The 253,440-nt window shown below is 43.3% G+C and overlaps 2 protein-coding genes and 1 pseudogene across 5 annotated transcripts in view; all 3 read left to right on the plus strand.

Moving 5' to 3' along the window:
* Positions 1 to 38,459: 38,459 nt before the first annotated feature.
* Positions 38,460 to 163,688, plus strand: RABGEF1 (RAB guanine nucleotide exchange factor 1). 4 transcript variants are annotated; one of them, XM_073616755.1, is made up of 10 exons: positions 38,460 to 38,698; positions 71,038 to 71,220; positions 81,765 to 81,934; positions 96,267 to 96,386; positions 120,177 to 120,343; positions 123,669 to 123,750; positions 137,913 to 138,045; positions 138,961 to 139,052; positions 139,616 to 139,872; positions 152,510 to 163,688. In XM_073616755.1, exons 2-10 carry the CDS (start codon positions 71,042 to 71,044, stop codon positions 152,906 to 152,908), a joined length of 1,599 nt encoding a protein of 532 aa, XP_073472856.1. In that variant the 5' UTR covers positions 38,460 to 38,698; positions 71,038 to 71,041; the 3' UTR covers positions 152,909 to 163,688. The 4 variants fall into 4 exon arrangements, with proteins under 4 accessions (XP_073472856.1, XP_073472855.1, XP_073472854.1 ...); XM_073616754.1 differs by having other exon boundaries at positions 38,464 to 38,698; positions 71,035 to 71,220; XM_073616753.1 differs by lacking the exon at positions 38,460 to 38,698 and adding an exon at positions 68,984 to 69,207 and having other exon boundaries at positions 71,035 to 71,220.
* Positions 163,689 to 181,296: 17,608 nt separating this feature from the next.
* TMEM248 (transmembrane protein 248) overlaps positions 181,297 to 253,440 on the plus strand; it is a 100,571-nt gene continuing 28,427 nt past the window's right edge. The window contains exons 1-2 of the mRNA XM_073616757.1: positions 181,297 to 181,499; positions 245,920 to 246,096. Coding sequence (XP_073472858.1) covers positions 245,935 to 246,096 — 162 coding nt within the window. The 5' untranslated portion in view covers positions 181,297 to 181,499; positions 245,920 to 245,934. The remainder of the gene's footprint in view (positions 181,500 to 245,919; positions 246,097 to 253,440) is intronic.
* Positions 218,320 to 218,484, plus strand: LOC141130795 (U2 spliceosomal RNA; annotated as a pseudogene).

The raw sequence follows: 253,440 nt of genomic DNA on the forward strand, positions 1-253,440 counted from the left end.
GGGGATCCTTGAGCGGGAGCACCAAGTCACCAAGTCACCAGGACGTTGAATGCACTCAAGTCACGTTTTTGAGTTATATTTTACTTTTTATTTTTTATTTTTTCACTATGTTGGAGACTTCTTCACAATTATGGACTGCCTATAATCATGTATTGTTACAAACAATTTATAGATTGATTAAGAGTTAAAACTAATTCAAGGTTTAAATGATTTCTGCTCACTGATTACGTATATATGGTCACCTATAGGCTTACCGCTAATTTTGGTCATTTTGAGGCTATCACTACCTATAAGGTTATACTATACAAGGCACTATGTATGGTCTCACTCACATGTAATGTATGAATAATCAGGGTAGGTTCACCTACCAATATTATTACTTATGGTGAAGAGGCTGTAATAATTTTTATTATTATATTTTTTATTATTATATGATTTCTCATCATTTTATATCCTTATTCAACTGGCAAACTCACCTTTGCTGTATATCCCCTATAGGGAGTCTTGTAACCTCACTGCTGTCAGGTATCTCCCTTACTCCGGTGGGGCGACCCGGCCTAGAGCCAGGTTACTGGTCCCTACTACTACAGTTATTTCTACTACTCACCCGCCTAATTAAGCCTTAGGGAGCGCCACTACCCCAATTATATACATATTCATTTTTGAAGCACCTCTGGGGTGTTTTCCTTAGGGGGGCTGCACACCTACACATTGTCCTAAGCGCAGTCATCATACTTTATCCTGACTGTAGGTCTGTCCCCATTGCTCCCTTCCCAGGACTGCCCAGCACTCATCGGATTTGCCCGGGAAAACAGTGAAACTCTCCTCCTCTAAAAAGAATTTGTAGGAACTGAAGTCCAGTAGCCATTAGTCTCCGTAGACAAAGAGAGGAGAGGGGAAGGGACGAGTGGGGGGACTGAACACACAGGCAACCGTCCAAGCACCTGGTTACATTTTGTTCAACCAGTCTTATGATCATAATGGTGCACATGGGATGATCTGAGTGTGCCTGGGCACACCCTAATCCAGAGGTTAGCAACCCATCAATCGTGGTACTGGTACCGATCACTCACTGTATTCGTTCATAACTGAAGCATAGTTAACTGTGTTTGTTATGCTTCAGTTTGTGAATGAACAGGAAGCTGGTCAGCACAGAGCACCTCCTATTCATTCACTGTCCAGTGCAGCTGAGGCTACAGAGAAAGGGACTGGGGAATCTCTGTCCTCAGTCTCTTTGCCTCAAAAGTGAGACATCAGGGGTCTGTTTGGACCTTTGAGTGGGTAGTGTCAGGGGCGTACCTAGAACATTTGGCACCCGGGGCAGATCCTATATCTGCCCCCCCCCCAATTAAAATGTAAAAACACACCACTGTGCCCCCTGCATACCTCTGCATCCCTCAATAGCTCTTTGTTACTACTGTGTACCCCCTCTCCACAACTGCAGCTCTGGACCCCTTTACATTACACAGACACCCCCCCAACAGTTCTGGACCCCCTGCTGGCTACACAGACCCCTCCAACAGTTCTGGACCCCCTGCTGGTTACACAGACCCCCCAAAAGTTCTGGACCCCGGCATGTTACACAAATCCCCCCCAACAGTTTTGGACCCCCTGCATGTTACACAGATCCCAACAGTTCTGGACCCCCTGCTGGTTACACAGATCCCCCCTAACAGTTCTGGACCCCCTGCTGGTTACACAGAACCCCCTCCCTCAGTACAGACCCCCCTTCAGTACAGACCCCCCATTCAGTACATCCCCCCCTACAGTGCAGACCCCCCATTCAGCACAGACCCCCCCCCATTTTGTACAGACCCCCCCTACAGTGCAGACCCCCCATTTAGTACAGACCCCCCTACAGTTCAGACCCCCCCATTCAGTACAGATTCCCAATACAGTACAGACCCCCCCATTCAGTACAGACCCCCCCATACAGTACAGACCCCCCCTACAGTACAGACCCACCATACAGTACAGACCCCCCCATTCAGACCCATAATGTACCTCAGATGATGATCAGCGCGGGACATGCACAGCAGGTCGGGTCCCCTCCTCCTGTGTAGACATAAAGGAGGAGGGGGAAGAGGCTTCACTCTGCTCAGCTGTGTAAGACAACCGGGACTGCACAGAGCTGCTCAGACAGCCCATGGCTGCGAGAGAAGGGGATAATTGCGGGCCCTGCCGATGGGTATCACCCGGGTGCCTAAACCCGCCCCACTTTCACTACTTCAGTCACGGAGGGGGGGCGCCGGCCTGACACCCCTCCCGTGTGTGGCACCCGGGGCGATCCCTTGGTACGCCACTGGGTAGTGTAGGGACAGGTTCCCTATCTGTCAGAGACAGCGGCAGGGAAAGGTTCCAAAGGAGGAGGGAAAGGATAGGGTTGGAGACTTCTCTAGACTTCTTCCTGCTTGGGCATGAAATGAACAGGCCACATTCTGTTCCTCCTAACAGGCACTGTCAGTTCAGCTGAAACCTGCTTCACTATATGCTGTTGGAATTTGTCAGTGTTTCCAGTGGGACTCTTCCCACTGAGTTTGTTGTGAACTGTCTTTGCTTTACTTCAATACAAGTTCTTTATATTGCCCCTGGATTGTGTTGTTGCCGTCGCACCCACCTACAAGTTGATTGGACAGTAAAGGAGCAGTAAAACATTGAAGTTATCACATCTGTTTTCCTCATGTCAGCAAGCTAACCATGTTAGATTGATACCACTAAACAAAACTGTTAAAATCTGATGGCTCACAATGCTGTCCCTCCCTGACAGATTCAGGTACTCATGCTAGCTGTATTTAAAAAAGTGTATACAAATCTGTATAAAAAAGTGTATATAAAACACCCTAGAGGTGGTGGCTGCATTTGTTTTATTTTTTCAGGATTGTTTGCCTCTATTTTCACCTGGTACTCCTGCCAGTAACAGACTTCATATCCTAGGGTGATAACATAGTGTTATCTATCAAGAGGTGTTATCACCCCAGACTACTTGTACCTGATTTGAACTACAGAACACTTCCAACACTCCTCATCTCCATCTTGAAGGTGTTCTGTAGTTTACAGAAGTAAACTGGACAGGGGCGATAACACTGCTTGAGTTTTTCAGTACAGCAGAGGCAGAATGCAGAGGAATTTACAAGCACACTACATTTTTGGTAGGAACAACCATAACAAAATGGTTTCAATTGTATATTTAACAGACCAAAAGGAAGCAAAGAAGTGAAATTTATTGTTAGGGTTTACATACACTTTTCAACTGGATTAAATTGTTTGTAATCATCTGCCTGTATATCAGCTTGAAAAATGGGTGTAAATATGACTCATGAATTATCTTTTATTCTTATATTAGAACTATGGGAAAAGTAAAAAATGACACATTGAATACTGTATACTGCATGATGGACTCTGTCAATAGTATTAACACAGCAGTCTTTATTTTTCTGAGTTCCCTATGTTTTATTACCTGTTGATCAATACATCTGTTATATTTTAACTTTCTTTAACAAATGTAGCTGTACAACAAAGGTTAGAGGTTTGAGGAAAAACATCACGGACAGGGGTGTTTACAATAATCAACTTTAATTCATTTATGTAAAACTTTTATCTCAAAATTAAAAAATAAAAATTCTGTACCTGAATGAAAAGTGTCAGCTGGATTTAGTTTTTAATTTGTTAGTCACTTGCATAGTGACTAGTCAAGTTCATCGAAATCTACTAGTCTTTCTAACTCTACCTTCTACAGATAGTCTAAGGGTTGCTACACTGCAACTCCACAGATGTAGTGGAAGAGTAATTGTAGCCACCCTTTTGACAGGGCCTAAACAGTGTACCCGAGAATTCAGAGAAGTCAACACACATGTGTAGCGCCACCCCCGAAGGAGCCGCTTAAGATTGTTAGGTTCTATGTTCTGCCTCTCAACCCCAAGAACAATCTCAGCCCCTCTGGCACACCTGCTACACAAATATCACTACAGACACAATGGTAAGCTACACCACACAGTAGCAGGTCAAAAACACATTACTGAAAGGCTTTTCAATAAACAAGACAGTAATAACTTGAAATAGGTAGTTACCTATAGTAAACTCTGATATTAGGCAACAGGCTACAAAGGAATATGCAAAGTAATCATAACCAATTCACAGGCCCTACTATGACCTATGTGCTCAGTTATGAAGGGGGACAAGAGTGACTTCTCATAGGTCAATCTATTTCCCTAAAATACTGAGTTTACGGGACAGGAACATAAAGATACAGGGCAACACACAATAACATTAAACTTTACACTGAAAGTGAGAGTTCCTCTATAATGTGTACCAGTAATTTACACTGGGTCCTTAGCGTTGTAGCAGAAGCAATTTAGCAGTCCTTATAGTGGAAATATCTGGTATCTCAAACTAGCTCAAAGAGATCTCTATCCAATAAAACTCAGTAACAGGGGATAATTGGTATAAAATGTCTCCTGTGATGGCTCTGATGCAAAGATATGGTAAAGGTGTCTGCATGCAGTGTCTCTTTTTTAGCGTATGTGCTCAACGCGAGCTTCCGTCAGCTCACCAATTCTGGCAACACCAAGGCCCAAAGGAAGGGGAGTCCTAGAATGGGCTCTTGAAGGATGCCTGACTGGCAACCTGGTGACCAAAGAACCCAGCGATGTCTGTACAGGTACCCAGACAGCAGTGAGGGGTCTGTGACACGTGATCTGCATCCTACCATGTAGCTTGCTTCCAAAAAAGGGTTACCACCTTGCTCAGCTGCAATGTCTCACCCAGCAGGAAAAAGGGAAGCACTCCTTCCGCCGCGTATGGCCTTCTCCAACTCGTCCTGACAGCCTTTTGGTTCCCTCTCATTTGCCCCGGGCTCCATGTGGTCTTCTCTCCTCTCCATAGGTCCCCTCCTCCTCTTTCCCCAGGAGTGGGGCCGCTCATCATCTGAACTACATGTCCCATGACCCTCTGCTCCGCCTCCTGGTTGGTCCCCTTCCCCCTGCCAATAAGGAAACAGGGGAAAAGAGCAGAGCGGGCGACTGTCCTTGCCAGTGCCACCCTGCTAGCATGGCGGCTCAGAAAGAAGAGGGAGGGGGAGGAAACACCCCACAGCTGCTGCAGTCTCTCAATTTCAGTGCCCGCTGCCTGTGTGTGTCCTCCCAGGGCAGCGGGGGCTGGCTTGCTCACAGAGTGGGGGGAGGGGATTAGCACCTGCTATACACTCCCCCCACCAAAGAACCTTTTGTCCTCCAAAGGAGGTAAATAATAATCTATTACATGATTTTTACGATACATCAGGAGGCAAACACAGGTTAATATATATAAGAAAAAGACAGTTTGCATGTACATAAGAATCTGGCAGAGAAACCTCCCACCGCTTATCATATTAGGGAAGGTTGTCCTGCCTACAAGCCAACATTATTGGGATGGCTCACCTATGTGCCAAGGGGTGAGTTGGGGTCGCCCTCCACCAAATCTGTAGTGGGAAAGTTGGGCATGTCAAGAGTCCTTTGAGAGGCGAGAATGACTTCCTCAGAACTTTCACCCCGAGCATAAGTCAGTCTCTTTGGAGACCGAATGATCCTTTTCTTTCTCTGCTCTCTGGGCTCAGGCATTGTAGGTGCACTAGCCTATTCTTCGTGAACAGCAACCGCTTTCTCCTGTACTGTAGATCTGGCTCCACTTCTTGCAAAACTGATCCTTCTTCTTCCACCTCGAAAGAGTGAAAGGCTTCTGAATCTCCTGCCATCAGAGATGTTTGGGGGTCTTCCAGATTTTCCAGAAGTTGGCTTTGAGGTACAAATTCTGGGGCCTCTGGCCTGTCTGTCTCCTTAGGAGAAGGAGAAGAAGGGGTGACAGTCTCTGACATTTGAGACAGCCACAGCCAGTCTATGCCCATTTCTTCATCCTCACTGTCTTCCTTGTCTGTGTTCAGGGGCACAGATTGGGACCTGGTCACTGGATAGGATCTCCGAGAGGTCGTTGGAGTGGACTGTGAGTCCGGCTGTTGCGGCACACGAACCACTTCTGACAAGGGCAGCAGGTGATTGTGGTGCCAAATATTTAGTGGGCCTGTGCTTCCCTCCGGGTGGATCTGATACACTTGCAGCTGCTTACAGATGTTATAAGGCTGTGACTTCCAGCGATCAGCCAACTTGTGCTTTCCAGGGACACCCAAGTTCCTTAGAAGCACTCTATCACCCAGCTCATGAATTCTCACCCTCAAGTCAAAGTTCTTTTTGTTCCACTGTCCTCGGACATCTGAGGCAGTGTGAGCCTTCTCACATGCTGTTCCATTCCATTCCTCATGCGGTCCACATATCCACTGTGGGACATCATTGAGCTATGATCTGGGGATGTACCAAAGTCCAAGTCAACTGGCAGTCAAGCTTCCCTTCCAAACATCAGCCTGTAAGGGAAGTAGCCTGTGGCATCATTCGCAGTACTATTGTAGGCATGCACAATGCCTGAGATATGCCTTCTTCAATGTGGTTTCTGTTCAGAAGTGAGAGTTCCAAGCATATCTAGGAGGGTACCATAAAACCTCTCTGACTGAGGGTTCCTTTGAGGGTAATAGGGAGTAGTTTTTGACTTCTGAATGCCCAAAAGGCCTAAGAGACTTTTGATGAGGTTGCTCTCAAAGTCTCTCCTCTGGTCAGTGTGATTGTTAAGGTAGGCCTTAATGAACAAATAACTTCTCCACTAGGATTTTGGCCACAGTGGATGCTTGCTGGTCTTTAGTTGGAAATGACTGGGCATAGTGGTCAATCACACCCAGGAAATTTCCCTGTCCACTCAAGTCAGGCTTCAGACACAGAAAGTCAATGCACACCAGTTCCATGGGTCCTTGACTCTGAAGATGGCCCATTGGGGCAGCTCTGCGGGGCAAAGTCTTCCTCCGTATGCAATGTATACAGAAGTGACAGAATCCCTCAAATTTAGCCCACATGCAGGGCCAGTAGAAACAGTCTCTCACCAAATTGAATGTCCTTTTTGGGTCCTAGGTGGGCATGGTTCTCATGTAGAGCAGTCAGCACAGTCTCTCTATGCTTCTTGGGTAGGTATAGCTGCCATCTCTCTTCAGGATTGTCAGAGGGGCCCCTTTGGTAGACTACTCTGTTGCGTAACAGCAACAGATCCCACTCTCTGTGCATCAGATGAGCTTACTTGGGAGTCGGTAAGTAGTAAAATAGGGCACTGGCCCTCCAAAGCCTTCAACACCAAACTGCAAAGGGTTCCTCCATTGGGTCCTTTCTCAAATCCTTCTTGGAGAGCTTGGGCAGGCCTTCATCCCCAACTTGGGTAAGGTCACAGTAACATCTGGGGACACCAGCTGCTGGGACCCCAATGTATTTGGCTCTTGACCCACCGCATGATATTCCGCCCCTTGGCATAGGGCTCATATCCCTTCAGGTGTCAGCTGAGCCCACCCTGTAGTGGAGTCTCCTGAACCATAGGGTCTCCTTGACAGAGCATCTGCATCCTTGTTCCCGATCCCCAAACGGTACTTTAGGTTGAAGGTGTATCCCGATAGGGTAGCCAGCCACCTGTAACCAGTGGCATCCAACTTGGCAGTGGTGAGAATATATGTGAGGGGATTGTTGTCAGTCTTGACCACGAAGTCTGCACTGTACAAGTATTCCCTCAACTTGTCCATCACTGCCCACTTTAGAGCCAGAAATTCTAACTTGTGAGTGGGATAGTTCTTCTTGGTTAATACAAGGCTTCTGCTCACATAGGCAACAGGCCTCAGGTGCCCATCATGTTCTTGGTACAGCACCCCGTCTAACCCGTCTCGACTGGCATCCATACGTTCACACAGTTCATACGGCTTAGTTGGATCAGCATGGGCCAGAATAGGAACGGATGTTAGGCTCCACTTCAGCTGCCGAAAAGCTTGCGCACACTGGTCAATCCACTGGTCCTGGATCGCCTCCCAGGCCCTCCTGATGGTCTAACGGGTTTTGTTAGACTCCTGATCCTTGCATTCCGAGTGTAATGCACTCCTTAACCCTGCATTCTGAGTGTAACGCACTCCTGATCCCTGCATTCTGAGCTTAAAGTGGTTGTAAACCCTCCAAGACAACTTTATCTCTTAGTAATATAGATAGCACAGGCAGCTGATCGCTGCCTGTGAAAGTGTACTCACTGTTTTCGTTTCCATGGAAATCGTCCTGCAATCAAAAGTGACCTCATGCGCTATTGCGCAGTAGGTATTTTAATTAACGTCACATAAAGTGTCAGACAAGGGTACTCACTAACCTCTTGCGATTAAGCGCACTCCACTCCTGGAGATGGTACAGAGGGTGAAGGGCACAAAGAGGCACGAGTCACCAGCAGGCAGGGCAGGTCTTGCCTGAAGGTCACGGAGACAGCTGTGCAGGACTGGAAGATGCTGACGCTCAAGAAGGAAGACAAACAGCTAATCCAACAGCAGGCCGGGGGTGCAACACCGGCGACTGGCAAGAGTCTCTTAAATATGCAAAACAGTCTAGTGCAAAGGATTGTTAGCAGGTCTGTCAGCAGGCTGATGATTTAGTACTGGAGACTGATAGCAAAGTCCGTAAAACAGGCCGAGGGTCAAAACACAGATAACTGGAGGCAAAGTCTGTGAGCAAGCCAGGGGTCGAGCACTGAAGACAATAGCAAAGTCTAGGAGCAGGCTGAGGGTCAATCACTGGAGACAGCAAACAATATCCGTAGAGAGGCCGAGGGTCAAACACGGGAAGCAGGTAGAGAGGTCCGAGAGGCAAGCCGAGGGTCAGATGCAGGAAGAGATCAGAACAGGTCAAGGTCAATCACAACTGGTAATCAAGAATCAGGATACAAGCAGGAAACACACGGGGAGCTGAAAGACAAACCAGCGAACCAGCAATCTGGTCATGGCACAGAGTGACTTTATAGGCCAGTGGGAGGCTCATGTTGTGTGCGCGCTATTGCGTACACGCATTCGCCGTCCTGCTGAATTGCGCACACACATTAGCTGTTTCACTGTATTGTGCCCAGGGATGCGCCGGAGTGCTGCTCTACCACGAACGTGCGAAGGAAGGCAGCAATATTGGCGAGACTGGTACTTGCTTCTTTCCTGACATATAGTGTGCTGTTTCTATCTCCCCTGCATGCCGAGACATTTGTATGGATGAGCTTCCCTTCAGAATGGCACACAGGGTCTTGCGTTGCTGCTCTGATCATCTCCTTCCTGCTACTCCCCGAGATAGAGATAGATCGAGATAGAGGCTTGGTTACGACGCATGCGCAAGGTTTCCAAAGGGAAACAGAGTTATGCCCCGTACACACGGTCGGACATTGATCGGACATTCCGACAACAAAATCCTAGGATTTTTTCCGACAGATGTTGGCTCAAACTTGTTTTGCGTACACACGGTCGCACAAAGTTGTCGGAATTTCCAATCGCTAAGAACGCGGTGACGTACATCACGTACGACGAGACTAGAAAAGGCCAGTTCTGAACCAAGCGCGGCATCCTTTGGGCTCCTTTTGCTAATCTTGTGTTAGTAAAAGTTTGGTGAGAGACGATTCGCGCTTTTTCAGACTCGTGATTTTCAGATCGTTTTCTGCTGTTCAGTTTGTGCTTGTGGGTTTGTATCTGCTCTTCAGTGCGTGCAAACAAGCTACGCGTGACTTTGTCATTGTGTTCTTGTTCGTTCGTTACTGTTTTTCAGGTCGCTCTTCACAGGCCTTGCTGTTCTTCAGTGCGTTCTGTTACTTCGTTCTGAGCAGCTGACCGTTTTCTAGGAGTTCATGGACCAAGAATTGGTTGCTTCAGCGTGACAAGTTCTGTCACATGCCTTTTTCTCTGTGAGATCTGTGAGAATAATCCTGATGATTTCAGGAACTTTCTCCGGATGACGGACCCCGTATTTCACCGTTTGTTGGCTTTGCTGACCCCCTATATTAGCAGGCAGGATACCTGCATGAGGCAAACCATCACTCCGGAGCAGAGGCTCGTCGCCACCCTGCGGTACTTGGTGACAGGGAGAAGCCTGCAGGACCTCAAGTTCTCAACAGGCATCTCCCCCCAGGCTCTGGGGATCAGTATCCCAGAGCCCTGTTCTGCCATCATACAGGTCCTGCAGAGGGAGTATATTAAGGTAAGATTTTTATCCTTTAATATCACATTTTATTGTATATAATGTTTGATAATGTATTGTTTTTCTTTCCTCATTCCCTAATTACCATGATTGTAATTTGCTGTGTCCCCTTTGTCCTCATGCATGCTGGATTTTTATGTAATTATTTTTGTTGTCCTTCATACATATTTGCCTTCACTTACCTCCCCAGCATGGTCTCCTGGGCCTATATTCACCTCATGTAGTCACTTAACAATGTATCAGCTCCATAGTAGTGCTTTACCCCAAACACCCCTAAAATGTTTTGAAATGTGATTGGTGCTTCAAATTCAGGCAGAGTGCCAGAGGCTTTTTTTGGGGGGTCCGCAAATCATTTTTAACCCTCCCCCCAACTGCTAAGTCAGCTGATACCAATTCTCTATCTATCCTCAATCATCTATCTGCTGACTTTGCCAAACCCATACACACTATAGCCATCTCTTCTGTGCTCAGATTTATGGATGAATTCCCCAAAGCATGTAGTGCAAGGGCCTGCCTGTATACTTTCAAATGCTACTGTTTAAAGTTTTGGTATCCTATTATTATCTTGATAGGTAATAGCAGAATGTCCAAATGTGCTAAAATGTGTACAGCGTGTATTTATATCTTTGTATTATGACACTTCTTACCTGTCCAGTGGGCTATCAATAGTGTAACTAAGGAGGGGCTGTTCAAAGTAATACACATTATTTAGGCATTCATCTCTCAATGGAGTGGAGAGGGTTACCTGTCCAAGAGCTCCCCCCCCTATAATGTTAGAAATGGCCCATGGGGGGGGGGAGGGGGAATATGATAGGTGTACCTTATATTTTGGTCTTTAAAAATTCCCATAAATAAATGTTATCTTGATGTTGGCCAAGAATGTTTGTGTCTAATCTGCTTTCCATGTTTATGTGCAAAAACACAAATTTTTTTTTTGTTTTACTCCACAGTTTCCTTCCATGCCATAGGAATGGCAGACTGTGGCCTCCCACTTTGCCCAGCGGTGGGAATTTCCTAACTGCAGAGGGGCAATTGATGGGAAACACGTTCCACATCATCCCACCACCCAACTTGGGGTCGTACTATTATAATTATAAGGGGTTCAATAGTATTGTGATGTTGGCGGTGGTGTCGGCTACTTATGAATTTCTGTATGTGGACGTGGGGAAGAATGGCCGGATGTCCGATGGTGGAGTCATCGCCCAGACAGAGTTCTACAGATGTCTCCAGAATGGCAGCTTGGACTTGCCACCTCCAGAAGACAATGTGGAAGGACTCCCATTCGTCTTCGTAGCGGATGAAGCATTTGCGCTGGGGGACCATCTTATGCGGCCATTCCCGATGAGGACCCTCACCCCGGACCAGAGGGTTTTTAATTACCGGCTGGCCAGAGCCAGAAGAGCTCATACATATGGCGGAGTACAAACTGAATCACATTATCCTGGCGTGCTGTGTTCTACAAAACTTTTTACAGCAACATTCTGCCAACTATGCTGGCTCAGTTGGGCCTGAGGCCGGAATTCAAAATGAACCAACCCTGACGGCGATTGAAAGTGGCCGTCCTGGCTTGCCCCCCCGAGTGCCCGTGATGTCCAGCTAAGATACCTTGAATTCTTTGCGGGTAGGAGGGCTATCAATATGCCAGACAATGTGTAAAACCTTTTTCAAATAAAAAAAAAAATAAGCAAATCTTTGGTGACATTTACTGCTTGTGTCTGTTTTAGCTGACCCTGACAGAAATGTGGTGAGTCCTGAAAATGGCGTGATTGTGTAACATTACAAAGAACTGTTGGGTGTTATTTACTAAAGTAAAAGTGGTAAAAAAGTGGATTTGCCCTTAAGAAATAGCACCCATTGTCACAGAAAGCAGAAATTAGAGCACCACAAAAGTGTTGTAGCGTTGAGACAATAATCCACACATTCTTGATTAACAATCTTTTTAATACCTGCACAATCACATGTGCATTTAGAAAAGGTTTTCAAAACAAACCAACATGTTTGTTGTATAACAATTTTTGGGGTCACATTAGAAAAAGTAGAAATGTCCATTCAAGACAAAACAGGCATGTTTAAAAGCAACAAGAAAGACACAAATCTTGAACTTACAAAGTTCACATTTGGTAGAACTTGAAGGCAATATCAGACATGAGTATTTACAAACTGTGTTTGATATTGCATTCAGATGGGGTGAAGTCACCCCAGGAAAAGCCAAATTTTGAAGATGCACACAAATAGCCAAATGTCAACATGTGCTAGCTGCCATCATGGGGGATCAAGGGACGTGTTTTGGGGGTGCAACCCCTTCCTCTCAGCTACTTTATTATTGAGGAAGGGGTGCACCCCCAAAAGGCGTCCATTGATCTCCCGTGTTGGCAGATAGCACATGTTGACACACTGTGTGCATCTTCAAAATTTGGCTTTTCTCCAATTTGACAAAAAAAAAAATTAAAATTGTATCACACCATAAAACAAAGGAATTTGGAGGGGTTTTAAACTCTCCCCAAAACATCAATGATGTTCTTATTTTTTTGAAGAACATCATTGATGTTTTTCTTGATATTTTCCAAGTCCCTATTACACCCCATGATCTCCCCAATCAGGATCTGTGCACTTTCCGAGGTGAAAGGATCTGGATCCACAACATCACGATCACCTAAAAAGATAGAAACCAAAAAAAAAACATGTATTATAAATATGCTGGTATCCATCTCTTACCTGAGCCTGTGGTCGCAGACACTCACCTGTTGTGGTGCCAATTTCCACCACTTCTTCCTCCTCCTGCTTTGTTTGTCTTGGGTGGATTTCACCTTCTTCCAGACGTGGGGGGTCTCTGGTCTCCTCGAATGAGGGGTGTCCTCCGAGTCTTTTCTCCCTTATGTAAAAAAAAAAATGGTATACTTAGCACACAGATATTTGATGGCAGAACTATAAATATGAAACATTGCTTGGAAGTGGGGTACAATTGTCTGTTTTGGCAGAGTTCCAAGATGTAGAATTTTTAGTGTCCTTTGTCAAGCTTCAATACTTTACCTGTTTTGTACAAGCTTCACAGATGGAGACACCCCTATAGTATACACTGGAGCACCTGTGTGGGCCCCCTAATAAAAAGTGTGTTCTTGTGTCCCACACTAGTGCTCCAGCGTCCAGATGTGTAAACAGCTGCTGAGTGTCCTCTCCTTACACAGAATCTAGTTTGCATTTCATTCTAGTAACAAACCCATCTACACAACCAAATTCTTTTTAGACAAGTAGGCCCTAAAAAATGTGGGCAAATGCATATGGCCAAAACAATGGTGTTTTCTAGGCTGCACGAAAAATGTTTGATACGAACGAATAATGTGCCCATGAACATGAAAGTTCACATTTAGAAATGGATAACAGTTAAGAAAAGCATGTGGAGCAGAACGAACGTAATAAACATAAAAAGAATCGGAACACAGCACAACTACTTACTTTTTTGCAGCACTCTCCGGATCTTTCCGTACTGCTCATGCTCTCTTAATTTGAGGTCCGACCACCACTTCCTGAGCTGATCTTTTGATCGTCGTACCCCGAAATTCCGGTGCAGACTCTTGACCACATTCACCATGATCTTGGCCTTTTTGACATTGGGGTTGGGGTAAGGCCCATACTTCCCGTCATAGTCAGCCTTCTTCAGGATATCCACCATCTCCAACATCTCCCCAAAGGACATATTTGATGCCTTAAATCGTCTCCTTCTGGATCCAGACGTTTCAGGCTCCGGGCTTTCCTCCTCCTCCTCGTTGCTATAATTAGCATGCACCTGCCGTGTCTCCGCCATGTGCTCTTCCCCCACTGCGCCGAACGAAAAGGCGGGGAATAGACTAGAAAGAACGTCAGGGGCATGCGCATGCGCAGTGTGTATAAAGCGTAATACGCTTGCGTAGTACTACGATCTGTGAGCGGAGGAAGGAGTATCGGAGGCGCCGATCGTGAGAACGAAGGTAAGATCTAAACTTGGGCCTATACTGCTTCTAGATTGAGGCCTATATTGTAACAAGATTAGGAGAGTTTTTCCTGACATTAGGGTTTGTCTTGTGTTGTGTCTTGCAGATAAAATGGATGGCTTCAATGACCACAACTTCCTCCCCCCGGTTCATAGACAAGTACAGGGAGCTGCCCTGTCTGTGGCAGGTGAAACATCCACATTACAATAATAAACAAAAGAGGCAGGCAGCGCTGGAGAAACTGCTGGAGTTGGTGAAGCCAGTGGTCCCCACGGCAACCATCCCCTATTTAAAATCCAAAATTGGTGGCCTGAGGAGCACTTATCTAAGGGAGCGCAAAAAGGTCACGGATTCCCAGAGACTTGGAGTCCCCAGATTGTGGTACTATGAGAGACTGCGATTTCTGTCAGACCAGACTGGAGTCAGGGAATCCCTCTCAACCCTTCCTTCCACTCTTCCTTCCACCCCAGCTGAGGCTTCCGATGTCCAACCTGGGACTTCCAGCCAGGAAGAAGTGGAGGAGCCCAGATGGAGTCAGGTATAGCATTCTTCTACAGATTTCTGGTCAATAAATAAATGATCTTTACTAGATGTTATTACTGATCACTAATTGCTGATTTAAGAAAGTGTTTTACATATCAATAGAAAGTAGTGGCCAAAAATAATTGGGACAAGAATGAAAAATGCTGGGCTCAGAAGGATAGTCTGTTATATTTGTTAACATTCAATTTGCAACAATCATGAGCTGAAAATTGTGTGTGATTGATGAAGAAAAAACTAAAACTATGTCCCTTTTTCATACACAGGAAGACCTCAGCCAGGACGAGGCTCTGGAATGTGGCACACAGGAGGAGGCTGTGGAATGTGGCAGCCAGGAGGAGGCTGTGGAATGTGACAGCCAGGAGGAGGCGGGGCTAAGTGGCAGCCAGGAGAAGCCTGGGACCAGTCGTAGCCTGACCGAATCGCAGATTACTCCCCTCCGCCTTCCATACAAAAGACCCAGGAAGGGGAGTCACGTTCAGGATTCTGCGCTCAGACTTATTTAGGAGGCTTCTGCGTCCCTCAGAGCCACCCCCACTCCTGAAGAGGCCTTTGCCTGCATGGCTGCCATCAAACTGCAGGCCATGCAGGAGGGTCAACGCAAGCTGTGTGAGGACCTTCTGTATAAAGTCCTAACTAAGGGGGTGAGTGGCGAAATCACACCCAATAACCACCTGAGTGAGTTGGCCCATCCCCCTCCTCCTCCTGCCACAACTCCACCACCACAGCCACAGCGTGGAAGGAAGCGTGGAAGGAAGACCAGAGAGTGATGGCCCTGGGTTCAGTCTGGTCTGACAAAAGATCTTGTATGACCACAGACTAGGGACACAGATGTCATCTGCTGCTTTCAGGATCTCTGGGACTTCTGAACCAGACTGCACTTCCTTACATATGGACTCCTCAGGCCACCAATTTTGCTGTGAAATAATTGATGTGTGCCCTGGGGGCCAAAGGCTTCGCCAATTTCTGCTGTTTCTCCAGCGTTGCCTCCCTCTTTGGTTGTGAGCCCTTAATAAAGGAATTTTTGTTTCAATTATACTCGCCTATGTGTGTTTTCCTTCAAAAAAAAAAGTATGTTGGTGAGGAGGCAGGTACATTTAAAAATACAATGTGAAATTAACAAGGGACACCAACACCAAACAATCTCATTGAGATTAAATAATACAAGATATCAATGGTGTTGTGGTAACTTGACACACAAAACACACACAAAAATATTCTGGAGTAAAAACCAAAAAAAAAAAAAACAGCCTTTAAAAAAATACAACCCCCCCCCCCCCAAAAAAAAAAATAAAACAGCCTTGAAAAATGTTTTTAAAAAATTAAAAACAACCAAAAAAAAAATTGGTCAGATGTGACAAATCAAAATATATTGAGGGAATCACGATAAATAATAAAGAAAGAAGTCTGTGAGAAGTCTGTGTGAATATGAGCATCCAAACTACTTCATTCTTCTCACATTATAAAGAAGAAGAGAGTGCGCTGTATTAAACTATTTAAAACACTGCAGCGTGACGAAAGTGCCGTATCAATTCCGAATGCTTATTTTACCAGACCGAGCTGTTCCGTCTCGGAATTTCTTCTGAGCATGCCATGGAACTGGCCACACACGGTCGGAATTGACGCAATCTAATTTTGTTGTCGGAAAATTTTATAGCCTGCTCTCAAACTTTGTGTGTCGGAAAATCCGATGGAAAATGTCCGATGGAGCCCACACACAGTCGGAATGTCCGACAACATGCTCCGATCGCACATTTTCCATCGGAAAATCCGACCGCGTGTATGGGGCATAAGGGCAGAAGTGACGTCCAGAAAAGATTCAGATAACAGTAGAAGCAATGGCGCGGCCAATACCTGGAAATTGAGATATTATAAAGATGCAAAATAAGGTATTTACAGACCTCGTTTTAGGACGATTTTAATGTAATATCCTTTGTAATGAAAAAATAAGAAAAATCGGCTGGGGTTTACTTCCTTTTTAACGTACTCCCTAACCCTGCATTCTGAACGCAGCACACTCCTGAACCCTGCATTCTGAGCACAGCACACTCCTGCACCCTGCATTCTGAGCGCAACACACTCCTGAACTCTGCATTTTGAGTGCGACGCACTCCTGAACCCTGCATTCTGAGCACAACACACACCTGAACCCTGCATTCTTAACATGATTCATGCCGTGTACACACTTTGTACACACGGAATGTCTGACAGAAAAAGTCAGACGGGAGCTTTTCATCGTATATTCCGATCATGTGTATGCCTCATCTGACTTTTTATGTCGAAAATTCTGATGGGTCTAGAAAGAGAACACGTTCTAAATTTTTCAGACAGAAACAATTCCTATCGGGAAAACCGATCGTCTGTATGCTGTTCCAACGTACCAAAAACGACGCATGATCTGAAGCAAGTACGAGACGGAAGCTATTGGCTACTGGCTATTGAACTTCAGTTTTCTAGCCCTGTCTTACGTGTTGTACGTCACCCTGTTCTGGACAGTTGGAATTTGGTGTGACCGCGTGTATGCAAGACAGCTTGAGCGGAATTCTATCGGAACTCCGTCGGAAAAACCTTCAGAGTTTATTCCGACGGGAAAACCGGTCATGTGTACAGGGCATTACTCCTGAATTCTTCTTTCAGAGCGCAACACACTCCTGAACCCTGTGTTCTAAGCACAACACACTTCTGGACCCTGCATTTTGAGTGCAACACACTCCTGAATCCTGCATTCAGAGCGCAACACATTCTTGAACTCTGCATTCTGAGCACAACATACACCTGAACCCTGCATTCTGAGCACAGCGCACTCCTGAACCCTGCATTCTGAGAGCAACACACTCCTGAACCCTGCATTTTGAGTGCAACGCACTCCTGAACCCTAAATTCTGAGCACAACACACACCATGTGTATACCCCATCGGACTTTTCACATCGAAAATTCTGACGGACCAAAAAGAGAACATGTTCTAAATTTTTCAGACGGAACCAATTCCTATTGGGAAAACCGATCGTCTGTATGCTGTTCCGACGTACCAAAAACGACGCATGCTCTGACGCAAGTACGAGATGGAAGCTATTGGCTACTGGCTATTGAACTTCCGTTTCCTAGTCCCGGCGTACATGTTGTACGTCACCGCGTTCTGGACGGTTGGAATTTGGTGTGACCGTGTGTATGCAAGACAGCTTGAGCGGAATTCCGTCGGCAAAACCTTCAGAGTTTATTCCGACGAGAAAACCGGTTGTGTGTACAGAGCATTACTCCTGAACCCTGCATTCTAAGCACAACACACTTCTGGACCCTACATTTTGAATTCAACGCACTCCTGAACCCTGAATTCTGAGCATAATACACTCCTGAACCCTGCATTCTGAGCGTAGCACACTTCTGATCCCTGCATTCTGAGCACACTTCTGATCCCTGCATTCTGAGTGTAATGCACTGGTGAACCCTGCATTCTCTGCATAACGCACTCCTAGAGACTCCTGAGATGTAAATCGGGCCCTGCCTGCAAATTTCATCAGACTGCACAAAAAGTAGTGCATGCACTACTTTCAAAAATGCACTGTGCCAAATTACAGTGGGGGCGGAAAGTATTCAGACCCCCTTACATTTTTTACTCTTTGTTATATTGCAGCCATTTGCTAAAATCATTTAAAGTTCATTTTTTTTTCCTCATTAATGTACACACAGCACCCCATATTGACAGAAAAACACAGAATTGTTGACAGATTTATTAAAAAAGAAAAACTGAAATATCACATGGGCCTAAGTATTCAGACCCTTTGCTCAGTATTTAGTAGAAGCACCCTTCTGGTTTAATACAGCCATGAGTCTTTTTGGGAAAGATGCAACAAGTTTTTTACACCTGGATTTGGGGATCTTCTGCCATTCCTCCTTGCAGATCCTCTTCAGTTCTGTCAGGTTGGATGGTAAACGTTGGTGGACAGCCATTTTCAGGTCTCTTCAGAGATGCACAATTGGGTTTAAGTCAGGGCTCTGGCTGGGCCATTCAAGAACAGTCACGGAGTTGTTGTGAAGCCACTACTTCGTTATTTTAGCTGTGTGTTTAGGGTCATTGTCTTGTTGGAAGGTAAACCTTCGGCCCAATCTGAACTCCTGAGCACTCTGGAGAAGGTTTTCGTCCAGGATATCCCTGTACTTGGCCGCATTCATCTTTCTCTCGATTGCAACCAGTCGTCCTGTCCCTGCAGCTGAAAAACACCCCCACAGCATAATGCTGCCACCACCATGCTTCACTGTTGGGACTGTATTGGACAGGTGATGAGCAGTGCCTGGTTTTCTCCACACATGCCGCTTAGAATTAAGGCCAAAAAGTTCTATCTTGGTCTTATCAGACCAGAGAATCTTATTTTTCACCTTCTTGGAGTCCTTCAGGTGTTTTTTTAGCAAACTCCATGCAGGCTCTCATGTGTCTTGCACTGAGGAGAGGCTTCCGTTGGGCCACTCTGCCATAAAGCCACGACTGGTGGAGGGCTGCAGTGATGGTTGACATTCTACAACTTTCTCCCATCTCCCAGATGCATCTCTGGAGCTCAGCCACAGTGATCTTTGGGTTCTTCTTTACCTCTCTCACCAAGCCTCTTCTCCCCCGATAGCTCAGTTCCTTTGACCTCATGATTCTCATTTGCTCTGACATGCACTGTGAGCTGTAAGGTCTTATATAGACAGGTGTGTGCTTTGCTAATCAAGTCCAATCAGTATAATCAAACACAGCTGGACTCAAATGAAGGTGTAGAAACATCTCAAGGATGATCAGAAGAAATGGACAACACCTGAGTTAAATATATGAGTGTCACAGCAAAGGGTCTGAATACTTAGGACCATGTGATATTTCAGTTTTTCATTTTTAATAAATCTGCAAAAATGTCAACAATTCTGTGTTTTTCTGTCAATATGGGGCGCTGTGTGTACATTAATGAGGAAAAAATGAACTTTTAGCAAATGGCTGCAATATAACAAAGACTGAAAAATGTACTTTTCGTCCCCACTGTATATGATACTGTAGTTCCATGCGATCTTATGTCCACAAACACACTGCGTTTACAATCTACCTTTGGGGTTAATGTATTATCACCCGCAGCGGATCACAAAGTTCATTTTGAACATTGTACAGGAAACACACATGAACCATGCCTTCCTGGCACCACATTCTGGTGTGAACCGGCCCTAACAACAGGACATTGTGCCCGGTGATCTTTGACTTCATCGGTGTTGTTCAAGTAGATCTCCAGCTCTCAAAGGTTGCCTACCCCTGCTGTAGTCTATAACAGGGGACAAAGTAGTCATCAATGGTCTCTTAAAAAATAGTAAATGTGCCCGCGCTAGCACATTTACTAGCGCGGGCACATTTACTATTTTTTATCTATCTACACGCAATGAAACGTGGTTCAGTGCTTGCTGCTTAAATAGTTTACTCCTTAGAGGCATTAGTCCATCTGTGGCTCGCAAGACACCTATATTTTGTTTGTATCAATGGTCTCTTGCCAGCCTAAAAAAATGGTACAGTGCCACCTTCAGTGTGTTACTGTCCAGATGAAAGTAGAGAAGAAAAAAAAAGCCTAACAAAAAAAAAAAAAAACAACCGCCACATCTAAGGTTTGTTAACAATGCAATATATTTATGTATAGAATGCATACATTAATTGTATGTGCATTAAAAAATATACTTTAAAAAAAATTTGTGTTTTCAGGCTGACATATTTATAAAATTCAAATGACATTCTCAATCCTGCCCTTATACAAATGTTCCCCTCCTTCAATACATCACCTATGGAAGAGCCCTGGGGCCATCATAATTATTAATTTTTTTTTTTCACAGAGAGTTTAAAAATATTTTTTTTTACAGAATTCTGAGTTTCAAAGTCAGAATGCTAAGATTAAAAGTCAGAATTATGAGTTACAATATCAGAATTCTGAGTTACAATGTCAGAATTCTGAGATTTAGCCCAGGTTCACACTGAGCTGTGAGTTTAGCTGAACTCGCACGATTTTACTCCCACATGTCAGTCCCATTTCCACCACGATTTCAGAGACATCTGTTTCTGCACAGATGTCAATATAAATCGCACCCCGAAATCGCAAAAAGTAGTACAGAAATTACCTTTTGAAATCGGTGCAGATGTGGTGTCGCACCGATTAGGACAGTGCCATTGATGGCAATTGCTGCCGATTTGACATGCGATTTGACATGTCAAATCGCATGTCAAAATGCTCCAGTGTGAACCAGGGCTGAAAGTCAGAATTCTGAGATTATATAGAAGAGCCCTGGGTCCATCATATTTTTTTTTTTTTTTTTTTTACTAAATTCTGAGTTTGAGGCTGGGTTCACACTAGTGCGAAATGGATGTGGGTTTCCCCTCATCCAATTCACACAGCAGGAGATTGTGACCATCTCTCTATGAAGCCGGTTCACATTTCTCCGCAGCAGCTCCAGTGCTATTTCCGCAGGAGCCCTGTGCGTCTTTTGGTCCGTTTCAGGTCCGAATTCAGACAAAAATTCAGGCTGAAATCGGACCTAAAACATGCAGCAATACTGTGAACCCAGCCTTAAAGTCAGAATTCTATGGAAGAGCCCTGGAGCCATCATATATAATATATATCCTAGTTTTCAAAGAAAGGTCAGCGTTAGAGATGTGAAGAAGGCAGCTTGCAAAATAGGTAAATATACCAACCTAACAAAACCAATCAATTTACAATGTGCAGCGACAAAGAAAATGAAGTGCATATCATAAAGTGCAAAAAAAAAAAACAACAAACAAAATACATAGATATACTTATGCAAATATTGTCTATAAATTAAAAAAAAAAAAAGTTAAATAAATGGAAAAGTCAAGTGTCCTCATTGGAAGTGAAAAATCCAACTCCCATGTTCCAGATATTGATACAGTGGTTGAAAATCGCCCTCTGCTGGTGAGGAGTGTGACAACAAGAGCTTATTCTCTGGGCAGTGGAGAATTTTTGCCTATTCATCATCAGTCATGCGTACTTTGCTGCTTCCTTATGCAGCTTAGGAGCTGGTGAGTGGGCAATGGTGGTGGTATTTTGACACACTCGGTGCAGGGTTGCCAACCTCCCGCAACTTTTTTTAATGACAGAACATGAAAATTTACTGACAGAGCTCATATTTTACCTACAACCTGAAACAAATGACAGAACTCCTATTAGAAACTAGAACAATCAATATTTAAAGCTGAGTTTTGCTTAAAAACATAAAAAATAAAAGTCAGCAGCTACAAATACTGCAGCTGCTGACTTTTAATAGTCAGACACTTACCTGTCCCAGGGTCCATCGATGCGGGGGAACGAAGCCCCGCTCATCTCCCCCTCCTCTCTGTGGCGCCAGCATGGTCACTGTGGGAGCCTGGCTGTGGCTTCACAGCCGGGCATGCACTGTGCATGCGTGAGCCGCGTGGCGCGCCGTGACTGGCCAGGCAATCAAAAGAGGGTATCCACCCCCCCCCCCCCTAAAACTTTTTCTTGGGTGGAACTCTGCCTTAAACAGTAAAAAAAAAAAAAAAACTGTCTGTAAATGCTGACAATACCCATAACAGGTAATTGACCTGGTTTACATTTAAAAAGTCAACACAGCATGACAAATTATCGGCCACCCTGCTGGGACACCGTTGAAAAAGTCTGTTATGCATGCCAAAGAGAGTGGGAATGGCTTAAAAGAGGATGATTAGACAGAACCGCTCACTGACCACCTACCTCTAAATGAACAATAGCTTCATAGTGTGGCGTTTTTAACTTAACATGTCAAGTTTCAAAGGCAGCATCACATGTCACATTTACGTGTTTAGCTCAATAGGCAACAAACCAAATGCTTGGCTTGTGGTTCTGACACAGTATTTCAATGCAAAATTCCCATTTTGCTGGAAAAAAACACATTTAGGAGGCAGCAGTATCACCTCCTGCACTAACCGTGGGAGAGTCTGTTAGCATCCAGTCTTAAAGAGTTTTAAAGGAGACTTAAAGGAGTCTTAAGGGAGAGTCTTAAAAGGGGCATACCAGAAGTGTCCCCTACGACTCTCACACTGCATCAATCACTCAGAATCTCTACAAAAAGTATTCCACAAGTGGTACTACACACCAGACAGACCAACTGCTATATACCCAACGGCTTCAGCAAAATGCTGGAGAGGATGCGAAGTCAAATCATTGCGCCACATATGGTGGGATTGCCTGGTCATTGCAAACTACTGGCAAGAGATATCCAGCTTCCTCCTTGTGCGATGTATCTTTCACTATGACCTCACTATACCTACTGCTGGGCCTATCGCTTCCTGAAAGACAAAACCAGAGGAAATTCCCATCTCAACTCACCAACAAGTCTGTTACCAGCCGAATTAACTTGTCCAGTGTGCGTTAAAGACAGGGGTTTTGTTAGCACACATTTGCAAATGCATGAGCAAGCTTCAAGGTCTCTTCACGGAACCCTGTGTATTGCTTGCAGTCCTAAACGCTACTGAATTTATGAGCGTCTCCACAGTGGGAGCACATGCATTCTAATGGATAGATAAGGGGCAGGTGGGCCTGGAGATAGCCCAGTCCTCCTTAAAGGCACTGGGGCACATTGGACACCCGGTACATAGCACTATGGCAGCAAAGGTGTCCAGTGTGTCCCCGAACCAAATTTACACCAATAACAAAGAGATGTCCCCTGCCCCACCTATAACTGGCCTTTACAGTAAGGAGCACATGAAAGGGCAAACACATGAAAAACAAAACCAGAGGAAATTCCCACCCAGATAGCAAGGATAACTTGCCACATATTTGTGGCAGTATTGAATTGTAAGTCTTGTGAACTTGCTGCACATCTTCCCTGGCAAGTTGTACACTTGCCGAGCACTTGAAGCACAAGTTCTAGTTGACACTTTTCCAATTTGTAGCAAATTTGCATGGCAAGTCTCTAACAAGAGCAAAGTTGCAGTGGTAAGTCTACAGTAAGAGCTCTGCAAGTCTCAGCAAGAGCCCCGCAAGTCACAGCAAGAGCCCCGCAAGTCACAGCAAGAGCCCCGCAAGTCACAGCAAGAGCCCCGCAAGTCACAGCAAGAGCCCTGCAAGTCACAGCAAGAGCCCCGCAAGTCACAGCAAGAGCCCGCAAGTCTATAGCAAGAACCCTGCAAGTCTATAGCCAGAGTTATGCAAGTCTCTATTTTTGGCAAGAAAAAAGAAGCAAGCAGCACAAATCTATAATCCCACAATCTGGTAATAGTGAACCCACTGCTATTAACCTAATCTCTTACTGTACACGTGTGAAATACATTCAATCCAACAATCATATAATGATAAACCCTGTGTCATTGCATAAAATAATTCATCTATCATACAAAAATTATTTGTTTCTATGAAACAAACAATTAAAGTGCAAATGCTGTTTAAAAAAAAGTGCAAAAGAAAAAATGGTGTGTACACAGTGAACAAAAACTGCTAGTGCAAGAAAATATTATTCATTAGTAAAGTGCATGCATCAAAAATCCATCTGTGTTCAAAATATTCCAGTCCATTTTGCAATCCCAGGAAAAATTCAAGACTATTATTATCACTTTCCTGGATTTTTCCTGGCATTGCAAAATGGACTTCAAATATTTTGAACACATATGAATTGATGCATGCACTTTACTAATTAATAATATTTTCTTGCACTAAACACTTATTGTTTACTGTGTCAGCACACAGTTTTTTCTTTTGCATTTTCTTTTTAACGGCATTTGCACTTGGTCTGTTTCATAGAAACATATCATTTTTGTATGATAGATGAATTATTTTATGCAATGACACAGAGTTTATCATTATACATGATTGATAAAGAGGCGTTCAAAAGTCCTAAGAGAGGCGATGTCCCTTATAGAATGGCCAGTAATCTCAAAAAAGTGGTGGAGCTGCCTATACCTCCAGAGCTCCATAGGGAAACTTCCATATCTAGTTCTTAGAGTAGCTAGAGGCAATAGTTTACCATTCCCCATGAGCTTGCCACAACTCGCACCACCATCTTCCACTAATTTCTTGAGGAGGCTTAGATTTGATTGACAATCAAATCTAAGCCTCCTCAAGAAATTAGTGAGGATCAATACTGCTTAGAGGCTGTAGCTTGGTGGAGCCCAGTTACCGTGTAATCCTAATACTTGGGAGTAAAAGAAAGTATCTAACCTCATGATGTGCTGGGAGGTGCTGACTGTTATCTGATTGAACTTCCAGGATATACTGACGGATACTTCACAGCTGGAGCGGGAGCACTTGGGGACCCATAACACCATATCGTTGCCTGGTACTACATGCCTACTACCCCTGCAGGGGTGTAGGGAGCTGGTGAGTGGGGACCTTTGAGGGGGAGCACCGCAAGTCACTGGATTTGAATTAGCTGTCTTCACGAAAGTCACCATCACAGACCTTTTTTGTTTTTTGTTTATGTTGGATTCTGACACATCCACTTTTTCTTATTCTTATTTTTTCACCATTTTTTCACCATTTTTTTCACCAATTTTTAGGTCTGCATTTTGTATTTTATGCCTAAGTTGAGATTACTTAGGTTATATATTTTTAGCTGCTTTAGACTCTTCACCCTATGCAATTTTGGACACACGTGGATCAACATAGGATTTGGGCATGGGATATTATTAGCTGCACATGTGTGATCCACTTTCCAAATGGCATTAATCAGCATTGTTTCTTGAGGGGGGGATTCCTATTGGACTGATTCCCTTCTATGTCACAGACTGTGGTGTTTTATTGAATGGTTAAATTAATTTACTGTCATTTACTATTATGTTGTCACATATTATTTATCTTTGATGGTCAACTACACGTTATACACTTTTAGGCATGATATGAGACTGGCATGGTAGCACGGTTCACTATCTAAGAGTTGCACACTCACATTCACTAATCAATGAATTTGAGTGATTGATGTTTTACACTTATGAGAATTTTTTATTTCTGGGTATTCATATATAATATTTTTTAAGGTACCCCGGTAAAGGTAGCGCCACCCACCCCTAATTACTATTTCTTTCATAACCCAATTTAACTTGTTTGGTCCCAGCCCCATAGTCTCTAGTACCTCTTTCAGGTAGGACCAGTTGACGCGGTCAAATGCCTTTTCGGCATCCGTAAAGAGGATTAGGTAAGGCACGGGATCGGGGCAGGTACGGGCCCAGGGAATGAGATGGATTGCTTGAAGCGAGTTGTCTCTAGCTTCACGACCAGCAATAAATTCTGTTTGGTCCAGGTGGATGAAATGTGGTATAAGGTGTTTCAATCTGTTCGCCAGGATTTTTGCCAGAATTTTAGTAGGGATATGGGGCGATAACTTTGGGGGACATTAGGGTCTTTACCCACCTTCGGAAGCACCGTGATATGAGCCAGCAGTGCCTCTGGAGGAATCGTTCCACCCCCCGCTATGGAATTGAAATATCTACATATGGAGTCCGACAGGGGGGGGGTCTTATAATAAGTCTTGGCGAACCCGTCTGGACCCAGACTTTTCCCACTAGGCATAGATTTCACATTCGCGGGTGGGGAGGCGAGAGGCAGCTCCTAAAAGAAAAATGGCAAAGATAGACAAATGTAAAGGCAGAGTAAACATATAAACTTGAGAGTGCCCTGGTCATCCAGGTCACATGGATGGGTACTAAACCGCCTCACCCGCATCCAATTCGCAATAGTGTGAACTCAGCCTAAGAGTCATGTCTCCACCAGAGTCCAAGTATTTTTCTTCAGCATCCAGGAAACTATTCCTGCTCGAGTCAACTATAAAATCATTTTCCTGTCCTTACGTGCCCTGAAACTTTCTGCACAGAGATCTGTGCTTTATTAAGCAGGATCTATCCCTGGGATTTCACTGAATATTCTCTGGAAACAGTGACTGAGGATTGTTGAATAGGAGATCGTTTTGGATATCCTGGTTTGGTGGATCGGCTGGAGGAGCCATTAAGGGACATTACGCCAAGTACCAGTGAATCAGCTGGAGGAGCCACCCAGGGACATCATCCATGGTTATCCACATATGCCAATCACTCTTGCAGGGGTAACAGGAGCTGGTGAGTGGGGACCCTTAAGGGGGAGCACAAGAGTCACCTGATCTGCTGAGCACTTGGTCACTTTGGAGTTTCTGGCAATTTTTACAGCAACTTTGAATACCACTTGTTTGGGACTATTATTATATATATACTAACTTGTGACAATACACATATTGATGAACTGCTGTTTTTTTATATACAGTGGGGACAGAAAGTATTCAGACCCCCTTAAATTTTTCACGTGTACATTTTTAATGTACACACAGCACCCCATATTGACAGAAAAACACAGAATTGTTGACATTTTTGCATATTTATAAAAAAAGAAAAGCTGAAATATCACATGGTCCTAATGGCCCCGTACACACGATCCGAATATCGCACGAAAACGTTCGTCCGAGGAAGGATCGTACAATATTCGGATTGTGTATACACTACTTTCGACAGCCGATCATGACCGTTCATCTGATATTATTCGATCGGACATACCTGAAAACTTTCCTCGTACGATTCCAGATCTTCGTTTAGTCAGTATAGTTGTTGTCCGAAAATACAATAGAAATACATGACATCACTTCCGATTTTTTGTCTGTCGTACGAGAATTTTCGTGACTTTATTTAGCTATTCAATTTCTACTTGCGACTATTAAGCGAGAACGGTCGTACGATCGGTCGTACGATATTCGGATCGTGTATACGGGCCATAAGTATTCAGAACCTTTGCTGTAACACTCATATATTTAACTCAGGTGCTGTCCATTTCTTCTGATCATCCCGCTAAGTCGGCTCTCCATACCGTTATAGTAGTTACCATCAAGGGGGTCAAATCATATACAGATTTTAACCCTCGGAACAACAGTGCCTGAAGTGCTTCAGTGGAGTGTACCACTGCTGCTTCTAATATTGTCGCGGGGTTATATTTATTTCGGTATAGCCATTCACCTGCCATTACCAGTTGTGCTGCTAAATAGTATTTATTAAAGTCTGGGAAGGCCAGTCCCCCCTGTGCCAAAGGACGCATAAGTTTTGTTAATTTAATTCTGGGTAGTTTATTTCTCCATAAAAATTAGGAAGAAAATACTGTTTAAATTGTATAAAAAACGATTTTGGTAAACATTGTGGTGAATTTCTAAACAAATATATAAATTTAGGAAGAATTTTCATCTTTATTAAATTTATGTGTCCTAGTAGTGAAAGGGGCAAGGTCTCCCACACCTTCAGTTTCCTCTTAAATTCCTGTACTGCTGGATTTAGATTCAACATAAAGAAATCCCAAACCTGTCAAATTATTAAACCAAGGTATTTCAATTCTGTTACCCATTGTAATGGCAAATCTGAAAAATCTGTATCCTGCGCTCCTTGATTGATCGCAAACAGTAGGGATTTACCCCAATTTTCTTTAAGCCCTGTAAATTGTGAATATTCATTTAGCAGATCTAAAGCTCCTTGTAGCGATGTGCCCGCATCCCCAAGGAATAGCAGCATATCGTCTGCATATAGAGCTAACCTCTCCTCCAGCCCCCCCAATTTGTAATCCCCGAATATCAGGGGAAGTGCGGAGAGCCTCTGCCACCGGCTCTATTGCTATAGCAAAGAGGTCCGGAGAGAGAGGGCAGCCTTGCCTCATTCCTCTATATAACTGAAAAAAAGTTGACAACCTTCCTCCCAGCTTAACCGCTGACATAGGTTTATTATCTACTGTTTGTATCCAATTAATAAACACTAATAGAAATCCCATCCTTCTAAGTATTTCCTATAGAAAGGGCCATTCAATAGTATCAAAGGCCTTCGCTATATACAAAATGGCCAATGTTCTAGATCCCTCGTTAGCATGATGAGCATGTATATTAGTATGTAACCTACGTAGAGTAATATCTGTTGTCTTCTGAGGCATACAGTCAGGTCCATAAATATTGGGACATCGACACAATTCTAATCTTTTTGGCTCTATACACCACCACAATGGATTTGAAATGAAACAAACAAGATGTGCTTTAACTGCAGACTTTCAGCTTTAATTTGAGGGTATTTACATCCAAATCAGGTGAACGGTGTAGGAATTACAACAGTTTGTATATGTGCCTCCCACTTTTTAAGGAACCAAAAGTAATGGGACAATTGGCTGCTCAGCTGTTCCATGGCCAGGTGTGTGTTATTTCCTCATTATCCCATTTACAAGGAGCAGATAAAAGGTCCAGAGTTCATTTCAAGTGTGCTATTTGCATTTGGAATCTGTTGCTTTCAACTCTCAATATGAGATCCAAAGAGCTGTCACTAACAGTGAAGCAAGCCATCATTAGGCTGAAAAATAAAACAAACCCATCATAGAGATAGCAAAAACATTAGGTGTGGCCAAATAAACTGTTTGGAACATCCTTAAAAAGAAAGAACGCACCGGTGAGCTCAGTAACACCAAAAGACCCGGAAGACCACGGAAAACAACTGTGGTGGCTGACCGAAGAATTCTTTCCCTGGTGAAGAAAACACCCTTCACAACAGTTGGCCAGATCAAGAACACTCTCCAGGAGGTAGGTGTATGTGTGTCAAAGTCAACAATCAAGAGAAGACTTCACCAGAGTGAATACAGAGGGTTCACCACAAGATGTAAACCATTGGTGAGCCTCAAAAACAGGAAGGTCAGATTAGAGTTTGCCAAACAACATCTAAAAAAGCCTTCACAGTTCTGGAACAACATCCTATGGACAGGTGAGACCAAGATCAACTTGTACCAGAGTGATGGAAAGAGAAGAGTATGGAGAAAGAAAGGAACTGCTCATGATCCAAAGCATACCACCTCATCAGTGAAGCATAGTGGTGGTAGTGTCACGTTTTTTTTTTTAAGAGTCATTCGTTTCCCTCCCACTAGATCTGACTCCTGAAGTAAAATCAACTGTGGATTGTACTTTTTTACATATTGAAACATTATTGCTCGTTTGAACTTAGCATTTAACCCACGAACATTCCATGATATTATAGAGTGGCAACTATCTGACATCATATATAAATAGCAGGACAGACAGACAGCTCCACACTGACCTGAGCCATGTGGCTCTTAAAAAGAGCATCACCGGGGCAACAACACCACGCCATCTCTGGACCCTCAAACACGAAACCTCTACACCTCCCATTAACTTCACAACGATTATACTGGTTAATGTTTACGCCCCTAATAAGCACCAACTTTGCTTCTTTCATGGGTTAATACGCACGATTCGTAAGATTTAAAAAGGCTCCTTATTTTTATGTGGGGATTTCAACCTACTACCAGACCCAGCCATAAGCTCCACCACCTCTAAACCTTCATCTCTGTCTTTTCAACACTCGTTCCATAATCAAGACCTATTTGATCCATGACGGTGTTTTCACTCCAGCGAAACTGACTTTACGTTCTTTTCACCCCCCTATCGCTTATTAATTTATACCTTTTGGATAAGTGGCTTTTATCAAGGGTCAGCTTCATGAACATTAACATTATCACATGGTCAACCTTCATCTTCTCCAAACTTCTATCAAGTCAGAATTGGAAAAACACCTACTGAATTTCTGAAAATAATGAAGCTTCAGTTAGTGACCCATTTGTTTTGTGGAATGCCCCCAAGGCATTCATAAGGGGAATGTTCATTAAATTTGGTGCAAGGGCAAAGAGGCAGTGGTAGAAACAAATTATCTATCTCACAAACAACATTTTTGCTCTAGATATTACCCCAAACAAGCTAAAACCATCACTAAAAATCTCTCAAGAATTAACCCATTTACACCATGATCTTCACACCCTTCTCTTAAAAAACTTTGAGAGGACGTTCAGAAGATTAAAAATGACATATTATTCATGTGGTAATAGGGTGCGATGCCATAGACACAAAACCAAGATTCCTTTTTATCATACACCCAGCATCCAAAGCCAAACTATACTATTCACAGGATATAGCAGACCCTTTTAGTCATTACTATAGTTCGCTATATAACCTTAACAAAGACCCTAATGCCGCGTACACACGATCGGATTTTCCAACGGGAAATGTTGGATGTGAGCTTGTTGGCTGAAAGTCCGACCGTGCGTATGCTCCATCGAACATTTGTTGTTGGACTTTTTGCTCACAAATGTTGGCTAGAAGGTTCTCAAATTTTCCCCCAACAAAACTTTGTGGTCTTGTAAAACTAGAGTTCGTAATGGAGATATCACATGACTATTGAACTTCCTTTTTATCGGCTCGCCATACGTCTTGTACGTCACTACGTTCGTAATTGTTGGCCAACAATTGTGTGACCGTGTGTATGCAAGACAAGTTGGAGCCAACAACCTTCAAACAAAATTCCACAGTTTTGTTGACGGAATGTCCGATCGTGTGTACGGGGCATAATACTTTTCAATCAAGTTCAAAGGTGATCAATGAATTGCTACAAAAAGTAACCCTACCATACCTAACCCAAACTCAATTGCAATCGCTAAACTCTCCATTTGCCCCAACTGAAATACACTGAAAAATTACTAAATAACAAATCTCCAGGCTCAGACGGTTTTACAGGGCAGTATTATAAAACATTTAAAAATATCCTAATGCCAAATTTGTTTTGCATATATAATGCAGCTGCTGCCACTTCTTCCTTCCCAGCTGAGATGCTAAAAGCCTTAATTATAACACTGCCCAAGCCAGGCAAAGATCCAACCACACCTCAGGCCGGGTTCACACTGGTACGACACAACAGTCGTACGACTGTGGATCCGACTTTGCCCTACGACTGGAAGTCTGACATCCGTCTGACTTCAATGAACGAGGATCCGACAATGCCAGGCACTGTGTCTGGTATGAATCTTTAGGGAGAACTTCACGCCAAATGTAAAAAAAACGGCATGGGTTGCCCCTCCAAGACCATACCAGACCCTTCGGTCTGGCATGGGTTTTAAGGGGAACCCCTCACGCCGAAAAACAGCATAGGGCCTCCCGCAAAATCCATACCAGACCCTTATCCGAGCACACAGCCCGGCAGGTCAGGAAAGGGGGTGGGGAAGAGCGAGCTCCCCCCCCCCGAACCATGCCAGGCCGCATGCCCACCCCAAAGCACCTTGTCCCCATGTTGATGAGGACAAGGGTCTCTTCCCGACAACCCTGGCCATTGGTTGTCGGGGTCTGCAGGTGTGGGGCTTATTGAATCTGGAAGCCCCCTTTAACAAGATGGCCCCCAGATCCCGGCCCCCCACCCTATGTGAATGAGTATGGGGTACATTGTACCCCTACCCATTCACCTAAAAAAAGTGTCCAAAATAAAACGCAGTACACAGGTTTTTAAAGTAATTTATTAAGGCAGCTTCCGATTTCTTCTCCCCTCTCCAGCTCTTCTGCCTCCTCCATTGATGTCTTCTGCCTCTGCCAGTTCTTCTCCCCTCTCCAGGTCTTCTCCGCCCTCTGCTAATGTCTTCTAGCCCTCTCCGGTTCTTCTCCCTCTCTCTGCTGTCCTCTGCCCCTGCTGGGTCTTCTCCGATGTCTTCTCACTCTTTTGCCGGGTCTTCTCCACTGTCCTCTCCCTCTGTTATTCTTCTGATGTTGACTCAACGCTCTCTCCTGCTCTAATGCTGGGTTCGTGGTGTGGCACTACTTATATTGGCATGGGGCGGGGTCATGGGTGACGTCAACCAGAGGCCTGCCCCTTATGATGTCACCCCCACCATGCCCCGGGCGTCATAAGGGGTGGGGCCTCTGGGTTGACGTCACCCGGTGACCCCGCCGCATGCCAATTTAAGTAGTGGCACACTGCGCACCTAGCATTAGAGCGGAAGAGAGTGTTGCATCAACATCGGAAGAAGAACAGAGAAAAAGGAGCAAAAGAGCAAGAAAACAGTGGAGAAAACCCGGCAGAGGCAGAAGACAGCGGACAGAGGGAGAAGAACTGGCAGAGGCAGAAGCCAGAAGAGCCGGAGTGGGGAGAAGAAGTCGGAAGAGACGCCGGAGCTGCCTTAATAAAATACTTAAAAAACCTGTGTACTGTGTTTTATCATTGACACTTTTTTTTTTTAGGTAAATGGGTAGGGGTACAATGTACCCCATACTCATTCATTCGCACCCACCCGTCCATGTTGAGCACTGATATGTTTTACTGATGGACACTGATTGGCACTGATAGGGCTGCACTGATAATCAAGGAACTGATGACCAGTTCCCTGATTATCAGTGTAAATGTGTGCTGTCACAGTGAAAGTGTTGAGGAAAAGAAATGCCGATAACTTACATTTGTTTACATAGGATCAGCTATGATTGGACATAGCTGATCACATGGTAAAGGGCTGCTGTGATTGGCTGTTTGCCTTGATCTGTGATCAGCTCTGTCCGAAGAGCATAGCTATCACAGAGTGCATCTGATGCTCACTCCGGGGGGCACCACGGGTTCTAGGAGGACATCATCTATTGTCCTCCCAAAAACTGGACAATTGCGCTGTAGCCGTCTTTCAATCTGTAAAGTATAGTAATTCCATGGCATTGCTGTCATATGCTGTCTTTTGTACCTGAAGGCAGAGGCAGTACTGCTCAAAGGCATGAAATTCACCTGCTGCTTTCATTGCAAACACATCTCAAATAGGACCTCAGTGTCTAGAAAAATGCAATGCTAAGCAGGTTACCTGCAACCTCAAAACTGTCATCTGCACTGTACCACTGAGGTAAATAGGAATCTGCTGGCCTGCATTTGACGTGTTTCAAGCGCACATCAAACATAGTAAACATTGCCTGTGTACAGAAGCCCTAATAAATACTGTGCAGGGTAGCTTACTCTATGTAGGAATATTACACCAGTTTTCTATTTATGAACCTTATTGCCTTCTCTGGTAATACCAGCAAGAAAAACAAATTATAGTGTGTTTTTTTATTTAGCATTGTTGGCAAGGCCTGAAAGAATAGAATAGATTTAGCAATATTTAGATTAATTGTTCATACAAAACTTCACAATATGGTAAAGTGCAACTAACTAATGCCATCTAGTGGTAAATCTAATATAGGAACATTGGAGAATTCAGAAATAAAGCCAAAGCATGATTACTGTTAGATACTATATAAAAAGAGAATAAATTTGCACAATCTATGACCATAGATGGACTTAGTACACATTTCACTTTGCTAGTACTGCTTTATATCACTAAAGAAGAACTAAATCTAAAGCTGCTTTCACACTGGGGTGGTGAGAGCGTCGGCAGGAAAGTGACGCTAATTTTAGCAGCGCTTTCTTTTACCCCCCGCTAATGGCCAAAGAAGGGGTTAATAGCGCCCGTGTAACTCCGCTGCCAAATCGCTTTTCAGGCACTTTGGCAGCACTGCCCATGCATTCCAATGGGCAGGGGCTGTGGAGGAGTAGTGTATACACCGCTCCTCCACCACTCCAAAGACGCTGCTAGCAGGACTTTTTTTAATGCTCTGCAAGCGCACTGCTCCAGTGTGAAAGCACTCGGGTTTTCACACTGGAGTGACAAGAGAGGCGCTTTGCAGGCGCTATTTTTAGTGCTAAAACGCCTGTAAAGCGCCTCACTGTGAAAGTGGCCTAAACCTACTCCCACCCACATTCTAAGCCTAATCTATCTAACTCTGTAAAGAAAAGATCGCTATACTTACCTATGTTGCAGCCGCGACTGGTCCGGTCCCAGGCTGAGCTGTCAGCGACGGCTTCACTGTGAAAGAGAAGCAGCCGACAGCGGAAGCTCCAAAGTAAGACCCCTCTCATGCTGGGGCCGCCCGTTTGTTAGCAGTAAATCGATGCTTGTTTTAGCAGTGCTTTACCACTGTTTTAGCGGCGCTTTTAGTCTGCTAGCGGGGTGCTCTCAACCCCAAAGAAGGGGTTAAAAACGCCTGTGTTGTTTAGTTACACTTTAAAGGACAACCGTGTTTTAAGTGAAGTTTTCCATTAGTTCTCTGCCCCCCCCCCCCCCCCCCCCCAAGTGGAAGCCACCTTGTAAAATACTTAGCTTCAGACCTGCTTCCAAGTTCATTATTGTGTGGCCCTATCTAGCTTGCCACAGACACAGCACAGAACAGGGAGCAGATCAGTCCTAATTAACAAAGGTTGTAAAATATTGATCTTCACCAGAACACCTTGGTGTAGTGATAATCAGGGCCGAACTTGGAATAAAAACCAGCCCTGGAAATAATTTCATACCAGCCCCATAGCATTATTATACCAACCCGACAGCATAACATCATTATTTTCTTGTTCATAAAAAAGAAAACCATGCACTTTAAAGCACATTTGAAGAGTGTATTATACTCACCAGTGCCTATCAATGCAGCCTCACCAGTGTCCATCAATGCAGCCTGATCATTTCCATCAACGCAGCCTCACCAGTGCCCATCAATGCAGCCTCATCAGCGCCCATTAGCAAAAGCCTAATCAGTGCCCATCAATGCAGCCTGATCAGTGCCCATCAATGCAGCGTCACCAGTGCCCATCAGTGCAGCCTCACCAATGTCCATCAATGCAGTCTGATCAGTGCATATCAATGCAGCATCACCAGTGTCCACCAATGCAGCCTTACCAGTGCCCATCAATGCATTCTCCCCAGTACCCATCAGTTCAGCTTCATCAGTGCCCATCAGCTCAGCCTCACCAGTGCCCGTTAGTGCAGCCTGATCAGTGACCATCAGTGCAGCCTCACCAGTGCTCATCAGTGCAGCCTGATCATGGCCCATCAATGCAGCCTCACCAGTGCCCATTAGTGCAGCCTGATCAGTGCCCCTCAGTTCAGCCTCATCAGTGTCCATCAGCACAGCATTACTAGTGCATGGGGAGAGAGGAGAGCCTCCCGGATTACACATCCACAGTACACATTACAGAGCCGCCGGGGATCTCCCGCTTACCCGGAAGTCACTGTCATACCAAGTCCCACCCCCTGCACTAGCTCTTATGATGGACGTCACATGTCCTGGCATTGGACCATTGTGACGTCCATCATAGGAGCCAGACCAGGAGGCGAGACTTGGTATGACAATGGCAGCCAGGTAAGTGGGAGATCCCTGCTCTGAGTAATCCGGCGGCCCTTGCCCCCCCCCTTCCCCTCAGAGGTAGCCCAATGGATCCAACGGTGGGACCCATGGTAGGGCTGGCCCTAGACATCCCCCTCTGCCCTAGCTCGCAGCGCTTGGGCGTGTGCACCCTGTGCACCTGCCCAGTATAGGCCCTGCACAGAACCCTATTTTACGATGATCGTATGGTGGCGCCATTGGCTAATTCACTACAGCACCCTAGACAAAATGTGGGCAAGCCTGTAAGGAGTGTGGTGGATAAAATTGAACTTCTCTTGCACCCAGGATCTGCTCCATTTTCTCAGCTTAGCAGAGGTACAGGAATAGACCCCGCAGCACTCTTTGTTAATTCCCCCCCCCCCCCCCCAATTAATTTACATTGAGCATGTCCTATCTTCTCTTCTGCTCTCATTAAACTCTCAGTTTTGTAATCACTTTTAACAGCTGATTTTATTTCTGAGTATGCAGCTTCTATTTTAATCCTTGACCGTGTTCCTGTTTATATACAGTGTTTGGAGATTAAATCTCTTTTTCCTCTAGACATAAAGAGTGTCCCCTTGTCCTCTGTGATGACCTTAAAGTGAATAACTTGGCACCAAGTTCACTATATGGACCCCTTATGTATTTATACATGTTGATCATATCCCCCCTTAACCACTTCAGACCAGGAAAGGTTTCACCACCTTCATGACCAGGCCATTTTTTTAATTACGCCACTACGTTTCTTTAACTGACAATTGCGCTTTCATGCGACGCTGTACCCAAACAAAACGTATGTCCTTTTTTTCCCCACAAATAGAGCTTTCTTTTGGTGGTATTTGTTCACCTCTGCGTTTTTAATTTTTTGCGCTATAAACAAAAAATTACCGACAATTTTGAAAAAAAAATATATATATATTTTTTACTTTCTGCTATAAAACACATTCAATAAAAAAAATTAAAAAATCTAATTTCTTCATCAGCTTAGGCCAATATGTATTCTGCTACATATTTTTGGTAAAAAAAATCCCAATAAGTGTATATTGATTGGTTTGCGCAAAAGTTATAGTGTCTACAAACTATGGGATATTTTATGGCATTTTTATTTTTACTAGTAAATGTGGTGAACAGCGATTTTTAGCAGGACTGTGACATTGCGGCGGACAAATTGGACACTAAGTGACAATTTTTGGAGACCAGTGACGCTAATACAGTGATCAGTGCTAAAAAAAAAATGTACTGTCACTGTATAAATTACACTGGCAAGGAAGGGCTTAACATCAGGGGCGATCAAAAGGGTTAAGTGTGCTCCTAGGGAGTGATTTCTAACTGTGTGGGGGATGGTTTAACTGGAGGAAGCGAGAGATACGTGTTCCTGATTAGCAGGAACACAAGATCTCTCTCTTCCTCTCTGACAGAACGGTGGTCTGCCTTGTTTACAGACTGCCATTCTGCCTCTCCTCAGAATTATCAGCGGGTCCCGACGACCATCGCGAGTCGCTGTGCACGCGCACCCCAGACCTTGAGGATGAAACAACGTACAGGTACGTTGTTTCGCACAGACGGGCCGCCCTGCCGCAGTAAATGTGCAGTGGGCGGTCCGGAAGCGGGTTATCTCCCCTTTTCAAGGGAGAATAAATTCTGTTCCTCTAATCTTTCCTCATAGCTGAGCTCCTCCATGCCTCTTATCAGTTTGGTTGCCCTTCTCTGCACTTTCTCCAGTTCCTCAATATCCTTTTTGAGAACTGGTGCCCAAAACTGAACAGCATATTCCAGATGGGGTCTTACTAATGATTTGTACAGGGGCAAAATGATATCTTTCTTAGAAATTAAGGTAAATCTAAAAGTAATTGAACATGAAAATTAAATAATGTTTGGCCAGCCTAATGGCTCATACACATGATTCAAAAATCGGATGACAGATCATCCGGTTTTTTTTTTGCATGCTAGTCACATATAAAAATGGAGAGGTTACTAGAATGACAAAAATTCTCGTACAACAGAATAAAAATTTGGAAGTGATGTCATGTGTTGTAGTGTATTTCTATTGTATTTTTGGACGACAACTGTACTGATTAAATGAAAATCGTACGATCTGGTATCATACAAGAAAAATGTTCATGTCTGTCCGATCGGATAATATCGGGTGAACTGTTGTAATTGGCTCTCGAAAGCTCTGTACTAAAGATCTGATTATCGTACGATTCGATTCGAAAGCTGTATTTTTCGTCCAATTTTCGGATCGTGTGTACAGACCATTACACTTAAAGTGGAACTTACGCTCATTTGTCTCCTCCCCCCCTCCAGTGCCACATTTGGCACCTTTCGGGGGGGGGGGGGGATACCTGTCTTATCCTGTTCCCACTTTCGGGAGTCTGCGCCGTGGCCCATGACGTCACCGCGGGCCAGTAGGAGAGAGAAGCAGGGCCTTGGTGTGAAGCCATAAGGATACACTGCCGGGTTCCCTTAGATGCAATGGTGGCAGCAGCCCGGGACAGCTGATGCAAACATCAGCTGCGATGTCGACATCGCTGGACTCCAGGACAGGTAAGTGTCCTATTATTACCCACAGCCAATTCTTCAAGGGCTGAAGTGGTTAAAAGCCAGCAGCTACAGTATGTGTAGCTGCTGGCTTTTATTTTTTTATTTTTTTGGGCGGACCTCCGATTTACTAAATCGAAACTTGCTGCCTAAATGAACACTGCCTCTGATGTAGATCATGAGAGTGGACTGTATATCTCTCATAGTTCGTTAGGGGGCGCTACTGGCTTCCTATACAATGGTACCAATGCCAGTTTCACCACATGGCTGCTTCTGCTCAGCAGCAACATACCGGAAGAAACGTATTCTCATGCGCATTAGCAACATTTAAATTGATTCCTAAAATGAGTCGGTAATGAAAAAATAAAGTCAGACTGTGACACTGAAACGCTCTTTTCTCAGGCTGCCCACTCATACCCGGAAGTGTCCGCTCGGCTTGGAACGCAGCGTCATGTAACGTCATCACGCCGGACCTGGCCTGCGTGTCGCTCTGGGGTGAGAGCCAGGAGGGTCACAGGAACTCAAATTACCTGGGACGAACAAAGGTAAGAGCCTGGAATATAGGGGGCGGGGGTGTTGTTATTCTGAGGCGGGGGACATGTGTGACAACCAACAATTACCATGAACGGTGTTTCCAGAGTCCTGCCAGTTAAAGGGGCATGTCTGCTGATAAGCCAGGAGGAGTGCAGCACCAGGCTGAGGGCTCAATGTATGATGTGTGAAGCCCCCCACCTCCCAGTAGAGTCAGGTTTATAGTGAAGGATATTTGTGTCCTGTGGAGAATGTATATAAGTGCCATTTATAAAGAGTGTGGTAGTCGCTGATAGGAACTCTGTCAGGGCCTGGGCACCCCAATTCTTGCTGGATTTCTGTACATGTCAGGAACACAGATTGTTTGGAGGAGATTCCCAGCATTGAGGGAAGGGTCACAACATAAAGGAAAGTGTCCCTTTAGGGCAGCCTATTCATTCCAATGGGCTGCCAAATACACAGGAACACACAAAACGTTCTGCAGACATGATTATTTAAATTGCGGCCCACCAAACCGCACAATACTCTGGTACCTATGCGTTTTGGTGGCTGCGAATGCACCTGTATTTGCTAGATGTGTCAGGGTGTAAATGAATTCACATCTGCAGAGGAAGAAAGAGTGTTACATAGGTATCACATTAATATTACAATTGTACGTTTATGGTAACAAGGGGCGTTACATAGGCAGGCTAATTCTAATCAGGACTCGAAAGAATGTAAACATTTACTGAAAACATTATTAGTGCTGTGTGCACAGTGAGGGCAGTGTGCAATACATACAAAATACAATACAATTATATACAGAACATACAAATTTCCATTAGTCTCCCCTCTTTTGATCAATATTTTTATCACTAACCATACCTGCTATCACCTTTCACCTGGAACCTCCACACGCTTAGGTGCTCCAGTGCTGGGATCCCTTGTGCTGCCAGTGCACCTCTCACACAGACCGGATAAGGGGTTTTGTTGTGGGTGGGCAGAGCCCGATGGAGGTCTCTGAGAGACTAGTTCCCCATCAGATCCACCTGCGCTGTGATTGGAAGTGGGCAGATTCCATAGCTGTTAGCCCAATAGTGACTATGGAATCCATGTGCTGCTGTCAGCAGGAAAACTATGGGGAAGCAGTCTCTCAGCATCCACCCACCATCCAAGTTCAGCCCACATCATTGCTTGCTAGGATACTGGCAACCTGCATCCTAGGAAATACAAAACACATTCACTGAAATGTATTAGGAGTGCTACATTTGGCTGTCAATCTCAAGGAGGGCAGAGCCTGATGGGGCAACTCCACCCATTGTCCCCTTACTTAATTGGCTGCTAGAAACCAGTAAAGAAAATACAAAACAATGCCAAAAGTTAAAGAGGAGCTTTGTTCTCCCTCCAAAAAATTAAAAGTTAGCAGTTACACATGCTGTAGATGCTGACTTTTAATATAAGTACATTTATCTGTCCAGGGATCTAGCGTGGTCATCACCCGAGCCAATTCTTCAATCAGCTACAGGTCCAGGGGCCAGCTTCTTGAATAAGGGAAAACCGCAGTGAAGCCTTGTGGCTTCACAGCTGGTTTTCCACTGTGAATGAGCAAGCCACGCTGCACTTTGTAAATTGTTCTGCAGTCTTCCCAAACCTGTGATATGTCCTAGAAGACTGTGGGGCAAGGAGGGGAGGGCTGAACTTCTGCTCGGATTGCCTCAGCGATCTGACCGGAAGTGGGAGCAGGTACCTGTTAAAACCAGGTACCCATTCCCCCAATAAAGTGGCAGAAAAGGAGGGAATAGATGTAAATGAGCAAAACTTCCCCTTTTGGGTGAAGTTCTGCTTTAAAGCAGAACTAAACACAAGACAGCTGCCACGTCTTGTATGAACTTTAGGCTGGGTTCACACCTCCGAGGAATGCGGCTGCAGGGGTCCGGTGCATCCCTGTTCTCCATTTCAGGACGAATCAGGGCTGAATTTTTGTCTAAATTCGGCCTTGAAACAGAGCCAAAGATGCACACTGTGCAAGCCACTCCGCAGCCGCAACAGAAATATGTGAGCCAGCTCCATAGAGAGCCGGTCACAATCTCCTGTCATGCGAACTGGCTGCGGAGAAACCTGCATCCAATTCACTTAGGTAGGAACCTCATGTAAAAAAAAAAAAAAACTTCAGGTCTCCACCAAATTTCACAATAGACTCTCTTATTTGAGCATGCAACCTGACAGCCAGGAAAGAAGGGAGGGGAGGACAAACGTATGCCCCCTCCCTGCTATGTGCAATGGTTTTGCACAGAGCGGCCCTGATCTGCCTCTCGAGTCCCCCGCCAGTACTCCTGGCCCCTCCTCCCTGCTGAGTGACCCCATAGCAAGCTGCTTGATCTGGGGGCACTCGTGTCTGCTCACTCCTGAGCCACCTGTGTGTGTTTGTAAGACACAGATTGCGGCTCGGCCAGCTCCCTCTTCACTGGCTGTGATTGACAGCAGTGGGAGCCAATGGCTCCCGCTGCTGTGTCTCAGCCATTGAGGAGGGGTAGACTCGGGAGAGCTTCTGGTCTTGTGCACACCTATGGATTGGGATCTGGTAAGTATAAGGGAGGGCTGAGGGAGAAGCTGCCCCTGAAGGTTTTTACATTTTTGCATTGAATGCATGAAAGTAGAAAACTTGCAGATTCTACAACCACTTTAACATTGGGGTGTCTTGCCAGGCAAACCACCTTGTCCCTATATTGATGAGGACAAGGGCCTCTTCCCCACAACATTAGCCTGGTGGTTGTGGGGGCCTGTGGGCAGAGGGCTTATTGCAGGCTGGAAGCCCCCTTTAACAATAAGGGGAGGGGCCCAGATTCCCCCATGTGAATGAGTAAGCTAGGCCATAAATTATGCAATTTTCTTTCCTTCAACCACTGGTTGAAGGAAAGAATATTCCTTGGTACTGACTGACTGTATTGATGAGGGATTCCCTCCTGCAGCGCTATTGTGTACTGCCAGCGGGTGCTAATACTTACCTGAGCCCCCATCTCTCTCACTGTCCAGCTTGCATTCATTATTACGTTTAGTTTGCTCTGATTGTCCTCTGCTTTATTTTTGTGTGCAAAACCACTGCGTAGAGCAGGTAAGTATAACACGTTTGTTATTTTTATAGAAAATAAAGAGACTTTACATGCACTTTAACTGATACTAAATAAGTCTGTCTGACTTTAGAAAGGGTTCCTGCACTACTTTGGTCTGACTTTGATAGGACTTTAGGCTCCATTCACACCTGAGCGTATTGATTTACTGGCATTTTTTAAAACTTTTTTGCAACTTTTACAAGCTTTTTTTTAACGCTTTTTAGAAGCGTATTACAAGCATTTTACAGCAGCTAATAGAAAGCACTAGGGGGAAGAGAGGGGGAGGAAGTTAGGGGTGGAGAGCTGCTATTTGAGGCTCCATTCACAACTTTTTTGGCGACAGAAGACCCGTGATTCTGTTTACGTGATTTTACCGTGATTTGTAGGCTGATAATCGTGGCAATATCTTGCCACAAACGCAGTGCCATTGGTAGTGACGGGAATCGCAAGAGCGTCCTGCAATTTGCCATGATTTGATGTGTTTCTATGGAAGTCTATAGGGCCAAAAATGCCTGTTATCTGCCAAAAAGAAGCTTGTGTACTTTTTTGAGCTTCAGACGTTTTGCTTCAGGTGACAGAACGCTCATACAGTATGTGAACAGGGGCCATTGAAATGAATAGGATTTGGCTTGTCGAGCGTTTTAGAGCTTCAAGCAGAAAATCGTTCAGGTATGAAGGGGGCCTTAATGCCCCAGAGTGTAAAGTCATATTAAAGTTGGACTCCAAAGTTGCACTACTTTGGAGTCGGACTAGTGTGAACCGAGCCTTTATGCATGATGAATGAAACACATTTGGAGAAACAAATGACACACTGTGCAGAAATTGATTCCCCCAGCCCCATTCCCCCCCCCCCCCCCCCCCCTGGACTACATATGGTGTGAATTGGCCTTTACAGAGTACTTTGGGCAATGGGCTCTGCTGACTATTTATTGATCACAAATAAGCCATAGAACACAATAATATGCTAAAAGATTTGCTGTAAGTAGTTGGAATATATTTAGGTGGGGGCAGCTGTGATGTCTTGTGACTCCAATTCTGTAACCATCAGCGATGAATTATCATTAGTATAGTGGTGGCTCATCAGCTTGCCGGTTTCTTCCTGTCTTTCTTGTCTGTCTCTTTCTGCCTGGCTTGTTTTTGTGCTTTAGCCCTCATAGATGCTAAAATTAGCTTGTAGCACTGTGTAAACACCATTTGCATAGGATGTCTGATGTGAGCTATGCAAGTAAAATTTCATAATACTACACCTACAGTGGATATAAAAAGTTGACACACCCCTGTTAAAATGTCAGGTTTCTGTGATGTAAAAAAAAATGAGACAAAGATAAATAATTTCAGAACTTTTTCCATATTTTAGGCTGGCCATACACCATACAATTTTCTTGTTCAACTTTCCTTTACATTTCCCAAAACCATATAATATGAGGCCAAATCTAAACCCTTTCAAACCCTTTGTATTTTATCAGGCAGGCCCTTGCACTACATAGTTTAAGGTAAATCTAAAGGAAATTGAATAAGAAAATTGTATAGTGTATGGCCAGCCTTAATGTGAAAAACAAACGGAAAGCGGTTGCAAACCTCTGTGCTTTTTTTTTTTTTTTCTTACCTGCAAGACAAAGGCATAATGTGCTAGTATGCATCGCATGCTAGCACATTGTGAAACTTACCTCAAAACGAAGCCTTCCAGCGATGCAATGTCATCGCTGGAGACTGAGTCCATATTCACCAGTCTTCCTTCTGGGTTCGCGGACTCCAGCTCTGTGACTGGCCGGAGCCACGTTGACGTCACTACTGCACATGCCGGTCATGGCACAGGGCTCTGAAGAAATGGCACGGGCGGCCGCTCCTTCAGAGCGCATGTGCCAGTGATTTCACTGGCTGCATGTACAGTAAATATCTCCTAAATCAGGGGTCCTCAAACTACGGCCCGTGGGCCGCATCCGGCCCTCCAGCGTTTTTTTATCCGGCCCGCGGACTGCCCCTTTAACATCGCAGCACTCCCCCTGCCCTCTGCTACTTTTATAACACAGGACGGGAAACATGACAGGTCTGGACAAAGGACCTTTTGTGTTAAGAAGCAGGTGATTGGTTACTAGGCATCAGGGCGGTCCCAGGAATCAATCGCCTGCCTTTCACTTGCAAAGTCCCGCTCTTTGTCCGGACCTACCATGCTTCATGTCTTGTGTGATACAGGTAACAGAGGGGAGTGGGAGTGCTGTGATATTATACAAGGGGCGGTAGTGTAATATCGATGGGGGGGGTCTGTTATGGGGGAGTCTGTGTTATGGGGGAGTCTGTGTTATGGGGGAGTCTGTGTTATGGGGGAGTCTGTGTTATGGGGGGAGTCTGTGATGGGGGGAGTCTGTGATGGGGGAGTCTGTGATATGGGGGATCTGTTATGGGGGAGTCTGTGATATGGGGGATCTGTGATGGGAGAGTCTGTTATGGGGGGATCTGTGATGGCGGAGTCTGTTATGGGGGGACCTGTGATGGCGGAGTCTGTTATGGGGGGGATCTGTGATATGGGGGGATCTGTGATGGGGGAGTCTGTTATGGGGGGATCTGTGATGGCGGAGTCTGTTATGGGGGGATCTGTGATGGCGGAGTCTGTTATGGGGGGATCTGTGATGGGGTAGTCTGTTATGGGGGGGTCTGTGCTATGGGGGGGACTGATATGGGGGGATCTGTGATGGGGGAGTCTGTTATGGGGGGATCTGTGATGGGGTAGTCTGTTATGGGGGGGAGTCTGTTATGGGGGGGAGTCTGTTATGGGGGGGAGTCTGTTATGGGGGGGAGTCTGTTATGGGGGGGAGTCTGTTATGGGGGGGGATCTGTGATGGGGGAGTCTGTTATGGGGGGGTCTGTGCTATGGGGGGACTGATATGGGGGGAATCTGTGATATGGGGGGACTGTGATGGGGGAGTCTGTGATGGGGCGTCTATTATGGGGGTATCTGTGATGGGGGAAGTATGTGATATGGGGGAGTCTGTTATGGGGGGAATCTGTTATGTGGGGCTTTGTGATGGAGAGGAGTTTGTGTTGGGGGGCTTTGTGATGGGGGGATCTGTCATGGGGGGCTTTGTTATGGGGTGAGTCTGTGATGGGGAGGGGGGGGTCTGTGATTGGGAGTGGTTCTGTAATGAGGGGAGTCTGTGAAATACTGATAAGTTTATATTGATTACAATTGTTCTTTATTTTAAATATTGTACTGTTTTTTCCTGTTTTTCTTTTTTGCACTACAAAAAAGATGTGTGCATAGGAATTAGTTCATATTTTTTCAAACTATAGTGCGGCCCCCCAATAGTCTGAGGGACCGTGAACTGGCCCCCTCTCTAAAAAGTTTGAGGACCCCTGTCCTAAATGGTGCATGTTTAGGAGATATTTACACTACCTATAGGTAAGTCTTATTATAGGCTTACCTATAGGTAAATTTAAAGATGGAAGTTTACTTCCTCCTTAAATCTTGTAGGTGGAGGGAAGTAAAAATAAAACTAAAATAATATGGCTGCATAAGTGTGCACACCCTCAAACTATCAGCATAGCACATCTTGACTCTAAAACACTCTAAATCTGTCAGATTGCGAGGACATCTCCTGTGCACAGCCCTCTTCAGATCTCCCCACAGAATTTTAATCAGATTCAGGTCTGGGCTCTGGCTGGGCCATTCCAAAACATTCATTTTCTTCTGGTGAAGCCATTCCTTTGTTGATTTGGATGTATGCTTTAGGTCGTTGTCATGCTGAAAGATAAAGTTCCTCTTCATGTTCAGCTTTCTAGCAGAAGCCTGAAGGTTTTGTTTCAATATTGATTTGTATTTGGAACTGTTCATAATTCCCTCTACCTTGACTAAGGCCCCTGTTCCAGCTGAAGAAAAACAGCCCCAGAGTATGATGCTGCCACCACCATGCTTCACTGTGGGTATGGTGTTCTTTTGGTGATGTGTGGTGGTGTTTTTGCGCCAAACATATCTTTTAGAACTATGGCTGAAAAGTTCAACTTTGGTTTCATCAGACCATAACACATTTTCCCACATGCTTTTGGGAGACTTCAGACGTGTTTTTGCAAAATTTATCCGGGCTTGGATATTTTTCTTGGTAGGAAAAGGCTTCCGTCTTGCCACTCTACCCAATAGCCCAGACATATGAAGAATACGGGAGATTGTTGTGACATGTTCCACACAGCCAGTACATGCCAGATAATCTTGCAGCTCCTTTAATGTTGCTGTAGACCTCTTGGAAGCCTCCCTGACCAGTTTTCTTCTCATCAGTTTTGGAGGGACGTCCAGTTCTTGGTAATTTCACTGTTGTGCCATATTTTAGCCACTCAATGATGACTGTCTTCACTGTGTACCATGGTATATATAATGCCTTGGAAATTATTTTGTGCCGACTGATAGCTTGTGACAATGAGATCCCTCTGATGCTTTGGAAGCTCTCTACTAGAACAGCTGAACTTTATTTGGGTTTAATCAGAGGCCCTTTAAAGTGTTACTAAACCCAGTAATATGAAAATAGTTCATCTACATATACAGACTGATTTTACTGTTGTAGATTTAATAACACTTTAACCACTTGCGAACCAGCCGCTGTCATTATGGAAGCAGAAAACTGCCGTAACCCCGCTATTTTCTTCAATGGCGGGTGGTCCTCTTTCAGATAAAAGTCGTCTCCGCGGCGCATTCACCACAAGATTACTTTTATCGGTGGTAGGAGATGTGAGACGCCCCCCCTCCCTCCGTGCTTCAGTTGTCTCCACCATTTACTGGATTTGCTGGTAGCGGCGGAGACGATCTGATCCTATCCCCTTCGTATCATGGAGCGAGTGAGGAAAAGATGGCCCCCACTTGGCTCCATAACATTGGATGACGGAAGCAAGGTCAAACGTCACTTCCGCCCAATGGTCTTAAAGGGGACATTTCTTTCTTTATTTTTTTAATTGCATTTAAGTGTAAATGTGAGGTCTGAGGTCTTTTTGACCCCAGATCTCACATTAAAGAGGTCCGGTCATGCTTTTTTTTTTTTCTATTACAAGAAATACAGGAATAAAAGTGACCTACTTTTTTCTTGTTTTTTTGTTTTTTTGTTTTTTTTTTAAAGGACAGTGTAAAAAATAAAGTAAAATAAAGAAGAAAAAAAATTTCAAGCGTCCCGTCAAGCTTGCGCGCAGAAGTGAACGCAAACGTAAGTCGTGCCCACATATGAAAACGGTGTTCAAACCACACATGTGAGGTATCGCTGCAATCGTTAGAGTGAGAGCAATAATTCTAGACCTCCTCTATAACTTAAAACAGGTAACCTGTAGAAATTTTTAAACGTCGCCTATGGAGATTTTTAAGGGTCAAAGTTTGTCACCATTCCACGAGCGGGCGCAATTTTGAAACATGACATGTTGGGTATCAGTTTACTCGGCGTAACCATTATCTTTCACAATATAAATAAAAATTGGGCTAACTTTACTGCTGTCTTATTTTTTTAATTCAAAAAAGTGTATTTTTTTCATAAAAAGTGCGCTTGTAAGACCGCTGCGCAAATACAGTGTGACAAAGTATTGCAACAACCGCCGTTTTATTCTCTAGGATAATTAGAAAAAAATAATATATAATATTTGCCTGTTTTTAACTTGTAAACACCAAATCTTAGAAAGAAGCTTGGTCCTTAAGCTTGGTCCATTTTTTTTTCTAACACCATAGAGAATAAAATGGAGGTCGTATTTGTGCAACGGTCTTACAAGTGCACTTTTTTTGGAAAAAATACACTTTTTTGAATTAAATTAAGACCGCAGTACAATTAGCCCAATTTTTTTTATATTGTGAAAGATAATGTTACGCCGAGTAAATTGATACCCATACCCAATTGATAAACATGTCACGTTTTAAAATTGCACCTGCTCGTGGAATGGCGACAAACTTTTCCCCTTAAAAATCTCAATAGGCAACGTTTAAAAAAATCTACAGGTTGCATGTTTTGAGTTACAGAGGAGGTCTAGGGCTTGAATTGTTGCTCTTGCTCTACCGATCACGGCGATACCTCACGTGTGGTTTGAACACCGTTTTCATATGTGGGCGCTGCTCATGTATTCATGCATTTGTTTCTGCACGCGAGCTAGGCGGGACGGGGCGCAATTAAAAATTTTTTTCTTTCTTATCTTACCTATTTATTTTAGTTTTTTACACTGTTCTGCCTTTTTTTTTTTTTTTTTTTTGTTTTTTAATGGTCACTTTTATTCCTATTACAAGGAATGTAAACATCCCTTGTAATAGAAAAAAAGCATGACAGGACCTCTTTAAATATAGATCTTGGGTCAAAAAGACCTCAGATCTCATATTTATACTAAAATGCAATTAAAAAAAAATGTAAAAATGTTGCTTTAAGAGCTATGGGCGAAAGTGAAGTTTTGACATCGCTTCTGCTCTGCAATGGTATGGAGACGGGTGGGGCCATCTTCCCTCACTCATCTCCTTACTAAGCCAGGAAGAGGACCCGATCGTCTCCGCCGCTACCGACGGCTCCGGTAAGCTGCGGAGTGATCTTGCCGTGAATCCGCCGCAGCGACCACTTTTATCTGAAACCGGACCGCTCACTGAAGAAGATGATACCGGGGTTATGGTAGCTAGCTGCTGCCATAACAACGTTATCCCCCTTCAAAGTGCCAACGTATATCGGCATGAGCCGGTCCGGAAGTGGTTAACAGGGGTGTGTAGACTTTATATCCATTGTAGATATTTGTTTTTGCACTGGCTAGGAGAGTATAAAGCCCCATACACACTATTAGATTTTCTGCAGATTTTTGTCTTCAGATTTACCAAAACCATGTAGTGCAAGGACCTGCCTGATTGCAGATTACAAATTGAAACGCTTAAGGTTTGACCTCCATATTATATGGTTTTGGTAGATCTGAAGACAAAAATCTGCAGAAAATCTAATACAGTAAAACCTTGGATTGCAAACATAATTCGTTCTGGAAACATGCTTGTAATCCAAAGCACTTGTATATCAAAGCAAATTTCCCCATAAGAAATAATGGAAACTCAGATGATTTGTTCAACAACCATTTATTCATAGGTCTTTCAGTTTAAAATCCATCTAAAAAGACTATAGCAATGTGATAGGTTGTGTAACAGTAAAATGTCCATTCACAAATAGCAGCCTTCACAAGGGGATTAGCAAAATCCAGCAGGAGCTACAGAGTATAGAATAGAAGAGGCGCCTCTAAGTGTAGCAATATGGTACAACATTTAGCAACTCGCATGGTTGATTAAAACAGGCACATCTAAGAATGCAGGCATCCGAGGTAAAGCTGTCCACATAGACCATCCTCCGCACCGCTGGCTCTCACTGCTGTCAATCTGCAATTGTGACCGGGAAGACTACCCTGCAGTAGAGCGATCTGAAAGGGTGGATTGATGTGGACAGCTTTACCCCCAGATGCCTGCATACTTAGATGTGCCTCTTTTAATCATCAACCATGTGAGTTGCTAAATGTTGTACCCTTATTAAAGGTAACAATATTGCTACATTTAGAGGCGCCCTCTTCTCTTTTATACCCAGTTGTGACATGACGCTAATTGTATATCAAGATATCGCTTGTTTATCAAATCAAAATTTATTTTAAAAAATTTGCATGTCAAACGCTCACAAACCAAGATACTCTCAAACCAAGGTTTTACTGTAGTGTGTATGGGGTCTAAGAGCTCATTGAAAATGAAGTCCAATGCAAGCTTACTCTTTCAGTTAACTGTTGAAAGTATAGTATGCCTAAAGCTGAACTCGGTCACAAAAACATTTATACAAATATATACCTCAGTAGCAATAAGGGATATAAATTATTATTATACAGGATTTATATAGCACCAACAGTTTATGCAGTGCTTTACAATATAAAAGGGAGACAATACAGTTATAATACAATAACATACAAGAGGATTAACCGGTTCAATACAGGGCATTTTCACCCCCTTCCTTCCCAGACCAATTTTTAGTTTTCAGCGCTGTCACACTTTAAACGACAATTGCGCGGTCGTGCGACGTTGTACCCAAACAAAATTGACGTCCTTTTTCCCCCACAAATAGAGCTTTCTTTTGGTGGTATTTGATCACCTCTGCGGTTTTTATTTTTTGCGCTATAAACAAAAAAAAGAGCGACAATTTTGAATAAAACACAATATTTTTTACTTTTTGCTATAATAAATATCCCAATTTTTTTTGAAAAAAAACACATTTTTTCCTCAGTTTCGGCCGATACGTATTCTTCTACATATTTTTGGTAAAAAAAATCGCAATAAGCGTATACTGATTGGTTTGCGCAAAAGTTATAGCGTCTACAAAATAAGGGATAGATTTATGGCATTTTTTAAAAAAAATTATTTATTTATTTTTTTTACTAGTAATAGCGGCGATCGCGATTTTTTTTTTTCGTGACTGCGACATTATGGCGGACACATCGGACACTTTTGACACATTTTTGGGACCATTCACATTTATGCAGCGATCAATGCTATAAAATTGCATTGATTACTGTATAAATGTGACAGGCAGGGAAGGGGTTAACCACTAGGGGGAGATGAGGGGTTAAATGTTTCCTAGGGGAGTGATTATAACTGTAGGGGGCGGAGACGTACAAGGGTAGGAGACCGATCAGTGTTCCTCTGTACTCGGAACACAGATCGGTCTCCTCTCAACTGACAGGACGTGGATCTGTGTGTTTACACACACAGATCCACGGTCCGGCCTGGTTAACGGGCAATCGTGGGTGCCCGGCGGACATCGCGGCCGCCGGGCACACGCACTGGGTCCTGAGCAACGCGGCGGGCGCGCGCCCCCTAGATGGCTGGGAGGCCCGGGCCGTCATATGACGTCCACCCAAGATGGGAGATCCCATCTGTGGACGTCATTTGACTATGGCCGGGTAGTGAAGGGGTTAAGAGGACCCTGGTCAGAAGAGCTTACAATAGGGTGGGGCAGGTGGTACAAAAGGTTGAAAAGGAATGAGCTGATGGAAGTGGTAAAAGATTAGTTGGAGGTGTGATCATCTTCCCTGAAGAGATAAGTTTTCAGGGATCAACTGAAGGTAGCAGGAGTAGGGGATAGCCGGATAGGTTGAGGTAGCGAGTTCCAAAGGATGGGAGAAGCTCTGGAGAAATCCTGGAGACGAGCATGGGAGGAGGAGGAGACGACGAGGGAGCTTGAGAGTAGGAGGTCTTCGGAGGAGCGGAGAGGACGGTTCGGGTGATATTGGGAGACAAGATTTGTATGTTGTGGTTAGTATTTTGAATTTAATTCGCTGGGCAATTGGGAGCCAGTGTAGGGATTGGAGGAGAGGGTTGGCAGCCGCTGAACGGTGGGTAGGGTGGATAAGCCTGGCAGCAGCATTCATGATAGACTGAAGAGGAGGGGATAGCCTTTGTAGAGGAATAGGGCTGCAACTAACGATTATTTTCATAATCGATTAGTTGGCCGATTATTGTTTCGATTAATCGATTAATAACTTTAAAAAAAATTGTGGTGTATAATTTAGTTAATATGTAAAGTTTAAAAAAGGCAATTTATTCCTAAATATCTTAATACGCAGTGGTAAATATAAATAACCAACTATATGGTTAGGGAGTAAAATCTTTAATCCTCTCTGATAATAACAGACAGAAGAGATATACTCCTATATACTATTAGAGGTTGAATCTGGACTCAGATCAAATTTTTTTATTTAAAGAAAAAAAAATTCTAGACTGTTTTGCAGATTTTCAAACAGAACTGTAATATTACATGCTTTTCTGCAGCTTCTCCATTGAAGTATATTAAACCAAAAAAGCACTGTTTTGCATTGAAAAAGGTCCTTGACCCTTTCCAAATACACAGCAGCTGAAAAAAGCATCGATGTGAACGTTAAATGAACTGTAGTGTATTTCTGCAAAAAGCACCAAAAAACACATGGGTGGGAACCAGGCCAAAGGCTGGATTCACACCTATGCCGTTTTAGTGCTTTTTGCATTTTGCAGATTTGCACTACAGTCCATTTAACATGGTTTCCTATGGAACACGTTCTGTAGTGCAAATCTGCAAAATGCACTAAAAATGCATAGGTGTGAATCCAGCCTATAACATTTAGTAACATAATGGAGTTAAAAAGAAAATAAAAAATTTGTTTATTTATTGTGCAACAGTGAAAGTAATATTTACAGTAGAGATTATTTGTTCTTTTTGTACTATATAGGGCTAATTTTAGCTTTTTTAAATCCATTATGTTACTGGCCGATTAATCGATTATGAAAATAGTAATCGATTAATTTCATAATCGATTAGTTGTCGATTAATTAATGCTCTACCCCAATCCGTCCGATTTTCTCCTACTTTATCCACTTTCAGACGATCCCTGAAAACTCATCTCTTCAGGGAAGCCTATCTGGCCCCCACCTAACAACTGTACATTTATCTTCTCAATCAGCACATCACCCATAGTTATTACCTCTTGTATCTCTTGACCTTCCCTCTTAGATTGTAAGCTCTAAGGAGCAGGGCCCTCTGATTCCTACTGTATCAAATTGTATTGTATTTGTACTGTTTACCCTCAAGTTGTAAAGCGCTACGTAAACTGTTGGCGCTATATAAATACTGTATAATAATAATAATAATAATAATAATTAATCGATTAGTTGTTTCAACCCTATAGAGGAAGGCCAGTGAGAAGGGAGTTGCAATAGTCAAGGCGAGAGATGACAAGGGAGTGAATGAGGAGCTTGGTGGTTTCATTTGTTAAAAAGTGTCAAATTTTAGAGACGTTACGGAGGTGAATTCTTCAAACTTTTGACAACGACAGAGGCATTCTGACTATTAAAGTAGTTTGAAAAGGTAAAACTTTTTTTTACCTAAATGCATTCCCTGCTTTAAAGTAAATAAAACATTCTGCTACTTTCTATGCAACCCCAAATACTTATCTGAGTCCTGTATCGACCGAGAGCTGTGCCTGGCTCCATCTGTTCTCGCCCTTCTCCCCCACGACCTGAGTGCTGAGTCACGCTGTGTGCATCTATAGACACACACAGCGCGACTCGGAAGCAAACCCGAGGGGCACCTCATAGCACTGTTAATTTTGACGTAAAATTTTGATTTTGTTTCAGTCATAGTCTTTTGACTAAAATGACATTTCTGTTTTAGTCATCTGACTTGTTATAGTCTTGGTCATATTTGATTCGACTAAAATACCCAGCTGAGCTTCTGCTTTCCTTGGAGCTCCACCTGTCTGTTAAATACCCAGCCCTCTGAATCTATCCGCAAGCTGTATTGGCTGAGAGACGCAGGCTCCCTCTGTCTGCTGCCTGGGAGTTCTGGAACAATGTCCTACAAACCACAAAAGAGGAACTTCTCCATCGGATTCACGTTTGTCTAGATGTGCTGTGTTTCTCCTCCCAGCATGGTTGCTTAGCATTGTGTAAAATAACAGCCTACCCAGATCGTCCAGTTCTCTGCCCTGTGCACTCTCTCACTTCCATGTACTTCCCTATCCCCACTTGCAGCCTGGCATTACGGCTAATAGAGTTTACAGTTTTTCGTTTTTACATATATATATTTATTATAATATTTTAAAGTTAAATAAATCTGTGTCTGTAGTGCATGTTCAAACCTTAAAGTGGTTGTAAACCCTCTCCTATACCCAGTGAAGTGAATATCCTCCTACACTTGTTCATCTGCAGGCTTCTCTTGTCCACAATCCTTCAAAAGAGCACAATTGTTATAAAATCCTTCTGCATCTGTGAGAAGTACATAGGAGGGTGTGGAGAGCTGCAGTTACAGCTCTTATACATTGTGAGAGAGCTGATTGGAGGAAAGGAACACACGCCCCCTCCACATAGGCAGAAGGAACATGCAGCGCTGTATACTGAATAGACAAGCAGTGTGCTTATCTCCCTCCCTGTCACAAATTTTATCTCGTGTGTAGGGAAAATTTCTCAGAAGTAAGACATGCTGATAACAGAGGAATGAAGCACCAGAGAGAAACGACACTAAAGCCTGGTACACACTAGTAGGTTTTTTTCCCATTCAACCCCGCAGGGCTGAACGAAAAAAAAACTGACTACTCAGGAGGAGCCGCTGTACTAACTATCCAATGTTAGTACACTGATCTCCCCTGCTGTTCTGTTGTGTCCTGACAGGAGAACGCCCCCTCCCCCCCCAGAATATTGGCCGGGAGAGCTGATTGGGAGCCGGTCAGAAGACCTTTTTCGGTCATGCCCCTTCAACAGAAACCGGCCAAACTGACTTCAGTACACACGAGCCGAATGTCGGACAGTTTTTATTGAACTGGCCGATGCCGCTCGACATTCGGCCGTGTGTACTAGGCTTTAGACCCTTGGAGAGAGACAAGTAAGCACTATAGATATACTGCATGGGCTTAGTTCAAATTTTATGACTGGGGTTTACAACCACTTTAATACCATAAATAGGTTATTCGATTTTTTTATTTTTTACTCCAGGAGTATATAATGAGTAGAGATGGGCCAAACACCCCGAACCGAACCCCCCCCCCCCCCCCCCCCCCGGTTCCGTTCGTGCCAGGGCTTTCAAACAACGCAAAACTTCGGGGCCGAACAACAAATCCTATTGAAGTCCATGGGACCTGAATTGGAGAAATCAAATGTCCATTTTAAAGGCTTATATACAAGTTATTGGGCATACAAAGGGTATGGGGTCCGGGTACTGCCCTGGGGGACATGTATCGATGAAAAAAAGTTTGTAGAAAAGATAATTTTTAAATGAGCAGTGATTTACTGAAGCTTAAAATGAAAAAAATAAAAATTCCTTAAATCCCATATTTATCGGCATATAACACTTACCCTAACTTTAAGAGGGAAATTTCAGGAAAAAACTTTCCACAGCCCCCTGCACATTACACAGCCCCCTTTCCCTGCACAGTACACAGACCCCTTTAATTATAAACCCCTCCTGCACTCGCAGGAAACCCCAGTCTCCTGGGACAGCATTGCCAGCATAATCTGAAGTTGAGAAAACTTCACTGTCTGACCCTTCTCATACACCGCTCCTCCTGTGTCACTGTCATTGTAAATCAAAGTTTCTAAATACCTCAATTTTAACGCTGCTCTATCGTGGACCCAGTCATGTGACTGCTCTTCTCAGCTGCTTCATTGACAGTCACATGACCACTCTCCTCCAATCAAAAGCTACATTTGAGGAGAAGGCGGAGCAGGAGGAGAGCGGCCAGAATGAGCGGCGTTAATTGAGGTATTAGTGGCTTTGATTTACATGGAGAGTGACACAGGAGGAGCGGTATATGAGAAGGGGCTGTCAGTAATTTTTTCTTAATTTCAAAGTATGGCAGCGCTGTCCCAGGGCAGGAAGAGGCGGGGCAGCCGGCATGACACCCCCCCAATGGGTGGCCCGTCCGATCCCCGACCCCTGTTGGTGAAAAAGTTTTTTTGGCATATAACACGCAGGCACGGTTTACCCTCTATTTTCAGGGGAAAATAGTGTGTATTATACACTGATAAATATGGTATAGTGCCTGGGGGTCCCCTTTGTCAGAAGTGGATGGAAGGCGCGTGATCAGACGCGCACATCAAAACAGGTTATGTTTAATCATGATAAAAAATATATATACAGACATGAATTACATCATACAAATACTACGTTGCATAAAAACAGGTGACAGAATAAGCACTAAAAAGTTAAAACTGGGGTATGCCCATGTTGAGGCAAGTAATTAAAAAGGCTGACGGATTTCGAGGGTAACCTCTTCATCAGAGCCAGGAGAACAGGAGCACAGTCTGTACGGGCCAGTAGGCCGACATGTGTACATGGAAGGGAGTGGCTAGTAGGAGAGTAAGTCCTGTAGTGGATAACTAGTTATTTTAAGTTCCATACCAGTCCCCGTCCAGGCGTTCTACAAATATATAGGAAATGCAAATATAATTGTATTTCCCTTGCGGTGGTGCTTGACTGTCAGATGTACTTGTCTCCAGTGGGTATGGAGGAGCAGATGCAACCTGTATGCATCCTTGGGGGTAATAGTGCCGTACGATCCTGGAAGTTGGAGGGGGGAGGAGGTGTTCTTGAGGTGGCTGGAGCCTTGGATACCTGAGCGTGAAGTGACTTTATGCCCGGGATAGGCCAGTATATTTTATACATGATTAAACCTAACCTGTTTTGATGTGAGCATCTGATCACGCGCCTTCCATCCACCTTTTACTAAACAGTCTCTTCCAGACCACCCCTGGTCAGCTAAGGCAGCGGGACACGCTTCACCATCTTCTCCGGTTCTCCCACCTTCTACAATTCTACCCTTTTCATATAACAAACGGCCTCACTAGCGCAGGAGTATTTCTCACCATACCTTGCCCTCGGTCCCCTTAGTCAGCCTATAAAGTGGCGAATCTGTACTGTGTATTCAACCTGCTGCAGCAAAAATGACATTTGTAAAGCCAAAAAAATTGCATTTTCCCTACAAACTTTCTTTATTTTATAAACAATGGCTTGTGGAGCCAGTCTGTATGATGAGGCCACAATTTAGTACACTCGGAACAAGATTAGAGATTTTTTGGATAAATTCTGGTGTCTGTTTCGCAGACTTTGGAGAGGAGTATCAGATGCAGAAAAATTGGGCTTTGGGTGTTGGTGGTGCCTTCACACCAGGGATCCTCAAACTATGGCCCTCCAGCTGTTGCAGAACTACACGTCCCATGAGGCATTGTAAAACTCTGACATTCACAGACATAACTAGGCATGATGGGAATTGTAGTTCCTGAACAACTGGAGGGCCGTAGTTTGAAGACCCCTGCTTCACACCATAACCATGTAGAGGTACTGATGAATTGGCCTTGCTTTCAAAAATTGGAATTATATGCACCTGTCAAACAGGTGCAGAAAAATTGGTCCTTGGGTGTTAATTGTGCCCATGAAACCTATACCAAAAAATTTCTTCATGATAAAATCAACACCCACAAAACTAGGCAGCCTAGACAGTCTTGCACAGATTCCACGTCCCACGAACACTTAATCAGCATCAGGGGCTTGATAGCTGCTACTAATCCAGGGATCATTCATTTTGATAAAGGTCAGCTGGTCAACGAAGTCTGTGGACAGATGCACTGTTTTATTTGTCACAAAACCTCTGGCAGCACTGTATGCCTGTTTGGAAAGCACGCTGGATGCAGGGCAGCCCAGCAGCTCAATTGCATACTGGCCAAGTTCTGGCCAGTGGTCTGTCCTCATGACCCAGTAACCCAGTGGATCATCAACTGGAATGCTCTCCATGTCTGTTTTCGCCCTTAGATAATCTCCCACGATATGATGCAGGCGCTGCCAATTGTATGTGGGAGCTGAGAACTAAAATTTTTTTTGAAATGCATTACTGAGGCGGCCCTCTTCTCCTCTGCTCCTTTCTTGACCAACAGAAGCCTCAAAATGAGCTTTCTTTATCGTACATCACGGGACAAAGAGCAGCCATAATAAATACTTTGTGAGTTATACGCCACCTATAGGTGAAAGGAGACTGGCAGATTAATCAAACAGGAAGTCCTCCCCTATATAACCCCTCCTACACAGGAAGTACCTCAGATTTTTGCCAGTGTCTGTAAGGTGGTGGTCACTGATGTGATACACGTGCTTGTTGGAGCATACTTGGAGGTCTGGACGGTTCTATTTAGAATCATGGACTTCAATCGAATCCTTTCAAAAAAGCTGTCAGCCAAAATGGATGGTACACAATCCTCATTGGATAGGAGAGAAGATCCCTAGAGGTTTGCCTGTAATGCAGCCTTACGGCGCTGGACCCTGCGTAATAGAACCCTGCGCAGTGTTTGTTCTGACCAAGGTGCTTTCTTGCAGGGTGCTATACAGTTCCAGGGGAGTGGACCCCAAAATAAGGGGGGCCCAGTCCCTGAAGGCCTTTTATGACAAAGCCCGCCGTGATGGGTAAAGGTTGGACTCCTGTTTATGGTCAGAGTCCTGCAGCAGGAAAGGTAAATCTGAATTTTTGCAGTTTCTCTTTAAAAAAAAAAAAGATTTCTGACTGTCTGGTCTTCTCTCAGTGGCCACTGGGGGGGGCAGTGTGCTGTTTAATCATGCTCTGTGTACTTCTTAGGAGTTGGGCTGCTGTTTCTCCCCCAGCCACTAGAGGGCGCAGACTTGCTCGGTATGGCCTATTTTTATATGGGCAGGAAGTGGAGGGGCGGGCATGTTTTACCATGTGGACAGGCAGGTTCAGCAGGGCCTCTTGAGACATGACATAGCAGACCATGGATACTAATGAAGTGTGAGTTTTTACTATGGGAGAGTTGTGTGGCCAGACAAGTCATGATTATATACTGCATACTTACTATTTAATCCCGGGGGGAGGGGGGGTGGGCTGTACAACTGTAAGTCGATACACCCCTATACCGTGTATCGGTGCACTGTAAGGTGTTGTGTCTCCAGAATAATGAGCATTTGGTCTGCAGGAGCTTACTTTTAGGCTGCTCTGAAGCAGAAAAAAAGGTGCATATGTGCCTGGTTAATTCTGCTAAACTAGTATGGAGCCAAGTGCAGTTGGGCAGGTGCAGCATAGTATACATGCTTGGAAACTTGTTGCTTAAACGCATGTTTGAATAAACACACATTTTGCATAGATACATGTGGCATAAGCACATGTTTGAAAGAGCATGGGCATCGGTGCAGTTTAAGGAGTTGTGTCTCCAGAATAGCATGCATTGGGTCTACAGGAGCTTATTTTTAGGCTGTTCTGAAGCAGCATAGAGGCTGCATTGGATGCCTATGTACTTGGCTAATCCTGCAAAACTAGTATGGGCCCAGGTGCAGTTGAGCAGGTGCAGCATAGTATACATGTTTTAAATACACATGCTTGCTTGAATAAACACAAGCTTGCATAGGCATGTGTCTGCAGAGGCGTGTGGACGTGTGTTGTGTAGATGCAGTATTTTATAGGCATGTGTTGCATGGACGTGTGTTTACATAAACGTGTATAAATGTTACATAGGTATGCGTGTTTGTAAGAGTGCACGTTTGCGGGCTTGCGTAAGCGCATGTGTGCATTGACGCCTGTTTGAGTAGATACATGTTGCGAACAGGCCTGATCGCTGTTGATTAGAGCCTAAGCAGGATCAAGCCTGGTTAGTATTTTGATGGGAGACTGCCCAGGAATACCAGATGCTGTAAGCTGTTCCACACCTGTGTGAGGGAGACATCTGAGGCTGCCTGTATTTTGAGAGTATGTCAGGCCAGAAAATCTTAGGGCAGTCACTGAGGTGGTTTGCTCCATCTTTAGCCAGGAGAAGCTTGGTAGGTTAAATACGCTTCTTTGGGCCTTCTGGGTCTGCCACAGAGTTGTCAGTCTTTTGCCTTGAATTTGACTCTTGGAGCAGAAGGTATGGGCTTATTATTGGGGAAAAGAAAACCTTCTGTTTCAGATTGGCTCTGTCCATTTAGTGTTGACCTCTCTGCAAGAGATTTTGGGGTCCATAGTCATCAATGACGCATATCTTTATGTGCTGCTTTTTTCCAGGCTCATCAAGGGTTTCTGCAATTGCAGTGCAAAGTTGTCTCTCTTTTATTTTTGTGACTCTGCTCTTCGGGCTGGCCACAGCTCTGAATCTCGGTATACCTCAATAATCTTTGTTGAGGTTTTGGTTTTCCATTCGATACATTTCTACGTATAGTCCTACTCCAGGTCTTTTGTAGATGAACATTCTCTGTCTGGAACATGAGGATCCAAGCATTGAGTTGCCAGAGGACTCTGTTCCCAGGGTATTGCAGAGCTCAAATTGGTTGTTGATGGTTCGGAATCTGGAGAAAGTGAAATTCTTCCTTTCAGGAGTTTGGAAGATAATAACCACTAATGTTAGTCTCTCCTGTTGATTTGAAGGTGACTACAGTTCAGTGGACTTGATCTCCACATGAAAGAACACTGCCCTGCAATATCTTGAAACTTTTGGCCAGTACACCCGACTCTGGATTATTGAATGAATCCGTTGTAAATTTAATCCAACAATGCCTCTACAGTAGCATATATTAACCACCAGGGCAGCACCAGGAGTTGTACGGCTCAGGAAGGTGAACCACATTCTGTCTGGGGCAAAACAGGTGCGGTCTCTGTCACCAGTACATATTCCAGGTATAGAGAAATGACAGGGGAGTTTCCAGTCATAAGCAACTAATGCCGAGACCACACAGTCCCTGCTCCCTGAGACAATTTTTGGCAATCTGCCAATGGTGGGGAATTCTGCAGGTGGATCTAATGGATTCCAAGTTCTACAACAAGTTGGATAATTGTCTGGCATGAGAGTCCTACTGGCAATAGGGGTAGATGCACTGGTAACACCTTATGGACCAGTTTTCCCTAATTGACAACTTCCCTCTGTTTCAACTACTGCAGCATCTTTTGATTCTGGGAAGTGGTACCACCAATAATAGTGTTAGCCAAATTAGCCCAGGAGGGCTTGGTACACTTCCAGTACAGCTGGACTTAATGGTCTTGTGTCCTGTTATCTCCACACTGTTGAACGCCTAGAAGCCAGCTTCAAGGAGCTTCAATTACAGGACTTGGAAATATTTTATGCCTCGGGTGAAGCCAGGTAGAGGCACCCAGATATATATGTGAGTGGGAGGTTTGTTTCCTTTCTCCAATCGGTAGGGGAAAGGAGATTGGCCTTAAAGCGGAATTCCACTTAAAAAAAAAAAATATTAAAAGTCAGCAGCTACAAATACAGCAGCTGCTGACTTTTAGTAATCGGACACTTACCTGTCCCAGGGTCCAGCGATGCTGGGGATCGAAGCCCCGCTCATCCCCTCCTCTGCTCGGCGGCGCCGGCATTCTAACTGTGGGCGCCCGGCTGTAGCTTCACAGCCGGGCACCCACTGTGCATGCGCGTGCTGCGTCGTGATTGGCTGTGCAATCATCTGAGACCTGTGACATGTCCCAAATGATTGACAAGAGGGAGGGGGCAGAGCTGATCTCCCTTTTTGTGCCTAGGGAAATGTCGTCAAGAGCCCAGGTGCTGAAGGAGGCAGACTACGAGGGACCCCCTAGCAACAGGCATTTAGAGGTGAGTAATAAAAAAATTTTTTTTTATGCACATAAATGACTTTTTTTTGGGTGGAACTCCACTTTAAGTAACATTAGGGCTCAGATTCACCCGTTTTTTTTTTTTTTTCCAGATGCCGTTGTTTCTCGCTCCTTGATTCATACTTTATACAGGGTGTAACGCAGACAGTTCCACCTGTCAAGCCACTCTTGTGTCATTGGGACTTGACTTTGCTTTCGACTGTCCTTGCAGAGGCCACCTTTTGGTGCCTTTTTGTCACCTTTTGAACCAATTGTTAGTCCTTTACTCGGAAGGTGGCTTCTTTGGTTGCTATCACCTCAGCAAGTGGAGTGTCAGAGCTGACGTCTCTCTCATGCAAGGAGCCATTCTTGGTCTTATATCATAAGATGATGTTGCGTCCTCATCCATATTTATTGCCTAGAGTGGTTTATAGTTTTTACTTAAATCAGGACAGTGTCTTGCCTGATTTTCTAATCCTCCATTGGCAGGAGTAGGATCGCTGCATACTCTGGAGGTAGTTCAGGCTTACTTGGATTGTCGGCACAGGTCAGGAATCATGGATGCCTCCTGCCCTTCCTGGGCTTTACTGGCAGCAAAACCCAAGTTAACTATTATCATTGGATCCGCCAATTAATTATTCAAGCTCAGGCTTGAAAGGGCAAGGTCCCCACCCCTTTTTTTGGAATCACTAGCTACCAGGTGTGTGGGGGCATCTTGGGCCATCATGTGTCAGTGGTTATGGTTTTTAAGGCCACTACATGGTCTTTGGTTCATAGATTCAGAGGATTTTAACAGATGGATATCAAAGCCACGGAGGATACTGCTTTGGCCACAGTATGTTACGGGCGGCAGAATAAGTTCTTCTCGGGTGGCAGTTTCTACGATTGTGTGTCCCTCCCCTCAGGGGCATTGCTTTAGGACATCCCACATAGTAATAATTATGGCTGCTTTGTGTCCCGTGATGTACGATAAAATTGAATTTTTCCTACAGCTTACTTGTAAAATCCCTTTCTTGGAGTACATCACAGGACACAGAGGTCCCTCTCTTTTTTGGGATATTCATTGTTTTGCTACAAAACTGAGGTACTTCCTGTGTAGGAGGGGTTATATAGGGGAGGACTTCCTGTTCGATCTGCCAGTGTCCATTCACCTATAAGTGGCATATAACCCACATAGTAATTATTATGGCAACTCTGTGTCCCGTGATGTACTCCATGAAAAGGATTTTACAGGTAAGCTGTAGGAAAAATCCAATTTTTCCGCAAGACTGTAACCCTGCAGAGTCTGGAAAGGCATTATATAAACCCCTGTTTAAGGTGTCCTCGAGATATTTCATCTTCTTTTCCCTCTGTTGGGGCGAGATGATTTCCGAGACTTTCCCCTTGTAACGGTGGTCAAGGAGGGTTGCCGACCAATAATGATCCTTCGCCTTGACTCCACAAATTCTCGGGTCCTTTCGCAGGCTTTGAAGGATAAGGGAGGCCATGCACTGCAAGTTTGCGGGAGCATAAGAATCCTCGTGGTCACTGAGAATTGCAGTATCTGGAACTGCCTCCTCCCAGCCACATACTAATCCCAAGGGTTTTGGGGATGGAAAACCATCTCTTAAGGTTTGACGTAAGTCTTCCTCTGCTTGAATGCATCCAAAACTGCCAGAATCCTCCTCCTCGCACAGGTACTAGTTAATGGCTCTCTGCTGCATGTGCAGCCACTGCAGCATTGCCAAAGTCGAGTTCCACCTGGTAGGCATGTGTTGACTAGTTTTATGTGTATATTAGTGTTACCCGTGTACTATATTTGAGATTTAATATCTCTCAGATAGGATTTGGGTTAAATGAGAGTTCTTTGACCATGACAACATTTATTGGTAAGTAGTTGAAAGTCTATCTAATACACAACCATCTATCTATAGTCTACACCAAGGAAGAAAATATTAGGTTAAAATAAGAGAATTACTTGAAGGAATACAGAAGTATATTCCTTAAAACATCTACAAACATATTTAGTAATTTAGGCAGACCTTTTCCATTACTACCCTTTGCACCAAGTTTCCATTCTGGTGGCTGCTCTCCCATAAAGTGTGTGTTTCCCTCCCATCTAGTCTGTGTATGTCAGGGATATGCAATTAGTGGACCTCCAGCTGTTGCAAAACTACAAGTCCCATCATGCCTCTGCCTCTAGGTGTCATGCTTATGGCTGTCAGAGTCTTGCTATGCCTCGTGGGACTTGTAGTTCTGCAACAGCTGGAGGACCGCTAATTGCATATCCCTGGTGTATGTCATTACAGGCTGATGCCTCACTCATTGGCATAACGGGGCTCTGATTGGTGAGCTTCCCTATTCCTGGTTAAGGACTGGCTACATCTCTAATCCCTATACTTCGCATAAGTCAACCCCCTTTAGTGCAAATCCTTGTGACTATTTTGAACAGGAGATTAACTTGAATGTTCCTGGGAAGTTAAGTATTGATTACGGGTTGGCCTCCCTTCATTGCATATCCCAGCATGGGATCCTTTGAAGTGAGTATGTGTAAAATGATGAAGTTTGGATCCCATTGTATACATAAGTCTAGGCACCGAATTGTCTGGTCTACCAGAGATTTCTGTGAAGATAATGTTACGCCCTACATAGATCCAAACTAAATGAAATATATTCATAATTACAATATTTTATAGCTATTAATGGAGATTTCACATAAACTCATAAGGCAACAATTAGCATACACCCAATCATTGTAGGACTATTTCCATATACACATACTAGACAGTATTTACAACACAATGTACAGTATAAGTCCCCTAACTTTCATATTTACAAATGACCCACAACAACCATATTTATAATATAATGTTCGATTGCAAGTATAGAATTAGTATACCTGTTAATTTAAGGTCTTCTCATGATGACTGCCGTGTGTCCCCACACAAAAGAGGTCCATAGCTTGATGACAGAGTATTATATTCCCACTCCTTTCTATACTGTGGCTAATGTAATGCTCCCTAATTTGTCACGTTACCTAGCAAATGTATATTGGGCACAGCTCTTCCCCTTCATCGGGTGTCCCCATGGAAAATCGCTTTCCATGGGGGCATCCGTGCGGGGGTGCTCCCGAGCCCTGCTTATGCGTCCATTGACACAGATGGCGGGACTCAGCCCTGCCCACCTCTCCCTTGTCACTGGATTTAATCTATCCATCTATCCAATGGGGACAGAGACAGCTGCTGGAGCTGCTTGGCTCGTGGACATCGTTGGAACTGATGGGCTCAGATAAGAAAAAGAGGGGGCTCTGGGGGCAGCTGCAGCAAAGAAGGTTTTTCACCTTAATGCATAGAATGCATTAAGGTGAAAAACCATGAGGCTTTACAATCACTTTAATATCAGTTGATGGAGATTCCACATAAACTAATTGTCTAACAATGAAACTAGGCCACACATAAGTAATCTGCAATTGTCCCTTTGTGGTCGCCAATTATGTTGACCAAATATATATATATTTTAATATTTTCCTGATATGCTTTGGTAAATGAGAGTTCTTACCCCGAAGTGAAAGCTTCAACACAACAACAACAAATTTATTGGCAATGCATACTAGCTCATTCTGCCTTTTGTCTTACAGGTTTTGTTTTTATTTTTTATAGGGTTTACAACCTCTTTTAAGGGCCCTTTCACACTGGGGCGGTTTGCAGGCGCTATTGTGCTAATAATAGCTACTGCAAACCGACCCGAAAATGCCGCTGCTTTGTCTTCAGTGTAAAAGCCCCAAGGGCTTTCACACTGGATCGGTGCGCTAGCAGGACAGGAAAAAAAGTCCTGCTAGCAGCATCTTCGGAGCGGTGAAGGAGCGAAGTATATACCGCTCCTTCACCACTCCTGCCCATTGAAATCAATGGGACAGCGTGGCTATACCGCTGGCAAAGCGCCTCTGCAGAGGCACTTTGCGGTGGTTTTTAACCCTTTCTCGGTGAAGGAGCAGTATATACTTCGCTCCTGCCCATTGAAATCAATGGGACAGTGTGGCTATACCGCCGGCAAAGCGCCTCTGCAGAGTCGTTTTGCGGTGGTTTTGAACCCTTTCTCGGCCGCTAGCGGGGCGGTTTTACCGACGGTAAAGCGCCACTTACAAGGGCCCTAAGGGATGGTTCACACTGCTGTGGTGCGAATTTTGCGCAAATTTGACTTGATTGCATTGCAAATTTTCATTGCAAATTCTTTGTGTTCTGGTGAATTTACTGCGATTCTACGGCAAATATTGCATTGAATTCGCATTGTACACGGATCAAACTTGCACAGGACTCTTTTTGTACGCAGCTTAGATTCGCAACGCAAAAACTATGTTATTTAAATGACTTGCGAATTTGAGTGATTTATTGCTCAAATTAGCAATAGAATTCGCAGCAGTGTGAACCGGACCTCAGAGAGCTCTAACACATTACCGTACACAAACAATGAGAGAAAAGACTTAAGACAATTCTCATTCCTTCTTTTTCAATGCTTTTGGCATGTCATTTTTGTTGGGGGGGGGGGGGGGGGCGATGCCCTGTTTTTAGAGGCATCCAGTTCCCACTTCCTCCCGGGGCTCAGTGGCACCAGAAACAAGTTCACCTCTCCCCCCCCTGCAATCTTCTGGGACATGTCACATGTCCCAGAAGATTGCCCGGCCATTCTTAGCGCGGCTTGCGCATTGCTTGCCCGGCTGTGGCTTCACAGTAGTGATGCTGGCGCCACAAAGAGGAGGGGGAGAGGAGCGGGGCTCTGCTCGCCTGCATCGCTGGACCCTGGGGCAGGTGAGTGTCTGATTATTAAAAGTCAGCGGCTACACTTTTTGTAGCTGCTGACTTTTAAATGGGTGGAACTCCGCTTTAAGTATCTATGACAGGCTGGCCACCTTTACTGCATATATAAATCCTTTGAGGGATCCTTTAAAGTGAATATTCATAGAATAAAGAGGTTTGGGTTCCATTGTTTACATAAATGCGGCAGCGAATTGTCACTGAAAAACCTTCTCACATACGGTAGTAATAATTTGAATATTCCCCCTATCAACTTAACCCATCCCCACCTGTAGAACAGGGTCTTATGAGGCGATATATTTTACAACCACAGTGATACAACTAACTTTCTGATGATATTCAAATTTTTTGAGAAGCACCTGCATTTCAGTTAATGTATTTTAGTAATTCAATTCAAAAAGTAAAACTCATGTATTTTATAGATTCATTACACACAGAGTGATATATTTCAAGCATTTCTTTCTTTTAGTTTTTATGAATATGGCTTACAGCTAGTAAAAACTCAAAATTCAGTATTTTAGAACCTATCTTGTTTGTAGCCCGGGGACTGCTTGTAATTCTAATTTTTCTTTTCGTTTATTTTTGGTCACTGAAAATATGTAGCTGACTAAAACTATGACGAAAATATTTTCATCTACGAAATTAACACTGCCCCATAGGAAGTGGCTTCCCATTGTGGCACATCAGTAAGAGAAGGGGCCAGAGCTCCAGCGGGGGATTCCAGACGTTCAGGACGGCTCTATGCAATACCACTGCATAAACCTTCCTACAGCACCTTGTGTTTTTTTTGCCTGCAAAGGTGTACATTGATCATGTAGTTTCATGGTGTCTTCTGTTGACCTGTACACGCAGCCTATAGTAGATTATATCTTCACATTTCATTGTCAGAAGTTTCTTTTTTTTTCAAAACATGAGGCATGCAGCAAGCTGATCCAAGCTGGCAAGCTAGTGTATTTCCTTCACTAACAGTCGCCTCTGCTGTGAGCGCTGTATAAACTGTACGTAGCCTCATCAATATACAGTGCTGTGTTCCGGCAGTGGGACAGGAGCTTCTCATCTCACTCTCAGAACAAAATTGAACCGAGCTGTGCGCTACTCTGAGTACTGGGCTTCCACTGATGCCTGAGGCAGAGTTTGTGAGATCTGCCTTCCCACCTCATACAATTATGCCGCGTACACACGGTCGGACTTTTCATCTACAAAAGTCCAACGGACACTGACGGACTAAAGCTGGCTGGTAATCCGATCGTGTGTGGGCTTCTCCGGACTTTCAACAGACTTTTTCAGCCTCAAATCCGACGGACTTTAGATTTGAAACATGCTTCAAATCTTTACGTCGTAACTACGACGGACCCCGAAATCCGCTCGTCTGTGTGCTAGTCCGACGGACAAAAACCCATGCTAGGGCAGCTATTGGCTACTGGCTATGAACTTCCTTATTTTAGTCCGGTGTACGTCATCACGTACGAATCCGTCGGACTTTTGTGTGGTCGTGTGTAGGCAAGTCCGTTCGTTAGAAAGTCTGCTGCAAGTCCGCCGAAAGTCCGCCGGAAGTCCGCCGGAAGTCTGTCGGACAGGCTGTCGGACTTTTGTAGACGAAAAGTCCGACCGTGTGTACGCGGCATTAGAGGTAGCTTTGTATTCATTCATAGAATACAAAGCTTCCTCTGAATGACTGAGCAGTGCACAGCCCTATTCGATTTTATTTCGGGAGTGGGATGAGAAGCCCATCCTGGTGCCAGTTAACTCAACTCCATTTTGTTCTGGGATCGGGACCGTTCTTGTCCTGATCCTGAATACACCGATGTATACTGTATGTACAGTAGCTGAGGCATACATCCAGTGCAACTGTTAGTGCAGTAAAAAGTTAATTTTGGATCAGGTTGGTCCAAATGAACTATTTAAAGTTAAAGGAGAAGTCCAGCCAAAGCTCGTCACCGATTTTCAGTCCAGGCACTGCGTCATCGCGACAAAGTCTGGATCCGCCAGGCACCTAGACTGACACCCATCTCAGCAAGCCACTGAGAGCTTGAGATGGCTGCTCCGCCCCCTCCACAACTCAGCACTCCAGTGAGTGAGGAGGGGGCAGAGCAGAGAGCTGTGACTGACAGTCTACAGCTCTCTGTTTTATGGAGCCCTGAAAAACGAGCGATCTGTGGTGTTCGATCCCTCGGTTATCAGTGCAGAGGCGCCAGGGGACGGATGCAGCATCAGACTGATGCTGCTCCACCCAGGTAAGTATGACTCCCAAAAAATTAAATAAAATCCTTTACTTAACCTGGAGAACAGCTTAAAGGATAAGTTCACCTTTTGTAACATGTTACACCAATATTAGGGGTGTAACATGTTACAGATGCACCGACCCCTGGTCTCACAGCTAGCAGGGGATCTATTCCCTCCTAGATGTCACTATCTGTAAAAAAGGCGGCCATGCAGGGCTCCGCCTGCCCGGCCGTATCATCCATTTACAGTGTCCTGTGAAATTGAAATCGTCAAGGTCCAACAAGTGCCTTAGCCGCTGTCGGCATGTAGTTCTCAATGAACTACCATGGCGCTGTTGATTACTGTAGTACTTCATTCTTCCTGTCACAGTGTAACTGCCTGGCCATATCAGAGGTATGGCCAGAAAGATGCACAGTCTGCAGGACCGAGACATTACACCCACGATCTGCTGATTGTGGATGCAACGCTTTACAGGTCCATTACAAAAAAAAATAATAAATGCATTTTTTTTTTTTTACCTGCAAAAAATTGTACATTTATTTATTTATTTTTAAGGTAAACTTCTCCTTTTAATTGCTTCTGTTAATTTGCCTCGTGTATAAAAAGGGTGACTGAAAGAAATGAACCTGAGTGCTGCTACCATTTGTATGTAGGGCAGGTTAACCGTATTACAAGTATGAAAAAGAAGTGTCAGCTTTAGGTAATTCTAACACTTCTGATCCAGTTGTAAAAATGGAAAGAATGTGTCTCCTAGGGAAGGACACACTTGACAGGGCTATATTCTCTGTAGAAACTTTAATTTGAGTATATGCTGGTTGTCACCAAGATTGAAAGTAGAATTTTATAGTTTGTTCCGTCAAAGCCTTTTTTTTTTTTTTTTGTATCTTGAATAGAGTGGGGGAAAGGTTAGACCCTCTTCCTGGTTTATACTGATATACAGGACTCTCCTAGAGAGACTTCTTTCTTCTCTGCCTGCGTGACAACATGTTTGACAATATGGTCCTAGCCTTCGCCCTACGTCACTGAAAAAAAAAAAACTATTTATTTCTGTCTGTATTATCCTTTGCAGTTTTACTTTTCATTTCTGGTCTAGTGAAAATGTTATAAGAACAGAAAGTGAGGGTAACCTTTCTGTTGAAGCCCAGTATAGCAGTATTAAACCAACAGGGGACCTAACTCTTCCTTATTCTATCCAAAACGGATAAAAACATTTTGACATTTGCCAATGTCGAAGCTGGTTAAACTCCTGCGCATGCATGGGAATGAAGTCATCCCCATCGAGCCAATGAAAGCTGCGAACATTTGATACCTGGAAGCCTGCCACTCGAAGATGTCAGCAGCCGCCAGGGACCTTCAGGACATTGGATCACTGGAGCCAAGGTGAGTATAGTTCCGCTTTAAAGACAGAGGAAAGGCATTTGGTTAGCCAGTCAACTAGCATTTTCACAAGGAACTCAGCTACATGGGCTCACATATCCCTCATGACAGGTTTAAAGTCTAGCTGTGAAAATTATCCTTGCAGTGAACTTCCCACCCCCAAAACACACACACACACAGTCAAAGGACTAGATGCTTGTCTTTCAGTAAACAAGGGCCAAATGTTGTGCGGCATCGGCCGGTTCAATAGAAACTGGCTGACATTTGGCCTGTGTGTACTGCAGCCAGTCTGACAGAAGCTGGCTGAGAGCGCTGACCGGAGTGTTCTGGCAGGGGGGGGGGGTCTGTCCCCCTGTCAGAACACAATAGCAGAGCAGGGGAGATCGCTGTACTAACAGTACAGCAGTCAGTTTTGTTCATCCTTGCTGGGTTCAATGAAAAAAAACTTCTAGTGTGTACTAGACTTGAGCTTATTCCTTATTACACAGCAGCTGGTGCTCTTAGACATTCCAGGATGCGTTCTTGTAAGAGGAGTGCTGGTCTTGCATTGTACCTGATGGCGTCAGCAAACTTGCAGAAGCTGCTTTGAGAAACCAGTCGCACAACTTTGAGAAATGAGGTAAATATTGCTGCTTATTACAAACCCCCCTCCCCCAGACTAAAAAAGTAAAAAGTTTTCTGCTATAATCGGTGTTGGTTGTCCCAAATAAAAGGTGTGAGCTTTGGAAACCCTTTGGGGCTGATATGCTGAAATGCAGCTTTATGTACTATTCCTGGGAAAAAGGCATCCTATTTTAAAGTTGTACTCAGGGTTAAATAAATATTGTATACGTATGAGAAGCTTGTGTGTTCTTACTTGAATCTTGGGGACCTGGAGAGCGTCAATCATCCGTTCTGACACATCGTATTGCCACTTTACCTGTCAGGGGATCAGGAAGGGGCCATCCCCAAACTGTTCCCACAAAGTTGGGAGCATCTTTGTTGATTTCTTCCAGATCTGTGCAGTAATCTAGCATATAACTTTGCATCTGTGCAGGAGCTTCCTGTAATATAGACCGGTTACTGCTGTTCAGGGTGACTGGTCTGGTATCCACTCACTCCTGTCATTTTCTGCAGGGAGCCTGTATTGGGAGATGATGCTGGGTCCCTCCCACAGGTCTGTTCTTCTGCACAGGCTATGTACAGCGCAACTACTTTTACAAGGTGATAACTGGGTTTGGAAAGGCATTTGGTACACACAAAGTAGATGTGTGCTCTTTAGAGCCATTGAGGAATATAGTTTTTGTGCCATGGAGTTCAACTTTAAAGTAGAACTATAGGCAAAACTTTTATTTTATTTTTTTTTCATTTTGGATAGAGTAAGGGAGGGTTATAACCCCTGTCAGTGTTTTTTTTTTTTTTTTTTTTTGCCATCTGTGTCCAATTGCAGATATTTCTCTCCACTTCCTGTCCCAAAGCTAAACAGGAAGTGAGAGGAAATCCCTGCAAATTAAGATAATTCATTGGGGACCCCCAGGTCACCGGAACTAGTGTCCCCATTGTAAGATTTCCGCTTTATTATTTTTCTGGGGACAACCCAAAATGTGGGATTTTCTTTTACTTTCACTTTCGATTTTAATGGTAAACAGGATAAATAGAGAGGGTGAATCTCCCTAACGGGGACACGGACAGCAATGAAAAATGACAAGTGTTCAAATCCTTCTCCACTCTATCCAAAAAAAAAAGTTATAATTTAAATCTTTCGGTCAGTAAACAAGTTTATCTTAACTTTTTTGTGCAGGAGTAAAATATTGTGTCCATCAAATCTAAAATCCATTTGTTTTCCTCCAGCAGAAAGATGAGCCTCAAAACGGAGCGAAGGGCCATCCATGTGGACCAGTCAGAACTCCTCTGCAAGAAAGGATGCGGCTACTATGGCAATCCAGCATGGCAAGGGTTTTGCTCAAAATGCTGGAGGGAGGAATATCAGAAAGCACGACAGAAACAAATCCAAGATGACTGGGAGCTTGCAGAACGGTATCATTCTCTCTATCAGTTTGTTTTTTTCAGTTTAATTTGCTTCACTAAGGCAGGCCATAGATGTTGCAAACTTCTTTCCTGCAACCACGGGTTGCTTCCTAAAGTCCTAAATATGTATAGTATTTGAAGCAACGCCATCATTTTAAGGGGGGTAGTCTGCCCATCCATGTTAGCTCGCAATGTAAGTACTGGTGGATTTCTTTGGTCAATTTTGCTGTGAGTAGTTTATAATTTTCTACTGCTAGCTGAGAGGGAGAGAGGGTGTAAGTTGGATATCTAGATAAGGAATACTATTGTCCTTCCAGGTGTAAGGTAAGTGTGCATTAAGGTGGGCTCTAGTGGTTTTATAAACACCTAGGTCTAAAATAAGAGATTTAGTGTAATTCACTTTATAATATGATACAGAGATAAACCAGGTTAACACTTGATTGGCATGTGGGGGGGGACTCCTTGGGATTAGTGAGATGGAGGCTCACGTCATCCGGAAAGAGATTGATGATGTGAGAACGGTTCTTGAAATGGAAACCTGTGATGGAAGCATGTGAGCGAATGGTCTCTAGTAGTGGCTCAATTATGAGTTTAACAATAGATGGGGACAAGGGGCAACCCTGCCTTGTTCTATTAGTAATAGGAAAAAGCTTACATAAAAGGCTGGAGGAGTAAACGTGCAGAAGGAGTTGAATACAGAGCTATAATAGCTGACAGAATGTATCCAGAGAATCCGAATTCAAGTAATACCCCTTTCATATACAGTCAGTGCTCACAGTTGAATGCCTTCTCTGCGTCTATGGGTAAGAAGACTGATTATGTATGTTTAAAGCGGAGTTCAGCAGCAGATACCTGTCTAATCCAGTATTTTGCTCCCACTCTCGGCGAAAGATCGCCGCAGTATCCAGCCATGTCCGGCCCCTGCTCCACCCCGCCCCCCCCACTCTGTCTTCTGGGAGACACACAGGTCCCAGAAGACAGCAGGGACCACTCAGAATGCGCAGCTCGACTCGCGCATGCACAGTAGGGAATCAGGCTGTGAAGCCGCAAGGCTTCACTTCCTGATTCCCTTGCTTAAGATGCCGGCGCCTCCACCCGGACCCGAGGGACAGGTCAGCTTCGGGTGAGGACATCATGAGGGCATCTTCGGGTGAGGACATCATGCCTGGACAGGTAAGTGTCCTTATTTTAAAAGTCAGCAGCTACAGTATTTGTAGCTGCTGACTTTAAATTTATTTTAATTTTTTCAGGCGGAACTCCTCTTTAAGATACCTCTAGTTGCATCAGATGCCTGTCTCCCCTTGGTAAAGCCAGTCTCATCGGGCTTGATCAAGGTGGGGAGGACATCTATAAGACTTTTAACTACAATTAAAGTAAACTTTCACATCGAGATTCAGTAATGAAATAGTAGTGTTCGGTTCCTTGCTAGGTTTAGGCAGGGTAACGATATTGGTTGACAACATCTCCACAGGGAAGGACTCTATATCGACTGCTACTGAGAAGAGCTGTGTCATATATGGGGATAAAATTTCTGCAAAGCACTGTTAATTGTTTGTGAGACCATCTGGTCCTGGAGATTTGCTGGTGGGTAAGGTTTTAATTGATAATTGCATCGACTACAGATGGAGTATTCAAAGCCTCTATTTGGATAGGGGACAGGTCAGGAGCTTAATCTTGGATAAAAAATTGTTTATATCATCAATATTGGATTAAAGAGTCTTCTTTCAAGTTGTATGGCTTTGTAATAGTCAGAAAAAGCATCAGTTATTTGCTAAGGGCTACTAAGTTTTTCTTTTGTGAATGGGGGATAAATAGACATGTGCACTGCCGAAAAATTAGTTAACTTTTAGTTCACTTTAGTTCACGATTCATCGCTTTTTGTTTTTTTTTCGAAATAACGAAAATCCCTAAAAATTTAAATAATAAAGAACTATTAAATTATAGGCATTGGAATTTCCTTTCAAATTTGGCTGTTGGTGAACATAGCAAATACAAATGTATCTGACGTTACGAATTATCTGTAATAATGAATGCCACATCTAAACGAATCTATTGATAATAAATAATAATACGTTTTTATTATTATTTCATTTGTTTAGATGCAGCATTCTTTATTTTGGATAATTCGTAACTTCAGATAAATTTGTATTCGTTACTTTCACTAACAGCCAAATTTGAAATAGTTAAGTTATTATTCATTATCTTAGATTTTTGGGTTTTTGAATTTTCAGTTTTTCATTCTTCTTGAATTTTCGATTTTCGAATTTCCGAATACTCGGAAATGTGAAAATTCGGATATTTCTGAATTAACAAATTTTGGCTAAATTTGTTTAAAAATGAATTCGTAACTAAAGGAATTGCACATGTCTAGTGATAAGTAAATGGTAGTAGATTTAGTAGATTTAGATTTAGTAGCTCGTGACTGTAGTCTATTAGCCAAAAGTTTTCCAGCCTTGTTGTTATTGGCATAATAATGCAATTTAAGGTGCCTTAAGTCAGGGCTCGACAAACACCGGGCGCTAGGTCGCCATGGCGACCAGAAACCGCACCCTGGCGCCTAGGCTGCCACCAGCCCACTCACTGCAACTCCCGATGCCCCAGACATGCAGTGCTATGATATTTAGCATTGACCGCCGTTCCTCCTCCCTTCTCCACACTCGGCGCAGCACTTGATGCTTGCCAGAGCCGCTGAGTGTGTGAAACTGACACGTAACTGAGAGAGGATCCGTCAGAATTGAGCTTGATGTCGGGGGTGGGCGGGACCCAGCCGGGGTGGGCGGGACCCAGCAGCTATCAAACACCAGCTCTTAAGCAGCACAATCATTGGCTGGTGTTTGATAGCTTCTGGGTCCCGCCCACCCCCGACATTAAGCTCAATTCTCCTTCACGCAGTTACACTTGGCTCAGTGTGAAACTTGCCAGTGCCACCGCCAACCAGTGCCACCTGCCATTGCCACCGCCAATCAGTGCCAACCAGTGCCACTGCCAATCAGTGCCACCTGCCAGTGCCAATCAGTGCCACATGCCAGCGCCACCTGCCAGTGCCAACCAATGCCACATGCCAGTGCCATCTGTCAGTTCCAAACCAGTGCCACCCAGTGCCATCTGCCAGTGCCAACCAGTGCCTCCTGCCAGTACCAATCAGTGCCATCTGTCAGTTCCAAAGCAGTGCCACCAGCCAGTGCCACCTGCCAGTGCCACCTGCCAGTGCCAGCCAGTGCCACCTGCCAGTGCCAGCCAGTGCCACCTGCCAAAGCCAACCAGTGCCATCTGTTGCCAGCTTTACTCTTTCTGGCCAGCCCATAACCCTGATGTAACAACGTTACATTGGAGTTATTGACTGGGTGCTCCATTGTGAGTTAGGGTTAGGGGGCGAAAATTACTGGCCTTACCCCAGGAGCTGACAATCCATACCACTCTAAAAAAACTGGCTCCTAACTTTTTTAACTGGCTCCTAGATTCAAAGCAAATTTGTCAAGCCCTGCCTTAAGTAAAGATCGTGCTGGGAGCACAAAAGTTAATTGTAGCTCATACCGTTATGAAAGTAAAGTAGATTAAATGTATTCGAATGGCATTTTTTTGGTTTGTAGATCAGGACTTGATTTTAGAAGGGCTGTCTGTTAGTCTACTATTGCACTGTCATTTTGTTCTGGCGCTCATTTGCAGGATAATTCCACGTACATAGGCCTTGTGGGCTTTCCATTAAAAAAAAAAAAAATACCTACAGTGCCTTGAAAAAGTATTCATACCCCTTGAAATTTTCCACATTTTGTCATGTTACAACCAAAAGTGTAAGTGTATTTTATTGGGAGTTGTGATAGCCCAACACTAAGTGGTACATAATTGTGAAGTGGAAGGAAAATTATAAATGGTTTTCAATTTTTTTTTACAAATATGTGAAAAGTGTAGCTTACATTTGTATTCAGCCCCCAAGTCAGTACTTTTGTAGAACCACCTTTCGCTGCAATTACAGCTGCAAGTCTTTTTGGGGATGTCTCTACCAGCTTTGCACATAGAGAGAGTGGCTTTATGCCCATTCTTCTTTGCAAAATAGCTCAAGCTCTGCCAGATTGGGTAAAGAGCGCCTGTGAACAGCAATTTTCAAGTCTTGCCCAGATTCTCAATTGGATTTAGGTTTGGCCTTTACTGGGCCATTCCAACACATGAACATGCTTTGATCTAAACCATTCTATTGTAGCCCTGGCTTTATGTTTAGGATCGACCAGCTTCCCTGTCCCTGCTGAAGTAAAGCATCCCCACAACATGATGCTGCCACCTCCAAGTTTCAGGGTGGGGATGGTGTGTTCAGGGTGATGTGCAGTGTTAATTTTCCTCCACACATAGCATTTTGCTTTTAGGCCAAACAGTTCAAATGACCAGAGCACCTTCTTCCACATGTTTGCTGTGTCCCCCACATGGCTTCTTGCAAACTGGACTTCATATGGCTTTCTTTCAAGAATGGCTTCTTGCCACTCCCCCAATAAGGCCAGATTTGTGGAGTGCAGGACTAATAGTTGTCCTGTGGACAGATTCTCCCACCTGAGCTGTGGATCTCTGCAGCACCTCCAGATCTACCATTGGGTCTCTTGGCTGCTTCTCTGCTGAATGCTTTCCTTGCCCGGCCTGTCAGTTTAGGTGGATGGCCATGTCTTGGTAGGTTTGTTGTTGTGCCATACTTTTTCCATTTTTGGATGATGAATTGAACAGTGCTCCGTGAGATGTCCAAAGCTTGGGCTATTTTTTTATACCCTAACCCTGCTTTAAACTTCTCCACAATTTTATCCCTGACCTGTCTGGTGTGTTCCTTGGCCCTCATGATGTTGTTTGTTCACTAAGGTTCTCTAACAAACCTCCGAGGGCTTCACAGGACAGCTGTATTTATACTGAGATTAAATTACACACAGGTGGACTCTATTTGCTAATTAGGTGACTTCTGAAGGCAACTGGTTCCACTAGATTTTAGTTAAGGGTATCGGAGTAAAGGGGGGATTCTTGCCCCCCATTGCATGTTGCTTGAACAAGAATCGGTGCAACCCAAGGATGAGGAGGCGTTGGAAGAACTGGAGGATGGTCAGGCAGTGGATTCTGCTTCTGAGGCTTCCGAGCCTGAAGAGCAGCAAAAAGTCTCTGCCTCTCAATCACAAATATTAGTTCAGGAACTTACTAATATGGTCCATTCAGGTTTGAGGCTACCCCCAGGGGAAGCCTCTGAGGTCACTTATTCCTCTCTGGGTTCATTAAAACCGCAGCAGAGTGCTCAGGCCTTTCCATTACACCCTCTCCTGGAACAAGTTATGTATGCTGACTGGGATCATCCAGACAGGGTTTTTGTCCCACCTAAAAGGTTTTTCCTCCTATACCCCATGGAGGAGAAGTTTGTTAAAAATTGGGGCATGCCGTTAGTTGACACAGCTGTTTCTTCCCTAAATAAGTATTTGACTGGAGGACAATGTCCAGGTATTTAAAGATCTAGCAGATAAGCTAGAATCACTCCTTAAAGCCTCCTTTTTCTCTGGCAGGGTCAGCCACACAGCTGGCAGTGGCTGCTATTGGCATTTGTCAGAGTCTGAAAGACCGTGTTAAGTGGTTCGTTTAAAAGACTTTCAGGTCAGGGGGAGGATTCTGCTGATGATTTGGCGGATTTACCATGTGCCTTATGTTTTTCAGTTGATGCCCTTAAGGATTCAATTCAGCAGATCCCACGCATGGGTCTTTTGTCAGTACACATGTGCGTAGAGTTTAGTGACTGAAGAACTGATCCAGGACAAGTGGGTCATTTCCACAGCGTCTCAACGGTACAGACTTGAATGTTGGGTCTTTCCCCCTCCCCATTTTTTAAGGTCAAATGCTCCCATGAATTTGTTGAAAGTTTTTTATTTTTTTATTTCAGGCACTTGATCGGCTGTTACTCCAGAGAGTGATTATGGAAGTTCCAGCAGACGAAAGATTCCAGGCTTTCTATTCAAACCTGTTCATGGTTCCAAAACCAAATGGGGGCATGAGACCTATTCTAGATCTCAAGGGACTTAACCAGTTCCTAAATATCCATTCATTTTGGATGGAATCAGTCTGTAATAGCCTCATCACAGGAAGAAGATCTTCTAGCGTCTATAGACATCAAGGTTGCATACCTGCATATGCCAGTATTTCTCTCTCATCAGAAGTTTCTGGGGTTTACAGTAGAAACTTGACATTTTCAGTTCATGGCTCTACCTTTTCGGGCTGGCCATGACCCCCCGAGTATTTACGAAGGTTCTGGCTCCAGTGTTAGGGTTGCTCAGAACTCTGGGAGTGTTGGTCTTAGGTTATCTGGATGATTTACTGCTCAGGGACCAATCTGTTCTAAGCCTAAGGCAAAATGTGGCTTTCGTGGTGCATACTCTGGAACACCTAGGCTGGCTGCTCAACTATGAAAAGTCAGCTCTGGAGCCAGTACAAAGCCTGGAGTATTTGGGGGTGGTCTTAGACATAGTTCAGGCAAAAGTGTTTCTGCCTCCAGTAAAAAGCTGCCCCCTAAGAGATCAGGATCAGCGTTTAAGAAGCAGAAGGTATCCTTCGATACGTCTCTACATAAGGTTACTGGGGAAAATAGTGTCCTCGTTCGAGGCAGTTCCCTGTACACAGTTACACTCCAGACCTTTGCAGAAGAACATTTTGTCTGTTTGGAACAAGAAGATTCCGGCACTAGATTGCCACATGTCTCTGTCCCCTGGGGTATTGAGGAGCTTGAGTTGGTGGTTAGAAGTTCAGAATTTGGAGAAAGAAAGATCTTTTCTCTAGATAGTATGTAAATTAGTAACCACCGATACCAGCCTTTCCGGTTGGGGGGGCTGCGCTGCAGGGGACGTTGTCGCCACAGGAAAACATTTTACCAATCAATATCCTGGAACTTCAGGCGGTACAGCTTGCCCTGAGGTAGTGGACAACCAGGCTCCACGGTGGGAGGACGCTTTTCCCCCTGATTCAGCTTCTGCTGTGTCTCTTACGCAGGATTGTGGAGGAACTAATTCTGGTCATTTTGGAAGATCCTGCTTGGCCCAGGAGGGCCTGGTATGCGAACATGGTGAATCTGACCGTGGACAGTCCATGGTCTCTGCCAAGACGCCCAGACATCTTCTTCTCTCAGGGGCCAATATTGCACCTGGCATTACGGTTGCTGAATTTGACGACATGGCTATTGAGACCCAAATCTTGACAGATGGGGGGGAATTGGGCGCAGTTATCCCCTGAATGTTGAATGCCAGAAAACTGGTTTCCGGGAACATTTAATACAGAACTTGGGAGGCATATATTTCCTGTTGTGAGGTCCGGAAATGACATCCATGGAAATACGTAAAAGGTAGACTTTTTGTCTTTTCTCCAATCCGGAGTGGAGAAAAAGCTGGCTGTTTGGTACTATTTAAGGGCCAGATTTCAGCTTTGGACACTTTTTTCCTGAGACACATTGCTTCTCACTCATTGATTTGTACTTTTGTGCAGGAATGTTGCATACAGTTCCTCCTGTCAGACACCCTTGGTGTCCTTGGGACTTGAATTTGGTCTTGGCAGTAATACAGAAGTCACCTTTTGAACCTATTGGGGAAGCTCGTTAGTCCTGTTGACTCAGAAGGTTCTGTTTTTGGTGGCAATCATATCTGCAAGGAGGGTGTCGGAGCTGGCAGCCCTTTCTTGTAGAGAGACATTTTTAGTTTTACATAAGGATAAGGTGGTGTTGTGGCAGCATCCTTTTTCTTTTTTCCTAAAGTGATTTCTAGTTTCCATTTGAATCATTACATTGTATTGCCTTCGTCGGCAAGGGAAAGATCTCTACATGCCCTGAATGTGGTATGGGCTATTAGAGTCTTCTTGAGAATGATGGCACAAATTAGAAAGACTGATTCCTTGTTTGTTCTGCTAGGTGGGCCCAGGAAAGGGCAGGCAGCATCCAAAACGATTTCTCATTGAATCCGCCCGTTAATCATTCAAGCTTATGGTTTCAAGAGTAAGGTCCCACTTTTTCTGGGAAGAGCACACTCTACCAGGAGTGTGGGGGCGTATTGGACTATCTGCCATCAGGTGTCAGTGACTCAGGTTTGCAAGGCAGCTACATGGTCTTCGATGCATACATTCACAAGGTTTTACCAAGTGAATGTCAGAGCCACGTAGGATACTGCCTTTGGCTGCAACGTATTATGAGCAGAAGAGCAGGTCCTGCATTAATGAGTAAAAGAAAAGAGGGTAGGCCTGTGATCACCAAACCAATGTCTCCAACATCGATGGGTGTTCTGTCTTTAAACCAGGTATATTTGAAAAAACAAGGATTTAAGGTTATACCTAAAGGAAGTAAAGCTCCCAAAGATGGGTAACCAAGCGGGTTAATTGAAAAGAAAACTAGACTTAATGGTGTAATTGCTTGTATTATTGAAAAACTCATATAGACCACACAATATATTCAAATTTGGATTATTGTTGGGTCTCCCACCACTCCAGTTTTTATTGCCTTGTCCCGTGATGTACGATAAAGAAAATTTGATTTTTTTTCTACAAACTTACCTGTAAAAAATCAATTGGAGTACGTTATGGGACACAGAGGTCCCTCCCCTCTTTCTGGAATTTCATTGCTTGCTACAAAAGTGCTTCGTGTGTAGGAGGGGTTATAAATGGGAGGACTTCCTGTTTGGTCGGCAAGTGTCCATTCACCTATAGGTGGCATATAACCCGCATTGTCATGATTATAACCTGCTCTGTGTCCAGTGAAGTACTCCAAGAAATAGATTTTACAGGTAAGTATGTAGAAAAAAAAAATCAAGAGCAGAAGGGAGGGATAGCTGTAATCTATGCGTCACTTGCGAGGAACACTAACATACTACCTTATATGCTGGCTTGGAAAAAAGACCTCCAAATCACATGGGACTTGGAGGACTGGCACAATTCATTCTGCAGATCACTCAAAGGCATTTTCAATACCTCACTCATAGAAGCCAACATTAAACTCTTTACGAGATGGTACCTTGTCCCTACTAGATTAGCATCCCTATTCCCTTCCTCTTCCCCATTGTGCTTCAGGGGCTGTTAGAACTTGGGCTCTATGCTACACGACTGGTGGGAATGCCCAAAACTCGGAGGGTTCTGAAATATTTTCCACCTCATTCGCAAGGTCACGGGCTGCGCTGTCCCCCAAACCCCGTCCATAGCCTTGCTCAATGGATTCATCCCGGGTATCCCCAAGCTCACTCACAAATTGATCCTATTTATCCTAACTGGGGCAAAAATCTCTATAGCCAAGGCCTGGAAACGACCCAAGGTCTCACTACTATCCACGAACAGGAAAATTTCCTGGATAATGGCCCAAGAAAAAATAGTAAGTTCCATCTTGGACACAACCAAAGAATTCAAAGCGACATGGGAACCCTAGGCCCAACACATGAGCATTTCCCTGCTACCCGGCAACAACAGTCCCTGAACACTGGGGCTGACATCCCACAGGCTGGCAACTCTCTCTTCTCTATTCTTTCCATACTCTATTCTTTCCATACTCTCTTCTTTCTTCCCCTCATGTACTCTACACACCCCACAATTTTGATTAATCACACAATAGGGTCCGTATGACCTAAAGAGGTCCTAAACATAACCAGGTTCAGAATTACTATCAAGGCTGAGGTGCTTCAAAGGACCGGTCCCTTATGCCTTGTTTCCACTGAGCGGATCGGTACAGTACGCTCTTTTGAGTGTTTCCATTATGAAAGCGGCCCATACAACCGAACTGAACCGCACCATTCTGGGTCCTGCTTCAGATGTGGGGCCATAGAAAATGGTATGGTTGATGCCATGCTAGGCATTTTTTCTAAACCCACGTATGGCCCCTGGTGGTCCAACTTGCAGTGGAAACTCCCACCTGAATAGGCTGGACCATTCTAGGTCTTCCAAACTGTACCAACCTGAACCGATCCGCTCAGTGGAAACGAGGCATTAGTTAACCCAAACTACCTAAGAATCTACACTATGAAAGCTTCTATAGGATTACGAATGGTATGGGCAAGGGGTGCATTTGCCTCGCCCCGGGCACAGTGTGATCCCATTGGGGGTGTCTGGAGCTAGGCGAGGCACCCTCGTCCTAATTTCAATTACATACAAAACACCTGATAGATGCTAACAGCCAAATTGGCTCTTGCCTAAGCCTTTCAATCCTGGATGATCATACCATATGTCAATATGTCTATGACCTCTATTTTGATAACTCTGTTTTGTTGATATATTGAAAACCAATAAAAACTTTATATACAAATAAAAAGAAATCAAATTTTTAGTGTTCAGCATAGACTTATAGATCCATATTTTTACCAGAGTGCTTTGTGTCATAAAATTGGTTCTGTAATTTTTTTTCTTTCAGCTTTCAAAAGTAAACTTTAAAAGTCATGTTGACCTTCATTCAAGCAGGTTGTTAGATTTGCCAGTATTTGAGCTGATGCTTGACTTACCATCCCATCCATAAGTCAATGTTATTTTAGCAAACACTGCACAATGTTGCTGTTAAAGTCTGTGTGACCTTTTATGATATTTGGTGTCTCCTATAGCTTGCAGCGGGAAGAAGAGGAGGCTTATGCCAGCAGCCAGGGTGCCCAGGGAGGTCAGCCTTCACTTGGTTTTGCCAAGTTTGAAGAAAAGAAATCTAATGAAAAGACACGAAAGGTTACGACTGTAAAAAAGTTCTTCACTGCCTCATCCAAAAGTGTGCAGAAGAAAGGTAATATTTTACATTTCATGTATCACATAATTATAATGTATCTTTTCTTCCATTTTACTGTTAGAAAAAGATTAAAGCGTACCTCTTTCACACTGGAGATGTTTTTCAGGCACTAAAGGGCTAAATATATCGCCTGTAAACCACCTAAAAAATGCCTCCCCTGCAGCCCCAGTGTGAAAGCCCTAGTGCTTTCACACTGGATTGGTGCACTTCCAGGGTGTTAGAAAAAGTCCTGCAAGCAGCATCTTTGGAGCAGTTTAGGAGCAATGTATACACCGCTCCTCCACCGCCCCTGCCCATTAAAATTAATGGGCACCACTGCCGAAGCGCCGATATTCGAGCACATTTAACCCTTTCTTCGGCCACTAGCGAGGGTTAAAAGCGACCCGCTAGCGGACGAAAAGAACCGCTAAAGCGACGCTAAAATCAGTAGCGCTTTACCGCTAACGTGGCCGCACTGTGAATGTGAAAGGGGTCTTAGTAGTAAACCTAATGATGTGAAGAATGGGGTGAGTGGTAGACATTGTTGACTTTAAATGAGACAAGCCTAGTGTCTCCACTGAGATTTAGGTACTTTCTGCCAGTCCGCTACTAACTAAATGGTAAGAAAATATCTTGAGAGCTCTTGATTTTTACGCTAGTCTGTCTTGTAGCCTTAGGTAAACAGTGGTGGGAGAAATAATGTAACATATGCACAAAAGCTCCGTGCAAGCCTTCCAGTACACACCAGTGATTAGTTGACTGTAGTCATGTCTAGGCAAATCTAGCCAAAGTCTAGGAGCCAGAAGCACGCATAAGTAAAGTTCAGCGTTGATCTGATGTTCTCCATCCTCTTCACCAGGAGCCTAGATTTAGTTGTCTTTACCGTTTTTCCATAACAGCCATATGCACAGTTCTTATATTTAAACCCTACCCACAACAAGCATCTACATGTGCAACCATTTACAAAATTTACAGTTCTCCTTACCTTCTTTGCCATAATGGTCATGCCCCTTCCCCCTGTTCTTGTGTCATTTTTGGTGGTATGTATGGTGATTTGTGATTACGTTTCTGCCTTAGAGCAGCTGGCCACAGTGGTAATCCTTTATTGCTTCCCCATTCAGACCTACTTTTCAGACAAATGACCTACCATACTGCGCACTGCTGGGGCAAGGCTTGCTGTAATCTGCTCTGTGTTTCTCTTCCCAACAGTGCACTCTGTGCTGCAGGTCACTTATCTGACATGCAGGTCTGTATTGGGTAGTTTATGAACAGGGTACCAGGGAACCTTTTCTACTGGTAACATAACTGGGATTTGTCTAGCCCTGGGTAGAATAATACAACTTGTGTGACACTAACTTCTTCAATATTCTCATTAGCAATTTATTTCTACACTATTGAGTTACAACTAGTGTTGCACAGATCCTGAGTATTTTCATTGAGTGCCCGTGAAAATGCTCTGATACCCAAAACCGCTACCCTTGTGGTGCGATTTTAGCCCAAATGAATAGAATGGTCTAAAATCGCACTGCGAAGAATCACATGCAATTTGAACAGGAATTCCTGTCCAAATTGCATTTAGTCCCCCACCGCTCCTGTGTGAACCCAGGCTTGTCATAGTGATTTCAGCCTGGGTTCACACGGGAGCCGGGGGTGAAAAACCTAATGCGATTCGAACAGGAATAGCACCGCATTCCTGTTCAAATCGCGTGCAATTCTTTGTGCTCATTCATTTTGTATGGGTATAAATCGCACTGCAAAGGTATTAAGACTCGCTATCAGCGAGTACTTGACCAAAGGTAACAGTACTCCCTGGTAAAAAATAGTATCAGTGCAACCCTAGTTACTATATTGTCACACCTAAGTCTCTTGTAGCATATATCATAGTATGTAAGGTGTAGGCCGATACGTATTCTTCTACATATTTTTGGTAAAAACAATCGCAATAAGCGCATATTGATTTGTTTGCACAAAAGTTATAGAGTCTACAAAATAGGAGATAGTTTTATGGCATTTTTATTAATATTTTTTTTTTTACTAGTAATAGCGACAATCAGCGATTTTTTTTTTTTTTTTTTTTTTTTATCGTGACTGTGACGTTATGGCGGACACATTGGACAATTATGACACATTTTTGGGACCATTGGCATTAATACAGCGATTTGTGCGATTAAAAATGCATTGATTACTGTAAAAATGTCACTGGCAATGAAGGGGTTAATGTGTGTCTTATGAAGTGTTCTAACGGAAGGGGGAGGCGGTCTGTGCAGGGAAATACTGTGTATGAACAGACGATCTGTTAGTTCTCCCCTCAGAGAACCGGAAACTGTGTGTTTGTTTACACACACAGCTCCCGGTTCTCCGTGTGCCCCAAACGATCGCGGGGGCCCAGCGGTGATCGAGACCAGCGGGCACTCGCATCGGCTCCATGGGCGAGCAGGGGGCGCGCGCCCCCCTAGTGGCCGTCTATGGTACTGACGTACCATGATGGCGATTCGCCTGCCTGTGCCATTCTGCCGCAGTATAACTGCGACGGGCGGTCGGCAAGCGGTTAAAGGGATGGTAAGGGATGCTTTTTAGAAGTTTGCCTGTGATAAAGGTGTCATAACTGACAGCCAGCTTGGATTTATGAGACTGTTCTTGTCAGACCAACCTGGTTTCGTTCTATGAAAAAGTAAGTCAGAAATTGGATGATGAAGCATATTTAATCTAGATTTTACTAAAGCATTTGATCCTTGATATTTGATAATTCTAGTCCTAACAAAACATTGGTATGGCCTCATCTTGAATATGCTTTAGGTTTTGGTGGCCAGTCTTCAGGAAAAATGTTGGGCAAGTAGAAAGAATTCAGTGATGGCAAGGCAAAGAACCAAAATATTTGGGGATAAAATTGACACCTTTTTAATATGCTTTTATCAGGCCAATCATATACCCTTAAAAGAAAATTATGGTTATTCAAATACATAAACATTTTATACTCCCCTACCTAGAAGGATGCAGCATCAATCATCTGCCGGCTCTAAGACCGAGAACCGAATCAATCACATGACCGCTCGGTCTTCAGTGAACAGAGCCATGAACTGTCAGTCGCCACTCTCTGTTCTGCCCCTCCAGCGCTCATGGGAGAACTGGGCTATGGAGGGGATGGGGGTGGCTGGCTCAGTCTCTCTGTGGCACGCTTAGACTAAGCCAGCTGCTAGCTAAGGCATCTGGGTGGATCTTGATATTAAAGTCAGAATTCCTCCAGAGTCTGGGCAGAGGGATGGTGAGATCCTTCCAGTGCCTCCAGTAAAGCCTCTCCTGATGTCGGGTCTCCTTGCGCACCTTCTCCCTGCACTTTACTGGCTGTCAGCTCAACAGCTGACTTTCTGCTTCAGTGAATGGGGGGGGGGTGCTTTATCCATCAGGCAGGCTCTGCTTCTGTGTTTCTCCCAGAGAGGCAGAGCACCCCACAGATCGATGAATGACATCATCAGAGATCGATTCGGCCGACTCCCAGCATCGTGACCGTCTGAATCGCATTGCGTCGACGCTGCTATTATGTTCAGCACCCCTAATACCCAGTGAAGTAACTAGCCTCAGGTGATACACAGAAATAAAACCAACCCTGCATAAGTTGTACCTGTTTAACTGCAGCCATCTCTTTTCTACATTGGTTCAAAATCCAGAATTTATACAGCTTGTCTGAGCTTTCAGAAAGCAGAGTGTGGGGAGCTGAAGTTACACTCTGCAGCTGATTGGAGGTAAGGGACACACCCTCCTTCACACAATTCACAGGAACAGAGCTGAAACAGTCCATCACCTAGCGCATTTGGCACCCAGGGCAGATCCTATATCTTGCACCCCCCCCAGACTGGCTTATGTTTTCCCCATAGATTGCCTTTAATTGATACAATTTTGCATGTAGCTAGTTGTGTATGATACCTTTTTTGCATACATGATTAAATGCATCCCACTCCACTTTGGAATAAACAACAAAAAAAGGACAGTACTATGAGAATGAACAGGTTACTTGAATATGGCAGATGAAGTAAGAGGGTTATACAACTGAATGGTAAGGACTCACAACCATGTACAATGAACACAGTTGCAGCGAGGTGGTGCAGGTTTTTAGGGATTAAATAGGATGGTGAGGAGGCAATATAATGCTTCATTGCCACCTGTCTAACACCCTCTGAAAAGTGATCCACTGTGGTTTACTCGAGGGCAACACTAATGTACCCTAATCTACAGCAATACCTCTCACAGGGCTAATCCTAGGGTCACAGACGCCTGGGTGCAGAAATATTTCTGGCACCCCCACATGGGTGTGGTCATCTTACTAACTCCTCCTCTTTACAAAAGTTTCATGGCAATGACTGCAGCCTCATCAGTGCCCATCAATGCAACCTTATCAATGCAGCCTGATCAGTGCCCGTCACTGCAGCCTGATCAGTGCCCGTCACTGCAGCCTGATCAGTGCCCGTCACTGCAGCCTCGCCAGTGCCCATCAATGGGGGGCAGCAGGGGGGCCCCTCAGATGTGTCAAGAGTTCAAATGCAGCATTGTTGGTCCCTCCACCCAGCACCTGGTCTGCGCAGCTTCTACCTGGGGCCAAGGTGCAGTGCTTCTCCTGCAGGTGGTTCCTCTGGAGCTGGGAGCCCGGGACCAGCTGTGCACCGCTGGTACATCTGGTTCTCTCCCTTCCTCCTGGGCAACTAGGGCTGGAGGAAACTGGGGGGGCGAGGTAGAGCGGGCAGTGACTCCAAATCCTGTCTACCAATAAGCTAATTCCCTGCTCTGCAGCTATTTAGAATAAAAAAGTTCTCTGGGTCCCCTGTGTTCAGTGGGGGCCAGAGGACAGAAAGCGGACTATTTCATCACTTTCGAGTTTAAGTTGGATTAATCCGCAGCAGCGCTACCGACCGGCTCAGGTGTACTGATATAGAAAAGGCCGGCCTTCAACTGTGTAGTGCACTTTGTGCCCCGGCCCCCACTGAACACAGGGGACCTGGAGAAGTTTTATTTCTAAACAGCTGCACAGCGGGGGATTAGCTTATTGGTGGACAGGATGTGGGAGTCCTCGCCCGCTGTACCTCGTCCACCCCTGCAGAGCTGGCACTCAGTACAGGAGGACTGGCGATTCTCCCTTATCAGCGACCCTGCTTACCCCCCCCCTCCCCCCAATGTGTGACACCCGGGGCAGATCACCGTCACTACTAGTAAAAAAAAAATAATAATAATGCCATAAATCTATCCCCTATTTTGTAGACGCTATAACTTTTGCGCAAACCAATCAATATATGCTTATTGCGATCTTTTTTTTTATTTATTTTTTTTTTTATTTTTATTACCAAAAATATGTAGAAGAATACTTATTGGCCTAAACTGATGAAGAAATTAGTTCTTTGGTTTTCTTTTTTTTATCTGGGATATTTATTTTAGCAAAAAGTAAAAAAAGATTTTTTTTTTTCTTTTTTTTTTAAATTGACGCTTTTTTTTAATTAATTAATTTATTTTTTTTGTTTATAGCGCAGAAAATAAAAACCGCAGAGGTTATCAAATACCACCAAAAGAAAGCTCTATTTGTGAGTAGGGATGAGCTCGAACATTGGCTTTTCGCAAGTTCGCCGAACAGCGAACAATTTGGGGTGATCGCGGCAAATTAGAATGCCGCAGAACACCCTTTAAAAGTCTATGGGAGAAATCAAAAGTGCTAATTTTAAAGGCTTATATGCAAGTTATTGTCATAAAAAGTGTTTGGGGACCCGGGTCCTGCCCCAGGGGACATGGATCAATGCAAAAAAAAGTTTTAAAAACGGCCGTTTTTTCAGGAGCAGTGATTTTAATAATGCTTAAAGTCAAACAATAAAAGTGTAATATCCCTTTAAATTTCGTAGCTGGGGGGTGTCTATAGTATGCCTGTAAAGGGGCGCATGTTTCCCGTGTTTAGAACAGTCTGACAGCAAAATGACATTTCGAAGGAAAAATTCCATTTAAAACTACTCGCGGCTATTGCATTGCCGACAGTACACATAGAAGTTCATTGATAAAAACGGCATGGGAATTCAACACAGGGAAACCCCGAACCAAAATTAAAAAACAAAAATGACGTGGGAGTCCCCCTAAATTCCATACCAGGCCCTTCAGGTCTGGTATGGATATTAAGGGGAACCCCGGCCAAAATTTAAAAAAAAAATGACGTGGGGTTCCCCCTAAATTCCATACCAGACCCTTCAGGTCTGGTATGGATTTTAAGGGGAACCCCGCGCCAAAAAAAAAAAAAAAACGGCGTGGGGTCCCCCCAAAAATCCATACCAGACTCTTACTAGAGCACGCAACCTGGCAGGCCGCAGGAAAAGTAGGGGGGACGAGAGTGCGGCCCCCCCCCCCCTCCTGAACCGTACCAGGCCACATGCCCTCAACATTGGGAGGGTGCTTTGGGGTAGCCCCCCCAAAACACCTTGTCCCCATGTTGATGAGGACAAGGGCCTCATCCCCACAACCCTAGCCGGTGGTTGTGGGGGTCTGTGGGTGGGGGGCTTATCGGAATCTGGAAGCCCCCTTTAACAAGCGAACCCCCAGATCCCGCCCCCCCCCCCCCTGTGTGAAATGGTAAGGGGGTACTTACCTCTACCATTTCACTAAAAAACTGTCAAAAATGTTAAAAATGACAAGAGACAGTTTTTGACAATTCCTTTATTTAAATGCTTCTTCTTTCTCCTATCTTCCTTCATCTTCTTCTGGTTCTTCTGGCTCTTCTGGTTCTTCCTCCGGCGTTCTCGTCCAGCATCTCCTCCGCGGCGTCTTCTATCTTCTTCTTCTTCGGGCCGCTCCGCACCCATGGCATGGGGGGAGGCTCCCGCTCTTCTCTTCATCCTCTTCTCTTCTTCCTTCTTCTCTTCTTCATTTTCTTCTCCGGGCCGCTCCGCATCCATGCTGGCATGGAGGGAGGCTCCCGCTGTGTGACGGCGTCTCCTCGTCTGACGGTTCTTAAATAACGGGGGGAGGGGCCACCCAGTGACCCCGCCCCCTCTGACGCACGGGACATGACGGGACTTCCCTGCGGCATTCCCCGTGACGTCACAGGGAAGTCCCGTCAAGTCACCGTGCGTCAGAGGGGGGCGGGGTCACCGGGTGGCCCCGCCCCCCGTTATTTAAGAACCGTCAGACGAGGAGACTCCGTCACACAGCGGGAGCCTCTCTCCATGCTAGCATGGGTGCGGAGCGAACCGGAGAAGAAAATGAAGAGAAGAAGGAAGAAGAGAAGAGGATGAAGAGAAGAGCGGGAGCCTCCCCCCATGCCATGGGTGCGGAGCGGCTCGAGGAGAAGAAGATAGAAGACGCCGCGGAGGAGATGCTGGACGAGAACGCCGGAGGAAGAACCAGAAGAGCCAGAAGAACCAGAAGAAGAAGAAAATGAAGGAAGATAGAAGAAAGAAGAAGCATTTAAATAAAGGAATTGTCAAAAACTCTCTTGTCATTTTTAACATTTTTGACAGTTTTTTAGTGAAATGGTAGGGGTAAGTACCCCCTTACCATTTCACACAGGGGGGGGGCCGGGATCTGGGGGTCCCCTTGTTAAAGGGGGCTTCCAGATTCTGATAAGCCCCCCGCCCACAGACCCACACAACCACCGGCCAGGGTTGTGGGGATGAGGCCCTTGTCCTCATCAACATGGGGACAAGGTGTTTTGGGAGGCTACCCCAAAGCACCCTCCCAATGTTTAGGGCATGTGGCCTGGTACGGTTAAGGAGGGGGGTCCGCACTCTCGTCCCCCCCTCTTTTCCTGCGGCCTGCCAGGTTGCGTGCTCGGATAAGGGTCTGGTATGGATTTTTGGGGGGACCCCACGCCGTTTTTTGTTTTGGCACGGGGTTCCCCTTAATATCCATACCAGACCTGAAGGGCCTGGTATGGAATTTAGGGGGACTCCCACGTCATTTTTTTTTTTTTTAATTTTGGTTCGGGGTTTCCCTGTGTTGAATTCCCATGCCGTTTTTATCAATGAACTTCTATGTGTATTGTCGGCAATGCAATAGCCGCGGGTAGTTTTGAATGGAATTTTTCCTTCGAAATGTCATTTTGCTGTCAGACTGTTCTAAACACGGGAAACATGCGCCCCTTTACAGGCATACTATAGACACCCCCCAGGTACGAAATTTAAAGGGATATTACACTTTTATTGTTTGACTTTAAGCATTATTAAAATCACTGCTCCTGAAAAAACGGCCGTTTTTAAAACTTTTTTTTGCATTGATCCATGTCCCCTGGGGCAGGACCCGGGTCCCCAAACACTTTTTATGACAATAACTTGCATATAAGCCTTTAAAATTATCACTTTTGATTATTCATGTTCGTGTCCCATAGACTTTAACGGTGTTCGCGTGTTCGAGCGAACTTTTTTCCTGTACACATGTTCTGGTGCGAACCGAACAGGGGGGTGTTCGGCTCATCCCTATTTGTGAGGAAAAAAGGGACATAGATTTTGTTTGGGTAGAATGTCACATGACCGCGCAATTGTCAGTTAAAGCGACGCAGTGCCATATTACAAAAAAATGGCCTGGTAAATCCTTCCGGGGCTGAAGTGGTAAAGGTCACTCTTTTCATACTGACTGCCTCACAGCCATTATCTCCAAGCTCCCAAAACCCCAATCAGACTCCTCCTCTATTATTGCCCCATTTCTCTACTAAACATAGATATTCAACTTGTAGCAATAATTATCTTCTCCTGCTTGAATCTGGTTATAGGGTCTTTCATCCATAAAGATCAAGTTGGGTTTAAACCCCAGAGAAAAAATTGGAGAGAACACTAGCAGGACAGTCTTATTAACCCACGCGGCCCGCTCATGTCGTATACCCACATGCTGTGTATCTCTGGATATTAAAAAGGTCTTTCTCTCTTGGCAACATCTTCAATTCATGCTGCGAAGATGGGGCTTTGGACCGTATTTTCTCCGCTGGGTCTCTTCTCTATATATCTCCCCCCCAGCAAATCTCAAATATGCTGGTTTAAAGCTGACCTCTTCTCAGTTTGTTGAGGAACAAGACAGGGCTGCCCCTTATCCCCACTCCTTTTTGCCCTTGCCATTGAAACCCCTGGCTCATTTCATACGTTCCAATCCGCATATCAAAGGACTTGAACTGGGTGGCCATCACCACAAGTTATGTCTGTTTTGCAGATGACATCCTCCTCTTCCTCTCTTCCCTGTTGACATCTACCCCCCAACCTTCTTTCAACCCCGGACCAGTTCACGGCAATTTCTTGTTTAGTTGTGAACCTGCAGAAATCCAGAGCCCTCACTGTCTCTTTACCCCAACCAATTTTATCACAACTCCAGCAGACCCTCCCATTTTCATGGTCACCTCGATATATCTCATACCTCGGTATTAAACTTGAACAGAGATACTTACCACCGCTCCAGGCTATTCAGGCTCAAATCTCCTGTCCTCCACTTGTGAAGAGGTGAGAGCTCCAGGTGCTGGCAATTGCTGATATAATTGTGTACGTGTAGGAAAAGATCTGGACAGCCGCACTCCGGAATGAGCAAATAAAATCTTCTTTATTCAAAACGCGCCACGTTTCATTCCGGAGTGCGGCTGTCCAGATCTTTTCCTGCACATCGGTATTAAACTTACCGCCGACCCTGCTGCCCTGTACTCCATCAACTACCCGCCTATGCTGACCCATTTAAATAGCCTTATGTCCTTTTGGTCTGTTATGCCCCTGGTGTGGTTGGGACGCCTCACTGTAGCTAAAATGTTGTACCTATTTTGGGTTCTGCCTATCCAAGTGCCCTCTCGCTTCCTGTGAATATTGCAACATAGGGTGCTCACCTGGGGCAAAGCTAGGCCTCGGGTGGCGAGAACAATCATGTACTCTCCTAAACCTCAAGGTGGTCTCGGACTCGCACACTTCGCCGAATACTATTTGACGTCCAAACTGGCCCAACTAACAAAATACCATAAAAAATATATAATAAATGTGCCCGCGCTAGTATAGTGTCACATATAAAATATATAAAAAATATTTTCACATATAAAACACATGTAATGTGATAAATAAAACCATACAGGTAAAATATAATGCAAATAACTATAAATGATAAACCACCAAGTGCATATAAAGGTGCAATCGTGGTAGTAACTAATAAAAGTGCAACGTGCTAAAATATAAATATCAAAACACTTTCCAGTGACAAATGAGTGTATATCCCAATTAATAAATACAAATCACAAAAAACGTGAATAAATAGTGTCCATAAAATGAATAAACATCATGCTTCTTCTGATGGGTGTATAAATCACAACACGTGAAAACTGTGCTCTCCCGTGACACCCCACATGTGCTTGCGCTCACCTTCAGTCCTGTGACACAGTAATTAAACGGTGTCAAAATAACGGTGAAAAAACAAACAGAGGGACTATGCAATATAGCCAGGACATTTATTAAAGAATAAGCCCTCCAAGAGGGTACTCACATTGGATGGGTGCTAGAGTGCACCAGACTGTACTGTATAACGTTATCCCCCAGAGGAAGGCACGAAACCCCTGTGCCGAATACGCGTCGGGGAGGGGTAGGACGAAGCTGTCAGCAGAGGAGGAGGATTGCACATGCCATACCGCACGCCATACGATCAGCTGCTTATTATTTTACCTGTACAGTCTGGTGCACTCTAGCACCCATCCAATGTGAGTACCCTCTTGGAGGGCTTATTCTTTAATAAATGTCCTGGCTATATTGCACTATGGAGTCCCTCTGTTTGTTTTTTCTATGATTTTGGATCTTGGTTTTACCTGAGAGGAGTGTTTTTGCACCATTGTAACCTGAGTGAGCCTAGCAGTTTCACCTGGGAGGAGTGTCTTTGCATCATTGTATCCTGAGTGAGCCTAGGAGTGGCCCCAATGCTTATTTTGACACCGTTTAATTACTGTGTCACAGGACTGAAGGTGAGCGCAAGCACATGTGGGGTGTCACGGGAGAGCACAGTTTTCACGTGTTGTGATTTATACACCCATCAGAAGAAGCATGATGTTTATTCATTTTATGGACACTATTTATTCACGTTTTTTGTGATTTGTATTTATTAATTGGGATATACACTCATTTGTCACTGGAAAGTGTTTTGATATTTATATTTTAGCACGTTGCACTTTTATTAGTTACTACCACGATTGCACCTTTATATGCACTTGGTGGTTTATCATTTATAGTTATTTGCATTATATTTTACCTGTATGGTTTTATTTATCACATTACATGTGTTTTATATGTGAAAATATTTTTTATATATTTTATATGTGACACTATACTAGCGCGGGCACATTTATTATATATTTTTTATCTATCTACACGCAATGAAACGTGGTTCAGTGCTTGCAGCTTAAATAGTTTACTCCTTAGAGGCATTAGTCCATCTGTGGCTCGCAAGACACCTATATTTTGTTTGTAACAAAATACCATGCCTCCCCTGGTAACCCCTCTCTGGGTGGTGTTGGAATCCGTAGAGTGCGACCCCCTTCTGTGGCCAACCTACTGTGGCTTCGCCAAGCGATTGTAATACAGTAAGGAACCCAGTTACTTGCCACTCTTTGTGGTTGTGGGATATTCTTAGAACTAAATTCAGATTCCAATCTCCTCATAACCCACTCCTGGCCTATCTTGAAAACCCCGATTTTACCCAGCATGGACCTCACCTTCCTCCTTTCATGGGTGGTCTCTAGCCAACCTCATTCGAGCCCACAAGTTTACAACCCCTGATACTTTCAGGACGTTTCCCACCCTCTGGGAGTTCTACGAAATCCCTAACTCCAAAATTTTCTGTTACCTCCAAATTTAACATTTTGTTTTCCTCATGCCTGCGCTCAGATTCCTCCTTACCTAACCAGTTTGAAATGTATTTGCAAAATTTATCCCCATGCAGGATGCTTAATCTACTCCTTCTATTTACAATTGTTAGACCCGCCGCCTCATACAACCCCTCATTACGTAACCAAATGGGAGTCCGATTTGGGTCTCCAAATGGTCGCTACTGACTGGTCCCTGGGTTGACCACTACCTTCCTCCTGACTTTTATAACACATTACTTCTTCCCTAAATATCCTTATCTGTAGTTCTGGTTACGCATGGATGCCGGATCCATATGTCATGCAAATCGGATGCATTTCAGAACGTATCCGATTCACATATATGTGAATGGAGCCCGGAGCCCTAGTATCACTTAAAACCTTGTGAAATACAATAAAGCCTTTCCTAATGGCAAAAGAACGGTATCCCTCCCATCTCTCATCCTTCTTTGCAACATAATGACAAGGTCCACTTTAACCTAGAATTGACCACTTTCAGTTCCCTTTTTATCTTTTACTAGTATATTACTTTGCATATATCCTGCCAGCAAAATGCTTTACAGTTAGGAAGTTGTTTGCAGTGCAGTCTTTATTTCGTAGCTATATTTGGTCTTAGTCTCTATTCTGCATTCCAGTGTGGATCAGAGCTTGTAAATCAGTGTGTGGGAGCCTAAGAATTTAAAATGTAGAAAGTGACTGAAGGCATTGCATAGTTTGAAAGTTGGCTGAAATGGGGAGGGTGGCTTTAGGGGGCTGGCTTCTTTAAATAGACCAAAGTTAGACACACTGACACTATTTTCCAGAAGTAGTATACAAGAAAGAAACTTAGCAGTGTTTAGTTTAAATAAGTTAGCAAATATATGACCGATTCTTTTTCTTAAAGTGATATGACCATGTTTGTTGCAATTCATGGAGTTCTTTTTTCATTGCCACCAGTCACTGCCTTAAATGTGTATGCGTGTACTGAAAACAAATAATGGTTAGTTTTGAAATTGTATGTGTGGTAAGCCTGTATGGACGTGTAAACCAGTTCTCCGCTTTATTCCCTTTATGTCCCAATCACACATTTGTATTGTTTTGTCCATGTGTATTATGGTGCACTGATGTGCAGATGCATTACCAGTTACTGTATTATTGTGTTGGGGGTGCAGTTTAAAAACAAGGACACTGCCAGTGCATGTGGATTGCTGTGCATTGTGTTACGAACATAATTGGAGAGATAGAGGAATCAATATACAGCTCACATAGATGGAGATGGGATGTACAAGAGACGAGAGTGTGAAAAGCTTAAAAAATGATCCCACAATCACAACCTCTCGCCGTGAATCTTCTCTGCTGTTCATCCTTTTATTCCCTTTCATTAATAAATCCCCACTTCCTCTTTCCACAGTTGTAAGAAAGGGTGGGTTCCTAGATGTAAACATTTATAGTGTTTATATTTGTGATTGGTCGTCATAGTGATCACAAGGTAACAAAGGGTTAAAGGTCTCCATGCATGGGTGGTACATTGTATGTTAATGCACTTTCCCTATGTTTGTCCCTCCACTTTCACTTTGAAATCCTTCAGAATTGCTTGTGGCCCTATGTATAATCCTGCTCCAAAGAAACTAGGTGGCTAAGAAAAAATGCAAAACGATATATATTTAGGAATGCTGAGTGGATGAGAACTTGAAACAGAGACACAGTATAGTGGTGTTTTCTCAAATGTGACTGTAAAAATGGAAATTTACTTTAACTAAATGTTGTTTTATGTAATATTTCCCATGTACATGGAGCCCGCCTCCTGTGTTATTTACCCTGGTTTTTATGTGCATTTTACCATGGCAACTCCAAATTGGACAGGTTATGAGGGTAGTGTTCTGGCAACATTTTAAATAGTAGGGAGGCACACAGTATTAGAGCTGGGTTTCAACACAATACATCAAAAGTACTTTGTATCTTCGCCTAGGTTCACACTGACAGTGGGAATGAAATTGTGTGAGTTCAGCTGAACTCGCATGATTTCATTCCTGCATGTCAGTCCCGACTTCGGGGGCGATTTCAGAGACATCTCTGCGGGTTGCTGCACAGATGTCTATGGAAATCGCACCCCAAAGTCGCCAAACGTAGTACCGAAACTACTTTTGGGAATCGGTGCAGTGTCGCACTGATTTGGACAGTGCCATTGCCGCCGATTTGGCATGCAATTTGACACGTCAAATCGCTCCAATGTGAACCAGGGCGAAGCAGCACAGCATTTATTTTTTCTTCACACAGCGTCATGTTCACTACTCTACTGCAGGTGTGCCTTAATGAACTTTGCAGGAGAGCTCATATACACTAACAAAATAATATGAAGGTGGCAGACCTTTATAGTTTTTGCATGCTATGCCGACTGCTAAAGAGAGTTTACTGTCCATTTCAAGCTTATATCATTGATCCTATTTAATCATTTGTTCTGATTTTTATTTATTTGTTTTTCCTTATTTCTACCCTTTTTTTTTTTTTCAACCAAATTTGCCACCTGGTTTGCTGCTGAATATTCCTCAGACATTGAAGAAAAGTCTGTAAAGCCGGCGCAGGCAGGAGGGAGGGAGCGCAGTGCTGATATTCTCAGGGACTTGAAGGGTCTTTTTGTCCCTCCCTGGGAGCTGGCCTCCCCGGCTGAAGGTAACACAGCTTAGTCAGTACAGTCTGCTTGCTTCGGTACATCCTTGCTTGTTATAATCTAGACTGGAGTCTGTGATATGCTCAACTCTTCTCTCTGTACTAAGCATCAGTGATTCTGTTTTGCTTTATAACACAGGGGAATCTGAATTAAGCATCTTTAGTATTGATATGACTTCTGCAATTGTTAAAAACCTGTCTAGGTTGTTCTCTCTGTAATATTTTTCTTGATTATGTAGAACAGAGCTGCACTGAGTTGAAGAGTCAGTGTTTGATCTCTGCCGCTGCTTTATTGTTAAGCTTGGATCTCCTGTTGATCTGGAATAGTAGTGGGCTGTATGTGATCAGCTGTAACTGCTTTTAGTAGTTTTAGTTTCAGCTCAGGTGCTTCTGAGTAGCTGGAGACTTTGATAACTAATCTCCATTTAATCCTAATCCATCCCTTTGTGTGTGTGTGTGTGTGTGTATATGTTCCAAGTGTGTTTCTTCTTTGTGATTATCTGATTTTTCACAAGATTTCAGTTCTCTCGGGTTTCAGTCAGAAGTAATAGCTGCTGCCTCCAAATAATTTGCAAGATCTAAAAAATATGTTGGCTTTAGACCAACAAATGTAGCTCCAGAAAATTCCATGCTGACTTAAGCAGCCATTGCATATTAAAGTGTTGAACACTTGGGCTATGAAGTAGGTGCCTTCCTGTTGCTCTGGAAGCATAGATTTAAGTTTATGTTGATGCACTCCAAGTTCTCTGGGTAAAGTAAATATGGTTTTACAGTAGTGTTATCCACCACTTACAGTTTATATTAGACCAACCTTTCTTAACCAGCATTCTGTGGAATCCCAGGCTTCCTCCAGAGGTTGTTAGGGGTTCCTTAAGCTGTGGCTGCTTGACGTCTCATCTACCTTGGCACGGCCAGTAACATGACATTATTGATCTTTTTAGCTGTCTTAAAAGGGAATTTATTGGGGCCCATTGGAAGAATGTCATGCAGATTGGTGGACAGTGGGAATAATTCAACCTTTAAAGAGTTAGCTTACCTTTTCAGAAAAAAATTGTGAACACTGTAAACCCTCCCCACCCCCAGAACCCACTGTATTTAACCTCCATGGGTGCTGAGCTGTTGGTGCCCATGCAACCCATGTAGCAGTCCGGGGATTTGAAATCCATGCTCTTCTCTGTGTGGCGCTTCTGGGATGTATAAGCGTGATGCTTTCTGCTGCTGACCAATCAGAAGCTCTCTGATCTGTCCCGGGAGCACTGCACAGAGAAGAGGGAGAAGAGCGTGGATTTCAACACATACTGTAGCTGCTGACTTTTAATATTTGGTCACTTACCTTACACTTGCCTTGTGGCTTCACAGCCGGTTCCCTACTGCTCATGCGCAAAGCACGCTGCGCTTCCTGAATGTCCCAGCGATGGGGGAAGGAGGAGGGGGGCCAAACTTTAGAGTGATCTCACCGCAACGAGATCTCTCAGAAGTGGGGATGGGTACCTGTCAAAAACAGGTACCCGCTCCCCTGAAAGATAAACGGCGCTACCACTTTTGGGTGGAACTCCCACTTTAACTAGTAGCAGGAGCAGTTTTTTTTTTTTGCATGCGGTGCATTAGAATTCTCTTGAACATCTCTACCTGTTCCAGATTGGTGGATGTGTCTAGGAGAGGAATGCTACAAGCAACAGACTTCACTGAGCCAATGAGGAATGAGCAGATGGAAAAAGGGAAGAATATCAGGGACACACCAGGAAAAAAAATACCAACCTTTTTCTTAATTCTGGTGTCACCATTGCTACCCACATTCACTAAAGTTCTCAGAACAGCTGTAACGTTGAAGCCCAAGGTCCTAGACAGCTAAAAGCATTATAAGAGGCTGCGTTTATAGTAATGCTCTAAAGATGCTAGAACTTTAAAGATACCTCTGTATGATGTGCAATAGATGGTGCCTATTTGCCTGGTTGGATTTTTAGCCCAGGTTCACACTGACAGCGGGAATGAAATTCAGCTAAACACACACAATTTCATTCCCGCATGTCAGTCCCGACTTCGGGGACGATTTCAGAGACGTCTGTGTGGGTTGCTGCTCATTTTAACCTATGAAAAATTAGGTGCGTATTCTTTCCTATACCATACCGTTAGGATGGTGTCTTTTTGACTCTGCCTTTACTGTGTGCAGTATTTGTTGCATGTGTGTTTCTAGACCTTTGTTGTCTACTTTCATTGTTTGCTTTAAATTGTGTTGTTTTCATTTTACTTCATGAAATCCTTTATTTGTTCTAACCATTTTGTATGTTTTTAAATGCGTTCATTGTCATATTTAACTTCATTTTGCCTCTACTGGTTTGCAAGTGCTTTGTGACAAGCTAAGAGGTGGGTGCATAATTCCTTGTATGTGTGTTCCATTAACCTGTGTGTAAGTCTAGCACTTTTAGTATTTTTCCTTTGTCTCTGGTCTCTGCAGTTTGCACAAATAGATCAATCTTAAAGGGAATGTCTTATGCTGATGTTTAAAGTAGAACTATAAGCAAACCGTTTTTTTTCATTTTGGATAGAGCAAGGGAGGGTTATAACCCCTGTCAGATCTTTTTTCGCCATCTGTGTCCCATTGCAGAGATTTCCCTTCACTTCCTGTCTCATAGCCAAACAGGAAGTGAGAGGAAATCCCTGCAAATTAGGGGAATTCCTTGGGGACACCCAGGCCACCAGAACTAGTTTCCCCATTGGAAGATTTCCCCTCTATTACTTTTCTGGGAACAACCCAAAATTTGTGATATTCTTTTACTTTCACTTTCAATCATAATGGTAAATAGAACAGATAGAGAGGATGAATCTCCTTAACCGGGGCACAGACAGCAATAAAACTTGTCGGGCATTCTGATCTACTTGTCGGGCATTCTAATCCCTCTCCACTCTATCCAAAACCAAACAAAAAGTTTGTCTTTAGTTATACTTTAAGTTTCATCCTGGTAGGAGTCTATTCATCCTTCTCAACCCAAAGCAACCACTCTCAACCACCACTGGAGGGAGCTGAAGGGAGCTGAAGGGAAGAAGAGAGATGCATTGCTTAGTTATCCAAATATAAACGTGTCTCTTCTTCCCTCCTGCTCCCTCTGGTGGGGGCAAAGAGGGATCATGTAAACACTGCTTCAGGTAAGACACAAGTAATTTTTTTTACTTACAGTACTGTTCCTATATGTGTGTCTGTATTGTGTGATTAATGGACCCTTGGAGCTTCCAGTGGTAATAGTAGCATCAACAAATTTTTAGCTTTTTGAAAATGTAACTATTAGTATCACTAAATTTTAAAGTTGTAGAACTCTATTCTGCCTACATAGATTTTACTACTGTCTATTTAGTTTTGTTTTAGACAAAACATACAAATACAAATAATACAAAAAAAAATTCTTTAAGGTACCCATTGTCTTTAGACCTTACTAAGCACAAAGTGCTATTATAGAAAATTTCCAACCTGTCATGTAATCTTTGTGCGCAATTAACCGCATGACGACCAGCTGCCGCAGTTATACTGCGGAAGGGTGGCTCGGCAGTGCAAATCACCTTAGGTGTACGTTGGGCTCATACACAGCGTTCTGTGGGCGTGCGGGCCCATTGGCCAGTGGGGGAGCCAATCGGCAAGTCCAGCGGACTCTTGTCTGCCAGCTGCCTGCAGTCGTTCCCCGCAGAGACAGAACAGGGATCTGCCTGTGTAAACAAGGCAGATCTCCATTCCGACAGGGGATCACACAGATCCTGTCTTTCTGCTATGCAGGAAGACAGATCTGTGTGTTGTCCCAAGCAGCCTATCCCCCCACACAGAAACACATTGAGGGAACACAGTTAACCCTTTAATCGCCCCTGTTGTTAACCCCTTCCCTGCCAGTACAATGTCAGTGCATATTTTTAGCACTGATCACTGTAATAATGTCACTGGTTCCCAAAAAAGTGTCAAAAATGTCAGTTAGATGTCAGATCTCTCTGCCGCAATGTCGCAGTCCCGCTAAAAATTGCAGATCGCTGCCATTAATAGTAAAAAAAAAATAAAAATGCCATAAATCTATCCTCTATTTTGTAGACGCTATAACTTTTGTGCAAACCAATCAGTATACGCTTATTGGGTTTTTTTTTTACCAAAAATATGTAGTATAATACATATTGGCCTAAATTTGATGAAGAAATTTGATTTTTAATTTTTTTTTTTTTTCCTCACATATGTCAGTCTTTTTTTGTTTATAGCATAAAAAAAAGTCGCAGAGGTGATCATATACCACCAAAAGAAAGCTCTATTTGTGGGGAAAAAAAGGACATGAATTTTATTTGGGTACATCGTCGCATGACCACGCAATTGTCAGTTAAAGTAACCCAGTGCCGTATCGCTAAAAATGGCCTGGTCAGGAAGTGGGTAAATCCTTCCAGGGCTGAAGTGGGTAAAGAAGAGCTTTGATGAGATTAAGAGCATGTAACTGTTTGTATGTCCTTAACCACTTGCCGACCAGCCTCCATCATTATACTATGGCAGGTCGGCACGATCCCGTGAAACTTCGTAGTTGTACGTCGGCTCCTTTAAACGGGATAGCAGACGGGTGCCCGCTGCACTGCGGGGGTGCCGATGCTCGTGACCAGCTCATTTCCTCCATGTAACTGTTTATATGTAGACCTATACATAGACCTGGCTCCCCTTTACCAAGTTCCCCTGTTCAACATACTGTTTCCCTCACTGTGGCACATCTGAATCAGCAACCCAGTGAATACTAGGATGTAGGAAGCTGGGCCACACAGCGCCATTCTGTTTCTTGGTCTGGGTGTACCTGTCACCAGCACAATGGGAATCGGTGGTACTGTGCAGCTTGAGCCGCCATCACCGTGAAAACGTATGGAGTTGAATTGCCCAGTGGCTTATTTACTTTGGCCACAGTGATATAGACAGGGGAACTGCTGTAGGCGGCTTAGGGAATGATCTGGAGTGCTCACTGAATAGAGGTGGTGGCAACAGAGCTGTGAACTCATCAATAGAAACACCCACAAATCGGGCTTCTGGCAGGGGAGAACTGACAGGCAGAAATGGGAAAAATTAAAGAGAATTTTCTTCGCAATCCATCAGTGTTTCCCTAGGAGGGTAAAAAAAGTTTTGTAAATTAATGTATAGATCTGTATTTACGTTTTTAATGCTCATAAAAGTTCTTCTTTAACAAGCAGTAACTTAACTTTAAAACAATGCCTCACTGACCTCTGTAACTGCAGACACTGTGGAGCAATTAATTCTCCAAGTTCACAAGGGGAATCGGTGAACTGAAGTACCTGATCGTTATGCCCATTACAAGATTGTCCGTTTTTCCAACTGGCTGCTGAGCTTTTGTCACACAGCATAGCTAGAAGACCACTTTATTTTCTGGTTGAACTTTACAGCTTTTTAGGTCACCTCCCTCCTCATTGGGCAGAATTGATGATGCTGATTTCTTTTTTAGTACACACAATAGAGTTGGAGAGGTGACACAGAAAAGCTAAATCGGGAACGAAAGGTGTCTTTGAGGTGTTTTAGAGCTCTATGAATTACAGAACAGTCAGAAGAGAAGTATACATTATTTGAAAGGCAATACAGTTCGTATGTGTTCTCCAAATACTTGTCCCTGCTTCATGAGAGCAGAAAAATCATGAAAATCACAGTGACTAGGACAGGAAAACACCGCTAAAGATACCTGCCATAGCTTATACCCCTTCTATGTTCTACCTAGGAATGCTTTATTATCCATCGCTTCTTTCCTTTTGTCTTCAGGAAAGAAAATTGTGACTCAGTTGGAACGTTATACTGGAAAGAGATTATAGAGCTATCTTTTGCCTCATTGATCTACTAGCCTTCTGTAGCTGTAATTAACTCTGGTAGCACCCACGGGATGTATGTAAACTGTAAGCTTTCTAAAACAGTGACCTTTTTATTTTTAAAATGTAAGATAATTCACTCTTTTGGAAAATGCAGAGTGCTCCTTTTTCAGAAAGATATTGCCATATTAACAGAAGGCTTACTCTAAATTCTTGGCATGGAAAGATTCTGTGTCAGGAAAACACCAATATACAGTATGTCACAAAAGTGAGTACACCCCCCATATTTTTGTAAATATTTTATTATATCTTTTCATGTGACAACACTGAAGAAATGACACTTTGCTACAATGTAAAGTAGTGAGTGTACAGCTTATGTAACACTGGAAATTTCCTGTTCCCTCAAAATAACTCAACACACAGCCATTAATGTCTAAACCGCTGGCAACAAAAGTGAGTACACCCCTAAGTGAAAATGTTCAAATTGGGCCCAAAGTGTCAATATTTTGTATGGCCACCATTATTTTCTAGCACTGCCTTAACCCTCTTGGGCATTGAGTTCACCTTAGCTTCACAGGTTGCCACTGGAGTCCTCTTCCACTCCTGCATGACAACATCACATAGCTTGTTAATGTTAGATACCTTGCGCTCCTCCACTCTCCATTTGAGGATGCCCCACAGATGCTCAATAGGGTTTATGTATGGAGACATGCTTGGCCAGTCCATCACCTTTACCCTCAGCTTCTTTAGCAAGGTAGTGGCCGTCTTATTGTTATGTTGGAATATCGCCCTGTGGTCCAATCTCCGAAGGGAGGGGATCATGCTCTGCTTCAATATGTCATTGACACCATCTGAACCAAATAAGTTTTTCTTTATCGTACATCACGGGACACAGAGCACCATAATAATGACTATGTGGGTTATACGCTTACCTTTAGGTGATTGGACACTGGCAACCAATAGTAAGACGGTTCCTCCCATATAACCCCTCCCACACCGGAAGGACCTCAGTTTTTTCGCCAGTGTCTTGAAGGTGATGGTCACGGATATTGAAGCTCTTCAGTTTCTTCGAAAAATGTCCCATTGAGGAAGTTATAATCGGATCCATTCGGATGGCTTACTAAGCTAAAGTGGATGGTACCCGAACCTCGGCTCAAGAACGAGGTGTTGCTTGTAATGTGTCCTATTTAGTCGCTGGACCCTTGTTAAGGTTGGTGTTCCTGGTCTACTTTGCCCAAGGAAACCACAAAGGGTGCTTTACAGGTCCAGGGATGTGGACCCCAGTATATGGGGGACCTGGTCCCTGAAGGTCCTTAGAGGCGCTACCCGCCGTGATGGAGGAAGATTGGGCCTGGAACGAACAGGCCCTGCTGCATGGGATGGTGAGTACTCCTCTTTGGGGTTCTTATATATATATATACATATATGTATTTCCCCCTTTTGTTTTTTGAAAAAAAAAAAAAAAACTGCCAGAGGAGCCTTGATCCGGTGTCCGGGGTTACAGAGGCCGTTTTGGCGCGCATTTTTTAAATTGGCGTGCGAGTGCACGAGCGCGTGGCGTGTGCGCTGCTGGTGTGCGCCGCTGTGGCCATGTCACGGCGCCGCGTGCGTCAGGACGGAGCATGCGCCGTGCGGTGGGCGGGTCGCCGGCCACTGATCCGCGCTCGCTTCCATGCTAGGGCTTTTTAAGCATGGAGCTCCTGGCGTGCGCTTGGAGGAGGCAGAGCGAACGGTGGGCACGTGAGTCGGATGGTCTTGGACACTGCGGTGACAGGTTAAAGACTGTTGTAATTTGTGGGGAGTACTCCTTGGTTATTTCTCGTGGGTAAGCTATGTCTTCCAAAAAAAGAGGAACAGGGAACAAGGCAAGCCCAGGGGTAAGAGTCCGTCCACAAAAAGCAGGAGACCAACCCCATGCTGATGCAGCCTCAGTCTCTACTGAAGGACCTGCGGCTGCTGACCTGGCTGAGCCATTGCATTTGTCAGGCATAGTGGCCACTACCAATGTACCTGCCTCAGCTTATGTTACAAAAGATGATTTGGCATCTGCCTTAGCGGGTCTTGAAGGCAAAATAGCTGGCATGATTGCCTCTGTAACACAGGGGGGAAGGAAGCGTAATAGATCTCCCTCCCCCGAGCCTGGGCCAAGTGGTGAGTCACTAGAGCCCCAGGACTCTTATAGCCAGATGGGTCCAGGTATCCTGGAACCAGAATAGGCAGAGGATCCAGAAGAGGTGGTCATAAAGGACCAGGAGGTAGGAGAGGCTGAAGATTCCTCAGCTGAGGACTTTGGCTCTGAAGAGCCAATTTCAGCCTCCCATTGCCAAAAATTATTTATCCAGTCTCTAATGGAGATGGTACGAATTGGGTTTAAGTTACCCCCGGTTCAGGAGTCTGCACTCTCCTGTTCCACTCTGGGATCTTTGCGACCTAAACAAATTTCCCAAGCCTTTCCCTTGCATACTGGAGCAGGTGATTTATGCGGACTGGGAGCATCCTGACAGAATATACTTGCCTCCCAAAAGATTTTCTATTTTATACCCTATGGAGGAAAAATTCAGGAAGAAATGGAGCACACCTTTGGTAGACGCTGCCATATCTTCTGTAAATAAAAATTTAACCTGTCCAGTGGATAATGCCCAGGTTTTCAAGGATCCGGCTGATAAGAAGCTAGAGTCCTTATTAAAGGCCTCCTTTTCGATTGCTAGTGCAGCAGTTCAGCCTGCTGTTGCAGCCATTGGGATTTGTCAATCCCTAAAGGAACGCTTTAAGAGGTTAGTGAAGAACATACCTTGCCAGGAGGAATCTGCTGAGGAACTATCAGAGATCCCTCATGCCTTGTGTTTTGCGGTTGACGCTTTAAAGGACTCAATCCAACAGATGTCTCGTTTTGCGTTACTGTCAGTTCATATGCGCAGAGTATTGTGGCTAAAGAACTGGGCTGCTGAGACACCATGTAAAAGGCTACTTGCTGCGTTTCCATTTCATGGAGAACGCCTGTTTGGCGAAGATCTGGATAAATATATCCAGAAGATCTCCGGAGGAAAGAGCGCTCTGCTTCCTATTAAAAAGAAGGGGAAGCAGCCTTCTTACAAGATAAGCCTAATCCCCCAGGACCTGGTGCCTCTTCCCCTAAGCCTCAGCCATCTGGGTTTAAAAAACCTCAGGGTCAGAGGAAACCCTGGACCCAAAAGCCATCGAAGCCCAACTCCAAGTCTACATTGTGAAGGGGCGCCCCTGCTCTCATGGGTGGGGGGCAGGCTTCGGCTGTTTGGGGAAGCCTGGGAGGAACTGGTTCGAGACAGATGGGTCATTTCCACTGTAAAATACGGTTACAAAATAGACTTCTGGGATTTTCCCCCGAACCGCTTTCTATACTCAAGGGTTCCGGCAGATCCAGAGAAAAGAAGATGCCTATTCCTAGCTTTACACCATCTGCTGTTGCAGGGAGTAATTGTGAGGGTCCCGCACGAGGAAAGATTCAAAGGGTTTTACTCAAACCTATTCACCGTGCCGAAACCAAATGGGGAAGTAAGGCCCATTTTGAACCTCAAGGCTCTCAACTTTTTTGTAGACGTCCGATGCTTCCGTATGGCGTCGGTTCGTTCAGTAATAAGGTCCCTGAGAAAAGGAGACTTTGGCGTCCATAGATATCAAGGACGCTTACCTTCATGTACCAATCTTCAGTCCTCACCAAAGGTTCCTACGCTTCGCTGTAGAGGGCAGTCATTTCCATTTTGTGGCACTGCCCTTCGGTCTTGCCACGGCTCTCAGGGTCTTCACAAAGATTCTGGCCCCAGTATTGGCTTCCCTAAGATCTCAGGGTGTTTCCATGATAGGATATCTGGACGATCTACTTCTAAAGGAATGCTCCCGCCCTATGCTAGTTCTAAACGTATCAAGAACAGTTTGGGTTTTACAACGCCTAGGTTGGGTACTGAATTTGGACAAGTCAGCTCTTTGTCCGACCCAAGCCTTGGTATATCTGGGTCTGGTCTTGGACACAGCTCAAGAAAGAGTGTTTCTTCCGCCCTTAAAGGTCGCCTACATAGTGGAACTTGTACAGAAGGTGAAGAAAGAACCAACACCACCTGTTCGGCCGTGCATGAGGTTATTGGGCAAGATGGTGTCAGCTTTCAGCACAGTGCCATATGCACAGTTCCATTCCAGAGTGTTTCAGAACAGTATCCTGAAGGCCTGGGACAAGTCTGCTCGAACCTTGGATCAGCCCATGGTTCTTTCTCCACAGGTTCTATGGAGCCTCTCTTGGTGGTTAAGAACCAGTAACTTAAGAAAAGGGAAGTCTTTCCCACCAGTGACCTGGAAAGTGGTGACCACGGACGCCAGTCTTCTCGGCTGGGGAGCAGTCCTAGAGGAAGCATCCGTTCAAGGGGTATGGTCCCAGACAGAGAGGACTCTGCCCATCAATCTCTTGGAGATCCGGGCAGCTCATCTGGCCCTGCGATTCTGGGCGTCCAGATTGCAGGGTTTTCCTGTCAGAGTTCAGTCCGACAACTCCACAGTAGTGGCATATATCAACCAAGAGGGAGGTACCAGGAGTCGGGCAGCCCAAAGAGAAGTAAATCATATACTAACCTGGGCAGAAGAACATGTGCCGTTTCTGTCGGCAGTGTTTATCCTGGGGGTGGACAATTGGCAGGCGGATTTCCTAAGTCACCAGAAATTGTTACCAGGGGAATGGTCCCTGCATCCCGAGGTTTTTCTACAGATCTGCCAATACTGGGGGACCCCAGATGTGGATCTGCTGGCATCTAGATTCAATGTTAAACTAGACAGGTTTGTATCCAGGACCAAGGATCCGCTTGCTGTCAGGACAGACGCGTTAGTGGTTCCTTGGGATCAGTATTCCCTGATATATGCCTTCCCTCCGATCCAGATTCTGCCGCACTTACTACGCAGGATACGGGAAGAACGGAAGCCGGTGATCTTAGTGGCCCCAGCGTGGCCCAGGAGGTCATGGTACTCGGAGATTGTGAAATTGGCAGTAGGGGACCCGTTGATCCTTCCTTGACGCCCAGACCTGTTGTCTCAAGGGCCCATATTCCATCCTTCTTTACGGTTGCTGAATTTGATGGCCTGGCTATTGAGACCAGACTATTGAAAGACCGTGGTGTTATGGGTTCAGTCTTGTCCACTTTGATAAATGCTAGAAAGTCAGTTTCTAGAGCTATCTATTATAGAGTATGGAAGTCATACATTTCTTGGTGTGAGAAAAGGAAATGGAACCCTTGTAGGTATACGGTTGGAAGAGTTCTTGCCTTTCTCCAAACAGGAGTGGACTTGCACCTCGCTTTAGGGACAATTAAGGGACAGATTTTGTGTCCTTGGGACCTAAATTTGGTACTGTCAGCCTTACAGAGTCAGCCCTTTGAACCTATTAGGCATATTCCTTTTGTCCTATTGACCAGGAAATTAGCTTTCCTAATGGCTATAACATCGGCTAGAGGGGTGTCAGAATTGGCCGCCCTTTCTTGCAAGGAACCTTTCATGGTTCTTCATCAGGACAGGGTGGTCATACGTCCTCGTCCAGATTTTCTACCAAAGGTAGTTTCCAAATTTCATCTGAATCAGGATATCATTTTACCTTCCTATTTTCCTAACCCTAAAACTAGGGAGGAAAGGTCGCTTCACTCACTGGATGTGGTGAGAGCGATAAAGGTTTATTTGGAAATGTCAGCTCCCTTTCGGAAAACTGACTGTTTTTTTGTCTTGCCTGAGGTTCCTAAAAGAGGACAGCCGGCAACAAGTTCATCTATATCCAGGTGGATTCGCCAGACTATTGTCCAGGCGTATGGTTTAAAGTGCAGGGTTCCACCCCAGGATTTAAGAGCACACTCCACTAGAGGGGTTAGTGCATCATGGGCAGTACGCCAGTAGGTGTCTATGGCTCAGGTTTGCAAAGCAGCCGTTTGGTCTTCAGTTCATACGTTCACCAGGTTTTACCAGGTGGATGTCAGAGCTCAAAATGAGATTTTGAGATTTTGGCCACAGCGTGTTGCAGGCTGCTTTATAATCTCAGTTCCGTTGGGCCTAGGGATGTGTTCCCTCCCCTCAGATGCATTGCTTTAGGACATCCCACATAGTCATTATTAGTCATTATTATGGTGCTCTGTGTCCCGTGATGTACGATAAAGAAAAATGAATATTTAAAACAGCTTACCTGTAAAATCCTTTTCTTGGAGTACATCATGGGACACAGAGGTCCCTCCCCTCTTTCTGGGATCGTCATTGCTTGCTACAAAACTGAGGTCCTTCCGGTGTGGGAGGGGTTATATGGGAGGAACCGTCTTACTATTGGTTGCCAGTGTCCAATCACCTAAAGGTAAGCGTATAACCCACATAGTCATTATTATGGTGCTCTGTGTCCGGTGATGTACTCCAAGAAAAGGATTTTACAGATAAGCTGTTTTAAAAATCCATTTATCTTGGTCTCATCAGACCACAGGGCATGGTTCCAGTAATAAGTAATAAACAAAAACCGCGCTAGTTTGATGTAAATATGAAAAATTATGTGATCTTAAGTATAGTCCGTGTAGTCCCATATGAATGTTCACAACAAACGAAAGAAGTATAACTTCAAAAATATGTGGATAACATAAAAAGTTCATCCGAGATGATGAAGTAATGAAAACACCACTGGAGCTGGAAAATCACCAAAATAAGGTGCTTACCAGAAGTAAGCCAAATAGGGGCAGGTGGCTTAAACCCAGCCTGGGCCTTTAGATAGATGATCCAGAAATATCAGGATAATCGCACTCGTCCCATGCGCCCAATTCATGTAGATTTGAAAAAGATGGATAACCAAAACATAGCGTGATACTGATATTACAAAGCACTCCAAAAGTGAACAGTGCAACACTCAAATAAAGCTAATCATGTGTGATCATATATCATCCTATGTCAACATAGCAACCAAGGATGGTAAATGAGTGTCATGCAATCATGCAAGGATGCAGTGTAAGGTGAAAAAATAATAATAAATTTAAAGAAAAAAATATAAATATAAAAAATTTATTATAACAATAATCCGAATCTGTGATACAAATTGGGTGGAGATAAACTGCACCACAATATTAAAAAAGGAACAAAAATCTGCACAAACTGCTTACCAGATGACAGTGAATAAATTTCCACACAACCAAATGTGAAAACCGCAAAGTGAAAGTTGCAGCAGCAAACCTGGGGGATATCCTGCTTACCAGATATCCAAGTAGAGTGGGCAGATGTAATGGAGCATACACAGGCTCCTAACAGGAACAGCGTGGACACGTCCTGGTCACTCTAATCCCATGCTCAATGGTGTATATAAAATAAAAATACCAATAGTGTAATACTGTATATTACGGTTTATTAAAAATAGAGTAACACTTACTACAAAATGAAGAAAACAAAGCGAAAGCTGGAGCCGGCCGGCACTCAGACACACTCCCGTCCTCACAGGGCAAACGTGGTGACGTCAGCACGTCCCTCCCAGATGCGTTTTGTCACACGCTGACGTTTTCAATGGGGAACGGGCAGCATGCTGAGCCACCACGTTAAACACACACACCAAGCCTCGCTCTGAGTCCCGCTACGGGAACCACAAAACACCATCTTGGATGTGGGCATCTGCATTACATCTTACAGGGAATGAGGTCAGAATGACAAAAGACAGACAAATTGCCACCCAACCAGACATCCCTCGGACAAGAATATTAAAAAACATATATTATTAAAGGATGCTATTAATCGAATGGAACATTAAATATCATACATATAGTAGTGACTCAGTATTTCATGTATAACCACTGCCGGATCTCAAAAATCCAACAAAGTGTGCTTTCAACCGCACTGACATATATTTTATAAATCAAAACAGAACATATAGAGATTTTAGTAATACAGTCTAAGAACAACCTATAGATTAAAATCAGAAATAAAATCCAACCCAAAAAAATCAATGAAAAAAAATAAAAAAATAAAACATAAAAATGTATATTAGAAAATAAGATAAAATGTGTCTCGTAAACTAGACCAGACAAAACCTCCTCAAGGGGATAGGCAGCAAGGTCCAACTCAGGTCAAAAAGTGGGCAAGTCACATTGATACCAAAAAATCTTATAGTCAAAACAGATTCAACTAAAAAACCAAATCTTACCAGAAAAAAACAAAAGTGTATTAGGTACTCCCTAAATCAGATGTATACTATTCACCCTTTATATAAACCAAAATCCGATGTAATTTATCCCTTATACATCATGATCCTGATGGTTCATATAAAATTTATTTACCCCCTGTATATACCATAATCAATTGAATTCAATTTGCCTCTCGAATAAATCATACTCTGATGTATACTATTCACCTCCATAATCACGTTTCAAGAGTTGTCAATAAAAGCGCTGACATCCACATCTATATTCAATCCATGGGGTGTATAGCTTTTAATTCTATGGACCCAAGACATCTCTAATCTAGAGATGTCCCGTACCATAGAACTCCCTCGCCAATGGGGTTGATAACGGTCAATGCCCAAGAAAAGAGTATTGGCAGGATTCCTATCGTGTACCAAACGGTGTTTGGAAACTGAATGGTTTTTAAAACCTGTCAGGATATTAGTGATGTGCTCGTTAAGCCTCACTTGGAGGGGACGTTTAGTCCGTCCCACATATTGCAAGCCACAAGGGCATTGCAACATGTAGACCACCCCTAAGGTGGAACAAGTGATAAATGGGGTGATAAGGTGGGTTCGCCCAGTTATCGTAGATACAAAGGATTGGGTCCTCCTGTGTGAACAGGAATTGAAAGAACACACCCGGCATTTGTTACATTTATAGAAGCCTGTCAGTTGGTCAAAGAAGGTAGTTCTAGTAATCGGGGGGGTCCAAAATCCCAGGGGCCAACTGGTTCCTCAATGAGGGAGCACCTCTAAAGACAATCTTAGGTTTAGATGGTAAAGCCTCCTTCAACACCCTATCATTGGAGATGATATGCCAATGTCTAAAAATTAATTGTTTTATTTCCTTGTGTTGCAGGGAATAGGTAGTAATAAAGGGTACTCCCACATTGTAATCCAAACCTCTAGCTTTGGGTTTGTCACACAATAGGAGCCCTCTGTCCATTTCATGCACATCTTTCAGAACAGGTATAAGGCTCTCTCTAGTGTAACCCTTTTCAAGGAACCTCTCAGTGAGAGTGTCACTCTGCATTAGAAATTTGTCAGGGTCTGAACAGTTCCTCCGTATTCTCATGTATTGGCTTTTAGGTATCGCATTAAGCCACGGTCTGTAATGACAGCTTTCCAAAGATATATAGGAGTTACGATCACTCTCCTTGAAAAAGGTAGATGTAACTAGCCTATTATCCTCAATATTCAGGGTAAGGTCCAAAAAATGGATCTGGGTCTGACTCAATTCAAAATTGAGATGAATCCCCCGATCATTCATATTGAGGGAGGATAGGAACTGTTGAAGCTCCTGGCCATCTCCATCCCATAGGAGGAGGATGTCATCTCTATATCTTGCCCACAGAACAAGATGTGGACTACGGTGGGCATAGATGACATCCTCCTCCCACTTGGCCATGAAAAGATTGGCCAGGCTGGGGGCATATTTAGCCCCCATAGCAACACCACGACTCTGACGGTAAAATTTGTTGGCAAACCAAAAATAGTTATGGGAAGCCGCAAAAACAAGCAGCTCCATAATAAAGGAAATTTGATCTGAAGGAAGGCCCGATTCCTTCACTAGAGCATCATTTACCGCATTTAAACCCATATCATGGGGAATTATGGTATATAAGGAAGTTACATCAGCACTGACCATCCAAATACCAGGTTTGATAACAATATTGGAAAGAAGGTTAAGCACATGACGCGTGTCCTTGATATATGAGGGCATTTTTTGAACCAGGGGCTGGAGAAAAAAATCAATATATCTGCCCACCCGGGATGTGATTGAATCAATGCCACTCACAATGGGGCGTCCCGGGGGGCAGATAGGGTTCTTATGCACCTTGGGAAGGTAATAAATAATGGGAGTCTTAGGGGCTTTCGGAATCAAATATAAACTTTCTTTCTCCCCCAAAATCCCCAAAGTGAAACCCTTAGAGATGATCTTACGGAGTTCTTTGGTATAACTCCTTATGGGGTCAGAAGGTAGAGGGGTGTAGGTATCGACATCCCCAAGGATCCTAGCCATTTCAGACAGGTAATCCTTCCGGTCGAGCACCACTATCCCTCCCCCCTTATCCGCGGGACGGATAACCAAATCTCTATTTTTACATAGAGATTCCAAACCTTCCTGCATAATTTTTGAATTTTTTGCATTCTTTATCTCCAACTCTTCCAAATCCCTAAGGACTACATCCCTAAACACTTTCAGTGTGGGAGCAAGTGTACCAGGCGGGTTAAAAAGGGATGCATTGGCTAAGCCCGAATGGACAAATTGGCTCGTAGGTTGGGAGTTCCTAACAATGGGATTTCCAATCATATACCTTTTGATGTTGAGTTTGCGAACAAACTTGTGAACATCCATATAGGTTCCAGTAATCCATGTCCTTAAATTCCTGCCTGGAAACCTACTATCAGGGAAAGTTACCTGCGATACAAATTAAGGACTGTTTAAATACGACAGCAGTTCTGAGCTCTGCAAGTCGTTCACAGTGTATATATCCCTCTGCTTGTATGCGGTGTTCCTAATGCTCTCCAGAGATGGGAGAAATCACCTTCCTTTCCTCCAGGTTTATCCCTAGCCTGGGGTCACATCTCCATTTAGAGTGGTAACTGGAAGAACAGTGTGCCTAATTCAAACCAAGTGGTGTGTCTCTCCTTGATGGTTCCACCTTGAAAGGCCCCGACCGGGTTAAGGTCGCAAGCTCTTCTAAGCTTGCCATTTGGTAAGCGCACAATTTTATTATCACAGTGGTGTGGTGAAGGACTCATTGATTCCCATATTCACGTCCCGTATTTACCATCAAGATTGGTTCTCAATAGGACAGTCCAGTTGTTTATATAACCTATGAACTTGGAGTTTATCCTAATAATTTTTTGGTTTTTTACCTATGTAATAGTTCATCACATGGAATATTTCTCACAGCGCTGCTCCTCTTTTATTTAATCTTGTTATGTGTGTATCTCATGTTCTAGCAGCTGCTTTATATATTTGATCACTTATTTGTCACATTAGATTGGGTTTAATTCACAATTTATTTATTTGTCAATAGGCGGTTTTGCATTATTTAGTCTAATATAGCGCGGTGATTTGCTCTGTTTAATCCATGTCCTTAGTCTGCTTGTCTTCAGCAAACTGCGGGCTTTCTTGTGCATCATCTTTAGAAGAGGCTTCATTCTGGGGCAACAGCCATGCAGACCAATTTGATGCAGTGTGCGGCGTATGGTCTGAGCACTGACGGGCTGAACCCCACCCCTTCAACCTCTGCAGCAATGCTGGAAGCACTCATACGTGTATTTCCCAAAGACAACCTCTGGATATGACTCTGAGCACGTGCACTCAACTCCTTTGGTTGACCATGGCAAGGCCTGTTCTGAGTGGAACCTGTCCTGTTAAACCACTGTATGGTCTTGGCCACCATGCTGCAGCTCAGTTTCAGGGTCTTGGCAATTTTCTTATAGCCTATGCCAGCTTTATGTAGAGCAACAATTCTTTTTTTCAGATCCTCAGAGAGTTCTTTGCCATGAGGTGCCATGTTGAACTTCCGGTGACCAGTATGAGAGAGTGAGAGCGATAACACCAAATTTTTTTTTTTTTGTAATTCCTTTATTTTCCAAAAATAAATGTTACAGTTCAGTAGGCCATAGCATAAAACATCATACAGTTTTTGGGTTTACAGTAAAAACAATAGTAGAGAATAGTCATTAACAGAGTTATTTGTCGTTTCGATACTATAGAGTAGCAATTCTCCTGCTTGCACGATCTGTGGAACATATATGAGACAAGAGGAAATGGGTCATACTAAGTAACTGACTAACTACTCAACCGGGGAGGTTTCCTGAGAGTGACCCTGTTTATCATTTAAATCGTGCACCTTTCATAATCAAATAATGAATGAAAAACTCTCCGCTGACCAGGGGTGAATACTCCCTAGATAGTCAGCAGAGTTCAGCCATGGGATACTACCAAAGTGTGATGCACACCATGATATACAACATATCTGAATAGACCTTCCCATCGCTGAAAGGGTATAAAAATGGGATAAAGCAACAAGAGGAGAAAAAGGAGGTGTGGGGAAGAAACAGAGGGGAGAGAGAAATAAGGGTGTGTAAGGGAGAGGCCAGGGGGGGAGAAAAAGGGAGAGGAATGAAGAGGTAAAGAGAAGACTAAGAGCGGTGGCTGGGCCCCCCAACTAGGCGGCGCCCCCAGACCAAGGGTCATTCAGTCAGTGCCACCTCACGGAGGTACACCTCAGTGTAAATGAAGTGCTGCCAGGGACGCCACGTCTCACGAAAGGCCTCCTCCCTACCGTACAAAGTGGCAGTAAGATCCTCCATATCACGCAACTCATTAACCTTGGCATACCACTGAATTTTAGTTGGTGGGGTCTCCGATCTCCAAAATAAGGGAATGCAGGCCTTGGCTGCATTCAGTAACTGTATAGTAAGGGAGGCTTTACATTTCTTGATTGGTCGTCTAGAGAGATGTAACAGACACGCCCCAGGGTCACCCTCCAACGTGGCACCAGTCAGATGTTCGATCGTGCGTGTCACCTCCTGCCAATAAGGTTTAATTTTAGAGCAATCCCAGAAAATATGGAACATTGTTCCTTCCCCCGTCCCACAGCGCCAGCAAAGACTTGGGACCTGTGGAAAAAACCGATGCAGAGTGGATGGCACTCTGTACCATCTAGTCACAATTTTGTAACAGGTCTCCTGAACCCTGGTGGCTAAAGAGGATTTTTGGGCGAAATGTAGAATCTTCTCCCTCTGGGAGTCATCAAAGCGAACTCCTAGATCATCCTCCCATTTAGAAATAAAAGGGGGAATAAATCCCTCAGCCGGGGAAATCAGGGAGGAATAGATTAAGGACAGAGAGTGGCGTATGGGTTCCCTGCGGTGGCATATCTGTTCCAACTCTGTGAGCGGGCGTGGACTGCCCAAGATCCGTGTGCATCGGCGTAAGTAGTTACGCAATTGGAGACCACTCAAGAAGTCCAGTGGCGGGTTGAAGCCTTCCAATCCGACAGCTGCACTAAGCTGGCCATTTGGCCCAAGAAAGTCATAGAGGTGTGGCCACTTCCCCTCCGCCGACAGGGACCTATAAATTGGACCCTGGCAGCCAGGTGGGAAGTCTGGGTTACCCAAAACCGGCACCATGGGGGATACCGAGGATTTGTGAAAGGTTTCTCTGGCAACCTGTAATGTGCTGCCTAAGGTGGGGTGATCAACAAGGACCTTTGGTAATGGGGTGGTAATCCAAGGCCAGCTCTTGGCTGTGCCGTCGGAATCCTCCAGCTCCACCGTTACCCATTGTATTGCCTCCGCATGACAGTGCCAGTCAATTAGCCTGGTAAGATGTGCTGCCCTATAGTAGGCTTTCATGTCCGGGAGTCCAACCCCCCCTACGTTTCGCCATATGTAGTAATTGCCATTTAATGCGTGGCTTTCGGTGTGACCAGACAAACTCTCGAAACAGTGTGTCAATTCGCTTGAAGAAGGGGGATGGGAGGTGGATGGGGAGGGCTTGTAGCAGGTAAAGAACCCTCGGCAACGCGGTCATCTTGATGGCATTACATCGACCAAACCATGCTAGGGTGAGGGAATGCCAGTGATGCAGATCCATTTTGAGACTCTGAAGCATTGGGGTGAAATTGGCTTGATATAGATCTGCGGGGTTACAGGGTAATCGCCACTCCTAAATAGGGGATGGTATTGGCTGCCTAATGGAATTGGTATTCTGAACGTAATCGACGCACTGTGTCCGAGCCTAGCGTAATGTTAAGCAGGGAGGATTTGGTCATATTTATTTGAAAGAGGGACAGGGCCCCATATTCCCGAAGGGAATGGAGCAAAATAGGGAGCGAGGCAAGTGGGTCTGCCAGGAAGAAAATAAGGTCATCCGCAAAGGCGGCGACCTTATGAGCCCCAAAGGATTTACGGAAGCCTACAATATTTGGGTTTGCCCGTATCCTACAGAGCAAAGGTTCTAGGGTGTGTATAAAGATCAACGGGGACAGGGGACAGCCCTGTCGGGTTCCATTTCGGATAGTGAAATAACCCGACCTCGTCTCGTTAACCTTCACCGCAGCCGTGGGATCGGAGTAGAGTGACACTATCCAGCTGAGCATCGAGGTGCGAAGGCCAATATGTTCTAAAGTGGCCCTGATGAAAGTCCAATCCACCCGGTCGAAGGCCTTCTCCGCGTCTGTTGACAGCAGGAGAAGGGGTCGACGTGATGTCCTGGCTGCATGAATCAGGTTAACTACCCTAATGGTGTTGTCGCGAGGTTCCCGTTGTGGTACAAAGCCTGCTTGGTCTTTATGAATTAGGCTCGGTATATGTGGAAGCAGCCTGTTCGCCAATATCTTGGCGAATAATTTTAAATCGGCATTCAGTAGAGCTATCGGCCGATAGCTCCCACAGCGCTGTAGATCCTTCCCCTCCTTTGGGATGAGTGATATATAAGCTCTAAGAGTGTCTAAGGGGAAAGAATTCCCTTTTGTGATCGAGTTAAGCGCAGATACAAATGGTTTAGAAAGCGTCTCAAAAAAGGTCTTGTAATAGGCTGGTGTAAGGCCATCTGGACCTGGGGCTTTCTTTGGCTTTGAATTCGCCAATGCTATACCCAGCTTCTCTACTGTAATGGGTTCTTCCATCTCCTCCTGGATAATAGCACCAAATTTAACACACCTGCTCCCCATTCGCACCCGAGACCTTGTAACACTAACGAGTCACATGACATCGGGGAGGGAAAATGGCTAATTGGGCCCAATTTTGACATTTTCACTTAGGGGTGTACTCACTTTTGTTGCCAGCGGTTTAGACATTAATGGCTGTGTGTTGAGTTATTTTGAGGGGACAGCAAATTTACACTGTTTTATACAAGCTGTAAACTCACTACTTTACATTGTAGCAAAGTGTCATTTCTTCAGTGTTGTCACATGAAAAGATATAATAAAATATTTACAAAAATGAGTGGGGTGTTCTCACTTTTGTGAGATACTGTACATAAGTGGTCCATATAGTGAACTCGGTGCTGAGTTATTCACTTTAATCACTGAGGACAAGGGGGCACTCTTTACGTCTGGGGGGGAAAGAGATTTCATCTCCAAATATGGAAAGGCTTCTTCACAGTAAGAGTTCCTCTGGATCAACTGTGGGTATTGTGTGTGTGTATATATAATTAGGTGTGTATGTATGTATGTGTATATATATATATATATATATATATATATATATATATATATATATATATATATATATATATATATATATATATATATATATATATATATATATATATATATATATACATATATATATATATATATACATATATATATATATAGTGTGTGTATATATAATCTGTACGTGTGTGTGTGTGTGTGTATATATATATATATATATATATATATATATACACACAAAAGTGTGAGTACACCCCTCACATTTTTGTAAATGCAAGGAAATATGCACTGGACTGCATCAAAAATGTTCTAGAATGCATCAAAAATGCTCATGCAGAAAAGCATCTGGAACGCATCTGGACTGCGTTTTTATGGTGTGAAAGGAGACAGCCAGCACTCACAAAAAAGAAAGGAAATGCACACTCCTTCTGTAACGTTCTATGAATGGAGGAAGAGTAAGCTGCAGATACTTACCACAACAGGTGTTCCCATAACCCTATCCACCCCTACTCTTACCATTTATGATGGGAACATCTGCTGTTCATTTACTGTAAAATGTATTCTACCCGGAGTTAAAATACCCAGAGAAATGCATATTAACCTATATAGGTTCAAAAAAAAGTTCACAAAATTATAAACCTCATATACATGAGGCCCCTTTCACACAAAGGGTCCCATCAGGTCCGCCTGTCAGTTTTTTTTTTTTTAGGCTGACCTGATCAGACGGTTCATTCACCCCTATGAACCAGCGGAGCAGATACAGACCATAGATCAGAGTGGACACAGACCTGTCACCCACTCGCTCGGTTCTGATCAGCAGACAGATCCCCTGCTGATCAAAACTGTGTTTGCCTCATGTGAAAAGAGCCTAACCCAATGCCTTCAGTTTATCCACAAGAAGGCAAAGCCCTTATAAGCCTAGTTTCACGCCTATGCAGGTTACTGTTGATGCATTTTTCTGGTGCGTTTTATACATGCATTTTTTGATGTGTTTTTAATGCGCTTTTGTTAGGGGTCTGTTGTCATGCAGGAGAAACCAGCATAAAAACACAGCAGGTGCTTTTCCATTAAAGTCTATGGAACCAAAAACACAACCTGCTGCGGGGTAAAATAAAGACCCTGAACCTTTCCATAAAACTCACCAGTGTAAAACGCAGAGATGTGAACATGACCTATAGAAAACCATGTTAAATGGACTGTATTGCTTTTCGGCAAAACAGACTGAAAAACGCATAGGTGTGAACCAGGCCTAATGCATGGTTGCACCAACAGAGGAAAGCAATCATTCTTAATCATCAAAGGCAAATAGTTACCTATTGGTAACAATCTCTGGTCCTATAAGCTCATAAATGTTAATCCAGTTACATTTTGTGCATTTAGGAATGCATCAAGCTTTTTTTAAACCAACAACTAAGCTGATTAGAACTAGTTCCTGAGAAAGTCTGTTCCACGTTTTCACTCCTGCTCTGAAGAAGCTTTTTCATATGTGGAGGTTAAACCTCTTTACCTTTTTTAAAGTGAATACATTTTTAACCCAGTTCACTGTTAAGTTCCACTTTATCAGTTTACAGTACTTTCCAGAGATGACAATGGATAAGATTAATATTAAATTTGTTTGTTATCTGCAAAACAACTGTGTTTCTAAACTCCTAGACCTAGAGTATAACTAATATATTTTTTATTAAAGGAATTGTGGGATCCGATCGCCACAATAGATGGCATATGGTGAATCATTTAGGGTTTGTTATATCAATAAGGTTTAACAGCATTCACAATCCAGTAAGATTCACTGAATCGGTATATATGTATATAAACATATATATTTTTTTAATCTTCTTTTTTTCTTCTGATATATTGAACATGTGCTTGTGAGGTCAACCATCTTTTCCAATTAAAGCGGATCTTCATTGCTTCTGAGCATTAATTTTTAATATTCAAAGCAAACTCCCCCATCCATCAATGTCTCCATGCTTTATTTTGTTGAGAAATCACTTTGAAAAACAACCCCCTAGCATGTCTGGCCATGGCCATCTTGAGTAAGGGCAAATGATTCATGTAGCGTTTACTTCCTGGAACCTATCTAACCTTAGTTCAAGCATGCATGCAGCAGGGTGTGCTTAGCTGAGATATCCCCTCCCCTACTGAAGACTCCTGGGATATGACATTTGCCTAGGCATGAAACCAGGAAGTAAATTAAGAAATGTAAAATAAAAAAGGTTTAAAACAATTAAATATGATATACTTTCCTATCTATTTACTAATGCTAGCAGCACAAGGATTAAAAATAGTCAATGTTGATTGGGAGAGTGAAGTTCCACTTTAAGCAGCAGTGACATGTTTACTGCGCCTTTGGAAATATATTTGTGACATTGTCATTTGTTTGCTCCTTAGAGGTGATTAAATGGATGGCTATGAGAGATTGGTGTAACAGGACCGCTTCCTATTTTAATAAAGTGTGGGCCATTTGCGAGAGAAAATGTATAGGCAAAGTTTAATCACTTGCTTTCATTATGAAAATGATACCAAATTGAAAAAGGGTGTTATTGTGCTAATGCACTGGCACTTGGTAAAAGTTACATGACAGATGCACTTTTTTAAGGCCTGTATTTTTCCTGTTGACCGTAGATATGAAAGAACCAAAAGCTCCTAGTCCTTCTCTCACTCGTCAGTACAGCATTGAGACCGATCGTGTGTCCAAGGAGTTTATTGAATTTTTGAAGACCTATCATAAAGCGGGGCATGATGTGTATAAACAGTGTAAAATCTTCCTGGAAGCCGTGCAGCACAAGAAGGTCTGTAAAACTTTTTTCCCTTGTAGTTCTGTCATGCATTTATGTTCTTAAGTTTTCCTAAACTAGTCATGCAGGCAGAGTGCTTAACCTGAGCAAACCTCTTTCCTGAAGTCTCCTGGGATGTATGACGTCATTTGTATAGGCCTGAAAATCAGGAAGTATCTGAAAAAATGTTAAAAAATAAAAAAAAGTTTAAAACAAGTAAATATGATATACTTTCCTATATATTTAATAATGCTAGAAGGATTAAAGTGTTTGTAAAGTTTCATTTTTATATATATATATATATAATCTCATACTTGCCTTCTCTGTACTGTCTGTGTAATGGTTTTGTACAGAGCAGCCCCCCTTGCTGATTGCCCCCCATAGCAAGCTTGCTCCCGAGTTACCTCTGTGTCTGAGGTACATGGAGCGTGTCTCAGCCCCACCCCCGCTCTCTCCTCACTGGCTGTGATTGTCAACAGTGGGAGCTCCTGCTGCTGTGTCCCAGCCAGTGAGGAGGCAGAGACTCGGGAAAACCTTCTGCTCTTTTGCACATTGCTGGATCAGGATCGGTCTCAGGTGAGTATTAGGGGGGGCTGAAAGTAAAAAACCTTCAGCCTTTAGAACCAATTTAAAAATAGTGTGTGTTAATTGAAAGTTCCACTTCTATGCCTGGCCTGCTGAGTGTTCCCTCCTCTCAGAGTAAATTCTAATGTACAGGAATTACAGGAGAATAGTATAAAGACCCATTTTGCAAATGTGTATTTCTAGCCAATTTTTTATTTTCTTGTTTCTTTTTGCATAGAGTAGGAAGAGGTTAAATCTCTCCAAATGGAAGGGAATTTATCACCAGAATAGGTGTTCAAGTAAAAGATTTTCCTTTAAGGCCTGGTTCACACCTATGCATTTTTTTGGTGCATTTTCAGTTTTGCAAAAACACACTATGGTCCATTTAACATGGTTTCCTATGGATGTAGTTAACATCTGTGCATTTTATGGAAAGGGCCAGGAACTTTTTTCTGGTTTTTGGTTCCATACACTTCAGTGGATTAAAGACGTGTATTTAAAAACGCAAAATGCACTTGGAATATGCAAATTGCAACCTACATAGATGTGAACTAAGTCTAAATTCTGTTGCATTGACAGCCATAAAATTTGAATTTCCCATCACTTTCCGTACCAGTAACAATGCTCACTAGGACAAATAGAGAATGTGACCCCCCCCCCCCCCCCAAATGTGGGGCATGTGTAGCATTAATAAACCTGACAGGGGTTAGAACACTTTCACTTTAGTCAAAACTTTTTAAACACCAACAATCAAAGTGTAATTAGAGGCAAAACTTTTTCTTTTGGATAGAGTATGGGAGGATTATAACCCCTGTCAGTTGTTTTTTTTTTTTTGCCTTTTGTGTCCCATTGTGGAGATTTCCTTTCCTGTCCTGTCCGACAGTCAAAACAGGATGCGAGATTAAATGCTTCCAAAGTGAGGGAACCTTGGTTTGTCACCAGGGTCAGCGGAGCTAGTAAATTGCAAATACAAAATCTCTTGCACTTGAGACTGAGCCCAGAAATGACCGCCCATCAACCAGGGCGTTGATGATCAGTGTCCTGATTACCTCTCTTGCTGTCCCCTGTGAGAAGATGCCACTGATCGGCTCTCCTCTCCACACACTGTCAGTGTGAGGCGAGGAGAGCCAATTTCCAGCACCTCTGTGTTTACATGTGACCGGCTGTGATTGGACACAGTAGTTGATCACATGGTTAACCACTTGGCTACCTGGTCATAGTAAAATGACATCCTCACTTTGAAGGGGGATATCTGAATGATGCCTGTAGCTACATGCATCATTCAGATATCATTCTTTTTAGCAGGCGATTCTGTGCACGATAAGAATGATCATAGCGGCACTTCCGCCGCTTGATCGTTCTTATAGGCGACGGGAGGGGACGCCCCCCCTCCCGCCTCCATCTGGTGCTTCTCCGGGCTCTCCCGTGCAATCGGGAGCCCGGAGAATGAATCAGCCGGCGCCGGATGAGGACGATAGAGATGACTGGTGACCAGATGGTCACCAGTCATCTCCATGACCGTCGCAAGGCCCGGGCGAGATATTATGACGTCACGCCCGGACCCCGCATTGTAAACAAAGCCGCGATCGCGGCTGTCAGCATGAGATCAGAGAATTTTTTTTTTCCGATCTTATGCTTTACAGCCTGGAGGAGAGATGTGGGGTCTTATTGACCCCGCATCTCTCCATAAAGAGGATCTGTCACAATAGATTCCTATTTACAAGTGATGTTTACATTCCTTGCAATAGGAATAAAAGTGATCAAAAAAAATTTGATGTAAAAAAAGTGTAAAAATAAAGTAAAATAAAAAAATAAATAAATAAATTTTTTAAAACGCCCCTGTCCCCGGTAGCTCGCGCTCAGAAGCGAACACACACGTAAGCCCCGCCCACATATGTAAACGTCGTTCAAACCACACATGTGAGGTATCGCCGCGTGTGTTAGAGCAAGAGCAATAATTCTAGCCCTAGACCTCCTCTGTAACTCTAAACTGGTAACCTGTAAAAATTTTCAAAGTGTCGCCTATGGAGATTTTTAAGTACCGAAGTTTGGCACCATTCCATGAGTGCGCACAATTTTAAAGCGTGACATGTTAGGTATCTATTTACTCTTCATCTTTCATCTTATGCAAAAACATTGGGCTAACTTTACTGTTTTGTTTTTGTTTTTAAGCACAAAACTGTTTTTTTTCCCAAAAAAAAAACGTATTTGAAAAATTGCTGTGCAAATACCGTGCGAGATAAAAAGTTGCAATGACCGCCATTGTATTCTCTAGGGTTTTTGCTAAAAAACCATATATAATGTTTGGGGGTTCTATGTAATTTTCCAGCAAAAAAATGATGATTTTTACATGTAGGAGAGAAATGTCAGAATTGGCCTGGTAAGCAAGTGGTTAAGAGCCGATTCAGCGGCTCTTTATAGAGATCGGGGTCACGCTGTGTCCTAGCAACATGGTGCGGCCATAAACGCCATGCTGTGCGCCACCGCGGGGGTCATGTGACGTTGACCCAGAACGAGAGCCGCACCGTCCCTCCATCATTTGACGGTGGGCGGGCGGCAACTGGTTATTATACATGTGTTCCTACCACATAAGACACATGGTGGTGCCATTTTATTAAAGTCTATTTTCTGCTTCAGAAATTGCTTGTTTTAATGCTCATTTCTTGTATATTCAATAATTAATAGCTCCATCATCCCTGAGATGTGTCATGAGAAACTGAAGTTTGATTCTGCTGTGAAAACATGTTGTTGATTGTCTCTCTTGCTGTCTCCCCAGGAGTCAAATATTGAAGAATTGTCAGAATACACTCAAGACTTTTACCAGAACACAGCAGACAAATTGCAGATGTATTGGAAAGGTAACCCCATCCTTTCAGATGTTAACTAGACAAACCATCACACACCATTTAGTGAAGCTGAAGCCCATTGATTTTCTTTCTCCCTTTAAACCAGATAGCGTTTTTTCTTGGCTCATCTACAATTTATTCATACGTTTCTGACAACTATATTTGTTGTCACCATTATTTGCAAGACTGTATTGGGTTTCTTTATGTTTATTAATCACAGTTTTGTCACCATTGATCCATGGTTTTTTTTTTACTGGAGCTTCTAAACATAAAATACATTTTGCTTCTTATTTATAAAGGCTGAACATTCTGTTTTGCAGTTTTGGTTATTTGACATATTTAAACAGTTTACTTTTCTCTGGGCAATTTTTATATTCATTTTCAGCACCTTTTAAATATTTTTTTTATTTTTTTTTTGTGTAAGGTATCCAGGTTCCCCTATAATATATGTAAAATTTCAAATTCCTAAAGCAAATCTTGTGTGTTTCTTTCACAACATGGTTACATAGTTGGTCTGGTTGAAAAGACACAAGTCCATCTAATTCAACCAATAAAAGGGAAAACAAAATCATACAGTCTTATATACACAATCCTTTACCCACTGTTGATCCAGAGGAATGCAAAAACCCCCAGCAAAGCACAATCCAGTTTGCTCCAGCAGGGGGTAAAATTCCTTCCTGATCCCCCAAGAGGCAATCAGATATTTCCTGGATCGACTTTACCTTTAAATGTTAGTATTCAGTTATATCCTGTGCATTTAGGAAAGAATCCAGGCTTTTTTTTTAAAGCAATCTACTGAGCTGGCCACAACCGGCTGTTGAAGTATATTTCACATTTTCTCAGCTTTTTACTGTGAAGAAACTTTTCTGTATTTGGAGATTCAATCTCTTTTCCTCCAGAAGTAAAGAGTGCCCTCTTGTCCTCTGTGATGACCTTAAAGTGAAAAACTCTGCACCAAGTTCACTATATGGACCACTTATGTACAGTACCTGACAGCGAGATTGTGTTTCCAGCGCGATCCCATCGCGCTGGTTCTCGGCGACAGGGTACTGTGCATGTCGCGCTGGCTTGCTGATCGGAAAAGGAAAACTTTTTTTTTCCTTTCACGATGAGCGATAGACAGTGCTGACAGCTGTCTGGTATGAATAATGAGGGGAAATGTCACGCCAAATTTTAAATGAAAAAACCGGAGTGGGTTCCCCTCAGGGGCATTCCAGGCCCTTAGGTCTGGTATGGATTGTAAGGGGAACCCCCTACGCCGAAAAATCGGCGTGGGGGTCCCCCCCAAAATCCATACCAGACCCTTATCCGAGCACACAGCCCGACCAGTCAGGAAAGGGGGTGGGGACGAGCGAGCGCCCCCCCCCTCCTGAACCGTATCAGGCCGCATGCCCTCAACATCGGGAGGTGGGTGCTTTGGGGCCCTGCGACCCCCCCACCCCCACCCCAAAGCACCTTGTCCCCGTGTTGATGAGGACAAGGGCCTCTTCCCGACAACACTGGCCGTTGGTTGTCGGGGTCTGTGGGCGGAGGGCTTATCGGAATCCAGGAGCCCCCTTTAGATCCCGGCCCCCCCACCCTATGTGAATGAGTATGGGGTACATGGTACCCCTACCCATTCACCTAGGGGAAAAAAGTGTCAACAAAAAAAACACACTACACAGGTTTTAAAAGTAATTTATTAGGCAGCTCTGGGTGCCCCCTTATTAAAGGGGGCTCCTGGACTCCGATAAGCCCTCCGCCCGCAGACCCCGACAACCAACGACCAGGGTTGTCGGGAAGAGGCCCTTGTCCTCATCAACATGGGGACAAGGTGCTTTGGGGTGGGGTGGGGCCGCAGGGCGCCCCCCTCCCCCAAAGCACCCACCCCCCATCTTGAGGACATGCGGTCTGGTATGGTTCAGGAGGGGGGGCGCTCGCTTGTCCCCACCCCCTTTCCTGACCGGCTGGGCTGCGTGCTCGGATAAGGGTCTGGTATGGATTTTGGGGGGGACCCCCACGCCGATTTTTCGGCGTAGGGGGTTCCCCTTACAATCTATACCAGACTTAAGGGCCTGGTATGCCCCTGAGGGGGAACCCACGCCGTTTTTTTAATTTAAAATTTGGCGCGGCGTTTCCCCTCATTATTCATACCGGACAGCTGTCAGCACTGCCTGTCGCTCATTGCGAAAGGAAAAAAAAGTTTTCCTTTCCCGATCAGCGAGCCGGCTCGGCGCTGGCTCCCGCGACGGGGCTCGCAGGTATCAAATCTCGCCGATTAAATTCGGCGAGATTGACACAATATCGCGGTCACCTACTGTATTTGTACATGTTGATCATATCTCCCCTTAATCTCCTCTTCTCAAGAGAGAATAAACTCAGTTCCTTTAATCTTTCCTCATAGCTGAGCTCCCCCATACCTCTTATCAGTTTGGTTGCCCTTCCCTGCACTTTCTCCAGTTCCCTGATATCCTTTTTGTGAATTGGTGCCCAAAACTGAACTGCTTATTCCAGATGAAGTCTTAATAATGATTTGTACAGGAGCAAAATTATATCTCTCTCTCTCGAGTCCATACCTCCTCTTAATACAAGAAAGGATTTTGCTCACTTTGGAAACCGCAGCTTGACATTGCATGCTATTATTAAGCTTATGATCTACCAGAACACCCAGATCCTTCTCCACCGTTGATTCCCAAGTTGTATTCCCCCTATTAAGTATGATGCATGCATATTCTTAGCCCACAAGTGCATAACTTTACATTTATCAACATTAAACCCAGGGTGGATTTGATTTAAATCACAATTGAAATTATGATTAAATCACTAGTAAAAAGCCTTGATTTAAATCGACTCGATTTAAATCATAATTTCTTTATCGTACATCATAGGACACAGAGCCTTAAGTATTTATTTAGTGGGTTATAGCTACCTTTCAGGTGTTGACACTGGCACACCCAATACAGGAAGTTGACTCCCCTATATAACCCCTCCTCCTTCCAGGAGTACCTCAGTTTTTTTAGCCAGTGTCTAAAGGTGTTGACATGAGTGAAGATGTGCTCTGCGGAGCTCCAGGAGGGATCCATGCTGGATTTAAAAAGCCTCCACAACTGGATCCATCCCGGCACTGCGGCTCCAGGATGGTACCCCGGCCTTGCATAGAAGAGAGAGGTTTTGCCTGTAACGCTCCTCTTTGAGGGCTGGACCCTAGGAACCAGGACTCTTTTTGGTCTTGCTACATTTCCTAAAGCTGTCCTGAGGTGGTGCTATACATGGTCCAAAGGAGTCGAACCCCTATTAAAAGGGCCCCAGTCTTTGAAGGTTTAAACACGCTGCCTGCCGTGATGGGTGAAGTTTGGATCTGTCTGTTTACAGCAGTATACTGCTGCGAGGAAAAGGTAAGAGGAAAGCATAGGAACTGCAAAGTCCACCTATGACTTATCTTTCAATTATATTGTAAAATGCCTAAAGCTGATACTCTGGGAAACAGACAGTGTCTATCAGAGCAGCTGAAGTAAGGCTGCCACAGGACACAGAAGAGCTGGTGCACGTGAGGGGTTTACACGGGCATTTGCAGTACAAAAAAAAAGTATTGTTTAGCATTAGATCATTCTACCACTGTTTTTCCTTCTATTGTTCAAGTAAATAGAACAGTTCTTAGAGCACCTTTTGCTTTTTGTGCTTTGCACTATGGCTTCAAGGCTTACTACTAAGGCACCAAAACCACCCCCAGGCGCTGGGATCTCCAGACATGCCTCCACATTGTCATCCTCTCTGGAGATACCTGACATGGCAAGCCAGGATGAGTCATTGGAAGCAATTGGTGGTGCAACTGCTTCTCACACTTTAGCCCCTTTAATACAAGACTGAAGATGCATTTTCCTCTGCCCTTCAGGGCCTAGAAGGAAGATTAGCGGCTTTAATAGCATCCTCCATTAAAGGGGATAAGAAGTGTGCTAGATCCCTCTCTTCAACTCCAAACCCCTTAACGTGGGGACAGGACATGTATTGCCTTCAAACGATCGGGAAAAACAAACCGATTACTCCTCTGCGGAGGAAACAACATTTGAAGTTTCAGCTTCACAATCTGAGGTACAAATCCTTACGGACATGGTTCGCTCCACTTTCATGCTACCCCTAACAGAGTCAGCTGAAAGTCTGGTTTCTTCTTTGGGTTCCTTGAAACCTTCACAACCAGTGCATGCGTTTCCAGTCCACACATTACTAGAGAAGCTTATTTATACCGAATGGGATTGTCCGGATAAGCATTTTCTCCCTCCAAAGAGATTCTCAGTTCTCTATCCTATGGAGGAAAAATTCACCAAAAAATGAAAAGTTCCAGCAGTAGATGCTGCGATTTCCAGTATAAAAAGTATAAATGTCCTTCATTTAAATGGACTCTCTCCTGCGCCAAGCGCATCCGCCTCTAAGCCGTGGCAACGGCTTCCACCATCAGATTCCAGAGGAAAATCGCAGGGTCAGGCCCAGGCTCAAAGGAAGACCTGGACCTGCAAGACTACAAAGCAGAATACTAAGACCTCCTCATTAAGAGGCGTCTCCCCTCACCAAGGTGGGGGGAAGACTTCTGAATTTCGCAGAAGTCTGGCAGAGACAAACTCAGGACAGATGGGCTCTCTCCACACTGACTCTAGGATACAAACTAGAGTTTCAGGAGTTTCCACCATCTCACTTTCTGAGATCAAACATTCCCAAGGATCCAGGGAAAAGACAATCCCTGTTTCAAGCATTAGACCGATTATTGACTCAAGGAGTAATCATACAGATCCCCACGGAAGAACAAGGTTTAGGTTTCTATTCAAACCTGTTTACGGTACCAAAACCGAATGGAGATGTCAGGCCCATTCTGGATCTAAAAAATCGAAATCAGTTCCTAAAAATGTGCTCATTTCGAATGGAGTTGGATCAGGTCAGTGGTCTCCATCCTACAAGGAGGAGAACTTCTGGCATCCATCGACATCATGCATGTCCCTATATTTCCCGCTCACCAAAGGTATCTGCGATTCAAAGTGGAACAACGGCACTTTCAGTTTGCGGCCTTACCCTTCGGGCTAGCCACAGCACCACGGGTATTCACAAAAATACTGGCCCCACCTCTAGCCAGGTTGAGGGCACAGGGCATAACGGTGTTGGCGTACCTAGACGATCTGTTGTTAACAGACCAGTCAGTGACTCACTTAAGGCAAAGCGTACGCATTACAACCAGTTACCTGGAAAGTCTCGGTTGGATCCTCAACCTAGAGAAGTAAGAATGCTGGATTACTTACGCCTGATCATAGATACAGCCCAGAAAAAGGTGTTCTTGCCTCCAGCAAAGATCAGCTCCATACAAGAGCTGGTAGGAATGGTCAGGTCAAAAGCAAATCATTCAATTTGCCTTTGCATGAGGTTGTTAGGAAAGATGGTAGCTTCATGCGAAACAGTCCCCTATGCCCAGTTCCATTCAAGACTGTTGCAAAACAGAATCCTCTCTGCTTGGAATAAGACGATCCAAGCTTTGGACTTGCCAATGCGGCTGTCCCCAAGAGTGTCTCAAAGCCTCAGTTAGTGGTTCCGAAGCCAGAATTTGCTTAAGGGCAAATCCTTCAGACCAATAATCTGGAAAGTAGTAACGACAGATGCCAGTCTCTCAGGCTGAGGAGCGGTACTAGAGGAGACGACTGTCCAGGGACAGTGGTCAAAACTCGAAAGTGCCCTGCCCATCAACATCCTAGAGATTCGGGCAGTGTATCTGGCTCTGAATACCTGGACCTCCAGGTTAAAGAATTGTCCAGTGCGGATTCAATCCGACAATGCCACGGCTGTGGCCTATATTAGTCACCAAGGGGGCACCAAGAGTCTCTCAGCTCATAGAGAGGTGAACCATAACCTAACTTGGGCATAAAGGAAATGTCTCATCCCTATCGGCAGTTTTCATTCCAGGAGTAGAAAATTGGCAGGAAGACTATCTAAATTGCCTGCAGTTATTCCCAAGGGAATGGTCTCTTCACCCCGAAGTGTTTCGGGCTGTTTGCCAAAGATGGGGGACTCCGGACATAGATCTTCTAGCATCCAGATTCAACATGAAGTTAGTCAACTTTGTGTCCAGAACAAGGTATCCACTCGCATACAGAACAGATGCGCTGGTAACTCCTTGGGATCAGTTTTCACTGATCTATGCTTTTCCCCCGATTTAGTTGCTGCCTCAACTTCTTTGCAGGATCAAGCTGGAAAGAAAGCCTGTAATTCTGGTAGCACCAGCATGGCCCAGAAGGTCATGGTATGCAGAGATCGTAAAGATGGCAGTGGAGGGTCCTTGGCCTCTCCCACTAAGGCCAGACCTGCTATCGCAGGGGCCGATATTCCATCCTACTTTATGAACGCTAAATTTAACGGCTTGGCTATTGAAACCCACATTCTGAAGAAGCATGGGCTTTCCAGGTCTGTTATCTCAACTTTAATCAATGCAAAGAAACCAGTTTCCAGAGCTGTATATTATGGAGTTCGGAAAGCTTACATTTCCTGGTGTGAATCCAAGGGTTGGCACCCTCGGAGATATATTATAGGCAGAATCCTTGCCTTTCTACAATTGGGCGTAGAGATGAAGTTGGCCCTAAGTACTATTAAGGGCCAAGTCTCAGCCTTATCAGTTTTATTTCAAAGACCGCTTGCTACGCATTCTTTAGTCCGGGGTTTTATGCAAGGGGTGATGCGGATTAATCCGCCCGTTAAATCGCCTTTAACCCCTTGGGACTTTAATTTAGTTTTGTCAGTGTTACAAAAACCGCCATTTGAACCATTACAACAAGTTCCCTTAGTCCTTCTGACTAGGAAGCTGATAATTTTGGTTGCTATCAGCAACGAGGCTTTCAGAATTGGCTGCTCTTTCTTGTAAAGAGCCATATTTGATTATTCATGAGGAAAGAGTGGTGTTACGCCTTCGTCCAGGCTTTTTGCCAAAAGTGGTTTCAGGCTTTCATCTGAATGAAGATATTGTCCTGCCATCGTTTTTCCCAAAACCATGTTCCAGGGAAGAAAAGTCATTACATTGTCTGGATGTAGTGAGAGCAGTGAAAATCTTTTTAAAGAAAACTGCTCAGATTCGTAAGACTGATGTCTTATTTATTCTGCCAGAGGGTCCTAAAAAAGGACAGGCAACGTGGAAATCCACTGTTTCTAAGTGGATTCGGCAAGTTATGATTTAAGGGGTAAGATTCCCCCTTTTGAAATTAAAGCGCACTCTACCAGAGCAGTTAGTGCTTCCTGGGCAGTGTGTCACAAGGCCTCCTTTGCTCAGATTTGCAAGGCCGCAACTTGGTCTTCGGTCCATACATTCACAAAATTTTACCAAGTGGATGTAAGAAGGAATGAGGATATCGCCTTCGTGCGCAGTGTGCTGCAGGCAGCAGTATAAGTCCTCAAGGTCTGGGAGTGCCCTACGGATTGTGTCTCCCTCCCCTCAAGTAGCATTGCTATGGGACGTCCCACTAAGTAAATACTTAAGGCTCTGTGTCCTATGATGTACGATAAAGCAATGATGTACGATAAAACAGCTTACCTGTAAAATCCTTTTCTTGGAGTACATCATAGGACACAGAGGTCCCGTCCCTCTTTTTCTGGGGTGTAAGTATATTGCTTGGCTACAAAAACTGAGGTACTCCTGGAAGGAGTAGGGGATATATAGGGGAGTCAACTTCCTGTATTGGGTGTGCCAGTGTCAACACCTGAAGGTAGCTATAACCCACTAAGTAAATACTTAAGGCTCTGTGTCCTATGATGTACTCCAAGAAAAGGATTTTACAGGTAAGCTGTTTTAAAAAATCCTATTTTTAAAGAGCAACTGTCATCTCTGTCCCGCAGCGGCTCCTCCTCTGACCCACTATTGACTCACCGACAGTCTCATTCACTTTAATGGGACGGCCGGTGATGCGGCAGTGACACAACAAGGTGAGGGACATGGCGGCAGCAGGTGAGTGGATGCCCGCTAACAGGTACTGCCATGATGGATCTGAAATGACAGATGCTCTTTAAATGGAAGGACTAAGACCCCTTTCACACTACAGGCGCTATTTTTAGCGATATAGCTCCTCAAAGCGCCTCACACTGGAGCGGTCCGCTAGCAGGACATCAAAAAAAAGTCCTGCAAGCAGCTTCTTTGAGGCTGATCAATGATCAGCCTTCTTTGAGGCTGATTAAGATCAATGGGCAGCGCCGTAGCAGCGGCGCTCTTAACCCTTGGCTGCTAGAGGAGGTGAAAAGCGCAGCTAAAATGACGGTAAAGCAACGCTAAAAATAGAGGCACTTTACCGCCGATGTCCGGGCGCTGTGAGTGTAAAAGGGCTCTTATTCTTGCTGGTAGTTAGAAATTGTTTGAATGCATCAATGCAGTGCATGTTATCTCAGCTTGCAGAGCTTGGATTCATTGAATGAGTTTACCAAAAATGTAAATATTGCAGAATATACAGCCTCATGCTTCATAATTAAGCTTCATTTCATGCTGAATAAACAATAGTTTTCGTTTTAAGATACAGTAATACTATCTTTAGATAGATAGATAGATTTTTACTCCAAAAGCATTTTATTAAAATAAATTAAAAAAAATAAATTTTAACCGCTGCATGGCGATATACGTCGGCAGAATGGCACGTGTGGGCAAAATGTCGTACAGGTGCGTCCCCTTTAAGAAGCAGTGCTGTGGGCGCTCGTCGTGTTCTCCGTGACCGCGGGTCCCGCGGACTCAGTTTCCGCCGGGTGCCCGTGATCGTGTCACGGAGAGGTAGAACGGGGAGATGCCTTTGTAAACAAGACATTTCTCCGTTCTGCCTTGTGACGTGACAGAGATCACTGCTCTCTGTCATCGGGAGCAGTGATCGCTGTCATGTGTGTTGAAGCCCATCACCCCCACAGTTAGAATCACTCCCTAGGACACACTTAACCCCTTGATCGCCCCCTAGTGGTTAACCCCTTCACTGCCAGTGTCATTTACGCAGTAATCAGTGCATTTTTATAGCACTGTTCGCTGTATAAATGACAGCGGTCCCAAAATAGTGTCAAAAGTGTCCGATGTGTCCGCCATAATGTCACAGTCACAATAAAAATCACAGCTTGCCGCCATTACTAATAAAAAAAATAAAATGCCATAAAACTATCCCCTATTTTGCAGACGCTATAAATTTTGCGTAAACCAATCAATATACGCTTATTGCGTTTTTTTGGGTTTTTTTTTACCAAAAATAAGTAGAAGAATAACATATCGGCCTAAACTGAGGAAAAAAATATTTTTTTTTTAAATACATTTTTGGGGATATTTATAGCAAAAAGTAAAAAATATTGCATGTTTTTTTTTTTTTTCAAAAATTGTCGCTGTTTTTTTGTTTATATCGCAAAAAATAAAAACCGCAGAGGTGATCAAATACCACCAAAAGAAAGCCCTATTTGTGGGGGGGGGGGGGGGGGGCGCGCGTCAATTTTTGTTTGGGTACAACATCGCACGACCGTGCAATTGTCAGTTAAAGCGACGCAGTGCCGAATCGCAAAAAGTCATCTGGTCAGGAAGGGGGCAAATCCTTCCGGGGCTGAAGTGGTTAAATAAAAAACGCTTTTTGTTTTTTTTGTTTTTTTTTTATAAATCATTGATTTTTATCATTGATTTTTATCCACGCTGATTAAACCTAATTTGCCACATAGTTGCCCATTTAAGGAGGTTGCATTGAGGTTGGCTTGTAAATTGGAGACATCCTGTAAGGATGTTATTCCACTGCATAGATTGGCATCATCTGAAAATACAGAAATTTTACTTTTAATCCCAGAATCTATATCCTTTATAAAGATATTAAAAAGTAAGGGTCCCAACACTGAGCCTTGGCGTACGCCACTTGTCACCTTAGCGCATTCAGAGTAAGAATCATTACCCACCACTCTCTGAATTCTGTCTTTTAGGCAGTTTTCTATCCATTTACAAATTGATCTTTCCAAGCCTGTAGACTTTACCTTACAGATTAGCCGTGTGCGCTTTTGTCTAAGATTTTACTTACCTCCTCATAAAAAGAAATCAGATTTGTCTGACAACTTCTGTCTTTCATGAATCCATGCTGTCTGTTGCTTAAAATATTTATTTCCAGCAAGAAATAATCTATGTGGTCTTTTATTAAACTCACTTCACATCACTTACATTTCCTTAGCATCTTCATATTTATAAAAGGTCAAACATTGTGATATTGATATTCAATTTGTTGGATTTTTTCATGTTAAAACAACATTTCTATATAGGGATTTTATGATGAATTTTGAAGGTAAGATTCTACATCATTACTATGAAAATGGCTAAAGTAACGGAAATATTACATTATAGCGATTTTATCTTGTTACATAAATAAAAAGAAGGTGTGAAAATACGCACTATTATTGAATCGCATTGAATAATATTAACAGATAAAGCTTTAATCACTAAAATGACATATACGTTAGATATTAGCTGAACAAATAAAATACGTTATTAAAGATTGAAGATATAGCAATGTTTACTACTTATACATGTTTTCTACAAGATTTTATTAGTAAGCCCCTATGTTGAACATAAAGAAAAGGAACATGTCAGTTGCACACAATTAGATGTTTTGTTTATTTTTTGTTAGTGGTGGTTTGCAATTAATAGGAGGGTATAAAGTGGTTGGGCTGTGTGTAACAGAGAATTAAAGTGGTTCTAAAGGCTCAAGATTTTTTACCTTAATGCATTCTATGTATTAGGCTCTGTTCACATATATGAGGATTGAATGCGTTTTGAATCGCATTTGAATCATATGACATGTGAATCAAACTGGCTTTTTATGGAGCCGGTTCACGTATATGCGGTGCAGCGGCAGTGAAAATGCGTTGCAAGTTTTAAGAGTCCTGTGCTTTTTCTGAAAACTTTGATACGGTTTATATGCGAATTCCAGGCTCATTGCCTTCTATGGGAATACAACTGAATCGCACATCGGATCAGCTTTGAACAAAAATATGATCTGAAAAAAAATGGTGTGACGTCCCCCCAAATTGATAGCAGACCCTTAGGTCTGGTATGGATTTTGATGGGAACCCCCACGCCACAAATTGAAAATAAAATGGCTGGGGGCCCCCCAAAATCCATACCAGACCCTTATCCGAGCATGCAGCTTGGCAGGCAAGGAAAAGGAGGGGGATGAGTGAGCACCCCTTCTGAACCATACCAGGCCACATGCCCTTAACATGGGGGGTGCTTTGGGGCCCACCCCAAAGCCCCTTGTCCCCATGTTGATGGGGACAAGGGCCTCTTCCCCACAACCCTGGCCAGTGGTTGTTGGGTTTGCGGGCAGGGGGCTTATCAGAATCTGGAAGCCCCCTTAACAAGGGGACCCCACATCCCAGCCCCCTCCCCTATGTGAATGAATATGGACAACATTGTACCCCCTACTTATTCACCAAAAAAGTGACAAAAAGAAATAGACATAAACAAAGAAATAAAAACAGACAGTTTTTGCCAATTCCTTTGTTTTTTTGTTTTTTTTGTTTTTTTTTTAAATAATGTCCCCCAGTGTGGATCTAGCATCAATTAACAACGCTGCCATCGACCCTGAAAAAGAAAAAAAAGCTCCGCACCTGTTGCGTGCTTCTGCTGTCTGACAGTTCTTAACCACTTGCCGACCGCCGCATGCCAATTTACGTCGGCAGAATAGCACGGGCAGGCAAAAGGGTGTACCTGTACATCCCTTTGGATGTTCACCGGCGGCCAGCGATTGCGGCGAGGAGAGGCAGAATGGGGAGATGCCTATGTAAACAAGGCATTTCCCTGTTCTGCCTAGCAACGTGACAGGGAGCTACTGCTTCCTGTCATCGGGAGCAGTGATCATGTTTTAGTGAGCCCATCCCCCCCTACAGTTAGAACACATCCAGGGAACACACTTAACCCCTTGATCACACCCTTGCGCTTAACCCCTTCCCTGCCAGTGTAATTTATACAGTAATCAGTGGCTATTTGTAGCTTTGATCGCTGTATAAGTGTCAATGGTCCCAAAATAGTGTCAAGTGTCCGATCTGTCGGCCATAATATCGCAGTCCTGATAAAAATCGCAGATTGCCGTCATTACTAATTTAAAAAAAAAAAAATAGTAATAATAAAAAAGCCATAAATCTATCCCCCATTTTTTTAGACGCTATAACTTTTGCGCAAACTGAGGCGGGGCCACCCAGCGACATCACCGGGAGACCCTGCCCCCTGTGATGTTAACAAACCTAGCATGCACCAGTTGATGATTTCACTAGGGGGTGGTGCCATCTGGTGATGTTGCCGAACTGGTAGACAACGGTGCGGGCAGATGGCCGAAGCCAACGACAGGTGTAAAGCCTTTTTTTCTTTGATTTTTTTTTTTTTTCGGCATTGGCGTTTATCGTGATTGATGCTTTATCTACACTGGGGAAAATTGTTTTTGTTTTAATAAAGGAATTTATTTGTCTGCTTTTATTTGATTTTTGTCTTTTTTTTTTTTTGGTGAATGAGCAGGGGTACAATGTTCCCCATACTTATTCACATGGGGGGGCAGGAATATGGGGGCTTGCAGATTCCGATAAGCCCCTTGCCCGCAGACCCCCATAACCACCAGCCAGGGATGTGGGGAAGAAGCCCATAGAAAGAAGGTGCTTTGGGGCGGCGAAACAACCCCCCTGCATTTTGAGAGCAATGTGGCCTGGTATGGTTTTAGGGGGGGGGGGGCCTCGCTTATCTCAGGTAAAGGTCTGATTCAGGTCACCCCATGCCATTTTTTTCTTACATTTTGGCATGGGGGTTCCCCTCAAAATCCATACCAGATGTTTCACGGGTGGACCCTATGCGGTTTTCTAATTTTGGTGTGCTGGTATGGATTAGGGAGGACCCCCACACCATTTTTTTCGGCGCTTTAAATGAATTTCGGTTCAAAACCGATGAGATGTGCAATTCCAGATGTATTCCTATAAAAGGCAATGAGCCTGGAATTCGCATCTGAATCGCACCGCAGTGCTCAGAACTCTTTTTGAATTGGCATTGCCACTGCACCGCATATCTGTTGACCCAGCTCCATAGAAAGCTGGTTTGGTTCACATGGCATGCAAACGGATACAATTCGCATATATGTGAATGGTGCCTTAATCGACTAAAATCTCCATTACATTTTAGACCACTAGAATTGAATGGGTTTTGTTACATTGTAATGCATTATTTAAGCATTTCTCTAGTATTTCGAAACTTTTTAGGGTCCATGCACACCATGGCGCGCCGTCTTGTAAATAGCTAAGTGGCTGGGCTACCCGGCGACCTTACCTGGTGGCACTGCCCCCTGTGATGTCACCGACCCAGCATGCATCGGTCGGTAATTTCACAAGGGGTGGCACCACAGTGTTTTCTGACCAGTGCAGCCAGTCACAGTGTTCCTGATCAACGCCACAGCAGTCATAGTGTCACCGGACCAGTGTAAGCCAGCAACAGTGTGCCAGGGACATAGACAGCAATAAATACCTAAAAGTGTTCTAATCCATCTCCACTTTATCTAAAACTAAACAAAGTTTTGCCTTTAGTTATACTTTAACATTCTGGTCTCCGTGTGGTTAAAGGGCTCTAGGAATGAACAGATTTGTCAGAAGTGTGACATTTATGTAATATACAGTACATATTAATTCCTAGTCACATGTTTTATTGCCAATTGAGTTGAGAAATTAGTGTGGCTGTGGCCTGATATCGGCAAAGGTTTTGATGCTGGCAAGTAGCATTTCAGCAAACATTTTGGCTGCATGTTTATCTTGTGTAGCACAGTTGCCAAAGATGTGCCCTGATCTCTGCATGCACAAACCATGTAGGTAAGCGGCCTCCCTTGCTTCTTCCTATGGCTGGAATTAGTAGTATTAAAATGTTCCGATCTTATCGGATAGTTATGTTGAAAATCAGCTAATGATCTGCATGTATATTATCCTATACACTCCCAACTGAAGACAGTGCATACAGTGTCTCTTCACTTTGAATACAGTGAAATGTGTATAGTAAGAGATGTAGATATACAGTATATATGTGTATCTTTTCTGTACTGTGTGTGTTAGTGAGATAGAGATCCTTTTTGTTTTTTTTTACGAAGTTCTTATTTTTTTGCTTTAGACTTGTAGTGGTGTTATTGTTTTTGTGAAGTTTTCCTCATTGCTCTTATTATTTTTAAAAATAGTGCCGCCTAATAAAGTGGAGGAAGCCATGGACCAAATTGAAAAGTTTATCATGACACGCTTATACAAGCATGTGTTCTGTCCAGAAACCACAGACGATGAGAAGAAAGATTTAGCTGTGCAAAAGAGAATCAGGTGAGGGGGATATCAAGAATTCAATTTTGTCTGGCTAGAGATGCAGTGTTCAATCCATTGGCAGATTGATCAAAATGTCTCTAGGAACCAATAGGGATATTTTTATGTGCCCCAGTACTGGTCACAAAGCTGGCTGTAGCCTGTTCACACAGCAACAGAGATAATGGGGCAGCACCCTTCCTGAGTGCTGGAAAGAATTTAGATTATTTTTGTTTTTTATAGGTATACAAGCCTTTTTTTTATACAAATAGACATTTAATACATGAAAATGCCTTAGTTCTTGCTTCTGCTGGAAAGTAAGGGCTCTTTCCGAATTGCGAACTCTGCTAGCAGATCCGCCCGCTGATCCCCGCTGAGCAGGAGGATGACAGGTCCGTGCCCACTCAGCTTCTGCAGAATGGACGCAGATCACTTTCCTCTATGGGGGGGGGTCTGCTGGAAATGGACCACTTGTCTGTTTATTCGCCAGACGGATGGGAAGCAGATCTCGGCTCGGAACGGATGTCAGCGGGTGTAAACAGACACATGTCCATTTACAGCCGCTGCTCCATAAAGGGCAATGGATGGTCTGATCGGGTCCGCCTAAAATACTGACAGGCTGACCAGATCGGCCCATCCGTGTGAAAGGGGACTAAAGGCACAGTGAGTAAATGTGAGCTTCATATGTATACATGGCATAAATAAAAACTATTTACAGTAACTTTTTATATATTAAAATATAACCAAATCCATTGTAAATTTTGTTTAACAACTCATTGATAGCCTGCCCTAGTCTACCCTGGGAAGATATGTACTGTAAAGCAAGTCTTTCCATGGGCTTCCCGTTTGGAGGTTCATGGAAATAGTTGTACAACCAGGAAGCAAAACTGAGTGCCAGTGTACTTTAAATTTATGCTTTCATGCTCTTTTCATCAGGGCCTTACATTGGGTCACTCTTCAGATGCTGTGTGTTCCAGTCAATGAAGATATTCCTGAAGTGTCAGATATGGTTGTAAAAGCTATAACAGGTTAGTATTTAAATAAATATTCATAAACTGTCTCAGGGTTAGGTTACAAGGGTGACTGAGCTGCAGGATGGCTGGAATATGGCTTACCCATAGAAATGAATGGGTCAGCGACATGTGTCAGGAGAAGCCAACGGAAATGTTTTTGGGAGAAAGGATGTGCGACGCTGGACAGATCCACAAAGTAGAGACCGCAATAATGGGGAAAGAGGTTAGTATTTAACTTATTACTTTGCATTCGGTGGTTGGGTAGAATTCTTAAAAGACAAGTTCAATAACCGTGAATCATGATGAAAATGATATATGTATCCATATAGCCAAGGACACTGGACCTGCAGAGATGAGAATAGCACCATTAACAGTTTACCAGAAGACTCAAACTGTTTAAGAAGGTGCTAGCATTGTGGATTTAAATCATAGGGAGGCTTTTGGTATTGTGTATTCTTTATAACTGAAAATATGGTAGGAGTCCTGACATTGTTAGACCAGTTGATACAGTGTGTTTTTATTTTTATGTTGCATTTGGGAAACTATAATTAGGAACTGGTTCCTTTAATCTCCTTCAGATATCATAGAAATGGATTCAAAGCGGATTCCTCGGGACAAGCTTGCCTGCATTACTGGATGCAGTAAACAAATCTTTAATGCAATTAGAACCACAAAGAATGAACCTGCTTCTGCTGATGACTTCCTCCCCACTCTAATCTACATTGTGCTAAAGGCGAACCCACCCCGTCTACAGTCAAATATTCAGTATATCACTAGATTCTGCAATCCTAGTCGGCTGATGACTGGGGAAGATGGATACTATTTTACAAATCTGGTGAGTAGTAAAGTGGTCTATTTCTGATGCCCTCTTATGCTCTGTTCACATGATTTTGTTTTAAGATTTGCCTTCCACACACCATAAAGGGGAATTTCATTTTTGTTTTGACCACTGCGCACTTGTACCCCCTTCCTAACAGGCCATTTTTCAGCTTTCAGTGCTCTCACATTTTGAATGACAATTACTCAGTCATGCAACACTGTACCTATATGACATTTTTGTCATCTTTTTCACACAAATAGAACTTTCTTTTAGTGGTATTTAATCACCACTCGGTTTTTTAGTTTTTGCGCTATTAATGAAAAGACCGAAAATTATGTAAAAAAAATAAATTTTTCTTCGTTTCTGTTATAAAATTTTGCAAATTAGTAATTTTTCTTCATAAATTTTGGCCAAAATTTACACTGCTACATATTTTTGGTCTTATGCCACAAAGATTTGCTACAAGGTGGTCTACGCCTGGGTTTGCTGAATACCCCTTCTGGACACACCCTATACTCTACTTCCTTTTCTGTGAGCACCCCAAAGGGGATACCCTCACTTGAAGCTGTGGTGGAGACCAGATGAAAGGGAGTCAACGCAAAATCACAGGCAAACATTTGCTCTTCTGGAGGCCTGCAAAGCACTCAGCTTCAGAGTGATTATGCATCCCTTGTACCAGAGCAAGAGTCGGCTCTAACACTGGTTTCAGCATCCTAATCTAGCTCTATTTCAGGCATGCAACAGATGGCCTATTTGACTAAAGTAGAGTTCTGTGCATCTAAGTTGCATTTCCTCAAATAACCTGTGGCTTTAAAACCATTATGTTCGTCCAGGGCTCAATAATGCTATGCCTCTTCTCCTACTCCCATTTCTCAACCTGACTTGGATCCCTATATGTTGGTCCTAGAAAACGTAGACACAGATAGGAATGAAGGGGATATTGAGGCAATATTGGGGGAAACTGAAGAAGATTTGTTTGTCCCCAGATTGTCACTACATTGAAGAGTGAGCTTCACTCAACATGCTTTCTAATGTTGAAATGCTCATTGCCTCTATCCGCAAAAGCCTCAGCATTGTGCAACTTGATTCGCCTCCGTCTCACAGTGGCCTTACGTTACAAAGAGACCTAAAAAAAACTTGCAAAGCATTCCTTGTTAATGTACCTATTAAATATGTTACTTCTTTCAAAGATTCTGCAGATAGAAAATTTGTGACGCTCCTAAAGGCCTATTTTAACTTTGAAAGCTCTGCCCTACAACCAGCTCTTGCTGCAATTTCAGTATGTCAAACTACAGCTAATTGGACTTGTGAACAACCAAAATGACCCTGTATTTCAGGATCTTGCTGTTACAGAGTAATTACAGTAATTGCCTTCTGCTCTGCTTTTTTGTGTGGATGTCATAGAACATGTCATGGGACACTGTTTCTGGTCTCTATGAGGCACGGACAGGGGATTGAAAGGCTGCTGGTGCTCAGGCTCAACGGTTCTCAGCAGAGGCTGTGGCTTGTGGCTCCTGTGACAGGATAGACTCTTCTGCAGCTCCTGTACAGTCAGCTAAATATGCCTCCTCAAGCACAAGCTCTTGACAGGTAATACATGGGCAGGGGTGTCCCATTTTGTTATTCCTGTGAAGCTCTTTTTCTGTCATCTATGGCTCCTAGGATGCTGGGCTTAGGCTGACAGGGCACTGCTTCTGTCTGATAGATCACAAGTGTTGTCATTTCTAGGCAGGTGGCCTGTATCCTAAGCTTGTCCTGTTATTATGGTTACCGGATAAAGCCCAGGACACTGGTCCAGACCCTGGCCCCAAGAAGAAGTGTGCAGTATTTGTGACTAAATTGGGATCCTCCTGGATTAAACCTTAATGCCGCTCTTGTATCCGCATCCTGATGAACGATGTCTGCCACAGCCTGTGCCAAGTTGCTGTCTTTCATCAAGGAGGAACTGGCTAACACTTTTTTTTTTTTTTTTAATTGCAGGTTTTCGATTTAACAATACATAACAAAGCCTATTGGGCATACCCAGGCTTGAATGCAAAAAAAAAAAAAAAACACAATGAGAACATTAAAAAAACAAATTAGTACGCTCTAACCGCCAGTGCAGGCTGAAATATTAGGATTATTATTGGCCACTCCCACTCTCAGACATCCTACAGAGCCGACTCATGGATTGATGGAATACGCACTCTCCCATATCTTATGTATCAGGAACGACTCCCCCGAATGAAGCATAACTGCAGAGTTCTACAACAATATCCATGGTTAATTACATATCTAAGTACTAACTAATCATCCTAAGAATCAGCATTAGTATTAGAGGATTCCACTCAAATCTTCCACACTTTATGAAATTTCTTGGCACAACCTCTAGACAGATAAGTCGTTTTGTATAATGGTAGGGCTGAATCGACTAAACATTTCCATAAGTTAATTGATGTTCCAAAGGAGGATTTCCATTGTATGATGATGGCCTTGCATGCATAATAAAGTAGTATCCCCAAAAGGGTTCTAACTGCCCTGCTAGGAACCAGAGGAGCTACAAGCCCCAGCAGACATACCTCCACCTTCAATGGAATCTGAAATGTAGTGACTGTCCGAATAAATGTGGCAACCTCATTCCAAAATGTCTTGACCAGGGAACGGCTCCAAAAAATATGTATAAAGTCCTCTGCAGGGGAGGCACACCTCCAGCAGGAATCTGGAATAGACTGGTATATTTTGTGTAGGCACACAGGTGTAAAATACACTCTATGCTTATATTGAACTGGACCAATCTGTCCCTGGCCAAGACCAGTTGTCGGAAGGAGCACTCCCAGAGGTCTTCCCACTCTTCCGCATCCAGTGTAGGGAAGTCCCCCACCAATTTAGAGCGTCTAGTCCCATGTGCACGTTGGGTAGTAACATTTTATAGATGCTGGACAAGGGCTTGGACATATATTATTCCCTTAGCCAATCTTCCAGAGTCGCTGCAGAGAGGGCCACTTGGGAAATCTCAAATTGAGTATTAAAGGCATGCCTAAGTTGCAGAAGCTTAAACAAATGTGAGTTAGGGAGGTTGTATCTTTGAGTTCATGAAAAGTTTGTAGTTGGGCCCCCAGTACATATTTGGTCCACATATTTAATACTTTTGAGTGCCCACAGACTGGGATCAGGTATTGACATAAACTCTGACAGCCTCGGATTATCTGGCTAACACATTTAACTCTTTTAGATCCCTTTTGTCTGAATTAAAGGCTCCCCTGGTACCTCCATAGCAGTCCTCTGGGTTACCTAAGTCTTCCACAGCCACATTGGTCAAAAACGGATGCTTTATGACTTCTGGTGGGAGAATTGATGGCTCACAACCTGTTGATTCCATTTCCTTCCAAAGAGAGGGGTCAGGGGTTTTACTGACACATTTTTGTGGTAAAGAAACCTACTGGCAAGTTCCAAATAATTCTTAACCTTCAACCCCCTCCACACATTCATGAGATACAAGCATTTCTGGATGGAGTCGATTTTCACACTCAGGACCATCCTGAGTCCAGGTTTCTTCATGGTCACTCTGAACTTCAAAGATGCCCATCTTCACATGCCAATACATCCAGCATATCATAAGATTTTGAGCATGGCTATTAGGATCAGAACAGAAGCCAACGTTTTAAATGCAGGGTGCTCACATTCTAGCTTTTCCAGCCCTGAGGATTTTGACGAATATCTTTGGGGAAGCATGGGTTCCCTTAAGACTGAGGTAAATTACATCATCCCTATCTGGAAGATCTCCTGCTACTAGCTGCTGCTTGTCAAAATGTTCTAGAGGATCTCCAGTACACTCAGGATCATCTACAGAGCCTAGAGTGGATTATAAATTGGGAGAAAATCAAATCTGGTTCCTGCCAGACTTTGAGATTCCTTGGATACGCGATTCACTGAGCTTTTTAGAAGTTTTTTCTGCCAGAAAACAAATGCACCAAGGTCATTCAGCAGATGGCTCAATTACAGACAAATCTTTCAGTACCCAAAAGAGAAATTTCAGCTATTCTGGATGGGTCCAACACAGTTCGAATTCCACAAAGAGTTAAGCAGTCACAGTCCTGGTGGAAGGTACATATGCTTTGCAGAGGGTTGAAATGGAAGTGGCGGGTTTCCATGAGGATAACAGATTCCTGCTCATGGGGCTTGGGGGGGGGGTTATTTACAGAACAGAGTAGCCCAGGGGTAGTAGACAAAGAGCAAGGCCAGGACATCCTCAAATCGGAGAGAGCTCTTTGCTGTGGAGGGAGCTCTGAAAAGTTTGAAAAGGTTTAAAGGGACATCATTTACAGGTTCTGTCGGACAACGGTATCATGGTGGCACACATAAACGAGCAGGGGAGGTACAAGACATCAACGCCTGTAGTCTACCACACACAAAATTCAAAGATGGGCAGAATTCAACTTGGCTTTCTTCTCAGAGCTTCATATGAAGAGCATTCAAAATGTGCTGGCAGACTTTCTCAGTTGTCAGACCTCATTCTAGCAGCCCCCTTTTGACCAAAGAGGGCATGGCAATCTCTAGCTGGGCCTCCTCACAGGCTTCCTGTGTCACAAGGATCTGTGCTTTAGCTGAACAGAGATGCACTATATTACATTAACTTTAATAGCATCCCAGTCTTAGTCCGTAGGGTTCAATATTGAGTTGCCCCACCCTTTGCAGCTATAACAGCTTCAACTCTTCTCGGAAGGCTGTCCACAAGGTTTAGGAGTGTGTCTATGGGAATGTTTGACAATTCTTCCAGAAGCGCATTTGCGAGGTCAGGCACTGATGTTTGAAAGAAGGCCTGGCTTGCAGTCTGCACTCTAATTCATCCCAAAGGTGTTCTATCGGGTTAAGGCCAGTCAAGTTCCTCCACCCCAAACTCGCTCATCCATGTGTTTATGGACCTTGCTTTGTGCACTGGTCCAAATCATTTGGTGTTGGGGGGGGGGGGGGGGGGGATTATGGTGTCGGGTTGTTTTTTAGGGCTTGGTCCCTTAGTTTCAGTGAAGGGAACACTTAGGGCGTCAGCATGCCAAGACATTTTGAACAATTTCATGCCCCCAACTTTGTGGGAACAGTTTGGAGTTGGCCCTTCCTGTTCCAACATGACTGCGCACCAGTCATGTTTGTTGATCTATGAATATTTAAAGGATAAGGAAGCAAGATATAATCAAGCTTTGCAATATTTAAGTTCAATATAAAGTTCAAGTGTGTGTAAAGGCAGGCGTCCCAATACTTTTAGTAACATAATGTACGTTAAACTTGTCAATGTGGTATATGACGTGCAGGTTTTGAAAGGGAAAGTTTTTTGAATAGTTATTAAAACTTGAATCGATTGCTGTATGCCAGTGACTAGAACAATTTATCTTAAAGTATGGAACAATTTATCTTTTTTTTCTTTTTTGAAATGTAGTTATGAAAGGTTTTATTGCTCTCAATAAAACCTTTTCTGATAAAAAAAAGTATGGAACAAGTTGAAAGCCTGCCAATCCCCCTAGTTAGTAGATTGCATTCATATTTTTGCTACCCAAATGCATTTTTACATTTTTCTACATTAAGCCTCATTTGTCATGTAGTTGCCCACCCTATTAATTTGTTCAAATCTTCTTGTAAGGTTTCCACATCCTGCGGAGAAGTTATTGCCCTGCTTGGCTTAGTATCGTCCACAAATACAGAGATTGAGCTCTCTATCCCATCCTCCAGGTAGTTTATGAATAAATTAAATAGGATTGGTCCTAGGACAGAACCCTGGGGGACCCCGCTTTCCATCCCGGACCATTCCGAGTACTCCGCATTTATCAATACCCTCTGAACTCGCCCCTGTAGCCAGTTTTCAATCCATGTACTCACCCTATGGTCCATGCCAAAGGACCTTACTTTGTACAGTAAAGGTTTATGGGGAACTGTATCAAATGCTTTTGCATAATCCAGATATGCCACATCTACGGCCCTTCCTTTATCTAGATGGCGGCTCACCTCCTCATAGAAGGTTAATTGGCTTGGCAAGAACGATTCTTCATGAATCCATGCTGATTACTGCTAATGATGCCGTTGTCATTACTAAAATCTTGTATATAGTCCCTTTATCATCCCCTCCAAGAGCTTGCATACAATTGATTTTGGGCTAACTGGTCTGTAATTCCCAGGGATGTAACTTTAAATATTGATGCTACAATGGCTTTTCTCCAATCAGCTGATACCATTCCAGTCAGTAGACTGTTCGTAAAAATTAGAAACAATTGTCTGGCAGTTACTTCACTGAGTTCCTTAGGGACCCTTGGGTGCAAGCCATCTGGTCTCGGTGACTTATTAATGTAAAGTTTTTCAGTTCTAATTCTGTCCTCTGTTAGCCATGAGGGTGCTTCCCGTGACATGCCATGAGAATAAACATTGCAGTTTTGGTTACTGAAGCCCCCCCCCCCCCCCCCATTCCCTCTTGAAGATTGAGAAGAAGAATAAATTCAATACCATCGCCATCTCTCCATCCTTAGTAACCAGATTCCCTTTATCATTCTTTATGGGAACAATAGGATCTGACCTCCCTTTCTTTCTATTTATGTGCTTAAAGAATTTATTGGGATTTTTTTTTTACTCTCCTCCGCTATGTGCCTTTCGTGTTCTATCTTAGCCACCCTGATTGCACCCTTACATTTCTTGTTGCAATCTTTGTAAAGTTGGAATGCTGATGATGATCCCTCAGCCTTGTATTTTTGAAGGCCTTCTTCTTTGCTTTTATATGCATTTTTACATTGTAGTTAAGCCACCCAGGACTTTTATTAGCTCTTTTAAATTTATTTCCCATTGGGATGCACTGGTTGGCTCTTTTGAAATTCAGTGTCTTTGTATTCCCCTTATGTCTCCTATTTGTGTGATTTATACTAAAACTAATTGACCTGTGATTGCTGTTTCCTAAATTACCCCGTATTTCCACATCCGTGATCAGGTCTGTATTGTTGGTAATCAGTAGGTCTAGTAACGCTTTGTTTCTAGTTGGTGCATTTACCATCTGACTCATGGAATTGTCCTGCAAGACATTTTGGAACTGGCGAGCCTTAGATGAATGCACGGTTCCTTCCACCCAGTCTATGTCTGGATAAATAAAATCCCCCATTATAATGACACTTCTCATTCTTGCCGCTAATCCAAATTGTAATAGGAGGTCCGCCTCCTCCCTCTGGTTAGGGGGCTTATAGCATACTCCCGGTATTGCTTTCCCCTTAGTTTCCTCCCTTTGTAGCTCTACCCATAAGGATTCCACCTCCTCCCTTGCTCCTTAGGGGATGTCATCTCTCACATTCACTTGTACATCATTTTTTATATACAGGCATACCCCTCCTTTTTTTATCCTCTTTATCCCTGCGATGTAGAGAATACCCTTGAATGGTTGCCAGCCAATTATGAGAGCTGTCGAACCAGGTCTCTGTAATTCCCACAAAATCTAAATCCTCCTCGTACAACAGTAGTTCTAGTGCTCCCATCTTGTCCGCCAGATTCCTGGCATTGGTGAACATGCCATGTAGTTTAGACCGGTCGCTTACTATCTTCTTATTGGTTGCAAATAGGACTTGTTACTATACTTAACTCGGGTTGAGGTGCTTTAGTCAACCTACCACTAATGCCCCCAATACTACCCTCTGGAATATGTTCCACGCTGGCTATCTCTACCTCTGGCCCCTCCCCCCACCCCGTTGTCTAGTTTAATCGCTTGCCGACCGCCTCACGCAGATATACTGCGGGTCTTTGTGACAGATTGCCCTCTCTGTCCTTCTAAGAATGGAGTCCCCTACCACCAGAATCTTTCCTTTCCCTTGGCTTTACTCCCGACCTCACTGGAGGAGTTATTCCCCTGGCAGCTAGGGGAGTCACTTAGCTCCAGCAGTGCGGTTCCCTGACTGGTTTCACCAATGTCACTCAGTGGGGTGTACTTCTTGGGATGTTCCAGCCCAGGACTGGCCTCCCTGACTCTTTCCCCTCTATCCTTCCTGTCACCCATCTACTCTGCTTTGGTGCCTGCACATCTTTGTCCCCACCCGCCACATTTTTCACAGTAGTATTTGTCCTCGATCAGATGATCAAGGAACGCATACATGCCGCCAGATGTATACCGAGTCACATCTCCACACCTCCCGGACACAGTACCCATTAATTTAATGGGGATTGGGGGTTATACTCTGTCCAAATTAACTAGCAACCTGACACTAATACTCAATAATACACAGGTTCTCAACAAGACAATACACAGGTACATGGGATCTTTCATTAGACTTGCAGGCTATTATATTGAGCCCTTTCAAGCCCTTAGAAGAGGCCTCCATTAACCTCCCTAGCGGTAAACCCGAGTGTGGCTCGGGGGGGGATTTTCCATACCAAAAGCGGTAACCCCGAGCCACGCTCGGGATCGCATCACAGGATCCAGTCAAAGTTACTTACCTTGTCCCCAGGATCCTGCGATGTCTCCCCTCTGTGTGTGCGAGCCGTTCTCTGCCGGATCTATCACTGCCGAGCTCCATTCCCTGCGAGCGTTGCGACGCAGGGGGACAGAGAACGGCGCCAAATTCAAAAAGTAAAAAAACACAATACACATACAGTACACTGTAATCTTAGAGATTACATAACTGTATCAATTTATTTCACCTCCCTTTTGTCCTTAGTGGTTTGTCCAGTGCCCTGCATGCAGTTTTATATATATATATATATATATATATATATATATATATATATATATATATATATATATATACTGTTCTTTCTGCCTGGAAACTGGAGATTGTCCATAGCAACCAAAAAGTGTCCCTTTACATCAAAAGCGGTTTTAGACCAGTTAGAAAACAGAGATTTAATAAATTAGAATCACTTGCAGAATTGAGCGATAGTGATTCGTGGGGAAATCCATCATCAAACACTGAAAGTAATGACAACGACAATTCTACAACTGAGCAAATTTCAGTGTTTTTGGTTGGATTACATTATTGAATAATTTTTATTATTACTATATTATTTGTTATAATCATAGTTATTTATTATATTAGAATTTATGATTTCGTGTTTCAAACTTTATCATACCCGGGATTTCTACTAGACTCTTGTTTGGACAGATTTAAGTGTGTTATTCCTAAGAATTACAGGCCTACAATATAAGACGCCAAAGTTCCATGCAAAACATTGTACCGCTTTGAGCATCAAAAAATCTTAAATAATCATACCGCCAGGGAGGTTAAGCTTCTGACCTTAAAAGCGGATTTTCTGTTCGCCATTACCTCAGCCCACAGAATAAGTGTACTGCAGGCTCTGTCAATTAGGAAGCCTTTTCTGACTGTTTTCAAAGACAGAAAAATCCTCAAAACCAATCCAGGTTTTCTTCCTATGGTGGTTTCATTGTTTCCTAGATCTCAAAACATTGTCTTGCCCACTTTTTGTGCTACTCCAATGGGGGAAAGAGAAAAGAATTTCCGTTTACTGGACATCAGGAGATGTTTTTGTGCTTTTGTTCTACCTTGATGTAACCAAACCATTTAGAAAGTCTGATGCTAGTATTTATTCTTTTTGCTGGAAACCATAAGTGTGCTCAAGCATCAAAGGCTACGATAGCCAGATGGATTAAACAAGCTATTTGTCAGTACTAGGATCCCTTTAAAACCCAGCAAAACTCACCTGACACAGCCTTTGCCTGGGAAACAACAGTGATTGGCCAGCTCACCTTTTAAAGCACCTGTATCAGCATACCACCAGTGCTTGTGATAGCGTTGTTACCGAGTGTGCTCCTGCTTGACCCATTTGATATCTGCTCTGTATATATCGTGTATGACCTGGCTAGTTTTGACCCTGCTTTGCTCGCTTCTGATTCGGTACCGCTTGGACTCTGACCTACCTGTGTATGACCCAACTTGTCTAGACTACGCTTTGCCTGATACTACTGTAATGCCAGACTCAGCATTACTTCTTGGCTGCCCAGCCAACCTCCTGTTACATCTGCAGCTGTGAACCACAAGCACCAGCCAACCCCTACCTTCATCAGCAGTGAACTACAAGTTCCAGCTGACCTGCTTTGCTTAGACCTGCTCATGGTATGTGCTCTTGTTTATTGAACTCTTTGCATAATCTACACATTTGAACTGTTACCTGCTATCTGCTCCTAGCCTGACAGTATTTCTTTGTATTACTGCACTAAGAATGTTGATATTTCTTTTGTGAATGCGCATTCCACGAGGGCCTTGTCTACATCCTGGGCTGAAAGAGCTGCTGCTTCCCCAGAACAGATATGTAGGGCTGTCTTGTGGTCTAGTTTTTTTTTACTTACATCAAGCGTTATTGGTTGGACCTCCTGAGCCGTCAGGAGCAGACGTTCAGCTGTAAGGTCCTCTAGGCAGTAGTCCCATCCAAGGCTTGTAAGTTCTTGCTTATTACCTCATGGGCTGTCCTGGAAGATGACATGGGGAAAACCATAGTTAGATTTACCGGTAACTCTGTTTACTGGAGTCTTCCAGGACAGCGGGATTCCCGTCCCCTTTCTGGTGATTATGTTCTGTTTTTTTGTAGGTCCCTCTTTTGGTTCTTGGGGTGACTGAGGCAAGGGCCTGGAGGACCCTTTTTTTATTCTCTAAGGGGTAACGTGTTTCCATTCCCAATGGAAGGAGCTCTATTTCTTATCAGCTGTTTTGGAAATAGTTACCAGTTAATCTAACTCCGGTTTTTGTAGTATATTACAGGACATTCTCCCTACCATTCATTGGTTAACTCTGCATTGCTTGCTTCAAAACTGAGGGCTCATGAAGTGAATTAGGATCATAGGGCGGGTGGCCAGGAAACCTGTTCTCTAAAGCTCTGCCAGAGTCCAATCACCTGAAGGTGCATGCGCATAACCCATGATTTATAAATAATCTGCCTGTGACCTATACTTTACTCTAAGGTGAGCAATTTAATGTAAATTGTTGAACAATTGTAGAATTCGTTTTTTCATTAGACCCCTTAGTAAAAAAAAAAAATGTCTTATGTAGTTGCGCTTTAAATATGGGTTTGACATGGTGTAGTTGGCAACTCCAAGTTGTCTCACTAATCAGTTGGCTTGAACCAGAGTTGCTTTTTTTTCCTGCTCTTTAGGGTCCCATGGGTGGTCTGCATCGGGTTTTACGTGACCACAGATTCACTTTAAATTTGTCTGAATTAGTACATTTTAACCACTTCCCGCCCGGCCTATAGCGGATTGACGTCCGGGAAGTGGTTCCGTTATCCTGACTGGGCGTCATATGACGTCCAGCATTACAACATGCCGCCGCGCGCCCGCGGGGGCGCGCATCGCGGCAATCGGTGGAGCGGTGTGTCAGTCTGACACACCGCTCCACTGATCTTGGTAAAGAGCCTCCGGCGGAGGCTCTTTACCACGTGATCAACCGTGTCCAATCACGGCGGATCACAGTGTCAGTAGGAAGAGCCGTTGATCAGCTTTTCCTCACTCGCATCTGACAGACGCGAGTAGAGGAGAGCCGATCGGCGGCTCTCCTGACGGGGGGGGGGGGGTCTGCGCTGATTGTTTATCAGCACAGCCCCCCCTCAGATGACCACACTGGACCACCAGGGATCGCCACTAGAACCACCAGGGAAGGGGCAACATGTGGATGGCCAGGTATGTACCCCATGGCCATCCACATGTGCCCAATCTGTGCCAATCAGTGCCCACAAATGGGCACTGATTGGCACCATAATATTGCCTAGATGCCCTGCAATGCCAACCTTAGGAGCATCAGTGCCACCCATCAGAGTCCATCGGTGCCACCTGTCAGTGCCCACCTATCAGTGCCCATCAGTGCCACCCATAAGTACCCATCAATGCCACCTACGAGTGCCCATCGGTGCCGCCTATGAGTGCCCATCGGTGCCGCCTATGAGTGCCCATCGGTGCCGCCTATGAGTGCCCATCGGTGCCGCCTATGAGTGCCCATCGGTGCCGCCTATGAGTGCCCATCGGTGCCACCTATGAGTGCCCATCGGTGCCACCTATGAGTGCCCATCAGTGCTGCATACTAGTGCCACCTATCAGTGCCCGTCAGTGCCACCTCGTTAGTGCCACCTCATCGGTGCCCATCAGTGCTGCCGTATCAGTGCCCATCAGTGCAGCCATATCAGTGCCCATCATTGAAGAAAACACTTATTTACAAAAAATTTTAACAGAAACAAAGAAAAACTTGTTTTTTTTTTCAAAATTTTTGGTCTTTTTTTATTTGTTGCGCAAAAAATAAAAAACGCAGAGGTGATCAAATACCACCAAAAGAAAGCTCTATTTGTGGGAACAAAATGATAAAAAAATTGTTTGAGTGCAGTGTAGCACGACCGCGCAATTGTCCTTCAAATTGTGACAGCGCTGAAAGCTGAAACTTGGCCTGGGCGGGAAGGTGTCTAAGTGCCTGGTATTGAAGTGGTTAAAGAATTAACCCTGATAGAACACAAGTAGTCTTTGAGTTTACCAACACACTGATGGTACTCCAGAGACTTGGGAGCTTGTTTGCAAATTTGACTTAGAATCTGTTAAAACTGCGTAACACACTGGCAGTATAGGATTGTATCTGCATTTACATGGTAAATCTGTATCACCAAAATGTTTTGTTTATAGTTTTTGTTACAAAAAATAACATTTTATTTCTTTGTTATGTCTCCTCTTCAGTGCTGTGCAATAGCATTTATTGAGAAGCTGGATGCCCAGTCATTGAACCTAAGTGAAGAAGAGTTCAACAGGTACATGTCTGGCCAAGCTTCTCCAAAAAAGCATGATTCTGACATCTGGGACACAGACACATGTCCAGGAGTGAAACAGATGCACAGGAACCTCGATTTGCTCTCACAGCTGTCTGAGAGACAGGAGCGCATTGTGACAGAGGCCAAGAAATTGGAAAAGGATCTGATTGACTGGACTGACGACGTAACTCGTGAAGTGCAGGACATTGTGGAGAAGTACCCACTGAACATAAAATCTAGCACTCAAGCCTTGGCATCCATTGATTCAGAAAATGTAGAGGACGACCGTCTTCCCCCTCCACTACAGCCACAGGTCTATGCTGGATAGTCTGTGTATGCTGAACTCCATTCTGTTACTCCTGTAAACAGGTCATCCCTTTGGGACAGCACTGAATCAGTTTATTAAGAACACGGGAAAGGGGATGATTTATAAATCTAGTGTATTTCCTTTCCTGAAGGTCCGAACAATCCCTAGACTGCAAACTTAATTTCATTATTTTCTTAAGGCAAAAAGCAAACTTGTTTGCGTTGTGTTTTCTTAAAAGATAACTGTCGTTTTTAAAGAAACTTGAGCAGTGCAGCAGACAATTTTAAGCAAAAACTCCACTTTTGTTGAGAAAAAAAACATCCTACCATTTGTTATTCTAAAGAAATCTCTGTGTGTCTGTGCCCTTGTGGAAAGTTAATCTAATGGGAGTGGTTTCTTAATTACCAACCAGCTACTACACCTGCAGAGCTCTAATGAGGAAAATTGCAGGGTCTGCATCCCTTTAAATGTAATTTCCTATTGGGATTATCTCCAAGCCCAATAATGACATTTCTGTTGCAGGGCATGCTCAAAATCTGACTTGTATCTTAGTGCAGGAAAATCAGTGAGCTAATCGCACAAGCAGGAAATGATGTTTCTGGAGGGCGTCCACGAAAGTGGAGTTACCCTTTAAATATAAAGTGCCATCACTAAGGGCTTGTTTACATTTGCTGCAGCCCTCTTCACCCTTCTAAAAAGTGTTATGTGCATTGCTTTTTAGATGGCAGCTGACAGGTGGCTGGGAGGCCATATGTCACCACCTCAGCAGCTGTTTTAACTTCTAAAAGGTCAAGCTACCACCATTTGCAATTGCATTCAGTTGCAGGGTGGTTGTAAAGCAGTCCCATGCTCTTGATTGGGTCCTGTTTGGTGATGTTATTGGCTGCAGAACACGGGGTAAAATGTTTGCCATGCAGCAAAGCATTCTAACCATGGCACATGTACAACCCCACCCAGCTGCTTTTGCACCTTAAGGGGGGGGTCGATAAAACCATAGCTCAGTTGCCAATTTTTTTTTTTTTTTCAGCTGCTTCCATCCTTAACAGCAAATGTGAACAAGCCCTGATTAGTATGTGATTCAGTTTGTCACATTGTCTGGCCTGAACAGGGCTTGAACAGTGTTTGAATCCATTGTCACTGTGTATAAAATCCGGATGGGTTGATCGTTTATTGCAAAGGAAAGTGAGACAAGGTTTTTGACAAGCTGGTTCTTGGTGAATATCACCCAGACAGTGCAATCAATGGATTCCTCAGCTAAGGGGGTACGTTTATATTTTTTGCTTTAAATTGCTTGTCTGAGCTCAAGTTAAAACGCCATTTTTCTTAAAGGAATGGTTTTGCTATCCATTAATGATTTCTGCAGCTAACTTATTAAATAGCACTTGTTTTTTTGTATTCTAATTATAGTATATATTGTCATATCATGACTCTTGCTAAATATTTCTCCTACCGATCGGAATTTTTTTTAAGTTATGTGTTGCCAGAAGCAACAGTGACCTTTTAGACATAGTTGTTTTGGGTCAGCTCTTTATCTATAATTAAAAAGAATCGTAAGACTGATTTTAGCGGTAAGCATTCTGGGAACCCTATCAGATGAATTTGACATGAGTTTTTTTAATAATTAAAAAAAAAAAAGAAAATGCTGAACTAATATGGGATCAGTCCACTCAAAACTGATATAATTAAGTTAAGTCCCCGAAGATAGAACAAGCTGCTGGGTGAAAACCCTAGAAATCGCTGAATGAATGCTTTTTAGGAACTGATCATTGTAGCAGAAAGTACCAAAATGTTGAGGGGTGGAAGGGGATGTACTATGCTAACCAGCAGAGATCACCTTTCTAGGTCTTTTTTCTTTTTCATTGTGTCTCAAGCCTCTAAAATACAAGTAGTCCTGTCCCTAGCTTTATATACCTTCACTTTGAAAGCTAAACGGCTGTGTGTTTACGCGCCACCTATGGTAGGTATTCCTATTTTATCACTGAAATAATCCGATTTTAAAGCAGTAATAAATGCCTTTTTTTTTTTTCAAATACAGGCCCCAGGTGGTCTATACCATATTGCACTTGTATGTACCACATATTAGCACATTATGACAGACTTTCCTGGGAAATGAAGCCCTCCACCGCTGAGCTGTCACTGCTCCCGACGGTTCCATCTTCACCTGGTCCTCCTTCCAGGTTTATGCTCTCCAGGCACTTAAAGTGGTTGTAAACCCTGTACAACCAGTTTTACCTACAGGTAAGCCTATATTATGGCTTACCTGTAGGTACTGGAAATATTGGCTAAACCTGCATGGTTTAGGAGATATTTACCATATACGCTTGCGCCGATGTCATTGGCGCATGCGCACTAAAGAAAGGACACAATTGTGCCCTTTCTTTAGGGCCGTGACCGTCGGCTCCCACGCACATGTGACTCCGGCCAGTCAGAGAGCGAGAGTCCGCGTTCACGGGAAGGAAGAGGGATGAAGATGGACGTTTCCAGACAGCGGTGACATCGCTGGCTTCTTTTGCAGGTAGCTGCAACATAATGGGCTAGTATGCAATGCACTAGCCCATTATGCTTTTACATTGCAGGGGAAAAAGAGGAAGAGGAAGTAAAACTCATCAGGGTTTACTTCCTCTTTAAATAGCAGGGCTGTGATGTCGTCGCTTCCTGCACAGGAGTCACCATCACAGCACGCCGTTCTCTGCAATCATGGCACAGGTAGTGTGCCATAATTGCAGAATTATTAACTGCGCATGTGTGAGTGATGTCATCACCTGGAACCAATATGATCTCTTTAAGGGTGCAAGTTTTACAACATTTTGAAGGTACTTACATGGAGAGCATATATAGTGCTTCAATATAGGGGAACGTAAAAATGTTGTGTTTATTACTGCTTTAATATAAAGGTGGCAGCAATTTACAAACAAGCTAACTTGTAGCCTTTGATCTTCACACTTTGCAATTTAGAAGCTCCACAATTCTGGCGCAGATTCCAAATTCCAGCAAAGTTGCTCGCTGTGCATTTGGGAGCACTTCATTCTTACTAGCACCCCAAATGCAGTGTGACTTTTGCCACGGTGGTTGTGCAACAGAATCGTGCGGCAAAACACGCATTTAAAAATCTTGTGAAGCATGTTGCCCAAAATGGTGCATGAGCTTTCTTTGTGTGACAAATGTGCACAGGGCAGCCCAATCAAGTGGGGACCCTGGCATAGCAGGTTAGCAGCTCCAGCTATGTCTTGCCTTAAAAAAAATGCCTTTTTGTTTTCAGTTATATATTTTACCATTTCTTGATGTGTCAGCATTAAAAGCACAGCAGTTTACTATTGAGAAATACATTGTACAGACTCCAGCAATATTCCCAAGAAAGGTGCTTATACACTAGAAACTGATGACACTAGGAATTATCACTGCATACACATTTCCCTATGTGCAGCTTTGGAGTTTTGTGAAATTATTATTGATGTACGTGACTTCCATGATTATACATGGAGCTATTGCTGAGTATTTGAGGTTTGACTAATTGAAAAAGTATTTATTCAGCGTTTCAGTTGAAGGCAAATTATTCGTCATTTTGGGAATGTCTAGCTGTGCATATTTTATTGTATTTTTTCCTATTTTCATTGTAAGAATGAATCTGTAAATAATACAGGGTTCACGTTATAAGGATAGATGCATTGAATTAAACTGTAACAATGTTTGTGGTTTCTGCAGTATTGCTTCAACACAGGTTTGATTTTTTTTTATGATCTTTATTATCTTTACCTGCTGGAGACTTGTATCTTCTGCAGTGTGTGCATAATTGTTCCAATGGATGTTGGGCACTTCACTGCTTCACTTTTCACTACTCCAAAGCTGATATTAGCCCTGGAAGAGTGCTCTAAGGCAGGATGGCAGAATGTCAGGTATGAAGCATCGTGGTTCAGTGCTTTGGTGGTGTGTGTACCTCCCAAACTTCTGAGATCACAAAGGGACACTGTTCAGAAAATGTAGACAAATGACACATCCCTGCCACTCCCCTATTTACAGTAGACCGCAAAGAATAATTATGCAAGCAGTGTTGGTTAAACCCACAGGTTGCTTTTTTCACAACTATTTTTTTCCTAACATTTTAAAATACCGAATGCAGTCATTAAAGTCTGAATCCAAGGTTTAGGGGTCTATTTTTACATTCTGTCAAGATTCACACCGCTTTCACCTAGGATTTAAATTTTTTTTCTTATGGGATTCAATTGAAAATATGTCAATCCTGGGGGAAAAGTGTGTAAATCTTGTGTGAAAACATTTATGAATAGGACCCTTAAGCTGGATACACACTATACAATGTCCTTTAGATTTTTTTCCTTTAGATTTACCAAAACCATATCATTTAAGGTTAAACCTAAACACTTTCAATTTGCATGCAGTCAGGCAGGCCCTTGCACTACATAGTTGAAGGTATATCTAAAGGAAATTGAACAACAAAGGTTGTATAGTGTGTATCCAGCTTTAGTGTAGTATAATAATTTTTGAACAATAAATAGTCTTTTTCTATATAAAGGTTTATTCGTCAGACTTAAAGTGGTTCTAAAGGCTCAGGCTGAGTTCACACATGTCCAGTGCGATGTCCGTTTTCACTGCAAGTAAAAAAAGCATTTGATGCGGTTCTGATCAAGATTTGCAAGGCTCAGGACCGGATTTTTGCCACAGCTGCAATTTCAGTGCTGGCCAATACATAGTGGATAAAGGGTGTCAACTCCTGTAGTAGGAGAGCGATGCGTGCTGAAATTCTGAACTGAATCCTGAACACATTTGTGATTGAGCCTGGAATTTGCACCTGAGCCACACCGCAGTGCTCAGATAACGCACAGGACTCTTTTTAAATTCGCACTGCGGATGCACCGCATATATGTGAACAGCTTCAATGGAAATCAATGTTATTTCACATGTCATTTGAATCAGATGTGGTTCAAAACCAATTCGCATATATGTGAACCGAGCCTCAAGGTTTTTTACCTCCATGCATTCTATGCATGAAGTTTAAAAAAAAACTTCTCCGTACAGTAGCCCCCCTCCCCCCAATATTCTCCTGAGCTCCATTGCGATCCAGCAATGAGCACGAAATCCTCAGCTCTCTGGGGACTCTCCATTCTCATTGACAGAGACAACAGTGGAAGCCATTGGCTCCCACTACTGTTAATCACAGCCAGTGAGAGAGAGGGGACAGGGCTATGCCATGGCTCTGTTTGTGAATGGACACGCAGAGCAGCGGCTCACGTGCCCCCGTAGCAAGCTGCTTGTTATGGGGGTACTCGGCAGGAGGGAGGGGCCTGGAGCACCGGTGGGGGACCTAAGAAGAGGAGGATCTGGGCTGCTCTATGCAAAACCACTGCACAGAGCAGGTGAGTATGACATGTTTGTTAAAAAAAAATGCTTTTAATATCACTTTAAAGAGGGCAGAGAGAGGAGGAAAGAGGAGCAGTGGAATTTGGTTCAGAATACAGGACAGTTGGGGGGGATTTGGTGTGATCTTCACTCCATTATTTCCATCACTGTGGAATCTCTCTGCTTCTGCTGCAGCGGGAGTCCTGTCAATCCATATAATATAAAGATAAAGGACAAAAAAAACAGTAAGAGTGAGACCACTTCATGATGAACATAAAAGTTGGGCGAAGGTATCATTTAGGTGCAAATTTATTATTTGATATGAAAAACTTTTTTTGTGATGTAGATGATTGGGATAAATCAGATTTTGCTACAATATCTCCCACCCCCCTTTCCCCTTCCCTCCCTCCACAAGCCTAAACAAAGCCTAAGTGTGCAATTTTTGAGTATTTGTCACTTAGATATGTGGATGTTGTAAAGGATGGATTCTTTTTTTTTCAGCAATAAATCATCTTTGGTTCATTTTTAGGCCTCACTGCACACTGGACATCATAAAAAAACGCCAGTAGCGTTAGCTGTAGAATGTAGCATAGTGTTTTTTTTAGCGTTTTACATTTTTTAGGGGTTTTTTTTTTTTTTTTAGCAAAACTACTCCCACTATGGCTCAAAAATGCTCATAAACCCAGAATAGCCACGTTTTTCAGCGTTTGAGCTTTTTTCAGAGACTGTTTTTACAGCTGAAAAATGCCTCTCAAAACCCACTAGTTCTGGGTGTTTTTTTCCAGCCAGACACGCCTCTGCCAAAAACTGCTGATAAAATCCTATGTGTGCATGGGCACATAGGATACCATGCTGGGGAGTTTATTAGCTGCAGAAAAAAAATGCCTAAAGACAAAAATAGCAGCTGTAAAAACTTCCAGTGTGCAGCATGACTTTAGGAGTACCAGTGTCAGCTTGTGCATTGTCATTTTGCCAGCTTCAAGATGATCTGTGGAACTAGAGGAACCCCTGTGTCAATGGTATCGGTTTGTTTGAGACAGGTGCATTTGTCTTTCAGTTGATCATCTTCTGACCTGCATTTCACCTCCTTCAAGCAGATTTTACATTCCCACAGACTTGAATGGAAATGCAAATCCTGCTTAAAACAAACAAAACCCTATTGACACAGGCCCTTAATGATTCTCCATGGGGTATTTTTGATTGCTAAGACTGAACAAAGCATGAGTGCGCTTCTCTTTTTTTGGGGACCAGCATGAAAGATGTGACCCTTTTCCCCTAGTGTCTTTGCAAGATTTCTGCTAGCAAACAGAATTGAATTTAAAGTTATTCTAAAGCCCAAATATTTTTACCTTTAAAGCTTTCCTTGCACTCAGGTAAAAAATGTTTAGGTTAAATTATCGCCCCCATCGCCCTCCCTAATACTTACCTAATACTCGATCCAGCTCTGTGCCTGTTGAAGCAGTTCTCTCCTCTTCTAGTTCTCACAGGCTTTGCTGAGAGCAATGGGAGCCATTGGTTTCCGCTGCTGTCAGTCCAATCCTGTGACTGGGGGGCAGGGCCGAGCTGCACTCTGTGTCAATGGACGCAGGCAGTGCTGCTTAGGATCCAGCACGCAGGTGTGCAATGATGGGAAGTGGCTTCAAATGGTTGCACGCCGAGCAGAAGAGGAGCCATGAATGCTGGTGGGGGACCCCAGAAGAAAAGGTGGTCCGCTCTGTGCAATTCCATTGCACAGAGCAGGTAAGTATAAACCTGTTTATTAAAAAACAAAAATAACATTTAAGACTTTACAATCACTTATAACAAGCCCCAAATACAATCTCTTGTGTTGTACTATTTGCTCTATACAATGTGGCATTTCAAAATGGACAGTAAAGTAAAAAGAATATATAACTTGATTTACCGGTAGTTGTTTTCTAGCTCTGCACATTAGTGAAGTGCTGGCCTGGGCAAGTTTAGGCTCATTTTTTGCCAGGTAACTTAATACCAAAATATGCTAATTTGCGTCTGGTCATTACAAGTATAAAAGATAGGACAAAAAATGCAACACCACCCATTCTCTCTCACCTTAAAAAAATCTTTTGGCAGATCGCTCTGCCTTTTTGTCCCATTGACAACTGTTTCCCATTTTTTCTACTGGTGTCATAGATTGGCAACAGCTTTTGAAGAGAATGTAAAGGCAACAAATTATTTTTTTTAGTCCCCTTTGGTCTTTTTAATCTACCATTGGAAGTCCTTTGTGTTTTTTCTTTTCAAGAAGTGCAGAAAATACCTGTTGATTCTGCCAGAAATCTTAGCAGCCGATAACCTCTCCTGCTCTCTGCCTGTGCTGTACACATATCAGTTACGTTGTTTCCATCATCCTCTATTTGGTGTCCTCTGAACTCCTCTCTAGCTAAACGCTGAATTTATTTATTTGTTTTTTATTTTTTTTTGTATTTCAGTGACCTGCAGCTCACACAAATAAAGAGCCAAGCAGCGGGGCAAGGATGACTTTTCCTGTGGCTCATTGGAGTAAAAACAAAACGCAAGTTCAGAGTATGATTAGTGATGAGTTCAGAGGACCCCAAGCTCTTCTCTAGCTGTGAGCGAAAAGAAAACCCCTCCCCTTCATTATGATAACGAAGGGGAGGTGTTTGCTGTCCTGTCCTAGGGTGATAACTTTTTCTTAATAGATACAGTATGGCAAGTGAGTGTGGCCAGTCTACAACAGGAGGTCTGTTACTGGCAGGTAAAGTTAAAGAAAAAATGTATATAATAATGCAGAAAGCACATCTAGTGACTGGTAAACTGCAATATAGAACACATTATATATTGCGTTTTCCCATTCTATCCGAAACTAAGAAAAAACGAATTTGGTTGGAGTTGTCTGAATTAAGAGCACTAAGTGATGTTTAAGTCTGGTGCTTCATTCCTCTGCTATCAGCATGTATTACTCCTGACAATTTTTCTGACACCTAGAGAAAAATGGTGATAGGGGAGGGAGCTCCAGCTGATTGACAGTCCCAGCTCTGTTATTGTGTGAAGGAGGGTGTGTTTTTCTGACAGTTCAGGAGCTTTATAAATTATGGACTTTTAACAGCTGTAGGGAAAAGAAACTGCAGATGAACAGGTACAACCTATGCAGGAGGATTTGTTTCATCTCTGTGTATCACCTGAGACCAGTCACTTTACTGGGTATATGTAAGGGTTTACAACCACTTTAATGACAGCCCTAGCTGTGGGTTTATTGGTAAGGTATTCTTAAAATAAAAATGTTATCATAAAATGAGTCTTAGAATCTAATTTTCTATCTTTCAAGTCAAGTTGTTACCACTTATTTTTGTGTATGATTTTAGAGCCACTTTCAATTCCCAAGATTTTTCTCTACATAGAAAGGTACCTTCTGTTGTTCCCATGACCCCACTTTCTATACAGGGAGAGGAACAGTTTTAGTATTTTGTGTCATAGCAGATGTACTTGTGGCAGTCTAGGTGTGCATTTTCTCCTTTGCACGTGGACAACTGATGAAAACATATTTCTTTTGGTACTATTGAACAATGAATATAGCTTTCTCTTTTTTATCTATTGGGTTAATGAAGAGCAACTGTCAACTGTTTATGTACAGTTATATGTAGAACTGTTTTGTTTTTATTTTTCCTCAGATGTGTTTCCTATGGTGATTTCATTGTAGAATATGTACAGATGTAAATATGTGACATACAAATGTAGACAATAAATACTGTCAGCCTTATTTTAAAAGTAGTGCAGAGTCCAAAGATTATGTGCTAGTTCTTTTACATCCTTGTCAGTCTTTTAATAAAATCACAACCTGAGAGCTCATTGGAGGCCAGAGGTTAGGGTGCTTTGCACATAGTTACTGCACGTTGTACTACCCTAGTAAATAAGTCTGTGTATTTTTTACTACCATATATACATATTATTTGAGGTAGCATGCTGGAAATGATTTATCAGTTTAAAGGTGTGACAAGATTTGCTTGGTTTGCTAAAGGAAATATGTAATACAGATAATTTACTCAGAAGTGTCTTGCCCATCCCAGATATCATCAACGGATATTGTGCAGGTGCTATATAGGTCCAAGTCTTCCTTATTTAAAAGGATTGTATACTGGTTTTGTATATATTTTCTTTCCAGATTAAGGTTTTATTTTAGTCAGGTAAATATGAAATATTGCATGTGATTATTATGTATTTTTTATATGCAGCCAGTAGTTGGAGCTCTTTGCTCCTTTTTATTTATTTTACTTAAAATCAGCTTTCTTACTCAGTAGCTCAAGTTGAAATTTTGGTTTGCTGTGTACCGCTGTAATGTCTGCCAATTCTTGCTAAATTGGCCAAATTCAAGCTGTAGGTGGCCTTCTTGGCTAGAACATCGTAAATATAAAACATTAATATTTGATTGCATATTTGTATGGTTAAAAGGAAACTAAAATATTCATTAAAAGGAGGTTTTTTTTTTTCAGTGCAACCCAAATCCAAAAGGTGTACCACCAAAAATGAATACTTACCTCTCCTTCTGCTCATGATGCCGAATGCTGCTCTGTTCAAGTAAAATCCCTGCCTGTTTTTTGAGAAACAGACACTTGCCGCCCTCCACTTCTTGTAGTGAGGTAGAAGGTGGTAGCAGGAACCTCTGAGTGTTGAAGACCATCTATACCGATCCCCACCCCTGAAAGTGTCTTTTTACCCAAAGACTTACCCTTGGGTATTTCAGTTGAATGTAGCAGTATTTGTCTCTGCAGGCAGTGGGAGAAATATTCACTTTTCTATTTCAGGTGCAGCTTTTTGGGCATTTTGTTAAACAGTCGCTGTTGTTTGAGCCCTGAACATAAAGAAAATGTATACAAAAACACTATATATCCTCTGTCACAGATTTGACCATATATGTGTATTTGTCGCTGAAGCTTAACTTCCAGACTGCATAGATTAAAACGCTAAGAAGTGTACAACGTCTAAATGCATTGGCAGGATTGCAGAGCTGTGATGACCAAATCTACCTTCCTGGCTAACTGATACCCCAAATTAAACAGCCCGATTTTTCTACCATAAAACATATATGGGTGTTTTAAGAATTGTAGAAAATTTTAACTTAAAGAAGACTATTGCCAGCGGTTGACGTTTTTGTGATTTCCATCCTATTTAAGAACAGCAGCAGGCTCCAGTGTATTACTTTCTTGTCCTGTTACATTAATTACATTAATAATTTATAGCATGTTCAATGTTTAAAGGACTAACCATGCTAAGAGGAGGATTATGTCAGCATTTGCAATGATCAATCAGTGAATGATATTTCTTCTAATGTTAAACAAAGCAGAATGATTTTGCACATATAGTAGAAAACTTACCTAAGATTTATTTATGATTGTCCTGAAGGCAGTAGAACTTAACATGAATTACAGGTGAATGTCTGTATTAAAATGTAAAGAAGGAATTAAAATCTTTAAATGCTTGTCTGTAGTAAAACAGTTTTTTTATTTCTTAAATATATTTGTCATTTAGAGCATAGTGATGGATTTACACTAGGACTATTTACCGGTAATTCAGTATTTAAAGTGTATGTCCAGCAAAATTAATTTTAATTTTGGTAAAGCAGAAGGCTAGAATCTGCATCCGCTTTTAATGTTTGTTTCTCTGTTGCAGATTTTCCCCTCACTTCCTGTCTGTTAAAACTGTTTTTACTGGGGGCAGTAAGTCAGGGGAAATTTTCTGTCATGGAGCCCTGAACAATGGTTATCCTTCCCCACGCTATCCAAAACTTAAAGAACGAGTTTACCTGTTATCTAACCTGATGCTAGGCCCTTAAATTAGCCTAAGCTGAACATTCCCTTTTTGCTTCTGATGAAGATGTCCCATTTTATAATCACCTCAGCCTGTAAAAATATAATACCAAGCTGCCTGTGGCTGTGTATTAATGTCCCATAGACTTGAATTGGGCATTACTCCTGTAGCACCACCCCCGAAGGAGAACATTAGGTTCTGTGTTCTGCCTCTCAACCCCAAGAACAGTCTTGGCCCCTCTGAAACACCTGGCAAACAAATGTTGCGGACACAATGGTAGAAGGACCCCAAGCTGTAGTAAAGTAAAAGTATTTTACTTTAAGACTCTAAAATGAGTCTTTTGGTCTAAAGTGATAGTTCCTCCTTAACAAGCATTAATATTCACACTTTGGCATGGTAGAACAAGATATTCAGGAGTCCTTATAGTGGAAATGTCCGGTATCTTCAGCTAGCATAAAGGGCACAAAGAGATCTCTTATGCAAAGACACTCTGTAATAGATGGTAACTGGTGCAAAGTGTCTCCTGCAAAGGCTCTGATGCAAAGAGGAGGTAAAGGTGTCTGCATGCAGTGTTTCTCTTTAGGTGTATGTACATGATGGGCTTCTGCCCACTCACCAGTCCTGGCGACACCAAGGCCCAAAGGAAGGATGTTTTGGAACAGCTCTCAAGGAATGCCCTAATTGGCAACCGGATGACCCAAAGGGATGTCTACCCAGATACCCCTACAGCCGATGGGTGTCGGTGGATCTCCTGCCACAGCCGGTCGAGTATCCCCCTCTCCCTGCTTCCTGGCCTGCCTCGTAGCTCTCCCCCTGGCTGCCTCGTGTGTTCTTCTCTTGGCTGCCTCTGGTTTCCACTCCCTCATCTCCTGTGTCCCAGGCATGATGGGTGCTACAGTTCTCTCCCTTTGTCCAGCCATGGGGCCCCTCATCTTCGGGACTACATGTCCCATGGTGCTTTGCTCCTCCACCCCCTGATTGGTCCCTTCCCATCAGCCAATGAGGAAGCAGGGGGAAGAACCAGAGTGAGCGGCTGGCCGTGCGAGTGCTGCACTCCTCTTTACAGCTAAAGGAGGGAGGGGGAAAAGCCGCAGCTACTGTCTCTCCCTTGCCATCCTGCCTGTATGTCCTGCGCTGCAGACAGTGCAGATTCTGTCATCCATCAGCAAGGAGAGCAAGTGCGGGGATCGCTGCAACCGCGCTACACACCCCCCCACCAAAAAACATTTGGTCCTCCAAGGAAGTAAAGAAGGATACTAACATTTTATTGGTAAAGTTGATCCAGGGAGTATCCGATTGTCATTTGCGGGTTCAGGAAGGAAATTTTTCCCCTGCTGGAGCAAATTGGATCAGGCTTTGCTGGTGTTTTTTTGCCTTCCTCTGGATCCAATGTGGGTATAGGATTGTGTATATGGGAATGTTTTTTTCTTTTTTACGTTTTATAGGTTGAACTAGATGGACTTGTTTTTTTTTTCAACGTGACTATGTATAACCTATTACATGCTTTCAAGATACATCAGGAGGCAAAGAGAATGCAAGCATGGCATTTCTTTAACTAGAACTTAGGCTTAAACATCTCTTATGACACAGAGTTGACAGAGGAACCTCCCACCAATTGCCGGAGTGCCCCTCCACTAAACCTGTAGTGGGAAAGGTTAGGCATGTCAAGAGTCCTTTTGAGAGGCGTGAATTACTTCTTCAGAACTTTCTCCCAAAGTATCATAAGTCAGTCTCTTGAGTGGGCAAATAACTCTTCTTTCTCTGCTCTCTGGGCTCAGGCATTGTAGGCTTACTAGCCGCTTCTGCATGTTCAGCAACTTCTACCTGTACATCCGATTATTCCTCTTCCACAACTGATTCTTCTTCTTCCACTATGAAGGAGTGAAAGTCTTCAGAATCTCCTTCCCTGAAAGAAACTTGAAGGTCTTCCAGGTATGGACTTTAAGGTACAAACTCTGGAGGCTCCAGCCAGAGACCGCTCTTAAAGGTATTGTAAACCCTCATGTTTTTTCACCCTAATGCATCCTATGCATTTAGGATGCGTGCCCGCAAGGTAACCCCCCCGGGAGAGCGCGTCTCCTTGGGGGTTATGCGATGCAGGGAGGAACTACCAGTGCCGCAGGGGGACCCCAGAAGAGGAGAATCGGGGCCACTCTGTGCAAAACAAACTGCACAGTGGAGGTATGACATGTTTGTTACTTAAAAAAATAAAAAAACAAAGCCTTACAATCACTTTGAGGAGCAGCAAAAAAAGGGGTAGCAGTCTTCGACATTTGAGACAACCACAGCCAGTCTATGCCCATCTCTTTATCCTCCCCGTCTTCCTCACCTACATTCAGGGGTACAGGCTGAGACCTATTCACTGGATAGGATCTCTGTGATGTCAGCGGAGTAGGCTGTGAGTCTGGCTGTTGCTGCACATAAACTGCTTCTGACAGGGGCAGAAGTCGGCCTGTGCTTTCCTCTGGTCGGATGTGATACACTGGCAGCTGCTTACAGATGATGATAGGGCTGTGACTTCCAGCAATCAGACAACTTATGCTTTCCAGTTCCTCACCAGCACTCTGTCACCAAGCTGCAGATCATGTACTTGCACTCTGCGGTTGAGGTTTTTCTTGTTCTGCTGCTCTTGGGCATCTGAGGCAGCCTAAGCCTTCTCATAGGCTGTTTTCAGGCTTTTTTCTCAGGTGGTCCACAAATCCTCTGTGAGACGTTGTGGCGGTATGGTCAAGGGATGCGCTGAAGACCAAGTCAACTGGCAGTCGAGCCTCCCGTCTGAACATCAGCCTGTAAGGGGAATAGCCTGTGGCATAATTTGCAGTACTGTTGTAGGCATGCACAATGACTGCAATATGCTTCCTCCAGTGTTTTTGTTCAGAAGTGAGAGTCCCTAGCATATCTAAGAGGGTACGATTGAACCTCTCTGGCTGAAGGTCTCCTTGAGGGTGATAGGGAATAGGTCTTGATTTTTGGATGCCTCAAAAGTTTGTGGGAAATGCCTGGGCATACCTAGTAAAATGGTCAGTCACCACCAGGATATTTCTTTGTCCACTGAAGTCAGGCTCCAGGCACAGAAAGTCAATGCATACCAGCTCCATGGGTCCTTGACTCTGAAGATGGCCCATTGGGGAAGCTCGGTGGGGCAAAGTCTTCTTCTGTATGCACCTTATACAGGAATGACAGTAGCCCTTGAATTCAGTTTGCATGCAGGGCCAGTAGAACCAGTCCCACGCTAAGTTGAATCTCCTCTCAGGCCCTAGGTGGCCATGGTTGTCATGTAGGGCAGTCAGCACCATGTTGCTGTTTCCTAGGAACAGCTGCCATCTCTCGTCAGGATTGTCAGAGGGGCCCCTTCGGTAGACCACTCTGCTGTGCAACAGATGGGCTTCCTTTTGGGAGTTGGCAAGCCCTCAATACCAAGCTGCAAAGGGGGTCTTCCATCTGGTCCCTTCTCAAATCTTTCTTAAAGAGCTTGGTCAGGCCTTCATCCCCAACTTGGATAAGGTTTCAGTAACACCCAGGGACACCGGCAAACTGAGACCCCAATGTCTTCAGCTCTTGACCCGCCTCTTGTTTGATACTCTACCCCTTGACATAGGGCTCGTACCCCTTCAGATGTCAGCTGAGCCCATTCTTTAGTGGATTCTCTTGAATCATGGGGTCTTCTTGACAGAGCATCCGTATCCTTGTTCCCGAACCCCCCCCCCAATGGTATTTTAGACTAAAGGTGAATCCTGATAGGGACCTGTGACCAGTGGCATCCAACTTGGCGGTGGTATGAATATATGTAAGAGGATTGTTGTCAGTTTTGACCACAAAGTCTGCACTATACAAGTAATCCCTTAGCTTATCCACCACTGCCCACTTCAGAGCCAGAAATTAATAAATTTGCGAGTGGCATAGTTCTTCTCGGCTTATATTTACATAGGCAACAGGCCGTAGGTGGCCATCGTGTTCTTAGTATAGCACCCCGCCTTACCCATCTTAGCTGGCATCAACGTGCAGCTCATATGGCTTTGTTGGTTTGGCATAGGCCAAAACAGGAGCCTTCTGGACTGTCAAGCAGGCTTTGTTAGGTCTGGGTCTTCAGTCTTCAATAAGAGCCTTTTCACACACACAGTGTGGCCGCATTAGCGGTAAAGTGCCACTGGTTGTAGCGGCGCTTTACTGTTGTTTTAGCAGCATTTTTCAGGCTGCTTTTTACCCCCGCTAGCAGCCGAAGAAAGAGTTAAATGCACCCAAAAAGCTTTGAAGGCACTTCAGCAGCAATGCCCATTCATCTGTTGTTTTAGCAGCATTTTTCAGGCCGCTTTTTACCCCCGCTAGCAGCCGAAGAAAGAGTTAAATGCGCCCAAAAAGCTTTGAATGCGCTTCGGCAGCAATGCCCATTCATTTCAATGGGCAGGGGCGGTGGAGGAGCGGTGTAACACAATGATGGTGGCTGCAAACACAAATGCATTAAAAACAGGGAAGTGTAGCAGTCATATACAGAAAAAATCCAGGTGAAATCCGCAAAAAAACGGGTGTGACCAAAAGAGATCTTTCACCGCTCCCAGTGACACACACAGCCTTTTACTGAATAAGATTGACCCCTATTACAGGCAGTCAAACAGCCCAGATGATCGCCCAAATCGGCAACTAAATGCAGACTCGGCTAGATCTCTCAACAACAGCAGCCTCATGCACTTATCAGTATATACAGCTTAAAGAGAAGGACACTCTAATGGTGCAGTAAATCATTAAACAGAAGGTTTATTATGATTCAAATCTACTCACGTGATATCAAATACAAAGTAGCGTTTCATTCGGAAAGCATAGGTTTCCAGCCAGAAAGATGGCTGCACTCCGTTCTGTTGCGTGGTGATGTAACATACCAAGGCTCCACCCAACGCGTTTTAGCCTTAAAAATTACATCATCAGGGGCATGGCTGAGTGACAGGCGCTTTAAATAGCGAGCAGCGGAAATGCGTTCTGCGTTCCAACACCTTTAGCCAGAAAACTGGAAGCACCATCATACCAGAGGTTTGAACACCTAATGCAAACTGGAATGGCAATGTATGAAAATATGAACAATAAATATAATAAGACTGTCTAAAATACTGGATAATCTACAGAATCACTGGAAATTGATTGTAGAACCCTAGCTTGAAAAGCACCAGAAAAGCGTGCGCCATCTTGTGGTAAAAAAACAATTGTAATCCCAATGACATTTACACATATGATAATGAAAGGAATCTACAATAATATCAAAAAGGACAATAATGAATCAGAAAAATGACAAACTATATATAAACTTTTTAAAGCCATATTAAGAATGAAAATATATTAAATGAAAATAAAAAAACTAAGAATTTAAAAAAAATAAATAAATAAAAAACCCTAAAAATTGAGACAAGAAAAGACCTCAAGGAAGGTAAACAGGGAAAAACCCAAATAACTTAACCATTATTTATGAAGACATTTACATCCCACTCAATGTTAAGCCCGTGGGGGACGTAAGACTTCAGGGTGTATATCCACCAGGTCCAAAGCCTGGAGATCTCCCTTCTCGTATGATTTCCCCCTCCAACCGGGAACAAAATTATCAAATGCCACAAAAAGAGTGCCAGCTGGGTCCTTACTGTGGCATAAATCATAATGTTTGAAAACGTTATGCTTAAGGAACCCCTTCCTTATTATATTGGCAATATTTTTGCTAACTCTGATCTGAAACGTGCGGCCCACAAATTGAAGGCCTCACAGACATTGAATAAAATAAACAATGTTTTTGGAGGTATGTTCTAAATGATTTAATTGTAAAAGACATAAGAGTACTTTTGGATTGGAAGGTGGAGCATTTCTTATTTTTCAAGACATTAAGCTTGCAAATACAACATCTCTTGCGTGGGTAAAAACCTTTCATCTCTTTAAAAGAAAGTGTTTTTTTTTTTTTTGGGAGGATGGAGAACATTCGGGGCTACATATAGTCTTAATGGGGGAACACCAATATAAACGACAGAAGGAACCTTTGGCAATAATGACCCCAGGACCCTGTCATTTTTTAATACATCCCAATGCCTACACAACATTTTTTTGATGGCAAAGTGCTGTGTCAAGTAGGAGGTAAAAAAAGGAATAGTCTCTCCTGGTCTCTCAAGGTAACAATATATCTTCCCTATCCCTTTCTTCCACCTTCATTAAAGCTTTACCCAGGTCATCTGGATTATAGCCTCTGTCCAGAAACCATTTCCTAAGGAATTCAGTCTCACATGCATGATGAGAGTAATTAACTTTTATTCTAAGGAGCTGACTTTTCGGGATGGTGACAACTCTTCACGTCTATGAAACCATTCCTGTCAGTTTCCTTTAAATATGTGGAGGTGATTAAACTATCCTCCTAAACAATAATGTTCATATCAAGAAAATGTACGCAACTCCTACTGGCTTCATGCTTTAAAATGAGTCCAACCTTCATAGGGCTTTACCGCACCCAGAGGTCACCATTGGCTTCCAAAGTCTGTGTCCTGACTACTCCTTTTATTAGCTGCTGCAGTCTGCTCACCATCCGCTCATGTAACTGCTTTCTCCTGCTATGCGACCGTGCAGCCATCAAGACGGCTTCCTCTATGTTTAAGTGAAATGCGTTGACTTCACCAGTGTCACATGATGCCACTCTATTGCCCTGGCCATGGGAAACCGGGAGCCGTCTTGAAAACTGCACGGCCACATAGTTGGCAATACCAGAGGAAGAATGTTCTCTTCTCCTGTGCGCCGACTCTGTCATCCATCGGCAAGGAGAGCAAGCGCGGGGGGGATTGATCAAGTATACAGGATATCATCTCCTAAAGCAAGCTGAAATGTTCACTATTTGTGTACCTCCCTCTCTTCATGTTAATGCTGAGGAAACCATTGCACTTCTGTTATGAACTGTATACAGGGGTTGTATCAGGTTAAATAACCTCAACCTCGGTGTATGGCTAATTTCTTTGTTTTTACCGAATCTCAACAAAATGTTATAAGCTTGAGATCAGTCTCAGAAAGTTTCCAAAAGTAAAGAATATATATTACCACCTATGATGGATATTATTCAGCAATGGGTACTAAAAAAAAGAATAAAAAAGATAGGTCTTGTATATGAATTTATTGTCTTTGGGCTATATTTGCATTCAGTGACATAGAATGGAGTTCTTCTATAAGCTGAAGTCCAGGTATGGTGTTTTATTGTAGTTACCAGCTTGGACCAAAGTAAGCATACATATACATGCCTGTGGGACCACTATAGTAGTAGTCTGCGCTACTACAGCAATTGCTAGTCTTCTAGATCCCATGCACAACAGGTGTCTTTCTGCATAGTTAACACGGGGTTGCTCACTCCGCACACCCACCATTTAAAGAACATCTTGTATTTTTTCAATAAATAGAAATTGTTCTCTCGACAAGGTGAAGAAACGGGGCACTACCACAGCTATGGAATATTTATATTGGTCCAAGCTGGACCAATGTAATTATGCAATTAAAACCATATCTGGTGCTTCAAAATTATTTTCATTTGGCATGTTAAGGCTATTGCTTCTTTTTATGTCTTTTTATTATAAAAAGGGAGAGTGTTTAGGGCCCTTTTATGTAGAAATCTGAAACAGAACCTTGCAAGCCAAAAATTTATCAGTGAGGTCAAATATTAGAGTTTACATTTTGTTTCCAGGCATCAATCTGTCAACAGAACCCCATGTACTGTCCCCAATCTTTCATATAAAATTCCTAAATAGTATTGAAAATATCAGATATAAGAAGTTCTCATGGCCTGGCCAGGCCATGTTCAAACAATGTTTACATCCTCCACCAAGTTGGAGTTGTTTTACATGTGCTGGACCCAGCACACACTGGTCATACTTCTTTTGTTATGTTTAACCGCTTCAGCTCTGGAAGAATTTACCCCCTTCCTGACCAGAGCCCTTTTTTGCGATTCGACACTGCGTTGCTTTAACTGACTATTGCACGGTCGTACGACGTTGTACCCAAACAAAATTGACGTCCTTTTTTCCCCACAAATAGAGCTTTCTTTTGGTGGTATTTGATCACCCCATTTTTTTTTTGCGCTATAAACAAAAAAAGAGCGACAATTTTGAAATAAAACGCATTATTTTTAACTTATTGCTATAATAAATATCCCCCAAAAATAAAATAACAATTTTTTTCCTCAGTTTAGGCCGATATGTATTCTTTTACATATTTTTGGTAAAAAAAACCTGCAATAAGCGTATATTGATTGGTTTGCGCAAAAGTTATAGCGTCTACAAAATAGTGGATAGATTTATAGCATTTTTATTATTTTTTTTTTTTTTTACTAGTAATGGCAGCTATCTGCGATTTTTATCGAGACTGCGACATTATGGTGGACACATCGGACAATTTTGACACATTTTTGGAACCATTGGCATTAATACAGCGAACAGTGCCATTAAAAATGCATGGATTACTGTAAAAATGTCACTGGCAGTGAAGGAGTTAACACTAGGGAGCAGTGAAGGGGTTAACTATGTTCCCTGGGAGGTGATTCTAACTGAAGGGGGAGGGACTAACTACAGGAAGTGACAGATCGTGGTTCCTAGCTAATAGGAACACACGATCTGTCACTCCTGTCAGAACAAAACAGGGAAGTGTGTGTTTACACACACTCATCCCTGTTCTGTGTCTCCTGGTCACAATTGCTCGTGAATGGTGGTCATCGCGACCGTTGGCCACGAGCATCGGCACCCACGCTGTGCAGCGGGCACGTGCCTGCTTTCCGGACCTCGCAAGATCACGTACAGTAACGTGATTTTGCGCAGGGGAGCCAGCCTGCCTGCCACAGTAAAACTGCGGAGGCTGGTCTGGAAGCTGTTAATTAGAATCTTAACAATTGGAATCGAATACCTGGGGCTGCCCTAGAACATGTCCCTGGTAAAATGAAGGAAAAGGGACTATCTCGGTACCCAGGGATAAGGCAAAGATTATTAAAAGATTAAAGATCTACATCCCAGTGCCCCCATGATTTTTTGGGGTTCATAGACTTTTTTAAATACTTTGTTTGAATTATGCATGGTTGTAAATTTCAACTGTATACCCTATTATCTGTTTTTTGTATTTATCTTTTTTTAAATCATGTCCTTTTCTTAATAAAATGCTATTTTAATTATAATCTTTGCCTTATCCTTGGGTACCGAGAGAGTCCCTTTTTCCTTCATTTTACAAGGGGCATGTTCTGGGGCAGCCCCAGGTATTCCATTCCAATTTCCAATATTATGGATGATGGTACCCGCCCCTAGTCTTAGATTAATTTGATTGAGGCAACCCTTTATTGTCTAGCATCTAGACAAAGCATGGCAAAGCAGATATTTTAATTGAGCCTATTGTTAACAGGACCTAATGGAACTGTATCTAGTAATTAAGGGAATAAGCATCCAAAGTCTGGTGTTTTATTAAAGGAGAAGTCCAGCCAAAGCTCGTTTGGCAGCACAGTGAGGAGAAGAATTTTGGAGGATGACCTAGTGTCAAGAAGGGCAGCAAAGAAGCCGCATCTCTACAGGAAAAATATCAGGGACAGACTGATATTCTGCAAAAGGTACAGGGATTGGATGGCTGAGGACTGGGATAAAGTAATTTTCTCTGATTAATCCCCTTTATGAATGTTTGGGGAATCTGGAAAAAACCTTGTTTAGACCAGAAAAGGTGAGCACTACCATCAGTCCTGTGTCATGCCAACAGTAAAGCATCCTGAGCCCATTCATGTTTGGTGTTGCTTCTCATCCAAGGGATTGGGCTCACTCACAATTTTGCCTAAGAACACAGCCATGAATAAAGAATGGTACAAAAACATCCTCAGAGAGCAACTTCTCCCAACCATCCAAAAACAGTTTGGTGAACAACAATGCCTTTTCCAGCATGATGGAGCACCCTGCCATAAGGCAAAAGTGATAACTATGTAGCTTGGGGAACAAAACATTGAAATTTTGGGTCAATGGCCAGGGAACTCCCCAGACCTTAATCCCTTTGAGAACTTGTCATCAATCCTCAAGAGGCGGGAGAACAAAAAAACCCCACAAAAACCCCACCCCAGAAACTTCAGGCATTGATTATGCAAGAATGGGCTGCCATCAGTCAGAATGTGGCCTAGAAGTTGACAGCATGCCAGGGAGAATTACAGAGCTCTTGAAAAAGAAGGGTCAACACTGCAAATATTGACTCTTCTAAAAAGCCTTTGACACTTATGAAATGCTTGTAATTATACTTCAGTATACCATGGTAACATCTGACAAAAAGATCTAAAAACACTGAAGTAGCAGACATTGAATGTTAATATTTGTGTAATTCTCAAAACTTTTGGGCATGGCTGTATTCTCCTCTATGTGTCTAAAATCAGAGGCAAGAGAGGCTGATCAGAAGGAAGCAAAGCTACAGTGCTATTGCAAAGTACTAATAGATACCAGGGGCAGGTTCAGGAAGTGAGCGATGGTGTTTAACAAAAGGGAGAAGAATAAATCCAATTAGATGGTGGCAGATCCCCTAAACCAGGTCCTGAGAGCCTAATACACATAGGAAAAACAAGCAGAAAAGGGCGCCTCCATCTAAATGTAGACTGTGCACAAATGGACATAAGAGGATAAGGAATCTTCCTTACTAGTTTGACAAAGGGACCGAGCCCTGAAACGCATAACCACGCGTGTAATCCACCTCCTAGCACCCAGCGGTCCTCCCGTTCCTCCATCCCGCTACAGACTGCCTGAAGTCCAGCTGCTTCCTAGCACCACTCTGCCGACACAGCCGCTTGCCTGCCAATCTCTGCAGTCCTCCGGACCGACTCCCATTCTAGCTCCCAGCACCTAGCAGTCTTCACGTTCTTGCATCTAGCTGCAAACTGCGTGTAGTCCAGCCACTTCCTAGCACCACTCTGCGGACACCAGCTGCTGACCTGCCGATCTCTGCAGTTATCCTGATGGCCACTCTTCCAAGGATGACATGCAAACTGATCACCTATATACAGTGAGTGCAATATATTTATCCTTTTTTATGTCCATTTTTACACAGTCTGCATTTGGATGGAGGCACCCTCTTCTGCTTGTTTTACTAAAGGCAGATCAGCTGACAACTTTAAGATTTTTACTGTTCTGAAGGAGAACGAAAGCAACAGGACTTACACAGACTGTGTGGAGGGAACACAGATTAGGGAGAGAAAAAAGAAAAGCAGGAGAGGTGACAGGACAAACTCTGCTGCCAGGGAGACACAAAAGAGTTAAACTTACAAGGATAGTGATAGTTTCTTTCTCCTCACCAGCCTGTGAACTTCAGCACTGTAAAGCTTCTGTCAGCCTTCCTCTCTAGCCAAGACGTACAATCAAGGCTGGAAATGTAGATATTTTAAAAAAAATAAATTAAAAAGATAAATTAAAAAAAAAAAGAAATTGGCATATAGTTTTCGAGACCAAGGAGAGGGGCAGAGTCTCCAATAAGCAAGTGACTGCTATGGGCTTCAACAAAATAGAGGCCTTCAGCAAGTAGAAACAGGAGCAACACTAGAGTCAATTTACAGCACACACTAATTTTGGTAGCATTACATAATAATGTGGAATGTATCTTCTTTAGTTAAAAAACATTATTTGTTATTAAACTGTTATTGGTAAAGTTCCACTTTAATGTGTCCAGGCCATTTTTTCGTTTTCAGCACTGTCATACTTTGAAAATTGTTCAGTCATGCAACACTGTACCCAAGTTTAATTTTATATAATTTTTTGAGACGTGGCTTTTTTTGATGGAATTTAATCACCACCACTGATTTATTTTTTTATTTTTTACTATGTAAGGAAAGGAGAACAACATATTTGAAAAAAAGGCTGCTTTCTTAGTTTCTCTTATAAAACTTTGCAAATAAATAATCTTTCTTAATACATTTAGACCAATATGTATTTTGATACTTTTTTTTTTGGTAAAAAAAAAATCAGTGTAAATTATTTAGTATGTGTGAAACATCAGTGTGGCAGTGATCGGGGACACTGTTGATGGCTACACTGGCTCTGGTGCTAATGGCATTGACATGACTAGCTATCAGGAACATTGGCTGCACTGGTCAGGTGGCATTGTGATTGGTGTGGCAGTGATCAGAAACACTGTTGCTGGCTTACACTGGTCTAGTGAAGCTGGGACTAGTGTGGTGATGAACAGGAACACTGTTGATAGTGTACACTAGTTTGGTGACACTGGGATTGGTATGGCGGTAATCAAGGACACTGTTGCTGGTTTCAATGGAGGTGGTGACACTGGCTGATTGGTTTGAATGCACTATTTGATTACACTGGGGCTGGAACTGGCGAAGTGGTGATCAGGAATACTGTTACTAGCTGCACTATTAGGGTACATTTACACCTGCAAATGCACCCACATTCGATTACATGCAAGAACCCTAGCTGAGATTCCTACAATTAGCTGCAGGAAGCAGCCCACTGAGAGCAAAGGGAGGCTGACGGCTGCACTGGTCTTGCTGCGGGGGGCCCTGGAGATACCCTGTATACCTCGATAACAGGGGCGGCAAAAGCGGCGGAGACTGAGCTCCCCGATCTTCAGCCGAACTGTAATCGGCACTGCAGGGAGCTCGTCACACTGATTAAAGTAAAAGTACAGTGTGTGCTGTGCTCTTTGTCTCCCCCTACAGTGCAGTACGCAAAAACTTTATTTTTTGTGCTATAAACAAAAGAAGAGCGACAATTTTGAAAAAAAAAACTTTTTTTTTACTTTCTGCTATATTACATATCCCCCCAAAAATATATAAAAAAAAACGAATTTAGTTTAGGCCGATATATATTCTTTTACCTATTTTTGGTAAAAAAAAAAATGCAATAGGTGTATGTTGATTGGTTTGCACAAAAGTTATAGCATCTACAAAATAGGGGATCGATTTAGGAACTTTTATTTCTTTGTTATTTTTACTGGTAATGGTGGCGATCTGCGATCTTTAGCGAGACTGCGACATTGCGGCAGACAAATCTGACCTCAAATTACACTTTTTGGGGACCAGTGACATTATTACATTGATCAGTGCTATAAAAAAAGCACTGATCAATGTAAAAATGACACTGGCACGGACGAGGTTAACATTAGGGGGCGATCAAGGGGTTTGCCAAAGAACACACTGAGGGGCCTAAAGAGAAATGCCGCAACATTTTTTAGACAGATAAAAGCAAGATTGTTCTTTTTGGGTCTAGGTAACGCAGACAGTTTGTAAGATGACCCCCAAACACTGAATACTGCGAAGACAGTGAAGCAAGGTCGTACAAGCATCATGATATGGGGATGTTTCTCATAATATTGTGTTGGACCTATTTAACGCATACCAGGGATCATGGATCAGTTTGAATACATCAAAATACTTGAAGTGGTCATGTTGCCTTATGCCGAAGAGGAAATGCCCTTGAAATGGGTGTTTCAACAAGTCAACGAACCCAAACACACCAGTAAGTGAGCAACATCTTGGTTCCAGACCAGCAAGATTAAGTTTATGGAGTGGCCAGCCCAATCCCCGGACCTTAATCCAATAGAAAACTTGTGGGGTGACATAAAACATGCTGGGAGAACTTAGAGCAGGGTTGCCAACCACCAGTAAATTTACTGACAGTTTGTAAAAATCAATGATTTTTTTTACAATTGCCAGTAAATATCAGGGGCTGATAATTTCATGCTGTGTTGACATTTTCAGTGTAAATCAAGCAAATTACTTTGTTATAGGTATTGTCAGTGCTTCCACATCATGTTTATACTGTTCAAATATTCACTGTGTTAGTTTTCAATAGGAGTTCTGTAATTTCTCAGGTTGTCAGTAAAAAATGTGCTCCGCCAGTAAATGTTCCATGTTTTGTCAGTAAAAAATGCTGCGGGATGTTGACAGCTCTGACGTAGAGGTTCAGGACTTGCATCAGGTCAGAGGCCTGTAAGGGATTGAAAGTTGGAGGAGCAGAAGGAGGCCGTTCACCACTGCCCGCATGTAGAGACATTTGGCTTGGGGTTCGCCTTGAAGAAAGCATCACTGGAGCCTTCAAAGGACCTGCATCTATGTGAGAGTGCCTTTGAAGGACTGTAATTGCTGGATTACAAAAAAAAAAATCAAAAAAGAAAAAAAGTGAGCGCTGTGTCTTTGTTTAGCAGCAGGCACACAAAAGGTGAACACACAACCTTCAAATAATCGAGAAACAACAAACGGTGTGCAGCGATTCCTGTGCTATTGTAAATCAATACATAACAATCATATAATGTAAATAAAGTCCCGATATATGAATCCGTACATTGACTTCGCCAAATCTTCAGTGTAACCCGAAATAATTCCAACAATGTGCTTGATAAGTCTAACCTTTCACCAGAAAGTGGAAACAATCCAGTATGAGATAAACATGACCCAATGTGTTTGGGAACAATTCGTCACACACATGCACCTCCACCAATCTTTACACTAATAAATAGATAAGATAATAAATGATAATGTGCCTTAGGTCATTATTTTGATGCGAAGAGACATCTCGCCCTGGTATATTGGTAGGATGGTGGTCCCGATGGGATCAAGCACTGTGCAAAAAAAGCTCACCCGTGGGAGCCCAAATGATGCTAATATAGTGTAGTAGTTTATTAAACTTAAAATCAAGTACAAAAAGCTGCAGCACAAAACAAATAAGGCCAAGAACTTACATAGTCAGCCACCGCTCCTGCCACGAGGATGCGGTGGCAATAACGTCAGCACATAGGCCCCTGCCGACGTATTTTGTGCTGGTGTACGTTCTCAAGGGATCTGCCTATCACTGATGCTAAGTGTCTAACATTCTTAAGTAGCCACATAGCCGGAAATGCACTCAGCCTGTAGTTATAGTTAAGGTAATAGAATGAATAGAATTGGGCGAACGCCTGAATTTGCAGGGCACTCGGCAGGTTGTTCGCCCGCCGAGCACCCCACAATGCACTGCGTGCTGCATAGTGCATTCTAAGCACTGGTTGGGCAAATTTTGCCCACTCAGGGCACAGTAAGAGCTGGTTGTTAAGGAGCAGGGCCAGGAAGCCGGCCGCTGCGTCCTTAACAACTGATGAGTCATCACCTGTCAATGGGCTTCCCTACTGACAGCTGAATAAAAAAAAAACATTGCCGGCAATAAAGTGAGAGATAAAACAATGTGGGGGTCCCCCCAATACATACCAGACCCTACTTCAGGCTCCGCTGTTTGACAGTTTTTATACAGGTAAGGGTTGAGCCACCTGGCAACGTCACCTGGTCACTTTACTTATGAAAGCACTCTCCCAGGGGGTTAGCTTGCGGACACGCTCCCGAGTCCAGCATTCGGTGCCCATAGATGCCGAATGCAGGACTCGGTCCCGTCCCCGGCGGCCGCGTCATTGGATTTGATTGACAGCAGCAGGAGCCAATGGCTGTGCTGCTATCAATCTATCCAATCAACAGCTGAGAACCCCAGGCAGAGAGAAGGCGCATCCTCGTGGGACAAGTTCGAGGGTGCAGGTAAGTGAAATGGGGGGGGGGGGCTGGGGGCCGGTTACTGACAGGTGTTTTTTCATCTTAATGCATAGGATGTATTAAGGTGAAAAAACACTTACCTTTACAACCCCTTTAAAGGCCCAAGTTTAAAAAATGTGTAAGTATTCAAAAACGCCGATCTTGGCAGTTTCAATGCTTTTAAGTGCAGAGAAGGGGTTTGGGGTCTTATAGACCCCGATCCAATCATAAAGAATACTTGTCACTGCCCATTACTGTCACAAGGAATGTTTACATTTCTTGTGACCGCAATAAAAGTGATAAAAAAAATAATTAAAGGGACAGTGTAAAAATAAAAAGTAAAATAAATAAGAAAAAAAAAAGCGCCCCATCCCTCTGTGGCCGAACGCAGAAGTAAAACAAAAAAGCAAAATTTTAAAGCATGACATGTTGGGTATCTATTTACTCGGAGTAACTTTGTCTTTCACATCATATAAAAAAAATTGTAATTCATTAACTACTTGCGAATTCCCCTATTGATCTGGGGCAACGTCATATGACCTAGGACATGGCGTGACCCCGACCTCGGTAAAGAGCCGATGACGTGACTCTTTACCCGTGTGATTGGCTGTGTCCAATCACAGCCAGTCACATGTAAATAAGGAGATGCTGTTTATTGGCTCATACTGACAGAATGTGTGGCAAGGAGCGGCTTCTCCTCGCAGGGGAGATCTGTATAAGGTAATCAGGGCACTGATTATAGTGCAGCCCCAGCAGTGCCCATTAGTGATGCCAGTCAGGGCTGCCTATCAGTTCTCATCATTGCCTGCTCATCAGTGCCCATCAATGCCACCTATCAGTATCCATCAGTGCCGCATATTAGTGCCACTTATCAGTACGTCATATTATTTACAAAATTTACTGACAGAAACTAAGAAAAGCTTTTTTTTTTTTCAAAATTTTGGGCCTTTTTTCATTTTTTTAGCAAAAAATAAAAAATACAGCAGGGATTAATTTACCACAAAAACTCTATTTGTGTGAAGAAAATGATAAAAATGTCATTTGGGTACAGTGTTGCATGACCGCGCAATTGTCATTAAGCGTGCAACAGCGCTGAAAGTTGGCCTGGGCAGGGAGGGGGTGAAAGTGCCCAGTAGGCGAGTGGTTAAAGTGTATTTTTTCCAAGATATTTGTGTTTGCAAGACCGCTGCGCAAATATAGTGTGACATAAAATGTTGCAACGACCGCCATTTTATTCTCTAGGGTCTCTGCCAATGGCGGCTGGTGTTTTTTTTGTTAGGGGGGGGGGCAAACAACCGTTAAGGGGCTGTGCGCATTGATAGGGAGGGCGGCGGGGCGCCCACAATGGACAGGCCGCCCCCTGGTCTCTGCTAACAAAAAAATATATATAAGGTTTGGAGGTTCTAAGTAATTTTCTAGCAAACAAATACTGATTTTAACTTGTAAGCAACAAATGTCAGAAAACGACCTGGTCTTCAAGTGGTTAAAAGAACTTTACATGTTTTTTTAGACCCCATACACACTATCAGATTTTCTGCTGATTTTTTCCTTCAGATTTACCAAAACCATATAATATGAGGTCAAACCTTAGGAGTTTCAATTTGCATGCATTGAGGCAGGCCCTTGCACTACATGGTTTTGGTAAATCTGAAGACAAAAATCAGCAGGAAAACTGTGTGTATGGGGCTTTAAGACGTGAACAGCTCTGTGTGTGTGTGTGTTTGTGTGCGTGCGTGCGTGCGTGCACACAGCTCTGACAATAAAGCTATTTTAAAAGAAAAGGGAAAAAAAAAAAGAAAGCAATGTGTGAGTGACAGTCCGGGCTGCCCCCGGAAGTAGACGTCGTCCAGGAAGTGGAGGGTAAGAGGAGAGGAGTGAGCATAAACCTCCGCCTGTGACTGGGAGCCGGGCATGACAGAGCGACGGGCACCACCGGCCGCCTGAGAGCGGGACCCGGGAAGAGGCTGAGAGCGGGGGACGCCCGGACAGGTGAGGGGGAGGCGGCTGAGGAGGACATTGCTGGTCTGCTCACCCCTATAGATATATCTATATATCTATATCTATATATATAGATAGATATACATACTGGGGGGTGATGATGTATAGGAGGAGGATTTCTTGTTACCTCCACCAACACAGCAGAAGTCCTGGTTAATTTTAAAAGCAGAACTAAACACTGACTCCATGGCGTTGTATTTGCTTGGTCTATGATGAAATACATTTTGTTCTATAAATAAGAAGATCCTGGTTTTCACTTTCTTCCACCTTTAATTGCCACTCAGTGCTGCTGATCGCCCCTCTGGCTCTTTGCAGTCACTGTTGCCTACATGGACGCTCTTTCCAGTGAGCAGGAAACCAACTGCGAGTGAGATCTGCTGCAGGTGTCAATGTATTCCTAATGGCACCCCAACTACAGATCACAAATGCAGTGCGTTGCCTGCATCGGAGCGCCTGGTACCACATTTCAGTGCGTTTTTGACAAGTAGTGCATGCCGTATGTTTAGTGCAATTTTAGGACAATCAGCCCAGGTTCACACATAATGCAATCTCAGACATCGCATTGAGCCGATCACATGCAATGTCTGTGCAGTGCGAGTTGGCTGAACTCTCATTAGGAAGAAAAAAAAAAAGTGCAGGAACAACCCACTACCACCACCACTGAAATCGGATCGCATGGGTGTTCTCATCTCTATGCAATCCGATTCCTGTGCAAGTTCACAGTTCGCACTGCGATCTGTGAACCGATCTGGGGTTGTCATTAACAATGTATTGACAACCGCAGTGGTTCGCAGAGGGCAGCGTGCGGAAGAGATACACCTCAGGAACTGGTTCCCGCATCGCACAAGTGTGAACCTAGGCTCAAACGTATAGGCTGAAAATCGCACCGCATTGAACAGGGACACGGACTGGATAATAGGGACAGCAGACAGAGCTGTTTATATTTTAGGCCCGGGTCACACTAGTGTGATGCCAGACATCGCATGTGATTCCCACCGCATTGATGTGCAATGCAATTTTAGCCTTACAAACTGGCTGAAATTGCATCTCCTTCGCACCAAAATGGTGCAGGACCCTTTTTTTGGTCCGCACTGGAATCTGATCGCATGGGTCTTACGATTCGATTCCTGCACCATTTTACAGTTCACTCTGCCATCTGCGGACCAATCGGGGGTGGGGGGGGTCGTTAACTTTACATTGACACACACAGCAGTTCGCAGATCTCAGTGATTTCAGGTGCAATGTGGGAAGCTGCACTGGGTTTGCAGGGTTCTTGCATCGCACTAGTGTGCACAGGCATTTAACCACTTGAAAACCAGGCCTTTTCTGACACTATTTTTGTTTCCATGTAAAAATCTGTATTAATAATTTATTTTTACTAGAAAAAAAAAATATATACTTCCAGGCCACACATACTGTGGCAGGGCAGCCCAGCTGCACGAAACAACGTACCTGTACTTGTTTGCACTTCCTGGTCTGGGGTGAGCGTCACCGGGGAGCCAATCAGTGGGTCAGCTACGATGACGGCATGCGATCGTTTGGGGGAATAACAGAACGGTGGTCTGCCTATGTAAACAAGGCAGACCATCGTTCTGTCACAGAGGAAGAGAGAGATCTTTGATTCCTACTAATCCGGAACACCGATCTCTCTCTTCATCTAGTGTCAGCATCCCCCACACAGTTAGAAAGCACACATAGGGAACACATTTAACCCTTTGTTTGCCCCTGATGTTAAAGCGGAGTTCCACCCAAAAGTGGAACTTCCGCTTTAAGTAATCCTAGCCCTCTGACATGCCACAATTGGGGGGGGGGGGGGGGGCTGGGTACCTGGTTTGGTGTGTCCCACTTCCTGTTTCCGACCGCTTAGACGGCCCCTCCCTCCCAGCAATGTTCTGGGACATGTGACAGGTCTCAGAACATTGCCTGCCCATTGACGGAGCGCTGCTCGCGTGCGGCTGTGAAGCCGTAAACTGTCACAGCCGGGCGTCCACACTCACAATGTTGGCTCCATGAAGAGGAGGGGGAGAGAAGTGAGGCTTCGGGCGGCCACATCGCTGGACCCTGGGACAGGTGAGTGGCTGGTTATTAAAAGTCAGCAGCTATACTTTTTGTAAACTCTGCTTTAACCCCTTCCCTGCCAGCGTCAGTGCTTTTTTTTTTTTTTCTGATCACTGTATTGGTGTCACTGGTCCCCAATAAGTTTCACATAGTGTCCAATTTGTCCGCCGCAATATCACAGTCCCGCTAATGATTGCTGCCATTACTAGTAAAATGTAAAAACAAAAAACACCGCGCTCAGAAAACACCCAAATAAGCTGCAGTTCAAACGTGCGATATGTACAACAATATGGAAAAAACAAAAAAAAAACTGCGCTGTACCCTCAAATGATATACGTGGAAATGAATATTGTGAAAAGAATTTATAATTATAATTTTGTAAGAAATCATAAACAAAATGTATACCACAAACAATCAAACTAGTGTCTAACTAATATCAAGTGTATATAAAACGATAGTGCCAAAAACCAAACTATTGTGAAATGAAATTATTAAACAACAAAGTCCATGGACCAGATGAGCAGAACATCTTCTAAGGAGATGGGAAGAGTCCCCTGATAGCTCCTCATAGGGATCAGTGTGGAAAGGTAGAAAATGAGAAAACACCCCTCGTAGTGATCCTCCACCACCTAAAATGCACGCTTACCAAATAGCAAGCTCAACAAGCTCATCGGTAAACCAGAGGCCAGATGGACAGTGGGTGTTGGAGCATCCCTCTATGCAGTATAGCAGACGGCAGGCAAACCGGGTACAAGTAGGACCGTGATTCCAAATATCCAACCAGCGTTAGGGCATCCCTCTAGCGGCGTAGCCGTGAGCATGTATGGGGGGGGGGGAGGGTACCAATCCCCAAATCGCAGACATAGGAGTAAAGAAAAGATGTCCATAGTGTAACTCCGTAAAACAGATTTATTAGGATAAAGTAGAAAACTTACAATTTTGTAGTTAAAAAGGAGCGAAATCGCCGGCTGGCTGGCGAGCGCCCATTCAAGTTGAAAAGCGATGACGTACTCTTTATGGGTAATAGACCACAGATCTCTCCTCTGCCCTTTACAGCATCTGATTACACCAAGATTGGCATGATCAGATGCTTTCCCCATTTAAAAATGGCATTGTTTACATCCAGAGAAACCTTGCTTCCTGTTTCTTATGCCATATTGATGATCGGAGCCATTCTGGCCTCTGATTACCTCTGTGGAAGCGATGGCTGGTCACTCGGGACTCCCGGTGGGATGGGAGAGCCATGGGAGGGGGGAGGATGTCCCCTCCCACTGCTTGTAAAGGCAATGCAGCAGCAGATTAGCCCCCAGGATTGCTTTTACAAGAAAGCTGACCGTCGGCTCTAAAAATAAATAAATAAATAAATAAAATAAATACTGCAGCTGCTGGCATCATCCCGTTATAACCAATTGAAGTCCATCAATGTACAGGTATGTCACTGGTCGTCAAGTGCTTAAAAACCTTTAGCACATGCATCACTTTACAGCATACATGAAGCTACGTGTTGGATCTGGAAGGAGTTGAAGCTTGGCAATTCCTTCCATATAGGGCTTGCATTGTATTGTAGCAAAAATGATGCTACATGTCCTTTTTCATATTCCGTATGTGTTTCCTCCACCACGTCTAAAGCGCACTGGATTGTGCAATCTGTGAGTGTCAACGTATACCTAACGACACTGCAAACAGTGCGTTTGCCTGCACCAGACCGCATGGTACCATAGTACCATACGATCTGGTTGTAGTGCATTTTTGAAAAGGTGTGCATGCATTACTTTTGGTGTGATTTCAGCCCATTTAAATAAATGGTCTGAAAACTGCACAGGAATGTGAGCAGAAGGTAACCATACACTATACAATCTAATTGTACAATCTTCTTTAGGCTTTAATGAAAGGCAAAACCTTTTCTTTTTTTAGTTTACTTTTAGGTCCAGACTTTCCATATAAAGCAGTAATAAACCCAAAAGCAAATCTTTATTATATTGCAGCTTGCCAATTCTTAGATGGCTGCATTTGTTTTCTTTTTAATGCTTTCTTTCTTTGATTTTTCATCTGGTGATCCGGCCAGTAAGCCTGTTTTTCAACAGAACAAGCTCTCCTACAAATGTATCAGTTTGGGGGATGAGACAAACCATCTACCAAGGACAGGGGTGCTTACAATAATCAGCTTTTTGTTTATGTAAAACCTTTATCCCAAAAAGATGAAAAACTGTTCCTGTAACTGCAGTGTGAGCTGGAGTTTGGCTTCTGTTTGGTAGTGTATCTAAATCTGCTAGACCCCAGGATGTCAAACTGGTGGCCCTCTAGCTGTTGCGGAACTACAAGTCCCATCATGTTCTAGATTGTAAGCTCTAGGGCCCTCTGATCCCTCCTGTATTGAATTATATTGTAACTGAACCGTCTGCCCTCATATTGTAAAGTGCTGCGTAAACTGTTGGCGCTATGTAAATCCTGTATAATAATAATAATAATGTCTCTACTTTTGGTCTCAAGTTTGACACCCGTGTGCAGCTAGTCCATCTAACACAACCTCCCCCCCACCCCCACCCCGACTGACAATGCTGCTGTTCAAAAGTGGCCCCCCTTTCTGTGCCCAGTCATACGGGGGGGGGGGGGGGGGTTGGCACTCTAATACAGGTGGTGTGTTACTAGCGAGGTTACCAGGTGAAAACTGAGGGAACAAAGCCTAAAAAATTAAGCCAAAGCCTTGCACACACAAAGAGATTATTGGATGAATAATCGTCTCTTGTGTTTTTTTTTTTTTTTTTTTTTTTTTTCATGCTAGTCTCATATTGAAAATAATTAAGATGTTACTCAACTTATGAAAAATTCTGAGATGACAGAATACAACGAGATGTCTTGAATTGTTTTGTAATGTATTCTTTCATTTCCAAGCAAGAGTAGTCTCTTGCGATATTATTATTTATTTTTTTTTTTCCCTTTCTAACTAAAACTGTACTAATTAAATGAAAATCTCACATTTTGTTCACATACAATAACATTTTTCTAGCCTGCACCGTCAGTTTTTGTCGCCAGAAAAGTCAGAATCAGTTATTAACAGCGGCATACTAACAATCAGATAATCGGACGATCGTTCGTCGTCAAAAATTTGGTCTTCCGATCATCTTATCGTGTGTATGGGCCTTTATGCAGCCACCAAATCTGATGATTAGTAAGCTGCAATATATTACAGTTTTGGGTTTAATACCGCTTTAACTCTAAACTGATGAGCTGTAAGTGTTTTAAAGCTCTGTCCACCTATTACATTGTTTTGGTAAATATTGAAGAGCTTGTACTAGAGCTGCACGATTAATCGTTAAAAAAAAAAATATCACGATCTTGATTCAACCCCCCTTATGATCTTAATCCAGCATTTCCACAATTCATTCATGTAACAAGTGCAGTTCTCTGGTCAGTTTTTACATCAAAGGGCCCCCCCCAAAGAAAGAAAGGGAAAAAAAAAAAAAATATATATATATATATATATATATATATATATATATATATATATATATATATATATATATATATATATATATATATATATATATATATATATATATATATAATAAAATATTGTTTTACAAGTCACTTTAACCTCTTTTGCATAAGCCTTGTGATTATAGCAAGGCACTAGCCACATTACCTGTACTAGAGCATATTAGGGGAAGAGGCTGTCCAGCACAGATCACATGAGAATAGAGAATAAAATGGCGATTGTTGCAATATTTTATATAGCACTGTATTTGCGCAGCAGTCTTTCAAATGCAGTTTTTTGGGAAAAAATACACTTTAATGAATTATAAAAAAGACTAAACCGTAAAGTTGGCCCAAGTTTATTTGTATAATGTGAAAGATGTTGCGCCGAGAATCGTGAGTAGCATTTAGGTAATCATTCCATGTGCACTTACGTCCCAACACTAGTGAACAGCTGCTGTAACTCCCAGCCTGTCATTGCTTTGTACAGGCTGAGCAGTATCAACTCTCTGTATCCACCTATGAATTCAGCCACAGGAATACTCTGGATTATTGCTGCAGCTAGCACTGAAATGCCATGTAAATGAGGCATTGGTCCTTAAATGCACCATGTGGTCAGTGGGGAAGGGATGAGGCATTTTAGGTCCCATCAGGGATGTTGGGTCAGGTCATAAGTATTAGATTGATGAGGGAGTTGCAAGGACAGAAGAGGACTGACAGGATGATGATGGTGCTACCTGGAAAAAGGGCACTGGGGACACGATTGTGCCAGAGACAGCAAGAGTTGGAGGATATGTGGGCCAACACAATAGCAGTCAGAATTGCAGGTATGTTTACAGTGTGGTGTTTCTGCAGCTAATCCTATGTAATCTCCGGTCCATTTAATGTGTTCATTTAGAATATGAATAACAATATTTAACAACCGGTAATGCCTGCTTATAAAATGTCATCTTGTTCACAAACTAGGACAGTATATCCGGGAACATTCTAAACCCTATTCATTGACATTATTAATATTATATAATTATAGAATTACACGGTTATTGTACTGAGAGTTGGCTGACAATAACCAGAGTAGAAGGTACATTGTTTTGTTTTCTTAGTAAATCATGACCAGCTTCTGCATGCATTAAAGCATATGGTAGCCCAAAAGAAAAAAAAATTTGGATCCTGCTCCTTTAAAGCATGTTATATGACACAGTGCTTGTGCTGTGTCATTTGGACCCCTGTAACACCTTAAAAACCTGGCTGATCCTGCCAGTTTCTCCCCACCCCTCTGTAAACTTATCAAAGTAATCATGGTTGCTGAGCCCTGACACTAGTCTGTTTACGTGCCTCCGTCATCCACAGCCCTGCTGTCTCTCCTCTCTGCTCTTGTGTCCTCCTCCCTCCCGCCCTGCCTGTGTCAGCACCCGCCCTCTCCCCTGCTGCTGCAGTATGTCTTACTTTATATATTCTGCTCGGTCTTCTAAGGATCCCCCTGTATGTGTGTTGTATAAAAAAAAAAAAAAAAAAAAAAGCCGTATATACCTTTTTTTATTTATGAGAGCTGATCAGCGGGCATGTGATGCTCTGGCTCTCTCCTCCTCCCCTCCAGACTGACGTCAGCGGGGGAATCTTAGCCCCTCTCGCTGCATTTATCAGACGGGGAGAGGAGAGATGTGTCGCTTGACTGCTGATTAGTGCTCAAAAATGAGGTATATACGGCTTTTTTTATTTTTATACAACACACACAGGGGGGGCATATCCTTAGGAGATTAAACAGATTATATAAAGTAAGACATGTGGGTTAACAAACCCTTTAAAAGTCTTGGTCCCCTTCCTCAATGTAACATACTGTAGATGTGATTTTTTTGTGTGTGTGTGTGTGTAGAGATATATATATATATATATATATATATATATATATATATATATATATATATATATATATATATATATATATATATATATATATATATATATATATATATATATATATATAATTTATTTTGTGTGTGTGTTTAGGAACCCCCTGACAATTTCCATGATTGTAATTTATAAATATTTGGGTGCTTGGATCAGAAATTTCATTTTCAAATACCTGAAGGACACAGTAATATTTCAGTAGTGAAATGAGGTTTATTGGATTAACAGAAAATGTGCAATATGCATCAAAATGAAATTAGACGGGTGCATAAATTTTGGGCACCCCAACAGAAAAATCACATCAATATTTAGTAGAGCCTCCTTTAGCAGAAATAACAGCCTCTAGACGCTTCCTATAGCCAGTAATGAGTGTCCTGGATTCTGGATGAATGTATTTTGGAACATTTGGTTTGATGGTTGCCGAGCATGGACAGCCCGCTTAAAAATCACCCCACAGATGTTCAATGATATTCAGGTCTGGGGACTGGGATGGCCATTCCCGAACATTGTACTTATTCTTCTGCATAAATGTCCGAGTAGAATTTGAGCAGTGTTTTGGGTCGTTGTCTTGTTGAAATATCCAGTCCTGGCGTAACTTCAACTTTGTGACTGATTCCTCAACATTATTCTCAAGAATCTGCTGATATTGAGTGGAATCCATGCAACCCTCAACTTTAACCAGATTCCCAGTACCAGCACTGGCCACACAGCCCCACAGCATGATGGAACCTCCACCAAATTTTACTGTGGGTAGCAAGTGTTTTTCTTGGAATGCTGTGTTCTTTTGCCGCAATGCATAACGCCCCTTGTTATGACCAAATAACTCAATCTTTGTTTCATCAGTCCACAGCACCTTATTCCAAAATGAAGCTGGCTTGTCCAATTGTGGGTTTGCATACCTCAAGCAACTCAGTTTGTGGTGTGTGTGCAGAAAAGGCTTCTTTCGCATCACTCTCCCATACAGCTTCTCCCTGTGCAAAGTGTGCTGAATTGTTGAAGGATGTACAGTGACACCATCTGCAGCAAGTTGATGTTGTAGGTCTTTGGAGGTGGTCCGTGGGCTGTTTTTGACTGTTTCTCACCATCCTTCGCCTTTGCCTCTCCAATATTTTGTATGGCCTGCCACTTCTGACCTTAACAAGATCTGTGCCTGTGGTCTTCCATTTCCTCACAGTGGACACTAACAGCTTATAGCTCTGCGATAACTTTTTGTAGCCTTCCCCTAAACCATAATGTAGAACAATTTCTTTGTTTTCAGGTCATTTGAGAGTTGTTTTGAGGCACCCATGTTGCTACTCTTCAGAGGAGAGTCAAAGAGAACAACTTGCAATTGGCCACCTTTAAATACCGTATTTATTGGCATATAACACTCACTTTTTCACCATGAAAATCGGGTGCAAATAGCGCGTGCGTGTTATATGCCAATACTTCAATTTTAGCTGCCTCGGAGGGCACAGGGAGGGGGACGGGACGAGCGCCGTCAGATTACATACAGTGAGAATCTCCAGTTTACTTGGCGACCTCTGTAATAGGAAGTCCTGTCTCCTGGGCCGCTATTGGACCAGTGTTCTGTCTATCATAGGAGAGTCTCCCTGTATGTAATCTGTCGGCGCTCGTCCTGTCCCCCCTTCCCTGTCCCCTCTAGGCTGCAGATGGGCGTCGATCAGGCTGCATTGATGGCAGTGGTGAGGCTGCTGCATTGAAGGCAGTGGTGAGGCTGCTGCATTGAAGGCAGTGGTGAGGCTGCTGTATTGATGGCACTTGAGAAGCTGCAGATGGGCATTGATCAGGCTGCATTGATGGCAATGGTGAGGCTGCAGATGGGCACTGACCCTTGTTTTGCTTCAAAGTTCCTTATTTAAAATTTAGGTTTTTTCCTGAAACTTCGCTTTTAAAATGAATGTGCGTGTTATACGCCTGTGCGTGTTATACGCCGATAAATACGGGTACCTTTTCTCATGATTGGATGCATCTATCTATGAAGTTCAAGGCTTAATGAGCTCACCAAACCAATTGTATGTTCCAATTAGTCAGTGCTAAGTAGTTACAGGTATTCAAATCAACAAAATGACAAGGGTGCCCAAATTTATGCACCTATCTAATTTTGTTTTGATGCATATTGCGCATTTTCTGTTGATCCAATAAACCTCATTTCACTACTGAAATATTACTGTGTCCTTCAGTTATGTGATAGATTAAAATGAAATTGCTGATCCAAACACCCAAATATTTATAAATGACAATCATGGAAGTTGTCAGGGGTTCCTAAACTTTTGCATACAACTGTATTTTTTTTATAAAAAAAAAAATATATATAGCAAGTTAATATCTAGTTATGTGACATTTGCCAAGGCATTGGTCATGTGATCTGTGCTGGACAGCCTCTTGTAGTATTTCCCTAATATGCTCTAGTACATGACTTGTAAACCTCTCCTCTCCATGTGCCTTGTTCAAAGTCCCGCACTTGTTCTCCCCCTATTTCACTACTGAAACGGGATGGAGGAGGGGTTTCGAACGGCCCCACTATCCTCATGTAAAGTCCCACTATATTGTTCTACCTCTAGTACAGGTAATTTTGGCTAGTGCCTTGCTATAATCACAAGGCTTATGCAAAAGAGGTTAAATGACTTGTAAACCTCTCCTTGTAAAACAATCCATTCAGTTTAAAATAGAAATGAAAGGCTAAACGTGTGTATATAGATATAAATAACATTTAAAAATACCAGTACACACTACAAGTTTATCGTTCAACTGTTGAACGAAAAAAACAAAAACTGACAGATCGCCAAACCAACACAAACGTTGGTGCGGTGATCTCCCCTGCTGTGCTTTTGTATAATGACAGGCTGTAGCAGCAAGCGCTGATCAGATGTTGGTTCTTTGAGAAAAAGCCCAATTACAATTTTTTTTATGTCGCACGGTATTTGAGCAGCGGTTTTGCAAGTGCATTTTTATTTTTATACACATTGACAAAACGCAATGTATACCTACCCCGTTTTTATTTATTTTTTAATGTTTGTTCTGCAAAATGTGAAAGATGATGTAAATGGATACCTAACATGTCATGTTTTAAAATTGAGCATGCTCATGGAAGGGCGACAAGCTACGGTACTTAAAAATCTCTATAAGCTACGCTTTAAACACCTTTGCAGGTTACCGGTTTAGAGTTAAAGGGGGGGTCTAATGCTAGAATTATTGCTCTCGCTCTTGCGTTCGCGGTGATAGTGTGGCGCGAATACCGTTTACAAATTCGTTCGTGACTTACTATGCGTTCACTTCTGCGCGTGAGCATGGAGGGATGGGGGAATGTAAACATCCCTTGACATAGAAATAAGGATGACCGCTCCCCAAATCTTTACTTTAACTTTTTAAAATCAAAAGATCGCTCCGGTCCTCCAAGGCCATAGAGGCGATCAAAGAGGATCTACTATTTGATTGGCTCTGGGACTAGCCGGCCGCACTGTCTGATAATTTCTCAGTCGAGCCTGCGGAAACGGTAAGCCCGACAAACACCATGAGCTCCTCTGAACTTTTTCATGAGTAAGCCAGCCACCTGCTATAAAAAAAACAATACTGAGGTTATGGCTGCTATCTTCAACCATAATCTCGGTAAACCACTTAAAAGCCGCAACGTATCTATACACATTGCGGTCTTGAAGTGGTTAATCATGCAAATAATGATTGCCAGAGCTGCATTCATGTGTCTTGCACATCTGCCTAGCGTTTAGCTTTAGGAGCCCTTTCACACTGGGGCGGGCGGAGCGGCGTCGGCGGTAAAGCGCCGCTATGCGGCCGCTAGCGGGGCGGTTTTACCCCCCGCTAGCAGCTGAGAAATGGTTAAAAACCACCGCAAAGCGCCTCTGCTGAGGCGCTTTGCCGGCGGTATAGCCGCGCCGTCCCATTGATTTCAATGGGCAGGAGCGGTGAAGTAGTGGTATGCACTCCGCTCCTTCACCGCTCGGAAGATGCTGCTGGCAGGACTTTTTTTACCGTCCTGCCAGCTCATCACTCCAGTGTGACAGCCCTCGGGGCTTTCACACTGGAATGAAAGCAGCGGCACTTTCGGGTCGGTTTGCAGGCGCTATTATTAGCACAATAGCGCCTGCAAACCGCCCCAGTGTGAAAGGACCCTTAATATCCATAGCTGGAGTACGTTTCATTTTGTTCAGCTGTAGGCGTTACAGATCTTCCATTCAAGTGGGAAATTACAATGTAAAATCACATTTGTGGCATTCAATCTTAGATCTAAGGCTTTGTTCTAGCTTCATCATGCTTAAATGTACATACACATAAAACCAATTGTTCTAATATCTACGCTGTAAAATAAACACGCCCTTGCCTTCTCTCTAACCTGCGTCCCATTTTTAGCTGTATTACTCTATTATTCCCACATTGGTGATTGTCTTCTAATTAGTTTAACCATTTTACTGCCAGGTCTGTACATTGTAGGCACCTGTCACCTGGTGTGGGGCCTGGGTTACTCACACTCTTGGTGGAAATGTTTGCAGATTGGTTTAACCTACTCCCCTCGGTGGGGCTGGCATGGTAGTGCGACCAGGTACACGAGAGGCAGCTGAGCAGACAAGTGCCTGCTTTTCTCCCCTTCTTGCTGACCTGGAAGCAACGTGTAAAACAATCTGCACTACATTAGATTCATTGGAGGACAGGTGAGACATCAGGGGTCTTTTAAACTCTGGATGTCTCATTTTAAGAGAATGTGTCCCTAAAATATCAGGGATTTTGTCCCCTGTGTGATGTAAAAAAAAGTTAAAGCGCTTATTACCACATATTCCTGATATGTGCCTGCTGTACCATGTACTTGTATGAGAAAGTATCCTGATCTCTTTGTATTGCGTCCTTTGTGTGAAATCCCTGGTGTTCCTGCCAGTCCCACTGCTTTCCTATATTAAACTAACTCCACTAAGCAGGAGAGTACACCATGGTCGGTTCCTTAGCTATGCTGGGAACTCAGTATTCTCTCCTCCAATGATCCGCCTTGTCCTGACAAGCCCCCGCTGCACAGCTATTCACTGGGAAGCTCTGTGTCATGCTGTTTCTCCCCCCCCCCCCCCCCCCCCCCAGTACTTATGCACCTGAGAACAGGGAATGTGATCACTAAGACCCCTTTAACACTTGGGGTGGTTTTCAGGCGCTTTAGCGCTAGAAATAGCCTCTACAAAGCGCCTGAATGGGCAGCGCTTCCAAAGTGCCTTAAAAGCTATTTGAAAGCGCTGCAAAACGGGACATTTTACTTTTTACAAAAAATAAAAAACGCTCCGCTAGCGGTCGAAAAGCATTGCAATAACAATCGCTTTAGGCTCCATGCACACTAGTCTTTACAACTCCTTAAAAAAAAAAAGTCTTGTGTGTTTTCACTTTAATGCATTCTATGAATTAAGGTGAAAAGCCTTCTGTGCTGCAGCTGCCCCCTAGAGCCCCCCCTTTTCCTTACCTGAAACCATTCGTTCCAGTGACGCGCACAGCAGCTCCAGCCGCTGTCTCGGACATTCCAGTGACACGGGAGCCGGTGGCGGTGCCGAGTCCTGCTGTCTGTCAATGGACGCAGCAGCAAGACTCCGGAATGTGCCTGAACAGGTGCCCCTATGGAATGCGGCTCTCCGTGGGGGAACTTGAATGCACTTTTTGGTTAAGTTCTATTGGCAGATAGCATGTCTAATTTTATTTTGTTTTCTTTTTTTATTGCGCAATAAAAAAAAATTGTGGAGAATAATACTTGGCTATGTGTTTTACTTCAAATGACAGTTTGGGAGTAGGCAGTTACATTTAAAAAAATATACAATGTAAAATTGACAAGGGACACCAACATTAGAGGTCGACCGATATGGGTTTTTCTCTGGCCGATGCCAAAGCCGATATTTAGAAATCGCGGTGGCCGATATATGATGCCGATTTTTTTGGGCCGATATATTAGGCTGATTTCTTTTTTTTTTTTTTTCTTTTTCCCTTCATCGCATAAAATCTAACAGTTAGACCCCTTTCACACTGGGGCGTTTTTCAGGCGCTTTTGGGCTAAAAATAGCGCCTGTAAAACGGCTCCCCTGCAGTCTATGTGAAAGCTCGAGTGCTTTCACACTGAGGCGATGCGCTGGCAGGATGTTTAAAAAAAAGTCCTGCAAGCGGCATCTTTGGAGCGGTGTATACCGCTCCTCCACCACTCCTGCCCATTTAAATGAATGCGCACCGCTGCCGAAGCGCCTGCAAAGCGTTTCGGCAGCAGCGCTTCAGGGGCGCATTTAACCCCTTCTTCGGCCGCTAGCTGGGTTATAAGCGCCCCGCTAGCAGCCGAATAGCGCCGCTAAAATGACGGTAAAGCGCCGCTAAAACTAACAGCGTTTTACCGTCAACGCATGCCCGCTCCAGTGTGAAAGCAGCCTTAAGTAATAAGTGATACAGAAAACTTTTTATATTTAAACATTTATTAAACAAAACAAACCTCCAATCAGTTCACTTGTATGTATAATTTAGATTAAAAAAAAATAACTATCTTAAATATTAAATACACAAAAACAGGTAATCAAAACTTTTGGACGAAAAAAAAATGGGCTAACTTTACTGCTTTTTTTTTTTTTTTTTTTTAATTTCATTAGTGTATTTTTAAAAAGAAATAGCGTTTGAAAGACCGCTGCGCAAATACCGTGTGACATAAAATATTGCAACAACCGCTATTTTATTCCCTAGGGTCTCTGCTAAAAAAAATATATATGTTTGGGGATTCTAAGTGATTTTCTAGCAGAAAATACAGGAATTTTACTTGTAAGCAACAAGTGTCAGAAAAGATTTAGTCTTTAAATGGTTAAACTGAGAACTTCTCCACGGAGTTCAGTCTATTGATAAAAGAACCTGAAAGAGATACAATGTATCTTATCATCAGACTTGGCAGGCTGCCCAGAGGAGGAGAGAAGAAAACTTGCATTGACTTCTATTACAGAAGTCATTTGCAAGTCCAGCTGAAGGTATAATCGTCTTTTTTTTAATATCGGCCGGCCGATATATCGGTCGACCTCTAACCAACATAGCCAACATAGATTTATCTTTGATGTTAAAAATACTACGGGTGTAATGGTAATGATGTTGTGGTAACTTGCACACCAAAAAAAAAAAAAAAAAAGCATCATAATAATCTTTATCACTAGGGGAAAAAAAAAAAGCCTTTGAAAATTCGTTATTATCCCATTAACCACCTCAATACAGGGCACTTGCACCCCCCTTCCTGCCCAGACCAGACCTTCAGCTTTCAGCACTCTCACACTTTGAATGACAAATTACTCAGTCATGCAACACTGTACCCATATGATATTTGCGTCCTTTTTTTCACACAAATAGAGCTTTCTTTTGGTGGCATTTAATCACTAGTGGGTTTTTTATTTTTTTGTGCTATAAATAAAAGACTGTAAATTTTATGAAGAAAAAAATGCCTTTTTCTTTGTTTCTGTCATAAAATTTTGCAAATGAGTAATTTTTCTTTATAAATGTTGGCCAAAATGTATACTGCTACATAGCTTTGGTAAAAATAACCCAAATTTGTGTATATTTGGTCTTTGTGAAAGTTATAGAGTCTACAAACTATGGTGCCAATCACTGAATCACATCTGATCATGCCTTCAGTACATCAGGTGTATCTTATTTCTTGAAACACTAACAAGCCAGGAAAGTACAAATACCCCCCCAAATGACCCCTTTTTAGAAATTGGACAGTCCAAGGTATTAAGTAGCATGGTGAGTTTTTTTTTTTTTTTTTTTTGTCATTTTCTTCCCACAGTTCTTTGCAACATTGAGATTTATTTTATTTTTTTATTTTTACAAAATTGTCACATTATTAGGTTTTCTCACACACAGCATATGCATACAACAAATTACACCCCAAAATACATTCTGCTACTCTTCACGAGTATGGCAATACCACTTGTGTGAGACTTTTACACAGCCTGGCCACACAGAGAGGTCCAACATTGAAGTAGCACCTTCAGGCGTTCTACAAGCATAAATGACACATCTAATTTCTCAACCATCTATTACACTTTTGAAGGCCCTGGAGCACCGGGACAATGGAATTGTCCACAAAATGACCCCATTTTGTAAAGCAAACACCCCAACGTATAATCTGAGGCATAATGAGTCTTTTGAATGGTTCATTTTTTTTTTTCCAGAAGTTTTTGGAAAATGTGGAACAAAAAATGAAAACTTCTTTTTTTTTTTTTTTCTCAAAGTTGTCAATTTTATAAGATATTTCTAACACATAGCATGTATATAGCAAAAATTACACCCCAAAATACATTCTGCTACTCTTCCCGAGTATGGCAATACCACATGTGTGAGACTTTTACACAGCCTGGCCACATACATAGGCCCAACATTGAAGTAGTACCTTCAAGCGTTCTAGGAGCATAAATTACACATCTCATTTCATTCCTACCTATCATACTTTTGAAGGTTCTTGAGCACCAGGACAGTGGAATTACCCACAAAATGACCCCATTTTGGAAATCAAACACCCCAACGTATATTCTATGAGGCATGGGCTGCAGATAGGTACTCAGATGAACTGCGACAGGTACTCGATTACTCAGATGGACTATGACAGGTACACAGGTACTCGGATGGACTGTGACACAGGTACTTTGATGGGTGGTGACAGGTCCTCTTTATTGGGAGGGAGGGGGGCAATCAGTGTGGTTGGTGTACACTGTAAGCGGTAACGAGATGTTACCGCAATCTCCTTCTCACACACGGTGTGTGAGGAGGAGAACCCGGTAACATCTCGTTACTGCTCTATATTTATATTTAGTGATCGGCTGTGAAAGGATCACAGCCAATCATGTGGTAAACAGCCGCCGGCCAATGGCTGTTTACTGGCATCGGTGACGAGTAGTGTTCCCGGTTGTTTTTATTTATCTCTAATTTTAATTTAATAAAAAAATTTTTTCTGCACAATAAAAAAAATTGTGTAGACTAATACTATGTGTTTTTTTTCTTCAAATGACAATTTGGGAGTAGGCAGTTGCATTAAAAACAATGGAAAATTAACAAGGGACACCAACATAGTTGTATCTTTGATCTTAAAAACTCAGGGATAATGGTGTTGTAACTTCCCCAAAAAAATCAAACAACCATAATATTATTATTTATATCACTGCAAAACAAATGCCTTTTTAAAATACGTTTGCCATAACTACATCAGTATCACCAGCAAAACAGCTTCATTATTATCTTATTAACCCCTTGCCCACCATCTCAGGCCAATACAAATCGGCAGAAGGGCACGTACAGGCATATTAAAGTACCTGTACGTTGCCCCTTAAGAGGCGGCATTGTGGGTGCTTGCGCCCGCTGCGAGCTCCGTGAGTGTGATCGCGGGTCCCGAGGACTCTATGTCCAAGGGAATACCCGTGATCGTCTCACGGAGAGGAAGAACAGGGAAATGCTTATGTAAACAAGCATTTCCCCATTCTTCCTAGTGACAGGACACTGATCACAGCTCGCGGTGATCGGTGTCGTGTCACACGTAGCCCAACCCTCCCATGGTTAGAATCACTCCCTAGGACACACTTAACCCCTGCAGCGCCCCCTAGTGGTTAATCCCTTTACTGCCAGTCACATTTACACAGTAATCAGTGCATTTTGAATCGCACTGATCGCTGTATAAATGTGAATGGTCCCAAAAGTGTCTGATCTGTCCGCCATAATGTCAGTCACGATAAAAATCGCAGATCGCCGCCATTACTAATATAAAAAATATATATATATATATATATATATATATATATATATATATATATATATATATATATATATATATATATATATATATATATATATATATATATATATATATATAAATTTTAATAAAAATGCCATAAAACTATCCCCTATTTTATAGACGCTATAACTTTTGCGCAAACCAATCAAACGGTTATTGCGAAGAATACATATCGGGCCGCTTAAACTGAAGAAAACGTTTTTTTTTATATATATTTTTGGGGGATATTTATTATAGCAAAAAGTAAAAAATATTGCTTTTTTTTTTTTTTTTTTTTCAAAATTGTCGCTCTTTTTTTTGTTTTATAGCGCAAAAAATTAAAACCGCAGAGGTGATCAAATACCACCAAAAGAAAGCTCTTTTTGTGGGGAAAAAAAGGACATAAATTTTTGTTTGGGAGCCATGTCGCATGACCGCGCAATTGTCAGTTAAAGCGACAAAGTGCCAAAATTGCAAAAAACGCTCTGGTCTTTGGGCAGCCAAATGGTCTGGGGCTGAAGTGGTTACAGAAGATGAGAATGTGCGCTGCATTTTGACATTTCATCATCTGCCGCGTCACGAATTTTAATTCTAGATTACAAGACCAAACTCTTCCCGGTTGTTCCTTGATTCCGATCATGCGTGTTATGTACTTTGACTTTTGTGTGACGATTTCTATACTGACCATCCGAAATTCAGACGTTGAGTTCACATCCGACACAACTTTTATAGCCTGCACATCCAGCTTTTGTCTGACGAAGAAGTGAAATAAGCACCGTACTAACGATCCGAAAATCCGCAGACAGCTTGTCTTACAAATTTTTCCATCTGATTTTCATGTCGCGTGTATGGGCATTTTAAGGTTTAACCTCATTTATATGGTTTTGGTAAATATGAAGACAAAAATCTGCAGAAAATCTAATGGTGTGTATGGGGTTTAAGGTGTGAAATTTTGTATTTGAAATCTATTACTGTGACCCTACATCATGCGTTTAAAGGAGCTGTCCATGCAAGTGAAACAGCCCATCGTAGGGCTTCAAAAACTAAACAAATCCATCAGAGAGATGACAGCAACATTAGGAGTGGCCAAATTAACAGTTTGGTACATTGAGGAAAGCACGCGCTGGTGAGCTCAGCAACATAAAAAAGCCTGGACATCCACGAAAGACAACAGTGGTGGATGATTGCAGGATCCTCTCTATGGTAAAGGAAAACCCAATCACAACATCCAGACAAGTGAAGGGCATTCTCCAGGAGGTGGGCATATCATTGTCAAAGTCTACAATCAAGAGAAGACTTAACAAAAGCAAATACGGAGGGTTCACCACAAGGTGCAAACCATTCATAAGTCTGAAGAATAGAAAAGCCGATTAGACTTTGCCAAAAAACATCTAAAAAGCCAGACCAGTTCTGGAAAAGCATTCTTTGGACAGATGAAACTAAGATTAATCTGTACCAGAATGACGGGAAGAAAAAAGTGTGGAGAAGGTTTGGAGCAGCTCATGATCCAGAGCACACAACGTCCTTTGTAAAACATGGTGGTGGCAGTGTGATGGCATGGGCATGCATGGCTTCCAGTGGCAATGGGTCATTGGGGTTTATTGATGATGTGAAAGAAGCAGCCGGATGAATTCTGCAGTATTTAGAGATAATCTGTCAGCCCAGATTCAGCCAAATGCAGCTAAGTTGATTGTCTTAACAGTACAGACGGCCAATGATCCAAAACGCACGGCAAAACTAAAGGCAGAAAGACCCACAAAGAAAGAACAACTGAAGGCAGCTGCAGTTAGAGCCTGGCAAAGAAAGCATCAGAAAGGAGGAAATGTCTTTGGTAATGTCCATGCGTTCCAGACATCAGTCATTGCCAGTAAAGGATTCTCAAAATAATATTAAAAATGTTTATTTTATTTATGATTTATTTGTCCACTTACTTTTGAGCCCCTGAAAATGGTGGTCGGGGGGCTGTGTATGGTAAAATTGGTTGCAGTTCCTAAAATTTGTACTTTTGATATCCATGTTCAACCCCTTGAATTACAGCTGAAAGTCTGCACTCAAAATTCATTTGGATTGTTTTAATTTTATTCTGGTGGCATACAGAGCCAAAAGTATGAAAATTGTGGCCGTGTCCAAATATTTGGACCTAACTGTATATTAGCAAGTGGTGAGTTGGCTATAATTGAGCATTGGGTTGTTCCACATCCAATAATATAGAAAAGAAACAAAATCCCCTTGTGGTGGACTTTTAAGGCACAGAAATCCTTTGAGAAAAATTAATCTAGTTTGAAAAGTGTTTATTCAATATAATAAGTACAAAATATAAAAAACACATACGATACAATAGAACAAATTTACAGTGCTGTCATCACAACTTAGTACAGGTAGTAAACAGTGAACTGTGCTGGATGCTGGAGTGAACAGTCATAAGTTCAATAGTTGTGGTGACTGTGCTCTCTATAACAAATAACGTTCTTTGCACACTCAAGTGGTTCTTACTCACCATTGGCAGGGCCTTTTTCCTCTTTTGGGACCCAGTGGGTCCCCTGGCCTCCCCTCCTGGTCTGGTTTTTAAGTGTGGGGGAACTGGGTCAGCTTTTCAGGTTAGGCACCCCTCTTTTTGAGGCACGGCACTTGTGTTGGACCTCTGGCTCAAGCAAACTGGGAACATCCTTTTGCATTCATATGTTTTTAATCTGCATGGTCTGAAAGGGTTGTCATCTCACTATATATAACACTTGGTATTCTCGCTTAATTATACCCTTGAGAAAGGAGATACACATATGTGCTACGAAACGCGTTGAGTGCAAGAATTACTGGTTTACTACCTGTACTATGTTGTTATGACAGCACTGTAAATTTGTTCTATTGTATCTTTTTTATGTGTTTTTTATATTTTGTACTTATTATATTGAATAAACACTCTTCAAACTCTGATTAATTTTTCTCAAACGATTTCTGTGCCTTAAGTCCACCACAAGGGGATTTTTTCTTTTCTAACTGTATATTACGTATTCATTTTTTATAGTTTGACCATATAATTGTCTGTAGAGATATTGATCTGTATGGGTGACCTGTGATTGTGTTTTATGATCCTAGATCTTTCTCCGTATATAAAGCGGTAGAGTGCACGGTTTTAGTCACAGAATGTATTTTCTGTCATAATTTTCTTAGTACAGTGCTTCCAGAGTGATTGATTTACTTTTTTTTTTTTTTTTCTGTCAACTTGCTAGAGATTTATATCCCAATTCCTTGATCAGCCCCTTGGAAGAAGTCCTGAGCTTAGGTGTGTGAGCTACTGATATACAATGCACGGCTTTCTATTAGCCCCGGACCCTTTGCTTAAAGACCAGAGGACTTTTTACAATTTGGCGCTGCACTGCTTTAACTGATGCGCGGTCATGCAATGTTGTACCCAAACAAAATTTGCGTCCTTTTTTCCCACAAATAGAGCTTTCTTTTCATGGTATTTGATTGCCTCTGCGATTTTTTATTTTTTGCGATATAAAGGGAAAAAGACTGAAAATTTTGGGGAAAAAAAAAAGATATTTTCTAATTTTTGTTATAAGAAAGATCCAATAAACTCAATTTTAGTCATACATTTAGGCCAAAATGTATTTAGCCACATGTCTTTGGTAAAAAAAAATGTCAATAAGCGTATATTGGTTTGCGCAAAAGTTATAGCGTCTACAAACTAGAGTACATTTTCTGGAATTTACTAGGGCTGCAACTAACGATTATTTTCATAATCGATTAGTTGGCCGATTATTGTTGCGATTAATCGATTATTCGGTTAATAACCTTAAAAGGAAGTGTGGTGTATAATTTAGTTAATATGTAAAATTTAAAAAAAATGCAATTTATTCCTAAATATCTTTATATGCAGGGGTAAATATAAATAACCAACTATATGGTTAGGAAGTAAAATCTTTAATCCTCTCTGAGAATAACAGACAGAAGAGATATACTCCTATATACTATTAGAGGTTGAATCTGGTAAATATCATCAGACTCAGATCAAATTTTTTTATTTAAAGAAAAAAAAAATCTGAAGTATATTAAACCAAAAAAGCACCGTTTTGCATTGAAAAAGGTCCTTGACCCTTTCCAAATACACAGCAGCTGAAAAAAGCATAGATGTGAACGTTAAATGAACTGTAGTGCATTTATGCAAAAAGCACCAAAAAACGCATGGGTGGGAACCAGGCCTAAGACATTTAGTAACATAATGGAGTTAAAAAAAATTAAAAATTAGCCCTTCGTTTTTTTACTGTGCAACAGTGAAAGTAATATTTACAGTAGAGATTTGCTCTTTTTGTACTATGTAGGGCTAATTTTAGCTTTTTTAACTCCATTATGTTACTGGCCGATTAATCGATTATGAAAATAGTAATCGATTCATTTCATAATCGATTAGTTGTCGATTAATCGATTAGTTGTTTCGGCCCTAGAATTTACACAGATTTTTAGTTTGACTGCCTATCTCATTTCTTGAGGTACTAAAATGGCAGGGAACTACAACCCCTCCCTCCCCAAATGACCCCATTTTAGAACGTAGACACCCCAGGGAAATTGCTGAGAGGCATGTTGAGCCCATTGAATATTTATTTTATTTTTTTTGTCCCAAATGATTGAATAGTGACAAAAAAAATTTTTTTTACAAAAAGTTGTCACTAAATGATATATTGCTCACACATGCCATGGTTATATGTGGAATTGCACCCCAAAATACATTTAGCTGCTTCTCCTGAGTACGGGGATATCACGTGTGTGGGACTTTTTGGGAGCCTAGCCGCGTACGGGGCCCCGAAAACTAATCACCGCCTTCAGGCTTTCTAAAGGCATACATTTTTGATTTCGCTCCTCACTACCTATCACAGTTTTGAAGGCCATAAAATACCAAGATAGCACAACCCCCCCCCCAATGACTACATTTTGGAAAGTAGACACCCCAAGCTATTTGCTGAGAGGCATGGTGAATATTTTGCAGCTCTCATTTTGTTTTTGAAAATGGAGAAAGTAAAGAAAAATGCATTTTTTGAAAATTAAAAAAAAAAAAAAAAAAAAAAACTCTGTGACAAAAAGCGAGGTCTGCAAAATACTCACTATACCTCTCAGCAAATAGCTTGGGGTGTCTACTTTCCAAAATGGGGTCATTTGGGGGGGTTGTGCCATCTGGGCATTCCATGGCCTCCGAAACTGTGATGGGAAGTGAGGCGTGAAATCAAAAATTTAAACCCTTAGAAAGCCTGAAGGCGGTGCCTGGATTTCGGGGTCCCGTACGCGGCTAGGCTCCCAAAAAGTCTCACATGTGGTATCCCCGTACTCAGGAGAAGCAACAGAATGTATTTTGGGGTGTAATTTCACATATACCCATGGCATGTTTGAGCAATATATCATTTAGTGACAACTTTGTGCAAAAAAATAAATACATTTTGTCTTTTTCCCGCAACTTGTGTCAAAATATAAAATATTCCATGGACTCAACATACCTCTCAGCAAATAGCTTGGGGTGTCTACTTTCCAAAATGGGGTCATTTTGGGGGGGGGGGGGGGGAGTAGTGAACTGTCCTGGCATTTTATGCACAACATTTAGAAGCTTATGTCACACATCACCAACTCTTCTAACCACTTGAAGACAAAGCCCTTTCTGACACTTTTTGTTTACATGAAAAATTTTTTTTTTTTTGCAAGAAAATTACTTTGAACCCCCAAACATTATATATTAAAGCAAAGGCCCTACAGATTCAAATGGTGGGTGTTTTCATTTTTTTTTTTTTTTTTTTCCACACAGTATTTGCGCAGCGATTTTTCAAACTGCATTTTTTTTTTTTTTTTTTTTGAAAAACACCACGCTATTTTAATGCACTAAAACACACTATATTGCCCAAATGTTTGATGAAATAAAAAAGATGATCTTAGGCCAAGTACATGGATACCAAACATGACATGCTTTAAAATTGCTCACAAACTTGCAGCGGCTACAAACTACATACATTTTTAAAAAAACTTTAAAAGCCTTTAGAGGTTACCACTTTAGCTTTACAGAGGAGGTCTACTGCTAAAATTACTGCCCTCGATCTGACCTTTGCAGTGATACGTCACATGCATGGTGCAATTGCTGTTTACATATGACGCCAGACCGACGCTTGCGTTCGCCTTTGCGCGAGAGCAGGGGGGGGACAGGGGTGCTTTTATTTATTTTGAAACTGTTGTTCCTTTCATTTTTATTTATTTTTTTAAATAATTTTTATTGTTATCTCATGGAATGTACAGTGGGGACGGAAAGTATTCAGACCCCCTTAAATTTTTCACTCTTTGTTATATTGCAGCCATTTGCTAAAATCGTTTAAGTTCATTTTTTTCCTCATTATTATACACACAGCACCCCATATTGACAGAAAAACACAGAATTGTTGACATTTTTGCAGATTTATTAAAAAAGAAAAACTGAAATATCACATGGTCCTAAGTATTCAGACCCTTTGCTCAGTATTTAGTAGAAGCACACTTTTTGATCTAATACAGCCATGAGTCTTTTTGGGAAAGATGCAACAAGTTTTTTCACACCTGGATTTAGGGATCCTCTGCCATTCCTCCTTGCAGATCCTCTCCAGTTTTGTCAGGTTGGATGGTAAACGTTGGTGGACAGCCATTTTTATCTCCAGAGATGCTCAATTGGGTTTGTCAGGGCTCTGGCTGGGCCATTCAAGAACAGTCACTGAGTTGTTGTGAAGCCACTCCTTTGTTATTTTAGCTGTGTGCTTAGGGTCAGTCTGAGGTCCTGAGCACTCTAGAAAAGATTTTCGTCCAGGATATCCCTGTACTTGGCCGCATTCATCTTTCCCTCGATTGCAACCAGTCCTGTCCCTGCAGCTGAAAAACACCCCCACAGTATGATGCTGCCACCACCATGCTTCGCTGTTGGGACTGTATTGGACAGGTGATGAGCAGTGCCTGGTTTTCTCCACACATACCACTTAGAATTAAGGCCAAAAAGTTCTATCTTGGTCTCATCAGACCAGAGAATCTTATTTCTCACCATCTAGAAGTCCTTCAGGTGTTTTTTAGCAAGCTCCATGCAGGCTTTCATGTGTCTTGCACTGAGGAAAGGCTTCCATCAGGCCACTTTGCCATAAAGCCCTGACTGGTGGAGGGCTGCAATGATTGTTGACTTTCTACTACTTTCTCCCAACTGCATCTCTGGAGCTCAGCCACAGTGATCTTTGGGTTCTTCTTTACGTCTCTCACCAAGGCTCTTCTCCCCCAATAGCTCAGTTTGGCAGCTCTAGGAAGGGTTCTGGTCATCCCAAACGTCTTCCATTTAAGGATTATGGAGGCCACTGTTCTCTTAGGAACCTTAAAGCGGGGGTCCACCTATCTATCGTTTTTTTTTTTTCGTTCATTCACAAACTTTTCTTCTCAGCATTACATACTCACATATTGTGTGTAATATGTCCGCCTGTGTCAGATTTCATCGGAAAGAATAACTTTTATATTATTCACTGCAGGCGGTTTCCATCTTCATTGTGGGCATTTGAAGCCCACAAGCATTTATTTCCTGGATATGGTGAATGCTGTGCTCCCAGCATTCACCGCTCGTTCCCGCACATGCTCAGTGGCATCCTGGGAAGCCTGAGACTAGCTCCCAGGAGTCTGGGAGAAGCTAGAAACACGCCTACTCCCACAGGAGGAGAACCAGGAAGTGCAAAGAAGAATAGAAAAATAAAAGGTAATTACAGCGATTTAAATTTTTTTAAACGGCATGTCAGCATCTAGGCAAGGAAGAGAATACATACAGATATTGTTCAAAATTTGGGTGGAACCCCGCTTTAAGTGCAGCAGAAATTTTTTTTTGTAACATTGGCCAGATCTGTGCCTTGCCACAATTCTGTCTCTGAGCTCTTCAGACAGTTCCTTTTGACCTCGTGATTCTCATTTGCTCTGACATGCACTGTGAGCTGTAAGGTATTATATAGACAGGTGTGTGGCTTTCCTAATCAACTCCAATCAGTATAATCAAACACAGCTGGACTCAAAGGTGTAGAACCATCCCAAGGATGATCAGAAGAAATGGACAGCACCTGAGTTAAATATATGAGTGTCACAGCAAAGGGTCTGAATTGGGGTCTTAGACCCTAGATCTCTCCTCTGCCCTCAAAGCATCTGACGACACCAAGATCGGAGTTATAAAATGCTTTCCCAATAGCGCTGTTTACATCCAGCGAAATCTAAGTTATAAAATACTCGTAGCTTCCGGTTTCCTAATTAGCCACTAGGATTACTTTTACATTAAAGCCGACCGCTGGCTGAAAAGAATGATACCAAGATCATACCTAAACCGCAGGCATCATTCTGGTATAACCACTCAAAGTCCAGCAACATACCAGTACGTTGCTGGTCCTTGTTGGGCATATATTGTAATTTTTTTTTTTTTTTTTTTTTTTTTTTTTTTTTTTCATGCAGCCTGTGGGCCTGCGGGCCCACCATTAGAATACCTCCCTTCATCCACCCACTTCTAATGGTGGGCATACATGCACCATTTTGTTTTTAACTGTGGTGGTGAAATCACCTCCTACAGCGTTGGAGTCACAGCTTTATGTATCGTGGGAGCAAACGCTGTTGCTGTCAAGATAAATCCGCGCTGCAGCTGAATGGCGTACCTGAAAAGCAAACGTGATAACAATAAAACAAAAAAATCAGAACAATAGAGAGAGCACAATAAAAACTACAACCTTTTTATTGTTTTTATGTTTTACTTTTTTTATTTGTAACGGTTCGGTTCCAGGTTCGGGTCTCTCAAAATGCGATGGCATCTTGGGAGACCCTGTAAAATTTTGTCCTGTTCTGGGCAGTGCTGTACCCTACTCTAATACTCCACTAGTGTATGGTAGCGTTCAAAATATTCACCAATGCAAAGACCAGGATTGTCAGGACAGGAGGGACAATAATAGCTTGTGTCACGCCTATATCCGTGCTTGCTACAGACATGACATCTTCTTTGGGGGGCTCATTGGGAGGGGTACCAGGGAGGACATACGGAAAATGCCTCTCATGCAGCCGGCTTACTGCATTTGGATTGGGAAGGTGAGGGGAAGTACCGTCTGGAAACAGAAGGGCTCTGGTGATCTCCTCCCTGAATTTAAGGAAGGATCCAGTCCGCCCTGAAGCTCTATAGCACATGAGCATTCAGCAAAGCCAATTGAAATAAGTATAGACACTTTTTTTTTTTTGTACCAGCGTCTGGCCTTATGGGCAACTAAGTACGGCGCCATAATTGGTCTTTGAGGTCCACCCCTCCCATATTTAGGTTATATTCGTGGACACAGAGGGGTTTCTCCACAACACCAGTCGCCGTAGAAATTTGGACCGTCGTGCCTGCATGAAGGGAGGACAGAACAAAAACATTCTTATTATCCCTCCACTTCACAGCGAGCAGGTTATTACACTTCAAGCAGGCTCTCTCCCCCAGCCTAAGACTGGAATCTACAAGCCTCTGGGGTAAGCCCCGGCGATTAGATTGCACGGTGCCACATGCGCCAATCTGATGATCAAACAAGTGACTAAAAAGTGGCACGCTCGTGTAATAATTGTCCACATACAAATGGTACCCCTTTCTGAATAAGGGTGACACCAAGTCCCACACAATCTTGTCAGTGCTCCCTATGTAATCTGGGCAGTTTGGCGGCTCTACGTGACTATCTCTTCCCTCGTAAACCATAAAACTATATGTATAGCCTGTGGCCTATCACAGACTTTATACTTCTTGACCCCGTATCTGGCACGCTTGCTGGGAAGATACTGTTTGAAAGACAAGCGGCCAGAAAACTTAATCAGGGACTCATCAACGCAGACAACTTGATGGGAAGTAAACAAGGCTGCAAAACGTTTGTTGAAGTGGTTTACGAGGGACCAAATTTTGTAGAGCCGATCGTATTCAGGGTCTCCACGAGGACGACAGAGTTCATTGTTGTTGAAATGCATGAACTGCAAGATCTGCTCGTATCGGGCCCTGGACATGGAGGCAGAGAACACGGGCATATGGTAAATTGGGTCAGTGGATCAATATGACCCCAACGTACTCATTTTAACTATGCCCATGCCGAGGGACAGGCCCAGAAAGGTCTTAAATTTGGAAACCATAATTGGTTTCCAATCTCTGGCAAGGGAGGACTGGGGATTAGCCGCGATGAATTGACCAGCATACAAATTACTTTGGTCCACAGTAGATCTATAGAGATCTTCCGTGAAAAATAGTGAATAAAAATCAAGTGACGCAAAATCAACTGTTTCCACCTGAATTCCGGGTTGGCCAGTGAATGGGGGAAGTACAGGTGCTGCAGAAATGGTGGGCTCCCAATTAGGATTGGCAAATTCTGCAGGAAGGACACTATGAGCACGACGGGCCTGTCTTTGTCTTCTTGGTGGCAGCAGGACACTACTTGTGCTTGCCACCTCGCCAGCTTGAACTGCACTTATGGGACTCTCCACGTCACCACATGATACTGCAGTGCTGGATGTACGACCAGGGTGTACTAGGCCGCTGGTGCTTGCCAGTTCACCAGAAGGAATAGTAGCACTAGTACTTCTCTGCTCCATACGAGAGCCCTGCGGTTCTTGCACCTAAACAGCAGAAGATCGGGATCTGGCACACCTGACCTTGGCAGGGACCACAACTCCGTCGTCAGAGCTATCTGTCATGGAGCCGCTGTCGTCTACAGGTTCGTATTCTGAGCCTGAATCTGACAGATGAGTGACTTCCTCTTCACTATCTGTCATGCTCATAAATGTGTAGGCCTCTTCACTACTGTACCTTCGATTTTGCCATTTTTTGGGCTCTAAATTTACTGGTACAGTAGTGAGACTCACAGGTAAAAAAGCTCCTAGGCTGTCAGCAACTGTATCAAACGCTACCAAAAAAACTGTTAGCGATCGCAGAGATCAGGCCTCTGCGAATGCTGCAGTTATGTGTTTAGTGTTTTGTAAGTGACTGTGATCAATCGATACTGCACTTGGCTGAGCTGGGCTGAGCGGAGGGGCAAAATGCAGGTGCTAGCAGGTATCTGGGCTGATCCCACTAACACTGCGTTTTTGGGAACCCTAAACTGCTGGGGACGCTAGTGTAGATCTGATCAGATATTGATCCGTCCAGACACTATATCACTAAGGGAGGTGTATGCTGCGTGCGTGAGTGTTAGCGGTACTGGCACTAATGCGACACAGACACTGACTGACCCCAAAACCTAACTGATATCACCCCCTGGGCGATCGGGGGGTTAAACCTTTATTGGGTAATAAACGGCAGGTATAAAAAAACAAACTAACCAGCATCACCCATAACACTTATACGGTGATCACTGGTGAAAGGGTTAACTAGGGGGCAATCAGGAGATTAAAACCTTTTAGGTAGTATTTGCGGGTACCTGACGCTATAAAAAGCTGACGGTGAGCCTAAATAACTGGCTAACTAGCATCACCCGTGACACCAATACGGCGATAAGAAAAATGATGGATTGGTGACACAGGGTGAAAGGGTTAACTGGGGGCGATCAAGGGGTTAAACCTTTTATTAGAGGGGAACCCTAAACCTAAAGGGGCCTACCACTAATTGCCCTAACACTTATAACAGTCACAAAATGACACCAATGCAATGATCAGTAAAAAAAAAGAAAACTGCTATTGGTGTCACTGTGACAGGGGGTGCAAGAGCGGTGATTGGGAGGTGATTGTGTGCCTATGTGTACTAGTGTTAGTGTGCTGTTGGTGCAAACTCACATTGATGTCTTCTCTCCTCAGGCTCCGGACGAAAAGACCGACACAAGGAGAGATGACATCACTTCCTCTGCTTCTGTTTACATTTGTGAAGCAGGGGAAGCTTCCCATTCGTCAGGAGAGATCGTGAGGGGGTGGCCATGAATCAGTGGCCTCCCCCTCAGGACGGATCACTCCTACAATACTGCCGACCACCTCGGGCACCTGGGGGCGCGATAGCGCGCCCGCCTGCGGGATGGCAGTAACGTACAGGCAAGCTTTGCTTGCCTGTGCCATTCTGTCACAGTGTATCTGCGTGAGGTGATCGGCAAGTGGTTAAAGCATGGCTGCAGTTGCAGAGCTTTGTTTTCCGCTTCCGCGATTTTGTCTACGGATGCACCGAATGGGTTTTTTGATGCTGATACCGAAAATGAAAAATACACTAGGCCGAAAACCAAAACCAATACTGGAAATGACTGAGACCGAAAGTGACTGACTGTTTTTAAAAAATATTTTTATACAGGAGATGGTCAGCGACTGGGGACATGGTACAGGAGATGGTCAGAGACTGGGGACATGGTACAGGAGACAAATGCAGCCTACCAGTGCCGTCATGCAGCCTGCCTGTGCCTCACCAGTGTGTGTGTATGTGTGTATATGTATGTGTGTGTGTGTGTGTGTGTATATATATATATATATATATATATATATATATATATATATATATATATATATATATATATATATATATATATATATATATATATATATATATATATATATATATATATATATATATATATAAACAAACGTGCAGACACCCACATATGAACACATGCATACAATATGCACTGATTACTGTGTAAATGTTACTGGCAGGGAAGGAGTTAACACTAGGGGGCAACCAAGGGGTTAACTGTGTGTTCCCTCAGTGTGTACTAACTGGGGGGATGTTAGGAACAAACGATATGTTTCCTCTTCTCTCACAGCACGGGGATTTGTGTGTTTACATACACAAATCCCTGTGCTGGCACTCGTGCACATGTGACCAGTGGCGATCGTGTCCGCCGGCCACGCGCATCGGGTCCCCTGCCGTGCGCGCCCTCTGGTGGCCGAAAAGCGGAAGGCCGTACCTGTACGGTGTTTCGCCCAGGAGAGCCATTCTGCCTCAGTATATCTGCGTGACCGGTCGGGAACCGGTTATTCACCCTATACTTTTCACTCTATACTTTTCCCCCTATGGTGAGCTTCCATGGATAACTTAATAAAATTTGGAAACTAATAAGGCTTCTAAGTTAAAGCAGTATGAGGGATACTTCCCATACAAAGATATCTGGACACACTTATTTAGAGTGAAAAGTGTTGCTTTTGACTCTGAAAGTCAGCGTCCTGAGAACAGTTCAGACTTTGTTGGTTCAATTGCTTTTGGAAGCCATCTCTGAAATTGACTCATTGTAAGAGTATCTAGGTCTTCTCTTAGATGATGCTCAGTCGAGAGCATTTTTCTTCTGCAAGACATGCTGACCTCTTCGCTCCCATGTTTGGACTCTGCAACTCTCAGAATTTTCAACCTCACATGAGAATTCTGATTTCAATGCCTCCTGAGTGGAAGAGGGGTACCATATGCTAAATCTCAATACAGTCCATTACAGTCTGGCTTAGTGGGACTGGATAGTACAATCTATTGTCCCACACATTCAACTGGCTGCTAGGGTCAGGTGGTATCTGGCTAGGTGATTCACCCTCCCAATGGTTTTTTTTCTAGGGGTGCTTTTAGTCTTCTGGTGCAGGTGTGGAGCACTGGATGTGGACCTCCTGGCTTCCTAAATCAACTGGGCAAGTTTGCATCCTCTGGTGAATGTTGGGGTCATACCTGATCTGTCTCTCCTCCTAATTGGCTTGTTGTTCATTTTTTGATTCTCATTGTTGGGACAGAGTCTTTTGTTATTACGTATTGCACTGAGCTAACCCGGGGTGATGTGGTACTTGGACCTCCTCAGACTCCTGATAGATTCTTCATGCGCTCTTCTAGATTGTACAAATCTTTGACTCACAAGTTTACCATCCTGTTTAGTGGTGGCAGGTTTCATTTGTTTCGTTGTTTGAAACCTACAACCCCTATTGCAAAAAAGTTGGCGCACTGTGTAAACTCTACATAAAAACAGAATGCAATGTTTTGAAAATGCCATAAACCCATGTTGTATTCACAATAGAAAACATAGCAGATGTTTTTAAATGAGAAAATGTACCATTTTAAGAAAAAAATAAGGTAACTTTGAAATTAATGGCAGCAACACGTCTCAAAAAAGTTGGGACAGGGCCATGTTTACCATGGTATAGTTTCCCCACTTCTTTTAACGACACTCTGTAAATGCCTGGGAACTGAGAAGACTGCAATTTTGGGAGAGGAATGTTGTCCCAGTATTGCCTTATCTGGGATTCTAACTGCTCAACAGTACTAGGTCATCTTTGTCACATTTTTCATTTCAAAATGCAGCAAATATTTTCAATTTTAAGGTCTGGATTGCAGATGGGCCAGTTAAGCGTCCTCTTCTACTACGAAGCCATGCTGTTGGCATAGATACAGTATACTGTATCGTACTTCTAAAATATTTAAGACCTTTCTTGAAAAAGTGAAAAGACTGATAAACACCATCAAGCCAGATGGTTCCTCTGCTCTTTAGTCTGGAGGATGCATCGCCCATGGTTGCCAAAAAGTATGTCAAATTTTGATACGTCTGACTGCAGAACAGTTTTCCACTTTGCAACAGACCATTTTAAATGAGCTTTAGCCCAGAGAAGACAGTGGTGTTTCTTTGCATAATAGTGCTTTACCTTGTGTTTTTGGATGTGTTCACAGACAGTTTTTTTGGAAGCATTTCTAAGCTCATGCAGTGATGTCCATCACAGAATCATGCCTGTTTTTAATTAAGTGCCATCTGAGGGCCTGGAGAACACGGGCATCTAATATTGCATTTCAGCCTTATCCCTTGTGTATGGTGATTTCTCCAGTTTCTCAATCTTTTGTTATGTACTGTAGACATTGATATATTTAAAGTCTTTGCAATTTTATGTTGAGAAACATTATTAAGAAATTGTTGGACATTTTTTAGAAGCTCTTTCTATACCCAACCATGTCAATGACCAGTTACTAAATCTTTTTGAGATGTGCTGCTGCCATCAATTTCAAAATTATCGTGTTTTTTTTTTTTTTTTTTTTTTTTTTCCCTTTTAAAACAGTACATTTCTCCATTTTAAACATTTGATAGGTTTTCTATTCTGAATAGAATATTGTTTTGTGAGGTTTGCAAATCATTGCATTCAGTTTTTATGTAGATTTTACACAATGTCCCAACTTAATTGGAATTGTAAGTCCTGAGAGATTCGGCCAACATTCAGTTGATCTGCGTCACAGAAAATCAGGGCACCTATGTCTCACATTCATCAGAAAGGCACCAGGAGTCTTTCAGCTCTAAAGAAGCAGGGCATATTTTGGCTTGAATGGAACTTCACATTTTGGCCTGTCCACCTGGCACCTTCCCGCCGGTGTCTTGGACCGGGGGGGGGGGGTGTATTCTACATTTAAAGTGGTCCGTAAACTACTTTTTTGTTAAATGCTGCCATTGTCTCTGTGCCTGTGTTCTGAGTGCCGGGCCCCTAACAATCAGCTGAGCGGCAGGAGCGGAGCTCATACAGGTACAATCGTGCAGTGTTTTTACAGAACACCAGCACAGGGACAATTATTATAATTTTATTATAATGGTGCAGAGAGGATGGCAGCATTTAAGATGTGAGATGAGCGTGGGAGGGGGAGAAGGACACAGGTGACAGCAGGCTGTGGCCAACGGAATCACGCAAATGGACCACAGTGTCAGGGCTCAGTAGCCATGATTGTTGTGGTCTGTTTGCAGAGGGGAGGGCATAACCAGGCAGGATCAGTCAGGTATTTCAGGTGATACGCGGGTCCAAATGACACAGCAAAAGCGCTTTAACTTTAAAGGCATCTGGACTCTCCATATTATTTATTTTTTATTTTTTTAAACCTGGATTTGGTTTTAGGCCCCTGTCACAGATAGAGGAGCACTGGGCAAGCATAGACCACCTAGCTTCCAGATGCACCAGCAAACTGCCTTAGTTTGTCATCAGGTCTAGGGATCATCAAACTACTGCAGTGGATGCTGCAGCTTCTGTGACTGAAACAGGATCCAAGAATAGAGGATGGGATGATGATGATGATTGAAAGGTCCACCCCCTTCATTCATTCATTCATAGATTGAAACGCAATCCTAGAAGCTCAAATATGGTTTCTGTGAATGGAGCAAAAACCCCAGCCACTCTGGAAGATTGTGGTTGTTATGGGCTGAGGAAGATTTCTACTAACAGAAAAGGAACCTGTAGGTTTTGTCCCTTGCACTGATTTTCCAGTTTTATTTATTGTAACTTAGACTTTAAGTGCAATATAGGGACTCTTTTTGTGCTCATAAACCAATTTAAAAAGTGCTTCTTAGCACCTCCTAAGTTATGCAATGGATATATTTAATTTCATTCCTTAAGTGTCAATAGATGTGACACGACAGAAAAATGAGGCAAACCAGTATTTGGGCCACAACAGCAGAAAAAAAAAAAAAAAAACCTGTCTCTAACCACTTCCCGCCCATAGGACATTATTTGACGTCCTTAGGTTAATGTGGTGATATCTGAATAATGCCTGCGGCTACAGGCATCATTCAAATATCTTTGTTTTCAGACAACTATTCCCTCCTAAAGTAAAAGCCACCCTAGATGCTATCTAGCCGCTGAAATGCTTTTACAGGCAGCAGTTGGGGACGTCCCCCCGCCACCCTTCAGTGTCCTTTCCAGGCTCTCCCGTGCAATCGGGAGGCCAGATTAACGATCCAGCGGTGGTGCCGGTTTACCATGGAGCGGGCTGGAGACCAGATGGTCCCCAGCCATCTCTGACCTTGGGAAGCCTAAAAGCGAACTTATAACATCACTTTCGCCTCTGGCAGATGTAAACACTGCCAGTTTTTGTGATCTCATGCTTTCCAGCTTAGAGGAGATATCTGTGGTCTTATGTTTACATTTCTTGTAATAGGAATAAAAGGGTTTTAAAAAAAATAAAGGGTCGAGATATATATATATATATATATATATATATATATATATATATATATATATATATATATATATATATATATATATATATATATATATATATATATATATAATAGTTTTTTATAACGCCAGAAAAGGAGGCTTTGGGTTGCTCTGTGCAAAACCGGTTGCTTACGTTCATTGGTGGACACAGCTTCTTATGGTTGACTATTGGGTTATATCCCTACCTACAGGAGTAGGACACTAGGCAGAAAAAAGAACATAGCACTGCCTATGGGCAGTCCCAGCTAATAGTCAACCCCCTCTCTGCTAGAAGCAGCTCGTGTGTGTGTGTGTGTGTGTGTGTGTGTGTTTGTTTGTTTGTTTTTCTCTGCCTAGTGAGGAGTAAGGACCTGGCTCCCTGCTGGGATCTGAAGTTCTGTTACTTCTACTTTTTTTTTTTTTTTTACCTGGAATTTTTCCTGCAAAGATCTTCTTTCAACAACCAGGCTGGGCGATTGGCTGGATAATCTAGATCCAGGAGGTCGCCCCAGTCTGGCCAGCACACGCACAGACTTTTAGCTACGTGCTGGGTTGTCCACATCTTGCCCCATCCTGGACCAGGGCGGCCAGCGAGTGAATGTATCGCGGGGACACATGACTGGACGCCTTTAGTCCTCGTCAGTGTTACCCTGACCGACAGCCCCCACTTTGGTGTATCTGTAAGTAGATGCCTCCTTCCCTGGACAGTGTTGGGCGTGGGTACTTCCTGGGGTGGTCGTCCCTATGGGGTTCTCCTCGATCCTCCCAGGCCTGCTCTCCTTCACCCTCCCCTGAAACGCCTTGGGCATGTTGAGGCCTGGGTGGCTGCTAGCACCTTTCTCCCCCCGCTCTGTTTTGGGGATACTGGCTAGACAGGGTAGGTGAGGCAACCCTGGTATTGCAGGTCGGGTGTTTTTAGCGTCCACATGGTAGCTTTCACTGTTGCAGGAGCCACCTCTCACGGGTCGAGTGCTCTGACGGCCAGCGTAGCCATCGGAAACTTCCTGAGAGCATGGGATCTTTTGCTCGTTTTTGCTCCTTGTGACCTTGGGCAGGTCGCTTTAATGTGCTGTGACCCAGGTCTTTTTTTCATGCCCTATGCGGTGGTGGCCCAACGCAACTTTAGGCCGCGGCTTTGCCTCCTTCCTAGATGGGCGCCACCGTGAGGGCAGACCTAGTGGAAGGGTCTGTGAGCAGCCGCCATCTTCCTCTAGGGCAGAGGCTCTCAACCTGGGGGTCGAATGACGATTTGCCAGGGGTCACCGAATCCTGGGCTGTTCCTGAAGCCCACACTGCTCTCCCAGTCTTTGCGTGGCCACCCAGTAGGGCTGTCCCTGGAGCCTGTGACTGCCCAGCTGGGCTGTTCCTGGAACCCGTGGCTGTCCACTTAGCCTCTATGCAGCTGCCCATTCAGTTCATGACATGCCTGGGGGGCAGAGACTAGAGGGTCAGCTGACTGGTGAGGAGTGTGAAGTGGGAGGGGCTGGAGGAGACCCTCTCTCCTGATTTCGTCATAGGTGTCACTGCTACAAGACACCACAAAGTCGGAGGCACAGTGAAACCGAAGACATTGAGTAACACTACCTGTGATTAAAGTTGCCATTAAAAGTCCCCACTACAGTAATCAGATCAGCAGATGACCTCAATCAAGAGCACCTAAGTTGGCTGATCAGAACTCCCCCCAGCACTGCCACTGATCCCACCCCCCACCAGCACTGCCACTCATCCCATTTCCCCCACCCGCCACCAAGGAGTAAGAGGAGGAATAAAAATAGAGAATACATGGAAGGGAGAGGAAAAGAGGGGGAGGAACAAAGAATTAGGACAGAGAGAGATAAAAGGAGAACAAAGAATGGTATATCCTAAAATGTACCATAAGGGGTTTTAATACTGTACAAGTAGAAGGGACTCAGGGAGCGCTAAATGTCCATGGGTTAGGGGCGCAAATTGCTTGTCTTGCCTTGGGTGCTGACAACCCACGCTATGAAAATAATTTTACTGTTAGGGGTCCGCACAACTTGGGAAATTTTATCAAGGGGTCACAGCACTAAGAGGGTTGAGAACCACTGCTCTAAGGAATCCGTCCCCCTCTCCTTTCCCTCTGTCCCACTCGCTGGCGGCGACGAGGGAAGGCGGGGAAGCCGGCTTGCGGTCTGTGGCCTTGCATTGTTTTATCCCGCGGGCCCTCCGCTATGCCCTCGGTGGAACGGAGCTAAGGGGAGGGACAGCGGGTGGCCTAGGGTGTGGCCCTGTTACTGCTACTGCTCACCCTCCGTCTTCTAATGCCGGCCTGTAGCTGTGACCCTCCGCATGAGGCCACAGTGGCAGCCTTTTTTGGCGTGGTTTTGGCCAACCGGCGATAAGGTTGGCAGATGCTGTCCCCATATGGGAGTCCTAGGACTCATATGGCGAGCGGGATGCTGTTTGGTCAGGTGGCAAGTGAGGTTACCCCCTCCCCCCCATTTGGGGCGCTCTAGGGGTTCAACAGAATGGATTCTGGCCAGACACTACAGTAGTCCAGGGCTCTTTGTTCCAGGTACTGACGCGGCGCCACACAGCTGCTTTGTGCTGGCGTGTTGTAGGGGTATTACTTCCACCCTTTTGTGCTGCCGTGAATGGCAGTTCTGCCGCTATTGTACATTGAGAAGCTATGCTTTTAAGTGGCTGGTGATGGGGGGGGGGGGGGGGGGGGAGGAGTGCTGTGAGGGACCTCCTATGGGTTCTCCTTTGACCCTCGTTTCTTGGCTAAGATCAAGATAGTATCTGTCCTTATCAGTTTATAGCTAGTACGTTCCCTATTTGGGGGCTATATATTTAATACATTTCTACACCAGGGGGTTGGAAGTGGAGCTTGCTCTGTTCATCCTGCAAAAGTGGGGGAGGTGCTGCAGAGCATTAGGCAAGGGAGTAGCGGCTCCACCCTCTCCTGCCTCTGCAGCCTTGCCAGGTCATGCGTCCGGCTCTACCGCTGCATTCGTAGTCCTGCTCACAGGTCTAACTGCCGCGTTCCCTGACTTTCGATAACTTGGATGGGTCCTCTGCTGCTGCATTTGTGGTGTGTGGGAAGGCGCTGGTGGACGCACTTATCACCTCCCGTGTGTGAAAACCTGACACTCGGAGATGCTACTAGGGCAGCTGTCGATGGGTCTGTCCCCTTGGCACACAGGCCGCCCCGTGCAACAATGTTTTTTCCTTGTCGCTCTTCTTTTGCAAATCATCTACAGGGGGGATCAGTTGGTGAGACCCAGTTTGATCCTGAAACAGTTTGCCTGTGGTGGAATACCCCAGGTATGGGGAGGCTGGTCCTCCATCTCCACAAGAGGGTATCGAGTTTCGTGGTGAACATGATGGCTCGTTTGGCGGTTGCCATGGATGCTTCCTGATAACGTTGTCATTGTTTGTTTTGTTTTTTTTGTTTGTTTTTTTTCCCCCCATCTTTCCTCTCTGAAGTATCGTCATCTGCTGTGCTACGCAGGTTGTGTGCCGCAGAGATTCTGGTAGCCTGGTGGCTTTCGTCCCCTGATGCACCGGTGATGTGCGGATCGTCCTGGATGCCGATGGCAGTTTCCTCCTGGGGGATTTTCTGTTCTGAGGGCCGACATTCTCGTTTAGTGTTGCAGGCCTTGTTGGCATTGCTTTGGAAGCCAGATTCTGGGGGACAGGAGGTTGCCTTCCCCCGTCATTCTCACCCTGTGGAGGACGAATAGATTCGCTTCTTTAGGGATGTTCCATCGTTCTGGGTGGGGACTTCATCTTTAGGTGTAGGGCTGTTTTTTTTTTATTTATTTATTTTTTTCCCGCTATCCGTGTGCCCTTTCGGGGGCTCGGATCTTGGTAGTTTTGCCCTGTATACATTAAGGGCAGGTTTTGTTTACCCGTGTGTTTTTTTGTTTTTTTTTTTTTGTTTTGTGTTTTTTTGTTTTTGTTCCTACATTCCCTAGTTTCTCTTTCTTTTTTTCTTCTTTTTTTTTTTTTTTTTTTTTTTTTCCCCCAAAAGCTGAGGTCTGCTATTTTTTGCCTGGATGAGGACCTGTGTCCTTTCTTTCGCTTACTTCGGAGGTTGCTCTGTTTCCAGTTGTTTTTCAGCTAGTTTGTATTTACCTATCTGTCTTGGGCTCCTTTTGGAGGTCAGTTTCTGCCTTTTTGAAGTGCAGGTGGCCTGGTTATGGGTTGCGGTCTTCTCTGCTGCTGTTTCTCATGCTTTCTTGTGGTCTGTTGTGTAGGCCTCTGTGTTTTGGGGTTGGTTTCTTTTCCCTTTCCCCATTATGGCGTGTTTCACCTGGGCGATTTGTGCTCCAGGGTATTCCGACATCGGGGGTCTGCTTTTCATGACTACATGGTGCCTACGCAGGAGTATATGTATGCCTTTTTATTAGGTTTGCTTTTTACTGTGCACATCTTCGCCTGAGTGTTCATCTGCACAGTCCTGCTGGCGATAGTTGTATCCCCTGTCATTCTCTGGGGATTCTCTGGTGGTGGTGTGTTTTTCTTCTCTGCTTACCCCTGAATGTGGCACTACTTTGGGACATCCCAATGGTCAAGCATAAGAAGGAGCTGTGTCTGTCAATGAATGTAAGAGAACTGGATTTTTGTTACTCACCGTAAAATCTCTTTCTCTGAGTTCATTGATGGACAGGGCACTGACCACTCCGTGTGTGTGTGTGTGTGTGTGTGTGTGTGTGTGTGTGTGTGTGTGTGTGTGTGTGTGTGTGTGTTTTTTTTTTTTTTTTTTTCTCTCTCTACTTGTTCTGCTTTGTTACAAACTGAGCTGCTTCTGGCAGAGAGGAGGTTGACTATCAGCTAGGACTGCCCATAGGCGGTGCTATATTTTTAATTTTTTTTTTCCTTGCCTAGTGTCCTACTCCTGTAGGTGGCGATATAACCCAATGGTCAAGCATAAGAAGGAGCTGTGTCCGTCAATGAACTCAGAGAAAGGGATTTTACAGGTAGTAACAAACCCGTTTTTACCAGTGTAGTTACTGTTATAGTATTTATTTTATTTTTTTCGCTGTGAATTGGTGAAAAATAAGGTAATATAGTGGTAATACCTGTACTATTACATTATAACAAAAGTTAAAAGGGGATGACGCTTTTATGTGTTTTGCTTACTTTAACAAAATGCTTGAATTGAATTTTGACCATTATCCAATATCAAAGGAATTTTTGGTATTATCTGTTGCAAAATAAAATAAGAAAGGTTATGTGAGGGGCTTATGAGATTTGTTTGTACACAGCTCTAAGAATATTAATGATTTCTGAGAAATATTTCTCACATGCGTCAGACCGCTCATATGCTAGCCAGATCTATGGACATAGAACAGGAAAGGGACACGTTGCAGAAACATAAGCAAATTAGTACTTGGTTGAACAGTGTGTACTGTAGCTTATGATTATCAACAAGGTACTGAGCACAAGCCAGAGTATATTGAGTCCATTGTCCTACTTTACCGTTTGAAGATTTTATTTTAAAAGTCTTTATTTTAAAGATTTAAAATCTTTAAAATAAAGATTTATTTATTTTAAAGATTTTATTTTAAAGCGTGTGTGTGTGGTTTTTTTTTTTTTTTTTTTTTTTTTAACACTTTCTAGCTAGGGGAGATCAGATCAGCGAATGGATTTTCACTGGTCTCCCTCCACTCCACCCAGCAAAACAAACCATGCAGGTGGGACAGCGGAGCCTGGGAAGGATGGCAGAGGGAAACTTGCACTGGGTGGGGGGCAAACTCTGGGAGTCACGAAAAGCGAACGGGCAGCCCGTTCACTTTCACGCCAACATTTGGCTTATGGAGTGTACGCACAGGAGTGTGCGTGTAAAACCCCTCGCTATCACTCCACTGTAGGACATATGGTAGTGGTGGTTAAAGCGGCAATTGGGCATGTTTCAGCTTAAGCATTTAAAAAAAAATACTGTTCCTGGCCTAATAGAATTTAATTTATTTGTTTCCTTTTTGCAATGGTATATGTTCCCCAAGTCAGTGCCCAGCCACAAGCTATTTTTAGCTCCTTGCCTATCAGCCCAGAAAATGTAACCTTTTTTAATTTGACAGATTCGGCTGCCATTGAATGTAATGTGTTTCAGAATCCGAACCCAAACTTCTTAACCTTTAACATTATCATATAATAATTGCGATTTCTCCACTTCATCTAGTCTTTCACTTTCTACGTTTTTAGTATATAATATGTCTTTTGAATATCTATTTTACATAGTCTTTCTATAGTTCCCTTTTAAAATTATGTAAATGAAGCTAAAACTAGGCCTATAGCACTATGAATAAATTGGACCTTTTGCATAGTGATCGCATCCTACAGTGCCTTGCAAAAGTATTCACCCCCTTGGCTTTTTACCTATTTTGTTACATTACAGCCTTTAGTTCAATGTTTTTTTTAATCTGAATTATATGTGATGGATCCGAACACAATAGTCTAAGTTGGTGAAGTAAAATTAGAAAAATATATACATAAAACAATTTTTCAGAAATAAAAAACTGATAATTGGCATGTGTGTATGTATTCACCCCCTTTGTTATGAAGCCCATAAAAAGCTCTGGTGCAACCAATTACCTTCAGAAGTCACATAATTAGTGAAATTATGTCCACCTGTGTGCAATCTGTCACATGATTTGTCATTACATATACACACCTTTTTTAAAAGGCCCCAGAGGCTGCAACACCTAAGCAAGAGGCACTACTAACCAAACACTGCCATGAAGACCAAGGAACTCTCCAAACAAGTAGGGGACAATGTTTGAGAAGTACAAGTCAGGGTTAGGTTATAAAAAAAAATCCAACTCTTTGATCCCTAGGAGCACCATCAAATCTATCAACCAAATGGAAAGAACATGGCACAACAGCAAACCTGCCAAGAGACGGCCGCACACCAAAACTCACGGACCGGGCAAGGAGGGCATTAATCAGAGAGGCAGCACAGAGACCTAAGGTAACCCTGGAAGAGCTGCAGAGTTCCACAGCATAGACTGGAGTATCTGTACATAGGACAACAATAAGCATACACTCCATAGATTTGGACTTTATGGCAGAGTGGCCAGAAGAAAGCCATTACTTTAGCAAAAAACAAAATGACACGTTTTGAGTTTGCTAAAAAGGCATGTGGGAGACTCCCAAAATGTATGGAGGAAGGTGCTCTGGTCTAATGAGACTAAAATTGAACTTTTTGGCCATCAAAGAAAACGCTATGTCTGGCGCAAACCCAACCCAACCCATCACATCACCCAAAGAACACCATCCCCACAGTGAAGCATGGTGCTGGCAGCATCATGCTGTGGGGATGTTTTCCAGCAGTCAGGACTGGGAAACTGGCCAGAGTTGAGGGAAAGATGAATGGTATTAAATGCAGGGATATTCTTGAGCAAAACCTGTACCACTCTGTGTGATTTGAGGCTAGGACGAAGGTTCACCTTTCAGCAGGACAATGACCCCAAACACACTGCTAAAGCAACACTTGAGTGGTTTAAGGGAAAACATGTAAATGTGTTGGAATGGCCTAGTCAAAGCCCAGACCTCAATCCAATAGAAAATCTGTGGTCAGACTTAAAGATTGCTGTTCACAAGCGCAATCGATCCAACGTGAAGGAGCTGGAGTAGTTTTGCAAGGAGGAATGGGAAAAATCCCAGTGGTAAGATGTGGCAAGCTCATAGAGACTTATCCAAAGCGACTTGTAGCTGTGATAGCCGCAAAAGGTTACTCTACAAAGTATTGACTTTGGGGGGGTGAATAGTTATGCACTTTGACTTTTTCTGTTATGTTGTCCTATTTGTTGTTTGCTTCACAATAAAAAAAAAAAAATAAAAAAAAAAAAAAAAAAATCTTCAAAGTTGTGGGAGTGTTCTGTAAATTAAATAATGCAAATCCTTAAACAATCCATGTTAATTCCAGGTTGTGAGGCAACAAAACACAAAAAATGCCAAGGGGGGGGGGTGAAAACTTTTGCAAGGCACTGTACGTTGACTATACATATGCTTCTCCTCATCCTGCTCTCTTCTCCTGTCAATGGTCAGTATTTCCCGGTCCAGTATTGTTCTCTCTCCCACGCCGAGGTCTCCTGTAAAGTGGTCTGCAAGATATGAAATTGGGTATACAGTGCATCCGCAAAGTTTTCTTAGCACTTTTTCCACATTTTTGTTATGTTATAGCCTTATTCCAAAATGGATTAAATCAATTTTCCTTAAAATTCTACAAACCATACCCTATGACTTTGTGAAAGAAGTTTGTTTTGAAGTCTTTGCAACAGTATTAAAATTTAAAAAACGAAAAAAATCACAGGTACGTAAGTATTCACAGCCTTTGCCATGACACTCAAATTTTAGCTCAGCTGCATCCTGTTTCCACTGATCATCCCTGAGATGTTTCTACAACTTGACTGGAGTCCACCTCTGGTAAATTCAGTTGATTGGACATGATTTGGAAAGGCAAACACCTGTCTATATAAGGTCCCACAGTTAACAGTGCATGTAGAACACAAATCAAGCAATAAAGTCCAAGGAATTGTCTGCAGACCTCCGACAGGACTGTATCGAGGCATAGATCGCACAGTGGTGTAGTGGGTAGCACTTTCGCCTAGCAGTAAGAAGGGTCGCTGGTTCAAATCCCAACCACGATACTACCTGCCTGGAGTTTGCATGTTCTCCCTGTGCCTGCGTGGGTTTTCTCCGGGTACTCCAGTTTCCTCCCACACTCCAAAAGACATGCTGGTAGGTTAATTGGCTTCTATCTAAATTGGCCCTATGAATGTGAGTTAGGGACTGATGTGAATGTACAATGTATATGTAAAGCACTGCGTAAACTGACAGTGCTATATAAGTACCTTAAATAAATAAAATAAAATAGATCTGGGGAACGGTACAGAAAAATGCCTGCAGCATTGAAGGTCCCAATGAGCGCAGTGGCCTCCGTCATCCGTAAATGGAAGAAGTTTGGAACCACCAGAACTCTTTCTAAAACGGGCCGCCCAGCCAAACTGAGCGATTTGGGGTTAGAAGAGCCTTAGGCAGGCAGGTGACGAAGAACCCGATGTTCATGCTGACAAAGCTCCAGCGTTTCTCTGTGTCGAGAGGAGAACCTTCTAGAAGAACAACCATCTCTGCAGCATTCCACCACTCAGGCCTGTATGGTAAATTGGCCAGACGGAATCCACTCCTCAGTAAAAGGCACATGACAGCCCCCCTGGAGTTTGCCAAAAGGCACCAGAAGGTCTCAGACCATGAGAATCAAAATTCTCTGGTTTGATGAAACAAAGATTGAACTCTTTTTGGCCTGAAATTCAAGCGTCATGTCTAGAGGAAACCAGGCACTGCTCATCACCTGGCCAAGACCATCCCTTCAGTAAACCATGGTGGTGGCAGCATCATGCTGTGGGGATGTTTTTCAGCAGCAGGAACAAAGGAGTGCCCACGGGACAACTCTATGAATGTCCTTGAGTGGCCCAGCCAGTGACCAGACTTGAACCCGATTGAACATCTCTGGAGAGATCTGAAAATGGCTGTGCACTGAAGCTCTCTATCCAACCTGATGGAGCTTGAGATGTCCTGCAAAGAAGAATGGGAGAAACTGCCCAAAAAATAGGTGTGCCCCCAAGCTTGTAGTATTATACTCAAAAAGATTTGAGGCTGTAATTGGTAGACCAAGTGAGAACAATTACAGTCAGGTCCATAAATATTGGGACATCGACACAATTCTAATCTTTTTGGCTCTATACACCACCACAATGGATTTGAAATGAAACTAACAAGATGTGCTTTAACTGCAGACTTTCAGCTTTCATTTGAGGGTATTTACATCCAAATCAGGTGAATGGTGTAGGAATTACAACAGTTTGTATATGTGCCTCCCACTTTTTAAGGGACCAAAAGTAATAGGACAATTGGCTGCTCAGCTGTTCCATGGCCAGGTGTGTGTTATTCCCTCATTATCCCATTTGCAAGGAGCAGATAAAAGGTCCAGAGTTCATTTCAATTGTGCTATTTGCATTTGGAATCTGCTGTCAACTCTCAATATGAGATCCAAAGAGCTGTCACTATCAGTGAAGCAAGCCATCATTGGGCTGAAAAAACAAAACAAACCCATCAGAGATAGCAAAAACATTAGGTGTGGCCAAATCAACTGTTTGGAACATCCTTAAAAAGAAAGAAGGCATCGGTGAGCTCAGCCACACCAAAAGACCCAGAAGACCATGGAAAACAACTGTGGTGGATGACTGAAGAATTCTTTCCCTGGTGAAGAAAACACCCTTCACAACAGTTGGCCAGATCAAGAATACTCTCCAGGAGGTGGGTGTATGTGTGTCAAAGTCATCAGTCAAGAGAAGACTTCACTAGAGTGAATACAGGGGGGTTCACCACAAGATGTAAACCATTGGTGAGCCTCAAAAACAGAAAGGCCAGATTAGAGTTTGCCAAACAACATCTAAAAAAAGCTTTCAGTCCTGGAACAACATCCTATGAACAGATGAGACCAAGATCAACTTGAACCAGAGTGATGGGGAGAGAAGAGTATGGAGAAGGAAAGGAACTGCTCATGATCCAAAGCATACCACCTCATCAGTGAAGCATGGTGGTGGTAGTGTCATGGCGTGGGCATGTATGGCTGCCAATGGAACTGGTTCTCTTGTATTGATGATGTGACTGCTGACAAAAGCAGCAGGATGAATTCTGAAGTGTTTCGGGCAATATCTGCTCATATTCAGCAAAATGCTTCGGAACTCATTGGACGGCGCTTCACAGTGCAGATGGACAATGACCCGAAGCATACTGCGGAAGCAACCAAAGAGTTTAAGGGAAAGAAGTGGAATGTTATGCAATGGCCAAGTCAATCACCTGACCTGAATCCAATTGAGCATGCATTTCACTTGCTGAAGACAAAACTGAAGGGAAAATGCCCCAAGAACAAGTAGGAACTGAAGACAGTTGCAGTAGAGGCTTGGCAGAGCAACACCAGGGATGAAACCCAGCGTCTGGTGATGTCTAGACTTCAGGCTGTAATTGACGGCAAAGGATTTGCAACCAAGTGTTAAAAATTTAAAGTTTGGTTGATTGTTAATCTGTCCCATTACTTTTGGTCCCTTTTTAAAAAGTGGGAGGCACATATACAAACTGTTGTAATTCCTACACCGTTCAACTGATTTGGATGTAAATACCCTCAAATTAGAGCTGAAAGTCTGCAGTTAAAGCACATCTTGTTAGTTTCATTTCAAATCCATTGTGGTGGTGTATAGAGCCAAAAAGATTAGAATTGTGTCAATGTCCAAATATTTATTGGCCTGACTGTAGCTGCACACCAACATCTGTCCAACAGGTTTATTGAAAGACTGCCACCAGGACTAAAACACACCAAGAGGTGATGACGTTTCACACATACATTGTCCTTCTTCAAAACCCCTGTAATTGTAATTGGTGCCAAAGGTGCTTCAAGTATTTGAGCAAAGGCTGTGAATACTTATGTACATGTAAATTTATTTTTAGTTTTTTATTTATTTTTGAAATAATACATTTGCAAAGATTTCAAACAAACTTTTTTCATGTTGTCATTATGAGGTATTGTTTTCTCAAATTCTACAATCCATTTGGAATAAGGCTGTAACATAACAAAATGTGGAAAAAGTGAAGCACTGTGAATACTTTCCAGATGCACTGTAGCTGCTTACATTCGTTGTAATAAACATTTAAAGTGATTTTGTAAAGCTTTAATTTGTTATTAAAATATTAAACGCCATCTTCACTTGCTCTGTGCATGGGTTTTGCACAGAGCAGCCCCTGGTCCTCCTCTTTTTTTTTTTTTTTTTGGGGTCTCCTGGCAGCACTTTTGGCTCCTTCTCTTCGGTGAATGCCCCCATATAAAGCGGCTTTTTATGGGGGCCATTGTGCGTGCTCAATTGTGAGGCACATGCTCCCACTTTCTCGTCACAATTTTTGACAGCAGTGGGAGCCAATGGCTCTCACTGCCATCAGTCTGCTCTCCTGAGGAGGAAGAGAATAGACAGCTGCTACTCTCTAGCACAGCGCTGAATCAAATTGAATTTTTTTTTTAAACCTTTTTTAATGCAGAAAATGCAAAAAAAAAATAAAAAATCCTTAAAGCTGAATTCCAACTTTCTCTTCACTAGAACGGAATCGGATGACCAGTCCCAGCATAGATCATACCTCTGTACCATGTTTCTTTTGTCTGCAGATCCCCAGATGTTCTGGGTTTAGTTGTTGCTTTGTATCGTGTGACACTGCTGATAGACTTTGTCTCTTCCACAGCCACGTCCTGTAGCAGCTAGAGTCTGTGACACTCCCCTTTTGTAGTCTGTCAGACTCTGAAAATGTGTAACTTTCTTCATATCTCTGATGGTGGGTGGGATGGAAACCATCATAATTGGCATTCAATCCCACCTATAGGAAGAATCTACACCAAGTCCCGCTTCACAGATCACAGCATTATTCAAGAAGGAAACCCTTTATAAAATATACACAACTTGTTATGATAGCTAGCTGTGCTGCTGCTAGGCGGGACTGAATGGATCACAATTAGAATTTAATCCCGCCCAGTTAAATATGCCGACCAGTGTAAACAGGGAGAGTCCCACCTCTGAGATCCCGCCCTTCTCTCTGTGACGTGATTAATTTACATATAAAGGAAATGCCTTCATAATAACCTTTTCATAGCTCTTCCTCTGTAGTCGTGCAGTAAGCCATTATTCTTTGGCATGCTGCAAGACAAGGGGAGGTATGACACATTTACACCTTTCACCACCCACATGAAGGCCTGGACCCACACACATCTCCCAGAACTGGTATAATTGACTCCCATTGCCTTCCCTGAAACTACAGAGGCTCAAAGGATCATGGGAGATTAGTATCAGGACTGGAAAAGGAAGAAAATCGGAAGTCAGAACTTTGAAATTCAGCCAGGTGGAGGAGTAACATCACAGACCCAGTTTATAGCTGTATATAGCTAAAGAAGCATTTTTGAAAAAAATGTAAAAAAGAAAATTAAAATGTTAAAAAAAAAAAAAAAAAAAAAAGTTTAACATTTTGAATAAAGTTATTTTTAAACTTTTTTTTTTTTTTTTTTTTTTTTTTTTTTTCACCAGTCAGTATCCCCGAACACCGCCACACCAGTCATATAATGACTTTGTATTGCTCTGGTGACCGTATGTAATGGGGGGGGGGGGGGAGAGAAAAACTATTTGTTTCTTAATTTTCCAAAGATTTGTAACAAAGTTGCAACTTCAAAAAACATGCCTCTTATATGCCTCAAACTGTCTACGTTTTAAGGGCCTCAAGAATTGAGATGGGCCATCAGTACATCATCAGTTTTCTAATAAAAATATATATATATATATATATATATATATATATATATATATATATATATATATATATATATATATATATATATATATATATATATATATATAAAATTTGTTTGTTGGTTGATGCTATAACTTTAGAGGGGTTGCAAACCCTTGAGGTTTTTCACCCTAATGTATTCTATGCATTAAGGTGAAAAACCTTCTGTAGTGCAGCAGCCCCCCTTTCACTTACCTGAACCCGATCGTTCCATCGACGGGAAAGAGGACAGCAGCTCCAGCTGCTGTCTCGGGTCCTCATTGCATAGATTGATAGTAGCCCAGCCATTGGCTCCTGCTGCTGTCAATCAAATCCAGTGACACGGGGGGCAGGGCCGAGTCCTCCCGTCTGTGTCAATGGACGCAGCAGCAAGACTCGGGAGCTCACCCGCACGGGTGTCCTCTTGGAATGCGGGTCTCCGAGGGGGCACTCGATGCATGGAGAGCCAGGAGAGAAAGATCGGGGCCAATCTGTGCAAAGCCCTTGCACAGAGGAGGCAAGTATAACATGTTTGTTTAAAAAAAAAAAAAAAAAAAAAAAACGAAACTTTACAACCCCTTTTAACACACACCAATTAATATACACTAATTGTTATTTTTTTTTTTTACCAAAGACGAGCAGCAGAATACATTTGGGACTACATTTAATGATGGCATTTTATTAAATGTTTTATAACAGACATTTTATTTTTATTTTTTTTCCAAAATAATTGGTCTTTTTTTCGTTTTTATATAGCAAAAATAAACCCAGTGGTGATCCAAAATACCACCAAAATAAAGCTCTGTGTGAAAAAAATTTGTCAATTTCATTTGGGTACAGTGTTGCTTGGTGACACAATTGGCAGTTAAAGTAGCGCTCTGCTGAAGAGCAAAAAAAAGGCCTGGCCATGAAGGGGGTAAATACTTTCACTGTTTATATGACGTGCACGCTGTGTGTGTGTGTGTGTGTGTGTGTGTGTGTGTGTATGTGTATTACATACCTGGTGTTAAGAAAACAATCAGTACACAAATCTTGTGTACTTATTGTCCAGGAGACATGTAAACTGGAGACAGAGCGCACAACCAACTTGTCCAGTAAATTTATTTGTTTATATTTATCTATTATAAATAATAGAACAAGGCTCGGTTCACACTAGGGGCGGCACGACTTGCAGGTCGCCTCACCGAGGCGACCTGCACACGACTGCCTGGGCGACTTGCAAAACGACTTCTGTATCGAAGTCTATGAAAGTCGCCCCCAAAGTAGTACAGGAACCTTTTTCTAAGTCGGAGCGGTGTGGCCATCTATTCATTTGGACCACTTACTCCAGTGATGTTCCGGCTGTGGGCACAAAAGGCATCTCTCAGCTCATCCTCTAGTGTTTTTGTTCAGTAGTCTATCTGCGGTTGAATAATGGACCCAGACATACTATAATTTAAGGTGTTTATCCCAGTTGTCTCCCTCCCTAGCCTGCATCTCCTCCATAAGCATGACGTCATTGAGGATGGCACTCCACCTATGGTGGGGGGGGGGGGGGGTTACTTCAGATTACCAATATTTTGTGATCATCTGTTGCTAGAATTGGTGCTTTTCACTCTAATGTTCATTGATGCCATGTGTAGTATGATGACAGTTTACATATACGTGCGGGACCTACGTGTGTGTGAGAGAGCATCCCTTGTGTTGGCATGGGTGGTGACAGGCCCTCTTTATGGAGAGATCTGGGGACTGTTGAAATCTCCTTCCACCTCCTATATCCGGATTGTGGTTGCAGCCATGAACCAGAGATTCACGCTCTCCTCAAAAGATGTACAACTATATGTCCTAAGGGTGGGAAGTGGTTAAGGGCCTGTGTCAGCGGGATTTTGTTTACGCCACACAGGTTTTGCATTGCCATACAAGTCTATGGAAATTCAAAACTCCCTTGAAGCAGGTCAGAAGGATTTAAACTGCAGGTCAAATACACTTGTCAGTGTGAATTTTGAATGAGTGTTGTCTGGGGGTCTGATTTAAGTTTTGGAACTGTTCTGTTTTTTGGCATCCAAAAATGTTATTTATTTATTTTTTTTACTTGTTTTTAAATAACAATTGCACGGTCATGCTACACTGTACCCAAACTACATTTTTATTCCCACAAATAGAGCTGTCTTTTGGTGGTATTTGATCCCCGCTACGGTTTTTATTTTTTGCTAAACGAATAAAAAAAAAAAAAAAAAAAATTTAAAATAAAGAAAAAAAAATTTCTTTTGTTTTTGTTATAAAATTTGGTAAATACGCAAGTTTTCTCCTTCACTGATGGACACTGATAAGCTGCACTGATAAGACGGCACCGATGAGGTGATGGGCACTGATATGCGGCATTGATCGGTGGAGCTGGTTGGCACTGATGGGCAACAGTGATGGGTACTTATGGGTGGCACTGATGGCTGGCACTGATTTCACTGATAGGCATCACTGGTGGCACTGGCGGGCATTTTTCATTGGCACTGATTGGCAGCAGCCTGGGCACTGAGTGGCATACCTGGTGGTCCAGTGTGGTGGCCATCCCTGTGGTCCTAGCAGCATCCTGGTGTTCCTGGGTGGGCATCCGAGGAGGGGGCTGCGCTGATAATCAGCACAGACCCACCTGTCAGGAGATCAGCTCTCCTCTACTTGCGTCTGTCAGACGCAAGTGAGGAAAAGCCAATCAACGGCTCTTCCTGTTTACATAGTGATCAGCCATGATTGGACACGGCTGATCATGTGGTAAAGAGTCTGTCAGAGACTCTTTACCTAGATCGGAGTTGCAGTGTGTCAGACTGACACGCCGCAACAGCGATCGGCATGCAGCGGCTTGATATCCTATATATTCTTTATCCTCTTGACGGGTATGGCGATTCGCGCAGGAGAGCCGACCTGCCACAGTATATCATATGACATCCGTCAGGATATCGCATCCACTTTGCTGAAGTCATTTTGCTATATGGCGGGTGGCAAGTGGTTAGCCCCAGAAGGATTTGCCTTTTCATGGCCAGGCCATGATTTCTGGGTGGGACAAAAGATCCTCAATGGAAGATTCCATGAGCTCGATGGTCAAAGACCCAAACTGCCCGAATGGCGTGCCGCAATAAAAGATAAAAATAAAAAAACGTATTTTCCATACCATATTTACGTCTGTGTGTCAAAGGTCACAAAGTTATTATCCTCAACTATGTGAGAGAGGTGAGTGACACCAAACCGCCCCCCACCATGGCGCGTTCGGGTGACCAAAGAGCTCAGGGTTCCTCCACAGAGGGGTCTCTGGCGACATACCCAGAGAGGGCTGTGTCAGAATTTTCTACCCCTCCCTCCAAGCTATGAAACCCACCTCAACAGGAGAGAATCTTGAGCCCCCAGATCTTTTTGGCGATGTGAGATTTTTAGCGGGACTACGACATTGCTGCGGACACATCTGACTCCCAATGACACTTTATTTATTTTAGGTACTTATATAGCGCCGTCAATTTTACGCAGCGCTTTACATATACATTGTACATTCACATCAGTCCCTACCCTCAAGGAGCTTACAATCTAAGGGTCCCTAACTCACATTCATACATACTAGGGATAATTTAGAGAGGATCCAGTTAACCTACCAGCATGTCTTTGGAGTGTGGGAGGAAACCGGAGTACCCGGAGGAAACCCACGCAGGCACAGGGAGAACATGCAAACTCCAGGCAGGTAGTGTCATGGTTGGGATTCAAACCAGCGACCCTTCTTACTGCTAGGCGAAAGTGCTACCCACTACACCACTGTGCCGCCCACTTTTTGGGGACCAGTGACATTATCACAGTGATCAATGCTGTAAAAATGACACTGGCAGGGAAGGGGTTAACACTAGGGGGCGATCAAGGGGCTAACTGTGTTCCCTAGGTGTATTCTAACTGTAGGGGGAATGTGCTCACTGGGACATGACAAACCTCACTGTTCTCGATCACTGGGAAATGTAGATCTGTCATGTCCCCTGTCAGAACAGGGATCCACTTGTTTACACTGGCAGATCCCCGTTCTGCCTCTGTACTAGGCAATCGCGGGTCACTGGCGGACATCGAGTCCGCCCAACCTGTGGGCACACTCGTGCAGAGAGAGCGCGCCACCGTACAGGTATGGCGATTCACGCAGGAGAGCCGACCTGCCACAGTATATCTGCCTGAGCTGGTCAGCTAGTGGTTAAAGTGACACACTCCCCCTCACCCCCACCCATTCTTTTTTTACCTGTAGTGCTGCAAATCCAGCTGCAATCCACTGTTTGGGTGCTATTCAGCAGGTCACGTGCTGCCATCTTGGTCTTCAGCTGGCTGTCTCTTCCGGTTGCATGTAGTCAGCTCCAATTACTCACTAGACCTGCCTCTCTGGCCACCCACCGGCTGCTCTCTGTGCAGATCCTGCTGCCTCCTGGGAGATGGGGGTACCCTAGTAGGTTGCAGGACCAGGTGCTCATCATTCTGGCATAGGCCGGAATTGCAGCAGGGGTTGGGGACAAAAATAAAACCTTTTTAAAAATGAGGGGGAGATTAAAAACTTTTCCAGAAATTCTGCTTGGAGAGGGATGTGGCAGTCTGACTGAACTAGCTCCCTTTTGAGAGTTAAGTTCCACTTTCAATTTGGCTGCAATCTGATGACAAATGATTTTGCAAATGTGAAGCATCAAAATGTTTTTTGTTAATGTCAAGCTGCTGTTCAGCGCAGAGAAGCCTGAGGTGGTAGTAAACTTTTGCTTCAGGGTTTAAAATGCTTTCTGTTCGATGACGGGTCTTTGTTCTTTTGTGCCTTTTGCTGAACTGATTGCAATGTGTACATTGGTGTGACTCATTCTTCAATTTCTGTTCATTCTTTGTATAAGAAATGTCATTATGCCGCTACAGCCAGATCCTGATGGCTAAAACTGTAATTTATGTAGTAAATATATGGGCTTTTTTTAAAATCTGATACAGAACAGAAATGGCAGCATTCCAAGGAACTTACAAAATGGACAATGAATCTTATTGCAGTACGTTTTGTAGAATTGCATCTTTTATTCAAAAACCTGTGCATGATTTAAAACATCAAGCATAACCTAACTGCTATTTAAAAAAAACACAAAATACATATACATACACACTGTATAATGAGGGTAACACTGTAATTTACTTGCAAGTCTTCCCAAAAAACGCTGCTCCTGTAGGAGAAAAAAAACATCTTTAAGCCTAGTGTTCATGAGGCCAATCTGAAAAAATCTTATCTCATCTGTGGACTAAAATCTTGCAAATGTGAATACCATGGGATCCTGAACTACAGTAGTGTAGAATAATTTGATAGTTGCAGAGCAGAGTTATATTGATTAAAAAAATCTGATAACAATGGCCTATCCTGTAACTAAGTTGGCATTTAGCCAATGTCTCATGTCTTGTCTCCTTTCTTTTGTGAGTAACGCAATCGCCCAAATGCACAAACACAGAAAGGTGTCTTTTAAGTCCCTATTAAATCAAGTGCCCAATGATTGGCCATCTTAAATTCTCATTTCTTATCGTACATCACGGGACATAGAGCCATGGGGGGGGGGGGGGGAGGGGGTAAAAACACCTCAAAAAAGGGCTCTAGAAAGACTTCTACAGCCACTAGGAAGCCTAAAACCATCTAAAGAAAAAAAAAAAAAAAAAAATGGCATCCTCCCGTGAGAGTGATATGGCTGATCAGAGTGAGCCATCAGGGACGTCGGGTGTTGCGGCTACTTTTAGCACTGCAGCCCCTGTATATATTACTGAAGAGGTTTTTTCCCCAACCATGGAACAAAAAATTAATGCCTTAATCGCATCCCAGAGTGGGACTAAGCATAATAGGTCCCCGTCCATTACTCAGGACCCTCAAACTGAGGAACAGAGGGCGAGAGATGACGCTTTTCTCTGAGGGGACTAGGAAGAGGCTGATGACTCCTCTTCTGAAGAGTCTAATAAGGAGGGATCAGGTTCACAAAAAAGGTTGTTGGTACAATATCTCACTGAATTGGTCCGCTCCACATTTTTGCTGCCAGTAGCGGAGTCAGTCGATGAGCCCACTTCTTGTTTGGGTTCACTAAAGCCTCCCCAGCCTATTCATGCTTTTCCTATCCATTCATTACTGAAAAAGCTTATGTATTCTCAGTGGGAGCACCCAGATAAACAGTTTTTTTCTCCAAAAAAGTTTAACGCTTTATCCTATGGAGGAAGAGTTTAATAAGAAATGGGGGATTCCAGCAATTGACGCTGCTATATGCTCTGTGAACAAAAACTTGACTTGTCCTGTAGACAATGCTCAAATGCTAATGGAAATGTACTCAGTGCTGACTAATGGACAACTCAAAAAAGTAAATGCAAGCAAACACTAAGGTAAATTCAACAACACCTCAAATACATAAAATAGAAAACAGTGCTGCGCAAATATAAATGTCCTTGAAATAATATATCAAAATAAAACAGATGAAGAAAGGAGATGAGACCACCAGTGGACACTCAGGACGACAGGGATGAATCTATAGTGACTAAGATCCCTTCACCGCACATGGATGGCCCCTCACCTGAAACCTTCGACCTTAAACAGGTCATACAGCATAAACACCATACAATGGGTAAACTGATCCAGGTGATGATAACTTCGTTTTCAACCTCCAACACTCATCAGGTAAAAGGGATGTTGTATATGCAAATAGAAATAGGCAATATAGTGCTCTCTGTACGTACTTTAATTAAAAAGGTAAAATCATGCACTTACAGAAACCGGCACTCAAGTTCGAGTGCCGGCTAGATGGCATGTAATCGTAGTAAACAGGCTGATAGCCGTGGGTGACGTCATGCGCTCCTGGCCCCCGTACGCGTTACGTCCGTGGGCGGGACTTCATCAGCGTGGGGCGGGATACGCAAAGACGGCCCTCATTGTTTATATATAGTGCCATAGCAACAATGATGCGCCAATCACAGTACTGATGCAGTAATCCCGGGAGACATGAACCAGCACGTCACTCCAGCTGCACCCGAACATGTCCTGGGTACGATCAAATACACATAATCGCGTGTGGCAAATGTGCCACTTGCAGGAAAGCCAGCAAAAATATCAAAAGGCGGAAAGAATTTGTTTCAAATGTCACGCACAGAAGTTATCAAATTGAAGGTTTAATTACGTGTTCGTCTGTGGGGGTGGTCTACATGCTGGAGTGCGATTGTGGCCTCCAGTATGTGGGCCGCACCTCAAGAGCATTGCATGTTAGAGTTGGCGAACACATTAGCAACATTAAACGAGGGGTAAAAACCCATTGTGTGTCTAGGCATTTTCGCCTTTGTCATCATAGGGACCCCAAATGCCTCAAGTTTTGGGGGATAGAAAATGTTCCCCGCCACTGGAGAGGTGGCCATTACATCAGACAACTTAGCCGTAGAGAATCCTTCTGGATTTACGAGACCAAGGTCCTATCCCCAGCTGGAATGAACGTTGATTTTGATTTAAATTGATTCATTTCTAATAGATGATTTTTATGCATTATATTTATGTTGTTTATTTTGTTTTGTAATAATGTTACTGTTTTAATGTTATTGTTTGCAATTTGTGCAATTAATTATGTGTATGTGATCGTACCCAGGTGATGTCCGCGGTCTGACTGTCAATTTTTAGTATTTTTTATGCAATTTTTTTTTCTTCCTTTTTTATGCGATTCTATGCGATTTTAGTAGTGGAATTGCTATTTTCCCCTATCTGAAATGGGTAATAAGCTAGTCACTTTTTTATGAGAACTTACATGTTCCTGAGTCGCTCCTAAGTTTTTCCCTTTTAAGCCTTATGAGCGGTTATTAAAACTTTTGATTTGAGGAATTACACATAGGTACTTTGTACCAATTTGCTCTTCATTCCGTGTGAGGCTGAGCGTTTTCTTTATGTGCCGAAGACATGTTCGGGTGCAGCTGGAGTGACGTGCTGGTTCATGTCTCCCGGGATTACTGCATCAGTACTGTGATTGGCGCATCATTGTTGCTATGGTACTATATATAAACAATGCGGGCCGTCTTTGCGTATCCCGCCCCACGCTGATGAAGTCCCGCCCACGGACGTAACGCGTACGGGGGCCAGGAGCGCATGACGTCACCCGCGGCTATCAGCCTGTTTACTACGATTACATGCCATCTAGCCGGCACTCGGACTTGAGTGCCGGTTCCTGTAAGTGCATGATTTTACCTTTTTAATTAAATAAAAGTATGTACAGAGAGCACTATATTGCCTATTTCTATTTGCATATACAACATCCCTTTTACCTGATGAGTGTTGGAGGTTGAAAACGAAGTTATCATCACCTGGATCAGTTTACCCATTGTATGGTGTTTATGCTGTATGACCTGTTTCAGGTCGAAGGTTTCAGGTGAGGGGCCATCCATGTGCGGTGAAGGGATCTTAGTCACTATAAATTCATCCCCTGTCGTCCTGAGTGTCCACTGGTGGTCTCATCTCCTTTCTTCATCTGTTTTATTTTGATATATTATTTCAAGGACATTTATATTTGCGCAGCACTGTTTTCTATTTAATGCTCAAATGCTGAAGGATCCAACAGATAAGAAGTTGGAATTCCTATTTAAAAAAAACAATATTTCTCTGGCAGGTTCAGTGGTTCAGCCTGCGCTGGCAGCGATCGGGGTATGTCAGTCCTTAACCCTTTCATGACTAAGCCTATTTTTTAAATTTGGTGTTTACAAGTTAAAATCCGTATTTTTTGCTAGAAAATTACTTAGAACCCCCAAACATTATAAATATTTTTTTAGCAGAGAATCTAGAGACTAAAATGGCGATATTTTGCATTATTTTATATCACACGGTATTTGTGCAGCAGTGTTTTAAACGCAAATTTTTGGAAAAAGGGACAATTTCATGAATTTTAAAAAATCCAAACAGTAAAGTTACCCCAATTTTTTTTTTTTGTATAATGTGAAAGATGATGTTACGCCGAGTAAATAGATACCAAACATGTCACACTTTATAATTGCACGCACTCGTGGAATGGCGACAAACTACGGTACCTAAGAATTTCCATAGGCAACGCTTTAAATTTTTTTTACGGTTACCAGGTTAGAGTTACAGAGAAGGTCTAGTGCTAGAATTATTGCTCTCGCTCTGACGATCGCGGCGATACCTCACATGTGTGATTTGAACACCGTTTACATATGCGGGCGCGACTTCCGTATGCGTTTTCTTTGGTGCGCGAGCTCGCGGTGACGGGGACGCTTTAAAAAAAAGTTTTTTTCTTATTTATTTTATTTATTTTTATAAAATGTGTTTTTTAAAAAAAAATTTTTTGATCACTTTTATTGCTGTCACAAGGAATGTAAACAGTAATAAGTGATGACAGGTACTCTTTTAGACCCTCGATCCCTCCTATGCACTTCACAGTATTCAGATCGCCGAAAACAGCGATTCTGAATACTGTGTATCTTTTTAAAACCGGCGCCATTGGCAGCCAAGTAAACGGGAAGTGATGTCATGACGCGTTTACAATGAGAAGGCTGGAACGAAGCCGCCCACAGCTTAGTTCCGGAGGCACCGGATTGGTCACCGGGCCTCCCGATGGCACGGGAGGCCCGGTAAGAGCGGCGGGAGGGGGGGGACGTCCCCTCCTGCTGCTTCGGTATAACAGCCAAGCGGCTTTTAGCCGCATCGGTTGTTATATCTGGATAGCCGATCGCCGGCTCTAAACAACGGTACCGGGATGATGCCTGCAGCTGCGGGCATCATCCCAGTATAACCCCGGAAAGTCGAGTACGCACATCTGCATACACTCAGCGGGAAGGGGTTAAAAGACCAGTTTAAAGAGGTGCTCAAGATTATTCCTGATCAGCAGGCCCAAAATTTGGCCGGGATATCAGAGGCGTTGTTTTACAATAGACGCTATGAAAGATTCTATTCTCCAAGCCTCACGGCATGGAGTTCTATGGTTGAACAATTGGTCAGCCGAAGCGCCATGCAAATAGCTCTTTGCTAGTTTTCCATTTCATGGTGAACGGTAGTTTGGAGACGATCTGGATAAATACATCCAAAGAATTTCTGATGGAAAAAAGTTCCCTTTTACCAGTTAAGATGTTTAAGCGTTTTTCTTTTAAACAAGCTTCTTCTCCAGTGCCAGGAGCATCTGCCTCCAACAGTCTCGAAGGCTTCCACCGTCAAATTCAAGAGGTAAACCTCAGGGTCAACCCCAGGGCCAACGAGGCCCTGGGGGCGGAAACACACTAAACAAAATACTAAAACCTCCTGATGAAGGGCGCTCCCACTCGCTCGAGTGGGGGGAAGACTTCTGCAATTCTCAAGGGTCTGGCAGGAACAGTGTCGAGACAAATGGGTGGCTTCCTCAATATCTCTAGGGTACAGACCAGAGTTCTGAGAGTTCCCGTTTCCTTGTTTTCTCACATCAAACGTTCCCAGAGACCCAGAAATAAAGAAGTCTTTCTTTCTTTCTGGCTTTGGATCATCTCTTGTCTCAAAAAGTGATATTGGTGGTCCCCTTGGAAGAGCGAGGGTTAGGGTTTTATTCAAACCTTTTTACGGTACCAAAACCAAACGGGGATGTCAAACCCATTTTAGATCTCAAAAACCATTTTTTTGAATATGCGCTCTTTTCGCATGGAGTCAATATGATCAGTGGTCTCCGTTCTAGGTGGAGAACTGCTAGCGTCAATCGACATCAAGGATGCTTATCTACATGTACCTATTTTCCCCGCTCACCAGAAATATCTACTCTTCGAGATAGAAAATCTTCATTTTCAGTTTGTAGCTCTGCCTTTCGGTCTAGCTATTGCACCTCAAGTGTTTACAAAGGTTCTGGCTCCCCCTTTAGCCAGATTAAGGGCTCAGGATATAACTATTCTAGCTTATTTAGACGATCTACTCTTGATAGATCAGTCGGTAGCCCTCTTAAACCAGAGTTTGGTCACCACAGTCAGCTACCTGGAATACCTAGGTTGGATTCTCAGCCTAGAGAAATCCTCCTCCTTAAAACCATCAAGGAGATTGCAGTACTTGGGCCTGATCATAGATACAGCTCAGAAGAGGGTGTTTTTGCTCCAGTCAAAGATCAGTTCCATAAGGGAACTGATTCAGGTGGTCAAAGCAAAGAAGAATCCTTCTATTCGACTTTGCATGAGATTGTTGGGAAAGATGGTAGCTTCATTCGAGGCCGTTCCTTATGCGCAGTTTCATTTGAGGCTGCTGCAAAACAGTGTCCTGTCAGCTTGGAACAAGAAGGTCCAAGCTCTAGACTTCCCAATGCGTTTATCCCCTAAAGTGCGTCAAAGCCTCAGTTGGTGGTTATCCAAGAATCTTCCGAAAGGAAAGTCCTTCCTACCAGTTACCTGGAAGGTGGTGACAACTGATGCCAGCCTTCTGGGCTGGGGAGCAGTCCTGGAAGAAGCATCTGTCCAAGGAAAATGGTCCAAAACAGAAATGACCTTGCCCATCAATATTCTAGAGATTTGGGCAGCTCGCCTGGCCCTGAAGGCCTGGGCGCTCAGATTACGGAATTGTCCTGTCAGGATCCAATCCGACAATGCCACAACAGTGGCCTATATCAATAACCAAGGGGGCACGAGAAGTCGTGTGGCTCAGAGAGGTAAATCATATCCTATCCTGTGCAGATGACAACATTCCTTGCCTATCGCCAGTCTTCATTCCGGGAATGGAGAATTGGCAGGCAGACTACTTGAGTCCCCAACAGTTGTTCCCGGGCGACTGGTCTCTTCACCCCGACATCTTTCTGTCAATATGTCAAAGATGGAGAATTCCAGACGTGGATCTGTTTGCGTTCAGGTTCAACAAAAATATCGACAACTTTGTGTCAAGGACAAAGGGTCCGCTGGCATGCAGAACAGATGCCTTGGTTTGTCCGTGGGATCCGTTTTCACTGATCTATGCGTTCCCTCCTTCTTCACAGGATCAAGCAGAAAGGGAAGAAGGTGATTCTTGTGACCCAGGAGATCTTGGTATGCAGAGATCGTAAAGATGGTGGTAGGGGACCCATGGATCCTACCACCGCGGCCAGACCTTCTCTTGCAAGGTCCAGTATTCCATCCTACCTTACAAACGTTAAATTTAATGGTTTGGCTATTGAGACCCACATTCTGAAATACCATGGGCTGTCAGGTTCAGTAGTTTCTACTTTGGTTAATGCTAGGAAGCCGGCCTCCAGAGTCATATTATAGAGTCTTGAAGGCATATGTCTCCTGGTGTGAATCCAGGGGTTGGCACCCCAGGAAATATGTCATAGGTAGGATTCTTGAATTTTATTCAAGATGGGATTAGAAATGAAGCTGGCCTTATCAGTGTTTTTTTCAACGACCACTTCACACTCTCTGGTTCGTAGTTTTATTCAGGGGGTAATGCGGGTTAATCCTCCGGTTAGGTCACTCTTCAACCCTTGGGACTTGAATTTAGTCCTGTCGGCATTACAGAAACAGCCTTTTGAGCCTATACGAGATATTCCCTTGGTCCTTTTTGACAAGGAAATTCATTTTTTTTTTTAAATTCCATATCTTCTGCAAGAAGAGTATCAGAGTTGGCTGCTCTTTCTTGTAACAAGCCATATTTGATTATTCATAAGGATAAGGTTGTATTGCGTCCTCATCCTAATTTCCTACCGAAGGTAGTGTCAGGTTTACATTTAAACCAGAATATTGTTCTGCCTTCATTTTTTTCCAGAACCTCATTCTGCGGAAGAAAGGTCACTACATTCTCTTGATGTGGTGAGAGCAGTCCAGGTCTATTTGAATGTGACCGCTCAGATTTGTAGACCAGATGTTTTGTTTGTGTTGCCAGAAGGTCCTAGGAGAGGGCAGGCAGCGTCAAAATCTACTGTTTCTAAATGGATTCATCAAGTGATTGTTCAAGCTTATGGTTTAAAGATGAAAATTCCACCTTTTTCATATTAAAGCGCACTCCACCAGGGCTGTTAGCGCTTCCTGTTAGCGCTTCCTGGGCAGTGCATCACCAGGCCTCCATGGCTCAAATCTGCAAGGCCGCAACTTGGTCTTTAGTCCATACATTTGCCAGGTTCTATCAAATAGATGTAAAAGGTTATGAAGATATCGCCTTTGGGCGCAGTGTACTGCAGGCTGCAGTATAAGTCCTCTAGACTCTTAGTGCCCTACTTTTGTTGTGTCTCCCTCCCTTCAGTTGGCATTGCTATGGGACATCTACTACTATGGCTCTGTGTGCCGTGATGTACGATAAGAAAATAGGATTTTTAAAAATGGCTTACCTGTGAAATCCTTTTCTTTGAAGTACATCACGGGACACAGAGGTCCCTCCCTTATTTTGGTATACACGTGTATTGCTTTGCTACAAAACTGAGGTACTTCCCAGTAGTGGGAGGGGTTATTTAGGGAGTGGACTTCTTGTCTTAGGGTGTGCCAGTGTCCATCACCTGAAGGTGGCCTATAACCCACATAGTAAATACTATGGCTCTGTGTCCCTATTTTTTTCTATAGAGCAGATTTCTGACAGTTGCATGGGTTTTTCCCTTTTCATAGTAAGGGACCATTCGCATTGCACAGCAGTGCAAAACAACATGTTTTCTTGCATCAGAGATTTTTAGGCTTGCAAAACGCCTCATCTCACAAGTATTTAGCGCTTGTTTGTGTGTGTTGTTTGTTTTTTTTTTTTGGTTTTTCCTTATTTGCAGCATACAAATGTGTGTTGGGAGCAATGTGCATTCAGCTTGTGCATTGGGCTGCCATTTAAAACTATGTGGCAGCGACACACACATTTAAAGTTCATCTTTCTTTAAAATGATAAATGCACATTTTTGCAGGTAAAAAATGTGCACTTATTTTTTTATTAGGACCCTGTAAAGCATTGCACCTGTGATCAGCAGATCATCGATGCACTCTCAGGCTCCTGCAGACTGTCAGTGTAGCTGTCTCCCTGTACCTTGTACAGACGGGCAGTTGCTGAATGGCAGGAAAGATCAATGAACTGTTCTCATCCTACCTATCCCACCGCTCCTTCAGTGTCACTTACAACTCTACTTCCTCCTCTCCTCTTCCTTTTTCCGTTGGGGTCCCCCAAGGTTCTGTTCTCGGACCTCTCCTTTTCTCAATCTACACCACCTCCTTGGGTCAGTTGATTGCCTCCCACGGCTTTAAATATCATCTCTACGCTGATGACACCCAAATCTATCTCTCCACCCCCCAGCTCTCTCCACCTGTCTCCTCACGCATTACCAACTTATTAGCAGACATATCAGCCTGGATGTCACATCACTTTCTCAAACTCAACCTATCCAAAACCGAGCTCATGATATTTCCTCCCTCAGGTGCCACTTCCCCTGATCTCCCTGTCAAGATCAACGGCTCAACTATCAACCCATCTCCCCACGCCAAGGTCCTAGGTGTAATCCTGGACTCTGAACTAACCTTTCGTCCCCACATTCTATCACTATCCAAAGCTTGCCGCCTCTGTCTTCGCAACATCTCCAAGATACGCCCCTTCCTAACCATCGACACCACAAAGCTTCTAATCCACTCCCTGGTCATCTCCCGCCTTGACTACTGCAACTCCCTCCTCATTGGTTTACCTCTAAATAGGCTATCCCCACTTCAGTCCATCATGAACGCTGCGGCCAGGCTCATCCACCACACAAACCGCTCAGCGTCTGCTACACCCCTCTGCCAATCCCTCCATTGGCTGCCACTCAGTCACCGAATTAAATTCAAGATACTAACTATAACTTACAAAGCCATCCACAACTTGGCCCCTAGCTACATCTCTAACCTAGTCACAAAATACCAACCTAATCGTTCTCTTCGCTCCTCCCAAGACCTCCTGCTCTCGAACACCCTTGTCACCTCATCCCATGCTCGCCTTCAGGACTTCTCCAGAGCCTCCCCCATCCTCTGGAATGCTCTACCCCAATCCGTCCGTTTTTCTCCTACTTTATCCACTTTCAGACGATCCCTGAAAACTCATCTCTTCAGAGAAGCCTATCTGGCCCCCACCTAACAACTGTACATTTATCTTCTCAATCAGCACATCACCCACAGTTATTACCTCTTGTATCTCTTGACCTCCCCTCTTAGATTGTAAGCTCTAAGGAGCAGGGCCCTCTGATTCCTACTGTATCAAATTGTATTTTATTTGTACTGTCTACCCTCAAGTTGTAAAGCGCTACGTAAACTGTTGGCGCTATATAAATACTGTATTATAATAATAATAATAATAATAATAATAACTACTAAGAGTGCCCATCAGCGGTAGTTCATTAAGAACTACAAGCCGTCAGCCGCAATGGCTGACAGTAGTTGTAGTTCTCCCATTTACAGAACTCTGTAAATGAATGATATTGGTCGGAGTCCCGCATGACTGCTTTTTTTTTTTTTTTTAAATTGTGATGGGGTGCAGGGAGAAGACCCCCCCAGCCTGCTCCTCACAATGGGGACTCCAGGGGGGTGCAGGGGCTGCTCAGTTAGTAACATGTTACACCCTAAATATGGGTGTAACCTATCACTAAGGGTGAACTTATCCTTTAAACAAGAAGTACAGCCAAAGCTCGTTTGGCTGTACTACTTCTATGGATCAGTTCGTTCTGCATTCCTGTGACCTGTTTTCAGTAGACAGCGGGCTAAAGCCAACTGTCGGCTGATGTTGCAGAGCCAGTCTAGGCTGGAGGAAGATCACAAACCATATGGTCAGGATCCACCCAACTGCCTGGACTGGCACCTGGCTCAGCGTCTCAGGGAGCTGCTCCCTCCCTCTCTGACAGCTCCAATGAGTTGGGGGGGGGGGGGGGGGGCAGAGCAGAGAGCGGTCTTCTCACAGAGCACTAAGGGATCAGCTGTGTTTGATCGCTCAGTTCTCAGCCTTAGAGCTGGTGGGGACAGATGCAGCATCGGACCAATGCTGCATCCACCTAGATAAGTATGAATTCTCCAAATAGAAAAACCTAGACTTCTTTTAACCATGTTACTGCAACATGCATGTTCTAACACTTTTTTTTTTTTTTTTTTTTTTTTTTTTTTGTATAAAACCTAATGATTTCTAAAAGTTTTGCAATTATGCTCTGCCTAATTGTTGAGGAATAAAAAAATAGCTCATTAGTGTTTCATTGTGTGGTTAAAATGTGGGGAGTCTCTACAACAGAACTGCAGGCTTATATAAAATAAACACATCCAATCCCAGTTGGTATTCATTAAAACTACTCTAAAATGTATTGGATTTTTATAATAGTTTCCTTTGAATCCCCTGCACAGCATGGAGCAAGGGCAGTACTTTAATTCAGTCAGGCTGGAGAGATTTCTATCAAGGAAAAAGAGAATGCAGGGATTATGACTCAGTGAGCTTCCGCTCCTTCAGCCTAAATTCACATTGATGCATTTTGGCATACAAATCGGCGGCCATTGCCGGCAATGGCACTGTCGGAATCGGTGCGATGCCGACTTTGCTTACTTAATCTTATGCTTCAAGCCCAAACTAGCTCTGGGGGGCAGGTAGATGGTGCTGCAAATTGGAGCTGGAAGTAGGTGATAGTTTTCTGTTCACATTGATGTTACCAGTATGTTAATCTCCATGGAGCATCCAATTGGTAGATAGGCCCCACCATAATTCTGGGTTCTATGGACAAAACTCTGACCTGGAGATTGACTCGTCAAACCATAAAGCTATAATCCAGAAAGAAGTTTATTAATCTGGTGTAGAAGCCAATGCACCCAAAAAACACCTCCTTCAGGGCTTAAAAAGATATGTAGGGTTGACAATCTGGAAATCCCGAGGTAACTGATTTAGCTGGTGTGTGTACACACTACAACACCATGCCATTCAGTCAATAGATTCCAGATCAGTGTTTTGCCAGTTACAAAATTGGACGGAGAAGCCAAGATGATTGGCTGTAACTGCAATGGTCAGACGTGGCTGAACAGAATAATACATTGTTTATCTGTGTACAAATATATGTATTTCATGGATGTATTTAGCTTTTGGTCTTTAGTTTTGTTTTAATCTTTAACTTTTATTTCCAGGGTACTTACACCACAATGTTGCTGAATCTACATCCCCTGGAGAACCTCAAGTCCTACATCAGCAGCCGGCCCCCTCTGGTGGTGTTTATGGTCAGTGTCAGTGGCATGGCCATAGCTTTCCTGACTCTTGGCTACTTCTTCAAAATGAAAGAGATCAAATCGCCTGAAATGACAGAGGTATGGATGTCCAGGTGGAAGAACTTTTTGGTGTATTACAGACCACTGCAGATGTTGTTTTCATTAAAGTATACGTACAGAAAAAAAAATTAAAGTTTTAGTTATAGAAGACAGTTGTCAAGTTTTTATTGGTGTCTGTGTCCCCGTTAGGTGGACATGGACACCTTTTTTCTTTTTGTCTTGGCGGTGACCACTTTCAATGAGAAAGATTGTGGTAGGAATTTCAAAATAATGGCAGTGAGGAAGTAAATCATCAAATGTTGGCAAGGAGGAAAACGTCTTTTACTTTACACAGTTTTACTGTACTTAACCACTTGCCGATCGGCTCGCGCTAATATAAGTCAGCAAAATGGCAGGGGTGCGTGAAACAACGTATGGGTACGTGGCACGGCGGGGTACCTGATGCGCGTGGCCGGCGGGCGCGATCGCCGCCGGCCACCTGCGATTACGGGCCAGAAATGGGATTTGTGTGTGTGTGTAAACACACATTCTGTCTGTCACATCCCTATACAGTAAGAAACACTAACTAGGGAACACATTTAACCCCTTGATCGCCCCCTAGTGTTAACCCCTTCCCTGCCAGTGACATTTACACAGTAATCGGTGCATTGTTATAGCGCTGATCGCTGTATAAATGTCAATGGTCCCAAAAATGTGTCAAGTGTCCGATCAATCTGCCATAAATCTTTCCCATAGTTTGTAGACGCTATAACTTTTGCGCAAACCAATATACGCTTTATTTATTTTTTATTTTTTCAAAAAATAATGTAGAAGAATATATTTTGGTCTAAACTGATGAAGAAAATTGTTTCTTTAACCACTTCAGCCCCGAAAGGATTTGCCCCCTTGCTGACCAGAGCACTTTTTGCGATTCGGCACTGCATCGCTTTAACTGACAATTCCGTGGTCGTGCGACATTGCACCCAAACAAAATTGACATCCTTTTTTTCCCACAAATATAGCTTTCTTTTGGTGGTGTTTGATCACCTCTGCGGTTTTTATTTTTTGCGCTATAAACAAAAAAGAGCAACAATTTTGAAAAAAATTTTTAAAAAAGCCCCCAAAAATATATTAAATCTATTTTTTTCCTCAGTTTAGGCCAATATGTATTCTTCTACATATTTTTGGTAAAAAGAAAAAAAGAATCGCAATAAGCGTATATTGATTGGTTTGCGCAAAATTTCTAGCGTCTACAAAATAGGGGATAGTTTTATGGCATTTTTATTATTGATTTTTTTTTTTTTATTAGTAATGGGGGCGATTTGCGATTTTTATAGCGACTGCGACATTATGGCAGACACATCAGACACTATTTGCGGACCATTTTCATTTATACAGCGATCAGTGCTATAAAAATGCACTGCTTACTGTGTAAATGACACTGGCAGTGAAGGGGTTAACCACTAGGGGGCGATGAAGGGGTTAAGTGTGTCCTAGGGAGTGATTCTAACTGTGGAGGGGGGTGGGCTGCAACACACATGATAGCGGTCACTGCTCCCAGTGACAGGGAGCAGTAATCTGTCATGTCACCAGGCAGAACGGAGAAATGCCCTGGACATCGAGCCTGGGGGACCCGCGGTCACAGAGAACTCGGCGGGCACGCCCGCAGCACCGCTTCTTAAAGGGGACGTAACTGTATGCCCTTTTGGCGATCCATGCCATTCTGCCACGTATATCGTCGTGCAGCGGTCGGGAAGGGTTAAAAACATATATTTTGGGATAGATATATAGATATATATATATATATATATATATAATTTCAAAATTGTCGCAAATTTCGTTTCGGTACAGCATTGCATGACCATGCAATTACCAGTCAAAGCACAGTACCAAATTGTAAAAAGTGCTCTGGTCAGGAAGGGGGTAAAATCTTCTGGGGCTGAAGTGGTTAAAGTATAACTAAAGGCAAATATTCATATATTTTTTTTTTTTTTTAAGTTTCGGATAGAGGTGAGATTGACTAGAACACATCAGTTTATATTGCTGTCTGTGTCCCCGTTGGAGGGTGGAGGGGATTCACCCCCTCTATTTGTCCGTTTTTACTAATATAATTGAAAGTAAAAGAATATCTCAAATTTTTGGCTCTCCCCAGAAAAGTAATGGAGCGGAAACCTTTTCACTAGGGACACTAATTCTGGTAGCCTGGGGTCCCCAGGAGATCCCCTTTATTTGCAGGGAATTCCTTTCCCTGCAAATAAACCTTACAGGGGTTATAACCCTCTCTAACTCTTTCCAAAATGGAAAGAAAAATGATTGCCTATAGTTATGCTTTAAAGTGGAACTGAAGTCCAACAATACATTTTAGATGCCCATGGGATTTTTTAATTGGGATGCCTGCTTTGTGCCATTAGGACCTTGCAGCTATGTTTGGTGTGATTATGGACTGCGGTAATCCTCAATGTCCATCTCAACATTACTTGCTGCTCCCCCTTTGTTGTCCTGCTGGGGTGTCATAGGCTGTCCTCTCACAGCTCCTGAGGACTGACCCCCTCGGCTGTTGCTACCTGGAAGTGTCAAGGCATTGTAAAAGGGCGCACTGGGGAAGGGCCTCTCCTGAAGTCATACACAAATGTCCCAGTAACAGATCAGAGATGGAGCAGCTTTTCAGAGAGTAGAGTGGACTCTAGAAATAATACCCCAGTTATGAAAGATGTTATATACCCACATTTGAGGTCTGTGACTTCAATTTCGAAATTTTATCTGGAGGGTGCAAGATGGCTATTTTTTTTTTTTTCAAGGTTTCATTTATAACTGCAGTTAATCTTTAATCTTACTCAAAGTGTAATCTTTAATATACTCAAAGTGAATCTATCATTAAAATCAGCATTTTATTTAATTAGGGTGCCAGTGAACAATGTGATTCCAAATTACATTATTTAACTACTTCAGGACCAGGCCTGTTTTTCAAACTTGGTGTTTACAAGTTAAAATCTTCTTTTTTTTTTTTTGCTAAATGACTTTATATAGATGGAGATAGATTAAAAAAAAAAAATAGAGATATAGATAGTGTGTGTGTGTATGTATGTGTGTGTATGTATGTGTGTGTATGTATGTGTATGTATGTATATATATATATATATATATATAGATAGATAGATAGATAGATAGAGAGATATATATATTATTATTATTATACAGTATTTATATAGCGCCAACAGTTTACGTAGCGCTTTACAACTTGAGGGTAGACAGTACAAATACAATACAATTTGATACAGTAGGAATCAGAGGGCCCTGCTCCTTAGAGCTTATATATATATATAATGTGTGTGTGTATGTGTGTGTGTGTGTGTGTGTGTATATATATATATATATATATATATATATATATATATATATATATATATATATATATATATATATATATATATATATATATAGTGAGTACACCCCTCACATATCTTTCCATGTGACAACACTGAAGAAATGACACTTTGCTACAATGTAAAGTAGTGAGTGTACAGCTTGCATAACAGTGTAAATTTGCTGTCCCCTCAAAATAACAACACACAGCCATTAATGTCTAAACCGCTGGCAGCAAAAGTGAGTACACCCCTCAGTGAAAATGTCCAAATTGGGCCCAATTAGCCATTTTCCCTCCCCAGTGTCATGTGAATCATTAGAGTTACAAGGTCTCAGCTGTGAATGGGGAGCAGGTGTGTTAAATTTGGTGTTTTCGCTCTCATTCTCTCATACTGGTCACTGAAAGTTCAACATGGCACCTCATGGAAAAGAACTCTCTGAGGATCTGAAAGAAAGAATTGTTGCTCTACGTAAAGATGGTCTAGGCTACAAGAAAATTGCCAAACCCTGTAACTGAGCTACAGCATGGTGGCCAAGACCATTAAGTGGTTTAACAGGACAGGATACACTTAGAACAGGCCTTGCCATAGTCGACCAAAGAGGTTGAGTGCATGTGCTCAGCATCATATCCAAAGGTTGTCTTTGGGAAATAGATGTATGAGTGCTGCCAGCATTGCTGCAGAGGATTACTGGAACCATGTCCTGTGGTCTGATGAGACCAAGATAAACTTATTTTGTTCAGATGGTGTCAAGCTGGGGTGGCGTCAACCAGGTGAGGAGTACAAAGACAAAGTGTGTCTTGCCTACAGTGCCCTATGGTGGTGGGAGTGCCACGGTCTGGGGCTGCATGAGTGCTGCCGGCACTGGGGAGCTACAATTCATTGAGGGAACCATGAATGGCAACATGTACTGTGACATACTGAAGCAGAGCATGATCCCCTCCATTCGGAGACTGGGCCACAGGGCAGTATTCCAACAGGATAACGACCCCAAACACACTTCCAAGACGACCACTGCCTTGCTAAAGAAGCTGAGGGTAAAGGGAATGGACTAGCCAAGCATGTCTCCAGACCTAAACCCTATTGAGCATTTGTGGGGCATCCTCAAACAGAAGGTGGAAGAGCGCAAGGTCTCTAATGCCCCGTACACACGGTCGGATTTTCCGACGGAAAATGTGTGATAGGACCTTGTTGTCGGAAATTCCGACCGTGTGTGGGCTCCATCACACATTTTCCATCGGATTTTCGACACACAAAGTTTGAGAGCAGGATATAAAATTTTCCGACAACAAAATGTACACAAATCCGACGGACAAAGTGCCACGCATGCTCAGAATAAATAAAGAGATGAAAGCTATTGGCCACTGCCCCGTTTAAAGTCCCGACGTACGTGTTTTACGTCACCGCGTTTAGAACGATCGGATTTTCCGACAACTTTGTGTGACCGTGTGTATGCAAGACAAGTTTGAGCCAACATCCGTCGGAAAAAATCCTAGGATTTTGTTGTCGGAATGTCCGAACAAAGTCTGATCGTGTGTACGGGGCATAAGATCTACCAACTCCATGATGTCGTCATAGAGTGAAAGAGGACTCCAGTGAAAACCTTTCCTATCCCTAGGCAGCAAGACGCTTTCTATCTAGGCATCAGCTGCCTCAAGGACACCTACTCCCTCCCCCCCCCCCTTCTGCTGCCAGGATCACACGGCTCTCCACTCCACAGGATCTCTACAGTCTGCAGCTGTGTTTACACACTTCTCCTGAGACAGAACACCTGGGTATGGATCTTGGAATAATCAATTGTCCATCACAGGACACATCCTCCTACTAGCAACACCACCTCTCCCCATGTACACATGTCGGCCTACCGGCCCATACAGACTGTGCTCCAGTTCTCCTGGCTCTGATGAAGAGGTTTTCCTCGAAACGCGTCAGCCTTTCTTAAATACCTGCCTCAATATGGGCACACCCCAATTTTAACTTCCTAGTACTTATTTTGTTACCTGTTTTTCCTTTTATTTTATAATATTATGTAGTATTTGTATGATTTTATATCTATATGACTATATGTCTGTATTCTTTTACATAAATAAACCATACATTTCTTGATGTAAGCATCTGATCACGCGCCTTCCACCCATTCCTACTAAACAGTCCTTTACAAGACCACCCCTGGTCAGCTAAGGCAGCGGGACACGCTCCATCATCTCCCCCAGTCCTATCTCTGACTACAATACTACCTTTGTTTTACAGCAAACGATCTCACAAGCGCAGGAGTATTTTTCACTATATCTTGTTCACACTAGGATTTTGTTGTCGGAATGTCCGAACAAAGTCTGATCGTGTGTACAGGGCATAAGATCTACCAACTCCATGATGTCGTCATAGAGTGAAAGAGGACTCCAGTGGCAACCTCACTTTTGTTGCCAGCGGTTTAGACATTAATGGCTGTGTGTTGAGTTATTTTGAGGGGACAGCAAATTTACACTGTTATGCAAGCTGTACACTCACTACTTTACATTGTTGCGAAGTGTAATTTCTTTCAGTGTTGTCACATGAAAAGATATAATAAAATTTTACAAAAATGTGGGGGTGTACTCACTTTTGTGAGATACTGTGTGTATAATTATTTTTCCGGTATCCTAGAGAGTAAAATGACAGTCGTTGCAATACTTTGTCACACCGCATTTGCGTACCAGTCTTACAGGCGCAATGTTTTTGGAAAAAATACACGTTTTTGAATTAAAAAATAAGACGACAGTAAAGTTAGCCCAATTTTTTTTTTTTATATTGTGAAAGATATTGGTACGCCGAGTAAATTGATACCCAAAATGTCATGCTTCAAAATTGCGACCGCTTGTGGAACGGTGACAAACTTTGACCCTTAAAAATCTCCATAGGCGATGTTTAAAAATTTCTACAGGTTACCAGTTTTGAGTTACAGAGGAGGTCTAGTGCTAGAGCGAGAGCAATAATTCTAACGATCAGGGCAATACCTCACATGTTTGGTTTGAACATCGTATGCTGCAGAGACTCTAGGGGCGGGGGGTGTGGCGGGTGGTTACGGGTCACCCTCTCCTGCCCCCGATTTTAAAAGTGATCTCGACTGTGGAGTCCACTTTTATCAGAAAGAGGACCGCCTGCCAGTTTAAGAATATACCGGGTTTATGGCAGCTACGCCGAAGTACAATGATGGCGGGCGGTCTGTGAGTGGTTAAAGTAAAATAAAAGTGCTCTTTTCTAGCTATAGATAAATGATTGTTGGTTCCCAGTTTCCAACCTAGGCAGACTAGATGTCAGTCTGTGGCCAGTAGTCATTTAATACAGAGAGACTTGTTTTCCATTAGCACTGTAAAGAGCAAATACAGTAAGGGAAAATATTTGATCCCCTGCTGATTTTGTACGTTTGCCCACTGAACAAGGAAATGATCAGTCTATAATTTTAATGGTAGGTTCATTTTAACAGTGAGAGACAGAATAACAACAAACTATCCAGAAAAACGCATTTCAAAAAGCATTTTATTCAGTGAAATAAGTATTTGACCCCTTCGCAAAACATGACTTAGTACTTTGGTGGCAAAACCTTTGTTGGCAATCAGAGGTCAGATATTGCTTGTAGTTGGCCACCAGGTTTGCACATATCTCCAGGAGGGGTTTTGTCCCATACCTCTTTGCAGATCCTCTCTAAGTCATTTAAGGTTTTGAGGCTGCCGCTTGGTAACTCGAACCTTCAGCTCCCTCCACATATTTTCTATGGGATTAAGGTTTATAGACTAACTAGGCCACTCCACAAGCTTAATGTGCTTCTTCTTGGGCCACTCCTTTGTTGCCTTGGCCGTCTGTTTTGTCATGCTGGAATACTCATCCATGACCCATTTTCAATGCCCTGGCTAAGGGAAGAAGGTTCTCGCCAAGATTTGACAGTATATTGCTGCGTCCATCGTCTCTTGATGTGGTGAAGTTGTCCTGTCCCCTTAGCAGAAAAAACATCCCCAAAGCATAATGTTTCCACCTCCATGTTTGACTGTGGGAATGGTGTTCTTGG

The sequence above is a fragment of the Aquarana catesbeiana genome, linkage group LG02 (genome assembly GCF_042186555.1).
Source record: "Aquarana catesbeiana isolate 2022-GZ linkage group LG02, ASM4218655v1, whole genome shotgun sequence".
NCBI lineage: Eukaryota > Metazoa > Chordata > Amphibia > Anura > Ranidae > Aquarana > Aquarana catesbeiana.

Bases quoted from the DNA above. Each gene is read 5' to 3' on its own strand.
- RABGEF1 (XM_073616753.1), top strand. From the start codon at position 69,158: ATGTCAGCAGCCGCCAGGGACCTTCAGGACATTGGATCACTGGAGCCA. The intron at 120,344-123,668 runs GTCTGTAAAACT...CTGTCTCCCCAG, and splicing joins AAGCCGTGCAGCACAAGAAG to GAGTCAAATATTGAAGAATT. The intron at 138,046-138,960 runs GTGAGGGGGATA...TCTTTTCATCAG, and splicing joins GCTGTGCAAAAGAGAATCAG to GGCCTTACATTGGGTCACTC.